The following is a 288,358-nucleotide window of genomic DNA, read 5'->3' on the forward strand; positions in this document are numbered from 1 at the left end:
AGCCCAAAATTAAGCAATCAATCATTTCGATCAAAAAGTACTTTCCATTATTGCAATTCAAATTCCACTATTACTGAGAACAAAGGTTTGTTGGGAGAAAGGGACCTTTGACTTCCAGCTGCAGCAATTGAAGTGCACTGTTAAACAGGCCATATAAAGACTTTATAACTCAACGGGGATTTGTGCTGAAGAGTAGTTTCAACCCAATTCATGGCTGCCTTGTGCAATACAGGGTTTATGTAAAGTACAATGTCTGTAACATTGTCTTAACATGGGAGAGTTGACATGAAAACTCGTACTTTTCCTTGGTTAACTTATTGTGGTACACACATGCAGGCACACACACACACACAAATCTGAGTTACGGGTGGCATGGAGGAATATTCCTTTGTTTCTAAACAGTGGTGTGTGTACTTTGCCCAGAGATGATGACACCATGTAATTGTTACGTGGAGTGGAACAGCGGAACCCAAAAGCAGATGAGGAGACTGGGATGAAGTAACCAAGGTATTTATTGAAACACAGGGGGAGATGGAGTGCAGGTCAGGGGAAGCTCGGGCAGGTTGCTGGAAACCAGATGTGGAGGCTGAAGCGAGAGGGGTTGAGACAGAGTAAGCAGGTCCAGAGGGGAATCCAAGGGAGTAGTAGGGTGGGGAATCCAAGACCAAGTAGTAGGATGACGAGATGTGTGACTGGAGACAGGTACCAGAGTCAGAGCGGGCAGAACTGTAGCAGAGAGGAAAACAGGCATAACAGGATAACAGGATATTAATAGTAATAAACGGCTAGAAACGTAGACTGACTGAGCAGAGATTACGATCTGGACGCGTGGAAGTGGCAGGGCTGAGTATTTGAAGAGGTCTTGATTATGGAACAGGTTGCAGCTGGTGGGGTTCTGCTCTGACTCCAGCACACCTGTCTCCGCCCACACAATCACAGAGAGAGAGAGAGAGAGAGGGAGAGAGGGAGAGGGAGAGAGTACTGGGGGAGTGGTGGCAGGTCAAGGAGACACAGGGCGAGCAGTAGAGGGCGTGGCAGGAGCAGATGTGACAGTAATGACAGTGGTAAAGCACCAAACATGCTTAGGAACTTACATTTCCTAGTCTAATATGTTTTCACTCTGAAAACATAGTGGCTTAGGATTGTTCCAACAACTATTCTTCTTCTGTACAACAGACAACTGTTGTTATGGGACAATAAACTGGCTTCAACAGAAGATGGACTTCATGGGTCATGTTCATTTGGGAATCCTGTAGCAAAATGTTTTGCAATGGAAACAGTATATGAGCGTCTCGTATTAGAAACATTCAGATTGTACCGCCCCGTTTTCTTCAGGTTATAGTTATTGAACATCACCCAGATTTCAGTAGGAGAGGCCCTTATGCAGGTATTTAATTGACAAGGTCTTCAGTCCAGCTCTTGTCATTGTTTTTTTCTTCAATAGACTTTAGCACAACCCAAACAAGGGAGAGGTGGGATGGGTGAGGCATCCTCAGGTGAATGTGATGACCATGTGACAGGGTGCACAATAGATCAACAGAGAAATAGGTAACACTGTTCTGTGAAGGGTAACACTTGCAAAGCCAGCAGTGCCTTAAGGGCTGGGGGTAGGAGATGCACAGTGTACAAAACATTAGGAACACCATCCTAATATTAAATTGCACCCCCTTTTGCCCTCAGTTAGTCGGAGCATGAACTCTACAAGGTGTGACTGAATTATTCACTGACTCACTCTCTCTCTCTCTCTCTCTCTCTCACTCACTCACTCACTCACTCACTCACTCACTCACTCACTCACTCACTCACTCACTCACTCACTCACTCACTCACTCACTCACTCACTCACTCACTCACTCACCCCCTCACTCACACTACTTTCTTGTGTTGTACAACACACTCCCTCCTCAGCCCAGTCACCTCACTCAAAAGTTAATATTTACTTCAGCCTTTACGTTATATACTGTATATATACTGCAACTTTATCTCCTGTTCTGACTTTAAACAGCGTGGTAGCGTCCCCAATTATGTCGTAAAACCTTTGCACCCACACTCCGATTAGATGTTCTGTCTAATATATCTATCTCTCTTCTCTGTGTACCTGAGCTACTCTCTGGATATCTGGACCAGCCATGGTGGTGTGTCTGACTGGGCTATGGAGGTATCGGAATTACCTGGTCATATTCCTCACCCCACTGTTGATTCTACCTCTACCCATAATAGTTGGGGGACCGGTAAGAGTGTGTGTGTGTGTGTTTGTTTGTGTATAACTGAGGCTTTGATGTGTTTGTTTTAACCCTGTTGAAAGTTCAGAAGTTATTCTTAGTTGAGGATAAAGTTCTGAAGCATTTCAAGCCCTGGTCGTACACAAATTGAATGCCGAAATTCCTAGACAACTCTGTGTGTTTATTAAAGCTTCACTGAATATTTTGGTTACACGTCTGTATGACATTTCCATTGTTTTTGCACCATTTGTAATTATTTCCCAATATCCAGGAATCTACTGTAGACTGGTAATTTAGTGTGTGTAGATAGGAGCTTCAGCAGCCATGCACATTACAGGTTGAGTACCCTGTGAGTTACGGTTGTCCTCCAGGACAATAAATCATCATGAATGAAAGACTTGCGTTACAGGCATTTTATAGTTCTTCATCTTTTATCATCAATGGCTTACCGTGTGTCATAAAATATATTTGTTTCTCCAAAATCCAAGCCCGTTTTTCCCCTTTAAGAATGTATTTGATTAACTTCATGTATCAACATATATATATTAAAGGGGCAATCTGCAGTTCAAACAACTACAAAGGTTCACCCGTCACCGATTCAAACTTTTGGTAAAAGCTGAGGGATGGGGCTGGGGAAATATAACCACTCTCAAATTCATAGACAGAGCTATGGATGCAAGGACTGACCACCCATCGTATAAAAATGATAGTTTTAACCATATTTTGAGACTATACAGAGTGTGTTAACATTACATTGTTTACAAACATTGGAGTTAAACAAGCTCATATTTTGGGTTCTGATAGAGTATGACAGTTGAACTAAGCTCATTAAGCAATATAAGTTATATTCTTCAAGAATTATTGTTATTTACTAAGCATTGTAAGAACAACTGTAACTGAAACTAACTTATTGAATAGATGTATTGAATTGCATACAATAAGATATCTTTATGTTCTAAAATAGTTATACTACTTGTCAGTGCTTTGATGCTGTTGGCTGTTGTCTCAGATGATTGTTCACTGAGAACAAAATGGTCCTGAGAGAGGAATGACTGTGTGTTGTATGCGTTTGTACGTGTGTCCTACAACAACAGTTGTTGTATGCTACCTACCACAACAGCCCTCTCACAGTCCGTGTGTGTGTGTGTGTGCGTGTGTGTACAGGAGGCTAGTTGTGGCTATGTGATCATCCTGACGGCCCTGTACTGGTGTACAGAGTGTATGCCCCTGGCTGTGACCGGTCTGCTGCCTGTCATCCTCTTCCCTATGATGGGCATTATGGAGTCAAGCGAGGTACCAACACCACTATCCTCTCCCCTCTCTATTCAACCACCTTCATACCCAATGACTGGTTCTTACCCACCCACAAGACTCAGCAATGGAGAAAACAAGATTCTGTTTTATGATCAGAATAAACAGGTCAACAGTTGACTAAAATGTGAAATGTAAATCTTGGTTTAGTAGATACAGTGTTGAGGACGTATGAATAAAGCACCTACACTACGGTTCAAAAGTTTGGGGTCGCTTAGTAATTTCCTTGTTTGTTTTTTTGTCAATTAAAATAACATCAAATTGACCAGAAATACAGTGTAGACATTGTTAATGTTATAAATGACTGGTTTTTAATGGCATATCTAGATAGGCGTACAGAGTCTCAACGTCCACAGTGACTCCGGGATGCATTGAGTTGCAAAGAAAAAGCCATATCTCAGACTGGCCAATAAAAATAAAAGATTAAGATAGGCAAAAAAACACAGACACTGGATAGAGGAACTCTGCCTAGAAGGCCAGCATCCCGGCGTTGCCTCTTCACTGTTGATATTGAGACTGGTGTTTTGCGGGTACTATTTAATGAAGCTGCCAGTTGAGGACTTGTGAGGCGTCTGTTTCTCAAACTAAATACCCTAATGTACTTGTGCTCTTACTCAGTTGTGCACCGGGGCCTCCCACTCCTCTTTCTATTCAGGTTAGAGCCAGTTTGCGCTGTTCTGTGAAGGGAGTAGTACACGGCGTTGTACGAGATCTTCAGTTTCTTGGCAATTTCTCACATGGAATAGCCTTCATTTCTCAGAACAAGAATAGACTGACGAGTTTCAGAAGTTCTTTGTTTCTAGTCATTTTGAACCTGTAATCAAACCCACAAATGCTGATGCTCCAGATACTCAACTAGTCTAAAGAAGGCCAGGTTTATTTCTTCTTTAATCAGGACAACAGTTTTCAGCTGTGCTAACATAACTGCAAAAGGGTTTTCTAATGATCAATTAGTCTTTTAAAATTAGAAACTTGGATTAGCTAACACAACGTGCCATTGAAACACAGGAGTGATGGTGGCTGATAATGGGCCTATGTACGCCTATGTTGATATTCCATTAAAAGTCCAGCTACAATAGTCATTTACAAAATTAGCAATATCTACACTATATTTCTGATGAATTTGATGTTATTTTAATGGACAAAAAATGTGCTTTTCTTTCAAAAACAAGGACATTTCTAAGTGACCCCAAACTTTTGAACAGTAGTGTAAGTAATGTTGATAAAGTCCTTACTGTTGATCCCATGTTTAGTATATTATGGTATTTCTAAGCAGAACCTGTCTCAGGCCAGTACAGTCATTAAGAACCCCCCTGTCTGTCTCTCATCCAGGTGTGTACCCAGTACATGAAGGACTCTAACATGCTGTTCGTCGGAGGGCTGTTGATGGCTACAGCTATGGAACACTGGAACCTTCACAAACGCATCGCCCTCAGAGTACTGCTCCTAGTAGGGGTGAAGCCTGCCCTGTAAGAGACCTGTTTTAATTATCCTATTACAGAGATGTTTGGGCTAGTATTCTGATAGCCTAATGTTGAATTATCTGTTTCCTTTTTAAATGGTCTCTCTCTCCCCTTCCTGTCTCTCCAGTCTGATGATGGGCTTCATGGGCACCACAGCCTTCCTGTCCATGTGGATCGGTAACACAGCCTCCACTGCCATGATGCTGCCCATCTCTAATGCTGTGCTGAAGCAGCTATGTGACACTGAGGCCCAGGCAGAGGAGAGGGAGATGGACCTGATCTCCCTCAGGGGGGCCGGGCCCGGGACTGGGATACCTAAGGGCCAGGACAACCAAGCCTTTGATATGGGTGACAAGGAGAACAGTATTACCATATGTGTGTGTGGGGTGGGGTGTGTGTATGTATGTATGTACAGTGGGGGAAAAAAGTACTGTATTTAGTCAGCCACCAATTGTGCAAGTTCTCCCACTTAAAAAGATGAGAGAGGCCTGTAATTTTCATCATAGGTACACTTCAACTATGACAGACAAAATGAGAAGAAAAAAATCCAGAAAATCACATTGTAGGATTTTTAATGAATTTATTTGCAAATTCTGGTGGAAAATAAGTATTTGGTCACCTACAAACAAGCAAGATTTCTGGCTCTCACAGACCTGTAACAACTTCTTTAAGAGGCTCCTCTGTCCTCCACTCGTTACCTGTATTAATGGCACCTGTTTGAACTTGTTATCAGTATAAAAGACACCTGTCCACAACCTCAAACAGTCACACTCCAAACTCCACTATGGCCAAGACCAAAGAGCTGTCAAAGGACACCAGAAACAAAATTGTAGACCTGCACCAGGCTGGGAAGACTGAATCTGCAATAGGTAAGCAGCTTGGTTTGAAGAAATCAACTGTGGGAGCAATTATTAAGACATGGAAGACATACAAGACCACTGATAATCTCCCTCGATCTGGGGCTCCACGCAAGATCTCACCCCGTGGGGTCAAAATGATCACAAGAACGGTGAGCAAAAATCCCAGAACCACACGGGGGGACCTAGTGAATGACCTGCAGAGAGCTGGGACCAAAGTAACAAAGCCTACCATCAGTAACACACTACGCCGCCAGGGACTCAAATCCTGCAGTGCCAGATGTGTCCCCCTGCTTAAGCCAGTACATGTCCAGGCCCGTCTGAAGTTTGCTAGAGAGCATTTGGATGATCCAGAAGAATATTGAGAGAATGTCATATGGTCAGATGAAACCAAAATTGAACTTTTTGGTAAAAACTCAACTCGTCGTGTTTGGAGGACAAAGAATGCTGAGTTGCATCCAAAGAACATCATACCTACTGTGAAGCATGGGGGTGGAAACATCATGCTTTGGGGCTGTTTTTCTGCAAAGGGACCAGGACGACTGATCCGTGTAAAGGAAAGAATGAATGGGGCCATGTATCGTGAGATTTTGAGTGAAAACCTCCTTCAATCAGCAAGGGAATTGAAGATGAAACGTGGCTGGGTCTTTCAGCATGACAATGATCCCAAACACACCACCCGGGCAACGAAGGAGTGGCTTCGTAAGAAGCATTTCAAGGTCCTGGAGTGGTCTAGCCAGTCTCCAGATCTCAACCCCATAGAAAATCTTTGGAGGGAGTTGAAAGTCCATGTTGCCCAGCAACAGCCCCAAAACATCACTGCTCCAGAGGAGATCTGCATGGAGGAATGGGCCAAAATACCAGCAACAGTGTGTGAAAACCTTGTGAAGACTTACAGAAAACGTTTGACCTCTGTCATTGCCAACAAAGGGTATATAACAAAGTTATATAAACTTTTGTTATTGATCAAATACTTATTTTCCACCATAATTTGCAAATAAATTCATTAAAAATCCTACAATGTGATTTTCTGGATTTTTTTTCTTCTCATTTTGTCTGTCATAGTTGAAGTGTACCTATGATGAAAATTACAGGCCTCTCTCATCTTTTTAAGTGACAGAACTTGCACAATTGGTGGCTGACTAAATACTTTTTTGCCCCACTGTATGTGTGTGTGTGTGTGTTGAGAATAATTTGTTTTGTGTCCATTAGCCTCGACACCATCTGTTCCAAGTTTCTCAAGCCATTCTCAAACTAAAATACAGCCTGGTACCACTAGACTATGTGTCCATAAGTTCGCCATGAGCTTTCACAATCACAAGCTGATTCACATCTTTCTGTTTTTGTAATAAATTATATCTCCCTTATTTGGCAGATGATGCATGTACTACCGAATGTACAAAGGATGTCAAGCCCATGAAGAATGGAATTCAGTTAGGTAAGTAGAATAGAGTGTGTATTCTCTCAACATCAGTGTTCTTCAGTCATGGTCCTTGAAACCCACAGGGTGGACAGGCTTTTGTTCCAGCCAAGGACTAACACACCTCATTCACACCTGTTGTGGATTCCCTGAAACACCTTTCTGTCAATTGTTTTATCATTCATCTTAGTAGAGGAACACAAGTAAGTAAGAGATATTGATAAGCTTATTCAGGATGTGACCTTATTGATTTTGTCTGTTCAAGACAAGATTGTTTCGACTTCTCTCATCTGGCTAAGATGGAATACAACTGACTCAGACATATTGTACATCATATTCTATATCATCCCTGTTTCAGACTCCCTGAAAACAACAGGTGGAAAATATTTGCCCTAATCCCTTAGTTACCCTTAGGAAAACTTCTGACAGACTGACCTCTAACCCCTGAACATTCTGTTTGGCTGACACATGGTTCTCTCCCTCCAGAGCCCGAGTCAGAGGTGGAGGAGAGTCCGGAGGCGAGGGAGAGGAGGCTAAAGAGGGAGGCTAAGTACCTGAAACTGGATAAAGGCATGAGTCTCAGTGTGTGTTACGCTGCCAGCATCGGAGGAACAGCCACCCTCACCGGCACCGCCCCGAACCTCATCCTCAAAGGACAGGTCGACGAGTATGTTTATATGTCTGTTTATAAAGGCTTACTATGTATGCGTATTATTACAAGTAAATACAGTATGATACCCATCTGAGTAGCTGTCATTAAAGGGTTATTGTGTGTGGATACAGTATTGCACACGGGTTTAGCAACTGTTCTTCTCTGGGAAAACTGCAGTGCCCAGTGTACTTTGTTTACAGCAGCTAAAGCACAAGGCTGGATACACTGACTGTACAGTAGTTCCTTGGCTTGGGAGTTAGCTAACATCGCTGTCACTTCCTCGATAGATTTAGAATTCCCTGCACATTCCCGTTCAATGCAGCATTTTTTGGTGGGTGCACCGCCCGGCGGCCATGTTAGGTGTACCTACAGTACAGTACCATTTGGAATGTTCATGTAACTGATGCTAGTTCTAATTCTATCATTCTATCATTCTTTCCCCACAGACTGTTCCCAGGAAATGGAGACATCATCAACTTTGCCAGCTGGTTTGGTTTCTCCTTCCCCAACATGGTTCTGATGCTGATCATCTCCTGGCTGTGGCTGCAGTTTATGTACCTGGGCTGCAAGTGAGTCCTTCTTTCCTGTTATGTTTTACCTCCAGTCAATAACATCCATAACACTGTCTCTTGGCAGGAAGCCGAAGCAATGTGATTATGTGCCTGCAATCCATGTTGAAAGAGGACATATTCACGAACATATCCAATCATCAAAATGCAATATAAGAAGCATAGTAAAACAATAGAAGGTAATGGTTTGTGGTCATATATCACTTACGTAGATATCCATTTATGTTAGACATTGACCTACAGACAAAGTAGATAAAAGCCTATATTAGACCCAGCGTCCTATACAGTACTGTAAAGAGATCAATTTGGCCCATTCACCCACAGCATGAAGAAGTTGTTTGGCTGTGGAATGAATAAAGATGGTGACAAGGAGGCGTACGGGGTGATAAAGAATGAGTATAAGAAGCTGGGCAGTGTGTCCTTCGCTGAGGGCTGCATCCTGGTGCTGTTTGTCCTGCTGGTCCTGCTCTGGTTCACCAGAGAACCAGGCTTCATGCCCGGCTGGGCCGCTGTGCTCTTCAACAAGGACAAACCGTGAGTGATTGATATGAGTATGTCCTGTGTTGTAACTCCCTGTGGTTCTGCCTGGTTATCTCGCTTTTTTTTTATCTGATAGCTTTCTACAGTGTTTCCCAGTCTTTGCTCTTTGTAAGCAACAAATACAGCTATACACATAATATATACATAAACTGTAATTACACTGTACGTGTCTATGTAATTACCATATTAATACATAGGGACACGTTGAGTGGGACTGAGAGACATTGTTTATATGTAGATGTATATGTCCCAGGTATGTCACTGATGGCACAGTGGCCATGCTGATGTCAACGCTGTTCTTTGTGATCCCATCCCAACTACCCAGATGTGGCGGGTACTCTGAGGATGGTATGTGTGTGTGTGTGTGTGTGTGTGTGTGTGTGTGTGTGTGTGTGTGTGTGTGTGTGTGTGTGTGTGTGTGTGTGTGTGTGTGTGTGTGTGTGTGTGTGTGTGTGTGTGTGTGTGTGTGTGTGTTTTTTGTCAATATATCTTTGAGTGGTGAGTACATTAAGACCCGATCACTGGACACTTCAATAAATGGATCACTAGTCACTTTAAACAATGCCACTCTGAATAATGCCACTTTAATCATGTCTACGCATCTTACATTACTCATACCACATGTATATACTGTATTGAGACCCAATCACTGGACACTTTAATAAATGGATCACTAGTCATGTTAAATAATGGCACTTTAATAATGTTTACATATCTTACATTACTCATATCACATGTATATACTGTATTTTATTTATAATGTTTACATATCTTACATTACTCATATCACATGTATATACTGTATTTTACACCATCTACAGCACCTTGACTATGTCGCTCTGCCATCGCTCATCCATATATTTATATGTACATATTCTCATTCACCACTTTAGATGTGTGTGTATTAGGTAGTTGTTGGGAAATGTTTGATTATTTGTTAGATATTACTGCAGTGTTGGAACTAGAAGCACAAGCATTTCGCTACACTCGCATTAACATCTGCTAACCATGTGTATGTGACCACATTTTTTAAATTTGATTTGACATGGGTGTGTTTACGAGTGTGCGATTGAGAGAGACGGTGTGTGTGTCTGCCTTTCTGTGATACTATTGTATAGAGCGGCCTTTCTTAAAGTATGGGTTGGACATGTTAATGGTGAGTCGTGACATTATTTTTTGGGGGGACGGCGTCTCAACTTACTGTTGAGTAAGTCTCAGTCGGCTGCTCAACTTACTCATTGTAAAATACACAATGTGCAGTTTTGACATTTGGTTGTGCACCATCAGTTTTCCTCTAGTTATGTCAGTCATTGGCAGTCACTCAATTAGCCATGTCAGCTAACATTTTTTAGATTGGTAAGTTAGTCTAGCCAGCTATCTAAACTTGTAGTAGTCATGGCCGAATAGCGACCGGGCACGCAGGGCACATGCCCAGGGATCCTGACCTCCGTCCCCATTGATTTTGTTAGCCACTCTCAATCAGATATCATATTAACATGGCAAAATGTGTAGAATTGTAGGGAATTAAATTTAAAACTAAAATGCTTCTCTCCTCCAGGAGGGGGCCTCTAAAATATTTTTGCCCGCGTGCTGGGAGGTCCCCCAAAATAGAGCATGTTTTTAGGAGCTTGGGTCGCAGGAATTTCTAATTTGGGTACCAGGCTGAAAAAGTTTAAGAACCCCTGGTATAGAAATGCAATCTTGCTGACTCAGTGCTTTGTAATTGTCCTGATAGCACTCTCACTTCTCAGGGCTCACACACGCTCGCGCACACACACAAACACACACACACACACACACACACACACACACACACACACACACACACACACACACACACACACACACACACACACACACACACACACACACACACACACACACACACACACACACACACACACACACACACACACACACACACACACACACACACACACACACACACACACACACACACACACACACACTCCAAGAAACATCAGAGGGAGCTGCATCGTGATAGCACTAGCCTCAAGGTCAGCCCAACATGGCTCTACTCTCTGTTCTGACCCTGAAATAAATTACTTTCAAATCAATAAATGACTGATGGACACTTATAAATACATATCTCCTTTTCTCCCTCTGGAACCTAAGCTGAGTTTAGTGTTCTTACTCCTGATAAGTGACAAGGTCCAGCTGCAAAACGCAGGGCTCCAGTAATTCAGCACCTACCTCTAAACGGAGGGCTCCAGTAATTCAGCACCTACCTCTAAACGGAGGGCTCCAGTAATTCAGCACCTACCTCTAAACGGAGGACTCCAGTAATTCAGCACCAACCTCTAAACGGAGGGCTCCAGTAATTCAGCACCTACCTCTAAACGGAGGGCTCCAGTAATTCAGCACCAACCTCTAAACGGAGGACTCCAGTAATTCAGCACCTACCTCTAAACGGAGGGCTCCAGTAATTCAGCACCTACCTCTAAACGGAGGGCTCCAGTAATTCAGCACCTACCTCTAAACGGAGGGCTTCAGTAATTCAGCACCTACCTCTAAACGGAGGGCTCCAGTAATTCAGCACCTACCTCTAAACGGAGGGCTCCAGTAATTCAGCACCTACCTCTAAACGGAGGGCTTCAGTAATTCAGCACCTACCTCTAAACGGAGGGCTCCAGTAATTCAGCACCTACCTCTAAACGGAGGGCTTCAGTAATTCAGTACCTCTAAACCATACTACCAAGTTCCTGCAGGAGTGCCTAGAATCGAGGCTATAAGGACCGTGATTGTAAACCTTGTGTCATTGTCCAGTGTATGCCTTGTCCCTGTAGGAAAGCCCTTGAAGGCCCCTCCCACCCTGCTCAATTGGGACGTGGTCCATAAGAAGATGCCTTGGAACATTCTCCTGCTAGTGGGAGGAGGCTTCGCTCTGGCCCGGGGCAGCGAGGTACCGTCAGTCTGTTGTTAGGTCGGTCGGTCTGAATTGGTCTGTGTGTCTGTCTGTGTTATATTTTTTGTAACAACAATTATGACAACTGTGGTTATGCTTTTATCCGTGTGAAGACGTCTGGTCTGTCTCAGTGGCTAGGAGAAAGTCTGGCCCCCCTGCAGTCCATCCCTCCCGTTGCCATCTCTTTCCTCCTGTCTCTACTCATCGCCACTTTCACTGAGTGCTCCAGCAACGTAGCTACTACCACATTGTTCCTGCCTATACTGGCCTCTATGGTAAGAGCAGAGAGAATCCCTTACAAATTCGCATACCCACACCCAGGCAACACACATGGTAACACAGATGTTCACTTAGAAAACCTGGATCAATGATTTTAAGTGGTGCTAGATTTAGTTTGGAGTTTGTCATTTTGGGACTATTCCATTGGTTCCATTTTACCGGGAAAACTAAATCAAGCACAGGTAAGTGACATATGACATGTGTACACTAAATACACTAAATGTTCATTTCACCCCTTTGACCCATGTGTGACCCTGTCTGTCTGTTCCCAGGCCGTAGCCATTAAGCTCCACCCGCTGTACGTCATGCTGCCCTGCACCATCTGTGCCTCGCTGGCCTTTATGTTGCCGGTGGCCACACCCCCTAACGCCATCGCCTTCTCCTATGGCAACCTCAAAGTCATGGACATGGTACGACCTACAACCCTTCACCCCTCACCTCGAACCTCTCGTCATACAGTACTTTGTATTGGATCCAAACTGAATTGTTATTTTTCACTTCATGATTTCAGTCTGGTCATCTCTTCATTGTAAAAAACACTTTGTGATAATTACTGATATAAAAAGGGCTTTATTCTGTAAATAAATGTGATTGATTGATTGAGTCATTGAAACCAGTAGTGAAACGGAGCAATTCAGTTTGGATGCAGACTAGTAGAATACATGGTTGTGAAACATTCTGTCTGTGACCCATGTTTTTCACTGCACTGACAACAGGCGAAGGCTGGATTCGTGCTGAACATTATTGGTGTCATCACCATCAACATCGCCCTGAACACCTGGGGAACAGCTATGTTCAATCTCAACACCTTCCCTGACTGGGCCAATGTTACCACCATACCCACCCCCTGATCTAGAGACACCAGAGAGGAAGGAAGGAAGGAGGGAAGGAGGAGGAGGAGGAAGAGAGTGGAGGGATGGGAAGAGGGGAGAGATGATGTATGTACACCTCTATCTGGGGCAGGCTGTAAACAGAAGACAGTGCTGATGGTCAACCTACTCAGGGTGATCTAAAGCTGCTACTGTATACACACTCCATATAACAACACACACAGTATCTGTTTAGGTTGGACTGGTACTCCTCCTCCACTCTGTCAAAGTTTTGATTGTTTTGAATTAAATCAATTTAAATGAATCAATTGAAATGTTTTTTTGTACAGCTACACTATGCAGGTTGTATTTGATCCTTTTTGGGATAGCCAAATCTGCTTAAGTTTAGAGGAGCGGACACGAGGTGAAAATACTGTGTCTGTTTGGGGAATCGAACAGAACAGAATAGTTATACCTTAATTATAAGGTATTCTATGAGATCATTTATGTTTCTCTGAACATATTATTATGTCAAAAACAACAACAAACTAACAAACATCTATTTAATGTGAATGGCGATCTGTGTTGGAATACAAATGTTATTTTGATGTCAGGAAATCAAATGTAATTACAATTTGTAGAATTAATTAAAGGAACAACTGACAGGATGACCTTTCCATGACCAAGGGTCATCAGGGCAGTTGGTAATAAAATGAGATATAAAAACATTTGGGTTATAATCTGGATAACATTCTGCCGTGATCATTGCATGGTAGTGTCACTCAGAGGACAAACAAACAAGATTAACACTCGGTGGTTCCATGCATAGATGGGTAGTAGGGTGGTTCCATGCATAGATGGGTAGTAGGGTGGTTCCATGCATAGTCAGGTGGTAGGGTGGTTCCATGCATAGATGGGTAGTAGGGTGGTTCCATGCATAGTTGGGTATTAGGGTGGTTCCATGCATAGATGGGTAGTAGGGTGGTTCCATGCATAGTCAGGTAGTAGGGTGGTTCCATGCATAGTCAGGTGGTAGGGTGGTTCCATGCATAGATGGGTAGTAGGGTGGTTCCATGCATAGATGGGTAGTAGGGTGGTTCCATGCATAGATGGGTAGTAGGGTGGTTCCATGCATAGATGGGTAGTAGGGTGGTACCATGCATAGATGGGTAGTAGGGTGGTTCCATGCATAGTCAGGTGGTAGGGTGGTTCCATGCATAGATGGGTAGTAGGGTGGTTCCATGCATAGTTGGGTATTAGGGTGGTTCCATGCATAGATGGGTAGTAGGGTGGTACCATGCATAGTTGGGTAGTAGGGTGGTTCCATGCATAGATGGGTAGTAGGGTGTCTCCATGCATAGATGGGTAGTAGGGTGGTACCATGCATAGATGGGTAGTAGGGTGGTTCCATGCATAGTCAGGTGGTAGGGTGGTTCCATGCATAGATGGGTAGTAGGGTGGTTCCATGCATAGTCAGGTAGTAGGGTGGTTCCATGCATAGTCAGGTGGTAGGGTGGTTCCATGCATAGTCAGGTGGTAGGGTGGTTCCATGCATAGTCAGGTAGTAGGGTGGTTCCATGCATAGTCAGGTGGTAGGGTGTTTCCATGCATAGTCAGGTGGTAGGGTGGTTCAATGCATAGTTGGGTGGTAGGGTGGTTCCATGCATAGATGGGTAGTAGGGTGGTTCCATGCATAGTTGGATGGTAGGGTGGTTCCATGCATAGATGGGTAGTAGGGTGTTTCCATGCATAGTTGGGTAGTAGGGTGGTTCCATGCATAGTTGGGTGGTAGGGTGGTTCCATGCATAGATGGGTAGTAGGGTGGTTCCATGCATAGTCAGGTGGTAGGGTGGTCCCATGCATAGTTGGGTGGTAGGGTGGTTCCATGCATAGTCAGGTGGTAGGGTGGTTCAATGCATAGTTGGGTGGTAGGGTGGTTCCATGCATAGATGGGTAGTAGGGTGGTTCCATGCATAGTTGGATGGTAGGGTGGTTCCATGCATAGATGGGTAGTAGGGTGGTTCCATGCATAGTCAGGTGGTAGGGTGGTCCCATGCATAGATGGGTAGTAGGGTGGTTCCATGCATAGATGGGTAGTAGGGTGGTTCCATGCATAGATGGGTAGTAGGGTGGTGCCATGCATAGTAGGGTGGTTCCATGCGCAGATGGGTAGTAGGGTGGTACCATGCATAGTAGGGTGGTTCCATGCGTAGATGGGTAGTAGGGTGGTTCCGTGCATAGATGGGTAGTAGGGTGGTACCATGCATAGTCAGGTAGTAGAGTGGTACCATGCATAGTTGGGTAGTAGGGTGGTACCATGCATAGTTGGGTAGTAGGGTGGTACCATGCATAGTTGGGTGGTAGGGTGGTACCATGCATAGTTGGGTAGTAGGGTGGTACCATGTATAGATGGGTAGTAGGGTGGTACCATGCATAGTTGGGTAGCAGGGTGGTACAATGCATAGTCAGGAAGTAGGGTGGGACCGTGCATAGTTGGGTAGTAGGGTGGTACCATGCATAGTCAGGTAGTAGGGTGGTACCATGCATAGTTGGGTGGTTCCATGCATAGTTGGGTAGTATGGTGGTTCCATGCATAGATGGGTAGTAGGGTGGTTCCATGCATAGATGGGTAGTAGGGTGGTGCCATGCATAGTAGGGTGGTTCCATGCGCAGATGGGTAGTAGGGTGGTACCATGCATAGTAGGGTAGTAGGGTGGTGCCATGCATAGTAGGGTGGTTCAATGCGTAGATGGGTAGTAGGGTGGTTACATGCATAGATGGGTAGTAGGGTGGTACCATGCATAGTCAGGTGGTAGGGTGGTACCATGCATAGATGGGTAGTAGGGTGGTACCATGCATAGTTGGGTAGTAGGGTGGTACCATGCATAGTTGGGTAGTAGGGTGGTACCATGTATAGATGGGTAGTAGGGTGGTACCATGTATAGATGTGTAGTAGGGTGGTACCATGCATAGTTGGGTAGCAGGGTGGTACAATGCATAGTCAGGTAGTAGGGTGTGACCGTGCATAGTTGGGTAGTAGGGTGGTACCATGCATAGTCAGGTAGTAGGGTGGTACCATGCATAGTTGTGTGGTACCATGCATAGTTGGGTAGTATGGTGGTTCCATGCATAGTTGGGTAGTATGGTGGTACCATGCATAGTCAGGTAATAGGGTGGTACCATGCATAGTTGGGTGGTTCCATGCATAGTTGGGTAGTATGGTGGTTGCATGCATAGTCGGGTGGTTACTTCCAGCAACTCTGTCTTGAAGAGAATTGAGGAGAGTGACGGACGACTTACTACCACAGTTTCCACAACGGGTGAGTCATCATCGCCTTTTAAACCATTATTATATATGCCAAGCTTGTAGCGTCATACCCAAGAAGACTCAAGGCTGTAATCGCTGCCAAAGGTGCTTCAACAAAGTACTGAGTAAAGTCTGAATACTTAGGTAAATGACTACTGCCCCGTAGCACTCACTTCCGTCATCATGAAGTGCTTTGAGAGACTAGTCAAGGACCATATCACCTCCACCCTACCTGACACCCTAGACCCACTCCAATTTGCTTACCGCCCAAATAGGTCCACAGACGATGCAATCTCAACCACACTGCACACTGCCCTAACCCATCTGGACAAGAGGAATACCTATGTGAGAATGCTGTTCATCGACGACAGCTCGGCATTTAACACCATAGTGCCCTCCAAGCTCGTCATCAAGCTCGAGACCCTGGGTCTCGACCCCGCCCTGTGCAACTGGGTACTGGACTTCCTGACGGGCCGCCCCCAGGTGGTGAGGGTAGGCAACAACATCTCCACCCCACTGATCCTCAACACTGGGGCCCCACAAGGGTGCGTTCTGAGCCCTCTCCTGTACTCCCTGTTCACCCACGACTGTGTGGCCACGCACGCCTCCAACTCAATCATCAAGTTTGCGGACGACACAACAGTGGTAGGCTTGATTACCAACAACGACGACACGCCCTACAGGAAGGAGGTGAGGGCCCTCGGAGTGTGGTGTCAGGAAAATAACCTCACACTCAACGTCAACAAAACTAAGGAGATGATTGTGGACTTCAGGAAACAGCAGAGGGAACACCCCCCTATCCACATCGATGGAACAGTAGTGGAGAGTGTAGTAAGTTTTAAGTTCCTCGGCGTACACATCACAGACACACTGAATTGGTCCACCCACACAGACAGCATCGTGAAGAAGGCGCAGCAGCGCCTCTTCAACCTCAGGAGGCTGAAGAAATTCGGCTTGTCACCAAAAGCACTCACAAACTTCTACAGATGCACAATCGAGAGCATCCTGTCAGGCTGTATCACCGCCTGGTACGGCAACTGCTCCGCCCACAACCGTAAGGCTCTCCAGAGGGTAGTGAGGTCTGCACAACGCATCACCGGGGGCAAACTACCTGCCCTCCAGGACACCTACACCACCCGATGTCACAGGAAGGCCATAAAGATCATCAAGGACAACAACCACCCGAGCCACTGCCTGTTCACCCCGCTATCATCCAGAAGGCGAGGTCAGTACAGGTGCATCAAAGCTGGGACAGAGAGACTGAAAAACAGCATCTCAAGGCCATCAGACTGTTAAACAGCCACCACTAACATTGAGTGGCTGCTGCCAACACACTGACTCAACTCCAGCCACTTTAATAATGGGAATTGATGGGAAATTATGTAAAATATATCACTAGCCACTTTAAACAATGCTACCTAATATAACGTTTACATACCCTACATTATTCATCTCATATGTATATAATGTACTCTATATCATCTACTGCATCTTTATGTAATACATGTATCACTAGCCACTTTAACTATGCCACTTTGTTTACATACTCATCTCATATGTATATACTGTACTCAATACCATCTACTGTATCTTGCCTATGCCGCTCTGTACCATCACTCATTCATATATCTTTATGTACATATTCTTTATCCCCTTACACTTGTGTCTATAAGGTAGTAGTTTTGGAATTGTTAGCTAGATTACTTGTTGGTTATTACTGCATTGTCGGAACTAGAAGCACAAGCATTTCGCTACACTCGCATTAACATCTGCTAACCATGTGTATGTGACAAATAAGATTTTATTTTATTTTATTTATTTAAAAAAAAAAGTTTTTACTTTGTCATTATGGGATATTGTGTGTAGCTCAATGAGGGAAAAATGCAATTGAATCAATTTTAGAATAAAGTTGTAATGTAACAAAATGTGGAAAAGGTCAAGGGGTCTGAATATATTTCCGAATGCACTGTAGGTCATTCACACATTTTCTATAGGCTACTGCACTCTGTTAAAGATAAGGTACATGTTATATTTTCACTGTGGTTTTTTATGCCCATTTTTATTTTCAAAGAGAGCTAAAATAAGAGGCCTGCATAATAATGTTCTAATATGTCTGCTGGGTAGACAGCTGCTGTTTAATAGCATATAGGATGTGTCCCAAATGGCACCCCGTTTCCTCCATTGTACACTAGTTTTGACAAGGCGCAGGTCAAAAGTGCATAGGGTGCCATTTGGGATGTTCCCACTGAATCACTGGGAGAGTAAATAAATATATATTTTATATACCTTTACCATGAGCCAAGAGTGGAATCACTAAGTTATAAATCTATTTATGTTCCCTGGGGGTTGGGAGTGTTCTTTTTAGAGTTTTAAAACATGAACTCATAAATCTTGATATTTAAGGACACAATATTCCTCTCTTTCTGAGTAAACCAGGTCATCAACATGTTACCTCTCTCACCTGCCTCTCACATTGGCATCAAACATCATCAAGCTACCCATATATTAACACATACACTACCCACAGTCTTGTTCTATAAGAAACACTGTTTTACATGTGTTATAAACATCACTTTGTTAAAATAATTTAGTTTTGGCAGTTTACACAACTTTAGCATCTAGCTCTCTGCCAGGTCACTGGCATCAGGATTGTCTGTACTGTAGTCAAGCTACCCTGTCTGGCCTGACCTGTGTGGCAACTTCACCTAGGATTTCTTACCTAGGTTACCAGTCTAGTAAAAGCAGAGCTCTGATTGGCAGCTCTCTGTTATTTCCAGGGCTGCTGTTGTCAGGTGTTATCAGGTAAGCAGTAAGCAGGTGTGTACAGGGAGCACCCATGTCAGCACCTGAGCCAAATAACCACAATAAAAACTCACAGTAACAGAATTGGTGATTGATTGAAAGTTCTCATTCATATGTATATGTATATGTGTTCTGATTTGCTTTACTGATTACATATAAGAGTTCCAGATGCAGTATGAGTCATTCTGATGACATGGCCCAATTAGAGGCAGCAGGCAAGCTACACAACAAGAGGTTTAGGTCACAGTAAGTCTGTCTGTTGTCATTTATCTCCAGTGGGGATAGCCATCTTATGGTTTCCTTTCTCTTCTGATGTTCAAGTGGTGTTTGTTGATATAGCGTTATTGAATCATTGGCATCGGCACTGCCTGGAGAAAAATAAAGTGTGGGATTAAACTTTAGTGTATTGTACTGTAGTAATGACACACATCATTTCAGAGTTAACAAACTGGCTACACTTTACGTGAAGTAGCCCCTATACCTACAGTATGTAGCATACTGTAGATATGTAACATACTGTAGATATGTAGCACACTGTAGATATGTAGTATACTATAGATATGTAACATACTGTAGATATGTAGATATATATATGTAGATATATGTATAGCTTTATTGAATCATTGGCACCGACACTGCCTGGAGAAAAATAAAGTGTGGGATTAAACTTTAGTGTATTGTACTGTAGTAATGACACACATCATTTCAGAGTTAACAAACTGGCTACACTTTACGTGAAGTAGCCCCTATACCTACAGTATGTAGCATACTGTAGATATGTAACATACTGTAGATATGTAGCATGCTGTAGATATGTAACATACTGTAGATATGTAATACATTGTAGATATGTAACATACTGTAGATATGTAACATACTGTAGATATGTAACATACTGTAGATATGTAGCATACTGTAGATATGTAACATACTGTAGATATGTAACATACTGTAGATATGTAATACATTGTAGATATGTAACATACTGTAGATATGTAACATACTGTAGATATGTAATACATTGTAGATATGTAACATACTGTAGATATGTAATACATTGTAGATATGTAACATACTGTAGATATGTAACATACTGTAGATATGTAATACATTGTAGATATGTAACATACTTTAGATATGTAATACATTGTAGATATGTAACATACTGTAGATACTGTAGATATGTAACACACTGTAGATATGTAATACATTGTAGATATTTAACATATTGTAGATACTGTAGATATGTAACATACTGTAGATATGTAATACATTGTAGATATGTAACATACTGTAGATATGTAATACATTGTAGATATGTAACATACTGTAGATATGTAATACATTGTAGATATGTAACATACTGTAGATATGTAATACATTGTAGATATGTAACATACTGTAGATATGTAACATACTGTAGATATGTAATACATTGTAGATATGTAACATACTGTAGATATGTAATACATTGTAGATATGTAACATACTGTAGATACGGTAGATATGTAGCATACTGTAGATATGTAATACATTGTAGATATGTAACATACTGTAGATATGTAATACATTGTAGATATGTAACATACTGTAGATATGTAATACATTCAGATATGTAACATACTCTAGATATGTAATACATTGTAGATATGTAACATACTCTAGATATGTAATACATTGTAGATATGTAACATACTGTAGATATGTAATACATTGTAGATATGTAACATACTATAGATATGTAATACATTGTAGATATGTAATACATTGTAGATATGTAATACATTGTAGATATGTAACATACTGTAGATATGTAATACATTGTAGATATGTAACATACTGTAGATACTGTAGATATGTAGCATACTGTAGATATGTAATACATTGTAGATATGTAACATACTGTAGATATGTAATACATTGTAGATATGTAACATACTGTAGATATGTAATACATTGTAGATATGTAACATACTGTAGATATGTAATACATTCAGATATGTAACATACTCTAGATATGTAATACATTGTAGATATGTAACATACTCTAGATATGTAATACATTGTAGATATGTAACATACTGTAGATATGTAATACATTGTAGATATGTAACATACTGTAGATACTGTAGATATGTAGCATACTGTAGATATGTAATACACTGTAGATATGTAACATACTCTAGATATGTAATACATTGTAGATATGTAACATACTGTAGATATGTAATACACTGTAGATATGTAACATACTGTAGATATGTAATACATTGTAGATATGTAACATACTGTAGATATGTAATACAGTGTAACATACTGTAGATATGTAATACAGACATACTGTAGATACTGTAGATATGTAACATACTGTAGATATGTAATACATTGTAGATATTTAACATACTGTAGATACTGTAGATATGTAACATACTGTATGTAACACAAGTGGAATCCCAGGGTGGATAGGATCCTGAGTTGGCTGATACAAGGCACAGTGTATAATTCACTTCACAGAAATGTCTGTTTCTTTCTTTTTTTTTCTTTTTTTTACCCCTTTTTCTCCCCAATTTCGTGGTATCTAATTGTTACTATCAACTAGCTACTATCTTGTCTCATTGCTACAACTCCCGTACGGGCTCGGGAGAGACGAAGGCTGAATGTCATGCGTCCTCCGATACACAACCCAACCAGCCGTACTGCTTCTTAACACAGCGCGCATCCAACCCGGAAGCCAGCCGCACCAATGTGTCGGAGGCTACACCGTGCACCTGGCAACCTTGGCTAGCGCGCACTGCGCCCGGCCCGCCACAGGAGTCGCTGGTGCGCGATGAGACAAGGAGATCCCTACCGACCAATCCCTCCCTAACCCGGACGACGCTAGGCCAATTGTGCATCGCCCCACGGACCCCCCGGTCACGACAGAGCCTGGCCGCGAACCCAGGGACTCTGATGGCACAGCTGGCGCTGCAGTACAGCGTCCTTAACCACTGCGCCACCCGGGAGGCCCCTGTCTGTTTCTTTCTAGCACCCACTACACTCTATTACCATGTACTAACATAGCAGTTGCGGCCCTCCCGGGTGGCGCAGTGGTATAGGGCACTGCATCGCAGCACTAGCTGTGCCACCAGAGACTCTGGGTTCGCGCCCAGGCTCTCCCGGTTGCAGCCGGCTGCGACCGGGAGATCCGTGGGGCGACGCACAATTGCCCTAGCGTCGTCCGGGTTAGGGAGGGTTTGGCCGGTACACCAGCAACTCCTGTGGCAGGCCGGGCGCATTGCACTAACAAAGGTAACCAGGTGCACAGTGTTTCCTCCGACACATTGGTGTGGCTGGCTTCCGGGTTGGAGGCGCGCTGTGTTAAGAAGCAGTGCGGCTTGGTTGGGTTGTGTTTCAGAGGACGCATGGCTTTCGACCTTCGTCTCTCCCGAGCCTGTACGGGAGTTGCAGCGTTGAGACAAGATAGTAATTACTAACAATTGGATACCACGAAATTGGGGAGAAAAGGGGGTAAAATGTATTTTTTATTAAAAATAACATAGCATAGGTAAAAGGGCAAATTGTGTTACACGTGTTTGCGGCATCAATTGTTTCAGAGATTTGCATGATCAGTTTGTTTTGATGAGCCTGTCATGTGCTAAGGTGGCAACCAACGGAGAATGATTCAAGACTAGAATCCCCCCCCCGCCCCCTTCCATTTCCCGAAAATAAACCATTCTAGTAAAACAACAGCAAACAAGGTAACCTCAGTGCTACAGGTTTTTTCTTTTTACCAAGTGGAGTTTGGTGTCATTTCAACAAGTGCCCTTTAGGACTTCTTTCCCACATTCCACTTCTTCAGAAATCCCTGTTTCTGTCAGGAGGAGCCCCCTGCGGCTACTTGACTGCGTTGAGAGGTTGGCTGAGACCTCCCACTGTAACCTAAGATTTTATTCATCTGTAACTTATACCTCTGTCTATTTATCATTCACCTCAGCCTGGTTTGAATAATAAGGCAGCTGAGAGAGAGAGGGAGAGAGAGAGAGAGAGGGAAGGAGAGCGAGAGAGGCTAGGAGAGAGAGAGAGAGAGAGAGAGAGAGAGAGAGAGAGAGAGAGAGAGAGAGAAGGAGGAAGAGAGAGGGAAGGAAAGAGAGAGAGACGGAGGGAGGGTGCTACTTTCTTGGTTTACTTGGAGGGTAGGATAGGAATTTACCTGTATTGACATACTTCTTCCACTCCTCTCGCTTACTTTCTTTCTCTCTCCTTCCCCCCCTCCTCCCCTTCTCTCCCTCTCTGGCTCAGGTGTTGGTCTTGATCCATCTGTCAGTATAAAAGTTTGGAAGAGGTCTTCAGCGGTTCAGACCATCATTTGCTTTCTCAATGAGAGGCTCAAAGGGTCAACCCCTCTCCTCTACCCAGCGCCACTCAGTTTATCTTAACCAACAACCACCTTGGCATGTGACCGGTCTGACAGAGTGTGACACATCTGGCACTTCTTCTCTGAGCCTGTGCCGTCTGCTCAGCACCTGACTGCCTGGCACTGCGTCCGCGACACACCTGGACACATCTGGGTACGTCTAATCCAGCAGTTTAATTCGTTAACTAATGCTATTTTATGCAGGTGCATCAAAATGTCAAAAATTTTAAATCTACAAAAAATATATAAAATTATAATATATTGCCGTAGCAAATGAGAGCCCTGACGCAATCAAAGAACAGCAATTAGTGTCAATAGACCAAATTAGATAATTGAACTAATGTGCTATACAGGCTCTTATGATTGGTGCAATTACACAGGGAGAACCAGATCCTATCCTACAGGTCCTATCGATGTGGACGAGCTCTGAAACCAGGGCTAAGTACCCACTCTCTGCCAGTGGATAGGGGATGTGATTGAAGTGTATCTGATGCCCCATTCTCACAAGTCTTCAAATCAGGTAAAGAAAGAGGGAAGGGAGAGAGAGACAGAAGTGGTGACTTCAGCAGTACAGTAGCTAGGCCTTTGGAACCTGTTGTGACAGGTTTCCTTCTATGTATCTCATAGCGCTCTGCTGGGCTACCGTGGGTTGGCTGAGGGCCAGACAGAAAGAGAGAAAAAGAGAGAGTGAGTGAAAGAAGAGAGAGAATGAGCATGAGATTAATGCTCTGAAGGCTGGAACCAGCCCTTCAGCTCTTCTTCCTACTACCACACTCTTCTTAGTCAATATATCTTCAACAGTATTCTTCAAAGAAGAATCGCTCTGTTGGAAAGTGTTCCAGGTGTTTAGGCTAAACCATGTGCATTATGTGAATCTGATCAATTCTTCTTCTTCCCCAGACTGGACTGGAATGATTGATTGTCACCACGAGATTCAAATAAGATACTGTGGCCTACTGGCAGAACAAGATTGTTGTCGAATCAAGGAGGGTGAGTTGAGCATCTCTAAATGGTCAAGGATGGGAAAAGTTTGGAAACTTTGGAGCAAATATGCCGAACCTATGGCAATACACCTGTCTGTGCTTCTAACCAGCTATTGTTTCTTTATTAAGTGTGACATGCCTGTGAAATGACACTGAAAACTCACGTACGGCATGTTAAGGCCCACAAGGAGAGGACCTTGTTTAGTGGTTGTGTGTTTGCTGGGGTGACAAAACTTTCAAAAGAAAAGCTGTGCCGTTGAACAAAGATGAGTCTTGTCTTCTTACCTGCAACTGATGTTTAGCGGCTGAAAGGGCACCGACTAACGACATTAAGCATGATTTTAGTAGCCTTCTGGCCCCGTGTCAGCCACAATGGACTGAGTAACTACCCCTACTGTATGATCAACTTAGCTACAAAGTCTTCCTACAACTGACTCATGATAAAATGTTTAACAGACTTAAATCATTACTGTCAATCCAAGCATCTGTGACTTTCAAATATATGGATCAGGAGTCAAATGCTAAAGTATAAATTATTGTAAGCAAATATATGTATCATGTCCTGGTTAGGGTTATATTAGCGTCAGCTTCCAGGGTTCGCTACTGATAGTGAGATGAAAGCCTGTGACAGTGGCTAAAGTTATAGAGCATAACAAAGTTAGAGGCAAGGTAATCTAGGTCAGGGGGAGGTGCAGAGACAATCAGATAATCTAGAGAAATCGTGAGAGATTAGAATCGTTAGCATGACTGCTGTCAATAAATCTCCCAGTGGGAAAGGTTATAATGACATCTTTACTACCGATGAATGACAGGTTCCATAATGACATAATGACATGGTGCCTGGGACCTAAAGGTTTCTGTAGTTTACAGAGAATATACAAACTTCTTGTTTTGAAACACTTACATAACATTAATCTTGAGCCTGAAATTGTAATTGGCAAATAATGTTATGGATGCTTTTTTTAGCGGTGACAATAAGAAATATTAAAAGATAAGAATACAAACATAAAGCAAATGGCTCAGTAGAATAAACCTTATAGCAAGTGAGTAATATCAAGGAGATTAACATTCAAAAGCTTGTTCAGTTCATGAGGGCAAATTTTGTCATGACAGCCACGTTTTTTATACACAGGACAGGAGTTTACAGGTTTTTGTTCCAGACTTTCACTAACACCTCATTCAACTTATTGTGGTCTAAATTGTAGAGGATGAATAGTTGAACATGGTGTTAGTGCAGGGCAGGAATAAATACTTGCACACGGTGCAGTTCACAGGGACAGAAATCCCCCATGTCCGTATTTTAGAATAACGGTCATATGTTACAATGAGCTGCATGATAGAGAATAACTTGTGAATCTATTTCTAACATAGTGATGTTGCACAGTGCTGAATAAACTCCTGACTAAACTCCTGGGATATGGTGATTTTCCTGGTGGACGGAGGGTTCCCAAGTTCTTTCCATCTGTCTGGGTGATGGGGTGGGATGTGCTTCAACCTGAGGAGAACAGAGCAGAATCATAAGGCTAAGGAAGGAGAAATGAACCTCACTGCTCAGATTTCAGTCCTGGTTCAAGTTGCTGCGAACCACAACTACCTCTGTTAATGTGCAATGGTTTTGTAAACAGTTTTCATATTCATAGGCTTGATCAAGTTGTCCCTGATTTACTTTAAATTTATAATTTCATTACTCAAAACATTTTCTTCATATGCAATGGTGAAACACGAGGGGAGAGGAAAGTGACAAGAAGAAAGTTAGCTAGCTTGCTAACAGTAGTTAAACAGACACTACATGCATGTACAGTATTGACTGATTCTGTAAGAATGCACAACTTGACTGACTAGAACTGTAAAAGTTTCTCCCGAACAGGGACCATAACAGTCCACCATTAATTCAGATGTTTTTGGAATTCTCGCTGTGTCGCAAAGTGTTATGGGATACCCTCCCCACCAAAGGGAATGAAAAAGTATGCTCCCATGAGTGCTTTGCTTTCCAGAACTCCCAAGTACGCTTATAGAACTTCCAGTAACTTAGTACATACTTGTCTTTGAACAGTCTTATGTTTGGAATCACACTTGAAAAATGACAGTTGACTTTCGTACTTGCTATACGCTCTAGATAGAACACAAGTATGCATTTTGGAACACTACCAGTGTTTGTTTGACTAAATAGTAAATGTAATGTGAGAACTAACAAGAGCGCTGTGAGTTGTATAACATGACTATCACATTGTTGACAACAGGCAAGCCAGCACTTTCACATGTAGGCATGAGAGCCTGTACAGAGAGGAGAGGCTATGGGATTATGCCTTTGCCTGGTTTCATGGTCCTATCCAATGGTGTCCAGGAAAAACTTCCCCAAAATGACTAATTCATGGTAAACAGGTTGGAGGAGCACCCAATCTAAATTCCTCAAAAAAAGCATATACGGTGTATTCAGGAAAGTATTGAGACCCCTTGACTTTTTCCATATTTTGTTACGTTACAGCCTTATTCGCATGTTTTCTTTTCTTCTTATTAATCTACACACAATAACCCATAATGGCAAAGCAAAAACAGGTTTTTAGAAATGTTTGCAAATGTATCCCCCAAAAAACCTGGAAATCACATTTACATGAGTATTCAGACCTTTTACTAAGTACTTTGTTGAAGCACTTTTGGCAGCGATTACAGCCTTGAGTCTTCTTGGGTATGACTCTACAAGCTTAGCACACCTGTATTTGGAGAGTTCATTCAATTCTTCTCTGCATATCCTCTCAAGCTCTGTCAGGTTGGATGGGGAGCGTCCCCGCACAGCTATTTTCAGGTCTCTCCAGAGATGTTCGATCTGGTTCAAATCTGGGCTCTGGCTGGGCAACTCAAGGACATTCAGAGACTTGTATCGAAGCCACTCCTGTATTGTCTTGGCTGTGTGCTTAGGGTCGTTGTCCTGTTGGAATATGAACCTTCGCTCCAGTCTGACGTCCTGAGAGCTCTGGAGCAGGTTTTCAGTAGTGACGTTTGGCATTCAGGCCAAAAAGGCCAAAAAGTTTCATCTTGGTTTCATCAGTTCTGAGAATCGTCTTTCTCAATTTCTAATTTCTCAAGAGTCCTTTAGGTGCTTTTTGGCAAACTCCAAGCAGGCTGTCATGTGTCTTTTATTGAGTAGTGGCTTCTGTCTGGCCACTCTATCATAAAAGCCTGATTTGTAGAGTGCTGCAGAAATGGTTGTCCTCCTGGAATGTTCTCTCATCTCCACAGAGGAACTCATCTCCCTGACCAAGGCCTTTCTACCCCAATTGCTCAGTTTGGCTGGGCGGCCAGCTCTAGGAAGAGTCTTGGTGGTTCTAAACTTCTTCCATTTAAGAATTAAGGATGCCGCTGTGTTCTTGGGGACCTTCAAAGCTGTAGATTTTTTTGGGTGCCCTTTCCCAAATCTGTTCCTCGACACAATCCTGTCTCAGAGCTTTACGGACAACTCCTTCGACCTCATGGATTGGTTTTTGCTCTGACATGCACTGTCAACTGTGGGACCTTATATAGACAAGTATGTGCCATTCCAAATCATGTCCAAACAATTGAATTTACCACAGGTGGACTCCAATCAAATTGTAGAAACATCCCAAGGACGATCAATGGAAACAGGATGCACCTGAGCTCGATTTCGAGTCTCATAGCAAAGGATCTGAATACTTACGTAAATAAGGTATTTCTAAAAAACTGTTTTCGCTTTGTCGTTATGGGGTATTGTGTGCAGATTGATGAGGATATTTTATTATTTTATCCATTTTAGAATAAGGTTGTAACCAGTGGCGATTTTAGCATGTAAATCTTGATGGGGAAACCAACATTTTTGGGGGGGATGCAAGCCAGCAAAGCCACTTCACTACACAATACATCACTAAACAATACATTAATTGCACTATAATGGTGACAAACTATGCTCACAAGCTGTTATGGCCTACATACAGCTGTCACAACAGCAGAGTCCCAACAGCAGTCCCAACATCTTACAACTGTTACACCTGGCTATCAGCGGAGCCTTGTCTGGCAGCGAAACAGTTTATTCAGCCTAATTTCCTGCCTTTAAAAAAAACATAGCTGATATGGTTGACTTGCTTAAACAAATGTGGTTTCTAATGACAATTGAGATGTACAAACTATAGCATAAGGGGATGACAAGCAGATAAGAGCCAATCCGTAAATTTGATTAAAACATTAATGAGCTAGGACGGATGTAGTCAATATAACTATTTGTTCAGCACTTTTGAAATGTAAAGTGGCAGAATTCAGAACATGGGCCATTCTTACAGTGTTCTCCTTGTACACCAAGTCAGAACCATAGGATAAATAAAGGGGGCATATAAGCCGACAATGACAGCTCTTACAATATTTGATGATTACATTTTTATAAAACAGGTTATAGGCTACATGAGCACCACCAAGTCAGAACAGTAGGCACAATTAAGAGGGGAAAAATAGACCAAATTATTAGGGTGAGAAACATGGGCAATTAAAGGCTTACTACACAACTTACAGTTGAAGTCGGAAGTTTACATACACCTTAGCCAAATACATTTAAACTCCGTTTTCCACAATTCCTGACATTTAATCCTAATAAAAATGCCATGTCTTAGGTCAGTTAGGATCACCACTTTATTTTAAGAATGTGAAATGTCAGAATAATATTAGAGAGAATGATCTATTTCAGCTTTATACTTTTTCATCCCATTCCCAGTGGGTCAGAAGTTTACATACACTCAATTAGTATTTGGTAGCATTGCCTTTAACCTTTCTAGTGCAGGAGTTCCGCTAGCGGAACACCTCGACAACATTCCGCTGAAAAGGCAGAAATTCAAAAATATTTTTTTGAAATATGTAACTTTCACACATTAACAAGTCCAATACAGCAAATAAAAGATAAACATCTTGTTAATCTACCCATCATGTCCGATTTAAAAAATGCTTTACAGCTAAAGCACAACATATGATTATGTTAGATCACCATCAAGTCCAGCCAAAGAAAGGAGTCACAAAAAGCAGAAATATAGAGGAAATTAATCACTAACCTTTGATGATCTTCATCAGATGACACTCATAGGACATCATGTTACACAATACATGTATGTTTTGTTCCATAATGTGCATATTTACAGTGCCTTGCGAAAGTATTCGGCCCCCTTGAACTTTGCGACCTTTTGCCACATTTCAGGCTTCAAACATAAAGATAAAAAACTGTATTTTTGTGTGAAGAATCAACAACAAGAGGGACACAATCATGAAGTGGAACAACATTTATTGGATATTTCAAACTTTTTTAACAAATCAAAAACAGAAAAATTGGGCGTGCAAAATTATTCAGCCCCTTTACTTTCAGTACAGCAAACTCTCTCCAGAAGTTCAGTGAGGATCTCTGAATGATCCAATGTTGACCTAAATGACTAATGATGATAAATACAATCCACCTGTGTGTAATCAAGTCTCCGTATAAATGCACCTGCACTGTGATAGTCTCAGAGGTCCGTTAAAAGCGCAGAGAGCATCATGAAGAACAAGGAACACACCAGGCAGGTCCGAGATACTGTTGTGAAGAAGTTTAAAGCCGGATTTGGATACAAAAAGATTTCCCAAGCTTTAAACATCCCAAGGAGCACTGTGCAAGTGATAATATTGAAATGGAAGGAGTATCAGACCACTGCAAATCTACCAAGACCTGGCCGTCCCTCTAAACTTTCAGCTCATACAAGGAAAAGACTGATCAGAGATGCAGCCAAGAGGCCCATGATCACTCTGGATGAACTGCAGAGATCTACAGCTGAGGTGGGAGACTCTGTCCATAGGACAACAATCAGTCGTATATTGCACAAATCTGGCCTTTATGGAAGAGTGGCAAGAAGAAAGCCATTTCTTAAAGATATCCATAAAAAGTGTTGTTTAAAGTTTGCCACAAGCCACCTGGGAGACACACCAAACATGTGGAAGAAGGTGCTCTGGTAAGATGAAACCAAAATGTAACTTTTTGGCAACAATGCAAAACGTTATGTTTGGCGTAAAAGCAACACAGCTGAACACACCATCCCCACTGTCAAACATGGTGGTGGCAGCATCATGGTTTGGGCCTGCTTTTCTTCAGCAGGGACAGGGAAGATGGTTAAAATTGATGGGAAGATGGATGGAGCCAAATACAGGACCATTCTGGAAGAGAACCTGATGGAGTCTGCAAAAGACCTGAGACTGGGACGGAGATTTGTCTTCCAACAAGACAATGATCCAAAACATAAAGCAAAATCTACAATGGAATGGTTCAAAAATAAACATATCCAGGTGTTAGAATGGCCAAGTCAAAGTCCAGACCTGAATCCAATCGAGAATCTGTGGAAAGAACTGAAAACTGCTGTTCACAAATGCTCTCCATCCAACCTCACTGAGCTCGAGCTGTTTTGCAAGGAGGAATGGGAAAACATTTCAGTCTCTCGATGTGCAAAACTGATAGAGACATACCCAAAGCGACTTACAGCTGTAATCGCAGCAAAAGGTGGCGCTACAAAGTATTAACTTAAGGGGGCTGAATAATTTTGCACGCCCAATTTTTCAGTTTTTGATTTGTTAAAAAAGTTTGAAATATCCAATAAATGTCGTTCCACTTCATGATTGTGTCCCACTTGTTGTTGATTCTTCACAGAAAAATACAGTTTTATATCTTTATGTTTGAAGCCTGAAATGTGGCAAAAGGTTGCAAAGTTCAAGGGGACCGAATACTTTCGCAAGGCACTGTATGTATACTGTAGCTAAGAAAGTAATACTAAGTGTCTGTTGTGTAGTAAACTGTTAGTAGCCCATGTGTTTATGTTTATTTGTAAACAACAGCAGGTGTACGATATCTAAGGAAGTCTCGAGGTTTTGCTCACCTGATGTAGAGTATCTCATGATAAGCTGTAGACCTCACTATCTACATTTGAAGTCGGAAGTTTACATACACTTAGCTTGGAGTCATTAAAACTTGTTTTTCAACCACTCCACAAATTTCTTGTTAACAAACTATAGTTTTGGCAAGTCGGTTAGGACAGCTACTTTGTGCATGACACAAGTCATTTTTCCAACAATTGTTCACAGACAGATTATTTCACTTATAATTCACTGTATCACAATTCCAGTGTGTCAGAAGTTTACATACACTGTGCCTGTGCCTTTAAACAGCTTGGAAAATCCCAGAAAATTATGTCATGGCTTTAGAAGGTTCTGATAGGTTAATTGACATCATTTGAGTCAATTGGAGGTGCACCAGTGGACGTATTTCAAGGCCTACCTTCAAACTCAGTGCCTCTTTGCTTGACATCATGGGAAAATCAAAAGAAATCAGCCAAGACCTCTGAAAAATAATTGTAGACCTCCACAAGTCTGGTTCATCCTTGTCTGGTTCATCCAAATGCCTGAAGGTACCACATTCATCTGTACAAGCAATAGTACGCATAAACACCATGGGACCACGCAGCCGTCATATCGCTCAGGAAGGAGACGCGTTCTGTCTCCTAGAGATGAACGTACTTTGGTGCGAAACGTGCAAATCAATCCCAGAACAACAGCAAAGGACCTTGTGAAGATGCTGGAGCGAACAGGTACAAAAGTATCCATATCCACAGTAAAACAAGCCCTATATAACATAACCTGAAAGGCCGCTCAGGAAGGAAGAAGCCACTGTTCCAAAACCTCCGTAAAAAAGCCAGACTACGGTTTGCAGCTGCACATGGGAACAAAGATCGTACTTTTTGGAGAAATGTCCTCTGGACAGAACTGTTTGGCCATAATGACCATCGTTATGTTTTTAGGAAAAGGGGGAGGCTTGCAAGCCGAAGAACACCATCCCAACCGTGAAGCACGGGGTGGCAGCATCATGTTGTGGGGGTGCTTTGCTGCAGGAGGGACTGGTGCACTTCACAAAATAGATTGCATCATGAGAAATGAAAATTATGTGGATATATTGAAGCAACATCTCAAAAATATCAGTCAGGAAGTTAAAGCTTGGTCGCAAATGGGTCTTCCAAATGGACAATGACCCCAAGCATACTTCCAAAGTTGTGGCAAAATGGCTTAAGGACAGCAAAGTCAAGGTATTGGGGTGGCCATCACAAAGCATGACCTCAATTCTATAGAAAATTTGTGGGTAGAGCTGTAAAAGCGTGTGCGAGCAAGGAGGCCTTACAAACCTGACTCAGTTACACCAGCTCTGTCAGGTGGAATGGGCCTAAATTCACCCAACTTGTTGTGGGAAGCTTGTGGAAGGCTACCCAACACGTTTGACCTAAGTAAAACATTTGAACCTTTTTGGCATTCTTTGGATTTATGGTGCTTTCAAGACAACCTGGGAACTCAACAAAAGAAACAAGGTTGAACATGATGACGTCAGTGATCTTCAGGTCGTAGCTCTAGAAAGAGGCCCGAGTTCCTGACTTACAATTCCGATTAGGATGACCATTCAAAAAGTAATTTTTCCAGTCAGAGAAAAGAAATGTCATAGTATTTTCTTCTGGCTGCCCTACCACCACAGAAAGCACTGAGCTGAAACACCTGCATGTTGGAGTTGCCTCCATTGTTGACGTTGAGACTGGGGTTTTGCAGGTACTATTTCATGAAGCTGCCAGTTGAGGACTTGTCTGTTTCTCAAACTAGACACTCTAAGGTACTTGTCCTCTTGCTCAGTTGTGCACCGGGGCCTCCAACTCCTCTCTCTATTCTGGTTAGAGCCAGTTTGCCCTGTTCTGTGAAGGGAGTAGTACACAGTGTTGTACAAGATCTTCAGTTTCTTGGAAATTTCTCGCATGGAATAGCCTTCATTTCTCAGAACAAGAGTAGACTGACGTGTTTCAGAAGAAAGTCCTTTGTTTAATATTGAGCCTGTAATCGAACCCACATGCCGATGCTCCAGATACTCAACTAGTCTAAAGAAGGCCAGTTTAATTTCTTCTTTAATCAGGACAACAGTTTTCAGCTGTGCTAACATAATTGCAAAAGGGTTTTCTAATGATCAATTAGCCTTTTAAAATGATCAACTTGGATTAGGTAACACAACGTGCCATTGGAACACAGGAGTGATGGTTGCTAATAATGGGCCTATGTGCCTATGTCGATATTCCATAAAAAACAGCCATTTCCAGCTACAATAGTCATTTACAACATTAACAATGTCTACACTGCATTTCTGATTAATTTTGATGTTATTTTAATGGGCAAAAAAAATGCTTTTCTTTAAAAAACAAGGACATTTCTAAGTGACTCCAAACTATTGAACGGTAGTGTATGTATTTTTTTTGCTGAAAATGTGGGCTCTGTCCCACCTGCCCTGAATGACGGGTCGTCACTGGTTGTAATGTAAAAATAAAAAGGGAAGGGGTCTGAATACTTTCCGAAAGCACTTTAGTTAAGGGGCAGGAAACAGTACCCACAATATTTGCAGGCTTTTGTTCCAGCCCAGCTCTAACACACCTGATTCAACACATCAACTAATCATGATCTTCAATTTAGACTTGTGTTAGTTGAAACAGGTGTGTTAGTGCTGAGTCAGAAGTTGCCCACCCCTGTGTTACTGTCTATGACATGACATGTAGGAGCATAGAGATACTGCACAGAAGCTTATAATGTCTGTGATGGATGACTTGGAATGTCAACAGGTCACAAAACTGTAAGTAAAGTGAACGAGAGTTAAGTCCCCAGTATTCGTTCTTTGAGATTATATTAGTTTTCTCGCCTCATCTCACTGCTGTACTCTGAGATTCAGTTATAACAACACAACTCAGGAACCGATAGAGCAAAGGAGATGAAAATGAGTACTTCCTAATTACATGATGGATGAAAGTGAAAAAGTAGGCTTTCTTGGTCGATTAGAACTGCCAGTCAAGGTGAGGGTTAGTTATGGCAACATTTCAGGACTGGGACAGCTGAAACATGCTCAGAAACAAACACACTTGGGTTCAAATACTATTTGAAATCTTTAAAATACTTTGTGCGTTTGCTCTAGCTTGCCCCGAGTGCCAGATGGGTGGGCTTTACAATTTTGGGACTATTCTATTGGTCCATTAAGCAAGGCATGCTCAATCAAGCACAGATAAAGTATTCATAATGATTTCAAATACCATTTGAACCCAGGTCTGTCAGAAACCAGCACACCGTTCAGCTTTAGAAGAACGTTAAAAAGGAATTGGACACTTAAAGGAAAACCAGCACCACTAAACATTGGTGTATCAAATTATTCACATATATATTTTTGTCTTTAAATCAGATGGGAACCATTCATTCATACATTTTGGCTCCTGAATTGTGGGAATATCCCCAGGACAAACTGTGGACATTTTGATACCTGATTTTTAATGGGTCGTTTTTCTAGAGTCATGATAACATGGCAGACTGGTGCCATTCCTTTTCCCACATCAACTCACAGACAATGACAGCGTTTGTTCATCTGAATGGCACATACTGTACATTTGTCAGTATTAGCTTCTGGTTGTGGAGACCATTATCAGTACACAGTTCCTAGAGTCAAATCATTTAGACATTAAGGTTAATTGTGAAGATGTATTGCAGTATATTGGTTAATTCCCAGAGTCTAAAGAAGGACGCTGCTGTTACATAGCAAGTGCACTTCACCTATGTCATAAAGGTCCAGCCCTTTTGTCAGAGGTCAGAGTACGCTTACAAACAGGGATGTCACACTATAGTCCTCAACCGTCCACAGATCCCGCTCCACCTTAAATCCAGTTAACCATCTTTGGCCAAAGAAATGGCAGCACAGCGATTATTTTTCTTGATCAGTTATTCTTCCTCGTCAGTGCTCCAAACGGCCAATCAGAGGTTTGAGTCAAACAGGTCAAAAGTCAAAGGAGCTGTTGCTGCAACAGAACAAAGGCTGTCTCAACTCTGACATTTCACTTCCTTTTTACTCCTGTATGAAAACTTCCACAATCTCTCTCTCGCTCTCTCTCTCTCTCTTGCTCTCTCTCTCTCTCTCTTGCTCTCTCTCTCTCTCTCTCGCTCTCTCTCTCTCTCTCTCTCTCTCTCTCTCTCTCTCTCTCTCTCTCTCTCTCTCTCTCTCTCTCTCTCGCTCTCTCACTCTCTCTCTCTCTCTCTCTCTCTCGCTCTCTCTCTCTCTCTCTCTCTCTCTCGTTCTCTACATCTCTGAAACGAGTCGCCATCAATAATGGTAACACAACAAAATGGTCTTGATTTCACCCTTCAACCCACCTCAGCAATAGCTGGTTTTGAGTGACCTAATCTTCACAGTTTGTTGCCCTTTTTAATGAGCTTTGAGGAGTGTGTGTGTGTGTGCGCATACGTGCGAATATGTGTGTGTATGAGGTTACCCTTCCTGGAACCTCTGCCACGTGCCTCACACCTCTTCTGATAACAGTACTGTAAACTGATGAAGATGGAAGAGCACCTTGCCTCCTTCCATAGAGTCCTAGACTAAATGTTTCTCCATTTAAAGTGCTTCTTAGTCCAAGATTCGACTTGATCTGTGTCCGGGTAACTGTTCCATCGAACCTAAAGTACCCACACCTGTACACTGAAAGATCACGTACTGTATCGCTCCTAGTCTTGTACAATGATAACTCAGTGATGCCCAGAAGACCACTGAGATGTTACACTGGGGTTAAGTGCTGTAGCCTTCCTGAAAGGTACATTCATACTATGAATGACCCAGACTGAAGGATACAATAAGAATATAATGTAACGCATGGATGGCACTGGCAAGCATCAACCACAAAGAGATGAATCATACAAGCCACTGTGCATACAGTACATGTCATGGACCTGTGAAAGCTAGTCATGACACATTTCCAATTCCAAATCACATAGAGAAAAAACACATGGAATGGGATTGTGACTCATAACACACATGTTGAGCTACACTGAGTGTACAAAACATAGACTGACCAGGTAAATCCAGGTGAAAGCTATGATCCTTTTATCAGTGTCGATGAATGGGGGGGAGACAGGTTAAAGAAGGATTTTTAAGCCTTGAGACAACTCAGATATGGATTGTGTATATGTGCCATTCAGAGGGTGAATTTACAAGAAAAAATATTTAAGTGTCTTTGAATGGGGTGTGGTCGTAGGTGTCAGGCTCAGTTTGAGTGTGTCAGGAATTGCAATGCTGCTGGGTGTTTCATGCTCAACAGTTTCCTGTGTGTATCAAGAATGGTCCACCACCCAAAGAACACCTTGTAGAGTCCATGCCCTGATAAATTCAGGCTGTTCTGAGGGCAAACTCAATATTAGGAAGGTGCTCCTAAGGTTTTGTACAATCGGTGTATATCACACCCCAAACTCAAACATGTTTGAGGGGCGGCAGCTAGCCTTGTGGTTAGAGTGTTGGACTAGTAATCGAAAGGTTGCAAGATTGAATCCCTGAGCTGACAAGGTAAAAATCTGTCATTCTGCCCCTGAACAAGGCAGTTAACCCACTGTTCCTAGGCTGTCATTGAAAATAAGAATTTGTTCTTAACTGACTTGCCTAGTAAAATAAATAAATCAATAAAATTGTATTTTCTTCCCGGGTGCAGATTTCTTTCTAGGCACACCATCATGTCTACAGACTCTCCCAGCTCCACATTTACACCCAGTGCCAACAGGTTCCTGACAATGACACCAGCCCCTCAGACCTCCTCCCTACGCACCTCTGATCCTCCAGCGTCCTCCTTCCAGCAGATGGCGCACTCACTGGTACCAGAATCCACTGAAAACTGTTTATTTTAAAGTCGCACCCATTTTCACCCAGAAACAATCCAGATGTTAACCATAGGCATGGAAACACTCCATTGTGATCTCACCCAAAGCCATGCATGCTTTACCCATCTAATCTCCTTTCCTGCACCTGCATTAGGCTACTGTTCCTCCAGTGGTAATTCCAGAATCTACACTATGATCTTAGTGCATTAGCCCTTAGCTGTTTGACTAACCAAACCTCAAGTTCAAGTAGTATTTGTTATCTTTCAAATTGCAGCATTTGCTTCAGCCTGCTTGGAGTGGTAGATGGACAGGTTTTGAAAAATGTACCTTTTTTTTGGTTCCATTGGTTCCTTTTAATTTGTCATTTTCATTGGTTCCAGTGTGCCAGATAAAGTATTTGAATGAAAATGAATACTGTTTGAACCCAGGTCTGCTTGCAACAGAGAGATTGTTTATGAGTGAATCTAAAAGGATGTAAACTATCTACCTATCGCACACACAGGACCTTTTCAAGGACAAGATGCCCTGGAGGAAATGTGTTAAGTTTTATTCTGACATTAATCACGTTCCTCTTCTTTTGGACTAATTAATTACCCACCCTTGGGGCAGTAATGTCTATCTAGAGATCAAAATACGACCACACCCCCCCTGAAACAGGCAGGATGTGTTTAAACAGAAATAATACCTGCGTCCCAAATAGCACCCTATTCCCTACATAGGATGCCACTTGGGACACAGACAATGCCAGGAGATAAAAGGTAATAGGTGATTGTTGGCTATTTCCACTTGCATTGTTTTATGATTGCAGATGCTAGCCAGGAGATTCTGGACGTTGCTAAATAACCAGCTTAGAAATTGTATTTTCATCTCCCCTCAGTGTGAGGAGAGCAGTTCTGTGTCATTTACCACTGCCCAGCGTGAGAGAGAGAGTGCCACCTACAGACAGAGAAATGCCGCTGCAGAGAGCTGCAGGAGGCACAGCGTTGATGGAGCCATGGTGGGACAGAGTCAAAGGTCAAACTTAGGGTCAGGAACGGCTGACCGCTTCCACCCCTACCGACATCAGTTCAGCGATGATGGGGTTGGCACCGGTTGCCTGGCCCCTGGTGCCCCTGGGTCTCGTACCTTCGCCTGTCTCAGAGAGGTAGAGGCTCTAGATAGCTTTGCTGCCACACGCACATCTACCAGTGAGGAACAGACATCCTGGGATCCATACAACGGGAGTTTCCAGGCTTCCAGACTGATGGTATGATACAGTGATACTCATACTCTAAATGGCTATTCATTCTTAGTACACGCCACCAGCTGAACTGTAGTACCATACCCAGGTGTACATGGCCATCGGGGACAGCCCCACATGCGCAAGTAGTTCCCCATAGACAGATCTCTCATACACACCTACAGCTCCTATCCACACACCCACCCACCCACACATCACGTTGATACTAGTGCTGCCAATGAGTTTTCTCAGATTTCATCACTTGAATCATGCTATTATCTTCATTCATTCCCTTCATTCAACACAGCAGGGCTCCCAGCGCTCTTACACAGAACCACAGGATGCACCCGAGGAACCTTCCTGCTTCCTGTCCCAAGGCCACGCCTCCTACAGCCCCCTAGCCCCGCTACCGCAGGTGAGTGGTCAGGACCAAAGTACAGGGGGAGGTGATAACTTAAGGGGGAGTTTCTTAGAGGAGCTTATCTCAATGGGGTGATTTTGGAATTGCACAGAAAATAAGGTCAGTGGTAAACACAGACTTAGGAGATCTTATAGTATATGTTTTGTTTTATGAGATAATCTTCATCTGCTAACGTAAACATTTTAGAATTTTGAAGCATTTATGTAATCGAAACAAGCACACAAAGCACTTAATAAGACTTCATAATTCATAAATGTCATGTTTACTGATTAGTATTCTCTCAAAGAACAACACTCATTTCTGTTTTTTAGGACTACAAACTGGCGACCTAATTTTGTTTGGGTGGAATTTTGGCTGTGTATAGGTTGATTGACATAGAAACCACCTACGGTACTGCATATCTTTCCTATTAGGTGTGTATTCTACTGCATATCTTTCCAAGGATTAGTGCCACTCTGCCAAATACCTTGTCAAACACCTTGCCAAGGAAAATATCACTTTGCCAACAGGGCTTGATTATATCATACCGTGAACTTGTTTACAGTTGTCGGCTTTGCAGCACACAGCTGTGCGGTTTGGAAAAACCTCACTGTGTACACACTCTGTTGCTAAAGTAATACAAGTTCTGCTGTAACAATGTGTGTGTATGTATGCGCATGTGTACGTGTGTGTGTGTGTTCTCTCCAGTTCTCACCAGGTATGTATTCTACCAGTGGACAATCTAAAAGTTCTCCGTACTCTCTCCAGTGCCTCTCCACTCCAACCCATCAGGACAGTAGCATGCAGTCCCTCTTCCCCAAGCCCATCTACTCATACAGGTGAACACTGTCGTGACGTGACTATCATTCATCTAATGACTGTTATTTATTTTGTCAACTAACTATGTTTAATTGTTACTCAATTGTTACTCAATTAAATTAATAATGTAACAATTCATTCATTAGGAATTTGGGGCACCATGGAATAAGTTGTTTAATTAATGACTTACCACCTCCCAAATTAAACTCTAAAGATATGTTCTGCCTGTGGCTGTGGAATCCTGACCTGTTCACCGGATGTGCTACCTGTCCCAGGCCTATTATTTGACCAAGCTGGTCATTTATGAACATTTGAACATCTTGGCCATGTTCTGTTATAATCTCCACCTGGCACAGCCAGAAGAGGACTGGCCACCCCTCATAGCCTGGTTCCTCTCTAGGTTTCTTCCTAGGTTTTGGCCTTTCTAGGGAGTTTTTCCTAGCCAACGTGCTTCAACGCCTGCATTGCTTGCTGTTTGGGGTTTTAGGCTGGGTTTCTGTACAGCACTTTGAGATATCAGCTGATTACGAAGGGCTATATAAATACATTTGATTTGATTTGATATGTAGATATCTCTTACATCAATAACAGTCAATTATGAATTATTACCTCATCAGTCTCAGTCTGAACGTCACATAATCCTTGGATCCGCAAGAACCCTAGCCCTTCTGATTATTCAGTACTACACAAATTTATTTAATCATTTATTTACTAACTAACAAAATAATAACACATAATACACATACACACGCACATGAGATAAAAGTACCTAGTGGACTGACAAGATATGACGGCTTGTTACACATATGGAGAGGGAGGGGTAGGTAAAGAGAGGGAGAGACAAAGAGTCAACTTATCGTTGTTACATTTGGAACCTACACTCAAAGGAATAGTAATACTTTGCACATGAACCACCGCTCATTCGGATAAGAAGTACAATATATACATTTACGCATAGCTGTCCTTGATCGTCGTCGATCTCTGTTGAACTCGATGACTCCTATGGTGAAGTTGTCGATGGATGTAAGGTTCTGGTTTGTCCACCAGAGGTCACAATGTCTTTTGTAGAGCTTCACTGGTTGTGGAGAGGTTGTTGGAATAGATACTTCAGATGTGCCAATGGTTGTCTGAGAGGAACCTATTCCTTCCCCTCGTGTCTTTGATCAAATGTCCTAGACTACTTTACATGCCAGCTGCAGACTGGTAAATGCTACGGTCTAGTGAGTTTCTTCTTCTTGTGTAGAGATTGAGAGTTTCAGAGTTTCACAATTTCAAACGTATGGACTACCGTCTCACATTTTCTGGTCTCTAGAGTTGAAACCATTTGTCACGTTTAGCTCACGCTGTACGTTGGCTGGTCTCGTAATGGTCTCAAGGCTGATTATTCAGGTTCAGGCTCCCAACCACTTTACACGCCAGCAGCAACCCGGCATGTTTTGGTCTGCTGTAAATTTAGTTTCCAAGGCTTTTATCCTTGGGTAAAAAGGGGGGCATTCCATCACGCCGACACAATGTCTGTGCTCACTTGGGAGTGTGGTTACTGACTGGGCACAAGTTTATATGAAAAACAATTAGATAATTTAGAAGGCTAAAATGACATCACTATCTTCACAAAACTACTACTACTTCCGGCGCCGACAGAGATGGCCGCCTCGCTTCGCGTTCCTAGGAAACTATGCAGTTTTTAGTTTTTTTACGTGTTATTTCTTACATTAGTACCCCAGGTCATCTTAGGTTTCATTACATACAGTCGAGAAGAACTACTGAATATAAGATCAGCATCAACTCACCATCAGTACGACCAAGAATATGTTTTTCGCGACGCGGATCCTGTGTTCTGCCTTACAAACAGGACAACGGAGTGGATCCTATGCAGCGACCCAAAAAAACGACTCCGAAAGAGAGGGAAACGAGGCGGTCTTCTGGTCAGACTCCGGAGACGGGCACAGCGCACACCACTCCCTAGCATTCTTCTTGCCAATGTCCAGTCTCTTGACAACAAGGTTGATGAAATCCGAGCAAGGGTAGCATTCCAGAGGGACATCAGAGACTGTAACGTTCTTTGCTTCACGGAAACGTGGCTTACTGGAGAGACGCTATCCGAAGCGGTGCAGCCAACAGGTTTCTCCACGCATCGCGCAGACAGGAAAAAACATCTTTCTGGTAAAAAGAGGAGCGGGGGCGTATGCCTTATGACTAACGTGACATGGTGCGATGAAAGAAACATACAGGAACTCAAATCCTTCTGTTCACCTGATTTAGAATTCCTCACAATCAAATGTAGACCGCATTATCTACCAAGAGAATTCTCTTCGATTATAATCACAGCCGTATATATCCCCCCCCAAGCAGACACATCGATGGCTCTGAACGAACTTTATTTAACTCTCTGCAAACTGGAAACAATTTATCCGGAGGCTGCATTCATTGTAGCTGGGGATTTTAACAAGGCTAATCTGAAAACAAGACTCCCCAAATTTTATCAGCATATCGATTGCGCAACCAGGGGAGGAAAGACCTTGGACCATTGTTACTCTAACTTCCGCGACGCATATAAGGCCCTGCCCCGCCCCCCTTTCGGAAAAGCTGACCACGACTCCATTTTGTTGATCCCTGCCTACAGACAGAAACTAAAACAAGAGGCTCCCACGCTGAGGTCTGTCCAACGCTGGTCCGACCAAGCTGACTCCACACTCCAAGACTGCTTCCATCACGTGGACTGGGAGATGTTTCGTATTGCGTCAGATAACAACATTGACGAATACGCTGATTCGGTGTGCGAGTTCATCAGAACGTGCGTTGAAGATGTCGTTCCCATAGCAACGATTAAAACATTCCCTAACCAGAAACCGTGGATTGATGGCAGCATTCGTGTGAAACTGAAAGCGCGAACCACTGCTTTTAATCAGGGCAAGGTGTCTGGTAACATGACCGAATACAAACAGTGCAGCTATTCCCTCCGCAAGGCTATCAAACAAGCTAAGCGCCAGTACAGAGACAAAGTAGAATCTCAATTCAACGGCTCAGACACAAGAGGCATGTGGCAGGGTCTACAGTCAATCACGGACTACAGGAAGAAACCCAGCCCAGTCACGGACCAGGATGTCTTGCTCCCAGGCAGACTAAATAACTTTTTTGCCCGCTTTGAGGACAATACAGTGCCACTGACACGGCCTGCAACGAAAACATGCGGTCTCTCCTTCACTGCAGCCGAGGTGAGTAAGACATTTAAACGTGTTAACCCTCGCAAGGCTGCAGGCCCAGATGGCATCCCCAGCCGCGCCCTCAGAGCATGCGCAGACCAGCTGGCCGGTGTGTTTACGGACATATTCAATCAATCCCTATACCAGTCTGCTGTTCCCACATGCTTCAAGAGGGCCACCATTGTTCCTGTTCCCAAGAAAGCTAAGGTAACTGAGCTAAATGACTACCGCCCCGTAGCACTCACATCCGTCATCATGAAGTGCTTTGAGAGACTAGTCAAGGACCATATCACCTCCACCCTACCTGACACCCTAGACCCACTCCAATTTGCTTACCGCCCAAATAGGTCCACAGACGATGCAATCTCAACCACACTGCACACTGCCCTAACCCATCTGGACAAGAGGAATACCTATGTGAGAATGCTGTTCATCGACTACAGCTCGGCATTCAACACCATAGTACCCTCCAAGCTCGTCATCAAGCTCGAGACCCTGGGTCTCGACCCCGCCCTGTGCAACTGGGTACTGGACTTCCTGACGGGCCGCCCCCAGGTGGTGAGGGTAGGCAACAACATCTCCTCCCCGCTGATCCTCAACACTGGGGCCCCACAAGGTTGCGTTCTGAGCCCTCTCCTGTACTCCCTGTTCACCCACGACTGCGTGGCCACGCACGCCTCCAACTCAATCATCAAGTTTGCGGACGACACAACAGTGGTAGGCTTGATTACCAACAACGATGAGACGATGACGACGATGACGACAACGATGACGGCCTACAGGGAGGAGGTGAGGGCCCTCGGAGTGTGGTGTCAGGAAAACAACCTCACACTCAACGTCAACAAAACTAAGGAGATGATTGTGGACTTCAGGAAACAGCAGAGGGAACACCCCCCTATCCACATCGATGGAACAGTAGTGGAGAGGGTAGCAAGTTTTAAGTTCCTCGGCATACACATCACAGACAAACTGAATTGGTCCACTCACACAGACAGCATCGTGAAGAAGGCGCAGCAGCGCCTCTTCAACCTCAGGAGGCTGAAGAAATTCGGCTTGTCACCAAAAGCACTCACAAACTTCTACAGATGCACAATCGAGAGCATCCTGGCGGGCTGTATCACCGCCTGGTATGGCAACTGCACCGCCCTCAACCGTAAGGCTCTCCAGAGGGTAGTGAGGTCTGCACAACGCATCACCGGGGGCAAACTACCTGCCCTCCAGGACACCTACACCACCCGATGTCACAGGAAGGCCATAAAGATCATCAAGGACATCAACCACCCGAGCCACTGCCTGTTCACCCCGCTATCATCCAGAAGGCGAGGTCAGTACAGGTGCATCAAAGCTGGGACCGAGAGACTGAAAAACAGCTTCTATCTCAAGGCCATCAGACTGTTAAACAGCCACCACTAACACTGAGTGGCTGCTGCCAACACACTGACACTGACTCAACTCCAGCCACTTTAATAATGGGAATTGATGGGAAATGATGTAAATATATCACTAGCCACTTTAAACAATGCTACCTTATATAAATGTTACTTACCCTACATTATTCATCTCATATGCATACGTATATACTGTACTCTATATCATCGACGGTATCCTTATGTAATACATGTATCACTAGCCACTTTATACTATACTATGCCACTTTGTTTACATACTCATCTCATTTGTACATACTGTACCCGATACCATCTACTGTATCTTGCCTATGCTGCTCTGTACCATCTCTCATTCATATATCCTTATGTACATATTCTTTATCCCCTTACACTGTGTACAAGACAGTAGTTTTGGAATTGTTAGTTAGATTACTTGTTATTACTGCATTGTCGGAACTAGAAGCACAAGCATTTCGCTACACTCGCATTAACATCTGCTAACCATGTGTATGTGACAAATAAAATTTGATTTGATTTGATTTGATTTGAAAACTGTTCTCATATTTAATCATTTATTTTACACATTTAGATGTAAACTTGACACATATAATGCGTACACTTTCAGAGTTACAGTTACTATACCATCCTTAATGACATCACAAAATAATAAACAATATGACATTATTATTCTTTAGATCCCCACTGATCATTCTTAACATTCCTATCTTATAAATATTGTTCCCATATTCACTTTCTGTACAAAAAGGTTTTGGCAGCAAAAGTCTCTCTCTACACAAAGCACATTCCAACCTTGCTACTAGAGAGTTCTCTCTCCCTTAATTTATGACAGGGTGTGAAGCTGATCTGGCACCTTTGATCCTCACCCAGGATACTCCATATATGTGCATAATCACAATCTTTTACCAACCTGTACAATCAGGTTTTGGACTTTGGTGCAACATGAATTATATACTAAAGACCTTATTCAATCAAGACCTTATTTAATCAAACCTATTTCTCACTCTTCATCACTCTTCTTTCTCTGCATATTTAAAATAATGTTTACAAGGTGAAACAAAAAGAAGTTGAGCTGTAAGCTTGTCAGTTCTTTAATAACCCCTAAAACCAGTTTACCAGTTTGGATTGAAAGTGAACCCAAGTATTCAGTGTTCAGCTATGATTTCAGTTAGTTTCTGTACATTTTGTACTCTGGTCCTCTGAGAACCAGATGGTATATATTTCAATAATGATTTAACCTAAACTCCTTTCAAGTATCAATGTTACATAACACAAATATTCACCGTTATCCCTCAGGCTTGCAGGTGTGAGGTGGATGGGGTGTGTGTGTGTGTGTGCCCTAGATCTTCACTGGTTCTGCATACACAGCACGGCCTCTTATTCAAACCCACAACGGAAAACTATTTGTGCTTTTATTTACAATAATGTCAATTCTGCTGTATCTACTATACTTTTCCGACTTTTTCCTCAAAGACTGAATTAGTATAATAATAACAACATGAATGTCCTTGTTTCCTTTTAGTGTTTTGTGGATGTCATCATGGATCCTTGTCATGAATGTACACTCATAGAAAATAATATGCTATCTAGAACCTTAAAGGGCTGTCCCCATAGGAGAACCCTTAGAATAACCCTTTTTGGTTCCAGGTAGAGCCCTTTTGGGTTCAATGTGGAACCGTCTGTAGAAAGGGTTCTACATGGAATCAAAAAGTGTTTTACTTGGAAACAAAACGGGTTATTCAAAGGGTTCTCCTATGCCTATGGGGACAGTCGATGAACCCTTTTTTCTGAGAGTGTAGTGTATATGAAATGGAGAAACAACACTGATGTTAAATAATATCATGTAATATACGTAATAATAAATATAATAATAATATTGACTACATCTGATTGACTACACTGACTACAATGTTTGTCTTCTATCCATAGCATCCTGATCTTCATGGCTCTGAGGAACAGTAAGACAGGGAGTCTCCCGGTTAGTGAGATCTACAGATTCATGACTGAACACTTCCCCTACTTCAAGGTACAGCAGGAGGACATTATGGCTTCTCACTGACCCAACAGTCATCTCTGTTTCATTATTCTCATCCTATGTATTTTATCTGTGCAATGTCACAGACAGAGTTTCTCATGCACTGAGAAATTGTATGAACTTTGCATCACCTAACTTACCATAACAGACACATAAGTATGTTATGCATTGTAAAGTAAATACCTTGTAGTATTTACATGTGGTTTAAAAGACTCAATCACTGAGAGATCAACGCCTGTTGATCTTCAATCCTCTCTTATCTTCTTATCTGGCGATAAGCCCTTTATAGAAGGACACAGAGAGGGAGAGAGAGAGAGAGAGAGAGAGAAAGAGAGAGAGAGAGAGAGAGAGAGAGAGAGAGAGAGAGAGAGAGAGAGAGAGAGAGAGAGGGAGAGAGAGAGAGAGAGAGAGAGAAAGAGAGAGAGAGAGAGAGAGAGAGAGAGAGAGAGAGAGAGAGAGAGAGAGAGAGAGAGAGAGAGAGAGTGATATCAAGAGAGAGAGAGAAACGACATATTTTCTTTAGACCATAGGAAGGATTGGCTCTACCACCTAGAAGTCTCCAGATCTCCTGGCAAGCCTCGGGGAGATGGATGATGAATGATACTGTAATAGTGTATATAGATTCAACAGTGTGCCAAAGCAGAAGCAGCCGTAGGCTAGCCTCTTCCCCAGCCGTTTGTTAGGCATCATCGACCCCTACCTATTCCATATAGAATACAGGCGTGGCCTATAGGACCTAGTCAAAAGTAGTGCACTTGGTAACAGGGTGCCATTTGGGACACAACCAGTGTTTAACGAGGCTAACCGTGGGCCACCCCGGCTGATTCCCGTTAGGGCTTGATCAGTGTCTTCCCATCCATCCCAGTGGTTATAGACCCATGAAATGGTTGGCTGTTTGTTGGCTGGCTGTTTGTAGGAGGAGGTGGAGGAAGGTGCAACGTGGCATTGCAACAGCTTTGGCTCCTCTCCAGCCAAACATACAGTAAGACCTTTGACTGAGAGACTACCTCAGGGGGTGTGTGCGCGCATGTGTGTGTGTGTGTTCAACGTGGCACTCACACTGCTTTGGTTCCTCTTGACTTTTGACTTGATTTTGAATGACTTAATTGGTTAGGGTTTTGGCAGTTGAAACAATAATTCAGTGTTCTGCCCTCCCCTGTTTGAGGGAAAAAGCTGAGGGATGGGTCAGGACAGAGCTATGGATGTAAGGTGTATGTTGTTTGTTTACTCTTTAATGTTCACAAACAGTGGAGTAAAACAAGCATATATTTTGAGTTCTGAACTAACTTATAAGTTGTATTCTTCAAGGATCAGTGGGTAACACAGGAGGTTGGTGGCATCTTAATTGGGGAGGACGGGCTCGTGGTCATTTGTGCCGTTCCAGCCATTATTATGAGCCGTCCTCCCCATAGAAGCCTCCACTGATGGGTAAATATCATTCATTGAAAAGTCCAAAAAACGGATACGTCAATCGCAGATAGTGTCACGACTTCCACCGAAGTCATTTCCTCTCCTTGTTCGGGCGGCGTTCAGCGGTCGGCGTCACTGGTCTTCTAACCATCGTAGATCCACTTTTTTTTCCTACACACCTGGTTTCCATTTCCCTCATTATTTGTTGTGTATTTAACCCTCTGTTCCATGTCTTTGTGTGGAATTGTTTGTTGTAAGTGCTTGTGCACATGTTTACTGGTGCGCGTTGGGTTTTTGTACCCATATTCTGTTGTATTTTTATGCCGTTAGTTTTTGGATTAAACTGCTCCGGCTATTACCTAGTTCTGCTCTCCTGCGTCTGACTTCCCTGCCACCAGTTACGCACCCCTTTACAGATAACCCCTTTTAAGGAATAAATAACTGTTAAATATACTTCAAAGCAATACCTTGGTTATTTACATACAAACTGTACAATAGTATATCGAAATTTAACAATTTAAGAGAAAAAAAAGTATCCCATGGAAAATGTAAAAATACACTGTTACTGTGAGTTTTTCCTCTCCTTTCTGTCTCTCAGACGGCTCCAGATGGATGGAAGAACTCGGTCCGCCACAACCTGTCTCTGAATAAGTGCTTTGAGAAGGTGGAGAATAAGATTGGCAACTCTTCCCGTAAGGGCTGCCTGTGGGCCCTCAACCCGGCCAAGATAGAGAAGATGCAGGAGGAGCTACACAAGTGGCGCCGCAAAGACCCCCTCACTGTCCGCAAGAGCATGGCCAGGCCAGGTAGGTGGTCTATACATCACAGACCAGGACTCCCCTTAGACCTGGGCTATGTTTTATTTGCGCTTCCTCAAAGTTCGGATGCCAGTATTTTAGGTGGAGGGTAAGCTTGGCAATTCTCAGGTCCGTCATGGCATAAATTACACCATAAAATAAGATGCGGTTACATACAGGGTATGTTACCTTTGAGACTGAGCAACTCCAGCGTTCTGGTGATTCTATCTACTCAGACTTTTTGGCAGCTGTCACAGGAGATAAGTGCAAGGTCATCTCAATTTACTCTTTCTCTGTTTTCTCAGAGGATCTGGATCGCCTGTTGGGGGAAAGACCAGAGAAGCTGAAATCTTTACCTTCTTACCACAACCAGATCCCTACCCCTTCCTCCTTCACATCCCATCCTCCAGAGCCCTGTCATCCTCTTCAACGTCCCCTCTACCCCCACGTCCCCCCTCCCTCCTTGACAGTCCAACAGCACCCCCGTTACCTGCCCCCCACCACCCCCCACCCCTTCTCCTTCTACTCCCCCTGCAAGCAGCAGCCTCTATCGGGAATCCCCCCCAATGTGGGTACCCTGGGTTCCCCTCTGGCGGGGCAGACACCCCCCACCTGTAGCGCCACCATACAGGCAGAGTATGATGTTGGGCCCAGGAGCATGCAAGAGCTACAGCTAGATGAAGATGCTAGTAACGATATCGACACGCTCAACCCCAGCTTGACTGACCTGCAGCTCCACGGTAAGGATGAAAGAGAGAGATAGAGCTTGAGAGGCCAAGACAGAGAGAACCATATTCAGGAATTATTTTTATACAATCTACAACAAGATTCACAACCCTGTTCACTCTCCTCTCAGGTTACTTGTGGGACGAGCTGAGAAAGGACAGCCTGGCTCCCGATTCGCTGGTGCTAATCAGTCCCTCCCTGTCCCCCTCCTCTTCCCAGCCAACACACCTGGGGTCCAGTCTGAGGAGCACCGGTCCTGTCAACCAGACATCAGAGTGGATCTCCGACGGGCTGGGGAAGGAAGATGAGGAGGAGATGGGAGGAGGATGTGGAGGTCCATCAGACCTCCATATTAATGGACAGTACCACACAGCCTACCCAGGTGTGGAGAGCTTGGCTAGTTACCTCACTTCTATGGGGAACACCCCCATACCTTTGCTTTGAAGCCCAGGAATAGGGCTCCCTTCGTGGAATAGCTCACATAGACCTTCCCCCTGGACCTCAAGACTGTGGTTGTGAAGGTCAAGACTTATCACAAAGGGCTCAGTTTGAAAGTGAATGTAGCAATGATCACAATCAAATGTCATATTTTGCTTTGCTTTGAACATGCAGAGCACGTTGACTCAATTTGTCGCCAATGAGTCTGAAGAGAATGGGGGAGCCTGGGTTCAGATTTTATCATAACCGTGTTAACAATATGTTTTTATTCATAACAATGACTTTGGCTGGGTCAAAGTCAAGACTTGACGAATGAGAATGAATGTATCCAAAAGCTCATGACACACCTGACTGTTCAGTGTTTAGGAGTAGAGTGCAGTCTGAGCTAACTCCACACTAGATGGCAGCAGAGAGCTGTAGTTACTGGGAACTTTAAAGTTGTAGACAGAAATACAGCACTGATGACATTTTTTCCGTATTCTACACTACAGAGAATCATATATGTTCTACACAATACATTTCTATGTTGAGCATTCTGTGAAGTCCCATTCTCCTGAATAAGCCCCCTGGTGTGATATGTTCCCACTATTGCAATTAGCATTTTATACAGCTTATGGTGACAGGAGATGATTCAAGCCAGTTGTTTTTTAGCTCGAAGCTAATGAATACAATTACAAAATGTGTCTCAGCATAATTTCTTATACGATACAGGGAACATACTCACTGTTTACTCAATTCATTTTGCTTTCTAGAAATAGTTTTCAAAGCTTTATAGCTAAATGACCATTGAGGATGGAAGTCTATCAAGGCAGAGCCAGACGACTGTTCTCAGGCCTTCATCTGGTTCCTGCAGGCACTATCTCATAATAAAAATGACATCACCTTACCAGACACATTTTTCGAGAGTGTATTTTAGTCATAGCATGTGTGAAAAGCCCCTTTTTCTTGTATGACTTAACTGAGTATATAGTAAACTGTTTTTGATTTATAGCGCTTGAATTAATTCATTAAATTATATTCTAGTCTAGACAATTGTTCTGTGTCTATCTATGCAATTCCTTTCTTCTAATTTCTGTCACAGATCTATCCAGTCACTGTAAAACAACATTTGTTATACGGTGCATTCAGAAAGTATTCAGACCCCATGACGTTTTCCACATTTTGTTACGTTACAGCCTTATTCTAAAATGTATTAAATAAAACATTTTCCTCATCAATCTACACACAATATCCCATAATGATAAAGCGAAAACAGTTTATATTTTGTTTATTAAAATTAAAAGCAGAAATACCTCACGTCTGGAGGAAACCTGGTACCATCCCTGTGGGGACGTTTTTTTAGCGGCAGGGACTGAGAGACTAGTCAGGATCAAGGGAAAGATGAATGGAGCAAAGTACAGAGATACAGAGAAAACCTGCTCCAGAGCGCTCAGGACCTCAGACTGGGGTGAAGGTTCGCCTTCTAACAGGACAACAACCCTAAGCACACAGCCAAGACAACTCAGGAGTGGCTTCGGGACAAGTTTCTGAATGTCCTTGAGTGGCCTAGCCAGAGCCCGGACTTGAACGCGTTGGAACATCTCTGGAGAGACCTGAAAATAGCTGTGCAGCGACGCTCCCCATCCAACCTGACAGAGCTTGAGAGTATCTACAGAGAAGAATGGGAGAAACTCCCCAAATTCAGGTGTGCCAAGCTTGAAGCATCATATCCAAGAAGACTCGAGGCTATGATCGATGCCATAGGTGCTTCAACAAAGTACTGAATAAATGGTCTGAATACTTATGTGATATTTCAGTTTTTATTTTTTAAATATTTGCAAACATTTCTAAAAACCTGTTTTTGCTTCGTCATTATGGGTTATAGTGTGTAAATTGATGAGGGAAAAAAACAATTGAATCCATTTTAGAATAAGGCTGTAACGTAACAAAATGTGGAAAAAGTCAAGGGGTCTTGAATAATTTCTGAATGCACTGTGATTGGCTATTCCCACATATCATCATCTTCCTATCAAGTGAATAAAGACCACAAGACGCATTTCAAGACTTCCCAAAAAATCACATATTTATTTCTCAAAGTGGCATTTCAACCATCTAAACTTTACACTATTTTTAGTTTTAATTTACAAAAACCACATTTATTTTAAATAAATCTGCAGATCACTTGAGACTAAATAGTATGTGCTGGATATCAAAATGAATATCTGGTTTTGAATTCCTATATGACTATCCTTCACCTACTTTTAACTCCTCAAAGTGGCTATTTAAAAAAATACTTTAGAACATAAAACTATGAGTATACGGAAATAAACACGACTAGGATTGCAAAATTTTACTAACTTTCCTAAAATTCCCAAGTTTTCCGGAAATCCAGGTTGGAAGATTCCGAGAATCAGGTTGGAATAAGAAATGCAGGAATCCTCCAAACGGGACTTTTGGAAAACCAGGGAATTTTGGGAAAGCTAGAATTTTACAAGCCTAAATACGACACATTCACTGTAAAAGAGTACCTGTCCCATTCTACGACTTACTGTACCCTAATGGCATTCGACTGGTTTCTAGTGGAATGGTGATCGACAAAGAACTTCATCAAACAGTAGTACTATTCCTATCAGGGACATCGAGTCATTCAGAGCTAATGGCTATTTATTAGAAATTCAATACACTTTTTTGACTTTCTTTAAGAGTAAAAAAAAGTTGCTGAACCCTAGTAGAAATATATAGGTTCTGCTTGCTCGACTAGAATACATGTTTTGAGGATGTCAGAGAATTGTGTGTCTGTGTCACTTGGTCCTGCGACCGACAACTGGCGGGTCTGTCTGTCTCTATTGTTTAAATAGCTTAATGTTAATGAGATGAAGGGCAGATAAGCAGACCCTCTCTCTATCTCTCTTTCTCTCTCTCTCAATTTGTTTTGTCTCTCCCTTTTCTCTCTTTCCTGCTCTCTTTTTCTCTTTAGTAGATTGACTGAGCCCTTCAGAAAACACTGACTAGACATTCAATCTTATTCATTGTTACTGGCCCTTACATACTGTACTTGTTGTGCTTTTATTTGGTCTAGATCAGGCCACATCAGACGTGTCCCATAGCGAAGGTCTGTGTGTGTTTATGTATGCTAGACTGTGTACACATCTACAACACTCTCTATCAGACACAGAAACATAAGTTGAGAGGTCATTGCAAGAGACTTGGAGTAGGGGATTGCAATTGAGGCGATAACAAGCAATGGGGGAATTCTGGTTGGAGAAATAAAGCTGCGGAGAGTGTGAGAGGCTGTCCATCAGCCCTGCTGCTTGTGACCTGTCAGTCCGTCCATACATCTCTCCATTCGTCATCTGTCAGCAGGTTCGTCTGTCTGTCTGTCCGTGGTCCCATGGGGGGGGTGGGATTGAGTTGGAGTTGGGATGGATCTAGGTGTCTAGGGGGGTCCTGTGGTCCTATGGACTCCCACTGTAGGAGTAGTCTGCCTTGTTGTGCATCACCAGCTTGTTGTCCACAAAGTAGAAGCTGTCGGACTGCGTTTTGTATGGGTGCAGGATCATCTCACGCACTGAGGAAGAAGGGAGAGCAAGGACACATCAGTGTGTGTGTGCTTGTGTAAGTGTGTGTGTTTGAGTGAATGCGTGTGCGTGTGCGTGTGTGTGTGTGTGTGTGTGTGTGGGACTGTCTGGTATGGGTACAGGAAATGCATGCATGTGTGCTATGTCTGTGTCTCTGTTTCTATGAGTGTCTATACTCACTGATGTCCTCTGACAGAGGGGGGAACTCATAGATGTGTTCACAGGTGTTCTTGCTGCTGGGCATACAGAAACCAAACTCAAAATCAAAGCTCTTGAGGAGCTGCTCTCTGAAGTAGTGCCTCTCAATCATCCTGAAGTTGTTGATGGGCATGTCTCCCACTGTGAACTCCACACTGTGTCAGAGAGGACAGGGGGACAGAGAGATCCGATAAACTCTTGGAAGCACACTTACATCATTAGTTTGTCATAGTTTGATGCAGAACGGAAGTATAATTCCATGTCTCCTCATCTGCCCCCATTCTGTAGCCCTTTCCTGCAGTCCAATGAAACACTGACCTCATGGGTGGAATGTTATTCATATTTTTCAGAATTTCCTAATTAATAAAGATAATTTTAAACAGTCAAACATCTGGTGTTTCTATGTCAAACAATGTTGTTATATTTCAGTCTTCTATGATCTATATAAAGTGTAGTATTGGGATGCAAACTACAAACATTTCAACTTTATATCTGAAATAGTACAGGTGTCTTCTTTTTTTAAGCCCATAACCATGTGTGTGAGGTGTATACTTTGGTTTCAAAGTAGATTTGTTTAAGACTACTAATATAGCCCACTGCAGTAATTAATAACAACTGGCCCGAATGTCCTTTTCCTCATCTCTCTGTCTCTCTCTCTCGTTCTCCCTCTCTGCCTTCTTTTTTTCTCTCTCTCTCCCTCTCTCTTTCTCTCTCTCCCTTTCTCTCTCTCCCTCTCTCTTTCTCTCTCTCCCTCTCTCTTTCTCTCTCTCCCTCTCTCTTTCTCTCTCTCCCTCTCTCTCTGCCCCCAACTGTACGGCCTTCCTGGCTCCTTGGTATCTGTCACTCACAAACACGCATGCAAGCACGTAGGCATGCACACACTCTCACCTCCTCTCACTCTCCGAGAATAGCCCTCCCCATCTGTCTCCTCTTCGTAGAGCAGCAGGGCACTGAGTGTCCACCGCACCACCATTCTTACACACCCACACACCCTGGCGGCCATCTTAGCTCTGACTTACGTGGCTCCGACCTGGCGCAGCTGCAGGAAGGCGGGGGTGAACTGGTAACGGACGAAGCGGCCTCCGTTGGGGTCCAAGTCCTTCTTTTCGCCCGCTGCCACAGTGTCACAAAAGATACCGCGTTAACAAGCCTGCTGTTTTGAAGCGCGGCCTCTCTGCTGTGTACCTCTCTGAATAGACACTGTTTCAGAGCCTTAGATGATCAACTCACACAGCGAAATAACACCTTCTCAATGGCGACATAGCTAATAGGAGTAATTCATTCATGAATCATGCATATTACTGCCTGGGCCTAGTTAACCCAGAGGTTGAAGTCGGAAATGAACATACACCTTAGCCAAAAACATTTAAACTCAGTTTTTCACAATTCCTGACATTTAATCCTAGTAAAAATTATCTGTCTTAGCTCAGTTAGGATCACCACTTTATTTTAAGATTGTGAAATGTTAGAATAATAGTAGAGAGAAGGATTTATTTAAGCTTTTATTTCTTTCATCACATTTACAGTGGGTCAGAAGTGTACATACACTCAATTAGTATTTGGTAGCATTGCCTTTAAATTGTTTAATGTGGGTCAAACATTTCAGGTAGCCTTCCACAAGCTTCCCACAATAAGTTGGGTGAATTTTGGCCCATTCCTCCTGACAGAGCTGGTGTAACTGAGTCAGATTTGTAGACCTCCTTGCTCGCACACGCTTTTTCAGTTCTGCCCACAAATTCTCTATAGGATTGAGGTCAAGGCTTTGTGATGGCCACAACTTTGGAAGTATGCTTGGGGTCATTGTCCATTTGGAAGACTCATTTGCGACCAAGCTTTAACTTCCTGACTGATGTCTTGAGATGTTGCTTAAATATATCTACATAATTTTCCTACCTCATGATGCCATCTATTTTGTGAAGTGCACCAGTCCCTCCTGCAGCAAAGCACCCCCACAACATGATGCTGCCACCCCGTGCTTCACGGTTGGGATGGTGTTCTTCGGCATGCAAGCCTCTCCCTTTTTCCTCCAAACATAACGATGGTCATTATGGCCAAACAGTTCTATTTTTGTTTCATCAGACCAAAGGAAATTTCTCCAAAAAGTACAATCTTTGTCCCCATGTGCAGTTGCAAACCATAGTCTGGCTTTTTAAGGTGGTTTTGGAGCAGTGGCTTCTTCCTTGCTGAGCAGCTTTTCAGGTTATGTTGATATAGGACTCGTTTTACTGTGGATATAGATACTTTTGTCCCTGTTTCCTCCAGCATCTTCACAAGGTCCTTTGCTGTTGTTCTGGGATTGATTTGCACTTCTCGCACAAAAGTATGTTCATCTCTAGGAGACAGACTTGTGGAGGTCTACAATTTTTTTTCTGAGATTTTAGGTAGGCCTTTAGGTAGGCCTTGAAATACATCCACAGGTGCACCTCCAATTGACTCAAATGATGTCAATTAGCCTATCAGAACCTTCTAAAGCCATGACATAATTTTCTGGAATTTTCCAAGCTGTTTAAAGGCACAGTCAACTTAGTGTATGTAAACTTCTGACCCACTGGAATTGTGATACAGTGAATTGCACAAAGTAGGTGTCCTAACCGACTTTCCAAAACTATAGTTTGTTAACAAGAAATTTGTGGAGTGGTTGAAAAACGAGTTTTAATGACTCCAACCTAAGTGTTTGTAAACTTCTGACCCACTGGAATTGTGATACAGTGAATTGCACAAAGTAGGTGTCCTAACCGACTTTCCAAAACTATAGTTTGTTAACAAGAAATTTGTGGAGTGGTTGAAAAACGAGTTTTAATGACTCCAACCTAAGTGTATGTAAACCTGCGACTTCAACTGTATAAGCTGCTCACACATACTGTAGGTCTTAAAACCTATTCGTCATCAGAGGCTATGACCTATAGTTTAGTGCCACAAGTCATATATCCTAGGGTCTAATAATAGAGAATATGTTAACATGTATCTATGAATATGTTAGGGGACACAAATACTAACGGTTATACACTACCGTTCAAAAGTTTGGGGTCACTAAGAAATGTCCTTGTTCTTGAAAGAAAAGCAATTTTTTTGTCCATTAAAATAACATCAAATCAGAAATACAGTGTAGACATTGCTAATGCTGTAAATGACTATTGTAGTGTTTTGTAGTGTTTTGAACGGTCGTGTACATAGTACAGACAGGCCTAATACTGACCTGGTGCTGGGGGCTTGGTGATCTCAAACAGAACCGTCCCTGTCTCCATGTCTTGATTAAATACATTATAATGGGGGACATGTATCTAATATCTGTGCTGTATAATATGATAGTTTCGACATAGCCCATACCTGGTACAGGGGGTTTAGTGATCTCAAACAGCACCGTCCCTGTCTCCATGTCTCGGATCTTGAACCGTGTGAAATCGATCATGTGAACGTTCTCCTCTGGGGAACATAGGTAGTCTGAAACAGAAAGGAGACAGAGCACCTTTTAATCTGGATACAGGAGGGCTACAGGAGGGCTACATACTCTACAGAACACCTTTTAATCTGAATACAGGAGGGCTACATACTCTACAAAACACCTTTTAATCTGAATACAGGAGGGCTACAGGAGGGCTACATACTCTACAGAACACCTTTTAATCTGAATACAGGAGGGCTACATACTCTACAGAACACCTTTTAATCTGAATACAGGAGGGCTACATACTCTACAGAACACCTTTTAATGTGGCCCAAACACTCACACGGAAACAAACACCCACAAACCAAAAGTGATACCCAGGTTGCCTAAGTATGATTCTCAATTAGGGACAACAATTGACAGCTGCCTCTGATTGAGAACCATACTAGGCCAAACTCAAAAACCCACATAAAATTAAATTAATAAATAAAAACATAGACTGCCCACCCCAACTCACGCCCTGACCATACTAAAACTCAGACAAAAACAAAGGAACTAAGGTCAGAACGTGACACTTGGTACACCTGGACTACAATAAATAAAATCTATGTTAAAAGACAATTATGCAGTTGTTACAGTGTTGTGTACACTGATTCAGCTCTTCTGACCCTGCCCCATCCAGCCACCTGGCCAGCCTGTCAGATCCTCACCTAACACAGAGACAGAAATAGCTATTTTTACTCCTCTAATCCTTGAGTCTGCCAAGATGTGACACTGACAATAACCACATAACCTCTCTGTGATAACATGCAGGCCCACAGTGTTTTGTGTCACACTAACAGAACTGACAGCTTGGAATATGAGACACTTCTATAAGGCCCTCTCACAGAACTGACAGTTTGGAATATGAGACACTTCTATAAGGCCCTCTCACAGAACTGACAGTTTGGAATATGAGACACTTCTATAAGGCCCTCTCACAGAACTGACAGCTTGGAATATGAGACACTTGTATAAGGCCCTCTCACAGAACTGACAGCTTGGAATATGAGACACTTCTATAAGGCCCTCTCACAGAACTGACAGCTTGGAATATGAGACACTTCTATAAGGCCCTCTCACAGAACTGACAGCTTGGAATATGAGACACTTCTATAAGGCCCTCTCACAGAACTGACAGCTTGGAATATGAGACACTTCTATAAGGCCCTCTCACAGAACTGACAGCTTGGAATATGAGACACTTCTATAAGGCCCTCTCACAGAACTGACAGCTTGGAATATGAGACACTTCTATAAGGCCCTCTCACAGAACTGACAGTTTGGAATATGAGACACTTCTATAAGGCCCTCTCACAGAACTGACAGTTTGGAATATGAGACACTTCTATAAGGCCCTCTCACAGAACTGACAGCTTGGAATATGAGACACTTCTATAAGGCCCTCTCACAGAACTGACAGTTTGGAATATGAGACACTTTTATAAGGCCCTCTCACAGAACTGACAGCTTGGAATATGAGACACTTCTATAAGGCCCTCTCACAGAACTGACAGCTTGGAATATGTGGAAGGGAAAATATTAGGACAGAAATAGAACACTGACAAACACGTATGGTTCCAATACAGCTCAGTTGGTTGGAGCATGTTGTCGACAACACCAGGGCAACACCAGGGCAACACCAGGGGGCCAGCCAACATAACCTAAGGTTTGGGTCGAGGGTACTGTACGCTGATCCCACACCCTTAGAAAAAAAGGGTTCCAAAAGGGTTCTTCGGCTGTCCCCATAGATGAACCCTTTTTGGTTCCAGGTAGAATCCTTTTTGGTTCCATGTAGAGCCCTCTCTGTGGAAAGGATAATACATGAAACACAAAATACTTTAGCTGGAACCAAAAAGGGTTCTTCAAAGGGTTATCCTATGGGGAAATGCATAGAACCCTTTGAGGTTCTAGATAGCACCCTTTTTGCAGATCTGTGCCCAAGGGACAGCATCTACAGCCCTGTGGCATACACTCACCTCCCCACAGGCTGTGGATTAGGACTAAGAGGCTTACATTGTTTCAGCGTCATATGGACAGATTGGAAGACGCTAAGGGGATTTGGGGAAACTATAGGTTTTGCTGTACTATAACCTCCATTCCCCCGACACCACCCCACACATTGACCACTACACCCCTTTCATACACCCCTCCCTACCTGCGTCCCATTAATGGAATCTACTGGTGGGCACCTGCCTCTAAGCCTTTGATATAACTTCATGTCAAAACTGTACTGAGGTAGAATAGTACGAGCATGTTCTAGTGAGAGTTCGTCGAGCCCTCAAACACACACAAAACAAATAGTGCACACTCTCTCTTTCTCTCTCTTGCCTCTTCCTCTCTCTCCCTCTCTTTCTCTCTCTCTCTTCCTCTCTCTTTGTCTCTCTTCCTCTCTCTCTCTCTCTCTCTCTGTCTGTCTGTCTCTCTCTCTCTGTCTCTCATCCTCTCTCACTCTGTCTCTCTCTGTCTCTTCCTCTCTCTAAGGGTTTCAAATTTGGGAAAATGACACTAATTATTTTAATTTTTTAAATTTTGTCAGGAAATGCAGCTCCGTATCAGGTTCTGCTACAGGGAGCCAGGTTTTCCTGTGTCTACCCTTCTCAATGGCAAGGCTGTGCTCACTGGTTTTGATCAGTAACCATGGTCAAATATTTAGCCACGGTGTACTGTCGATTTAGGGCCAGATAGCACAGCATTTTGCTTTGTGCGTGTGCTTGTGTTTCCCAATAAGCAATGTAGTTTTGTTTTGACTGTGTTGTAATTTGGTTTATTCTGATTGATTGGATGTTCTGGTCCTGAGGCGTGTGTTAGTAGAACAGGTTTGTGAACTCAGCCTCAGGACCAGCTAGATGAGTGGACTCTTTTCTTTGCTCAGCTCTTGGCATTGCAGGGCTTGGTAATGATGTGAGAGGGAGTCACTGTATTTTAGATGTTTCCAAAACTGAATTGCTCTTTTTTGAGTTTTTATTATTCGTAGATATTGGCCTAATTCTGCCCTGCATGCATTGTTTGTAGTTTTCCTCTGGACATGTTGGAGAATCTTACAGAACTCTGCATGAAGGGTTTCAATGGGGTGTTTGTCCCATTTGATGAAATCTTGTTTTGCAAGTGGACCCCACACCTCGCTGCAATTGGTTCAATGACATATTCAATTAGTTTTAATAGGTATTTCAATTTCAATTAGCTTTTTAATGGCGTAGAATGCCCTGCGTGCTTTCTCTCTAAATTAATTCACTGCCTCATTAAGGTGTCTATTTGAGCTTATTTTTAAACCTAAGTAATTGTAGTGTGTACAGTACTCTATATATGTTGTACCAATTGAGAACTTTGGTCTAATTCCCTGAGATCTCTCTGTCTCTCTCTGTCTCTCTCTCTCTCTGTCTCTCTCTGTCTCCCTCTGTCTCTCTCTCCCTCTCTCTGTCTCTCTCTCTTCAGTTCTTTACTTACCTAAGGGTTAGGAAGCAGATGGACCAAACTGGCTAGCCAATGGCCAGGAGATATTTTTAGCCTTCCTGTTACCTAGCTGTGCTACATGGAGAGAGGGGAGGTGTGTGTATGTGTAAGTGAGTATGAAAGGTCGTGTGTGTGTGTTTGTGTATACGCATGCACGCGTGTGTGTATGTGTGCGCTCACATACGTGTGTGTGTCTATGTGAGTGGAGGAGGGGGGAGTGTTGCACTCAAAGGGCCTTCACACAAACCTGCTGAGGTCTTAAGACGACGCCCTCGTTCCCTGCTCAGGCCCCGGTGTTGTTAGGTTCATTAATATAATTGGTAGCAGGCTTTGGACTCTGCTGTGTGTGTGTGTGTGTGTGTGTGTGTGTGTGTGTGTGTGTGTGTGTGTGTGTGTGTGTGTGCGTGTAGATGGCAGTAATTCCCTTGTGAGTTGTGACTGGGTCTCCTGGCTACTTTCCATCTCACCTACGACCCACCTGTCATTATAATCCACACCACAGTACTACTACACCCACAGATAGATAGTAACAACTGTATATACTGTACGTGTGTGTGTGCGTGCGTGTGTATTCTGTACTGGTGGGATAATGGACCTTTTTAATATGTAAGACCGGGGCTCTATGTCTAAGTCCAGAAAGGTTGTCTCAGTGGAGTTGATGGGAAAGCACTCAGCACTGGGATAGCCACACAACATCACATGTCTGCTGGAATAACAGACCAGTCAACAGATGTACTGTACATGTAGCTCTCCAACTTAAACCAGCAACCACAAATTCTGTGATTTTTACTTCTGAGGCCAACCTACTGTAAGGTTGAGGGTTACAGTGGTCTGAGGGTTACAGTGGTCCGAGGGTTACAGTGGTCCGAGGGTTACAGTGGTCCGAGGGTTACAGTGGTCCGAGGGTTATAGTGGTCTGAGGGTTACAGTGGTCTGAGGGTTACAGTGGTCTGAGGGTTACAGTAGTCTGAGGGTTACAGTGGTCTGGGGGTTACAGTGGTCTGGGGGTTACAGTGGTCTGAGGGTTACAGTGGTCTGAGGGTTACAGTGGTCTGAGGGTTACAGTGGTCTGAGGGTTACAGTGGTCTGAGGGTTACAGTGGTCTGAGGGTTACAGTGGTCTGAGGGTTACAGTGGTCTGAGGGTTACAGTGGTCTGAGGGTGCCAGATTATGCCAGAGTCAAGTTTGATGTCACATGCACATGTACAGTGACATGCTTAACTGTAAGCCATATCCAACAGTGCAGTATTCAATATCAAGACAGTATAACTAATACAAACATAAAAATATAGAAACTTGAGAAATAAGAGAGGAAGAAAAAGACAAAAACAGAAGAATGTCAACTATATTCAAGGTCAGTGCCAATACCAAATGGACAATGTGTAGTGATACTGGAGTGTTGTTGTAGATACTGTAGCTGTAGGTGAATAACACAGTGTTTTAGGGGTAAATGTGGTAAACAAACAGTAGGAATATGGAGGGCTGCACACTACAGTATATCTTAAATAATTGCCCATTGAGTCCAAACACTAACTTACAGCTCTGAGGCTAACCTTTTCCTCCTTGGGGAGCACAGGTCATTCAGGTTCAAATCGGTGTGAAATAATACATTTCAAATGAAATGTTGCTGTCCCCTCAATAATAAACAAAGAATTATAGAACAGACCTACAGTGTTAGAAGGTAAATATTCATAACAAAACACTGTAGACTATTACAGCTCTATAACATGATTGTAGGTCAGTTATATGTGTAGTGACTGAATGACCTTCATTTACACTCTGACTCTGGTGCCATACGGTAGGTGTTATCTAACACCTAACACTTTAGATCAGAGGCCCAATCTGTGTCCAGGCATCAGCTAACAAGTGGGAGATCAGAATAGTGCGGCCCTTAAATCCTCATCAACACACAACCATGCTGCATCACAGTGTAAGAAAAGTCAAGTGTACATTCAATCTCTGGTTGAAAAAATAATGCTGTGCCGTACTCAAAATTGTAAGAAATTACGTTATTATGACCATTCAATTTCTATAATCGATGTCCCTTTTTCCAATCTGTCACTCAACCCCAAAGGCTCCACACACATTTCTACAGCCATGACAACTACAACCACAGTGTGTTGGAACTGAAGGCGCCGTTACCCTGGCAACACTGGCACTATGTTCTTGGCACATGGCAGCCTTACCTTCTTTACAGTGACTGTGATGTCTGATAAGAGTGATGTTCTCAGAACATGAGACGGCTACAGATCAGCTAGCTAAACAGGAGCGCCACGAGCAAATTGTATGAGCCCCACTACCCATACTGCAGTACAAAGGTTGCATCTCAGTAGTCGTCCCCATGACCCATAGTACAAAGAAGGCCGCATCTCAATAGTCTAAAGTGGCTTCCTCCCCATTACTGATCTGAACACAGACAAATCAATTATGGAGGATGCTTTCACCTGTTCATTTCATTCATGTCAGTGTAGATTGCCGGAAGGGCACGAGGAGAGACTATTGAGACACATCCAAAGTGACCAATACTCCATTGCTCATCACAAAAGATGACAATGATAATACTACATTATCTGTACCTACTGTAGGTCCAATAGTCATTGAGCCATCTGAAGTAACAGGGTCTGAAATGCTGAAGGCTCAGAGTAAGATAGCATCAGAGACCTTTGTGCAGGCAATGCCAAAAGGCACATGGACCCTGTTCCATCAGAGACTGTCATGATGACTCCCTATAATGCTTGTATGAGCATGAGTTTTTCAATCATTTCAACTAACATGGCGTGGGCCACGTTAATCAGCCATCCCTGATTATTCATGTAGCCTAATATTGTATTCCCTTCGCTACACATCCAGATACACAATATACACCACACATCATATAAGTGATCATGTCAGCTTCCTCATTGGGAATTCTACTTCCTGATTGATTTCTGTTGCAGCTTTAGCTTTGCCCACTCATCCAGTCCAGTGGGCAGGTAGGTAGGGAGAGAATACACTACATGGCTGCCTGCATTAAATTGAATCTTTGGCCCGGTGAAACACTGCACTGCAAAACGTGTGTGATTCTAAATCTGAAGCTGACTGGACAGATTACCGACAGATGCCCTGCAGAGGAGGGATTGCAACACGCCAAGTCACTCACACACACACACACACACACGCTAAGTCAGCCAGAATTACAGATGGAGGGAGAATGTCATCAGACATTACACACTATACTAATTAACCTGCGCTAATTTCCCTCATCGTGATCCAGACGGTGTGAACATTTGCATAGAAATAAATGTACTCTACTTGTAAACAAATGTCATACCCAACGAGTCACCAAAAAGCCCTGCAATCACAGCTCCTAAATGTCTCTCCATTCTCTCTCCTCACTGAGTAAGGCCTGCATGTACATAATAGATGGACATAAGAACAGTAATAGCCGCTGTTAAAATCCTAACACACCTCATCCGCTGTACTTTAAGGGTCATTTAAGTGATCATTGTGTATATTTCCTCACAAGGAACGACAACACAAGATTGTGATTTACGTCTAAAACATCGAGAGAGGGACAGAAAGACAGAGTCACAACAAATATGGCGTGAATCATCATATTCAACATGAAGAGGTTCCACTTCCGATTCATCTGAATGGTTATCCTTGAAGAGGAGAGAAGGAGAGGAGAGGAAGAGATGAAAGGAGAGAAGAAAATGATGAGAGGAGAGGAGAGGAAGAGAAGAATGGAGAGGATTTGATGAGAGGTGGGAGGGGAGAAGAGAAGAGGAGAGGAAGAGAAGAATGGAGAGGATTCGATGAGAGGTGGGAGGGGAGAAGAGGAGAAGAAGAGAAGAATGGAGAGGATTTGATGAGAGGTGGGAGGGGAGAAGAGGAGAGGAAGAGAAGAATGGAGAGGATTTGATGAGAGGTGGGAGGGGAGAAGAGGAGAGGAAGAGAAGAATGGAGAGGATTTGATGAGAGGTGGGAGGGGAGAAGAGGAGAGGAAGAGAAGAATGGAGAGGATTTGATGAGAGGTGGGAGGGGAGAAGAGGAGAGGAAGAGAAGAATGGAGAGGATTCGATGAGAGGTGGGAGGGGAGAAGAGGAGAGGAAGAGAAGAATGGAGAGGATTCGGTGAGAGGTGGGAGGGGAGAAGAGGAGAGGAAGAGAAGAATGGAGAGGATTCGATGAGAGGTGGGAAGGGAGAAGAGGAGAGGAAGAGAAGAATGGAGAGGATTCGATGAGAGGTGGGAGGGGAGAAGAGGAGAGGAAGAGAAGAATGGAGAGGATTCGATGAGAGGTGGGAGGGGAGAAGAAAAGGATGAGAGGTGGGAGGGGAGAAGAGGAGAGGAAGAGAAGAATGGAGAGGATTCGATGAGAGGTGGGAAGGGAGAAGAGGAGAGGAAGAGAAGAATGGAGAGGATTCGATGAGAGGTGGGAGGGGAGAAGAGGAGAGGAAGAGAAGAATGGAGAGGATTCGATGAGAGGTGGGAGGGGAGAAGAAAAGGATGAGAGGTGGGAGGGGAGAAGAGGAATATTATACATTGTAATTGAATGTTAAAACAGTTCTGTCCATTAACCGGATCACAGCAACGACCTGGTCCATGATGACCTTTACCAGTATTCCCTGGAGTAACTAGGCTAATAAAGATGAACAAAGCTATGGCTTAATTTACAGAGAAAACCATCAAAAGGACATTTCTGCCATCCCACCAGGAGTTGACCTGCATTGATATCATTGAGCAAGGTGGCCCAGGTGATCTACGCATCTATGGAGGGTATATGAATAAGTATGCGAGTGTGTGTGTGTGTGTAAAGTATGTATGTGTGTCTCTGTGTATGTGTGTGTGTGTGTATTGTTTTGTAATTAATACATTTGTCTCTGTCTAAATTCAGTCTGATTGGTCCAAGCACACTTCCAGTATGCAGCAGGACAGAGCACAAATGAACCTGCATTGTATCAGTCTGTAGTCAAAATCAAATAAATAATTATAGGCCAATCTCAAAGCTGTCCCCCCTGGTGAAAATACTTGAAACCCTTGTGAGTGAACAGCTAAAATAGTTTTTATTTACTAACTCTATTTTATCAATGTACCAATCGGGCTTCGGGAAGAAGCATAGCACAATTACAGCAGCCATGAAGGTTTTAAATTATGTCACTGAAGCCCTTGACAAAAAACAGCACTGTGTCTCACTTTTTATTGATCTCTCTAAGGCTTTTGATACAGTTGATCATGCTATACTAAGGCAGAGATTGTCGAGTGTAGGTCTTTCGGAGCATGCAGTTGCATGGTTTGTTAACTATCTGTCTGATAGAACTCAGTGCACTCAATTTGATGGGCTCATGTCTGTTAAATTGTCTGTCTGTAATGGTGTGCCCCAAAGCTCTGTACTTGGTCCTCTCTTATTCGCTATTTATATACAGTGCCGTGCGAAAGTATTCGGCCCCCTTGAACTTTGCGACCTTTTGCCACATTTCAGGCTTCAAACATAAAGATATAAAACTGTATTTTTTTGTGAAGAATCAACAACAAGTGGGACACAATAGTGAAGTGGAACGACATTTATTGAATATTTCAAACTTTAACAAATCAAAAATGGAAAAATTGGGCATGCAAAATTATTCAGCCCCTTTACTTTCAGTGCAGCAAACTCTCTCCAGAAGTTCAGTGAGGATCTCTGAATGATCCAATGTTGACCTAAATGACTAATGATGATAAATACAATCCACCTGTGTGTAATCAAGTCTTCGTATAAATGCACCTGCACTGTGATAGTCTCAGAGGTCCGTTAAAAGCGCAGAGAGCATCATGAAGAACAAGGAACACACCAGGCAGGTCCGAGATACTGTTGTGAAGAAGTTTAAAGCCGGATTTGGATACAAAAAGATTTCCCAAGCTTTAAACATCCCAAGGAGCACTGTGCAAGCGATAATATTGAAATGGAAGGAGTATCAGACCACTGCAAATCTACCAAGACCTGGCCGTCCCTCTAAACTTTCAGCTCATACAAGGAGAAGACTGATCAGAGATGCAGCCAATGGGCCCATGATCACTCTGGATGAACTGCAGAGATCTACAGCTGAGGTGGGAGACTCTGTCCATAGGACAACAATCAGTCATATATTGCACAAATCTGGCCTTTATGGAAGTGGCAAGAAGAAAGCCATTTCTTAACGATATCCATAAAAAGTGTTGTTTAAAGTTTGCCACAAGCCACCTGGGAGACACACCAAACATGTGGAAGAAGGTGCTCTGGTCAGATGAAACCAAAATTGAACTTTTTGGCAACAATGCAAAACGTTATGTTTGGCGTAAAAGCAACACAGCTGAACACACCATCCCCACTGTCAAACATGGTGGTGGCAGCATCATGGTTTGGGCCTGCTTTTCTTCAGCAGGGACAGGGAAGATGGTTAAAATTGATGGGAAGATGGATGGAGCCAAATACAGGACCATTCTGGAAGAGAACCTGATGGAGTCTGCAAAAGACCTGAGACTGGGACGGAGATTTGTCTTCCAACAAGACAATGATCCAAAACATAAAGCAAAATCTACAATGGAATGGTTCAAAAAGAAACATATCCAGGTGTTAGAATGGCCAAGTCAAAGTCCAGACCTGAATCCAATCGAGAATCTGTGGAAAGAACTGAAAACTGCTGTTCACAAATGCTCTCCATCCAACCTCACTGAGCTCGAGCTGTTTTGCAAGGAGGAATGGGAAAACATTTCAGTCTCTCGATGTGCAAAACTGATAAAGACATACCCCAAGCGACTTACAGCTGTAATCGCAGCAAAAGGTGGCGCTACAAAGTATTAACTTAAGGGGGCTGAATAATTTTGCACGCCCAATTTTTCAGTTTTTGATTTGTTAAAAAAGTTTGAAATATCCAATAAATGTCGTTCCACTTCATGATTGTGTCCCACTTGTTGTTGATTCTTCACAAAAAATACAGTTTTATATCTTTATGTTTGAAGCCTGAAATGTGGCAAAAGGTCGCAAAGTTCAAGGGGGCCGAATACTTTCGCAAGGCACTGTAAATAATTTAGACAAAAATGTCCAAAATGCGCAACTTCATTTTTATGCTGATGATACTGTTATTTACTGCTGCCTCTTACAAAAGCTTTCCAAAACTTGCAAAATGCTTTTTATACAGTTCAACATACCTTGTGTCAATTGAAGTTTATCCTCAATACTGACAAAACTAAACAAATTGTGTTTTCTAAAGCAAGAAATAGACCTCTGAACTTTTCACCTATTATGACCTGTCAGGGCATTGAGATTGAGGTTGTGACCTCATATAAATATCTTGGAATTTTAATTGATGACGGCCTCTCTTTTAAATTGCATAGTCAACAATTTACAAAAAAATTGAAGCTGAAATTGGGATTTTATTTTAGGAATAAGGCCTGTTTTTCTTTTGAAGCCAGAAGGAGGCTAGTATCAGCTACAGCTAGCTTGCCTTTACTAGACTATGGGGATATTTTATATATGAATGCTTCCGCTCAGTGTTTGAGATCAATTGACACTCTTTACCATGGCACTTTGAGATTTATTTTAAACTGTAAAACCCTTACGCACCACTGCACTTTGTATACCAGGGTTGGCTGGCCTTCTCTAGTCACTTGTAGGCTCAGTCACTGGTATACTTTTATTTACAAAGCCATTTTGGGTTTACTACCTTTTTATTTGTTCATTTTTATTGTTCAGAAATGTGGTGGGTACTCTCTTCGTTCACTGGACTTTATCCTGCTAAGTGTTCCAAATGTCCGAACTGAATTTGGTAAAAGGGCTTTTATGTACTCTGCGCCATCGTCTTGGAACACCTTACAAAATACTTTTAAACTGGAAGAACTTGACCCGATTGGTGTTTTTAAATCACTGATGAATGATTTTGAGACTGATTCCCTGACCTGTCAATGTTTTTAATGAGCTGGTTTTGATTTTGTTATACTCTTGTGAATTCTATGGTTTTTACTAGATTACTTGTAGTTCTTCATGTTGTTTGTCTGTCATTTTTGTAATGACTTGGTGCTGCCTATCTTGGCCAGGACGCTCCTGAAAAGGAGATTTTAAATCTCAATGAGCACTTCCTGGTTAAATAAAGGTTTAATAATAATAATAAATAAAAAAATCAAATCACATTTCATTGGTCACATACACATATTTAGCTAGATGTTATTGTGGGTGTAGCGAAATTCTTGTAAATGCCTACAATGTCAGGTGTATTGATGTTCCAGTACCAGCATGGTTCAGTGAGTCAGAACATTGAGCAGTGGCTTACTGCTTACTCTTCAAAGCAGAGGGATTCTCTCTGTAATGAACTTCACCAAAACACTTCCTTCAAACTGCTGGCTGTGCAGATATCAGACAGGAGCTACTTGGCAGAGACTTGAGGGATGCCACTGCACTGTGCAGTTAAAAGGCCAGTTGACTTTGTAGTCTAGTCTACACAGAGTACCACTGTTGTCTTGCTGACTTCAGCGTGTGTGTCAGTGTGCGTTTGTGTGTGTGTGTGTGTGTGTGTACTGCATCACAAGACAATTGCCATACAGGTGGCTGGCTATTCATCAACCTGTAATGACTAAAAGGTGATATTAAAATGACAGGTGGGTGACATTAGACAGTTCATGAGAACCAACTCTAATATTGATAGAATTCATAACTGATAAACGTTTTTGTTCCCTGTTTGTGAGGAAGCATGTCATCCTAACGGAAGCAGTCTGGCACCTGATAATAATATGAGCTCTAGGTCTTATTGTATGTGCTTATGCACGGTAGATACTGTGAGTGGGATAGAAATGGGCTTCACAGAGTGTGAGTCGAGCTCTATGGATCGTTCTGTGTGAATTAGGATCCGCCGGAAACAGTATATCACTGTGTTCTCTGGCTCTCATCTAGATACAGTATATCACTGTGTCCTCTGGCTCTCATCTAGATACAGTATATCACTGTGTCCTCTGGCTCTCATCTAGATACAGTATATCACTGTGTCCTCTGGCTCTCATCTAGATACAGTATATCACTGTGTCCTCTGGCTCTCATCTAGATACAGTATATCACTGTGTCCTCTGGCTCTCATCTAGATACAGTATATCACTGTGTCCTCTGGCTCTCATCTAGATACAGTATATCACTGTGTCCTCTGGCTCTCATCTAGATACAGTATATCACTGTGTCCTCTGGCTCTCATCTAGATACAGTATATCACTGTGTCCTCTGGCTCTCGTCTAGATACAGTATATCACTGTGTCCTCTGGCTCTCGTCTAGATACAGTATATCACTGTGTCCTCTGGCTCTCGTCTAGATACAGTATATCACTGTGTCCTCTGGCTCTCGTCTAGATACACTATATCACTGTGTCCTCTGGCTCTCATCTAGATACAGTATATCACTGTGTCCTCTGGCTCTCATCTAGATACAGTATATCACTGTGTCCTCTGGCTCTCATCTAGATACAGTATAACACTGTGTCCTCTGGCTCTCGTCTAGATACAGTATATCACTGTGTCCTCTGGCTCTCGTCTAGATACAGTATATCACTGTGTCCTCTGGCTCTCATCTAGATACAGTATATCACTGTGTCCTCTGGCTCTCGTCTAGATACAGTATATCACTGTGTCCTCTGGCTCTCATCTAGATACAGTATATCACTGTGTCCTCTGGCTCTCATCTAGATACAGTATATCACTGTGTCCTCTGGCTCTCATCTAGATACAGTATATCACTGTGTCCTCTGTCTCTAGACGAGATACAGTATATCAGTGTGTGCTATATGGGATGCTTTGTATTAGCTGATCTAATACAAGGCCCTGTGGTTTGACAGGCCCTGTGGTTTGTCTGTGCGTGTGTACATATGGATGGATTGTTCTTGTTCTACAGTATATCACTGTGTCCTCTGGCTCTCATCTAGATACAGTATATCACTGTGTCCTCTGGCTCTCATCTAGATACAGTATATCACTGTGTCCTCTGGCTCTCATCTAGATACAGTATATCACTGTGTCCTCTGGCTCTCATCTAGATACAGTATATCACTGTGTCCTCTGGCTCTCATCTAGATACAGTATATCACTGTGTCCTCTGGCTCTCATCTAGATACAGTATATCACTGTGTCCTCTGGCTCTCGTCTAGATACAGTATATCACTGTGTCCTCTGGCTCTCGTCTAGATACAGTATATCACTGTGTCCTCTGGCTCTCGTCTAGATACAGTATATCACTGTGTCCTCTGGCTCTCGTCTAGATACACTATATCACTGTGTCCTCTGGCTCTCATCTAGATACAGTATATCACTGTGTCCTCTGGCTCTCATCTAGATACAGTATATCACTGTGTCCTCTGGCTCTCATCTAGATACAGTATAACACTGTGTCCTCTGGCTCTCGTCTAGATACAGTATATCACTGTGTCCTCTGGCTCTCGTCTAGATACAGTATATCACTGTGTCCTCTGGCTCTCATCTAGATACAGTATATCACTGTGTCCTCTGGCTCTCGTCTAGATACAGTATATCACTGTGTCCTCTGGCTCTCATCTAGATACAGTATATCACTGTGTCCTCTGGCTCTCATCTAGATACAGTATATCACTGTGTCCTCTGGCTCTCATCTAGATACAGTATATCACTGTGTCCTCTGTCTCTAGACGAGATACAGTATATCAGTGTGTGCTATATGGGATGCTTTGTATTAGCTGATCTAATACAAGGCCCTGTGGTTTGACAGGCCCTGTGGTTTGTCTGTGCGTGTGTACATATGGATGGATTGTTCTTTGTGTGTATAGTTTGGTTGTTCTGTGTGTGAATCAAGGATCCTGGGTGTAATTAGATATAGGGTGTCACTGTCCTCTCAGTCTGCGTTCTAAGGGATGCTGCTGCTTCATATGGTCAAGGAGATCTGGTTGGTCTGGAATCCTATGTGTGGTTCTGTCTGTGTATGTGTGAACATAAGGGACCCTGCTCTATTAGTGTTTATGCTCTATGAGTGTCTATGTGCTCTATGAGTGTTTATGCTCTATGAGTGTCTATGAGCTCTATGAGTGTTTATGCTCTATGAGTGTCTATGAGCTCTATGAGTGTTTATGCTCTATGGGTGTCTATGAGCTCTATGAGTGTTTATGCTCTATGAGTGTCTATGAGCTCTATGAGTGTTTATGCTCTATGAGTGTCTATGAGCTCTATGAGTGTCTATGAGCTCGATGAGTGTCTATGAGCTCTATGAGTGTTTATGAATAATATGTGGCCATGCGTGTGTGTATCTCTTCCTGTGCGACTGTGTGTGTGTGTGTTTGTCCGTGTGCTTGCCCATGTGTGTCGGCAGCTCGGTGGCAGCCAGATGCCGGAAGGCTCTGAAGTGGCAGCGTCTCCCAGGTTCCCTCTGTCTCTCTCTCAATGCCTCTCTCTTTCCCTCTTTTTCTCTCCCTGAGAAGAGTGCCACTCTTCACTTCCTTTTCCTTTAACAGCATCACCTAGCAACGCTCCTTCTGATACCGTGCCAGGACATTCTGCTTTCTGCTTTACCTCTATCCCCTTTCCTCCCCTCCACCCACCTCTCCTCCTCCTCCTCTACCTTTCCTCCCCTCCACCCACCTCTCCTCCACCTCTACCTTTCCTCCCCTCCACCCACCTCTCCTCCTCCTCTACCTTTCCTCCCCTCCACCTGTCCATATTGCTTTCTGTCCACTTTGCATAAGCAATACAAAGCAGAGCTGAACGGATCATGTTAGGATTGATTCCAATGGTAATGAAACACTCTTAGCCGGTCTCAGATCTGTTTGTGCTGTAACTTATATTGTTGTTGTCATGAAAAATCATGGTAATGAAATGCTACTTTACAGTGATCTGATAAAGTGGTGTCAGACCACTGGGCCTCCTGCTGTGTGTGTGTGTCCGTGTGTCTTTCTCTGTCTGGTACTTAACATGAGGTAGGGCCAGTAACAGAAAGGTTGCTGGTTTGAATCTCCGAGATGACTAGGTGGAAATCTGTCTGTACCCTTGAGCAAGGCACTTAACCCTAAGTAAGTTGCTCTGGATAAGAGCGTTGACTCAAATGTAAAAAATAAAAAGAGATGAGAAGGACATTTTACACACTCTGGCTCAGAAAGCAATTTGGCTGTTACTGCCTGAGGCTCTGCCTGTAATACATTACAGTGTGATGCAGAACACTTTCAGATATGTCTTGGAACAGATGTGTCAATATACAACACGGTACATTGACATGAACTCCACGTAATGGAGATGTGGGTTTTATACAGGTTCTACGATTTATGTACAGTCCTTACATTCATACACAGTAGACGACAAGGCTACAGGATGTGATAGAGCCTCAGGTTATTCCAAAACTGGACACAATACAGCATGGGCTGACACTGATCTGCATTTCTTGCATCGAATGCTTCAAAGCTCACAGAAGTATTGCGGAGGAGTAAAATTAGACTCAGTCTTGAGTCATGCTGTTCTTATAAAAAGGACCTGTATGACACAAGATGGCCGTTCATGGCATTCATCAACAGCAAGTGACTGCAATATATAGTTCTTAAAGAAAGGGACCTGTTTTGACACAAGATGTCTGTTCATGGCATTCATCATCAGCAAGCGACTGCCATATATAGTTCTTAAAGAAAGGGACCTGTTTTGACACAAGATGTCTGTTCATGGCATTCATCATCAGCAAGCGACTGCCATATATAGTTCTTAAAGAAAGGGACCTGTTTTGACCCAAGATGTCTGTTCATGGCATTCATCATCAGCAAGCGACTGCCATATATAGTTCTTAAAGAAAGGGACCTGTTTTGACACAAGATGGCCGTTCATGGCATTCATCATCAGCAAGCGACTGGCTGTCCTTTATAACTCTAATCCCCCAGATTAGCCAGGAGGAGTTAGAAGACTTTTCAGCCACAAGCTTCATTCACATCTCCCTCTTTCTTTCTTTTGACTTGACTCAAGCTGTCAATCAACATGGATAAATACACAAGGAGACCTATTTAAAATACATGCCCAAAACCTAACAGTTGACAGTCTCCCACAGGAACAAATCTACATTTGAAAGAGTTTTTTTTTCAGGATGATAGTGATAGGCTTTTTATTATGCTTCTTCACACAGCATGTCTCAGATATGCTGCCTGTAGGCTACTGGTTGGCTGCCTGGCTGACTGTGAGGTGATTGGCTGGCTGGCTGGCTGACTGTGAGGTGATTGGCTGACTGGCTGTGAGGTTCATTGAAAGGTTGTGTTTTATTTAAGAGCTGAATGCAGATGAGATCTCCTCCCTCCTCTTATCTTCCTCCTCAGCCCCCGCTTGGTCTGTTGTTTGGTCAGTGTGAAAAGGCAGCTTGATTTTGAAGGGAATGCGTGAGAGGGCCTGTGTCTGTTTGTATAATGGTCTGGGGGAGAGGTATCAGGAGGGTTTACGTCTCCAACACACCGACAGCGTCATTGAGCAAAATGGTACACAGCATCATCTGGATATGTGTGAAACAAAAGTTCAATATTCACTTTTTGCTACCATTTCTGTCAAGCCGTCTACGCATACTGTTTGATACATACGTTCGATAAATCCAATGTATGCACCACACACAATGCACTGCAACTGCCTCTGCATCGCAATGCTGCAAGGCAAACGCAGGATTCCATTGGAATTGAATGTACTTCTGGTGTACCAAAATGCAATGAAGCTGTCGGTGTGATCGAGGCGTTAAGGTCTGAATTTGAGCTGCAATTGGCTGTGAGAGAAGTGTTGCTGTGTGAACATACTAGCTCTGTTCACAAGCCCAGTGATTGAACAATATGTTATGTTGTGCTAGGTGCTACATCATGCTAACCACACACATCAGGGTACATCAGGGTAACTAAGCGATTACCTCACCTATCAAATAGGTTGCATTCCAAATGGCACCCTATTCCCTATCTAGTGCACTACTTTTGACCAAAACTATTGCACTTGATACAGAATAGGGTGTAATTTGGGACGCACAAATATCCTCACTTCCTGTTCAAGCTTTACTCTGCTGACTTACAGTAATAGAGATGGAACCCTCCCGGTCTGACCCCAACACACACATAAACACACCTACACCTCACTATCTCATACACACACACACACACACACACACACACCTCATATCCACTTCCCTTTCCTGCCACTGACATTAAATATCATTGCCAGTTGTGCAATTAAACAGCACAGCAATTAATGCTCCACTTACATTTACAGATCTGTCACATTTACGAGACTAATACCACCATCTTATCTAATGTTAGTGTGAGTTAGGTCTACATGTTAACATAGTGTACTGCTCCTTTATCATGATGTAGGCCTCCTGCTTTGTAATGCAGGTGGCTGTGGTAACTGTCTGGAGAAGCCCTCTCACTCACATTTACTGCACATACAGCCAGGTAGAAAGCTACTGTCAGCAGCACACTGGCTTGGGGATTTGATGATCAGCAGGGGGTGCTGCTGTCCAGAAAGGGTTAACTGCATTAACCCTGTAGAGGTGCATCTGCAACAGACAGCTAGTTAACTGCATTAACCCTGTAGAGGTGCATCTGCAACAGACAGCTAGTTAACTGCATTAACCCTGTAGAGGTGCATCTGCAACAGACAGCTAGTTAACTGCATTAACCCTGTAGAGGTGCATCTGCAACAGACAGCTAGTTAACTGCATTAACCCTGTAGAGGTGCATCTGCAACAGACAGCTAGTTTACTGCATTAACCCTGTAGAGGTGCATCTGCAACAGACAGCTAGTTAACTGTTTCCCACTTCAACAGAATGGAGGAAGTGGACCACCTGCGTGTCTACAGTAGCCTATAACAACAATATGTGACGGTAAATCATTGACTATAAAACTAGGCCTTTTTTAAACACAAACAAGATAGACCTACTAAGTGATAGATGTCTATCATTTAGTTTAGATTTAAACAAACCTTCCTATGGTGTTTTGTTTACTGGTCACAATCCTTTTATTCATCTGCTTTAGAACTTTGAGAAGCAAATCTATTTTTATCAGAGAGGCGGAACAGTAGAAGCCACAATATAAGCTGCTACTGGTTACTACACTGCTTCAGCCAACCAGGAACAAGTATAGACACATACTAGGAGGTGGAGGATCAAAGGAAAAGCTCTGACCCTTAACCTTAAAATAAGCATATTGTAGGGCAAAAAAAGTATAATGTTATAGCCAAGTTTGACTTTGCAGCTTGGCCATGTAGGCCTAGTTGGAGCCATGTTTTAGGGCCATAGGAAAAATAAACAAAGCCCAGGAAGCTCCAGTTACACTGCAGTTGCACATCTCTCTGACAGCTTTCCTCTGATATCTACCATCTACCACTACAGTACTTCACTGGCCCCCAGGGTCACACTGCTACCAGTTGAGAGAGAAAAGGCCGGCGGCCATTTTAAACTCTGCTCTATGTTGATAGGATTCTGTGCCAAACGTCACAAAGAATGGAGGCAACTGAAATGAATACGGCTTGGTAAGAAGTACTGTTGTGTTATTGTACTGTAGGGCTGTTTTAGCTTGAACGCGAATCGGCTCAGTTCATCACATCATCCCATTCAGAGGGTGAACACATGCACGCACGCACACACACACACACACACACACACACTTTAACACACTCACACTCGTGGCGGTATGACTAAGCTCATATATTCCTCCAGGGTCTCTTTCCACTACGTGGCATACTGAGTTCACCAGTCTGTCTGGAAACAGATTCTCCTACCCCAGAACTTTAGGCACAGACACATTCAAATATCATGTGAACCTTTTTTCAGACCTGCATCATACAATAGTAACACATGTCCTAAGACTGGTGTAACAATGGTCTGTCCGACAATAAAAGCATAATAATATTTTGGGATTTTTCATTATGCAAATGATACAATAGCATATTGTGGAAGGTTTTGCTTATGTAATACATAATGTTGAGGGCCACATGGAAATGTCATGGTGGGCCGGGTACAGCCATGGGGTACAGCCATGGGGTGGAGGGTTTTTGTGTCCCTGACCGAATAAGTCATTTCCTCCTCCACCAACAGTGTTGAGTGAGTGGCTCCTTCTTCTTCCTTTCTACTGGTGCACAGACTCTGTGGTTGGCTGGCACACACACACGCACGCACACACACACACACACACACAGAAACAGGCCATACTGACTGACTCAATCCTCATCAGATGAAAATGAGTCAATGGCTTGCTGCTTTCAACAAGCAATGATACATTCTCAATACCCCAATGTGCCACTCAATAGATCATACATGTTGTATTACTTAGGCCTATCTGACTTGCGTTAATTGTTAACCTTCAAATATACAGGCTATCACAACTGTTTTGTTATACTAAAGATTACACTTGTTTAATCAGATTTAGAGTTGAGTTGCTTTGACCCAAGTGAGGAACAATATCCCCACCACAAGACATCTATCCACATGCAAAAATTAGAGGAGAAGACAGAAGAGCACAGGACAGGACGGGAAAGGACAGGACGGGAGAGGACGGGAGAGGACAGGACGGGAAAGGACAGGACGGGAAAGGACAGGACGGGAAAGGACAGGAGAGGACAGGACGGGAGAGGACAGGACGGGAAAGGACGGGAGAGGACAGGACGGGAAAGGACAGGACACGACGGGAGAGGACAGGACGGGAAAGGACAGGACGGGAAAGGACAGGACGGGAGAGGACAGGACGGGAGAGGACAGGACGGGAGAGGACAGGACGGGAGAGGACAGGACGGGAGAGGACAGGACGGGAGAAGACAGGACGGGAGAGGACAGGACGGGAGAGGACAGGACGGGAGAGGACAGGACGGGAGAGGACGGGACGGGAGAGGACAGGAGAGGACAGGACAGGATGGGAGAGGACGGGACGGGAAAGGACAGGACGGGAGAGGACAGGACGGGAGAGGACAGGACGGGAGAGGACAGGACGGGAGAGGACAGGACGGGAGAGGACAGGACGGGAGAGGACAGGACGGGAGAGGACAGGACGGGAGAGGACAGGACGGGAGAAGAGAATAGAAGAGAGGAGAGGACAGGACGGGAGAGGACAGGATGGGAGAGGACAGGACGGGAGAAGAGAATAGAAGAGAGGAGAGGACAGGACGGGAGAGGACAGGACGGGAGAAGAGAGGAGAGGACAGGAGAAGAGAGGAGAGGAGAGGACAAGACGGGAAAGGACTGGACACGGGAGAGGACAGGACGGGAGAAGAGAAGAGAGGAGAGGACGGGAGAAGAGAAGAGAGGACGGGAAAAGAGAAGAGAGGACGGGAGAAGAGAAGAGAGGACGGGAGAAGAGAAGAGAGGACGGGAGAAGAGAAGAGAGGAGAGGACAGGACGGGAAAGGACTGGACACGGGAGAGGACAGGACGGGAGAAGAGAGGAGAGGACGGGAGAAGAGAAGAGAGGAGACGACGGGAGAAGAGAAGAGAGGAGAGGACGGGAGAAGAGAAGAGAAGAGAGGACGGGAGAAGAGAAGAGAGGGCGGGAGAAGAGAAGAGAGGACGAGACGGGAGAAGAGAAGAGAGGAGAGGACGGGAGAAGAGAGGTCAGGAGAGGACGGGATGGGAGAGGACAGGACGGGAGAGGACAGGACGGGAGAGGACAGGACGGGAGAGGACAGGACGGGAGAGGACAGGACGGGAGAAGAGAATAGAAGAGAGGAGAGGACAGGACGGGAGAGGACAGGACGGGAGAAGAGAATAGAAGAGAGGAGAGGACAGGACGGGAGAGGACAGGATGGGAGAGGACAGGACTGGAGAAGAGAATAGAAGAGAGGAGAGGACAGGACGGGAGAGGACAGGATGGGAGAGGACAGGACGGGAGAAGAGAATAGAAGAGAGGAGAGGACAGGACGGGAGAGGACAGGACGGGAGAAGAGAAGAGAGGACGGGAGAAGAGAAGAGAGGAGAGGCAGGACGGGAAAGGACTGGACACGGGAGAGGACAGGACGGGAGAAGAGAAGAGAGGAGAGGACGGGAGAAGAGAAGAGAGGAGACGACGGGAGAAGAGAAGAGAAGAGAGGACGGGAGAAGAGAAGAGAAGAGAGGACGGGAGAAGAGAAGAGAGGACGGGAGAAGAGAGGAGAGGACGGGAGAAGAGGAGAGAGGAGAGGACAGGACGGGAGAAGAGAAGAGAGGAGAGGACAGGAGAAGAGAAGAGAGGAGACGACGGGAGAAGAGAAGAGAGGACGGGAGAAGAGAAGAGAGGACGGGAGAAGAGAAGAGAGGACGGGAGAAGAGAAGAGAGGAGAGGACGGGAGAAGAGAAGAGAGGAGAGGAGAAGAGAATAGAAGAGAAGAGAGGACAGGACGGGAGAAGAGAATAGAAGAGAAGAGAGGAGAGGACAGGACGGGAGAAGAGAGGACAGGACAGGACGGGAGAAGAGAATAGAAGAGAAGAGAGGAGAGGACAGGATGGGAGAAGAGAATAGAAGAGAGGACAGGACGGGAGAAGAGAAGAGAAGAGAGGACAGGAGAAGAGAATAGAAGAGAGGAGAGGACAGGACAGGACGGGAGAAGAGAATAAAAGAGAGGAGAGGACAGGACAGGACGGGAGAAGAGAATAGAAGAGAGGAGAGGACAGGACGGGAGAAGAGAAGAGAGGAGAGGACAGGACAGGACGGGAGAAGAGAATAGAAGAGAAGAGAGGACAGGAGAAGAGAATAGAAGAGAGGAGAGGACAGGAGAAGAGAATAGAAGAGAGGACAGGACGGGAGAAGAGAATAGAAGAGAGGACAGGACGGGAGAAGAGAAGAGAGGAGAGGACAGGACGGGAGAAGAGAATAGAAGAGAGGAGAGGACAGGACGAGAGAAGAGAATAGAAGAGAAGAGAGGAGAGGAGAGGAGAGGACAGGTCGGGAGAAGAGAAGAGAAGAGAGGACAGGACGGGAGAAGAGAAGAGAGAGGACAGGACGGGAGAAGAGAGGAGGGGAGAAGAGAATAGAAGAGAAGAGAGGAGAGGACAGGACGGGAGAAGAGAATAGAAGAGAGGAGAGGACGGGAGAAGAGAATAGAAGAGAAGAGAGGAGAGGACAGGACGGGAGAAGAGAATAGAAGAGAAGAAAGAAGAGGACAGGACGGGAGAAGAGAAGAGAAGAGAGGAGAGGACAGGACGGGAGAAGAGAAGAGAGGAGAGGACAGGACGGGAGAAGAGAAGAGAGGACAGGACGGGAGAAGAGAAGAGAAGAGAGGAGAGGACGGGAGAAGAGAATAGAAGAGAAGAGAGGAGAGGACAGGACAGGACGGGAGAAGAGAAGAGAAGAGAGGAGAGGACTGTCCTGCCCATCGACATCAGATGAATGACCCCCATAGAACAGTAACTTACCTTGTGACAGATGCAAAGAGTAGATTTAAATTAGGCCGGCCACACACATCAATTTGCTTTTAAAACTCCAGCCATTGTGGTGACAGTCAAGTCCAGAGACTGTAAATACAGTCATGGGAATATACAGTTAGAGGGAAAGGTTGTTGTTTATCAGACAGACAGTGATGCAGTGTTTCCCTGGCTTTAATTCAATCTCTCTATGATGACGGAGACATCGAGAGACTGTATAGGAGCTGGACGTGAAGTGGGCTGGACTCACTGAATAAGAGTTTCATTACTGGAGAGCTAATATACTTACATTAATATACTTACAGTAATGTCTTTCATACACTCATTTGAAGAAAAGACAATTACACTGCAGACAAATAAACACACAATGGGTGAGGAGGACTGGACAACAATTGGAGGTGACTAGGAATAGCTAATATACATTATAAATCGGGTGGTTAGGTTTTACTGCTCTAATTATGTTGGTAACTAGTTTATAATAGCAATAAGGCGCCTCGGATGTTTGTGATATATGGCCAATATACCACGGCTAAGGGCATGTCACAACGCACCTCCTCGGGCCTTATTACTTAAGTATAGTACTGTTACTTTTTGATGTGGCTCGACAACTACAGTAAGAAGTCAATAAGTGCAAGAAAAAAAAGCTATAGTTCTACTTTTAGGATCTCATTATGTTACCTAAGGACAACTGATTGAAGTGGCCTATATACATGTATCTGATGTGGTGAGACTGAGACCTGCCAGTATGTATACAGGTTGGTTCCCCACTTCACCCCACACATACAGAGCAGTCCAGTATTCTGCCAGGAGCCTGTTGATGTATTGTTGGCTTTGGCTACCTAGGATGGTTTTCCAAGAGTGGTGGCCTATATTCAAGCAATTGCTTGTGTGGCAAGACACTTCCTGAGAGCCAAAAGCCTGTTGGGTTAGTGTTGGCTGACTAGAGTGGAATGAGCTATCCCTGAGAAAGGATTCTCCCTGGTGAACAATCTGAAGCCATTATGACTAATACTATCACAACAAAGCGGGCCATCTGACTACATTTGAGTAATAAGATGACAGCCAATGTTGTGTGAACTAGTCACATCAAATGTCAAATGGCCCGCGGTTTATCTAATAGATGTGAGCATGTGCCAAAGATAAAATGTTTCTTCAGTTTCCGTTGGAAACAGATTGTATTGTGATGCATTTGCATCGTATCTCATAACAGTATGAAATATACTGTACATGAAGAGTTTCCAAAACACTATATCTACCAATTTTTTCATGTGTGTTTTTTCATCAGAAATGATTGCTTATGTATGTGTGTGTGTATAACATATTACTGTTCTCAGATTTTTGATGAATAGATTTTAGATGTACATGTATATGAAAATGTGTTCTCTATATATCAGTTGTTTAGCTGGAATGTCCGTATCCTGTATTGGACTGTGATATGTGGTTGTCTCACCTAGCTATCTTAAGATCAATGCACTTACTGTCACTCTGAGAAGATTGTCTGCTAAACGACTCAAAATGTAAAATGCAAATGTTTTACACAAAAATCTCATGTTACTGTATTGAATTATGTATATACAAATAATAATATTGATGTCACAAATGTGTCATTTGTACATGTATTTATGACAGATGTAGTTATTTATTAGATGTGACTATGTAAAACCTAGCAGTACATCTTTCTCTGAGACTGAGGCGGGTATATAGAATTTTGCTAAACAACATGATTATTTGTCTCCCTGAAATGAACCCATCAAGTGATAGATTTTAAATAAATACATGTCTGCCATTGAACAACCCCATGATTAGATAGTGAACAACCCCATGATTAAATAGTGAATAACCCGATGATTAGATAGTGAACAACCCCATGATTAGGTAGTGAACAACCCCATGATTAAATAGTGAACAATCCCGTGATTAGATAGTGAACAACCCCATGCCATGATTAGATAGTGAACAACCCCATGCCATGATTAAATAGTGAACAACCCCATGCCATGATTAGATAGTGAACAACCCCATGTCATGATTAGATAGTGAACAACCCCATGTCATGATTAAATAGTGAACAACCCCATGTCATGATTAGATAGTGAACAACACCATGTCATGATTAGATAGTGAACAACCCCATGTCATGATTAGATAGTGAACAACCCCATGCCATGATTAGATAGTGAACAACCCCATGCCATGATTAGATAGTGAACAACCCCATGATTAGATAGTGAACAACCCCATGCCATGATTAAATAGTGAACAACCCCATGCCATGATTAAATAGTGAACAACCCCATGCCATGGTTAAATAGTGAACAACCCCATGCCATGATTAGATAGTGAACAAGCCCATGATGCCATGATTAAATAGTGAACAACCCCATGATGCCATGATTAAATAGTGAACAACCCCATGATGCCATGATTAAATAGTGAACAACCCCATGCCATGATTAGATAGTGAACAACCCCATGCCATGATTAGATAGTGAACAACCCCATGCCATGATTAGATAGTGAACAACCCCATGCCATGATTAGATAGTGAACAACCCCATGCCATGATTAGATAGTGAACAACCCCATGTCATGATTAGATAGTGAACAACCCCATGTCATGATTAAATAGTGAACAACCCCATGTCATGATTAGATAGTGAACAACACCATGTCATGATTAGATAGTGAACAACCCCATGCCATGATTAAATAGTGAACAACACCATGCCATGATTAGATAGTGAACAACACCATGCCATGATTAGATAGTGAATAACCCCATGTCATGATTAGATAGTGAACAACCCCATGTCATGATTAGATAGTGAACAACCCCATGTCATGATTAGATAGTGAACAACCCCATGCCATGATTAGATAGTGAACAACCCCATGTCATGATTAGATAGTGAACAACCCCATGCCATGATTAGATAGTGAACAACCCCATGCCATGATTAGATAGTGAACAACCCCATGCCATTATTAGATAGTGAACAACCCCATGATTAGATAGTGAACAACACCATGTCATGATTAGATAGTGAACAACCCCATGATTAGATAGTGAACAACCCCATGCCATGATTAGATAGTGAACAACCCCATGCCATGATTAGATAGTGAACAACCCCATGCCATGATTAGATAGTGAACAACCCCATGATTAGATAGTGAACAACCCCATGCCATGATTAGATAGTGAACAACCCCATGCCATGATTAGATAGTGAACAACCCCATGATTAGATAGTGAACAACCCCATGCCATGATTAGATAGTGAACAACCCCATGTCATGATTAAATAGTGAACAACCCCATGATTAGATAGTGAACAACCCCATGCCATGATTAGATAGTGAACAACCCCATGCCATGATTAGATAGTGAACAACCCCATGCCATGATTAGATAGTGAACAACCCCATGCCATGATTAGATAGTGAACAACCCCATGCCATGATTAGATAGTGAACAACCCCATGCCATGATTAGATAGTGAACAACCCCATGATTAAATAGTGAACAACCCCATGCCATGATTAGATAGTGAACAACCCCCATGATTAGATAGTGAACAACCCCATGATTAGATAGTGAACAACCCCATGCCATGATTAGATAGTGAACAACCCCATGCCATGATTAGATAGTGAACAACCCCATGATTAGATAGTGAACAACCCCATGCCATGATTAGATAGTGAACAACCCCATGCCATGATTGAACAACCCCATGCCATGATAGTGAACAACCCCATGCCATGATTAGATAGTGAACAACCCCATGCCATGATTAGATAGTGAACAACCCCATGCCATGATTAGATAGTGAACAACCCCATGATTAGATAGTGAACAACCCCATGCCATGATTAGATAGTGAACAACCCCATGCCATGATTAGATAGTGAACAACCCCATGCCATGATTAGATAGTGAACAACCCCATGCCATGATTAGATAGTGAACAACCCCATGCCATGATTAGATAGTGAACAACCCCATGCCATGATTAGATAGTGAACAACCCCATGCCATGATTAGATAGTGAACAACCCCATGCCATGATTAGATAGTGAACAACCCCATGCCATGATTAGATAGTGAACAACCCCATGCCATGATTAGATAGTGAACAACCCCATGCCATGATTAGATAGTGAACAACCCCATGCCATGATTAGATAGTGAACAACCCCATGCCATGATTAGATAGTGAACAACCCCATGCCATGATTAGATAGTGAACAACCCCATGCCATGATTAGATAGTGAACAACCATGCCATGATTAGATAGTGAACAACCCCATGCCATGATTAGATAGTGAACAACCCCATGCCATGATTAGATAGTGAACAACCCCATGCCATGATTAGATAGTGAACAACCCCATGCCATGATTAGATAGTGAACAACCCCATGCCATGATTAGATAGTGAACAACCCCATGATTAGATAGTGAACAACCCCATGCCATGATTAGATAGTGAACAACCCCATGATTAGATAGTGAACAACCCCATGCCATGATTAGATAGTGAACAACCCCATGCCATGATTAGATAGTGAACAACCCCATGCCATGATTAGATAGTGAACAACCCCATGCCATGATTAGATAGTGAACAACCCCATGCCATGATTAGATAGTGAACAACCCCATGCCATGATAGTGAACAACCCCATGCCATGATTAGATAGTGAACAACCCCATGATTAGATAGTGAACAACCCCATGCCATGATTAGATAGTGAACAACCCCATGCCATGATTAGATAGTGAACAACCCCATGATTAGATAGTGAACAACCCCATGCCATGATTAGATAGTGAACAACCCCATGCCATGATTAGATAGTGAACAACCCCATGATTAGATAGTGAACAACCCCATGCCATGATTAGATAGTGAACAACCCCATGATTAGATAGTGAACAACCCCATGCCATGATTAGATAGTGAACAACCCCATGATTAGATAGTGAACAACCCCATGCCATGATTAGATAGTGAACAACCCCATGCCATGATTAGATAGTGAACAACCCCATGATTAGATAGTGAACAACCCCATGCCATGATTAAATAGTGAACAACCCCATGATTAGATAGTGAACAACCCCATGCCATGATTAGATAGTGAACAACCCCATGATTAGATAGTGAACAACCCCATGATTAGATAGTGAACAACCCCATGCCATGATTAAATAGTGAACAACCCCATGATTAGATAGTGAACAACCCCATGCCATGATTAGATAGTGAACAACCCCATGATTAGATAGTGAACAACCCCATGATTAGATAGTGAACAACCCCATGATTAGATAGTGAAAGAACACATCAATCTCTTTCATAATTTCAATAAAGAATAAAAGCTAATTTACCAACATTTATGAAAATGCATATATAGCGTTTTGGAATGAAACTCTGCACATCTTACATACTATTAAATACATGGCATGCTGCAAGCTGAATAAATTCCTGCAGTGACTACTGTATTTTATATCCCTTCTCCCTTTCCTTTCCCTATAGCATAAGCCCCATGCAGCATACATACACTGATAAGAAACCATTTCTCATTTCACAAAACACTCTCTCTCTACCGGTTAGATGACATTTATTTTCCTCATCATGCCTGTCTCAGAGAAACAGTGTGTCCCTCCCTTATCAGCGCTGAGCCACTGTGTCTCCCTGCCTCCCCAAAATGGACGCAGTTACCTCCCAAAGCACTGCCATGAAAGTCATTTACACAGCAAGCCTTGCAATCTTCTCCTTCAGTCTTTCACTTGTTATTTCTCCTCCACTGAGCAGAAAATTGACAAAATTGATCTCTGTACAGTCTCGGCATACATGTAGCATATGTATTGACTGAATAATGAAGATTCTCTGGTTCATTAATACAGTATGTACTGTGCTGATTCAAAGGGAGTAAGGCAACCATAGGGCCAAATTCAATACGACTGCATCTCCTACAGGAGGGGGGACAACGATATTCTATACAATGACCATGAATCAAATAATTATTAGGCCATAGCAGGTGGCTATCATAAAGCATTTGTCAGAGAAATGTCATTTATGTCATTTGATCTATGGTTTCCTGAATGTATCCTAAACTGCAACTATGTGGGCTAGAGACCAAAACAGTGAACACAGAAAATGTAACACATATAGTATCAGCTAAACTTGTCTTCGAATCAGAAATGATATGCCCTGTAAACAAATTTCCAGATTCGTTGTTCATTGAGTGTTTTGTTGCATGCTGCTTGACTCTGAAGCATTAATTAACTAGAGTCAATCAGGTCATAGAAGTGCCACATTCCCTTCCTTTCTGACATAATCCAGATTACATGTCAGTGGAGAGCAGAGATTATCACTAGGCAGTCATCATCAGTGATTTCTGTATTATCTCGCCACTGCAGCCCGATGCTGCTCTTCTGCTCTTCCTCTGGGGGTTACAGAACCAAACAGCTAACACTATCGGACAGGAACATGGATAAAAGGGATGATGTTGGCGGGCTAGTGCGCCTTTTGGGATGAGTACTGCTCCGGATGATGAGAAATTCCCTTTGCTTAAAGCAGAGACTCTCCGCACAGCAACCAAATTGTTCAGACACAAGTCTGCATGTACAGTATATTGAAATGACTCATCGTACATGGAGGCTTAGGTTAAAGGCCTTATTACCATCTAGCTAACCCACAACCATAGGGCATTGGTTTGTGATATAAAATGGAACTAGCGTGTCAAGTACAATATGGATGCATCCCAAGTCTCTAAAGTGGCCTAGAAGGCCCTTATCCTACAGTGTCTACAGAATAGTATCGTAGTATGCCTGGCCTTCGCTCTATTGTACTGTATATCCGCTACTGATGTGAAAGGTGAATTTATGCAAGCAATACAACAGCCACCAGTCTGTATACTTTGTGAGGCTGGTGCAATTCATTTTAACCTGAGAAGCAGTCTCTTTCAGACCAGGAAAAAGCCACTTGATAGAACCAGGATGTACTCAGGTAGTTGACATAAAGATGACCCCGTAAAATTACTTTTACAGCTAACCAATCACCAGTAACCTAGTGTGAATGCAGAAGGAACAGAGAGTGGATGTGCTTTATACAACAACAACAACAAAAAGCCTATCTGTGTCCCAAGTGACTGTAGCTGTGTTGTTGTGTCATGTAACAATCTAATACAGATCTTTAAATAGGCTCTGACTGTCTGTCTCAGTTGGCAGGCACAGAGCACTGACCACCTGTTACCTAAGAGGAAACACGCTCTTCAGGTTGGGGAAAGGATTTAAGAGAAGTCTGATTGACTTTTTTTCATCAACGTGGACAACAGTGGGCATTAGAAAGAACAATCACATTAATCCCTGCCTGTCTGGTTCAAAAAGACTATTTACACACACACTCTCTCTCGCTTGCTCCAACCTTCTCTGTCTTTATCCCTCTTTCTAGCTCCTTCTCTCTCTCTCTCACACACACACACACACACACACACACACACACACGCACAAGGTTGTGTGCATACCTATGTTCCGGTCTACTAAACCTGTCTGAGCTAGAGGCTGATAGCCTACTCCCCTGTCTTACTTCATTATCTAATATGGCGAGATTGCAAACACAGAAACATTCAACTATACATTTCGCTAGCCTATATAACCTGTATTTCCACACGCACAAATATACTACTTTAGCCTAATGTTCCTCTGTGTCGCTATCCAATGCACTGGCAGTATACCCTTGAAAAATGAAAACCTGGCACGAGGGTAACTAATATGCTACTACGCGGATGGATGAATAGATGGATGGCTGGCTGCACGTTAAAAATGTAACGTTGTTGCTGTGGACCGGATGCTTCATGCCAGGCATGAGGCATCCGAGCAACAGCAGGTGCGCTGTGGACAGAACGGTTCAGGTAGCCATGAAGCTACCCTTCAGACCAAATTAGTAGCCTACTTACTTTCAGTGATCTTCTGTAACCCAAGTACATCCTCAGGCGATATTACGGGGTTTCTTAGCAACTCGTCTTCCGATGTAACCGGGACCCCAGCATCTGTCGAGTTGCAGCCTTTCTTCACTTTCATGGCCACGAGCGGTTTGGGGTGCGACTGGCGTGAACTAGGGCTTCTGCTGCTGCTGTCGAGATCTCCGCTGCCACGGTTCGTATTATTAGTAGCCGCTTTCTTCGCACTGGCGTTAGGTGCGTCCTGGCTGTTACACACAGCCTCTGTGGTACAAGAATAGCTCATTCTCCGTGCCTCCTCCCCCTCCCGATCTGGTGAAGATACAAATCAGTCTCTCTCCCTCCCTCACCCAAGGCTCAACGGCTCTCTCACTCGGTATGTAATTTAAATCCTTAAGTTCTTTAAACCCGTCTGTCCGTGACTGCTTGTGTGCGGCGGCTGAATAGCCCTTGCTCTTGGAGCGCGCGTGTGGTGGTGGCGGGGGTTTACAGACTTCAGAACGTAGAGAGAGGAAGGAAGGATGTGGTGGGCCGTCTGCGCTCATACGAAATCATCATAAACCGTTAATGAACTCAAATGATAGCAGGATATTCTCACATAAACGGAGTCCTTTCACCCTACATGCATCTCTGCGGTGGCCAACTAGCGCATGGACATGCGCTCCCGCATTGAACAGCCTATGACTCATTCAATTGTTACTGTAACTTCTCATCAATGTATGACATGATCATTACATGATTCCCAGAAACTGTAAAAATGGCCACTTGGCCAGTGTAGGTCATGTGAAGCAGTTGTCCCTTCAGCTCACATCCATGACTATTCACGTGTACATATGCAATTTACATGTTTGCAGATTATTGCAATTATTGATCATATCTACAGAAATCAGCGAATCAGACAGCTTTTTGGACACATTCTTACCAAAATTCTGTGAATAATTTAACATCCTTATATACTGTATCTGGCACAATTGGCAGACGTGGTTGTGTATTCTACATCACTATGAACATTTTAAGATATTTCAGGGCATATTACAATTACAATCTATTTAATAGAGTTATGCTCCTGCGAAATTTTCTGATAAGACCACATTGTTGTTTGGTAGCCATATTGGAAAATAGCTTCTGTGGGGCTAGTGAATTATGTGATGGCCCTATAGCTACAAATCTTTTTTTAAACCCTGTTCTACCCTGTGCCTCTATCACCAAAGTTACAATCCAAAAACGGAGCTGCCACATTACATGGAATTATGTGACTAAACGTCCAACATTCTAATGTCAATGGCACAATATGGGCGATTTTTAAACAATAGTTGCAGCTGATGCTTTCAAAGTTGGTTATATTATACAGTACTAGTCAAAAGTTTACAAACAAACAATCACCGACAAGGACAATGAGGGGGAAGAGAAGGTTAAATACACAAGGAGAGGGACCAACTTCGGTGGAAGTTGTGACACAACTGTTTGCCTTGATGACAGCTTTGCATACTTGGCATTCTCTCAACCAGCTTCCTGAGGTTGTCACCTGGAATGCATTTCAATTAACCAGTGTGCCTTGTTAAAAGTTAAATTGTGGAGTTTCTTTCCTTCTTAATGCGTTTGAGCCAATCAGTTGTGTTGTGACAAGGTAGGGGGGTATACAGAAGATAGCCCTATTTGGTTAAAAAAAACAAGTCCATATTATGGCAAGAACAGCTCAAATAAGCAAAGAGAAATGACAGTCCATCATTACTTTAAGACATGAAGGTCAGTCAATCTGGAAAATGTCAAGAACTTTGAAAGTTTCTTCAAGTACAGTCGCAAAAACCATCAAGCCCTATGATGAAACTGGTTCTCATGAGGACTGCAACAGGAAAGGAAGACCCAGAGTTACCTCTGCTATGATGAAACTGGTTCTCATGAGGACTACAACAGGAAAGGAAGACCCAGAGTTACCTCTGCTATGATGAAACTGGCTCTCATGAGGATCGCCACAGGAAAGGAAGACCCAGAGTTACCTCTGCTATGATGAAACTGGCTCTCATGAGGACCGCCACAGGAAAGGAAGACCCAGAGTTACCTCTGCTATGATGAAACTGGCTCTCATGAGGACCGCCACAGGAAAGGAAGAGCCAGAGTTACCTCTGCTGCCGAAAATAAGTTAGAGTTAACTGCACCTCAAATTGCAGCCCAAATAAATGTTTCACTGTCACGGTCTTCCTCCTCTTCATCTGAAGAGGAAAGGCGAGAAGGATCAGAGGACCAAAATGCGGCGTGGTATGTGTTCATAGTGAATTTTAATAAAGAAAACACTGAACACTGAAACACTATACAAAAACAATAAACCAATGACGACCGTGACGCTACAAATGAGACCTGTGCTGACACAAGCCACTAACATAGACAATCACCCACAAACAAACAGTGCAACCCAGGCTACCTAAGTATGATTCTCAATCAGAGACAACTAATGGCACCTGCCTCTGATTGAGAACCATACTAGGCCGAAACATAGAAATCCCCAAATCATAGAAAATTAAACATAGACTGCCCACCCAACTCACGCCCTGACCATACTAAATAAATACAAAACAAAGGAAATAAAGGTCAGAACGTGACATTCACAGAGTTCAAGAAACAGACACATCTCAAAATCAACTGTTCAGAGGAGACTGCGTGAAAGGCCTTCATGGTCTAATTGCTGCAAAGAATCTACTACTAAAGGACACCAATAAGAAGAGATGAGCAATGGGCATTAGACCGGTGGAAATCTGTCCTTTGGTCTGATGAGTTGGTTTTTTGGTTCCAACTGCCGTGTCTTTGTGAGACGCAGAGTAGGTGAACGGATGATATCTGCATGTGTGGTTCCTACCGGGAAGCATGGAGGAGGAGGTGTGATGGTGTGGGGGTGCTTTGCTGGTGGCACTGTCTGTGATTATTTAGAATTCAAGGAACACTTAACCAGCATGGTTACGACAGCATTCTGTAGCGATACGCAATCAAATCTAATTTTATTTGTCACATACACATGGTTAGCAGATGTCAATGCGAGTGTAGCGAAATGCTTGTACTTCTAGTTCTGACCATACAGTAATATCTAACAAATAATCTAACCTAACAATTTCACAACAACTACCTTATACACACAAGTGGAAAGGAATTAATAAGAATATGTACTTAAAAATATATGAATGAGCGATGGCCGAACGGCATAGGCAAGATGCAGTTGATGGTTTAGAGTACAGTATATACATATGAGATGAGTAATGTAGGGTATGTAAACATTAAAGTGCCATTGTTTAAAGTGGCTAGTGATACATTTATTACATCAATTTTTCATTATTAAAGTGGCTAGAGATGAGTCAGTATGTTGGCAGCAGCCACTCAATACTAGTGATGGCTGTTTAACAATCCCATCTGGTTTGCGCTTAGTGGGACTATCATTTGTTTTTCAACAGGACAGTGGCCCAAAACACACCTCCAGGCTGTGTAAGGGTTATTTGACCAAGGAGAGTGATGGAGCAGTACATCTGATGACCTGGCCTCCACAATCACCCGACCTCAACCCAATTGAGATGGTTTGGGATGAGTTAGACTGCATCGTGAAAGAAAAGCAGCCAACAAGTGCTCAGCATATGTGGGAACTTCTTCAAGACTGTTGGAAAATCATTCCTTATGAAGCTGGATGAGAGAATGCCAAGAGTGTGCAAACCTCAGTGGTGTAAAGTACTTAAGTAACAATACTTTAAAGTACTACTTAAGTCATTTTTTGGGTTATCTGTACTTTACTTTACTATTTATATTTTTGACTACTTTTACTTCTACTTCACTATATTCCTTAAGAAAATATTGTATTTTTTACTCTATACATTTTCCTTGACACCCAAAAGTACTTGATACATTTTGAATGCTTTATCAGGACAGGGGAAATAGTCAAATTCACATCAACCGAACATCCCTGGTCATCCTACTGCCTCTGATCTGGGGGACTCACTAAACACAAATTCTTTGTTTGTAAATGATGTTGGAGTGTGCCCCTGGCTTTCCGTAAATAAATAAAAAAAACAAGAAAATGGTGCCATCTGGTCTGATTAATGTAAGGAATTTGAAATGATTTATACTTTTACTTTTGATACTTACGTATATTTGAAACCAAATACTTTTAGACTTTTACTCAAGTATAATTTTACTTGGTGACTTTTACTCAAGTATGACAGTTGGATACTGTTTCCACCACTGGCAAAGCTGTCATCAAGGCAAATGGTGGCTACTTTGAAGAATGTAAAATATATAATATATTGGTTTAACACTTTTTGGTTACTACATGATTCCATATGTGTTATTCCATAGTTTTGATGTCTTCACTATTATTCTACAATTTATAAAATAAATCAATAAAAATCACTCTGACAACAGCCCAAGTGAGCCCCCGACAGTCCAAATTTGGGCTATTTGTTGGATTGCATGAACATGACATGGTTACAATTTGTCACTGTTGATGTTGATGCAGGATCGTCTTTGTGAGGATATCTATATTATGTAGAATCATGTTTTGAATGTTCAGCATAACTGATATGAAAACGTGGGACAAACACCACAGATAATTATACAACACACAAGAGAACAAAAAGTCAAACAAGTAACCTGACATGAGCCACTGATTGCATTTCCAGCACTGAGGTTAGGAATCTTCATTCATTGTTTTATTTTATTGGAAAGTTGCTTTCCAGATGCCAGCATCCCTGAGAAATATATAGAGTATATAACAAGATTCCTCAGCAACCCCATCATTAAGAGGGGGGAGGGGTCTCCCAAAAGGTCAGCATGTCTAGAAAAACACTACCAGGTAGCCTACAGCAGCCTGTCTCCCAATCATGCCCCCTAGCTCACTTCCTCCTTCAGACAGCCTCACTGCCCTAGACTGAGTGTGTCATGGGCATAGCTTCCGTGCCATAGACTGAGTGGGCCATGGGCATAGCTTCCCTGCCATAGACCGAGTGGGCCATGGGCATAGCTTCCCTGCCATAGACTGAGTGTGTCATGGGCATAGCTTCCCTGCCATAGACTGAGTGGGTCATGGGCATAGCTTCCCTGCCATAGACTGTGTGTGTCATGGGCATAGCTTCCCTGCCCTAGACTGAGTGGGCCATGGGCATAGCTTCCCTGCCCTAGACTGAGTGTGTCATGGGCATAGCTTCCTTGCCATAGATTGAGTGGGTCATGGGCATAGCTTTGAAGCCTTGAAGGTAGAATGTCATTGGGGAAATTATGGTTGAGGTGCAATCCCTAAACTAGAAGGTGACTTTGGGGGAGAGTACATGGGGAAACAGTGCCTCCCGTGGATGATTGAGCTCACTGCAGGGCATGGACAGAGCACAGAGAGCTGGCAGCTGTCCACCGTAGCTTAGAGACTGGAGTGAGAGCAGTATGTTGTATCTCTGCTCTCTAAAATGATTCACAGATCGCAGGAGGGTAGAGCATTGTAATGAACAGGAGTATTCGGCATCATTAGGTATATAGCTAAGAAACACATAAGCAACTAAGATGTATAAAATAAATTGGGTTTGCAGATATGGAAACAAACTAGTGAACACAAACTAATGAAGTTATATAACTTGTTAAAATCTTTGTTAACTAATTCCCTTTCTCCAATTAAAATCCCCATCATAAATATCATAAATCTTTTCATGCTATAATTCCATCAGGTCTTGGAACAGAGAGTACAGCTATCACTTTCACCAGTATTATTATATTCAGGCATTGTGGAAGTCAGCTGCAGGGGAACTGCAGTAGCAACCTTTGCCCAGTAGGTGGTACTGTCTTCATTCAAGGATTGTGCATCACAGTACACTCCCTGAATGTTACTACTTGTAAAAGTGATTGAGGTGGAGCCAGTGATGTACGCTGTTAGCTTATGTTGGCTGTGTGGAGTTCCAAGATGGAGCTCCAGACCCAGGGATGGTTAGCTCCAGGGCAAGCCAGGCCCCTTCCCCTCTGTCCTGCTGGCCCATGACCCGTCGCCTGCCTGGCCCCACCTAGACGGTCCACTCAAAGCAACCTCTGCGATGTGTCTGCATGTCCCTTACTCTACGGATGGACTGGATCTGGGGATGGTGGGCGCCCCACTCGTTCCAGTGCTTGAAGACACCGCACTCGAACACGTACTGGTAGCCACGGTAACCGGGGTACTGGTAGCCAACCCAACTGTCATCCAGAGAAACAGACGGAGATAATGAGAGAGAAAAATGGAAGTTAACATCTTAAATCAAATGGATGTGTAGATGGATGGATTGATTGATTGATAAGTTAATATGCCAACTCACGTTCCACCAGTGACCTGGATGCTGGCCACACGGTCCTGGAAGCCGTAGGACCACAGACTGGGGATATCCTCATCACACACCTCCATCTTACGGCCCTCAAAGTTATTACACTCAAACAGGCAGATCTTGTGGTCCTGGGTGTCCTGTAGGCATAGAGGGACAGAGGGAGGGATATCAGCAATAGAGTTTACCACCTATTCACCCACATCCCTCAGACGAGGAGGGGAAGCCACTTAGACTAGAGTATCCATGTAGTGCATGGATGGATGGACAGACTAACCATGCGAACGGGCCTGACGGACATGAAGCGGTCACACCTGTAGCTGTTGCTCCAGGTATCCCAGCGGGGGTACTCTCCCTTCTCCAGCATGAACATTTCTCCACTCAGGTTCTGCTGCTCATAGCCCACCCAGCTGTATGGGGACATTATATAAGTGTTACAGCACAACTATAACACACTTATAATGAATTAACACAACTCTCTTATCACCATGATCAGAAGCCTTGAGGCTAGGTACAGCTAAGTGATTAGAAGGTTCCTAGGTGACATGTTAGATGTCACATGTTCATCGCAAAAGTCATGTATCATTGGAAATTGCATGTTGTAAATTAACTATGTATCTGGTGTCTCATTGGACTAAGATAACGTTAGTATTAGTAGGTTATTGGTTTCTCTCAGTCATAGACTGAATTGTAAACCAATTTACAATCATAACATCAATCACATAATTATCAAATAGTTTAGGATTGTACTATCAAAACACTTAATATAATAAAATGTAAAAAAAATATGTAATATATACAAAACAACAATACTACGACAACAAGGTTTGGGGTGGCAGCTTTAGAAAAGACATCTTCAGAGTTCAGAGGCATTTATAAGTCCCCTGGGCTGTATGGTGTGTGCATTGATCAGTTTAGTGAAGTATGGAATGGGAGAGTTCTGATAGCGGCCTGTGTGTGTTATGGGAGTGTTCAGTTTGTGGCTGTTGCGCGTTGCCTGTCCAGTAATCTGAGGTCTGGTAGGGGGGAGCCAGTCTGCAAACTGGGAGATCTGTGGGGATTTAGCAAATGTCAGGCAGATCTGCTCCCGTCTGCTGTCGAAGGACATGATTCCGAGGGTTTTGAGGGCTTCCCAGTAGCTGGTGTATGACCCGCTCAGAATTATTCTGCAAGCATTCTTCTGGACACTCTCCAGCTGACAACTTCATTCTAATGGCTCGGTTAATATGAATCCCTATGAATGTTTTTTTTTAAATCTTCTATGTAAACAGATGAAGTTAGATATGACGTACGGTCCACACTCCACCCTGATGGAGCCGATCCTCTCAAAGCCCTTCTCACACAGGTTACGGCACTCAGTGATGCACTCCATCATACGACCCTGGAAGTTCTCAAACTCAAACAGGTACATCTGTAAAGATAGCGAATACCACATTATTGTAATTTACCGTAATAAGCTATAATATAATACAATACTGTTAATGATTTGATATGGAGATCTTTGATCAAGAAGGCGGTCTTGGGCATTTAAAACAACTGGAAATGCTGTATCTTCGCTAAAGATGATTAGTTATGTTAAGTAGTTTGTTAAAAAAGTGTGTTGACCTACTTTGTGGGCACGCAGCCCCATGGCTGGGTGGCTCCCAATGCTGCCCTGGGCTCCGGAGTGGGACATGGTTGAATCTGTGGCCAAACAGGAAGAGAGTGAGAGGGAGGGAGAGAAATAAAGAGGGAGAGAGGTTAAAGCCTAGCCTCTTGGAAAAACAGCTTCCTTTGACCTTCATATTGTGACACTCATTTTAGTCATTTAGCAGACATTCTTATCTAGGGCAACTAGGGTTAAGTGCTTTGCTCAAGGGAACATCAGATTTTTTCTCCTCGTTGGCTCAGAGATTCAAACCAGCGACCTTTTAGTTAATGGCCCAACACCCTTAACCACTAAGCTACCTGCAGCTCATGCCCCAGCTGTATATCTATTCAACAGGCCCCTAGCCCCCCAAGAGTCATATCTGTTCAGCTAAATATATCAAAGAAACGTTTCCCACCGGTTTCAGATACAAAAGAGAAAAAAAGACCAACGGTAGTTCATGTTCAACTCAATGACTATAAACAGATTTCAATATATGTCTTTTGGCAAAATTCCATATCAAAACCCACTTATTCACCCAAACTATTAATGAGAACAGAATCTACTTGTATCTAGTCACTCAAGGTCTTAATCTAGACTGGTTTTTAGGCTTTTTCCTCTCTCATTAACTCTACCCCAAAACACACCTTTTGATGTTGAAGCCTGTTCTAAGAGAATTGCCTGTGCAATTTACCCCCACTAAATATTCCATAAAGAGCAATTCCTCTGTGAAAAAATAAAATCTCCAAAGATATTTTTTAAACAACATGCTCAAACATATTTTTCTTACAATTACTAAATTTAGTGACACTGAGCACACTTTCATCTGCCAGATGCAGGTAGGCCTGTCATGTAGTATTACTGAGCTGAGAGAAGATCACAGTTAAACATGGGCTCATCTCTCTCACCGCCATTTCCCATTAAATGAACCACAGAACAGAAAGAATGTCAAAGTAATGCAAAACATCACTCTCTTGATATAAGCCAAAAGAACATCCCAGAGTTAATTGAAGTCAAAAGCTTCAATTTGACAGTCCTTGATTTATGTTATGGGACGAAGAGACCACACCTTTGCCCCCCATCTCTCTCGCTCACAACCCCCTTCCCTGAGTGTGAATCTCACCAAGCGGCTGGTTGTCAGGTACAAGGGAGGAACGGACGTCCAGAAAGATAAGTGTAAGAGTTGGAATCAAGCCCCCAGAGTAGGGATATATATACATTTACATCCCCATGCCGCCTATTGGGCCGGGATCCCACCTCATCATTGGATGAGCATGGATTTCTTTTTGGGGGGGGGGGTCAGGGGTCATATATGCTGATCTCCACTAAACCATGCTGAGTCGGCTGCTCGCTTTGTTGTCCTGCGCTGTGTGGTGGATCTCTCGCTGTCTCGCTCTCTCTAGCAGAGCAAGCAATGTGCTGACCTATTGTGTGTAGTGCGAATAGGCGCCCCGGCTACTGTTCAGTTGGAACTGGCACGCAGGGAGGCAGGTATGCACACACACAGTTTGGTGTTTGCTAGGTTTTGTTTTGTTGCTATAGCATGGGACACCTCAATGGACAGTAGTGTCTGTCAGACTGCCAACATCTAGTATAGTGAGAGGAACACAGAAAAAGGACTTGGCACCCATGTCATTTTACAATACAAGAATGGTTTACAGTGAAACAGTCAGAACATGACATAGGCCAGGCAGAGAATATCTAGCTAGCTAAGTGGAAATCATCAGGTACAGTTGGGTGAAGAAAGCAGGTTGGTAAAGCATGTTGTTTGGTACAGGTGTCACATTATATAGTACATCATATCAAAGATAAGGGGGACGGGGGGGGGGGGGGGGGGGGGATCAAGTGGATTAGGATAGAAATAGAGCTTATTGATAATGGTGCTTAATATACTCTACAAGTCTAAGCTGTTGGGGAGGGGGGGGGGGGGGGGGTTCTACTAAGCTAACATATGGAATTTTTTAAGATGATCAAACCATGGCTCATTTAGCTATTTGATTTTAAAATGTAGGACACTTAGGTAGAAAAAAATATTTACTACTATAGCCCATAGAAATGCATTGAATGACACCTTCATAAATGGCAACAAAGACAGTCCAAAAAATATCAAGGATTTGAAGTGGCTGTCCTATATCTAGGAGACATAAGAAAGCGCAGGAAAAAAATATATATATATTTAACCATCTCCATAATTCCATTCATTTGTATGGGTTACATTCCGATGATTCCCGTGACACTTATGGAGTCATTAGTTTTGTAGCCTAAACGGTTCAGATGCTACGAACTTTTTCGTGAGAAGACCGATTTTCGGGATGTCACATGGTCTGACAAACACCGATGTAACTCGGCCGCCTTCACCGCAGATGCGGAGGTTTGAGATGAAGCCCATGCGGTTCAACTCTACCATTGAACTCGTGATTGTGCCACTATGTCATCAAAAGGGAGGGGTTCAGTATGAAATACACTCCCTTCCAGATGTGTTGGGTGGTACCACCTCAAGTCTTACTATAAAAGCAGGTGAGAGCGTGCCTTATGTGGCAATGGTCTTGGTAAGCAACCTGGTCTCAAAGCATTTCGTATTATTTTGTACGTAAATCCGAGATACTCCATTTAGTATGAGATGTTAATGTTTCGTATGGTATCTATTCATTTGTGGATGTCCATTACCCGTTTCAAAACAAAATCTAATTTTATTGGTAACATGGTTAGCAGATGTTATTGCAAGAGTAGCGAAATGCTTGTGCTTCTAGTTCCAACAGTGCAGCAATATCTAACAATTCCACAACAAATACCTAATACACACAAATGTAAGTAAGTTATGGAATAAGAATATATATATGGATGTCAGAGCGACATAGGCTAAGATGCAGTAGATAGTATAGAATACAGTATATACACATGATTAAAGTGACTAGTGTTTCATTTACTAAAGTGGCCAATGATTTCAAGTCTGTATGCATGCAGCAGCCTCTCTGTGCTAGTGATGGCTGTTTAACTGTCTGATGGCCTTGAGATAGAAGCTGTTTTTCAGTCTCTCGGTCCCAGCTTTAATGCACCTTTACTGACCTCGCCTTCTGGATAGTAGTGGGGTGAACAGGCATTGGCTCGGGTGATTGTTGTCCTTGGTGATATTTTTGGCCTTCCTGTGATATCAGGTATCAGATATTAGGTGTCCTGGAGGGCAGGTAGTTTGCCCCTGGTGATGCGTTGTGCAGACCGCACCACCCTATGGAGAGTCCTGATATGTTACGAATTGCAATTCATATTATATTTTATGAATATGTTACAAATTTGCAAAACGTATGATATGTTACAAATTCTAGCTAGATAGCTAGGTGGCTGACATTAGCTGGCTGCTAACATTAGCTAGGCTAGGGGTTAGGGTTAAAGTTAGGGTTAAGTTTAGGAGTTACGTTAAAGCGTTAGGGTTAGGAGAACGGTTAAGGTTATGGGAAGTGTTAGCTAACCATCTAAGCAGTTGCAAAGTAGCAAGCAGCTGAAAAGTTGCTAATTAGCTAAAATTGCCCCCTGACCAACCACCCTACTTCCATTTGGCCTTAAGTAACCATTGGTCTTATGTAACCATACCAAACGTACCATATCATACTAATGTTACATCTAGTCTATGAGACCAGGCTGTGTTAAGTGGAGTGTGTCAATATGTGCATGATGCTTCCTTGACTAGACCACTGACATTAAACAAAATTCAAAAGGCAGTAAGTTACATTTCCTTCGGGAATTCAAAATTGCACCGCAAGTTGCAATAGATGTCAGGAACTCTGCACCTTACCACTGTGAGCTAACTATCGGGAGGAGTGTTTGCTCTAGATGCATAATCTTATTATCAGAGCGTGCCAATGGACTTCTGGTAAGTATGCTTTAGTGAGAAAGTGTTGGGATCAGGTACAACTACCCCCCCCCCCCCAATTAATATTTATGAAAAATTCCCCCCAGCCACAACGTCTCACCTGAATGTATTTTGTTTTAAATTTGAAGGGGTTGGGCAAAGGATGAAATGTGGGTTGAGAGTTACCCTTTAAGGAAAATGTTCTTGTTTAGCATTTCTCCAGTCGGTTTCCTCAAGGAGAAAGCCTGCACTTCTATGTCAAAGATAATAAAACAAAAATACTACAGTAGTGTCTGCAAGAACACTACAGTAAATACTACAGTCAGCAAAAACACTACGGTACATATTATGGTATACTACAATCCGTAAAAACACTACATTAAGTAGTATATACACTAGTTTTTTTACTACAGTATTTATACTATAGTTAACTATAAAATACTTGCCTAGTTAAAAAAACACTTCACTATACTACACTATTCACTGTACTGTTTTGTCCACAGAAAAACTACAGTGAATGGAGCCAGCAGCATAACACCCTGCACCCCACTTCTGACTTAAATCTCAAATCTCAGGGTTGGTCCTGGATGGGAGACCAGATGCTGCTGGAAGTGGTGTTTGTAGGGCCAGTAGGAGACACTTTCTTCTGGTCAAAAAATAAATAATTTCCCCAAGGCAGTTATTGGGGACATTGCTCTGTGTAGGGTGCTGTCTTTCAGATGCAACATGAAATGGGTGTCCTGGCTCTCTGTGGTCACTAAAGATCCCATGGCACTTATTGTATGAGTAGGGGTGTTAACCCTGGTGTCCTGGCTAAATTCCCAATCTGACCATCATGGCCACCTAATCATCCTCAGCTTCTAATTGGCTCATTGATCTCCTCAATTGTCATCTAAGAAACACATTTTTAAATGATTAGAATTTTGGTACATCCTCTTTCTGACGTGTGTCTCTATCTTTTTCCTCAACAGCATATACATTAACTACTGCAATCGTGTCATGGGTTAGGGGTAGGGCTATGACCAGGACTGGGTGTAGTCTATGCCTGTATAATCACGGAGTCTGGACGCTTGTGTTAATCGGCACTGGGCACGGTGCCCTGCATCCAGACCACACCATGGCAGGCGGGGGAGAGCCTAAAGCCCTGTGGCTCAGTATGGAACAATGGAGGCCCCAGCAATGTGCTGACTCCTACCCCGTCCCACAGGCCTGGGCTCCATTTACCACCACTGTGTATAAATAGGCCCGTTTACTCAGGGGTCAGGACATCGTTTTGTGGAGCCCCCCGTGAGCGCTACACAGCAATTTTTTGGGGTAGGTCAGGTAAGCCCTCCATCTTTATACCGTTCAGCCTATAGCCTTTTGCCAGCATTGTTGTCCATTTACATTGTCCATTGTCCTGTTTTTTTCCTTTGCTGTTTTCTGCTGAGCCTTGGGAATGTATAGAAAGGGTCATATGCACACACACATTCTCTAAATGGAAACGCCAATCGTCATCATAGTCAACATCATACATGACGCCATCAACAGCACAGTTTAGTTTACACACTCAGGGTGTGACAATGGCATGACTTACAGGCACATGACACAATGGTTCACAATGTAGAATTTATAACAACTAATAAAGAAAAACATAATTATCACATATTATTCAGAAATGTGGATGGATGCTTTGCATTGTACTATTTTATTTGTGGTATTACATACCAACGTTAGATACCAGACCTATGTATTAGAGAGGATTTTTTTTCAGTATTATACTACAGTATTTGCACTTCTCTGTTGGTATCTGTTTTCTGCTTTGTATCGTTGCTCTGGCTTTAGCTAGCTGTTTTTTGGCGTGCCTCTCTTTAGCTAGCTGTTTTTGTGGCCTGCCTCTCTTTAGCTAGCTGTTTTTGTGGTGTGCATCTCCTCCCTCAGCCCTATGTGCATTGTATTGTCAACAGCAACAGCACAGGGCAGTGCTTTGTTTGGGCTTGTCATGAGTCTCTTGCATAGATTCTCTAGTTCCAGCCACATTAGCATAACCATAATATTAATATATTTGGGCATTAGCTGCTGGGCACAGACTGACGCAAGAGCAAGAGCTGAGTGGAGATGAGGTCCATTGGGGTTTAGTCAGGTCTACCCTGGTCTTCCTGTAAGGCCAAACAGAAATGTGACTGCGTGACTGTCTGTGACTGTGTGCTTTCTGCACTACAGGTCAATTATTACTGAGATATCAAACATGGCGCTGACTACTCCTAACCCAGTGGGACCATGGAAGGTGAGTCAGTGTTAGGTACACAACGTTTCCACAACACTTTTCAATTTTTCCTTAACAGACGCAAGAGGAGAAAGGAAAGCTTTGCACACGGAAGTGCAGTCTCTAGCAGAGATGCTGGTTGTGTTAAAAACAGTAAAATAAGTAAATAAATACATTTAAAACAGCAATAGTGGGTCGGGCAGATTACAAATATGCACTATATCCTCTGTCCTAGATCACTGTCTACGACCAGGAGAACTTCCAGGGAAAGCGTATGGAGTTCACTGCTTCCTGCCAGAACATCATGGAGTGTGGTGTGGACAACATCCGCTCCCTGAAGGTCGAGTGTGGAGCGTAAGTCAGCCAGCCCCCCAAAACACATGTACACACTGTAGGATATTTATGTCCCCGACAGGTTACACATTATCCTTCAAGCCAGGGGACCATTGCACAGGCAACAATTTCTAAGTGATACCGATAGACACATACTGTATCATGGACACATGACAAAGTATTTGCCCCACCTTAGCAACAATCTACATGTACTGTATATCTCTATCCCTCTGTCTCTCCATGTCTCGCTATTCATCTCTATGTCTCTCTATCACTTTGTATCTGTCCGACTTTCCATCTTTCCCTCGCTCTCTCTCTCTCTGTGTATGTGCAGCTGGGTAGGGTACGAGCACTCCAGCTTCTCCGGGCAGCAGTTTGTGTTGGAGCGTGGAGAGTACCCTCGCTGGGAGTCCTGGAGCGGCAGCAACGCCTACCACATCGAAAGGTTGATGTCCTTCCGCCCAGTCTGCTCTGCTGTGAGTGTACTATCCAAGCTTACTTCCTGTTCCTGCCAGACAGACACTCTCCTCTGTGGACTATGTTCCAATATCCATTGTAGAATTCCACTTAGAATGCCCAATACATTCACATTGTATGTTAGTACCGATATTGGAACAGAAGCCTGGGTTCTGGCCTCAGTCCATGTCTCTGGCTCTTGTGACTGACACTGACAGAGTCTAGCTCTTCTCAGTATTACTGACACTGACATTATTACATTTAACAGATACAGTAGCTGTCCTTGATAGCCTCTACCAGCATTATTGAAAGTACTAAATGACAAAGTGAATAAAACACAGTATTATAAAGATTTCATACTTTCATTCATAATTCTACCCAGTATATCTTTCGTAAATAGTTTGGAGTGAAACAGGTTGAATGTAACCTGACATTGCCTAATCCTCTTTCTGAACTGCACAGAACCATAAGGAGTCCAAGATTGTGGTGTTTGAAAGGGAGAACTTCATTGGCAAGCAGTGGGAGATGAACGATGACTACCCCTCCCTGCAGGCCATGGGCTGGGGCAACAACGAGATCGGATCCATGCAGGTCCAGAGTGGAGCGTAAGTAGTAGGAGTAATAATCCTGGCTTCCTTTTTCACACTACAGAAGACTATGCTCATAACAAATCAGAAATAGAGGAATCAGGCCTCTCGAGTGGTACAGTGCTAGAGGCATTACTACAGACCCGGGTTCATTCCTGGGCTGTCCCATAGGACGGCTCACAATTTGCCCAGCTACGTCAGGGTTAGGGGAGGGTTTGGCCGGAGGGGCTTTACTTGGCTCATCGCGCTCTAGCATCTTCTTGTGGTGGGTTGCGCCTTTAGTATTTTTTTTTTAAGTGGAACTTGATCTGCGGACCTACAAAAGTGGCCGCCTGCTGGCTGACCCCAGTCGCCAGTTGAACGGTGTTTCCTCCAACACATTGGTGCGGCTGGCTTCCGGGTTAAGCGGGCGGGTGTTCAGGAGCGGGGTTAGGTGGGTCATGTTTTGGAGGACGCATGACTCCACCTTCGCCTCTCCCGAGCCTGATCGAATTTGGGAAGAAAAATACAAAACTTGGACAAACTGCTAAAAAGGTGCAGTAAGATTAAAAACCATTGTAATAACTATATAATTCAAATCCTTTGTAATAATTATAGAAACTGTGAGAGGATAATCCGTTCTGTAATAGATCATAATATAACTAAGCAAAAGACAATTTCAGAACTGAAATTATTAATTATCTAAACGAGTGTCCTGTGACCCTCCAACCTCTCTTTGCCAAATGTGTTAAAGAGACACTATGGTGAAAAATGAGCTATTATATGGTATATTATAAATGTGCTATTATATGGTGTCCCTGGATATTATACAGAGGATTAACATGTACTGTAGAGGCCAACTATTTATGATCTGCAAGGGCCTAGACTCTGAACATCATGAGGGGCCACAGTGGCTGGGGGGCAAGCGTAGAGAAGATGTTTCAGTTTTAAAGTAAGTTTGCTGCAACTCTACTCATGTTGTCATGTGGTGGAGAGAAATATTTGCAGGTTTTAATATGATATCTATTGATCAATGGGGAGCCACCGGTCTGTAATTCAACGATGATTACTTCAAGTTTAGATAGCTGGCTAGACTAACTTACCAATCTGAAAAATGTTTGCTGACATGGGCTAATTGAGTGACTGTCATAAGAAGACAAAAAACTGCTTATGAACAACCACATTTTGAAATTGCACCTTTAGTATTTTTTTATTTTTGTGGAACTTGATCTGCGGACCTACAAAAGTGGCCGCCAAGTTGCCCATCCCTGCTCTACAGGGTAAGGGCTGGGGCTTGTTTCCTGGTATTTTCTCACTTCACCCACTTCCTCTCCATCTCCCCCTTTAGCTGGGTGTGCTACCAGTTCCCCGGTTACCGTGGCTACCAGTACATCATGGAGTGCGACCGTCATGGCGGAGAGTACAAACACTACAGGGAGTGGGGCTCCCATGCTCAGACCTTCCAGGTCCAGTCTCTGCGTCGCATCCAGCAGTAAGAGCGTGCACAGCCTCCTCCCTTTCACCCCTCCTCTTCCTCCTTTCCCCTCATCCCTCATTCGCCCTATCATTTCAAGCTTGACCAGTAGTCCTGTTAGACCTCCAAGACCGACGGCTCCTGAAGCTTCTGGTGCTCCACAGCGACAAACATGTTTACAGCACTTTTGTTTTGTTCCATCGCCAAAAGAAGAAAAACGAGAGAACGAAAGAGTAAGATAGAAAAGTGACAGGTGCATCCCACATCAAGCGGAGTGAAGGGTCTCGGGTGATGTGGTGGTACAACCCAGGCTTTGATGCTGTTCTTCAGTGTTGTCACGGGGAATTCACAGCCACAGTGATCAATAAAGAGAAAATGAGAAAAAAATAAACAGCGATACAAGAGTCTGCTATTAACCTGCTCAAGTGTCTTTACTCTTTTCACTGTCTTCTCTTGCATCTTTTCTCAGCCCTTTCCTATGTAGGCGACTACTTTCTAATGAAGGCCTCACTATCTGTAATAGAAGTTAGTAGAGTTGGTTATGTCAGGGCTATAATCTACTGGTTCATGTTCAGCATCAGGTTTCCGGTCACTATAAAACGGGTCGAACTGGGCTGGAGTTACACCACAGCATTCCACCACTTCTAGGCCTACCCTTACAAGCCTACAGTAGCAGACAAGTAGCTATAAACTCTTAGTTGAAATGACCCTATAATGTCAGTTACTTTTATGTACAGTAGTTCCATCACCTTGAACAAACTAATTTCATTCACCCTTGCTTATAAGAAATATAGAAAATATGGTTAAGAAATATAAGTGTCTACTAAGTGGACCTTCATACTGAAAGCAAACTGACACATATTCCACCCTTATTACACGCTATAGCACAGCACACGGTTAGAAACTCCAGTAATCAAAGTATTAGCCATAATTCAATATACAGTACAAAGATTAAATAATGAGTGAAATTTGTAATTTTAATTAAACTCAGGTCTATTATCAAATCAAAGTTTATTTGTCACATGCGCCAAATACAACAGGAGTAGTAGACCTTACAATGAAATGCTTACTTAGAGGCTCTAACCAATTGAGCAAAAAAAGGTGTTAGGTGAAAAAAAAAGGTAGGTAAAGAAATAAAACAGAAAAAATATAAAAGATATCAAAGTGTTTATCCAAAGGCGCCCTCTCAGGCAACACTAAAAAACCTATTCTGTCTCAATTCAGTGCCAAATCTTGCCTAAATGCATGGTGTCTGTCAGGCCTATCCTATGCAATTTAGTATCAATAGCCTATACTGTATGAGGAATATGTTTAGGAAATTGAGGCTGTTAATATTGGCAATTTACAACCTTCCACATTTCAGAAATATTCATACACTGGATATATATTACATTACTGATTAATGTTGACATTGTACATAACTAAAATGCACTGTACATGTAGTCTCAAAGTCTAGCTTATTCAAGCCACCTTTAAAAGGAGGGTCAATGCGATCTGGAATCCTGCCCTAAACCCTAACCCCTACTCTTACCCTAACTAGAAACATAACCATTACGTAACCCTAACCCTTAACTTAACCATTTAAAAAATGTCAACTTCATTGGAGGTAGAGACATCACAAGGACCCCGGATAGCGCGTACCCTAAAAAGAGGCTCCTCCGCAAGGAGGAGACTGACATCAGATGAAACCCCACCTCTTTATTAAGAGTTGGATGCAGACAGTGGCAGGCTGGCCGGAGAGACAGCTAGCAAAATTCTAGATAGCTAGAAATGTTTTCATCATTTACCTTTTTATTTCACAAGCCATGATGTAGGAGTGTGGTGCTCTAGATGGCATGGCAGAATTGATTAGAAATGATTCGGTTTACCGTTTAATGTGTGGATTAATTGGTGGAGTAGAGGACCTTGTGCATTTCAGGTAAAGTTTCTCAATGTTTATATCCCAGGACAAATTAGCTAGCACAGCAAGCTAGCTAAATAGGACAAATTAGCTAGCAAGTGCAAGCTAGCTAGCTAAATTGCCATAAATGTTTAATGCTTTTTGACCTGTCCCCAAATTAATATAATTGGTTCAGAGTTTGTTTTGATATTTTAACCTGCATGTCGTGATCGCGTTTGGTGTGGGGGGAAAAAATACATTTATGCACAATGGCACACGCGCGCAGCCGGTTTGGGTTCTGTGTTAGCCGTTGGTGCGCACGAGCATTGTGGGTGCAATAATTGAATAATATAGATTTCTACATTTATTTTGCAGCGCAAGTGCTGTAGTCAGCCTGTAAGCCTTATTTATACCCTGCATACGTATGAACGCAAGCTTTACAATTAGCTATACAAAAATGGCGACCCTGCGTAGTTAAATAGCAAAAACATATTAACCCTACTTTGAGTGTCAATGAGGATAGCAGGGATGTCAGTAAGAACTTCCTGTGTTTCTGTATAGGGACCAGAGTTTTTCATGGTCAGATCAAATGGTCAGGAAATACTTGTGACCCTAGCTATTATCCTACCCCCCTTCTACAGAGCAGAAACAGAACCTGTCATCCAATCAGGGCTCAATCAAACCAGTATCCAAGGAAAAACTCCCTAGATCAGTGATCACCAACCGGTCGATTGCAATTGACTGGTCGATCGCCAAGCCATTCCTAGTCGATCACCTAACATTGCTGTAAAACAAAAACAAAAGATTAAAGCCTATCCTAGCTTTTCCTTCCAGTTCTCTGCTGCCAGTGACTGGAACGAATTGCAAAAATCGCTGAAGCTGGAGACTTACATTTCCTTCACTAACTTTAAACATCAGCTATCTGAGCAGCTAACCGATCGCTGCAGCTGTACATAGTCCATCTGTAAATAGCCCACCCAATCTACCTACCTCATCCCCATATTGTTTTTATTTTCTGCTCTTTTGCACACCAGTATCACTACTTGCACATCATAAATCTGCTCATCTATCACTCGTGTTAATCTACTAAATTGTAATTACGTCGATACTATGGCCTATTTATTGCCTTGCCTCCTCACGCCATTTGCGCACACTGTATATAGACTTTCTTTTTTTCTATTGTGTTATTGACTGTACACATGTTTATTCCATGTGTAACCCTGTGTTGTTGTTTGTGTTGCACTGCTTTGCTTTATCTTGGCCAGGTCACAGTTTTACATGAGAACTTGTTCTCAACTGGCTTACATGGTTAAATAAAGGCAAAATAAAAAATATTGATTTATTTTATTAGTTTTGCGCTGTTGTCAGTAGATGCATTTGATTCAGCAGCGCTAGCGCTGGGAAGGCAGTGTTCCCATTTTTAACCATTTCATGTGTCTGAACGTAGAACCCCGCCTACCCAGCAGGCCCAAAGAGCAAATCATGTGCACTTATAGGCCTACCGCTGGCAAATCAGATAGCCCAGATCACCGTGTCTGCACAGGTTCCTCGAACGCACAGCAAAGTTGACCATGTGAAATTTCAAAACTATGAAAACCATGACTAGAGAGACTCAACAAATCTGCTGTTTTTATGAGTAAGTTCATGTTTAAGTTGTTATTCAGCACTGTCAACACTAAAATGCACATTCTCCTTACTTCCACTCACGCTACAACCAGCATTGCAGATGTAATGAATGAGTATAGCAAAGTGTTTCGATAAGCTTGCGTTATTATTTGCAGCTTGTCTTTAATATATAGGAATATTTAACTTTCTCTGGTCATAGGAGTAACATGAATTGGCAGAAATAATGCAGTGTTACTTAAGTTTCGCCATCAGCTGGAAGACTGTCCCCTTTTCTCAGCGGAGGGAGGGAGAAAGGAGGGACAGTGAGTCAGACTGACCATCAGATGCGGGCCATCAGTCCGGTAAAAAAATGTAAATAATAATTATGCTCACTCAGCTGTGCCAAGTAACACAACAAAGGATCTATTACCAGTGTGATCATATACATAACATTTTGAACTACAATTTCAAAATGGTCTAACATTGGCAGGGCAATTTAAGCGTAGCCAATATGTAGTGATAATGTATTGAGCCTATTGCACAAACCTTGTTGCTAACAAAACTGTTTTTAATTGGTTAATGTTGCACAGGCAACATTAAGCAACATTAAGTAATGTTTTTATTTTTTTAAATAGATCTCGGCTTCCATTTTGAGTCAAAATTATCTTGACTCAGAAAAGGTTGTTGACCACTACCCTAGTTAGTGTATATCTAGGGAGTTTCCTGGTGTTCTGGTCATGTAGTGAGAGAAAAAAAACCTGTCCTACTGCTAGCTACAAATAGAGCATTTTACACACTGCCAATAAGCACCAGAGTAAAATGTGCTCTTACAGTCAATAGAAACCACTGTAATAAACTGTCTCTTGATTTTAGATGTGAAACTAAATTTCAATAAATTGCAGTTGGTATGGTCTTACTAGGGCAATTTAATTTAAGTGTTGTCTACTTAGTAGCCGACCTACATTGCTGTTTGAACTGTTGTGACTGTTGCTTTGTTTGTTTTTGTGTGTGAATTTTACCCCTTTTTCTCCCCAATTTCATGGTATCCAATTGTTTAGTAGCTACTATCTTGTCTCATCGATACAACTCCCGTATGGGCTCGGGAGAGACGAAGTTTGAAAGTCATGCGTCCTCCGATACACAACCCAACCAAGCCGCACTGCTTCTTAACACAGCGTGCATCCAACCCGGAAGCCAGCCGCACCTCCGTGCACCTGGCAACCTTGGTTAGCACGCACTGCACCCAGCCCGCCACAGGAGTCGCTGGTGCGCGATGAGACAAGGATATCCCTACCGACCAAACCCTCCTCCCTAAACCAGGGAGGGTTTGGCCAATTGTGCGTCGCACCACGGACCTCCCGGTCGCGGCCGGCTACGACAGAGCCTGGGCATGAACCCATGGTCTCTGGTGGCACAGCTGGCGCTGCAGTACAGCGCCCTTAACCACTGCGCCACCCGGGAGGCCGTTGCTGTGGATTTTTTTCAGACCTATTTATGTAGGTCTTGGTAACTGTTGGGTGTCCACTCCTTACCTGTCTTCCATGACTATTTAAGGAGCTTCACTAGGCCCCAGTCTTAGCTCCTCATCTAAAGTTCGGAAGGATATCAGGTCCTACAAGGGTAGCAATTTTATTTTTCTTCAATAAGTTGCTGTTGATATTGTCTTGCTAGGAAAGTTTAATTTAAGTTCTGTCTCTATCTGGTAGCCTACTTAATATGGGTGTAATGGTACAGGTATTGGTACCGAACCATTCAGTACAGGGACCTCGGTTTCGGTCCGCACTGTGAACCTGAATGAATACATAAAAATATTTACAAAATAAAAAGACTAGACATATCGGCTATGCCTACGCTGTTTTGTAGGCTCATGCCTCAAGTAAATTTGAGCTGAGAAAACATTTCCGTTAAAACAACTAAAGCCTATGCGCTTGTTATCATCAAAATTCAAATCTTAATTAACACATTTCAAAGCTATCCTCTATCGTGTAAATCTCCAGTTTGAGAACATTTTGGCTTCCCATTAGACTACAACGGCGATGGACAGAATTGTGGATAAATTTCTTAACATTATGTTGCCTCGCTCAATGAGAATAGCTTATGCAGCTGCCAACACCGCACATATTTTGACACATTTTCACCAACAGCACCCCCAGTGTACCGGAGCAAGATAGAAATGTAAAGAACCGCCACAATGTCGCCTCCTCTCTGCATTCAAGCAACCCTTGAAAATGAATTGCAATAGCAATACGTAGGCTATGTTTATAGTCTTTGGTTTATAGCTGTGTATATGCGCCCATTCTCTGTGGTTGAGAATAGGGGGTTTCAGCTCCTCGTGAAAGTTAAATATACATTATGAACTTCCCTCTTGCACCCAATTCAGCAAACAGGTAGTACCTGATCTATGCAAGCAAGCCAATATCTACATTTTTAATGAATTAGCCATTGCACAGCCGGCCAAATAGCTAGGTTCAGCTCCGAGACAGGATTGTGTCAAGGCACAGAATTGGGGAAGGGTACCAAAACATTTCTGCAGCATTGAAGGTCCCCAAGAACACAGTGGCCTTCATTCTTAAATGGAAGAAGTTTGGAACCACCAAGACTCTTCCTAGAGCTGGTCGCCCAGCCAAACTGAGCAATCAGGGCCTTCGGCGGGGAGGTGACCAAGAACCCAATGGTCACTCTGACAGAGCTCTAGAGTTACTCTGTGGAGATGGGAGAACCTTACAGAAGGACAACCATCTCTGCAGCAATCCACCAATCAGGCCTTTATGGTAGTGTGACCAGACGAAAGCCACTCCTCAGTAAAAGGCACATGACAGCCCACTTGGAGTTTGCCAAAAAAGGCACCTAAAGGACTCTCAGATCATGAGAAACAAGATTCTCTGGTCTGATGAAACCAAGATTGAACTCTTTGGCCTGAATAACAAGCATCACGTCGGGGGGAACCTGGCACCCTCCCTTTGGTGAAGCATGGTGGTGGCAGCATCATGCTGTGGGGATGGTTTTCAGCAGCAGGGACTGGGAGATTAGTCGGGATCGAGGGATAGATGAACGGAGCAAAGTACAGAGAGATCCTTGATGAAAACCTGCTCCAGAGCGCTCAGGACCTCAGACTGGTGTGAAGTTTGACCTTCCAACAGGACAATGACCCTAAGCACACAGCCAAGACAACGCGGGCATGGCTTCGAGACAAGTCTCTGAATGTCTTTGTGGCCCAGCCAGAGCCTGGACTTAAAACTGATCGAACATCTCTGGAGAGACCAGAAAAGCTGTGCAGTGACGCTCCGCATCCAACCTGACAGACCTTGAGAGGATTTACAGGGAAGAATGGGAGAAACTCTCCATATACAGGTGTGCCCAGCTTGGAGCGTCATACCCAAGAAGAGTCGAGGCTGTAATCGCTGCCAAAGGTGCTTCAACAAAGTACTGAGTAAAGGGTCTGAATACTTGACAACAGTCAGGTCCGTTGATCTTGGTACCCTGTGGTATCTATTATTGTCACGTTGGTATGAAGAATCGGGAGACGATTTCGCGTGCCTATTTTTTTATTTTTTATTTATTTCTTACCCAAATTACGGCGTGCCGTGAAAAGGCACGGGGACGAAGACCAAACAAACACTATAGAAAACACTGGGTTGAAACCCAAACAAAAGAGCGAGGAGTACCTCGAATAAATAACACAAGCGCACAATGATTAACACACCGGACGAGACCCGTAATCATCTGCGCAATCCACAATGGCACGAAAGCCAAAACACACAGCACAGGTACTCACACGAACCAACGGACATTGTAACAATAATCGACAGGACACTGGTAAACCAAGGGCACACTTATACAATTACTAATCACTGGGAATAGGGGACAGGTGTGTGTAATGAAAGTTCCGGGGGGATCCGTGACAATTATGTCTGGTTTAGTGTATCATGACTTAACATGAGGCTGAAATGAGAACTGCTTGGCCTACTAAAGATCTGTTATTCCAGTTATATTTGTTTTTATAACTGATAGGCTGTTATTTTCTAGCTCAATGACATCACAGCTAGCCTTTTAACAGCCATTAGCACAAATCATTATGATGTGGTAGTGAACTCTATTAAAGAGCATACGTATATGTGGCTTCATTTACAGTTACACAATACTGAAGGTGTCATGACTTCCACCGAAGTTGGCTCCCCTGCCTGTTCGGGCGGTGCTCGGTGGTCGTCGTCCCCGGCCTACTAGCCGCCACCGATCCCTTTTTCGTTGTCTGTTTGTTTTGTCTTATTAGTTGCACCTGTCTATTTATGTGCTTGATTGGCTTCCTTATTTATAGTACGTTTATCCGCCCTTGTTTCGTGCTGGATTACTCATATGTTACATGTGTATGTTTTTTTGGTGTTCGTGCTCTGGACCTGGTACCCTGTTGTGTTGGGTTGGTCCACATTTTCCGCGCCCTGTTTTGTTGGGCATTATTTTCTGTGCGATGTTAAAAGTGCATGTCTTCCTGTGGAACTATATGCTCTCTGCGCCTGATTCTTCCCTCACGCACCAAGTTACCCGTGACAGAAGGCCTGGATGCTCCAGCTCTGCACTAAATGTTATTCAAATGGGGTTGTTTTCTTACTAGCTGGATTAGGTACCCTGTATTCATATACCTAGCAGCTTTATGTGTTTGTAGCTTTTGTCTGGATTCTGGAATGAATCAATTTTGATCTGCTTGTCTTGGGCTGTAAGGTTAATGTACAACAATAACTGTGTCACATTATGGATGTTTTTTGTGACATTGCGTTGGAAAATGTATCAATGGAAATTCAATCAAGCGCAGCTGATACAATACACTAATGTATATTTGAAAGCAAATACATTGCCTTACAATTTGAACCTAGTTCTGGTTTTCACACATTTCGGAATCAGAATGTCAGAAAACCCACAAACTACAACAAGGGCTGATAACAGTAGTGTTACATTAATTCCTGTTCTTCTTTTGCTCTGTCCTCTACCACTTCAGAGCCTGTGGTTGTAAGTAAAGTAAACAGGAAGTAACAGATCTAGTGTTTATTTAACCCCACACAGCCTTTTTAACGCCATCCGTTCTTATATTATGTATAGATCTCATCTATGAAGTCTGGGGGCTTTGCCCGGGGCTTGGGTCAGGTGATAGATATAGACACAATGGTTTCCTCACAGTGAGATGTCCATAGAGGCACTGTCAGAGACAGCCTAGGCCTGTTGCACCCTGCTGGTGTCACCATATGGGACTAAGCCCCTGAGAACCATCCTGAACTAACATCCTTAAAGTACTCTGTAAAACAGGCTCACGTAGGGCACTGCCCTGTTGATCTGTTTCACCACAGCTGTCAGCTGAGCACAACTAGACTGGGGCTTACACACACTGCCATTTAACAGTCATGCTACATGTTTAGTAATGTTTCCACTACCATGACTCAAGCAAAATACTATGAAAACTCTATGAAACATGTAGAAATATATGTTATGCTGCTGCCATAAAGCTTAGAATCAAATAGATTTAAAATAACCCACCAACTGTCTTGTGGTTTTATATCTAAACTCTTTACCAGTAAACCAAAACCACAGAACCCAGAATCAATCTGCAGGCCAGGCAGTCACAGTGATGCAGCCATTTGAGACGATGTACAACAGCTGCATGTACCACTCTGGCTTGTATTCTGGCTTGTCCTAAGCTTACTTAGTACTGTGTTAGTAAGGGCTTACTCTGTGCTTTCTGATACCTTTCGTCTCTCAGTGAGAACTGGCCTAGCACGCACACATTCAACCCTGATGTATGTGGATTAAACAGCCGCTACTGGAGATTGATTTTTTAAACTGGTGCCTAGTAAGTTAGTCACTCACTGAGGATGGATGGATGGGTGGACTGACACTTGTTTCCTCTTTTCCTTTTCTCCCCCACCTCATCCCCTCTCACTGCCTCTGTGTCAAATAACTTCTGAAGATTCCTGAATTAAAGCCACGTCCTGTAGTTGGACAAATCTCAAGCAGCCATATTAGCTGTCTCTGCTGCTGCCGGGGTGTGTGTGTTGTTTAATTATGTAAATGCTGAATCTGCTGTGTTGTATCTTGCCCACATCATGCTCTCTGATATCATAATATGCACACAGCAGCATTTCTAACCTGAGGCTGGTAGGCCTCACACATTCAGATAAAAGAGCAGGGGTTGTTTGTGATGTTTGTCTCCTGTGAATTTGTGTGTGTGCACGTGTGTGTGATTATGCGCACTAGCATGCATTTGCACGCTGGATTGTGTCTGTGTAAAGGCGGCAGTAACTTGGCCTTGTTTTTCTGTGTAAGGAAGATAGTTTAGTTTCCTACTTTAATTGGGTTCCAGTGCCCACCTAGTCATGGCAACCCTCCAGAGGCCTACTGCCTGCCTGCTTTCTGGCTCTGTGCTGAGGGCAATCTGGGAATGCTGCCTGAGCGGCAGGTGGCACCAGGCCACCGCAAACACATTCCTCCCCCAGGCAGCCCTCGACTAGAGGAAAGGCTGGTGCTGGCCACAGCCCGTTCTGTTCTGCCAGAGGTACTTTGCATTGATCAACATCTTGTAGCCTACATCCTGGGTTATGTGGAGATTTAAGGAAGTTCCTGATTCAAAGCGTTAAGGCTGTGTCCACGCTGTTGCTTTCATGACCTAAACAGAAGAGATTGAGTCAACACACTTGCTTGTGACAGTCAAGTTTATTTTCTATGCTTGCCCACTTTATTTTGTTTGTGCTTCCAAAAATGATATTGATGTCTTCATGAGTGGTTTTGAAGCAGAGGGACAATGAAATGTTTACAGGAAAAAAAATTGACATAGTGTCACGTTCTGACCTTAGTTCCTTAATTTTGTCTTTGTGTTAGTATGGTCAGGGCGTGAGTTGGGGTGTGCAGTCTATGTTCATTTTTCTAGGTTGTGTTTATGTGTTTGGCCTGGTATGGTTCTCAATCAGAGGCAGGTGCCGTCCGTTGTCTCTGATTGAGAATCATACTTAGGTAGCCTTTTCCCACCTGTGTTTTGTAGGTGAATGTTTTCTGTTTAGTGTATGTCACCTTTCAGAACTGTTTCGGTTCATTCTCTGTTGTTATTTTGTTTAGTGTTCTGTTGAATAAATTAACATGGACACGTACCACGCTGCATATTGGTCCGATCTCTCCTACTCCTCCTCAGACAAGGACGACGAACGTTACACATAGGCTATATTTTCATATCTTCTAATCTCTGTTCAGGAGACATGCAGGACTATAACTACCTGAAGCCCACTTCCTGTTCCTGTCAGGCTAGACCCTAATTGAATGAGCACCCTACTCTGAAGAGGACTGCGCGAGGTGGTTGGTGTGCCAGTACGACAACCTTTCCCTGATGTGCTCATCGCGATGGCCATCCGCCTGGACAACCTTCTTCGGGGGCGCCGGCGCTTCTATCGCCCCTCACCCTCCGCCTTTGGCCTTCCTGGGGCAGAGTCTGAACCTATAGAGATACACATCTCTCCGTGGCAGAGTGAAGTTGCCCGAGACAGTTGGGCCTGTGTCCCTGTTGCGACCAGGAGGAGCACCGGCTCCCAACCCTAAGTCCACTGGGGCAGAGGGACGGCCCTGTGATCAGCCGTCTCCCAGGGTAGGCATGAGTATTCCTTCATCGTTTTCTGCTAAACCGTCCCTGGTTTCCATTTCACTGGTTGGCTATCTCTCAGTTGTTGTCTCTATGGCTCCAATGGACTCAGGTGCTACGGGGAATTTTATCGACCAGGCCTTCGTCTCCTCCCTGAACATCACCACATACCCGCTCTCCTCTCCTTTCCCGGTCCAAGCCTTGGATAAATGACCATTGGGATCCGGCACTATCACGCACATTACAGCACCACTCACCCTCACTGTGGAGACCTTGTACCAGGAAAGCCTTCCCTTCCTCATCACCACAGTTACCTTACACAAAGTCATCCTGAGGCACTGTTCCAGCAGGTCTTCTGCCTTGGACAAGCCTTGGATAAATGACCATTGGGATCCGGCACTATCACGCACATTACAGCACCACTCACCCTCACTGTGGAGACCTTGTACCAGGAAAGCCTTCCCTTCCTCATCACCACAGTTACCTTACACAAAGTCATCCTGAGGCACTGTTCCAGCAGGTCTTCTGGCACTATGGCCTTCTGGAGGACATCGTCTCCGACCGTGGCCCCCAATTCACGTCACGGGTATGGAAAGCCTACATGGAGAAACTGGGGGTCACGGTCAGCCTCACTTCCGGTTACTAGCCTCAGTCTAATGGGCAGGTGGAGAGGATGAACCAGGAGCTGGTTAGGTTCCTGAGGAGTCACTGCTAGGACCAGCAAGAGTACTGGGCCCAATTCCTTCCCTGGGTGGAATACACCCAGAATTCATTGCGTCACTCGTCCACCAGGCTGACTCCCTTCCAGTGTGTTCTGGGTTATCATCCAGCCCTGGCTCCGTGGATCCGAGCCATTGAGCTCAATTTCGAGTTTCATAGCAAAGGGTCTGAATACTTATGTAAATAAGGTATTTTTTTATTATTATTATTTTTTAAATTTGAAATACCTGTTTTGCTTTGTCATTATGGGGTATTGTGTGTAGATTGAGGACTTTTTTTTTTATTTCATCAATTTTAGAAAAAGGCTGTAATGTAACAAAATGTGGAAAAAGTCAAGGGGTCTGAATACTTTCAAAAGCACTGTCAATGAGTGTCCTGTGACCTTACTGACCTCTCTTTGCCAAATGTGTTAAAGAGACACTATGGTGAAAAATGAGAATAATGTGCTATTATATGGTGTCCCTGGATATTATATAGAGGATTAACATGTACTGTAGAGGCCAACACTTTCTGATCTGCAAGGGCCTAGACTAAGGGCTGGGGCTTTTTTCTGGATATTTCCTCCCTTTCCCCCTTTCGCTGGGTGTGCTAGCAGTTCCCCAGGTAACGCGGCTACCAGTACATCATGGAGTGCGACTGTCATGTTGGAGAGTACAAACACTGCAGGGAGTAGTCCAGCAGTGAAGGTTTCCACAGCATTCTCCCTCTTCCACTGCCTCCTCCTTCTTTCACCCCTCCTCCTCTTATCCCTCCTCCACTCTATCATTCCAAGCTTCTGGTGCTCCACAGCAACAAATATGTTTACAGCACTTCTGTTTTGTTCCATTGCAGAAAGAAGAAAAACGAGAGAATAAGAAAGAAAATGAAAGTGGCGGATACGCCCCACAGCAAGCGGAGTGAAGGGTCTTGTTTGGTGTGGTGGTACGACCCAGGCTTTGATGCTGTTCTTCAGTGTTGTCATGGGGAATTCACAGCCACAGTGATCAATAAAGAAAGAATGAGCAACAAAAATAAACAGCGATACAAAAGTCTGGTATTAACCTGCTCTGGGATCAATTGTCTATACTTGTATTAACCATTTTTTCTCTCTACTAGTATATTTTCTCAGCAGTTCTCAGTAGTCCCATCTCCTTGAACAAACAATTTCAACCCTTGGATATAATAAATATAGGAAACATAAATATTAAGTGTCTACTAAGTGTACCTTGATACCAAAAGCAAACTATATTACACCCTATAGCACACAAATATAAACCCCAGAAATCTAAACTATTTTAGCAATAATGCAAAAGAAAATACAAAGCTTCAATCATGAGTGAAATACTTTGTGTAAAGTAAAATGTTTAAATTTAACCCAGCTTTATTGAGACATCGTGAACTGTTTATCCAACACTGCCTCTCTCAGGCAACACTAAAAACGCCAGTCTGCCTCAATTCAGTACCATTTTCCATCTGAAATATTGACTATTATAGGACAAATCGTGCCTAAATGCTTGCTATCGCTCAGGTTTATCCAATGCAATTGGGTAGCTAACAGCCAATACTGCATGAGGAACATGTTGGGAAATTGAGACTATGGAAATATTGAGACAACAATGGGAATTTACAACCTACCAAGTTGAATAAATATGTATACAACGCATTGCACTTAAATTTTTATTTTATTTGGTATATTACAATACCGACTAATATTGACAGATATCAACGTATAGAACTAAAATACACTATAGTACTGTACTCAAATGATGATATATTCTGCAAACCACCTTAAAAAGAGGCTCCTCCTCAAGGAGAGTGACGTCAAACCAAAGCACCGCCCCTTTGAAAGCTTAACGGGATGTTGGATGCATCCAGTCTGGGTTAGCTAGCTAGCAATGTTCACCTTTTCATTTCACAAGAGTGGATGTTCAAGAGGTAAGAGAGTCGGAAACATGGCAACATATTTGCGGGAGCATCGACATACAGCGCCGAAACTGTGTGTCTCACTTTTCGTCTTCCTCCTTTTTGTTGTTGTCCCCATCACGGCTCTGAGCGTCGGCGAGGCGAGGCTTGTCAGAAGCAACACCGCAGCAAAAGAGGTAGAAGACCATACAAAATACTACAATTATGTGCAAATGACCCGGCTACTGAAGTTCATGGCCTTGAAATACTCTCACATCGCCAACCTGTCCAGTATAGGCCAGTCCGTGCAGGGCAGGGAGTTGTGGGTTATGCGAATCACAAAGGACCCCAACGCTGACGTACCGGGAAAACCCAAATGTAAATACGTGGGGAACATGCACGGGGACGAAACTATCTCGAGGCAAGTATTGGTTTACCTTGTGGACTACCTATTGACGAGGTATGGAGAAGACCCGCGTATCACGGAGTTGGTGACGAGCACGGATATTTACATTATGCCCAGTATGAACCCAGACGGGTTCGAAAGGTCGAGAGAGGGTGACTGCAGTGGCGACGCAGGGGGTCGTTCCAACGCCAGGAACGTGGACCTCAACCGAAGTTTTCCTGACCAGTTTGACAAAATCAACGTCCAGCAAGAGGATATTCCCGAGGTTACAGCTGTCATTAAATGGATTCTGGAGAAAAAGTAAGTATTTCTTTCTCTTTTCTATTTACATAGACCTACATACACCATGGTTTGTTTAGTTTACATTGTTTATAATCAAATTCAAATGGTGAGATGGGGCTCAACTTTATGGGCTCCAGGACCCTGGGCTACACAGACATCCCTTACTGCAAATCAAATTATAACTGCTAAAACCAAGGACTTAACAGGCAGCCTGCATCCATCATTGTTCCTATTGTTTTGAAGCACCTCCTCATGGACCCTAAATACCCCCTCCCTCCCCCTTTATTTATTTGATTTGTTATTTAACTAGGCAAGTCAGAAGGACCCCTGAAGGATCTATCCATTCACCTAGGGGCCCACTGTTGCCAGCTAACAGTTGTGAATGCCCTCGATCAACATCAGACTCCAATAGGCCAACATAAGTAACCTGCCATACAACTTTAGTTCGGCCACCTTTGTCTAAGGACCTGTCAAAACAAACTATACCTCCTCTTCCAGCTGTCACTGAACAAACAGCTGTTGAAAAACATCTAATGATGTCATGTTATTGCATATAGCTGATTTTATTAAAGCACATAGGGTTTGTCTATATATGGAAAAATACATGTTTTAAATTGGTCTGAAAAACTACATGTTTTAAATTGGTCTGAAAAACTGACGACTTTCGGTCGACCAAGATTTTTTTTAGTCAGCCCTATTTGTTATAAACCCGAATTGCAGCTCAGCACTTTAGCTTTACAGTCAGGACTATGCTATCTTATGTGTTGGTAATGTTTTTGGCACTACTGCAGGATATGTTGCTGTTACCGTTATAGTCCCATCTGGTGTGTAGAACCTCCTGCGTGGACAGGAAGTAGAACACAATAGACCAAATCAAATAATTTGTCACATGCGCCAATTACAACAGGTGTAAAAAATGCTTACTTACGAGCCCCCAACTATTATTAATAAAAAATAATAAGTTAAATAAAGAAATGTATTCATTATTAATAAAAAATACTATATATATATATATGACTTTATTTAACTAGGCAAGGCAGTTAAGAACAAATTCTTATTTTCAATGACTGCCTAGGAATAGTGGGTTAACTGCCATGTTCAGGGGCAGAACGGCAGATTTTTTTCTCTTGTCAGCTTGGGGATTCAATCTTACAACCTTTCTGTTACTAGTCCAACACTCTAACCCCTAGGCTACCTGTCGCCCCATAAATTAAATAAAGACAAAATAGTAACACAATAGTGAGGTTATATACAAGGGGTACTGGTACTGAGTCAATGTGCAGGGGGTATGGGGTAGTTGAGGTAATATGTACATGTAGGTAGGGGAAAAGTGACTATGCATAGATAATAAACAGAGCGTAGCAGCAACGTGTGTGAAGGAATTCTAATGTGTGTGTGTGTGTTGGAGTGTCAGTGTGAATGTGTGGTTAGAGTCCAGTGAGGAGTGTACATCGAGCCTGTGCAAAAAATATAATAAGGGGTCAATGCAATTAGTCTATGTGGCCATTTGATTAACTGTTCAGCAGTCTTATGGCTTGGGGGTAGAAGCTGTTTAGGAGCCTTTTGGTCCCAGACTTAGCACTCCGGTACCGCTTGCCGTGCGGTAGCAGAGAGAACAGTCTATGACTGGGGTGGCTGGAGTCTTTGACAATTTTTTCTCTTTTATCTCTTGATGGTGCAGCTGTAGAACTTTTTGAGGATTTGAGGACCCATGCCAAATCTTTTCAGCCTCCTGAGGGGGAATAGGCGTTGTCGTGCCCTCTTCACGACTGTCATGGTGTGTTTGGACCTTAGCGATGTGGACACCAAGGAACTTGAAGCTATCAACCTGCTCCACTATAGCCCCGTCGATGGGAATGTGGGCGTGCTTGTGTGTGTACTTCAGCTCAGCCTCGGATAGTTAAAGGTTTCCTCCCTTTTCCTTCCCCCTGCTGCAGACAGTAGATACTAGGCTTACTATATATCCCCTGCCTCCTGATAATATTGTGTTGTTGTTATGTCCCTCCAGGTTTGTCCTGTCAGGGAACCTGCATGGTGGCACTGTGGTGGCCAGCTACCCGTTTGATGACTCGGCCTCCCACGTAATGCAGGGTTACTACAGCCGCTCTGTGGACGACAACCTGTTTAAACACCTGGCGCTGACCTACGCTAAGAACCACCCCGTCATGAGGACCGGGGAGCCCAAGTGCCCAGATACCCCTGACGAGACTTTCGAGGATGGCATTGTCAACGGGGCAAAGTGGTACGATGTACCCGGTAAGACTTTTTCCTCCTTAACTATCAGACCACTGATTTATGCTCTTTGGGGAGCAAAGGTCATGTTCTTTTTCCTTATTAGTTTGTTGGAAAATAGTTTATCTTTCACACACAAAGTAGCCTAGACCAGCTCCAGTATTTTCCTTTTGTGATTTCTAATGTATTTTTTTTCTCCTTCATAATTTGTTTCATTTCCATTTCTTGACAAAATATCTTCACCTGCTTTAAAAAAAAAATGTTTACCTCATTATCCCACCTCACCTCTCTCAGAACAATCACACATTATTGTTGAAACAGAGAGCGGAGTCCTGCGTTGCCATGACGATTAAGTCAATTGGGGGTCTATTTTAAAATGTTCTCTTCTCAGAGACTGATGACATCATGTGGTATATTTACCTCTCAGGCATTCATAATCAGCTGGATATCAGGTTTTACTCAGCTCAGTGTTGTATGAGTTCATGGAGACACCTTGAAATGAATATTCAATGACATGTAGGCCTATAGTAAGGGAATAAAGGATATATGATAACATGTAAAGTGTGGGCTTTCACTGCCATGGTACAGGCTTACTTTTTGTCATTGGGACAAAGCCCAATGTGTGATGTCTAGGCTACGGGTTGCCATGAAAAGGGGTTAATTAATTAGTGTGGTGGTTTCCTCTGTCTTTGCTACTGTACATTTTCCATGGCCCAATTTTCACTGAATATATTTCCCTCGACTCATTTTGGATCTATTTAAGAACCAAACCAGCAGAGCCACAGCTGTAATTGTCTGTCTAGTCTTGATTTAAAACCCCACTAATTAGGCTATTGAATCAGAGTACGACTTTGAACATACAGGTGTTCCATTGCGCTGACTTCACTATCTTGCAGAGCAGCTGTGGCAGAGGACAACAGACCCAGCTAGCTAGTATTGTATTATTCACCCCTGCAGGACAGACCTGCTCTCTGTTCTCTCTTCACAGAAAGCCTGACTGGTCTCAGGTTATCCTATTCGTCTTTTACGAGCTGTGTGTGTGTGTGTGTGTCACCACCTGTCCATGCAGCTTGCTGTCCCCCCACTACCCTCCTTCATGTTCAGGAATACCAGTGTCTGTGTTCACCAGGCAGTAACCGGACCCCCAGTCTCTGTTGTGCTGTGTGGCTGCTGTCAGGTCAGGGGTTTGGAAAGAGAGCCGGGCGATTAGATGATACTCTAATCTGAGTCTGAAGGTTTCAGGTGACCGTCAAGGCTTTTCCTGTAAAGACGTGTGGTGTCATCACCCTGTGTGTATTTCTGTGTAGGGGTTGTATATTCTCAGCCATTCCTCAATAATCCCAGAATCTGCTCTAACAGACTGCCTCTGCTTCAGTTGTAAATTATGACTCGGCAGAAGACTAATTCTGGTTTCTTCATTACTCACCTGAATCTAAATTGACTGCCTCTGTGGTTAATGGAGACTGCAGGGGGTCTGTGCATCAGAGGAAATCTGTCTTCTATAAGCACAACCAAAGGAACAGCAGAGGTGTCATTTAAAGGTGAATTTAGGAGATGTAAAGTTTAGGTGTCTTAACAAGTAATGAAATATGCCTCAATTCTCTGATGAAATTTGAGAATAGACTTACACAATGCTCAATGAGGAAATGACAGGAGTGAAATGTACCCAATAATATTGTAGGATCTTATTAGAACATTACAAATGTGAGTTTAGAATCTAGATCATTGTCATTATGACCGTCCAAGAGGTGACTGTTGAGAGAGCGAATGATAGGGAGGGAGGGAAGTTTGAGTTAACTTGGATAATTGCAATAGTGACTGATATCCTTTTAACAAACTTTTTTTTGTAGACCTATTTTGTAGCTAGTTTATCTTTTTCCTCTATGCCAGAGGTGTCATTCATTCCATGGAGGGCCTAGTGTAGCGTTTCCCAAACTCGGGCCTTGGGACCCCAAGGGGTGCACGTTTTGGTTTTTGCCCTAACACTATTCAGCTCATTCAGATGGTCAAAGCGTGATAATTAGTTGACTATTTGAGTAAGCTGTGTAGTACTAGGGCAAAAACCAAAACGTGCACCCCTTTGGGTCCCAAGGCCCAAGGGAAACCCTGGCCTAGTGTTTGCTGGCGAGGGGAGTTCCTATAATAATCAGTGACCTTAATTCATCAATCAAGTATAAGGGAGGAGCAAAACCTGCAGACACTTGGCCTTCCGTGGAATGAGTTTGACACATGCTCTATGCTATTGTCTACTGTATTGGACATACCCATAGTTTACACAGGGATATAGGCTACTCCTAGAGAAAAAGCCTTGAATCAACTGGATGTACACTGAGTGTACAAAACAGTAACAACACCTGCTCTTTCCATGACCTAGACTGACCAGGTGAAAGCTATGATCCCTTATTGATGTCACTTGTTATGAATTTTAAGCCTTGAGACAATTGAGACATGGATTATGTGTGTGCCATTCAGAGGGAGAATGGGCAAGACAATATTTAAGTGCCTTTGAACAGTGTATGGTAGTAGGTGCCAGGCGCACTGGTTTGTGCCAAGAACTGCAACGCTGCTGTGTTTTTCACACTCAACAGTTTCCTGTCTGTACCAATAATGGTCCACCACCCAAAGGACATCCAGCCAACTTCACACAACAGTGGCAAACATGGGCCAGCATCCCTGTGGAATTCTTTCGACACCTTGTAGAATCCATGCCCCGACAAATTGATGAACTGATAATTCATGCAGTTTATAAACTAATTAGTATTTTTATAGCCTAAATCATTTGAACTAGCCTAGTCCTTTTACTCACTAGCAATACCCAGTGCTCTGTTTCTGACTGTTCATACTTGGATGACAACAGTCAGTTCTGTTGTTCTTGGTACCCTGTGGTATCTTTTATGTCCCGGTTTAGTGTTTGTTATTTAACATGAGGCTGAAATGAGAACCACTGGACCTACTATTAGGGATGTAAGGATACACCTGTATGCATCGGTCACACATTCAAATAGTTAAGATAGGAGGGGATCGGTCCACGGGACCCCAAACCGATCCAAATGTAGATACTCGGTCAGAAAAACGTTACAAATGATTGGTTCACAAACATTTTTTGCGCATATTACTTTCTTTCTACCTTCTAAAAATACCTAATCTTTTATGACAACTGTGTTGATCTACAAGTCATGTTGCATTCTGAACAACCCCAGGTCATATCAGTAGCCTGGTCAAACTTCCCACTGTGCCCTGCTTCATGTGTTGAGCAAAGAGAGGTATGGGGCTTATTCCTGATCTTGCACATCTGCGTAGCACATTCATCATTCAAATGCCTGTAAAATGGCTTGCGCAATATTAGGCTTTATTATTGATTTGATAAGTTATCAAATGCGCTGTTACCGGAATATAAGTAAGCCACCAGAGAGACAACTCATATGGCTATAGCCTACCTGCTGAACATGGCTTACATTAGATTTGATTTTGATCAGGTTCACCATCAGCTATAGTTTTGGTAGTTTTGCTATATACGATCAGTGTATATGGTCATTTTTAGATATCCAGGGTAAAGATGATCATTTCAAAATGATGATGGCCATCACTTTTGCGAGCGAAGCAGCACTGCATGTTCAAAAAAGGGAGGAGCTTACTCCATAACTTCTGAACGGTCAAAACCATTTCAGTTTGAGACTGGGTGAAATCCAAAGTTGTGCTATATATTCATTGGTTATGTCATGGCTAATTGTGTGAAGATAAATATTTATACAAAAAACAAACATACATTGCCTCCCTCTAATCTAATAGCGGGGTGGTAGATGCCCACTAGGATCCCTTATGGCTCAGGTGACTACAAACACCATAGACACATCAGACCAGGGGTGCAACTTTCACTGGGGACGGGGAGGACACCCCCCCCCCCCCCCCCCCCCCAGTTTTATCATTGAAATGTGATACAAAACGAGGCAACGGTGTGCTTTAGGACCACGCGGACGCCTCCGAGTGTCGGGTAGGCTGTTTGGAGTGTTTATCCGACTGGATAAAAAACAAAAGTTATGTCCTCCCTACTTCTAAAACCAAAGTTGCGCCCCTGCATCAGACAGACCAGACAGCAGCGCAGACAGATCCAGCTCAGAGAGGCCCAGCTCATGAGTTCTGTCAGCAACAGATTTAAATTTAGTATGGAAAATGAATCTTTATTCACTAAATGTTAGTGCACAGAATCGCATCGAATCATTTCAAACTAAAACGTATCGTATGGGAGCCAAGATGCATATAAATCATCTTGAAATGGAAAGATGCACATCCCTACCTACTATAGGCCAGTTATATTTGTTGAGCAAGGCAATCGGTCACTGTGGTTTGGGTGGAAAGCCTATACAAACAGTATTGCAGGGTTGGTAGGCCTAGTGCTACAAACAGGCATCACTGCAAACAGACAGAGAACAACAGACATGGTGATTGTAGTGATGATTGCCATGAGACTCCCACTTGTCTTGTCGAAGGTATGTCCTCTTATGATTATCAGTCAGTCAGTGATCTACTTGTCTTTGGCTGTGAGGTTAATGTAGGGCAATTCCACGGTAATGGAATTATGCTGAGACTAAGATTTTTCACTTGAAATGTATGCCAAACAAAAAACATTAGTTTCAAAGTTCAACAAACCATACAACTCTGTGCATAAGGACTATTTAAAAATAAAAAAAATTGTACCCAGAATATTTTACTGAAATGTATTTACTGGAAGATTGCATATTTGGGTATTCTACACATTGGCTATTATTTGAATGAGCTCTGCCAAAACAGGCAGACCGGTATTCAGTTACTGTTCGAATGAACGTTGGAATGGGCAAAACGAGTGACCTAAGCAACTTTGAGCATGGTATGCTCATTGCTGCCAGGCGGCCCTGTTCCAGTATCTCAGAAACGTCCAGCCTTCTGGGCTTTTCACGCACAACAGCAGTGTCTAGGGTTTACCAAGGATGGTGCGACAAACAAAAAACATCCAGTCAGTGGCAGTCCTGTGGGCAAAAAAACAGCTCGTTGATGAGAGGTCGAAGGAAAATTGCAAGAATCGTGCCAGCTAACAGGTGGGCCACAAACAAGCAATTAACGACTCCGTACAACAGTGGTGTGCATAACGGCATCTCGGAACGCACAACTTGTCGGTCCTTGTCACAGATGGGCTATTGCAGCAGGTGACCACGTCTGGTTCCACTCCTATCAGCTAAAAACAATAAGAAACGGCCCCAGTGGGCATGTGATCTCCCACACTGGACATTTGAGGCGTGGAAAAACATTGCATGGTCTGACGAATACCGGTTCCTGTTGCGTCACGCTGATGGCAGTCAGGATTTGGCGTAAGCAGCATGAGCCCATGGCCTCATCCTGCCTGATGTCAACTGTACAGGCTGGTGGTGTAATGGCGTAGGGAATGTTTTTTTCCTGACACGCTAGGTCCCTTGATACCAATTGGGCAATGTTTCCATGCCCTGAAGAATTCAGGCAGTTCTGGAGGCAAAAGGGGTCCGATCTGGTACTAGTGATTTATCTACAGATAAATTATGAACATATTAAATCAAGAGGTTGAATACCTACTATTCCTGCAGTGAGGAGTGGTGAGAGAGCCTCATTCTGGTCCAAAATATGATAGAGATTAAAGGTTATAAAAAGGTTAAAATCTAATGATACCTAGTATTATTAAAGATATTGATATAGGCCTACTGATTTAATCAACGTGTCAAATGGAGTAGTCAACTGTTGCTTTCTGTATAGCAAAGCCCATGTTTAACACGTGCTTCATTCTTCAATCATACCTTCATTCTTCAATCATACCTTCATTCTTCAATCATACCTTTGTGCACCCCCACTTTTATACAATCTGGCGGGGGGTTTGGGGGTCATCCCACTGAATGTTTGCATTTTTAAAATCCTTTTCCTGCATTTCTATATTGTTTCTCAAACTGTAAATATTACTTTATTCTCAAGAGAAGACAAGTTTAATGTTAAAGATGATCTTATTATTATTTTTAAATGTCCTGATCTTATAGGGCTAGGTCATATCCAAAACAACTAAATGGTCCTGATCTTATAGGGCTAGGCCATATCCAAAACAACTAAATGGTCCTGATCATATAGGGCTAGGCCATATCCAAAACAACTAAATGGTCCTGATCATATAGGGCTAGGTCATATCCAAAAACAACTAAATGGTCCTGATCATATAGGGCTAGGTCATATCCAAAAACAACTAAATGGTCCTGATCATATAGGGCTAGGTCATATCCAAAACAACTAAATGGTCCTGATCATATAGGGCTAGGTCATATCCAAAACAACTAAATGGTCCTGATCATATAGGGCTAGGTCATATCCAAAACAACTAAATGGTCCTGATCATATAGGGCTAGGTCATATCCAAAACAACTAAATGGTCCTGATCATATAGGGCTAGGTCATATCCAAAACAACTAAATGGTCCTGATCATATAGGGCTAGGTCATATCCAAAACAACTAAATGGTCCTGATCATATAGGGCTAGGTCATATCCAAAACAACTAAATGGTCCTGATCTTATAGGGCTAGGCCATATCCAAAACAACTAAATGGTCCTGATCATATAGGGCTAGGTCATATCCAAAACAACTAAATGGTCCTGATCATATAGGGCTAGGTCATATCCAAAACAACTAAATGGTCCTGATCATATAGGGCTAGGTCATATCCAAAAACAACTAAATGGTCCTGATCATATAGGGCTAGGTCATATCCAAAACAACTAAATGGTCCTGATCATATAGGGCTAGGTCATATCCAAAACAACTAAATGGTCCTGATCATATAGGGCTAGGTCATATCCAAAACAACTAAATGGTCCTGATCATATAGGGCTAGGTCATATCCAAAACAACTAACACACTGAATTCATACATTTAAATTTTTATTGTGAAGTCATGTATTTCTACTCCAACTAATTTTACTAATCTGGGAGGTGAAGTCGTTAAAGTATTAAATAATTTGGTCTATTTTGGATGGAATCAAGGCATTAGAATATACCAGAGGCCAACAAAATAGAGCTTGTTCTGCAAAGTAGCCAGCCAAAACTCCCTGGCTGGCTACTTGTTCTATTTGGCTGGCTACTCCATGTAGTCTTCGTGGTTGTTTTTGTGTAAATCGAAAAATGTTTAGAAGACAATCATGGCATCAATAATAATACACCAGATGTATGTACTTGAACCAATTTATTTTAAATAGCACACAGTAGAAATAATAAGGATAATTTAGTTACTAATGGAAGCGTACAGTACACGGGTCGGCCTACAACTCAAGTTATTCAATGAGAGGGGTCAGCCTGCAACTTCATTTCCTGGAGTAGATCAGACGGCGCATGTTATGTCAACATGTGACGTCATCTTAACCAACTTCATTTGGCTTGAATGCGCTATTGAGTCTGCACATAGGAATGAATAGTGTCACATGACGAATAGCTTTGTCCAGTCATACTGTGTGTATATACAGTCATTGGTGTATCCTGCCTGGAGGGAGGATGTGGAGGGTGGGACTGATAGACTAGAGGTCCTGTCATGAGCTCTATCTCTGGAGGATGTTTGCTCTCTGATATTGTCTAATATGACATGTCATATTATACACACATCACAGGTGCTGCCGGGCAAATCATTAAACACGAAAAAGTCACTGAGATTACTCTTATTTGGAGCATTGTTACAATGCACACTGTACAGTCTTTTTCATGCTAAGGTTATTAGCCAGTGTCCATAGAGGCACTGTCAGAGACAGCCTAGGCCTGTTGCACTCTGCTGGTGTCACCATATGAGACTAAGCCCCTGAGAACCATCCTGAACTAACATCCTTAAAGTACTCTGTAAAACAGGCTCACGTAGGGCACTGCCCTGTTGATCTGTTTCACCACAGCTGTCAGCTGAGCACAACTAGTCTGGGGCTTACACACACCCTGCCAATGGCACCTGTTTGAACTTGTTATCAGTATAAAAGACACCTGTCCACAACCTCAAACAGTCACACTTCAAACTCCACTATGGCCAAGACCAAAGAGCTGTCAAAGGACACCAGAAACAAAATTGTAGACCTGCACCAGGCTGGGAAGACTGAATCTGCAATAGGTAAGCAGCTTGGTTTGAAGAAATCAACTGTGGGAGCAATTATTAGGAAATGGAAGACATACAAGACCACTGATAATCTCCCTCGATCTGGGGCTCCACGCAAGATCTCACCCCGTGGAGTCAAAATGATCACAAGAACGGTGAGCAAAAATCCCAGAACCACACGGGGGGACCTAGTGAATGACCTGCAGAGAGCTGGGACCAAAGTAACAAAGCCTACCATCAGTAACACACTACGCCGCCAGGAACTCAAATCCTGCAGTGCCAGACGTGTCCCCCTGCTTAAGCCAGTACATGTCCAGGCCCGTCTGAAGTTTGCTAGAGAGCATTTGGATGATCCAGAAGAAGATTGGGAGAATGTCATATGGTCAGATGAAACAAAAATATAACTTTTTGGTAAAAATTAAACTCGTCGTATTTGGAGGACAAAAAATGCTGAGTTGCATCCAAAGAACACCATACCTACTGTGAAGCATGGGGGTGGAAACATCATGCTTTGGGGCTGTTTTTTTGCAAAGGGACCAGGACGACTGATCCGTGTAAAGGAAAGAATGAATGGGGCCATGTATCGTGAGATTTTGAGTGAAAACCTCCTTCCATCAGCAAGGGCATTGAAGATGAAATGTGGCTGGGTCTTTCAGCATGACAATGATCCCAAACACACCGCCCGGGCAACGAAGGAGTGGCTTCGTAAGAAGCATTTCAAGGTCCTGGAGTGGCCTAGCCAGTCTCCAGATCTCAACCCCATAGAAAATCTTTGGAGGGAGTTGAAAGTCCATGTTGCCCAGCAACAGCCCCAAAACATCACTGCTCTAGAGGAGATCTGCATGGAGGAATGGGCCAAAATACCAGCAACAGTGTGTGAAAACCTTGTGAAGACTTACAGAAAATTTTGACCTCTGTCATTGCCAACAAAGGGTATATAACAAAGTATTGAGAAACTTTTGTTATTGACCAAATACTTATTTTCCACCATAATTTGCAAATAAATCATTTAAAAAATCCTACAATGTGATTTTCTGGATTTTTTTTCTTCTCATTTTGTCTGTCATAGTTGAAGTGTACCTATGATGAAAATTACAGGCCTCTCATCTTTTTAAGTGGGAGAACTTGCACAATTGGTGGCTGACTAAATACTTTTTTGCCCCACTGTATTTGTTATGCTGCTGCCATAAAGCCTGGCATCAAATAGATTTAAAATAACCCACCAACTGTCTTGTGGTTTTATATCTAAACTCTTTACCAGTCAACCAAAACCACAGAACCCAGAATCAATCTGCAGGCCAGGCAGTCACAGTGATGCAGCCATTTGAGACAATGAAACAGCTGCATGCACACTTTTGTCTTGTATTCTGGCTTGTCCTAAGCTTACTCAGTACTGTGTTAGTAAGGGCTTACTCTGTGCTTTCTGATACCTTTCGTCTCTCAGTGTGAACTGGCCTAGCACGCACACATTCAACAGCCTTACTGCAGATTGCTTTTTTACTGGTGCCTGTTAAGTTAGTCACTCACTGATGATGGATACTCGCTTCCTTTCGCTTCTGTTTCTCCCCCTCTTCATGTCTGTGTCAAATACCTTCTGAAGATTCTTGTACTAGAGCCACGTCCTGTAGTTGGCTAAATCACTACCAGCCACCCTAGCCGTCTCTGCTGTGTGTGTGTCGTTTTGATTATGAAAATTCTGGATCTGTTTTGTTGTCTTTCCCACACATGCTGTCAATCATATGCACACAACAGCATTTCTAACCTGAGGCTGGTAGGCTCTTTTCAGATGAAAGAGCTGGCCTTGTTGTTTGTCTCGTGGGTGTTTGCATGCGTGTGCGTGGTTATGCGCACTAGCATGAATTTGCAAGCTGGATTGTGTCTGTGTAGAGGCGGCAAAGTGACTTGGCCTTGTTTTTTTTGTGTGTGAGGAAGGGGGAAGGAAAAGGAAGAGTTTCCTACTTTTATGGGGTTCCGTTAGCCAATAATAGTCAGCTTTTGGACATTTTTTTTTATTTTTATAAAATGATATATACATTGCATTCGGAAAGTATTCAGACTCTGAAAAAATGTTCCTCATCAATCTACACACAATAACCCATAATGAGAAAGTGAAAACAGGATTCCAGGAATTTTAGCAAATCTATTAAAAATAAGACAGAAATACCTTGATGCATTCAGAAAGTATTCAGATGTTACCTCATAATACCCCATAATGACCAAGCGAAAACAGGGTTTTTGACATTTCTGAAAATGTATTTAAAAAAAAAACGTATTTACATAATTATTCAGACCCTTTGCTATGAGAGTCGAAGTTGAGCTCGGGTGCGTCCTGTTTCCATTGATCATCCTTGAGATGTTTATACAACTTCATCGTAGTCCCCTTGGTAAATTAAATTGATTGGCCATGATTTGGAAAGACACACACTTGTCTATAAGGTCCCACAGTTGACAGTGCATGTCAGAATAAAAACCAAGCCATGAGGTTGAAGGAATTGTCCTTAGAGCTCTGAGACAGGATTGTGTCGAGGCACAGATCTGGGGAATGGTACCAAAAAATGTCTGCAGTATTCAAGGTCCCCAAGAACACAATGGCCTCCATCATTCTTTAATGGAGGAAGTTTGGAACCAAGACTCTTCCTAGAGCTGGTCGCCCGGCCAAACTGAGCAATCGGGGGAGAAGGGCCTTGGTCAGAGAGGTGATCAAGAACCTACAGTTCCTCTGTGGAGATGGGAAAACCTTCCAGAAGGACAACCATCTCTGCAGATCTCTACCATCAGGCGTTAATGTTCGTTTCCAGACGGAAGCCACTCTTCAGTAAAAGGCACATGACAGCCCACTTGTTTGCCAAAAGGCACCTGAAGACTCTCAAACCATGAGAAAACAGATTATTTGGTCTAATGAAACCAAAATTAACTATTTTGCCTGAATGCCAAGTGTCATGTCTGGAGGAAACCTGGCTCCATCCCTACAGTGAAGCATGGCTGTCATGCTGTGGGGATGTTTTTCAGCGGCAGGGACTGGGAGACTAGTCAGAATCGAGGGGAAAGATGAACGGAGCAAAATACAAGAGCGATCCTTGATCCTTATGTAGCCTATGCTTACTGGTTGTATGAATTTGCGATCAATTGTCCCAGAGTCTGCTTGGAGTGGGCTATTTCTTTCTCGACAAGCTGACCAGTAGAATATGCCTAGGTACATTTTTCTACGATGGGGATTATGGTAGATTGACATAAACTAATGATTTTGCTGTTCTTTACTCATCTTGTTGGCTGAGGAAAAGTCCATGTGGACAGTTATTGTAACATCTTCAAAGTGTACATCATATTTCAATAAGTTGTACCACACATTGTTGCATCCAGGTCTTGCATGGGCGAGTACATTTCTCAAATGTCCGGTAAATTTCAAAAGCTGCCGGTCAAATTTCAGGCACCACATTTTCCAAATGGAAACCCTTATTGGGTTACAGCGCCCAGTCATGGCAACCCTCCAGAGGCCTACTGCCTGTAACTCTGCCTGGGCAGCAGGTGGCACTAGGCCTCAGCAAAAACATTCCCTCCACCAGGCAGCCCTGGACTGGAGGAAAGGCTGGTGCTGGCCGCAGCCACTTTGGATGTATCAACACCTTTTTTAGCCTACTTTTTATTAAACTCTTATTTTACCAGGTTAGTTGACTGAGAACACAGTCTCATTTACAGCAATGACCTGGGGAATAGTTACAGGGGAGAGGGGATGATTAGCTGACCATGATGGTATGAGTGCCAGATTGGGAATTTAGCCAGGACACCAGGGTTAACATCTCTACTCTTACAATAAGTGTCATGAGATCTTTAGTGACCACAGAGAATCAGGACACCCGTTTAACGTTCCAACCCGAAAGACGGCACCCTACACAGGGCAATGTCCCCAATCACTGCCCTGGGGCATTGGGAAAAATATAGATCTTTTTTTTAGACCAGAGGAAAGGGTGCCTCCTACTGGCCCTCCAACACCACTTCCAGCAGCATCTGGTCTCCTATCCAGGGACTGACCAGGACCAACCCTGCTTCGCTTCAGAAGCAAGCCAGCAATGGGATGCAGGGTGGATTGGTGTAGATTTAAGGACATACCTGATTCAAAGCGTTAGGCCTGTGTTCATGCTATTGCTTTCATGACCTAAACAGACTTTGTTTTGACAGTTTATTTTGTATGCTTGCCCACTTTCTTTAGTTTGTGCTTCCAAACATGATATTGATGTCTTCATGAGTAGTTTTGAAGCAGAGACATTTCAAATGTTTGCAGGAAAAATTATTGAAATTAACTCCAATTTGTAATCCCTGTTCAGGAGGCATGCAGGACTATAACTACCTGAATGGGAACTGCCTGGAGATCACCATGGAACTGAGCTGCTGTAAATTTCCCCCGGCCTCCGAGTTAAAGAAAGAGTGGGACTACAACAGGGAGTCACTCATTGCCTACCTGGAACAGGTAGGCTTTCACAAGACACAGTGTCACACTCCAACTTTCAAACTATCATACACATAATTTCATTGCACATATGAATATCCGTAGTATTACTCTCTGGTTCCTACTACTGTACTCTATTTATTTTAATTGAAGATATTTTTCTGTCTTGACATCCGTTTGCAGTAGTTACTTAATTCTGGGCAGCACTTAGTTATTTGAGCTTATTTTGTTCCCAGCTACTGAGGCAATAGAAACAGTGTTTGAGATCTCTTCTGACGTTATCCTGTTTTCTCCCAGGTTCACATTGGAGTAAGAGGCTATGTGAAGGAAGCTACCAATGGGACAGCTCTGCCTGATGTCAGGATCATGGTGGCAGGCATCAACCATAACCTGACCACGGCCCAGTTTGGTGACTACTACCGTCTGCTGCTCCCTGGGACATACAATGTCTCAGCTATAGCTACGGGGTAAGTACAGCTGGAGGAATGAGCTCTATTCTTTCTACAGTAACTTTGCAGGCACAAGTTACTGTAGTCTTTAACAAAATAAGCATACTCGACTCCTGACTTTAGTTCCTGTCTGTTTTCCTTAGAACTGATTTGGGTATGGTGTTTTCTTAGAGGAAGTAAATGTATATCTTAGAGCTTGTTACTGGTACTTAACCATGTTACCTGACACTTCCTGGTGAAATACATTTCAAATCACCTGGATGTAGATACACTGCTGTGCACAGGGGTTTTACTTTGTTTTTTGCATTACTAAATGTTTATTTTAACTGCAACAAAATAAACATTCAATGTCTGTCTTCATAGGTACATGTCCATGACAGTAGTTGGGGTTCAAGTGGTGGAGGGCAAGGCCACCGAGCTCAATTTCACCCTGGCACCCCTGGGAAATGAACCCACAGGTGGCATAACCGTACCCTTTACCCCCACCACCACCGGCCCTACCACAACCTCTGACGCTGACTCCACCAGCATCGAGACCTCCAGCACCACCTCTGAGATGGGGACCTCTGGGGCCAACGAGAGCTCCACTCCCCAAGAGGCTCGGCCCCCAGCCCAGCCTGAGCACCAGCCCATCCAGCCACAGGACTTCCGCCATCACCATTACAATGACATGGAGCTGTTCCTACGCAGGTACTGTTATGTTTGCTTTATAGCCTTTGCAGTGAAGCATTTAAAATGTTATGCTAGCAAGTATAGGCTACCTGGGGCGGCAGGTAGCCTAGTGGTTAGAGCGTTGGGCCAGTAACCGAAAGGTTGCTAGATCGAATCCCCGAGCTGACAAGGTGAAAGTCTGTTGTTCTACCCCTGAACAAGGCAGTTAACCCACTGTACCTAGGCCGTCATTGTAAATAAGAATTTGTTCTTAACGGATTTGCCTGTTAAATAAAAAAAATAAAAAAGTAATATTAGGATGTTGGAGCTTGAATTAAATGTGAAAAAGCCTTGTTCTTTCAACACAACAGGTACAGCAATGGGTTCCGTTCCATCGCTCATCTCTACTCCATTGGGAAGTCAGCAGAGGACCGTGAGCTCTACGTCATGGTGATATCAGACAACCCCACTGTCCATGAGCCAGGTATGGATGTGATTTGGTGTAGCTCCAGAAGAGACTAAAGCGAGGCCTTCAATCAATGGCTGTTTGGTTTATGATGATCTAACTTCTTACAGTAACTGGATTGTGTTCATACACTGAAATTCATAGCAGTTCTGCTGTTTTCTTCCTTAAGATGATCCTGATATTATTGCTTCGGCCCAATTATCTAGTAGCTTCATAGCAAGATGGCGATGACAGACATGACAGTTCTGCTTCTAGCCCCTAAGCAACTTTGCAGTATTTTATTTTTTGTGTGTTATTTCTTACACTATTAGCCCAGAACGATTTTTGTGTTATCCAAAAGCTATTTCCAGCTTTATGTAATATCAGAGCTGCGGTAACTTACCAGCACTACGACCAGGAATACATCTTTCCCGAATTGGATTATTTGTTCGCAACCCTGAGGACAATTGAACTTTTCCCATAGGCTGCTCCAAGACTCCGGAGAAGAGGTATTCGGAGTGGACTTCTAGTCCGACTCAGGAGGCAGGCACACCATCCACCGCTTCCAATTATATTACTCACTAATGTTCGGTCTGTGGACAATAAAGTAGACAAGCTCAGGCTGAGGATCTTCTTCCAGAGAGACATCAGGGACTGTAACATTCTCTGTTTCACGGAATCATGGCTCTCCGGATATACTGTCCCCGTCCATACAGCCAGCTGGGTTCTCAGTACATAGCGCAGACAGGAATAAAGAACTTTTAGGGAAGAAGGGCGGTGGTGTATGTTTCATGATTAACCACTCATGGTGTGATTGAGATAACGTACAGAAACTCAAGTCCTTCGTTCACCCAACCTAGAATACCTCACAATCAAATACAGACCGTATTACCTCCCAGAGAATTATCTTCGGTTAGTCACAGCCGTGTATATTCCCCATCAAGCCGATACCAGAACGGCCCTCAAGGAACTACACTGGACATTATGCAAACTGGAAACCACATATCCTGAGGCCACATTTATTGTGGCTTGGGATTTTAACATAAGATTCAGGAGCATTTTCCTCAAACTTTCTATCAACACATTGACTGTAGTACTCGCGCTGGGAAAATACTCAACCACTGCTATTCTCTCTCCCGGGATGCCTACATGGCCCTCCCCCGCCCTCCCTTCAGCAAACCAGATCACAACTTTTATTTTGCTCCTCCCTTCCTATAGGCAGGAACTCAAACAGGAAGTAACTGTGCTATGGTCTATTCAACGCTGGTCTGACCAATCAGAATCCATGCTTCAAGATTGTTTTGATCATACGGACTGGGATATGTTCTGGGTAGCCTTGTATAATAACATTGATGTATACACAGATACAGTTGTTCCCACGGACTATTAAAACCTACCCAAACCATAAACTGTGGATAGATGGCAGCATTCGCGCTAAACTGAAAGCGTGAACCGCCGCATTTAACCATGGCAAGGTGACTGGGAATATAGTCGATACAAACAGTGAAGTTATTCCCTCCATAAGGCAATCAAACAGAGAAAACGTCAGAACAAATACAAAGTGGAGTCGCAATTCAACGGCTCAAACACGAGACGTATGGGTCTACAGACAATCACGGATTACAAAGGGAAAACCAGCCACATCTCGCTTTGAGAATAACACACCTAAGGACTGTGGGCTCTCCTTCTCTGTGGCCGACGTGAGTAAGACATTTAAGCGTGTTAACCCTCGCAAAGCTGCCGGCTCAGACGGCATCCCTAGCCGCGTCCTCAGAGCATGCGGAGACCAGCTGGCTGGAGTGTTTACGGACGTATTCAATCTCTTCCTATCCCAGTCTGCTGTCTTCACTTGCTTCAAGATGTCCACCATGGTTTCTGTACCCAAGAAAGCAAAGGTAACTGAACAAAATGACTATCGCTCTGTAGCACTCACTTCTGTCATCATGAAGTGCTTTGAGAGGCTAGTTAAGGATCATATCACCTCTACCTTACCTGACACTCTAGACCCACTATGATTTGCTTACCGCCCCAATAGATCCACAGAGATGTAATCGCCATTACACTGCCCTACAACTCCTGGACAAGAGGAATACCTATGTAAGAATGCTGTTCATTGGCTATAGCTCAGCCTTCAACACCATAGAGGTCGTCATCAAGCTTGGGGCCCTGGGTCTGAACCCGCCCTGTGCAAATGGGTCCTGGACTTCCTGACTGGCCACCCCCAGGTGGTGAACGTAGGAAACAACACCTCCACTTCACTGATCCTCAACACAGGGGCCCCACAAGGGTGTGTACTCAGCCCCCTCCTGTACAGCCTGTTCACCCATGACACACGCCTCAACTCCAATCATCAAGCTTGCAGACGACACAACCATAGTAAGCCTGATTACCAACAATGACAAGACAGCCTACAGGGAGGTGGTGAGGTCCCTGGTGGAGTGGTGCCAGGAAATTAACCTCTCCCCTCAACGTTAACAAAACAAAGGAGCTGATCGTGAACTTCAGGAAAAAGCAGTGGGCGCACGCCCTTGTACACATTGACGGGACCACAGTGGAGAAGGTGGAAAGCTTCAAGTTGATTGGCGTACACAGCACTGACGATCTGTCTGTGGTGGACCATTTCAGTGTGGTGAAGAAGGTGTAACAGATCCTCTTCAACCTCAGGAGGCTGAAGAAATTTGGCTTGGCCCCTCATACCCTCCCAATTTTACAGATGCACAATTGAGAGCATCCTGTCAGGCTGTATCACTGCCTGGTATGGCAGCTGCACCGCCCACAACCACAGGGCTCTCCAGAGGGTGGTGTGGTCTGCCCAACGCATCACCGGGAGCACACTGTCTGCCCTCCAGTACACCTACAGCACCTGATGTCACAGGAAGGCCAAAATGATGATCGAGGACATCAACACCCGCGCCACTGCCTGTTCACCCCGCTACCATCCAGAATGCGAGGTCAGTACTGGTGCATCAAAGCTGGGACTGAGAGACTGAAAAACAGCCTCTATCAAGGCCATCAGACTGTTAAATAGCCACCACTAGTCAGTCGGCTGACACCCGGTTACTCAAGCCTGCACCTTAGAGTTTGCTGCCCTATGTATGTAGACATGGAATCACTGGTCACTTTAATAATGTTTACATACTCCTTAACTCATCTCATATGTACAGTTGAAGTCGGAAGTTTACATACACCTTAGCCAAATACATTTAAACTCAGTTTTTCACAATTCCTGACATTTAATCCTAGTAAAAATTCCCTGTTTTAGGTCAGTTAGGATCACCACTTTATTCTAAGAATGTGAAATGTCAGAATAATAGTAGAGAATGATTTATTTCAGCTTTTATTTATTTCATCACATTCCCAGTGGGTCAGAAGTTTACATACACTCAATTAGTATTTGGTAGCATTGCCTTTAAATGGTTTAACTTGGGTCAAATGTTTTGGGTAGCCTTCCACAAGCTTCCCACTATAAGTTGGGTGAATTTTGGCCCATTCCTCCTGACAGAGCTGGTGTAACGGAGTCAGGTTTGTAGGCCTCCTTTCTCGCACACGCTTTTTCAGTTCTGCCCACAAATTGGCCATAGGCTTGAGGTCAGGGTTTTGTGATGGCCACTCCAATACCATGACTTTTGTTGTCCTTAAGCCATTTTGCCACAACTTTGGAAATATGCTTGGGGTCATTGTTCATTTGGAGGACCCATTTACGACCAAGCTTTAACTTCCTGACTGATGTCTTGAGATGTTGCTTCAATATATCCACATAATTATCCTCCCTCATGATGCCATCTATTTTGTGAAGTGCACCAGTCCCTCCTGCAGCAAAGCACCCCCACAACATGATGCTGCCACCCCCGTGCTTCATGGCGGTTTGGAGCAGTGACTTCTTCCTTGCCGAGCTGCCTTTCAGGTTATGTCGATACTGTGGATATAAATACGTTTTACTGTGGATATAGATACTTTGTACCTGTTTCCTCCAGCATCTTCACAAGGTCTTTTGCTGTTGTTCTGGGATTGATTTGCACATTTTTCGCACCAAAGTACGTTAATATCTAGGAGACAGAACGCATCTCCTTCTTGAGTGGTATGACGGTTGCGTGATCCCATGGTGTTTATACTTGCGTACTATTGTTTGTACAGATGAACGTGGTACCTTCAGGCGTTTGGAAATTGCTCCCAAGGGTGAACCAGACTTGTGGAGGTCTACAATTTTTTTTCTTCTGGGGTCTTGGCTGATTTCTTTGGATTTTGCCATGATGTCAAGCAAAGAGGCACTGAGTTTGAAGGTAGGCCTTGAAATACATCCACAGGTACACCTCCAATTTACTCAAATGATGTCAATTAGCCTTTCAGAAGCTTCTATGGCCATGACGTCCTTTTCTGGAATTTTCCAAGCTGTTTAAAGGCACAGTCAACTTGGTGTATGTAAACTTCTGACCCACTACAATTGTGATAAGTGAAATAATCTGTCTGTAAACAATAGTTGGAAAAATGACTTGTGTCATGCAGAAAGTAGATGTCCTAACCGACTTGCCAAAACAATAGTTTGTTAACAAGAAATGTGTGGATTGGTTGAAAAAGGAGTTTTAATGACTCCAACCTGAGTGTCTGTAAACTTCCAACTTCAACTATATACTGCATTCTATTCTACAGTATTTTAGTCAATGCCACTCTGACATTGCTTGTCCTAATATTTATATTTTTTCAATTTGATTATTTTACTTTTAGATGTTTATTGTGAATTGTTAGATACTACTGCACCAACAATAACATATACTAAATATGTGTATGTGACCACTAAAATTTGATTTTGAATGTGGTGTACTCACTCATATCAGCAGGCCCTTTTTAAAGCATTGTGTTTTTTCAATATTTGGTGGCACTGCAAGGATAAGGAGGGTTTTAAAATCATTGGTGTGCTTTAGTTTAATTGAGTGAATTTGTTCAGGAGACCTCCGCCCTCATTCTCTCTCAGCTGACTTTGCCCTACTTCTCTTTTAATAGCACTCTAACACTTTTTGAATTTATTTTTCCCGCTCTTTTCTCCCCTCTCCTTCAGGTGAACCAGAGTTCAAGTACATAGCTAACATGCACGGAAATGAGGTGGTGGGACGCGAGCTACTCCTCAACCTTATTGAGTACCTGTGCCATAACTATGGCAGCGACCCTGAGGTCACCCAGTTGGTCAACACGACTCGGATACACATTATGCCTTCCATGAACCCAGATGGTTATGAGATCGCCAGGGAGGGTAAGAGAGGACATCTGTGTGTGTGTGGGGGGGGGGGGTCTATTTGTGAAAATGTTGCCTGTACGCATGCCAGATGAAGAAAAATGCAGTGTAGCTCTAAAAGAAGGTATTTAACATGATCAGCGGTAGCATGAAGTCCGTGGTTCCCAAACTCTGCCCCCCCAAGTTTTATTTTTCTTAAGGAACTCGGTCCGGCTTTCAACTTATTCTTGAGAGTTGTAATAGTAGAATGCACCAGGTTTTGAGGTTGGGTAGTGCATCATCAGTTCCTCTTGTCATGTCAGTCATTGCATACATTAGAGAGCCATTTAAGAAATGCAAGAAATGTCCTGATAAACTAGCGCATATCTGCAAAAACATTTTAGGTAGGTTTTTTACCCCATAGATTTTGTTGTATTGTTTGAGTCACTAAAATATCACAGGAATACACATTAGACATGGTGAATTTCTATATAATTTTAAGAACTTTCTGCCTGTGAACAAAAAGTGTTCAGACCTTGAATATGCTAACAGAAACTATCTGTAGGTCAAGTGTCAGACTGAGACCTTGAAATACTTCTGAATGGAATTTCTTCTCTTTTGCTGCCTAGCTTCCTTATTTGCCCTGTAGATCTTCTCACATTTCCTCTAACATAGGTCTAGTTTTAGCTCAGCTACTTGTGCTGCTGTTTTCCCCAGCACTTTATAAACAGGAAGTTGATCACCGGGGAAATATTTAAGGTGGAACTACCCTATTAATAAAAGAAGCCATGGAAATATGTGTTTTGGTACCTGGGTACTGTGACATGAGAATGATCTGTTTCTGTTGTCTCTGTATAATGGATTGAGATATAGGTATCATGTGTTTTGGTACCTGGGTACTGTGACATGAGAATGATCTGTTTCTGTTGTCTCTGTATAATGGATTGAGATATAGGTATCATGTGTTTTGGTACCTGGGTACTGTGACATGAGAATTATCTGTTTCTGTTGTCTCTGTATAATGGATTGAGATATAGGTATCATGTGTTTTGTATTGTTTTCTGTTTATTTTCTCTCGCAGGTGATGTCAGAGGGTACACGGGACGCAACAATAGTAACAACTTTGACCTGAACCGTAACTTTCCTGACCAATTTACTACCATCACTGAACCCAGGCAGCCAGAGACCATCGCTGTGATGAACTGGCTCAAGAGTAATCCCTTTGTGCTCTCAGCCAACCTACATGGAGGTAAGCCCTAAGCTCCCCCATTTTTCAATGTTTCTAAAAATTGTATGTTGGCCTGCCACCAACATATTGTCCCACTTTGGAGGACAGCTTTATCATTTTAGTAATATACTGTATTCTCATTGAATATTTCCTCTCTGCCCACCACAGGGTCATTGGTGGTCAACTACCCATATGATGATGACAAGCAGGGACGTACGGAGTACAGCAAGTGTCCTGATGACAAGGTCTTTAAACAAGTGGCCAGAGCCTACTCTCAGGTCAGTGGACTTCAACACACAATTTTGGTCCTTATATCAGTCCATTTAATGTAACTTTTTAATACATTTATTCAGTTGTAAACTATTTTAATTCTGTTAATAAAACCACTGGACAGAAGATACGTTTACTGTTTCAATTCTGCTGTTTTTATTGCATTGCATTTGGTGTGTGTGTGTGTGTGTGTGTGTGTGTGTGTGTGTGTGTGTCCAGGAAAACGCTCTCATGCACAAAGGACACCCTTGTGAGGACCTTTACCGATCAGAGTTCTTTGAGGACGGCATCACCAACGGCGCCAACTGGTACAATGTTCCCGGTACATGCCCTCTCATTCCAATTCACACACTGTGAGGAACAATTTGTATGTCTGCGTACCTGTGCGTGTGTATCTGACTTCTCTTTGTGTTCTCTCACCAGGTGGGATGCAGGACTGGAACTACCTGAACACTAACTGTTTTGAGGTGACCATAGAGTTGGGCTGTGTGAAGTACCCTAAGGCCCAGCACCTGCCTTTGTACTGGGACCAGAACCACAGAGCCTTACTGCAGTACATCCACCAGGTCAGCATACTTACATGCAGTCCTTCACACACTCTCTCTCTCAATTATTATTAGTAAAAAAATTGTACGTGTATTTTCTCTCTTTTCCTCTGTCTTACCTACTTATTTTGTCTCAAATGCACCAACTTGTATTTGAGGTATTCATTGTGTGTGTGCCTCTGTAGGTCCACAGAGGCGTGAAGGGCATGGTGATAGACATTAAAGATGGTACAGGCATCCCTAATGCCACCATCACGGTGGAGGAGATCGATCATCAAATCACAACACACCTAGCTGGAGACTACTGGAGACTTCTGGTCCCTGGAACGTACCACCTCACCGCCTCCGCACAGGGGTGAGAGACAGGACCGTAGTAGTAACTGAGATAAATTTGAGGGTTTGTTTAAAATGTAGACCCAAGACCGGTCCAAAAAACCCTGTTGATCTGCAGGGTAACCACACACTAACCCATAGAAACAGAACAACTAGAATGAACGACCTCTGTGGCCTAACCCTCCCTCCCCGTCTTCTCAGGTATAACTCAGTAAAGATCTATGCCACAGTGCCAGAGGAGGGGGTGGAGCTGGTAGACTTCCGTCTGACACGGATGCGTTCTGATCCCAACGGCCAGGCCCCAATGGACCCCAGGGCCACCCAGGACCCTGCAGAGGAGGTGTTCCAGAGCTTCATTAAGGACCTGTCTCTGGGCCAGGGGCTGGAGCAGCTGGTTCAGAGTACCGTCACAGAGAGCAGCTTCAGATACAGACGCTACAAAGAGCTGTCAGAGTTCCTGAGGGGTTTGACGTTCAACTTCCCCAAGATCACCTCCCTGCATAGGTAGGCCTGAGTTATGACCCCTGACCTCTAAACCCTAACCTGATAACTAACCTCTAAACCTCAACTTTCCCAAGAGGAACCCCCTGCACAAGTAGACCTGAGTTATGAACACTGACCTCCTAGCTAAACGCATCAAATGTCACCTCCCTGCATAGGCAAACTCTGACCTCTAACCACTAGTGTAACTGCACTTAATCAAAATAATTTATCTCGTCATGTAAAAAAATAATGTATATGTATTGTCACATGCACTAGATAGGTGCTATGAAATGTATTGTTTTACAGAGTCTGCCATAGTAGTACGGCGCCCATGGAGCAAATTAGGGTTAAGTGCCTTGCTCAAGGGTACATCGACTGTTTTTTTCACCTTGTTGGCTTGGGTATTCCAACCAGCGACCTTTCGGTTACTGGCCCAACGCTCTAACCACTAGGCTACCACCTCCCCTGTACTTCTAATGGCTAACCCCAAAACCTCTCCAAATGGTTTGAATTACGGTCTACGTCTCTTTGCAGAAGAGTCTGCTAGGTGACCATATTATCTACAGTGGAACTGATAATAACATGCATTTTTCTGTGTAGTTTGGGCCAGAGTGTGGAGTACAGGACCATCTGGGCCTTGGAGATCTCCAACAAACCAGACGAGCCTGAAACGGCCGAGCCCAAGATCCGCTTGGTGGGAGGTATCCATGGCAACGCCCCCGTGGGCACAGAGCTGCTGCTGGAGTTCGCTGCCTTCCTCTGCATCAACTACGGCAAGAACCCCACCATCACCAGGGTGAGATGTTTTAACTGAGATGGTTTTACTACACCAATCATAACTACGTTACCTAGTGAAATTATTCACACCCTTGCACAGTTAGTTGTGTTGCCTTGAAATGGCAAAATATTCATCATGTGGATTTCTTGATCTACCACACTTTCTAAAAAGTTTAGAGATGTTGTAAAATACAAAAGCTCTCATTAAATATCACTGATGTCCTGTTCTACCCATCATTCCTCTTTATCCTTTTCCCTCTTCTCCTCTCCACAGCTGATAAACGAGACGCGGATCGTCATCCTTCCCTCCATCAACCCAGATGGACGAGAGCTGGCCAGAGAGAAACAGTGCACCTCTACTGTGGGCATGACCAACACACACGGGAAAGATCTGGACACTGACTTCTTCGGTCAGTACCTGCTGTTTGTGTATAGACAGATGTTTTGTGCGTGTATACTTGCATGCCCTTACATGTCTGATGGTGTCCTGTCTGTGTGTGCTGCTGTTGTAGGTAATGCCTCCCAGCGCGTGGTGGAGGCTCAGCCAGAGACCAGGGCAGTGATGGACCTGATCTTAGAGAGGGGCTTCACACTCTCTGTAGCCCTGGATGGAGGCTCCCTGTTGGCCACTTACCCCTACGACAAGCCTGTACAGCCAGGTAGGAGCATAGGGCTCCAAATAGAATACTTTAGTGGGAAAACTATCAAATAAATAGTTAACTAATAGTGTACTTTTTTTCAGTTGAAAATGAGGAAACTCTGAAGTACCTGGCCAATGTTTATGCCAGAAACCATCCCAAGATGCACCTGGGGGATACAGGATGTTCAAGCAATGACCAAAGTATGTACCAACAGCACCACTAATAGACCACTGTGACCTATAGACTGTATAGTGAATTAAAAGGAAGTGGTGAATTGGAAAAGAAGATAGATAGCTTCTATATATCTATTGACACCTCTGTTTCAGCCTCCTCTTCTCATCCTCTCTACTCAGTGGGTAACATCCCAGATGGAGTACTCAGGGCAGCAGAGAGACAAAGTCACATGGGCAGCATGAAGGTAGGTTCCGTCAACCCCTGCTTCTTAATGCTATCTAATGCTATACCTGTCTCAGGAGGAGGGTTGTTCTGACACCCTGGGCCCAAAGAGGCATCTGCTGGTTGAGTCCTGGAATGACAGGACTATATTTATTGGTCACCAAAATGCCTCTTCTGATCTGTGTGTATGTCTGTGTTCCAGGACTTCAGTGTGGACTTTGGCCACTGTCCAGAGATCACGGTGTATACAGGCTGCTGTCTGTTCCCCCCGGCCGTGCAGCTGGCCACGCTGTGGGCTGAGAACAGGAAGGCACTGCTTAGCATGCTGGTGGAGGTCAGTAATACCCTTGACCTCTGACCTGGGGCCATGTGATACAAATGCATGAAATAAGTTCACAAATGCGTTGATAAGAGTTATTGAGTGTGTTTGATAATAATTAATGAATGCATTTCGGCACTCCGATTTGGTTACTTATCAAACGCATTTGTCAAACACAGTTAGGGCGGTAGGTAGCCTAGTGGTTAGAGCATTGGGCCAGTAACTGAAAGGTTGCTGGATCAAATCCCCATGCTGACAAGGTAAAAATATGTCTGTCTTCCTGCGATAGACTAGCGTCACAGATATTGAGACAGATATTTCATCCATTATGACTAATTTGTTCCCATTTGAAACAACGGGCTGTGGTCCATCTTGGTTTACTTATAAAATCTTTGCTAGAGTGTGTACTTCTGTTCTGTTATAATCTCTACCCGGCACAGCCAGAAGAAGACTGGCCACCCCTCATAGCCTGGTTTCTTCCTAGGTTTTGGCCTTTCCTAGCCACTGTGCTTCTACCCCATTTCTTGCTGTTTGGGGTTTTAGGCTGGGTTTCTGTACAGCACTTTGAGATATCAGCTGATGTATTTATATAGCCCTTCTTACATTTGATTTGTACTTGTACTGCACATCAAGCTGCTTTACGCTACAGTAACAGGATATAGGCTCCTGCCCTATCGGCCGTTCTGGCTCGGACATGGCTACTTAATTTCTGTTCTGTGTACTTTACATTCAATCTGTATTTTGTCTATCTCCCAGGTCCATAAAGGTGTGCGTGGCGTGGTAAAGGATAAGAGTGGGAAGCCCATTGTGGGGGCCATGATCGTGTTGAACGGGGGTGTGAGAGTGTTCACTGCAGAGGGAGGCTACTTCCATGCTCTTCTGGCACCAGGAAACCACAACATAGAGGCTGTGGCTGATGGCTACCAGCAACAACGGCAGGAGGTGGTTGTGTCGTCATATGAAGCCGCCAGCTCCATCATCATTGAGTTTGACATGGACAACCGCATTTTTGGCCTGCCCCGGGAGTTTGTTGTGGCTACTGCAGGTAAGCATGAGGAGAAATGGGTTTCGTGGAGATGTTACCTTTTATGTAATGTTGCCAGATGATTGCAGACAATTACATTTTAAAAAAACATTTTTGTCATTTAGCAGACGCTGTTATTATAGGAGCAATTAGGGTAAAGTACTTTTCTCAAGGGCACATCCACAGATTTTTCACCTAGTCGGCCCGGGGACTATTGTAGGGAGTATAACAAGGTGAATAAGTTAAATGCTGTAGGTTTTTAGGACACGTTTGTTTTGTGCCATGGTCTGAGAGTCCTTTGGGTGCCTTTTGGCAAACTCCAAGTGGGCTGTCATACTCACTGTCATGAGTATTCAAACTTGACCTCCGATGCATCCTGTTTCCATTGATCATCCTTGAGATGTTTCTACAACTTGATTGGAGTCGACCTGGTAGTAAATTAAATTGATTGGACATGATTTGGAAAGGCACATACCTGTGTGTATATATAAGTTCCCACAGTTGACAGTGCATGTCAGAGCATAAACTAAGCCTTGAGGCCAAAGGAATTGGCCGTAGAGCTCCGAGACAGGATTGTGTCCAGGTACAGATCTCAGGAAGGGTACCCCAACATTTCTGCAGCATTAAATGTCACAGCATTAAATGCCCCCAAGAACACAGTGGCCTCCATCATTCTTAAATGGAAGACGTTTTGAACCAACAAGACTCTTCCTAGAGCTGGTCGCCCGGCCAAACTGAGCAATCAGGGAGAAGGGCCTTGGTCAGGGAGGTGACCAAGAACCCGATGGTCACTCTGACAGAGTTCCTCTGTGGAGATGGGAGAATCTTCCAAAAGGACAACCATCTCTGGAGCACTCCACCAATTAGGCCTTTATGGTAGAATGGCCAGACAGAAGCCACTCCTCAGTAAAAGGCACATGACCGCATGTTTGGAGTTTACCAAAGGCACCTAAAGACTCTCAGACCACGAGCAACGAGATTCTCTGTTCTGATGATGCCAAGATTGAACTCTTTGGCCTGAATGCCAAGCGTCATGTCTGGAGGAAACCAGGCACCATCCCTACGGTGAAGCATGGTGGTGGCAGCATCATGCGGTGGCGAAGGTTCACCTTCCAATAGGACAACAACCCTAAGCACACAGCCAAGGCAACGCACCAGAGTGGCTACAGGACACGTCTTTGAATGTCCTTGAGTGGCCCGGACTTGTACCTGATCAACATCTCTGGAGAGACCTGAAAATAGTTGTACAGCGACGCTCCCCATCCAACCTAACAGAGCTTGAGAGGTGTGCCAAGCTTGTAGCATCATACCCAAGAAGATTGAGGCTGTAATCTCTGCCAAAGATGATTCAACAAAGTACTGAGTAAAGTGTCTGAATAGTTATGTAAATGTAATATATTTTTTTCCCCCCTGATACATATTTTTGTTTTGTCATTTTGGGGTATTGTGTGTAGATTGATTGAGGGGGATTAAAAAATAATAATAATAATTTTAGAATAAGGCTGTAACGTAACAATGTGGGAAAAGTCACGGGGTCTGAATAGTTTCCAAATAACCTCATGCTCGTCTCTCCTTCCCTACAGCGGCCTCCATGACGGCCCTGGTGGTGACAGCCTGTATCATCTGGTGCGTGTGTTCTGCTAAGTCCAACCAGCAAAAGGATGGTTTCCACCGGCTGCGGCAGCACCGTGACGATTACGAGGATGAGATACGCCTCACGTCCATGGGCTCCAAGAAATCCCTGCTCTCCAATGAGTTCCAGGATGAGAGTGAGAGTGATGAAGATGCACTCTACACCAACGCCGACAAACTCTGAGATCCCACATACATACACGGCCAACCTGGTTCGTATTCGTTAGGCAGCAAACAGACGGAAACAGGGAAGGGACAACAAGAAACGCTTGTTTTTGCTATCTGTTGTTCAAAAACATTTTGCTACGGTGTGCCCTAATGAATACGATCCTGTTAGTACTGGGCAATTCCACATTAACAGAGTGATGCTGAGACTCAGATTTTTCACTTTAAAACAAAAACCAATGATTGCGAAGTTGGACACCATAAAACTCTTATGCACTACTTTTAACAATTTTCATAGAACATTTTACAAAAACACATTTACTTGAAGAACAATGCTGATGCAAAGTTTAGTAACAGAATGATGGTTTGTGCAGTTGGTGCCGTCATTCTGTTACCAAAATTTGCATCTGCACTGTTCTTCATGTCAATGTGTTTTTGTAAAATGTTCAGTGGAAATTGTAATAGTTAGAGTGGATAGAGTTGAGGATAGAGGTTTTTGTTTGACATACATTTTAAACATGAGAAATCTTTAGTCTCAGCATCACTCTGTTACTGTTGAATTGCTCTACTGCCCATCCCTGTGACTGTTGAGTTGGCTGGTATTGTGCTCTGTGGCTCTGCTTTACTGGAGGGAAAGGGAGGAAGAGGTGGAGCAGGGAGGGCTTGTTCTTGTCCTTTCCTATAAGATTCCCCAGGTCCTATTTGCCTGTCCTCCAGCCCACCAGAGAGAGGTGTTTCAGAGTCTACAACTGTCCTCTATGGCTGGTGTCCAAGATGACTCGTCCAAATCAGCACCTGCTTGGCTCTGTTCATGGATGCACACTAAAGGCCTAGTGGAGCTGGGAAACCTTTTTTTTTTCTTTCATGCACGCAACACACACATGCAGCTAACCACTCATCAACCTGTCCATATGTATTTGATACTTATACTTTGAACTAGTACCAAGGAATACACTAACTACAGTAATTTGAAATGATTCAAGAAATGGAAGTTTCTCATGGTTTTTGTCAATGTTGTCCCAGTCTAGTTAGCCAATCTTTCAGAGGGAGCATCAAACACAGTGCCTTGGATGCTGTAGAGTTAGACACCCCACTCTCTTGTAGGGCTATAGTACAGAAGCGTGGTGGTGTGGGTACTAGAAGCATAGTAAATATATTAGAATCTCTCCAGATTATGGCCTAGTACAGATTATAATCTGTGATCCATCAGATACTCGGGTGCTATGGAAGACCTAATAGTCATCCAGGATTCTTGAGTATTTTAAATGATGCACTCTCAGAGCAGAAGCCTTGCAATGGGCCTGGGTTCACAGGCTGCATGTGTTTTCACTTCTATTGCCCTCTGCTTATTCATGTGCCCTCTTGGACATACAGCACAAGGCCCTCTATGCATTGTACTACAAGCACTGTATGTTAAATACAAATACATGATTCCCCATTTAATTGTTCAGGGAAAGCACTTTGAAATAGATGCAAATACTGTAGATTACAAATGGATGGTTTTCTTTTAAAAAAAAAACAGTTTTTTAAAGAATATGTATGCTTTTTTTCTTTCTACTCACAGACCAGCTTGTTTAAAATGTTTCATATCTTAAAATGACCTTTTAAGATGGCTAATTACTTACCCATGCTTTAATAATCAGCAGCAACATAGATGTATATTTAGTTGTAATTTACTTTTATTTCTCTTTTTGCTGTAAAAATTTTTTCATGCATTCATTCATGATTTATTTGTACATCTGATATAATACAATTCTATCAAATCCTTATGGTAGATGGCAGCCCTACATTACTGAAAAGGTGCAACATGTCTGCTCTAGAACCATCCAGCAGTGGCAGGACTGTTTAGAGAGGAGGGCATCTTCCTCTACAACAGTGGTCACCAACCCTGGTCATGAGGAGTATGAGGTGTGCAGACTTGTTCCAGGCCAACACTGACCCTCCCAATTCTACTCTCATCAATGTCTTATTGAGTAACTGGTTAGTTGAATCAGGTGTGTTAGTGCTGGGCTGGAACAAAACCCTGTACACCATGTACTCATTATTCAGGACCAGGGAGGAGGACCACCAGTCTACAGGAGTGACTGACTCCTAGCTTACATCTCTGTTGCACATAATCAATATTGTAGCGAAGCCAGCTAATCTTAGGGGAGGGGGAGAAATTAAGTTATTTTTGTTTTACTTTCTGTGTGTGTGTGAGAGAGAAAGCTGGAGAGCGTGTGTTTTCTGAATGGATGTTGGTGTTTTGATATAAATGGTTATTTTTGTTTCTTTTTATATGAAACTGAATTGATTGTAGATAATGAACTGTTGCCAAGTGTATTTGAGTGAGAAAAATAAGTGCAATTCAAGTTAACCCTGACAATACAACACACATTTCATAACAAACCAACCTGTTACTTTGTTTGTGGTGATTATTTTTATTTTAACCTTTTATTTTACTAGGCAAGTCAGTTAAGAACAAATTCTTATTTACAATGGCGGCCAACTCCGGCCAAACAATAACCTGGACGACGCTGGGCCAATTGTGCGCTACCCTATGGGACTCTCAGTCATGGCCGGTTGTGATACAGCCTGGAATCGAACCAGGGTCTGTAGGGAAGCCCTGAGTTGCATTGCCTTAAACCGCTGCGCCACTCGGGAGCCCCATATGACAGACCATGTTGACATGAACATTCTTCAAGACACATTGATGAAATAAATACTTTTCTTTCAATATGGTTTTATGTCCTAATTCGTTGTATTGGTTTGACTCTACACTAATCTCTTCTCAGAGATGTCATTCAGCAGCAACATTGCAGCAAAAATGTTAATGCAGATTCTACATTTTAGCATCTTCTATTGACCCACTATTGCCACTAGTGGACAGCCAATGAATTAATGTTTTGAATGAAGACAATTTGCATGGTGGCTGCTGTGAAAGGTTAAAAATGTGTTACTGCAGATTTTGTTTAAGTCAGTTTAATAGGCTGGATTTTGAGATGTCAATGCAGTTGTTTGTGTTGCAGACTACTAGCATTTACCATTTTATTTCTATGGGGAGGGGAAGAATGTAGAGCAAGAATAGGACCAGTTTCACAACATTCCTCATTGCTTCTGTCGACACAGCTTATGAAAAGAAGTCTATAACGGCAACATTCTCTTCTGCTGGCAGGTGTGGTCTGTAGCTGTCTTTCTCATAAAATCATTCCTCTTTCCTCTGTTTGAGGCTATACATACACTGCTTTTTTTGTTCCCAAGGTTCTGACCAGTTTGTCAATGGAAGCTGCACATGACTAGTTAACAGCGCGGGGAGGCGCTGTTGTAGTGTACAGTTGTAGGAGTTTTCAAGTACAGTCCGTGGGCCGTGCGTCAGCTGATGACGTTGGACAAAAATGGCAGGAGGAAGCAGCAACTACTGGGAAGGTGAGGTGGCAAACTGGCACAACTAGGGTGCGATCAGACAGAGCCATTGGATACATTTACAACGATGTTTGGTAAATTATAACGGGGTTTACAGGCCAAAAGTGTTGTCAAATTTGGAGCAAATCGTCACGCTGTTGGGTTGGGTGGCCTGTCTAAGAGCTCAGTTAGCTAGCTAGCAAAACAAGCTTTTGCTAGCAAGTGAAACGTTCACCGATGTAATGTTAACTTCGTCAGCTAGCTAGCTAATGTTTGTTAGCATAGCCAGCTAGTTTCACATAGCTATGCATACTTTAGGTTGTAGCTAGCTATTTTAGATTAGTTGTATACAATAGTTAGTATACTAGCTAGGTTGCTGTCGAGTTGATTAACTAGCTATGTGATTTCAGTTTCACCTCGCTAGCTAACAGTAGTTATTTAGCTAAATGATAAGCCAACCTAAGCAAAGTTGTTTTTGTGCTAGCTAACTAAAGTAGTTGGTTAGCCAGCAAAGTTGTATTGTCAACAGCAGCAGGGTGATTAGAGTGCTGCCTGGTTGTTTTTTGTCTCCACTTAGCGAACCGTAGCTACCTACCACTATTATATAGATAAACATCTGAATGTATGTTAAAGTTCGTTAACTTTCGATACGAGAAAGACAGCAAGACATCTGATTTAATGACTGATTTCAGCTATTTGGATTACAATCTTTCTGTAGACGTACGTTGCTGTTGACGCCAACCATGTTTCTCAATTCCAAACGGTGTGTGTTTATGTATGTTGCACATCCCAGATTTGCGAAAGCAGGCCAGGCAGCTGGAGAATGAGCTGGATCTGAAGCTGGTGTCCTTCAGTAAACTGTGTACTAGCTACAGCAGCTCCAGAGATGGCCGTCGAGGAGACAGGTAAGACTAAGACCCGTTCCTTTTTTATCCCTAACACCTTCCCCTATGGCCTAGGTCCTACATTACACATGAGGCCTGCCACTACAACTACAACTTTGGGGACAGTTTCCCAGAACCGAGATTAAGCCTTCTGGACTAAAAAGTACTTTCAATGGAGATTCTCCTTTAAACGTGCTTTTTCTTGGTGTTTATGGATCTAAAATAACTGATAGGTGTTACAAATATGGTGATACAGTACCTCCACCAAGCTCACATGTTGCTAGTCCTAATGGTCTTTCTCTCCCTCCTTTTCTTCCTTTCTGCCCTATAGCAACTCGGATACTACTCCCCTCCTCAACAACTCGACACAGGATAGAATGTTTGAGACCATGTCTGTGGAGATTGAACAGCTGCTGGCCAAAGTAAGACTTCCCAGCAAGTAATTATCATTGTATGCAGGTTATGACATTTCAGAATGGATTTTGGTCCTCAAGTAGTATTCAGCATTGTTGTGTGTATGTGTACTGACGGTGCTGTGTCTCTTAGCTCACGGGTGTGAACGACAAGATGGCGGAGTACACCAGCACCCCAGGGGTGACGTCCCTCAACGCAGCCCTGATGCACACGCTCCAGAGACACAGAGACATTCTGCAGGTCCGTCTGTCTTCTCTTACTTTCAATTTTTTTCTCTTTATCCCTCCCTCTCTCTCGCTCTTTCTTTGTTTCACTCCCCATCTCTCTCGCCTATTCCTCTCTCAGAACTTAGTCCTATCTTGAGCTCTGCATGCATCATTTTCACATCCATGTTTAATGGTTTTTCATTCCCTTAATTAACTCCTGTTTTTTTTGTTGCTGTACCCTAGGACTACACTCACGAATCCCACAAAACCAAAGCCAACTTCCTTGCCATCCGGGAGAGAGAAGATTTGCTGGGGTCTGTCCGGAAAGACATTGAGTGAGTATCTCTCCCTCCAGCCAGCCATCCCTCCATAGATCCTGTCTTACCATAAAACGTTGTACTGACTTGAAACAAGTACTGACTTGAAACAACAGATTGGGTTCGACTATTTCAACTGAAAAGGGCGATTTGATAAAACATATGATTATATTGAATATTATGGTTCTCTATGTAAGAACACACCCTCATGTGCGTCTCAAATCCCTGATCATGTAACAGTGAAAATAAAATACCAGTCCTGTACGCTGTTTAGATGTTGAAGTTAAATAAAAAATGTTGTAGTGACAGTTCATCCACTTCGGGCAGGGTGACGAAGGCATATACAATGAAAGGGTAAAACGCTGCATTGAAACTTTCTTTATAGGCACTTTCACACTCACCACATACGCTGCTGCTACTGTCAATCTATCCTGTTGCCTAGTCACTTTACCCCAACCCATGTACGTAGCTACCTCACTTACCTCATACCCATGCATACAAATTATCATATTACTGTAGTTTTCACATTTTTGATGGTATTTGATGTTTCTGATTAAAAAAAGTTCTAAATAGGCTTAGCGGTAGTGCATGGCAACAAATTTATTCTTAGTAGTTTTAATGAACTTTCTCCATTCTGATTGCTTTATACTGTTCAAATAAACTTCAACCAAAAATAATAGGAATACAAAACTGACAGTGAAGTAGTCGGCACGTAGCTAAGTGGTTAGAGCGTTGGACCAGTAACCGAAAGGTTGCTAGATCGAGTCACCGAGCTGACAAGGTAAAACTCTGTCATTCACAGAAGGCAGTTAACCCACTGTTAAAATGTAGGCCGTCATTGTAAATACAAATTTGTTCTTAACTGACTTGCCTAGTTAAATAAAGGTTCAATATTTGTGTAAAACATTAAAAAAAAAAAATAATAGTCCTATTTGTAGAACATTGCATAGGAATGAAAATCCTCTATTGTAACCTCTGGTACTCGACCAATGGTTCCCATTTCCATAGTTATTTGTTGAATTCCAGCATTCACTTACTACATTTTCCTACATTTTGTCATTTCCTGTGCGAATTTGTTGTCGCTGTCACTTTTTGCCTGTATTTCATCAGGTTTCCTTTATGAGAATAATTATTCTCCCCTTTGACTGTTTTTGGATTCAATTGCAGTTATTTAATAGAAGGTAAAGTAAAAATCTAAACCGGTCCTTGAATGAATACAGTTTTTTATTTTTATGGTTTACCACCCAGCCTACACCCATGGGCCTCCAATGAGAGAGAAGGTGCTCAGTGCTCCACTGATTGGTTTGGTAGTGAATGAGGAGATTTAAATGAGGGCTAGGCAACCAGACCATGACTATTGTCTGTGTTCTAATGGCTTATTGATCTATATAAGATGCATCAGGCCGCACCACAAGATCACTGCAGGATTCCTATTGAGCACACACACCCCCTCCTTTATATAAGCATATAGCCTTATGCATCAGTGCTCTCTGTTGTTCCATACAGTCATGTGTGTTCTCCTTGTGCTCCACAATAAACCAAACCTCATGGTGCCTGGGAATGAACCTTTCACTGTTCTGTTGGCTGTGGACTGAATTTATAATTGTTCTGCTTGATAAAAGAACATTACTGCCCACCCACACAATGTGATGGGAATGTGAGCTTTGTTTTAGTGGTATTCCTATCCTGTCTTAGTCATCACTAAAGTCCCCAAAGGAGCATTTTTATTATTGTATGCATTCTGATCCATGTAGCCTACATGGTGTATGATGTACTGTAAGCATTAACATACACATTGGGAAATGAGATACTACAAAGAGTGCCTCCAGAAAGTATTCAGACCCCTTGACTTATTCCACATTTAAGGTTACAGCCTTATTCTAAAAATAAATTAAAAAATACCCGCAATCTACACACAACCTCTGCGAACAATTCCTTTGACTTCATGGCTTGATTTTTTCTCTGACATGCACTGTCAACTCTGGGACCTTTTATATAGACAGCTGTGTGTGCCTTTCTAAATCATGTCCAATCCACTGAATTTACCACAGGTGGACTCCAATCAAGTTGTAGAAACAGCTCAAGGATGATCAATGGAAACAGGATGCACCTGAGCTAAATTTAGAGTCTATAGCAAAGGTTCTGAATACTTATGTAAATAAGGTATTTCTGTTTTTTTATTTTCAATACATTTGCAAACCTTTTCTAAACCTGTTTTTGCTCTGTCATGGGGTATTGTGTGTTAATTGCGGAGGACTTTTAATTTAATACATTTTAGTGTAACACAACCTTAGTATAAGGCTGTAACGTAACAAAATGCAGAAAGTCAAGGGTTCTGAATGCTTTCCGAAGGCGCTGTACATGCTGCTCCTCAAGGATTTAGACTGGTGTTGTAGTGCTTTCAAAGCCCACGTGCTTGAATCTTGTGGCGTACTAAGGCTGAACTAACACACTAATAGCCAAGCTACTGAAGCTAACGACAGTGCTCATTATCAATACATCAGCACTAAGCTAACAATAACCCCTATTGTCTTGTACTATCAAGCATTGAGTTGAGAGACACAGCCAGTCATGCAGATGTCGAGACTCAGTTTCCATTTCCATGAAACTCAGAGAAATGGCGAATCTGAGGGAGAAAGTGATGGAATGTAGAGGGAGAGGTGGTAGTCTGTCAGGGCACCACAGGGAGGCTTCGCCACTATTCTGTAACAGTTGTCCATTTTGTCAAGTTCCACAAGTTCTAAGGCCATTTCAGTTTTTCTGATACAGCAATACATGATACTATACAGTCGTTATAAAATAGACCTATAGTCATTTTGTCTTCTTCTTTGCTGCTTGGCTAACTTGACTAAAAATAATTTGCCATCTGTTCTAGTACAATAACTGTTGTATCCTCTTGTTCTTCCTACCCATTTACTGTACAGTATGTTCAAGCTTCATACAGACCTTGGACTGTATTAGTAAGTCATCTTGGCAACCCGATCTGGCACATTTTCAGCCTCGTGTCATTCAATGGTGTCCTATGAGACTTCCCATATATCAATTAATGTTATGTCAATCAATATTGTGGCAGCTTGCAACTGTTTGTTTGGTGGCCATCCTAGTTACTTAGCTTATGTCAAACTCCACTGTAATGTTGTTGGGCTTCTTTGAATCAATATAGTATGTTGCGCTGTTTTATAAGTTCACCATGCAATCATGCGTACTCTTATCAATACGGTTTGCATTATTTCTTAAGTGATGTATTACTTCCTGTAACCAGACAATGCCAAATCCCCCTATAAGTATATTTAAAAGATCCCTGCCAACATGACAACACATTATCCACCTTGGATCTTCCCCCTCTAGTAGGCTTGGGCGATATACCGTATACCGATGGTAGGATTATAACAAAGTTAATTATAACTATAAGAAATCTAAGATGTCAAATTATATCTAGCTCAGGGCTCCAGCTATGCATTCGGTTTTCTAACTTGCTATGTAAGTGGCTAGATGTCAAAGTCAAGCTTCTTGTTTACAGCAGAGACATTTGATCATAGAGATCTTATTCAATTACTATTAGTATTCTGATTCTATGCATTCATCCCCTCCTGGATCTAGTATTCAAACAATGGCTGCCTCTCCTTTCCCCAGGTCAGTGGAGAGGAAGGAGAGCATCAATAAAGTGCTTATGGGCTTACAGCCTGTAGCTAGTCCAGCAGCCACTTCCTATAGCACCCGCTGCAGTGGGAATTGAGAGTAGCGCTAAGGAGCTGTCGACGGGTTTCTCTGTGAGTGGCCTAATCAACAGTGTGCCGTTGTGTAGGCTACATGGTGAACAGTATAGACTTAAGCAATAAGGCCCGAGGATGTGTGGTATATTTGTGTGGCCTTATTGCTTAAGTCTATACTGTTCACCATGTAGCCTACATGGCTAATGGCTGTTTCTAGGCATGACGCAATGCGACAACGACACATTAGCCGTGGTATATTGGCCATATACCACAAACCTCCAAGGTGCGGAAATAAATATTTATTTATTTATTTCAGCTCAAACTTAATTAACCATTATTGAAATGGTTCTAGAAACCCTGAAGCATGTGGGGCTGAGTGGTGTCTTTCTTGTGTAGCACACATTCCCCTGTTGCCCACCAGGTGGCAGTAGATCTTCTGCATACCTGACTGGGTGTGTGTGGCTGCTTAAGTAAGCAGTCAAGATCAGGGCTCTTTCTGTTTACAACCATACCACACACACACATGGCTCCAACCATCTTTAAAGGATTCTTCTGAATTTGGTATCTACTTCCCCAGAGTCGGATGAACTGGTGGATATCATTTTTATGTCTCTGTGTCCAGTTTGAAGGAAGTTGGAGGTAGTTTTGCGAGCCAATGCTAACTAGCGTTAGCACAATGACCAGCAAGCCTTCTAACACTGTTACTGTAGGAATGACCAGCCAATCCCTCTGAGATGTGGACAGCTCCATTACTACCTCGTCATCCATTTATTGTACTTCTCCCACAACTATATGGCCCTAGCAGGGTCAACAGATCACCCTGGCCAACACACACACACTAAGCTATGGAGCAGCACTCCGGGCCAGCACCAGTGATGGCGAAAATAAATTGCTAGTTGCATATCGCAATATTATTTTGGATGATATAACAATACTTTGACTCCAAGTATCGACTTGTTTCCAAGTATAGCTGGTTAGCGTCAGCTAGCGCTAGTCTGCTGTACCTGCGCAAAACGCCAGTATTTTTCATCTTATAGCTTGTTCTCCATCCTTCTTTTAAAATAGTAAGCCAGCATGTCTTCAGCACTTTTATTTCCATCACTGATTTAAAACTCATTTTCTCACGCTCTCTTGTCTCCATCGTAATAAAATCGCACTATCAAATACATATTAATACATATTGTATCGGCACCTCGGTGTTGGGATAATATCATGAGGCCCCTGGCCAGCACAGTAGCGACCTGTCACCATCCCCACTGCGACAAAAAATGTGTACATTTCACAAATCAAATATCTTATTGGTCACATTTGCCTAATACAACAGGTGAAGGAAGACCTTACAGTGAAATGCTTACTTACAAGCCCCTAACCAACAATGCTTTAAGAAGTTTCAAGATTATTATGATGATTTTTTTTGGACAAATAAGTGTTTAGTAAAAAATAGAAAATAAAAGTAACAAATAATTATAAAGGCAGTAACATAACAAGTGAGGCTATATACATGGGGTACCGGAACAATGTACGGGGCCACCGGTTAGTTGAGGTAATATGTACTTGTAGGTAGAGTTAAACTGACTAAGACACTCTTATCCAGAGTGACTTCTTAGTCAGTGAGTTAATTTTACATGGTGATGTTGACAGCAGGAGAAACCATCCTCAGTGTTTTCCATTCAGGCCAGGCTGCTTTAAAAGAGCTGTACATCTACTGCAGTCCTATAGCTGGCTCTTTAAACCACCTCATCATGTCTGGCCTCCTATTATACATGGAGGAGTTCATTTACCAACTGTGCCCGTCTGCTTGGACTAGCTGCATAGACAAACCTTGTTTTAAATGGTCACATTGATGAACCCATAGATGTTGTGTTTGATACAATCGTGGCTGAATTTGGTAATACCTTAGATTAATCAGGAAACATGTCTCAGTAAATATTTAATATGGTCATAGCAGTGATGTCATCTTGAGTAGTTTGTGTGTCATATTAATTAAACCCATTCTCTCTTTCTGTCCAACAGGACATACAAGAGTGGTTCAGGAGTAAACAACAGAAGAACAGAACTGTTTCTGAAGGAGCATGAACACCTGAGAAAGTAAGAACGAACACACACACACCGCTCCTGACTTTTTGTGACTCTAAATGACCAGATTACTTCGCAGTTTCATCTTGCAATATTCTCCAAGTACCCATACTGTCATCTCACAATTATTCTGTCAAGCTTTTTCTGAAATTCTTACAAGCAAGTTGGCTTTTTGCTTCTGGTAATTCCAAGTACAGTGTCTTTGCTGTTCCCAGAGCAGTTATCATAGCTGTATCAGTTCTCAGAAGAGCTGCTACTTCCCAGTAACCAGACCAATAGCAGTCTGCCGAGCAGCACAGTGCTGGGATAACTCATGTTGATGGGCCCAGTTAGGCATTTTGAATAACTCTAAAATGATCTCCCTGCTCTTGCTGTTTGCTTGCTAAGCACTGCTTAAACACTTCTTCCCCTAACAAGACAGATGAGAAGCTGTTTGAGTTTTTCATTTTAAAGATAGAGCTCGGGGTAAGGATGTTTTGGTGTATAAATCAGCGTGTGTCATCTTGATTCACTGGCATTTCTGGCTATTTTTTTCCCCGTAGACAGCAACTTGGCTGCTTAAGTTAATGATCTGTTTAAATGAAATGTAAGAGAAAAAAATAGATTTAAGGTAAAGGGTAATTTAGTCCTAATAATTCATAAATAAAATAAAAAATTCCTGTATTATTCTTCTATTAAAATATCAAGGCGATAACTCCTAAAGGTCAAACTCCACCACACACTCAGTCATAGCACAACTATACATTTGAGTTCAGTAAGGTTGTTCTCGTTCAATCAGACCATAAACGCCACACAGTGCAACACAGCAATAGAACTGTAATTTTATCATTTACCTCAACTTGAATGGACTGGCATGGCGCGCTAATTTTCAAGGGTTAATTCTTTGTTTACCTCTGTGTTGGCGTGTGGCGCGCAGAGGTGTTAGAGACAGCCCATTCAACCTCACACAGGGTATCAGCATGGTGTAAAGACAGAGACCTACAATTAACTACAGCGTTACATGTGTCATGGCCAGTGTCAGGAGGGAGACATTGCAAACCATGGCTACACTAAAGAATTGGCCCCCAAATAGCAGTTTCTCCAGATACACCCCAAACCTCCATTCATTAGAAGAAACCGTCTGACTGTTCTGTCACAAAATGGCTGTCGTGCCTGTGACTCATTAATGACGTGCTATTTTATCAAATCGATTACCTAATGTTTAATTGATTACGTGATTGAATTAAATCACGCAACAATTAACTCATTAATAACCTGGGGCACCACGGAGATGTTTATTTAAGGAGTTCCATCTTCCGAATGAACTCTTAGCGATCTAAAGATCTCTTACATTTCAGTCATTAATTATTCTTTACCTTCTCATTCTCATCTGAACGTCGTAAAATTATTGGTTATCTGCATGAACCCTAGTTTACATTATCAGCAATATACAAATTGGCTTAATTATTTATTTACTAACTAAATAATCACAGAAATGCATAACAAACCAACAGTAGATAATGGTTACTAACAATGATAGAAAAGTCCCTAGTGGGCTAAGCCGATATGACGTCTTGGATGACAAAGGAAAGGGGTGGGGACTGAGAGAGCGGGAAAGACCAAATGGATTCACGACAAACAGAATAACCTATTAATTGAAATGCTAATCCATTGCACATGAACGGCCGCTCATTCCTGAATAATTGAAATGTATATGTTTGTCTTGGAATCCTTGATCGTCCTGTAGGGTTCATCAGAGTCTCTGGTTCACTTTCCCAGAAGTCACGATGTCTTTCGTGGTTGTAGTTGGTACCATTCGGAAATATTCTCATAGATAGATGCTTCCGCAGTTGTCGGTATTCGCATTCTAGACTTAAGTAATTTCTAGCTGCAGACTAGTAATTATGTCTAAGATTTTCTCTTATTCTGTAGTGATCGATAGTCTGAGTTGAACCATTTCCAGCCATGTAGCCAATATTCCACGTGGTATGGTCTTGTCCTTTGGTAGAGTTGTAGTGCCAACTATTTCAACATGTCGCATCCGCTGCATGTTTTCTAGTCTTAGAAATTCAACCATTTGCAACCTTAGCTAACACCGGAGTTTGCGTGATCTTAACAATTCGAGACGTCCGGCTTACCGTGGGTCCCTTTGGCATGAAATGTACATTTTGTCACGGGTGGTTTTATACACTTCAGAGAAAAGGGCCGGTCCATGACGCCGACGTAATGTCTATGCTCTCGTGGGTGTGGTTACTGACTTGGTTACCTTTATATGAAAACACATTTTTTTCTCATTTTAGAAGGTTAACATCACATTACATCTTTTCACAAATGACTTCATGTTTAATCACATACTTTTCACAATATTTAGATGTAAACCTGACAGCTGGGAAATGTACACATTAAGAGATACTGTTATGTGTGTTTCCTGTCCTTGAGATCACGAGATCACCAAATGAAACATACTCGTCATAACTGTCCTTTGTGTCCACGGACGATTCCCAGAAGTACAGATGTTTCATTCTCTCATTTTGGGGATTAGGAGTTTGGCCAAGTCTAGTTATTTGTTCTCTCGCTCTACACACTGCATGTCCAAAGGAATTTACGACCTGTCATTAAACTGTGGCGAGAGAGGAACTTCCGTTAGTGTCATTTTAGTTTTTCACTTTTGTGTATTATCTACTTCACTTTCTTTGGCAATGTTAACATATGTTCCCCATGCCAATAAAGCCCCTTGAAATGAAATGGGGTGGGGGTGCCTATGATACCCCCAGGGCACATGACAGCTGAATGGTATTTTTCCAGTCACTGCACTGAATGTGCTCATTCAAGTACAGTACATGACCAAAAGTATGTGGACACATGCTCGTCGAACATCTCATTCCAAAATCATTGGCATTAATATGGAGTTGGTCCCCCCCTTCTTTAACAGCCTCCACTCTTCTGGGAAGGCTTTCCACTAGATGTTGGAACATTGCTGCAGGGACTTGCTTCCATTCACCCTTGCACATTAGTGAGGTCGGGCGCTGGTGTTGGGCGATTAGGCCTGGCTTGCAGTTGGCTTTCCAATTCATCCCAAAGGTGTTCAATGGGGTTGAGGTCAGGGCTCTGTGCAGGCCAGTCAAGTTCTTCCACACCGATCTCGACAAACCATTTCTGTATGGACCTCGCTTTGTGCACGGGGGCATTGCCATGCTGAAACGTGAAAGGGCGTTTCCCAAACTGTTGCCACAAAGTTAGGAGTACAGAATCATCTAGAACAGTGGTCACCAACCTTTTCTGAGTCAAGATCACTTTCTGAGTCAGAATGCATGCCGAGATCTACTGTTCAGATTTGTTTTTATCATGACTTTAAAAACATAAGCCTATGCAACATAAACCAATTAAAAACAGTACTGTAGCAATGAGGTTTGTGCAGTAAGCTATAGGCCCAATATATTATCACCGCATATTGGCTTTGCTTAAATTTACCTGCCAATGTATTGTTTTGGACATTTTTTTAAATTTGATTTAAAAAATTGAGGTAGGCTATATGATCACACCGGTAATAGATCCATTGTACGTGTGAGGCACAGCTGAGTGAGCATACATTTAAATAATTTGCTTTTTATTTTACTGGGCTGATGGTGCCTGCATCTGATGGTCAGTTGCAGCAGAGGGAAGAGAGGAGAATGAGGGTCCCCCCCCTCAACATCCCTTCACTCTCCCTTTCCTCCACTGATACTGACCAAAACGGGACACCGTCTTCCAGCTGATGGTGAAATGCGAGTCGCACCGCATTATTTCTGCCTCGTGCACAAATTCATGTTGTTACTCGTATGACCAGAGAAAGTGAAATATTCCTCGATATTAAGACTCGCCACTAATAATAACAACGCAAGCCTATAGATAGATAGTTTCCTACTCATTCATTACTGCTGCACTACTTGTTGAAGGGCTGAGTGGAAATAGGAAGAAGGCGCATAAGTGTTGACAGTGCTGAGTTGACAGTGCTGAGTACGAACTATAACTCACTCGTAAAAACAAGCTTTTTTCTGTATTTGTTGGCAGTCTCTCTCTAATCATGGTTTTAAACATTTTGAAATCTCACAGTATCAATTTTGCCGTAGCTTTCTTTTATGCCTGCTACGTTACTGCAGACTCGGTCATCTGAGCAATCTGATTGGCCAGCGGTGGCATAGTGCACTTGGATTTCCTCTCCAGGCCCACCGGGAAGGCAGAGTTTGTGCAGAATTGTTTGGCGTCCGCCTAGAAATGCCTTGGAGATCAACAAGTCGATCGCGATCGACCGGTTGGTGACTTCTGGTCTAGAATGTCATTGTATGCTGTAGCTTTAAGATTTCCCTTCACTGGAACTAAGTGACCTAGCGCGAACCATGAAAACAGCCTCAGACTATTATTCCTCCTCCACCAAACTTTACATTTGGCTCTATGCATTCAGGCAGGTAGTGTTCCCCTGGCATCCGTAAAACTCAGATTCGTCCGTCGGACTGCAAGATGGTGAAGCGTGATTCATCACTCCAGAGAACGCATTTCCACTGCTCCAGAGTCCAATGGCAGTGAGTTTTACACCACTCCAGCCGACGCTTGGCATTGCACATGGTGATCTTAGGCTTGTGTGCGGCTGCTCGGCCATGGAAACCCATTTCATGCAGCTCCTGACAAACAGTTCTTGTGCTGACGTTGCTTCCAGAGGCAGTTTGGAACTCGGTTGCAACACTCACTACCGAGGTCAGACGAAGTGCTTCAGCAGTTGGCGGGTCCCGTTCTGTGAGATTGTGTGGCCTACCACTTCGGACTGAGCCGTTGTTGCTCCTAGACATTTCCACTTCACAATAACAGCACTTACAATTGACCGGGGCAGCTCTAGCTGGCAGAAATTTGACGAACTGACTTGTTAGAAAGATGGCATTCTATGACGGTGCCACGTTGAAAGTCACTGAGCTCTTCAGTAAGGCATTCTACAACCAATGTTTGTCGATGGAGATTGCATAGCTGTTTGCTCGATTTTATACACCTGTCAGCAACGGTTGTGGCTGAAATGGCTGAATCCACTAATTTTGAAGGTGTGTCCACATATTTTTGAATATATCGTGTTCTTCTGTGTAATTTCATAGTGAAGTTGGTGTAAGGGGACCCATGGTTTTTGTGTATCTCTCAGCAGTTGCATTGGACGGCAGGGTCCACTTCTCAGCATTGATATCACCAGCATTACATTCTGTGTGTTGTTTACTTTAGTACCAAAGGAATCCTTCCAAAACGCTGTGCTGGTGGAAGACCTGTTTGACTGGGTTTTATTTATTCAGGTGCTGCTGATGCAGGTTTAGGTTCTGTTTGTGAAGCAGTCAATTTCCCCCTCTGTGGATGAAAGAGAAGGACCATGAAAATAACTGCCGGTGCAGAACATTAAAGCCATACAAAACCCCTACAAACACATTACCCTGTACTAGCAGCCTATTGTAGTTTACATTTAATGTGATTTAACAATACAAGACAGTAAGTAGGGCATGGGGACAGCTGCTCAGTATGTGTATTTTTCAATCTCAGGTTAACATTATACGAAAGGCAGAACTGCAGCATTTGAAATGCTATAGATGTGCAATATAATTTATGATATCCATTGTCAATGTCACAGCTGCATAGTGCCTATGTTATTATTGCCCTCATTACATTGAGAAAAGATGGCACGTAGAGTTGGTCTGGGTCTAGTTCTCAGTCTCGCAATGCTTTTGTAGAGGACCTTGGTTGTTTTCGAAACCTGTCCTACACCAATCCCCAGAACCTGTCTTTTAAGAGAGGAGGCTATCTGTAATCTGAGTCATATCTATGCCAGTTCAGACATGCAATACAATCTAGGAAAGTTTGGTGATAGTTGCTGTGGCGGTATGGGTACACAGCCTCAACCACATGACAAGCTGGGAGCAGCACAATATGATGTTAACCACAGGAGATAACAGAGAGGACTTTCCCCTACTATACCAATGACTGAGGAGAGGAGAGCGAGCTGGAGCTTCGTGGGCTTGATTCTATTACCTTAGATCTATTGTATTAAAGAGAGGGCAGGAAAGGGGGATGGAGGAAAGAAGGGATGAAATGTGTTACTGGCTGCTGTGGTAATGGCCTATAGCGGTTTAGAGACACAAGATGCCAAAGGAAGAAATGCTTCCCATCAAGGTTTGCAGCTCTGCTGCGTAGACCAGTGGAAATGGGAGGTAGGGTGTGTGTTTGCGTGCCCAGTTTCCCATGGTCAGGAAAAACTCCTTGCCCTAAGTACACTGCTTTACAGGAGGTAAACCTTACCTTGGCAGATGAAAATGGACACACACAGAATCCTCATGCCCAGGCCAGAAATGCAGAGGCTGTGTTTTGAAGAACCCTTTCAAGAGCACTGTCCCTACAGGAGGTATATATTTTTTATTCATTACTAACTCCAAATTCAATATTGTTAACCTGTGTACAGATACACTGTTTGTATTTATTATGGCTCCCCATTAGCTGCTCCCAAGGCAGCAGCTACTGTCCTGGGGTCCAGCAAAATTAAGGCAGTTATACAATTTTAAAAACATTACAATACATGTCTGCTCCCGAGTGGTGCAGCGGTCTAAGACACTGCATCACAGTGCAAGAGGTGTCACTACAGACCCTGGTTCGATTCCAGGCTGTATCACAACCGGCTGTATTTGGGAGTCTCATAGGGTGGTGCACAATTGGCCCAATGTCATTCGGGGTAGGCCGTCATTGTAAATAAGAATTGGTTCTTAACTGATTTGCCTCGTTAAATACTACCACATATCTACAACACAAAATCCATGTGTGTTTGTAGTGTGTATGTTATCGTGTGTGTATGCCTATGTTTGTGTTGCTTCACAGTCCCTGCTGTTCCATAAAGTGTTTTTAAAAATAACATTTTACTGCTTGCATCAGTTACTTGGTGTGGAATAGAATTCCATGCAGTCATGGCTCTGTAGTACTGTGTCTATGTAGTACTGTGCCATAGTTTGTCCTGGATTTGGGGACTGTGAAGAGACCTATGGTGGCATGTCTTGTGGGGTATGCATTGGAGGTCGACCGGTTGATCGGCAGGGCCGATTTCAAGTTTTCATAACAATCGGAAATCGGCATTTTTGGACGCCAATTATGGCCTTATTTACATTGCGCTCCATGAGACTGCGTGGCAGGCTGACCACCTGTAGCATGGAGCCAAGGTAAGTTGTTAGCTAGCATTAAACTTATCTTATAAAAAACAATCAATCTTAACATAATTACTTGGTTGATGATATTACTAGTTTAACTAGCTTGTCCTGCATTGCAAATAATCAATGCGGTGATTGTTAATTTCTCATCAAATCATAGCCCACTTTGCCAAATGGGGTGATTTAATAAGCGCATTCGTGAAAAAAGCACTGTCGTTGCACCAATGTGTACCTAACCATAAACATCAATGTCGTTCTTAAAATCAATACACAAGTATATATTTTTAAACCTGCATATTTAGTTAAAAGAAAGTCATGTTAGCAGGCAATATTAACTAGGGAAATCGTGTCACTTCTCTTGTGTTCGGTGCAAGCAGAGGCAGAGCAGAACAAACAGTTTGGGCCGCCTGGCTCGTTGCGAGCTGTGTGAAGACCCTTTTTTCCTAACAAACACCGTAATTAATTTGCCAGAATTGTACATAATTATGACATAACATTGAAGGTGGTACAATGTAATAGCAATATTTAGACTTGATGCCACCCGTTTGATAAAATACTGAACGGTTCCGTATTTCACCGAAAGAATAAACGTTTTGTTTTCGAAATTGACCATATTAATGACCTAAGGCTCGTATTCCTGTGTGTTTTATTATATTATAATTAAGTCTATGATTTGATAGGGCAGTCTGACTGAGCGGTGGTAGGAAGCAGCAGGCTCGTAAGCATTCATTCAAACAGCACTTTTCCTGCATTTGCCAGCAGCACTTCGCAATGCTTGAAGCACAGCGCTTTTTATGACTTCAAGCCTATCAACTCCCGAGATTAGGCTGGCAATGCTATAGTGCCTATAAGAACATCCAATAGTCAAAAGTATATTAAATACAAATGGTATAGATAGAAATAGTCCTATAATTCCTATGACTACAACCTAAAACGTCTTACCTGGGAATATGAAAGACTCATGTTAAAAGGAACAACCAGCTTTCATATGTTCTCATGTTCTGAGCAAGGAACTTAAACATTAGCTTTTTTACATGGCACATATTGCACTTTTACTTTCTTCTCCAACACTGTGTTTTTGCATTATTTAAACCAAATTGAACATGTTTCATTATTTATTTGAGACTAAATAGATTTTTATTTGTGTTATAAGTTAAAATACGTGTTCATTCAGTATTGTTGTAATTGTCATTATTACATATACAGTGGGGAGAACAAGTATTTGATACACTGCCAATTTTGAAGGTTTTCCCACTTACAAAGCATGTAGAGGTCTAATTTTTATCACAGGTACACTTCAACTGTGAGAGACTGAATCTAAAACGGAATCTAAAACAAAAATCCAGAAAATCACATTGTATGATTTTTAAGTAATTCATTTGCATTTTATTGCATGACATAAGTATTTGATAACCTACCAACCAGTAAGAATTCCGGATCTCACAGACCTGTTAGTTTTTGTTTAAGAAGCCCTCCAGTTCTCCACTCATTACCTGTATTAACTGCACCTGTTTGAACAAAACAGACTCCAACCTCTCCACAATGGCCAAGACCAGAGAGCTATGTAAGGACATCAGGGATAAAATTGTAGACCTGCACAAGGCTGGGATGGGCTACAGGACAATAGGCAAGCAGCTTGGTGAGAAGGCAACAACTGTTGGTGCAATTATTAGAAAATGGAAGAAGTTCAAGATGACGGTCAATCACCCTCGGTCTGGGGCTCCATGCAAGATCTCACCTCGTGGGGCATCAATGATCATGAGAAAGGTGAGGGATCAGCCCAGAACTACACGGCAGGACCTGGTCAATGACCTGAAGAGAGCTGGGACCACAGTCTCATAGAACACCATTAGTAACACACTACGCCATCATGGATTAAAATCCTGCAGCGCACGCAAGGTCCCCCTGCTTAAGCCAGCGCATGTCCAGGCCCGTCTGAAGTTTGCCAGTGACCATCTGGATGATCCAGAGGAGGAATGGGAGAAGGTCATGTGGTCTGATGAGACAAAAATAGAGCTTTTTGGTCTAAACTCCACTCGCTGTGTTTGGAGGAGGAAGAAGGATGAGTACAACCCCAAGAACACCATCCCAACCGGGAAGCATGGAGATGGAAACATCATTCTTTGGGGATGCTTTTCTGTAAAGGGGACAGGACGACTGCACCGTATTGAGGGGAGGATGGATGGGGCCATGTATCGCGAGATCTTGGACAACAACCTCCTTCCCTCATAAAAGAACATTGAAGATGGGTCGTGGCTGGGTCTTCCAGCATGACAACGACATGAAACACACAGCCAGGGCAACTAAGGAGTGGCTCCGTAAGAGGCATCTCAAGGTCCTGGAGTGTCCTAGCCAGTCTCTAGACCTGAACCCAATAGAAATCTTTGGAGGGAGCTGAAAGTCTGTATTGCCCAGCGACAGCCCTGAAACCTGAAGGATCTGGAGAAGGTCTTATGGAGGAGTGGGCCAAAATCCCTGCTGCAGTGTGTGCAAACCTGGTCAAGAACTACAGGAAACAAATGATCTCTGTAATTGCAAACAAAGGTTTCTGTACCAAATATTATGTTCTGCTTTTCTGATGTATCAAATACTTATGTCATGCAATAAAATGCAAATTAATTACTTAAAAATCATACAATGTGATTTTCTGGATTTTTGTTTTATATTCCGTCTCTCACAGTTGAAGTGTACTACCTATGATAAAAATACAGACCTCTACATGCTTTGTAAGTAGGAAACACTGCCGATTTTGCAGGTTATCAAATTCTTGTTCTCTCCACTGTGTGTATTATATATATATATATATATATATATATATATTATATAGAGTACAGTATATACGTTTTTTTTTAGATATTTTGTAGTCACGTTACTCAAGTTGGAACCTGTGTGTGTGTGTACGTACACACATACACACCGGTTCCAACTTGAGTAACGTGACTACAAAATATCTCAAAAGTTACCTGTAAACTTTGCCAAAACATTTCAAACTACTTTTGCAATACAACTTTAGGTATTTTTTAAAAGTAAATAATGAATCAAATTGAAGACGGGATGATCTGTGTTCAATACAGGAGGAAAACAAAACTGTAGCTAGCTTTCAGGTCACACGCCTCTAACAAAGAGTCCTCTTCAATCTAGCCTCGTTCTTAACAGTGCTACTTCTTCATTACTCAAAGGAAAAACCTCAACCAATTTCTAGACTGTTGACATCCAGTGGAAGCGGTAGGAACTGCAAGAAGGTCCCTTTAGAAATGTGGATTCCCAATGAAAACCCATTGAAAAGAGTGACCTGAAAAGAAAATCTGAATGGTTTGTCCTCTGGGTTTCGCCTGCCAAATAAGTTATGTTATACTCACAGACATGATTCAAACAGTTTTAGAAACTTCAGTGTTTTCTATCCAATACTACTAATAATATGCATATATTAGTATCTGGGACAGAGTAGCAGGCAGTTTACTTTGGGCACCTTATTCATCCAAGCTACTCAATACTGCCCCCCTGTCACCAAGAAGTTAACCTGTCTGGGAACCACGTTCCGCTAGAGGAACCCCTCGCCAACAGCCAATGAAATTGCAGGGTGCCAAATACAAATCAACAGAAATCTCACAAATCAAATTTCTCAAACATACAAGTATTAGGCACCATTTTAAAGATACAATTCTCATTAATCCAGCCTCCAGCCACATTGTGGGATTTCAAGAATTCCTTAGAGCGAAAGTTCCACAAACGAATATGTTAGGTCACCACCAAGTCACAGAAAAACCCAGACATTTTTCCAGCCAAAGACAAGAGTCACAAAAAGCACAAGGAGATAAAATGAATCACTAACCTTTGATGATCTTCATCAGGCGACACTCATAGGACTTCATGTTACACAATACATGTATGTTTTGTTCGATAAAGTGCATATTTATATCCAAAAACCTCATTTTACAGTAGCGTGTTATGTTCAGTAGTTCCAAAACATGCAGTGAATTTGCAGAGCCACATCAATTTACAGAAATACTCATTATAAATGTTGATGAAAATACAAGTGTTATGCATGGAACTTTAGAAACTTCTCCTTAAATGTTTTGGTACTACTATTGGAGAGCTCTTTGTCTACACCCATTCAGCATTGTTCACCCCCTCTTAAGCCTTAGCCCCACCCATCTCTTTAAGGGTTGATCCGTGCGTTCTGGGTTGATCCCAGCTACTTCCAGACATCTGAGAAAACAGCCCACTGAACATTACTCGCCCCAGCAAAGCTGGTTTGGCTGTTATGTTGTTGAGTGGCTGCTGAAAACATACTGACTCAACTCCAGCCACTTTAATAATGGAAATTGATGTAAAAAATGTATCACTAGCCACTTTAAACAATGCCACTTAATATGTTTACATACCCTACATTACTCATCTCATATGTATATACTGTACTCTATATCATCTACTGCATCTTGCCATCTTTATGTAATACATGTATCACTATGCCACTTTGTTTACATACCTTACATTACTCATCTCATGTGTATACAGTAGGGCAAAAAAGTATTTAGTCAGCCACCAATTGTGCAAGTTCTCCCACTTAAAAAGATGAGAGTCGCCTGTAATTTTCATCATAGGTACACTTCAACTATGACAGACAAAATGAGAGAAAAAAATCCAGAAAATCACATTGTAGGATTTTTTATGAATTTATTTGCAAATTATGGTGGAAAATAAGTATTTGGTCAATAACAAAAGTTTATCTCAATACTTTGTTATATACCCTCTGTTGGCAATGACAGAGGTCAAACGTTTTCTGTAAGTCTTCACAAGGTTTTCACACTGTTGCTGGTATTTTTGCCCATTCCTCCATGCAGATCTCCTCTAGAGCAGTGATGTTTTGGGGCTGTTGCTGGGCAACACGGACTTTCAACTCCCTCCAAAGATTTTCTATGGGGTTGAGATCTGAAGACTGGCTAGGTCACTCCAGGACCTTGAAATGCTTCTTATGAAGCCATTCCTTTGTTGCCCGGGCGGTGTGTTTGGGATCATTGTCATGCTGAAAGAACCAACCACGTTTCATCTTCAATGCCCTTGCTGATGGAAGGAGGTTTTCACTCAAAATCTCACGATACATGGCCCCATTCATTCTTTCCTTTTCACGGATCAGTCGTCCTGGTCCCTTTGCAGAAAAACAGCCCCAAAGCATGATGTTTCTACCCCCATGCTTCACAGTAGGTATGGTGTTCTTTGGATGCAACTCAGCATTCTTTGTCCTCCAAACACGACGAGTTGAGTTTTTACCAAAAAGTTCAATTTTGGTTTCATCTGACCATATGACATTCTCCTAATCTTCTTCTGGATCATCCAAATGCTCTCTAGCAACCTTCAGACGGGCCTGGCCATGTACTGGCTTAAGCAAGGGGACACGTCTGGCACTGCAGGATTTGAGTCCCTGGCGGCGTAGTGTGTTACTGATGGTAGGCTTTGTTACTTTGGTCCCAGCTCTCTGCAGGTCATTCACTAGGTCCCCCCGTGTTGTTCTGGGATTTTTGCTCACCGTTCTTGTGATCATTTTGACCCCACGGGGTGAGATCTTGCATGGAGCCCCAGACCGAGGGAGATTATCAGTGGTCTTGTATGTCTTCCATTTCCTAATAATTGCTCCCACAGTTGATTTCTTCAAACCAAGCTGCTTACCTATTGCAGATTCAGTCTTCCCAGCCTGGTGCAGGTCTACAATTTTGTTTCTGGTGTCCTTTGACAGCTCTTTGGTCTTGGCCATAGTGGAGTTTGGAGTGTGACTGTTTGAGGTTGTGGACAGGTGTCTTTTATACTGATAACATGTTCAAACAGGTGCCATTAATACAGGTAACGAGTGGAGAACAGAGGAGCCTCTTAAAGAAGTTGTTACAGGTCTGTGAGAGCCAGAAATCTTGCTTGTTTGTAGGTGACCAAGTACTTATTTTCCACCATAATTTGCAAATAAATTCATTAAAAATCCTACAATGTGATTTTCTGGACTTTCTTTTCTCATTTTGTCTGTCATAGTTGAAGTGTACCTATGATGAAAATTACAGGCCTCATCTTTTTAAGTGGGAGAACTTGCACAATTGGTGGCTGACTAAATACTCTTGTCTCCTTCCTGAGCGGTATGATGGCAGCGTAGTCACATGGTGTTTATACTTGTGTACTATTGTTTGTACAGATGAACGTGGTACCTTCAGGCATTTGGAAATTGCTCCCAAGGATGAACCAGACTTGTGGAGGTCTACTATTTTTTTTTTTCTGAGGTCTTGACTGATTTATTTTGATTCTCCCATGATGTCAAGCAAAGAGGCACTGAGTTTGATGGTAGGCCTTGAAATACATCCACAAGTACACCTCCAATTGACTCAAATTATGTCAATTAGCCTATCAGAAGCTTCTAAAGCATGACATCAATTTATGGAATTTTCCAAGCTGTTTAAATGCACAGTCAACTTAGTGTATGTAAACTTCTGACCCACTGGAATTGTGATTCTGCGAAACAATCTGTCTAAACAATTGTTGGAAAAATGACTTGTGTCATGCAGAAAGTAGATGTCCTAACCGACTTGCCAAAACTATAGTTTGTTAACAAGAAATTTGTGGAGTGGTTGAAAAATAAGTTTTAATGACCTCAACCTAAGTGTATGTAAACTTCTGACTTCAACTGTACGTTTTTCCAGCAGCAGACAAGTTATATTTGTATGATGTAGCATAAATCATCATTACTGTTTTGTTTCATTCATGTGACAGACCAATACCTCACAAGACTTCTTTTCTCTAAGCTGAGACCTTAAAACTGAGACCTTTTGTTCTCAAAACAAGGTCTGGGCGTACTGATAAGTGAGGATTCGTTCAATCAGTCACTTGCATGAACACAGAAATTGGTTATTAGAGCAGCACATGAATGGAACACAGAAATTGGTTATTAGAGCAGCACATGAATGGAACACAGAAATTGGTTATTAGAGCAGCACATGAATGGAACACAGAAATGAGTTATAATAAAAGCATGTGTAAAATGTCCACAATATCACATACATTTATCAAGCATTTCACACAGATACTGACTGTTAGCACTTGGTGGTCTATTGCGACTTCCCACCAGAATGGGCTTTAGGTGAACCAGATGAACCTGTAGCCATATTACTTCAATAGTATTTAAAATGAGATCCTATCTAAGCTTTACAGGAATGTGGTTCTGAATATAAACGGTCACACCTCCACCTTTTGGAATTTCTGTATTTTCTGTAGGTCTAATAACTATGTATTGCTACCCTGTATCATCAAATGTATTATCTAAGTGAGTTTCAGAGATTGTCAGAATATGAATCATCTGATACTAGCAAATAATTGATTTCATGAACCTTATTAACTTGTTTATTTGTGTTAGTGCAGGGTACACTACAAACAGTGGACTTCCTACTAGGGCATACCGCCTCAGTGCTACCAGTATAACTCTGGTTCATAGGCATATGATTACTGCATACAATAGCTGTAGGATCCGCAGAGGCATTCAGGGCAGTTAAAGGGACAAATTAAGTTACTTACATTGTCTTCCAATGCCCCTGGGATAATGTACATTTGCTGAAGCATTATGACAACTCAGCGACACAATGGTAGGGATTAACCGAGCTGGGCTTGGGTCATCGATAAGTCATTGTCTCATTGATAAGTCATTGTCTCAAAGCAGCCTTATAATGCTGTGAAAGGATCCAGGAACCTAAATGATTTGGGTGGATCCCATCCTGCTTTATAATATGAGCTTTGTTTCCAGAAAGTATCTAAATTGTCAAATGTTACACCCACAGAGCTGCAATAGTCTTGTAGCCAGTTATGGCAGGATAAAAGTTCAAAAGGACACAAACACAATATTTCATTGACGAACAGACTAAATGAATGGGCCCCATATGAAAACACACAGAACATAAAATACTTCCTGGTACCCCTGCTTGGTGTCACTGTGAGAAATATTATTGACAATTCTCCACTGTCCCATTTGAAATCATTAGTATTTGTGAACGGTGAAGAAGCCTAGTTTAGGATATGGATACTCATTGATTGGAAGGGGATCTGAAAACACCAGAGGCCTTTATTGAAGGTTGTAGCATATAAAACTGTTAAAATCAGACGACAGCACATGTAATAACTATTAAGACACATCCATGTTGTAATCAGATCTGGATATAAGGTGACTGGCTGTGTGAAGTTGGAGAGTGGACTTATCCCTGTGTACCAAAATGACTAGGGGAACTCTTGTGACATGTTTTCTCCTCTGCTATGTTACTCCCTTGTTCCCTCTCTCTCAGGGAGGAGGAGGATGGGGGCGGCAGGAGTGAGGGATAGTCTGTTGTCCCTAAGGAGTACATTTTGTTTAATCAGGTTTGGCTGGGGCCTTGGAAGTGTGTTGTGCCGTACTGTTTAGGTCTTTGTCTCTCGCTGACACATGCACGCTCTTAACAGTCTCACTCATGCGCTCTTTCCATTACATAGCCTCTTCCTTTCTCGCTTTCTCTCTCTCCCCTTTCCCCTCCCTCTCCGTCTGTAAAGAGAAGGTCATGATTCAATGAGAGGAAAGGAGGAGCATGATGCAGGACCAATCAGTCCAGAGTGACTGGAACTGATGTTGGTTGTGGTTCTGCTGATTGCAGCTCTCTTACAGATTTTTCGCTTTCTCACTCTGTTCTCCCTCCCTCCCTCTACTCCTTTCCTCCTGCTTTCTTTCTCTGCTTTTCTCTGTTTCCAGCCAGTTAATCATCCATCCCTGGCCATTTCAGTCTAGCATCCAGCAGAATCCTGTACTGCTTGAAGACATAACATGTTCCTATTAGTGATGTGCTGTTTGAGACAGAAAAGAGGCAAAGGATCCAGTCCTCTTTTCTATTGGGATGTAACCTTCTCAGGGATGGATAATGTTGAGGTAATTTCCACACTAAATGTGTCTCAGTCCGTAGCGGCTGGGGACAGAAGAAGCCAAGATGGCTGGGGGTAGGGCTATGGCGGTCTTGAAACTTTGTCAACCGGTGATCAAGAAAATAACTTAAGCAAATAACTGATGGTCTAACAGTAATTGACCTCTAACATAAACACATTTAGCATAACTTGGCCTCCACACCGCCTACAAGCCACTGATGCAGACCTTTGGAACTTCTACATTTTAAGTGTAATAAATCCATGTAAAATGGCCTACACCTTCACAATAAATTCATTATTTATTTTACAGGTCTAAAGAAGCATGATATGAAGAAAATGTAGTCTAGTTCAGAAGAAAAGAATGGCCAAATGGCTGTGGGCTACACTAGTTCATTTAACAGACACGATTTGCTTAGAATTCCTTGGCATTATTTTATAGTATGAACATAGCTGAATAAAATAGAAAGGATCTTTTGTGCACATGGTGGCTATTCTGTGTTGAGTGGAACAAAGAAACAGGTCCTCCTATATGCTTCATTTAGACTTAATTATGTAACTTTAGTTGTGATACATACATTGGGCTATACTGTGTTTATTTTTTTTATTTTATACATTCTAAGGCTGCATGATGTGATTCTAATGATGATTTGAAAAGCCTAATTACAGTGATTTGACTGCCGTCATGACTCGTGATGCCTGTGTGGCGATAATATGGTCACAGTAACAGCCCTAGCTGGGGGCCAACGGGCCAATGACTCAGCACTCAGTTTTTCAATGAAAGTGGAGACTAGCAATGAGAGATTCTCCTTCCTGCTCTCTTGTTCACTTTATGTCATTGATGCTCTCTCTCCCACTGGTGAATGAATGTCTGCAGTATTGACGCTAAACGGCTCAGATGTTTCTTTTCCCCTCCCGTTCTCTCTCTCCGTCAACCTATCCCATCTCCCATATCTCTCCATCTTTCTCCATTCTCTTCCTCCCTCTCTCCGTCAACCTATCCCATCTCCCATATCTCCATCTTTTTCCTTTCTCTCTCTCTCTCTCTCTCCTCTCTCTCTCGCTACCTATCCCCTCTCTCTCTCTCGCTACCTATCCCTCTCTCTCTCCATCTTTCTCCATTCTCTTCCTCTCTCTCTCTCTCAACCTATCCCATCTCTCATCTCCATCTTTCTCCATTCTCTTCCTCTCTCTCTGTCAACCTATCCCATCTCTCATATCTCCCCATCTTTCTCCATTCTCTCCCTCTCTCTGTCAACCTATCCCATCTCTCCATCTTTCTCCATTCTCTTCCTCCCTCTCTCTCTGTCAACCTCTCATATCTCTCCATCTTTCTCCATTCTCTTCCTCCCTCCCTCCCTCGCTCAATTTTACCCTCCACGCTTCTATCTCTTTCTGTATCTCCCTCCATTCTCTCACTCTGCTCTGTTATCCTCTTCTGTCTGCTCCCTCTCCCTCACTCTCTCTGTCTGTCTCACTTATACTCTCACACACACGCAAGCTCATACTCATGTCTCCCACTGGAGCTTTCTTTCCCTTTATATTGCCTCATCCTTCATCTCGCTCTCTCAGACCACTGCACTTCCTGTGGCTGTTCTGGTGCACGTTATGCTAGCTCCAGATATGCTAATGTAATCAGCATGAGTGGGGAGAACCCTGGGGAACCAGAGGGAGCGGCAGCTGCTCCTCCTCTTTGCCTATGAACTGCTCAGGAGTGATTAGAGATGGAGCCAGTCGCACCCTTTACTGTAGGTACTGGCATTAGTAGTAGTGTTCCTCATTATTTGTGTATGTCAAGTATTTTTCACTCTTGCACGCTATTCCCTCAACCTCACTCTCTCCCTCACGGACCATTTCTCCCTCCTCTCCCTCCTTCCCTCCTCTCCCTCCTTCCCTCCATCTGTGTCAGTTCTCAGTAGCATATCTCTCTCACACACACAGTCCCAATGAGAAGCTGTAGCAAGACCGTGTGTTACTTTTGAAACAAAAATAAAAACCGATCTCCAATATCTCTTATTTAGTCCATCAATGAAACTGACATCCTCATAGCAGAGCTGGGGCAGATCACCCCTGTTTAATTAGCTATCTGATGTTCTAATCTGGCATCGATCATCTCACTCACCCCCATTGTCTCAGAAAGGTTATGAAGACAGAAACTACTGTACTATCTGAAAAGTTATGAAGGTTAACCCCAGTAGTTTCTTTCTGATTTAGGAGGCATTGTGGACAGTGTGTGACAGTATGCAGTAGTGTGGATGCCTTCAACAATGCAGTTGTTACGTTACATTAGTTCTTCACTGAGTCATTGATCTCTGCACTTGCGGTAAAGTTTTTGCTCCTAGAAAGGTAGATTTCTAGAGGATAAATCACAATACCACATGGAGTTAGCTTTGCTCTGATGGCTGATTTTAATGACTGCAAAAACACAGCACTGAGCTAAGAGGCAGGATGAAGAACACCCTAGTTTTTGCTGTGGCTGCCGCAAGGATACACACATCCCTACCTTGTCCTACCTCCCCTCCCCTACAACTGAACCATATCGCCTGAGAGTGAGTGAGCAACACATAAATCCATCCTCCGTTTCATTGGCACATATTAAAATGCCATGAATTAGCTCCCGCTGCACTTCAACAGTCATCGTCCCCGTCCCCCCCTTCTGCACCTGATGATTTACTAGCTGAGCAGTCTTCCTTTCTTTCCTCCTTCCATTCCTCCTTTTGCTACCTTGCCTTTTTTATTCATTTACCCAACCTCTAACAGCTGTGTCAGGTGGCTGTCAACCCCTCATCCCCTCCTTACCCCTCACCCTCCTCACCCCCTACCCTCACCCAGCTGTCCTCACCCCCCTCACCCCCTACCCTCACCCAGCTGTCCTCCTCACCCCCTACCCTCCTCACCCCCTACCCTCACCCAGCTGTCCTCCTCACCCCCTACCCTCCTCACCTCCTACCCTCACCCAGCTGTCCTCCTCACCCCCTACCCTCCTCACCTCCTACCCTCACCCAGCTGTCCTCCTCACCCCCTACCCTCCTCACCTCCTACCCTCACCCAGCTGTCCTCCTTACCCCCCTCACCCCTATCCTCACCCAGCTGTCACCATAGTTAATAGACCAATAACAAAGAATTCCAAACCTCTCTGCCAGTAACAGCTAGTTTTCAGTTTTCCCCTCCCCACTCAGACCACTCCCAGACAGTCATAGCCAAATTCTTGCTTGAAGGTTTTTTGCTAAAAAGCTATTTCTGCCCATTTTGAATGGAACTATATTACAGCTGCTGCATTGGACCTTTTTTAAATGAAACCTTTTCATTGGCTCATTAATTTTACCCATGTTGCACTACAATTTTTTTAAATATCTAAATTCTATGCCAAGACGTGTTGAAGCTGTTATGGCGGCACGTGGCGGCCCAACGCCCTATTAAGACACTATGTTGATTTTGGCACCTGTATATGGCTTACATCCTATCCTATATGTCTTCATCTCTAGCCAAATACTTTCCAAGCTCATGATGTTTGATTTGGGTGATTTAGAGAGAGACAGCAGGTATATTTAGTAGATTTGAGAGTAGTCATCTTTCCAGGAACGCCAGTGAACACCAACTGGAAGGAAGTAATCATCAACTCCCCATACATACACACCATTTAGGGCTTGTCAGAGCGCAAATATTATACCAGAACGCCCCCATTAACTCTAGCGCAGTTTAGATCACTAGGCTTATCTAGAGTTCTGTCAGAAGTGGAGCATTTTGGAAACCTGTGACATGCTCCCCCATTGGTGAATTCAGTGATGTGCATTATAAGCACTTTGGGACATCTGCTAATGTAAATTGATTTGTAGCCGTCGGATCCTGGACCCACAGAGGAGTAGTAGTACTTGGCGAACACTCTGTTTCCCTCAAGTCCTCCATGTCCACACTCTACTTCTCCTCAGGGTGAAATGGAAGATGTTTTCCAGCCACTATTCTCCATCTGCGTTGCAAAACCCTCTCTTGTAGTGATCCCATTGCCTGTAGAAGTACCGTCCAGCCTGCTGTCAGTGGCCATGTCACAGCACACTTGCACGCCGGACATTGGGCCAATGGGGTAGATGCTTTAGATGATGCTGGGTTGGGTGTTGTCATGGTTGTAGATGTCAGCTCAGTAAAAAGGCAAGGTTTACTAAGGCCAGGAGCCAGTAGTGCCAGGGTCAACATTACCTTCATTCTACCGGGTGGAGAGAGCTTCTTCACTTTGATTTGTGTCATCTCGTTTTCTGTCTGAGATGTTTCTGTGATGTGCCTGTGATGAGCCCAAAATAACGTGATCAACATTACGGCTTATATGGAGTTAACTGTGCAATAGACCTTTTCTGCTGACTGGGTGAAATGTTGTGGCTGTGTGTGTTCAGTGATGTTAAAGTACCTGTACTGCTTTTTATAAATGGTGTTGACTTTAACCCTGGAAGCATTTGGTCGTAGCAACTTTTAATGCTACAGTCTGCGATTTGTACATTTTGGGAACTTTTCTGATATATTGCCATTAATTCTTGAATAGGGCTGTTGCGGTGACCGTATTACCGCCACACCGGCGGTCACGAGTCATGATGGCAGTCAAATTCCACGTGACCGTTTAGTCACTGTAATTCGTTTTTCTCCAAGCTCTGATGCTGCTGATGGTCATTAGTAGCCTATCAAACTGCCTGGTACTTGGCGCACTATTGTCCCTGTAATCTCTGACATCAATGCAAATGTAATTGAAAATCTAATCAAACTTCGTGAGAGCCCATGTTGTGCAACATTTCCATAGGCTGTGAAATTGCGTGAGAATACAGAGTGATGGCCTCTTAGAAAGCTGATGGGATCCTCTTTCTATAGGCTAGGCCTACTATATTTATTTCTCAACTTTCCTAATATTAAGCACATTGCTTATATTTACAGCAGGTGTATAGCCTACCTGTCTGACATGAAAATAAACCACATGAAAATAAACCACGGGAAAAGAGTCCTCCATTTGCTATTTAAGTGTAGAGAACACATGTTTGTTTCCTCCGTTTTGAGACGGGTGCATTATAATGGTCCATTCTAAATCCAAATTAATTTCACACATATTATTTAGTATATATAAAGACGAGATTAAATCAAGAATAGTAGGGCAGTGGTGGAAAAAGTACCCAATTGTCATACTTGAGTAAAAGTTTAATAGAATAATGACCTTAATAGAAAATGACTCAAGTGAAAGTCGCCCAGTACAATACTATTTGAGTAAAAGTATTTGGTTTTAAATATACTTAAGTATCAAAAGTAAAAATCATTCCAAATTCCTTATATTAAGCAAACCAGATGGCACCATTATCTTTTTTTTACGGAGAGATGGGCACGCTGCAACACACACATTTACAAACAAAGCATTTGTGTTTAGTGAGTCCTCCAGATCAGAGGCAGTAGGGCTGACCAGGGATGTTCTCTTGATACGTGAGTGAATTTGACCATTTTTCCTTTCCTGCTAAGCATTCAAAATGTTACTAGTAGTTTTGGGTGTGAAGGAAAATGTATGGAGTAAAAAGTACATTATTTTCTTCAGGAATGTAGTGAAGTAAAAGTTGACAAATATATATATATATATAAAAAGTAAAGAACAAATACCCCCAAAAAGACAAGTAGTACTTCAGTATTTTTACACCACTGCTGATGGGTGACACTATCAGCTTATCACTTGTGAATTATACAATGCCTTCAGAAAGTATTCAAATCCTTTAACCTTTTCCACATTTTGTTACGTTACAGCCTTATTCTAAAATGGATTAAATATTTTTTAAATTCTCAGCAATCTACACACAATATCTCATAATGACAAAGTGAAAACAGGTTTTTAGAAATGTTTGCAAATGTATAAAAAGCATACCTTATTTACATAAGTATTCAGACCCTTTGCTATGAGACTTGAAATTGGGCTCAGGCGCATCCTGTTTCCATTGATCATCCTTGATGTTTCTACAACTTGATTGGAGTCCACTTGTGGTAAATTCAATTGATTGGACATGATTTTATAAAGGCACACACCTGTCTATATAAGGTCCCACAGTTGACAGTGCATGTCAGAGCAAAAACCAAGCCATGTGGTCGAAAAGCATTGCCGTAGCGCTCCAAGACAGGATTGTGTCGAGGCACAGATCTGGGGAAGGGTACCAAAAATTGTCTGCAGCATTGAAGGTCACCAAGAACACAGTGGCCTCCATTATTAAATGGAAGACGTTTGGAACCACCAAGACTACTCCTAGAGCTGGCTGCCGGGCCATACTGAGCAATTGTGGAAGAAGGGCCTTGGTCAGGAATATGATCAAGAACCCGATGGTCACTGTGACCGAGCTCTAGAGTTCCTCTGTGGAGATGAGAGAACATTCCAGAAGGACAACCATCTCTGCAACACTCCACCAATCAGGCCTTTATGGTAGAGTGGCCAGTCGGAAGCCACTCCACAGTTAAAGACACATGACAGCCCTCTTGGAGTTTGCCAAAAGGCACCTGAAAACTCTGACAATGAGAAACAAGATACGCTTGTCTCATGAAACCAAGATTGAACTCTTTGGCCTGAATGCCAAATGTCATGTCTGGAGGAAACCTGGCACCATCCGTATGGTGAAGCATGGTGGTGGCAACATCATGCTGTGGGGATGTTTTTCAGTGGCAGGGACTGGGAAACTGTCAGGATCCAGGCAAAGTTGAATGGAGCAATGTACAGAGAAATCTTGATGAAAACCTGCTCCAGTGCGCTCAGGAACTCAGACTGGGGTGACGGTTCACCTTCCAACAGAACAACGACCCTAAGCACACAGCCAATACCGATTTATTGGAGGACCCAAAAATAGCCGATACCGATTAATCGGACAATTTGTTTAATTTTATTTATTTGTAATAATGACAATTACAACAATGAATGAACACTTATTTGAACTTATACATCAATAAAATCAATTTAGCCTCAAATAAATAATGAAACATCTTCAATTTGGTTTAAATAATGCAAAAACAAAGTGTTGGAGAAGAACGTAAAAGTGCAATATGTGCCATGTAAGAAAGCTAACGTTTAAGTTCCTTGCTCAGAACATGAGAACATATGAAAGCTGGTGGTTCCTTTTAACATGAGTCTTCAATATTCCCAGGTAAGAAGATTTAGGTTGTAGTTATTATAGGAATTATAGGACTATTTCTCTCTATACCATTTGTATTTCATTAACCTTTGACTATTGGATGTTCTTATAGGCACTTTAGTATTGCCAGTGTAGCAGTATAGCTTCCGTCCCTCTCCTCGCTCCTGCCTGGGCTCAGACCAGGAACACAACGACAACAGCCACCCTCGAAGCGGCATTACCCATCGCTCCACAAAAGCCACAGCCCTTTCAGAGCAAGGGGAACAACCACTCCAAGTCTCAGAGCGAGTGACGTTTGAAACGCTATTAGCACGCACCCTGCTAACTAGCTAGCCATTTCACATCGGTTACACTAGCCTAATCTCGGGAGTTGATAGGCTTTTGAAGTCATAAACAGCTGCTGGCAAATGCACGAAAGTGCTGTTTGAATGAATAAGTTACGAGCCTGCTGGTGCCTACCATCGCTCAGTCAGACTGCCCTATCAAATCATAGACTTAGTTATAACATGATAATACACAAATACGAGCCTTAGGTCATTAATATGGTCGAATCCGGAAACTATCATCTCGAAAACAAGACGTATTTTATCTAACGGGTGGCATCCATAAGTAGAAATATTCCTGTTACATTGCACAACCTTCAATGTTAAGTCATAATTACATAAAATTCTAGCAAATTAGGCGGCCCAAACTTTTGCATATACACTGACTCTGCGTGCAATGAACGCAAGAGAAGTGAAACAATTTCGCCTAGTTAATATTGTCTGCTAACCTGGATTTCTTTAAGCAAAATATGCAGATTTAAAAATATACTTCTGTGTATTGATTTTAAGAAAGGCATTGATGTTTATGGTTAGGTACACATTGGAGCAACGATACGCATCGCATCGATTATATGCAACGCAGGACACGCTAGATAAACTAGTAATATCATCAACCATGTGTAGTTAACTAGTGATTATGATTGATTGTTTTTTATAAGATAAGTTTAATGCTAGCTAGCAACTTACCTTGGCTTACTGCATTCGCGTAACAGGCAGTCTCCTCGTGGAGTGCAACGAGAGAGAGGCAGGTTGTTATTGCGTTGGACTAGTTAACTGTAAGGTTGCAAGATTGAATCCCCCGAGTTGACAAGGTAAAAATCTGTCGTTCTGCCCCTGAACGAGGCAGTTAACCCACCGTTCCTAGGCCGTCATTGAAAATGTGTTCTAAACTGACTTGCCCAGTTAAATAAAGATTAAATAAAGGTGTAAAAAAATACAGATTTCCGATTGTTATGAAAACTTGAAATCGGCCCCAATTAATCGGCCATTCCTATTTCGACTTCTAATGTGAACCCGGTCGAACATCTCAGGAGAGACCTAAAAATAGCTCTGCAGCAACACTCCCCATCCAACCTGACAGAGCTTGAGATGATCTGCAAAGAGGAATGAGAGAAACTCCCCAAATGCTGGTGTGCCAAACTTACCCAAGAAAACTCAAGGCTGTATTCTCTGACAAAGGTGCTTCAACAAAGTACTCAGTAAACGGTCTGAATACTTATGTAAATGTGATATTTCCGTTGTCATTATGGGGTATTGTGTGTAGATTGATGCAAATAAAAACTAATTTTAGAATAAGGTTGTACCATAATAAATTGTGGATAAAGTCAAGGGGTCTTATGATAACAAAAAATTAAAAATCATAGTCACACACCTCATGTAGCCTAGCCCCCATTGGCCTATATGTTTTAATAAGGTTTGTATCACAACTAAAGTGGCCAAATAACTTAAGCACATTAATCCACTTTACCAGGGGTGTAGAGCTAACTGGCAGTGCATGAGTTTCAAGTTTGGGGAAGATCATTTTCACCATAAAAATGCACCTTTATAATAAAAGCATTAAATGCATAATCACATTTGTGGTCACTTTTGATAATGGTGTTTTCCCGCTAACGGAACATTCACATTTATAGCCTACTGCCCTGTGCGCATTGCTGCCCTTACATTGTGAAGAAATAGCTTAGTAGTTTATCAACATTTTAAGCTAAAATGCTTTAAAAAGGTTTTTGATGCAAGCGGTTGTATTCATTTGGGATCTATCGCATCCCACAACCATCCCAGACTATGTTTGGAATATTTATTTCTCACACGGAATATAATAGGTCAACTTTTGTACTATGGGGGATAGTAGATTGACATAGGCTAATGCTTTTGCTGTTCGTTAGGCCTACTCATCTTGTTGGCTGACAAAGGAATGTGCACCGTTCTTCCAAGATCCTCTTCATTGTCTCTGTCTTCACTTGTAGCCTGTGAGAAAGACCAGATCACTTGATGGAGAGCCGTGTTAGTGAGAAGTGCTTCAGAGCAGGCACCACTCAGGGAGAGGAGCTGCAAAAGACATGGATTTTTTTAGGGTGCATTATGGCCTCACAAAGAGGATGCCGCCGTGAAGTTTGAAGCATTATCAATTGCTTCTCAAATTGTGAATGAGACCAAGTATACATTCTGCGCAAAAAAACTAAGCAGAGCTCATGCCTTTTCAAGCTACTTTTTTCAAATCATCATTAGTCTCATCATGCAGCCTTACAATGATAAACCATTCAGAATTTTTTTTTTTAGGTCATTCTCTTTTCAATGGTTTTTCATTGGGAATCCATATTTCTAAGGGACCTTCTTGCAGTTCCTACCGCTTCCACTGGATGTCACCAGTCTTTAGAAATTGGTTGAGGTTTTTCCTTTGTGTAATGAAGTAGCCCTGTTCAAAACGAGGGTCACTTCAAGTGTACTGTTTGTTCGAGGCGCGTGACCAGAAAGGTAGCATCAGTTTGTTTTTTTCCTGTATTGAACACAGATCATCCCGTCTTCAATTTGATCAATTATTTACTTTAAAAAATACCTAAAGTTGTATTACAAAAGTAGTTTGAAATGTTTTGGCAAAGTTTACAGGTAACTTTTGAGATATTTTGTAGTCACGTTGCGCAAGTTGGAACCGGTGTTTTTCTGGATCAAACGCGTGAAATAAATTGACATTTTGGATATACATCGACTAAATTAATCGAACAAAAGGACCATTTGTGATGTTTATGGGACATATTGGAGTGCCAACAGAAGAAGCTCGTCAAAGATGAGGCATGATTTATATTTTTATTTCTGCGTTTTGTGTCGCGCCTGCAGGGTTGAAATATGCTTCTCTCTCTTTGTTAAGAGGTGCTATCCTCAGATAATAGCATCGTTTTCTTTCGCCGAAAAGCTTTTTTAAAATCTGACATGTTGGCTGGATTCACAACACGTACGATACAAATTAAAGCTACACATGTGTGATTTCATGAAAGTTAGATTTTTATAGTAATTTATTTGAATATGGCGCTCTGGCTTTTTGCCAGGTGGGACGCTAGCATCCCACATATCCCAGAGAGGTTAATAACTCTAAATTAAGCATGTAGGAGTGCCTATTTCTTTGTTAACCGCCCAACACTTAATGCTCATTCCCTCAACTTTTGGAGAAAATATCATATTCTTCTAACTATAAAATAACGCCACAGAATTCTAAGATAATCTTGTCTGCTAAATGAACTAGTGTAGCCCACAGCCATATAGCATAGCCAGATCAGGACCTAACATAAGGAAAACTCAGTATGCTATTCTTTTCTTCTGAAATAGACTACATTTTCTTCATATTATGTTTCTTTAGACCTGTCTAAAATAAATAATGAATTTATTGAATGGTATAGACTATATCTTATGGATTTATTACACTTAAAATGTAGAAGTTCCAAAGGTCTGCATCAGAGGCTTGTAGACTGTGTGGAAGCCAGGTGATGCTCAATGTGTTTGTTAATTAACGGTCAATTACCGTGAGACAGTTATTTGCTTGACAATCACCGGCTGATTTTACATTTTGTCATCACCTCGGCCTTTATTCTTGAAGAATATAACTTTTTCCACATAAGCTTAGTTCAACTCTATTACCCAATCAGAACCCTTCAAAATATCCATTAAATAACTTGGTCAGTCTTCACATCCATAGCTCTGTCTATTAATGCGAGAGTCTTTCTCCAGCCCCATTCCTCAGGCTTTTACCAAAGTGACAGGCAGACATTTGTTGTTATTCAAAGCTTTAAAACATCATTTTTGATCTCCTCTTGGGGCAACATCAATCTATTCTTGACTAAATATTAAAACTGTACCAACAAATGTTAAATACAGTATATAATATGGTTAATACAGTATCCAGACCTAGTACCATGGGCTATGTCTGAGGTACATGTGTGCTGCTTTGGCTATTGTAATAGTGCGAGGTTAGAACAGTTTCTATTGGGAAAGGAAGTGTGTGTGTGTGTGACCCATCTGGTATTCTGAGGTGTGACTGTGTTCAGTATGAGGACATGGCCTTTTGGCTTTGTGTCCCTCCACCAATGACTTTGCCAGAGTAACCCACTATCCTCCTCATATTCCAATTCTATACCCTTCTCCAGAGGTGTTCACTCCCAATCATGCATTGGATTGGTGCGAGCATTTCTGGAAGGAGTTTCCACCATATTCCTCACACCAGTTCATTCCTTTTAAATCCATGACGGGAGTGTGTAAGTGCACACTTCAGGAGAAGGGTAGAGAATCAACCCCTTTTTAAAAATGTTATGGTACGTTTTTAAACAGGAACACAAATCATACAAACATGGATCAAGACATCGTAATGGTAATGTTGTTTTCTGAATTGATGAAAATAATGATCCATGTTTAGTTAAACCAGCTCACTAAATGCAGTTGTACCTGTAATGGTTTGATAAGCAGATACAACTGTTTCCTTTGGGAACACAGCTACACACACTTTCTACTGTATTGTCAACACTCACTCTCCACCCTGATTATCAAGCCCTCTTTTAATTCATAATTTTTGGCAACCTCCATATTTCTTCCCCGTGGACACGAGCCAGACCAACTTAGAGACCGCAAAGCTCTGCACTCAACCTTCCTCCTTTCTCTTTGAGTTGTGCTGCCCCTCCCCCCTCACCTCTTTCTCTCCCTCCTTTGTCCCCCCTCCCACTCTCCCTCTCCTTGAGTCATGCTGTTCCCTCAAGTCCTAACCATAAAATATGTGGTTGCCAGGCACTGGTCAGCCCATTTAGTAACAAGAGGACCTTGCTAGTCATAGATCTGTCTCTCTCAGTAAAGCCAGGTGGCACAGGAATGAAGGATGGCTGCGCCCGTGTCCCCTACTGCCCCCCCCCCCCCCCCCCGGAGGACATTCATCACTGGGGGAAGAGGGGATGAAGTGTGTCCGTGGGTATCCGTGTGTGTGTGCATGCGCAAAGCTGAGACACCAAGGTGTAGTACTGTTGTGTACGACATGATTCAAATTGGCTTGACTATCACAATCACGTCCTGTCTGGTACAATATAAAATCATTATTTTTCCAACAATGGCGGTTTGGAAATGTTCCAGATTTGTTCACCAATGACCTAGCTATACCCTGGTGTCCTGTTCCCTGAAGGGAGGACTGAACTGACTGCTACTTTGTTTTTGGTTTTCCTCCTTTTCTGAAACATTATCAGTATTGATTCTAATTAGGAAATAAAGTGCGGAGACCGTTGTTTTTGACGAGCAACTTGAGCCACAGGGGGGATCGTGACACTAGGAGAGTATGCATGCTGTGACGTTATTAGGCTCTGTGGGACTAGATGGAGGAGAGTTCTTTTCACAATGTCCTCTCCCTCCAGGGTAGGACAGTATACTCTGGGGACTCCCCCACTCAGGGGAGCAGGATCCTGGATCTCCTGAGCCCAGCTTACCCCTTAGTCATCCAGGGCCTAGAAAACCAAACAAATTATTTACTCAGACAGTAATTATCTCCAGCTTAGATGTTACTGCCTGGGTCCATCAACATCACAACAACACCTCTGGTTTAATTAACCTGTCAACACACACACACACACACACAGTCTGTCTGTTCAGGAAAAGGGTGAGGTGGGGGTGTTCCTTTAAAAGCCACACAGAGCTACAGGAGTAGCAGATTGCCTTGTCTTCAGAATGCGTTCAGTATTTCCATCACAGCAATATTTAATGTAAGATGCTGCCCAGTGCCCATATACTGTAACAGTCATCCCATCCCTCCACCATTCCACACCATTAGCTCCGTTCTAATTGGTTAGCATCCATAATGCTGTAATGTACACGACCGGTCAAAAGTTTTAGAACACCTACTCATTCAAGGGATTTTCTTTATTTTTACCATGTTCTACATTGTAGATTAATAGTGAAGACAAAACTATGAAATAACACATATGGAATCATTTAGTAAGCAAAAAAAATATTAAACAAATCATGAGTCTAGGGTAAGCTAGTAGTAATTTAAAGATCCATACCATATGGAAAACGGCTCTGCACAGCAATAAGAGACTATTGCTATAGGGCAGGAAGAGAGACTGAAGGGGGCCTTGTCAGCAGCATCTGGGGCCATTTTATAACGATTAACAGCACATTGCTAACAGTGCTGATCTCCAGGCTTAATGTTTTCATCAACTGGTTTGTCTTCAGGCTGCAGATGAATGAAGGGCCAGGTCTGCCACTGCACTGACACAGTATGAGGTGACACACCAACTAAACAGCAGGCTATTTATTAGCTGTGTGTGAAGAGATGAGCTCTGAGGTGATTGGTACTGTGTCAGAGTGAAGGGGACTAGAAATGATAGCAAGGCTATTTGTTTGGAGGATAGGTTGGGGCACCTTGGGAAGTAGGAAGTTAGAAGTAGTACTATTTTTGTCTGTGTGTGTTCATATTCAAGTGAGGTATACACTGAGTGTACAAAACGTTAGTCTCTTTCCATGAGACTCACCCGGTGAATCTAGGTGAAAGCCTGACTTTGACTGACAGTGAAAAAAACACAAGACACATCGGTCAGATTTCAGGTATGCATTCAGGTGCATCCTATTTCCATTGATCATCCTTGAGATGTTTCTACAACTTGATTGCAGTCCATCCGTGGTAAATTAAATTGATTGGACATGATTTGGAAAGGCGCGCACACACCTGTAGGTCCCACAATTGACAGTACATGTCAGAGCAAAAACCAAGACATGAGGTTGAAGGAATTGTCCATAGAGCTCCGAGACAGGATTGTGTTGGCACAGATCTGGGGGAAGGGTACCAAAACATTTCTGCAGCATTGAAGGTCCACAAGAACACAGTTGCCTCCATCATTCTTAAGTGGAAGAGGTTTGAAACCAAGGCTCTTCCTAGAGCTGGACGCCCAGCCTAACTGAACAATCGAGGTAGAAGGGCCTTGGTCAGGGATGTGACCAAGAATCCGATGGTCACTCTCGAATTCCTCTGTGGTGATGGAATAACTTTCCAGAAGGACAACCATCTCTGCAGCACTCCACCAATCAGGCTTTAATGTTAGTTACAAGACGGAAGCCACTCCTCGGCAAAGGCACATGTCAGCCCGCTTGGAGTTTGCCAAAAGACACCTAAAGACTCTTCGACCTTGAGAAACACAATTCTCTGGTCTGATGAAACCAAGATTGAACTCTTTGGCCTGAATGCCAATCGTTACATCTGGAGGAAACCTGGCATCAGCCCTACGGTGAAGCATGGTGGTGGCAGCATCATGCTGTGGGGGTGCTTTTCAGCAATCGAGACTGGGAGACTAGTCAGGATCAAGGTGAAGGGCGCAAAGTACAGAGATCTTTGATGAAAACCTGCTCCAGAGCACTCAGGACCTCAGACTTGGGTCAAGGTTCACCTTCCAACAGGACAACGACCCTAAGCACACAGCAAAGACAACACAGGAGTCTCTGATTCTCTTTGAGTGACCCAGCCAGAGCCCATATTTGAACCCGGTTGAACATCTCTGGAAAGACCTGAAAATAGCTGTGCAGCAACACTCCCCATCCGACCTGACAGAGCTTGAGGGTCTGCAGAGAACAATGGGAGAAACTCCTCTAATGCAAGTGTGCAAAGCTTGTAGCGTCATACCCAAGAAGACTCGAGACTGTAATTGCTGCCAAAGGTGCTTCAACAAAGTACAGAGTAAAGGGTCTGAATACTTGTGTAAATGTGATGTTTTTTGTAAATTAGCAAACATTTCTAAACTTTGTGTATATTGATGAGGGGGAAAAACGATTTAATCCATTTTAGAATGAGACTGTAACCTAACAACGTGGAACAATTCAAGGGGTCTAAATACTTTCCGAAGGCACTGTAGGTGACACAACAGCTGTCATAAACCATCCCATCAAATCATATGGCTTTATGACCCCAACCGTGACCTGGGACATATTCAGTAGTTCCTCATCCTAACTCAAGATGCACAAAGCAACTCTGTTTTCTTGTTAATCATAACTTCATACATTGAAGTCAATGGGAAATTGGAATTAAGGCCCACCACATAAATCCAAGGTAAGGATTTCAGCCCATAGGCTCTGTTAGCAGGGGTGCTGCTGGGGATGGATGGAGGGAGGAAGTGGATCCCAGCGCATCCCGCCCAGGGACCTGATCAGGATTCTGGCCAGCTTGGCACCGATTGTTGCCACCCTGACTCCCAGAGATATGTGGAGGAGCTCAAGGCATTCGATCTCCCCCATATCACCACACTGCTGCTGCCTCACCACAGAAACTAACCATCTCTTTCTTCTCTGATTCTCTCTCCCTCTCCTTGCAGCTCAGACCGGCTGATGGATGACACAATAAGGTAAGCCTAATGCAGACAGACATTATCTCTCTCTCTCACACACACACACACAGCATATGTTTTACTATTCTTGTGGGCAACTAAAATGTATTTCCATTCAAAATCCTATTTTCCCTAACCCCCTAACCTAGTCTTTGCCCTCGTGGGGACCTGGGAAATGTCCCCATGAGGGATACTTTTTGTTTTACTATCCTTGTTGGGACTTTAGGAGATCGTTACACACACACTACTGTACTCCCTAGTGTGCACTTTTTTGTTGTCTTTAAACTGGTAGCTACACTGGACGTTAGACATCTCCATGGCCATGAGGTGAAGTCTCTCTAAAGAGACCATAGTGATCCTGACAGATCAGATGGCGATCTTGGTCTGTGTGGAGCTCCTTGCCTCTGACCCCACCTCTTAACATCCACTCTGACACCATTTAGATGAGATTACACCATTAGCCCAGAGATGGAGACAAGAACAGCTTTCAGGCCTAAGTGGGTTGATATGGTCAAGCAAAGTTTGAAGAGCGAGGAAGTGGGCTATGCATCTATCCCTCCCACCATCTCAGCCTCCCTTTTGCCTCTATCCCTCCCACCATCTCAGCCTCCCTGTTGCCTCTATCCCTCCCACCATCTCAGCCTCCCTGTTGCCTCTATCCCTCCCACCATCTCAGCCTCCCTGTTGCCTCTATCCCTCCCACCATCTCAGCCTCCCTTTTGCCTCTATCCCTTCCACCATCTCAGCCTCTCTGTTGCCTCTATCCCTCCCACCATCTCAGCCTCCCTGTTGCCTCTATCCCTCCCACCATCTCAGCCTCCCTGTTGCCTCTATCCCTCCCATCATCTCAGCCTCCCTGTTGCCTCTATCCCTCCCATCATCTCAGCCTCCCTCTTGCCTCTATCCCTCCCATCATCTCAGCCTCCCTCTTGCCTCTATCCCTCCCACCATCTCAGCCTCCCTGTTGCCTTTTCCCTCCCATCATCTCAGCCTCCCTGTTTGTTCTATCCCTCCCATCATCTCAGCCTCACTGTTGCCTTTTCCCTCCCACCATCTCAGCCTCACTGTTGCCTTTTCCCTCCCATCATCTCAGCCTCCCTGTTTGTTCTATCCCTCCCACCATCTCAGCCTCCCTGTTGCCTCTGCATCTTATCCTGTTAGGGGCATCCCCAACCTCCCCAGTCATGTGTGGTCACCCAGCCCAAACTCCTCTGAATCTATCCACCCTCTTATCTATCCTTCCATCCCTCTCCATCTACCCCTCCCTCCCCTCTCATCCATCTTCTCTTCCTGCCGCAGCCCACCCACAGATTGCTGCCGGAGGGGAGGCTACTGGCACAGGTGCTTCATTAAGTGGATTTGTGGGCCGTGCAGCACCTCTTCCTGTCCAGATCCTCTTCCTGTCCAGCCCCCCCTCACCCACCCGAGTCTCCCTCTCTCTTCCCTCTTGTTTTAGCCAAGCAGAAAATTACACTGGATGAGAAAGCCACGGTCATTACCGGTTCCCTCCCCGTCTTGAACACGCCTAACAAGACACATCCACGCACACAGCCAGAAGATAATGAAGCGTATTTTTTCTCCTGATTAGTTTTTGTGTGTTATTATGCCCTGTGGGGACGAGGAGGGTTGAGCTATGATTCATTTATGTGAATTAATATACATTGGGCTTTAAGACCCAGGTTGGAAATAAAAATCGACAATGTTTTGAGAGGAACAGTTGGGACTCCAGTGACCAAAGCAGAAAGAAAAGAGTGCGATTTTCACAGCACAGAAATGCTGTTTTTGGTAGTTAAAGTAACATATTCATATTAAGCTCTGTCAAATTGGGGTTAGACTGGAGAGAATTGGTCTCAATAAACGTATCTAGAAACCCCACAGTGACTTTACTTTAGATGCTAACGGTGATGAGCTGAATTAGTTTAGCATTGAGCTAGTTTTCAGACAGGTCGAGTCAGTGTGTGTGTGCTTTAGCCTCACCCCTATCAGATAGCAGCTCTGATTGCCAGCGCGTTAGCGTAGCGCTAACGCTGGCCCAGTGTTAGTCAGCAGCGTTGGGCTTTGGGAAGAGAGGCGACTGGTCTTCCCCTCTGACTCTGGACAACATGATATATGAGCTAGATCCTTGGCATAGGGACTGATTGTCCCCTCAGTAACACCCTACGAGGTGTTAGGCTGTCAGCAGCTGGCAGCGATGAAGATTAGACAACACACACATACGCTTATTCAAACATGTACTACAAATGGTAAACTACCACACTTTCTCAAACACCTTCGCTCCCACACACTCAACACACAGTGCACCCACATCCTTACATGGTGAGGAAGTTTTCATATCACAGCTATTTAATCTTCCAATGACAAGGCAGCACTCAGTTGAAGGAGATGGGAGAACATTAAGTGCTTGATGTCCATGTACACCGAAGAACACCACACGATCTGAAATCAGCTAGAGCCCTCAGGCTTTGTTCCAGGCCTCATGCCTTATAAGAAAATAACCGCGCTAACAGAAATGTACTATATCTGAACTGAGATGCAAGATCTGAAATTAGCTAGTGCCCTCAGGCTTTGTTCCAGGCTTTACGTCTTTGAAGGAAATGGACTCTAACTGAATGGTACTGTCTCTGACGGTGCATTTAGTCTCTTCAGACTAAATTACAGTTACCATGTGAAAGCTACCATTTTCTTTTCTCAAATAAGATTGTATATCTGCTGTCTTGAGGTGTCTGGGGAAAACAATATCTAACAGAGGGTTGTTCTCTGAAGCTTTTTTGCTATGAAGTGTGTGTCTGTGTATAGTGCCTTCGGAAAGTACTTTATCCACATTTGGTTAGGCTACAGCCTTATTCTAAAATTGAGTAAATTGATTTTTTCCACTCATCAATCTACACAAAATACCCCATAATGAGAAGGAAAAACTTTTTTTGTAGAACTTGTTACTAATTAATATTTTAGTATTCAGACCCTTTACGCAGTACTTTGTTGAAGCACCTTTGGCAGCGATTACAACCTCTAGTCTTCTTGGGTATGACACTATAAGCTTTGCATACCTGTTTATCTTTGCTTCAATCCTGACTAGTCTCCCAGTCCCTGTCGCTGAAAACCATCCCCACAGCATGATTCTGCCACCACCTTGCTTTACCTTAGGGATTAGAGGTCGACCGATTAATCGGAATGGCCCATTTAATTAGGGCTGATTTCAAGTTTTCATAACAATCGGTCATCAGCATTTTTGGAAACCGATTATGGCTGATTACATTGCACTCCACGAGGAGACTGCGTGGCAGGCTGACGACCTGTTACGTGAGTGCAGCAAGGAGCCAAGGTAAGTCAGCATTAAACTTGCCTCCATCATTCTTAAGTGGAAGATGCATTAAACTTATCTTAACATAATCACTAGTTAACTACACATGGTTGATGATATTACTAGTTTATCTAGCTTGTCCTGCGTTGCATATAATCGATGCGGTGCCTGTTAATTTATCATCGAATTACAGCCTACTTCGCCAAACGGGTGAAGTAGTATTTAACAAATGCATTCGTGAAAACAGCACTGTCGTTGCACCAATGTGTACCTAACCATAAACATCAATGTCTTTCTTAAAATCAATACACAAGTATATATGTTTAAACCTGCATATTTAGTTAATATTGCCTGCTAACATCAATTTATTTTAACTAGGGAAATTGTGTCACTTTTCTTGCGTTCAGTTCATGCAGAGTCAGGGTATATGCAGAAGTTTCGGCTGCCTAGCTCGTTGCGAACTGTGTGAAGCCCATTTCTTCCTAACGAAGACCGTAATTAATTTGCCATAATTGTACATAATATTGAAAGTTGTGCAATGTAACAGCAATATTTAGACTTAGGGATGCCACCCGTTAGATAAATTACCGAACGGCTCCGTATTTCACTGAAAGAATAAACGTTTTGTTTTCGAAATGATAGTTTCCCGGATTTGACCATATTAATGACCTAAGGCTCGTGTTTCTGTGTTTATTATAATTAAGTCTATGATTTGATAGAGCAGTCTGACTGAGCGGTGGTAGGCAGCAGCAGGCTCGTAAGCATTCATTCAAACAGCACTTTCCTGCATTTGCCAGCAGCTCTTCGCTGTTTTTAGTTATTTATTTATTTCACCTTTATTTAACCAGGTAGGCAAGTTGAGAATAAGTTCTCATTTACAATTGCGACCTGGCCAAGATAAAGCAAAGCAGTTCGACACATACAACAGCACAGAGTTACACATGGAGTAAAACAAACATACAGTCAGTAATGCAGTAGAAACAATATATACGATGTGAGCAAATGAGGTGAGATAAGGGAGGTAAAGGCAAAAAAAGGCCACGATGGCAAAGTAAATACAATATAGCAAGTAAAACACTGGAATGGTAGATTTGCAGTGGAAGAATGTGCAAAGTAGAAATAAAAAATAATGGGGTGCAAAGGAGCAAAATAAATAAATAATATCAATACAGTAGGGAAAGAGGTAGTTGCTTGGGCTAAATTATAGGTGGGCTATGTACAGGTGCAGTAATCTGTGTGCTGCTCTGACAGTTGGTGCTTAAAGCTAGTGAGGGAGATAAGTGTTTCCAGTTTCAGAGATTTTTGTAGTTCGTTCCAGTCATTGGCAGCAGAGAACTGGAAGGAGAGGTGGCCAAATAAATAATTGGTTTTGGGGGTGACCAGAGAGATATACCTGCTGGAGCACGTGCTACAGGTGGGTGCTGCTCTGGTGACCAGCGAGCTGAGATAAGGGGGGACTTTACCTAGCAGGGTCTTGTAGAGGACATGGAGCCAGTGGGTTTGGCGACGAGTATGAAGCGAGGGCCAGCCAACAAGAGCGTACAGGTCGCAATGGTGACAAAACGGATGGCACTGTGATAGACTGCATCCAATTTGTTGAGTAGGGTATTGGAGGCTATTTTGTAAATGACATCGTCGAGGATTGGTAGGATGGTCAGTTTTACAAGGGTATGTTTGGCAGCATGAGTGAAGGATGCTTTGTTGTGAAATAGGAAGCCAATTCTAGATTTCACTTTGGATTGGAGATGTTTAATGTGGGTCTGGAAGGAGAGTTTACAGTCTAACCAGACACCTAGGTATTTGTAGTTGTCCACGTATTCTAAGTCCGAGCCGTCCAGAGTAGTGATGTTGGACAAGCGGGCAGGTGCAGGCAGCGATCGGTTGAAGAGCATGCATTTAGTTTTACTTGTATTTAAGAGGAATTGGAGGCCACGGAAGGAGAGTTGTATGGCATTGAAGCTTGCCTGGAGGGTTGTCCAAAGAAGGGCCAGAAGTATACAGAATGGTGTCGTCTGCGTAGAGGTGGATCAGAGACTCACCAGCAGCAAGAGCGACATCATTGATGTATACAGAGAAGAGTCTGTCGAAAAATTTAACCCTGTGACACCCCCATAGACTGCCAGAGGTCCGGACAGCAGACCCTCCGATTTGACACACTGAACTCTATCAGAGAAGTAGTTGGTGAACCAGGCGAGGCAATCATTTGAGAAATCAAGGCTGTCGAGGTGATTGACAGAGTCGAAAGCCTTGGCCAGATCAATGAATACGGCTGCACAGTAATGTTTCTTATCGATGGCGGTTAAGATATCGTTTAGGACCTTGAGCGTGGCTGAGGTGCACCCATGACCAGCTCTGAAACCAGATTGCATAGCAGAGAAAGTATGGTGAGATTTGAAATGGTCGGTAATCTGTTTGTTGACTTGGCTTTCGAAGACCTTAGAAAGGCAGGGTAGGATAGATATAGGTCTTTAGCAGTTTGGGTCAAGACTGTCCCCCCCCCTTTGAAGAGGGGGATGACCGCAGCTGCTTTCCAATCTTTGGGAATCTCAGACGACACGAAAGAGAGGTTGAACAGGCTAGTAATAGGGGTGGCAACAATTTCGGCAGATAATTTTAGAAAGAAAGGGTCCAGATTGTCTAGCCCGGCTGATTTGTAGGGGTCCAGATTTTGCAGCTCTTTCAGAACATCAGCTGACTGGATTTGGGAGAAGGAGAAATGGGGAAGTCTTGGGCGAGTTGCTGTGGGGGGTGCAGTGCTGTTGACCGGGGTAGGAGTAGCCAGGTGGAAAGCATGGCCAGCCGTAGAAAAATGCTTATTGAAATTCTCAATTATAGTGGATTTATCAGTGGTGACAGTGTTTCCTATCTTCAGTGCAGTGGGCAGCTGGGAGGAGGTGTTCTTATTCTCCATGGACTTTACAGTGTCCCAGAACTTGTTTGAGTTAGTGTTGCAGGAAGCAAATTTCTGCTTGAAAAAGCTAGCCTTGGCTTTTCTACCTGCCTGTGTATAATTGTTTCTAGTTTCCCTGAACAGCTGCATATCACGGGGGCTGTTCGATGCTAATGCAGAACGCCATAGGATGTTTTTGTGTTGGTTAAGGGCAGTCAGGTCTGGAGAGAACCAAGGGCTATATCTGTTCCTGGTTCTAAATTTCTTGAATGGGGCATGCTTATTTAAGATGGTTAGGAAGGCATTTAAAAAAAATAATAACCAGGCATCCTCTACTGACGGGATGAGATCAATATCCTTCCAGGATACCCCGGCCAGGTCGATTAGAAAGGCCTGCTCGCTGAAGTGTTTCAGGGAGCGTTTGACAGTGATGAGTGGAGGTCGTTTGACCGCTGACCCATTACGGATGCAGGCAATGGGGCAGTGATCGCTGAGATCTTGGTTGAAGACAGCAGAGGTGTATTTAGAGTGGTTAGTGTGCCCGTGTTTAAGGCTTTGGGGTGGTACCTGGTAGGTTAATTCATAATGTGTGTGAGATTGAGGGCATCAAGCTTAGATTGTAGGATGGCTGGGGTGTTAAGCATGTTCCAGTTTAGGTCGCCTAGCAGCACGAGTTCTGAAGATAGATGGGGGGCAGAGGGTGGTTTATAGCAGGCGGCAACGGTGAGAGACTTGTTTTTAGAGAGGTGGATTTTTAGAAGTTCAAATTGTTTGGGCACAGACCTGGATAGTAGGACAGAGCTCTGCAGGCTATCTTTGCAGTAGATTGCAACACCGCCCACTTTGGCAGTTCTATCTTGTCTGAAAATGTTGTAGTTTGGGATGAAAATTTCAGAATTTTTGGTGGTCTTCCTAAGCCAGGATTCAGACACAGCTAGAACATCCGGGTTGGCAGAGTGTGCTAAAGCAGTGAATAAAACAAGAGAGGAGGCTTCTAATGTTAACATGCATGAAACCAAGGCTATTACGGTTACAGAAGTCATCAAAAGAGAGTGCCTGGGGAATAGGAGTGAAGCTAGGCACTGCAGGGCCTGGATTCACCTCTACATCGCCAGAGGAACAGAGGAGGAGTAGGATAAGGGTACGGCTAAAAGCAATAAGAATTGATCGTCTAGAACGTCTGGAACAGAGAGTAAAAGGAGGTTTCTGGGGGCGATAAAATAGCTTCAAGGTATAGTAGGATGTGAATACGGTGGAGGTAAACCTAGGTATTGAGTGATGATATGAGAGATATTGTCTCTAGAAACATCATTGAAACCAGGAGATGTCATTGCATGTGTGGGTGGTGGAACTAATAGGTTGGATAAGGTATAGTGAGCGGGACTAGAGGCTCTACAGTGAAATAAGCCAATAAACACTAACCAGAACAGCAATGGACAAAGCATATTGACATTAAGGAGAGGCATGCTTAGTCCAGTGATCAAAAGGGTCCAGTGAGTAGTGAGGTTGGTTGGGGTCACGGCGATTTAGACAGCTAGCCGGGCCATTGGTAGCAAGCTAGCATAGGATGGAGGTCTGTTATTAGCCACCTCGTGCGTTTCCGTCGGTAGGATTAGTGGGGTTCCGTGTGGTAGAGGGGATGAATCCAATTCGCAAAAAAAAACTAAAAAAACAATAGATATAGTTATAGAGGCCCAAGAAGAAAAAAATAAAAATAATAATAAATTGTCCGATAGGTCTATTCAGATAGCAGCCGATAAGACAGCTAACGATTAGCGGACCGCAGATGGGCGTTCAGGTAACGTCGCGACGGAGGAGCCAGCCGGATAACTCCCTCGGGTAGATAACGTCGGTAGTCCAGTTGTGAAGGCCCGGTGTGGCTCCGCGTTGGCAGTAAAACGGGTCTGGATAGGTGATTGTAGCCCAGGAGTGACTGATGGAACTCTTCAGCATGCTAGCTCCGGAATAATTGATGTTTGCTCCGGAATCGACGAAAGCCGATAGTCACACGGATAGCAGCTAGTTAGCGGTTGAAATCCGGGGACATGGAGAGAAAAATAGGTCCGGTATGTTCCGGTCTGAGCCGGAACATACAAGCTTCTGGTTAGCTTCTATGGAGGATAACAGATTTGAGGTAAATAATACATAAATTGGTGAGGCGGGTTGCAGGAGAGTGTTTTGAAGATGAGTTTATGGAAAATAAAAAATATATATATAAAGGTATGCGAAGAAAGGGACACTACAAGACGAGGACAAAAGACGTCTGAACTGCTATGCCATCTTGGAGTGTTTTATGTTTGACTATCAACTCCCGAGATTACGCTGGCAATACTATAGTGCCTATAAGAATATCCAATAGTCAAAGGTATATGAAATACAAATGGTATAGAGTGAAATAGTCCTATAATTCCTATAAGAACTACAATTTAAGACTCATGTTAAAAGGAACCACCAGGTCCCTTATATTCTAATGTTCTGAGCAAGTAACTTAAACGTTTGCTTTTTTACATGGCACATATTGCACTTTTACTTTCTTCTCCAACACTGTGATTTTGCATTATTTAAACCAAATTGACCATGTTTCATTATTTATTTGAGACTAAATTGATTTTATTGATGTATTATATTAAGTTCAAATAAGTTTTCTTTCAGTATTGTTGTAATTGTCATTTTTACAAAAATATATATATATATATATATATATATATATATACACACACACACACACACACACACACACACACACACACACACACACACACACACACATATATATATATATATATATATATACACATATACACACACACATATACATATATATATATACACATATATATATATATGTGTGTGTGTGTGTGTGTGTGTGTGTGTGTGTCATCAACAAACTTAATGATGGTGTTGGAGCCATATTTGGCCACACAGTCATGGGTGAACAGGGAGTACAGGAGGGGACTGATATATATATATATATATGTATATGTAATAATGACAATTACAACAATACTGAAAGAAAACTTATTTGAACTTAATATAATATATAATATAATTCCATATTTTGTTAGGTTAGTCTCATTCTAAAATTGATGAAATAGTTTTTTCCCCCTCATCAATCTACACACACAGTTTAGAAATGTTTGCTAATTTATAAAACATAACAGAAATATCACATTTACACAAGTATTCAGACCTTTTTGTTGAAGCATCTTTGGCAGCAATTACAGTCTCGAGTCTTCTTGGGTATGACGCTACAAGCTTTGCACACTTGCATTAGAGGAGTTTCTCCCATTGTTCTCTGCAGATCCTCAAGCTCTGTCAGGTCGGATGGGGAGTGTTGCTGCACAGCTATTTTCAGGTCTCTCCAGAGATGTTCAACCGGGTTCAAATATGGGCTCTGGCTGGGTCACTCAAAGAGAATCAGAGACTCCTGTGTTGTCTTTGCTGTGTGCTTAGGGTCGTTGTCCTGTTGGAAGGTGAACCTTTATCCAAGTCTGAGGTCCTGAGTGCTCTGGAGCAGGTTTTCATCAAGGATCTCTTCTGTACTTAGCGCCCTTTGCCTCGATCCTGACAAGTCTACCAGTCCCAATTGCTGAAAAGCACCCCCACAGCATGATACTGCAACCACCGTGCTGTGGGGGTGGTGCCAGGGTTCCTCCAGACGTAACGCTTGGCATTCAGGCCATAGAGTTTGTGACGACCCTCCCACTCTGTCTGCTGTATTCTCTCTTTGTTCTTGTTTCCTTATTAGGATGCCGGTGGGCGGAGTTGGGAGGGTCGTCAGTTACATGGGATACACCTGGGCCCGGTGTGTCCCAGGATAAATACACCACTTCCCCATTCATGGAGGAGACTCTCTCCATGCAGACACCTTTATGGATTTTGTTGTGTTTCTTGGTGGTGTTTTGGTTGTTTGCTTTGGCACCTTTCAACACCCTGCATTATCACATTAATGCATGCAAAACACTAACTTACATTACTGATTACACACACCATTGTATATTATACTTAGTTACTTATTTAATAAATATATATATATGTTTTGTTACTCCTTATCTCCACGTTGTCTCCCTTTTGTTACGGGCTTTGAGCCGGTTCGTGACAAGTTCAATCTTGGTTTCATCAGACCAGAGAATCTTGTTTCTCATGGTCTGAGTCCTTTAGGTGCCTTTTTGGCAAACTCCAAGAGGGCTGTGTCATGTGCCTTTTACTGAGGAGTGGCTTCCTTCTGGCCACTCTACCATAAAGGCCGGAACTCTAGAGCTCTGTCAGTGACCATCGGGTTCTTGGTCACCTCCCTGACCAAGGCCCTTCTCCCCAGATTGCCCAGTTTGGCTGGGCAGCCAGCTCTAGGGAGAGACTTGGCGGTTCCAAACTTCTTCCATTTAAGAATGATGGAGGCCACTGTGTTCTTGGGGACCTTCAATGCTGCAGATTTATTTTTTTGGTGCCTTTCCCCAGATCTGTGCTTCGACACAGTCCTGTCTCGGCGCGCTCTACAGACAATTCCTTCGACCTCATGGCTTGGTTTTTGCTATGACATGCACTGTCAACTGTGGGACCTTATAGAGACAGGTGTGTGCCTTTCCAAATCATGTCCAATCAATTGAATTTTCCACCGGTGGACTCCAAGTTGTAGAAACATCTCAAGGATGATCAATGGAAACAGAATACCATGAGGCTAGAAATTGACCTCGGGTGCAAAGGGTCTGAATACTTATGTAAATAAGGTATTTCTGTTTATTACATCTTTAAATAAAATGTGTTAACATTTCTAAATCCCCCCCACTGCTACACTTGCCACCACTCCTGAAAAAATATAATTGGGAAACACTGTGTGCTAGCACTACACGCCTCAGTGTATCTCTGCGCTAATATCCACAGGGCCTCAGACTCTGCTCCCCCAGTATTTCTCTCTTGCATTCTAAATTAATGTGAAAGTTCTCCTCCCCCTCTAATGGGTTTCTCTGCCTCCACCCGCCTTCTGTCTGTCACGGTAGTTGCACTTGGGTTACCACACACACACAATCGTGCCTCATACTTTCTGCTAGAGAAAAGCTGTTTGATAACAAGCCTTACAGGTGTGATATTGTAGTGTTGCCTATACTCTCGATTGGAGAAAAGCTGTTTTATAACAAAGCAGAAGATAATTTAACCTGTGTTTGTCACTGTCTTCTTCTTCTCTCCCTGCAGTATTGCCATGGCGACCAAGGAGAACATGACATCCCAGAGAGGGCTGTTGAAGTCCATACACAGCAGGGTCAACACTCTGGCCAGTATCCTTTACAACACCTAGCAAACTTTATGCACATTGGAGATTCTCCATTAAAAATCATGTTTAGGACTGGGCTTAAAATGTGTCTGGGAAGCCAACCCTATGTTCATATCTGTTTGAGAAAGAACAAATTCACAAATAGGTATTTAATCCGACAAGAAATTCTAGAGATTGTCCAGGTATGTGTTTTAAACAACTTTTATTTGATCATAATTGTCTTTTAATGCCACATAGAAGATATTTTTATCCAAAGAAATTTACAGAAGTGAGTTAATGTGAATTGATCCCCGCAGGAACTGAACCCACGACCTTGGCGTTGTTAGCGCAACGCTCTTACTCATTAGGTCCTCTATTTACCGTACTATTACCTCCTGTGATCTGCAACCAGACACAATACAGCTATAGAGTCCCTTAACCTCTCTAGGGTATGTGGGACGATTCTAGGGTATGTGGGCCAAATTCAAATACAGAAATAGTAATTATAAAAATTCAGAAAACAAAACATATTTTACATAGGTTTAAAGATTAACTTCTTGTGAATCCAACCACGGTGTCAGATTTTAAAAATGCTTTACGGCTAAAGCATACCTTACGATTATTTGAGAACATAGCCCAGCAAACAAATCATTACAAACAGTAGCCAGCCAAGTAGAAGTCAGAAATAGAGAAAATTAATAAATGTTCCTTTTGTTCGATAGTCTCTTTGGGGCGGCAGGGTAGCCTAGTGGTTAGAGCGTTGGACTAGTAACCGGAAGGTTGCAAGTTCAAACCCCCGAGCTGACAATCTGTCGTTCTGCCCCTGAACAGGCAGGTTCACTGTTCCTAGGCCGTCATTGAAAATAAGAATTTGTTCTTAACTTAACTAGTTAAATAAAGGTAAAACAAAAAAATGATATCCAAAAAACTGTTTTGTTCGCGTGTTTTCTTCAGTAATCCACAAAATTCTGAATGCTGCCCCCTACCCTAGAGAAGTTAAACAATTAATGCCAGTGACTGTCGGTTTACGTTACGAATCTTAACTGTTTAATAGGGGGGCAGCAGGTAGCCTAGTGGTTAGAGAGCATTAAGCCAGTAACCGAAAGGTTGCTGGATCGAATCCCCGATCTGACAAGGTAAAAATCTGTCATTCTGCCCTTGAAAAAGGCAGGTAACCCACTGTTCCCCGGTAGGCCGTCTTTGTAAATAAGAATTTGTTCTTAACTGACTTGCCTAGTAAAATTAAAGGTTCAATTAAAAAAAATATATATATAGGCCCAATGAGCATGCTCCAAGATCAGTTTGTATTGTTATCAAACACATCTATCCCAGCAAGATTTAAAGACCTCCTCCAGTGGTTTTTGAACTTTTCCTGTTGGAAAGTGATATCGCAAGTATAAATGTAGTGAAGTACAAGTCACTAAATAGGTTAAAAAAAAATGTTTTGATCTAAATTTCAAGGAGTAGGGCATTCAATGAGTTGGTCTGATGGGAATGTGTGATGTCATCGGCCTCCCCCTTGCTTGAAAAGCAGAGGAGGAAAGCTAACCCCACCACCACTTGTGCCATGTCATGACATACCTGGACCACCTATTGAGATGTGCCTTTTGTTAAGTAAATCAGGTGTTAAATGAGGTGACAAGTAGACTGGAGTGCCACTTTAATGGGAGCCTGATTCTGCCTGGTATCTTCTCTTTGCTCTGAGCATGGTTGTCAGGCCTTCCAACCGGGCGATACAATATATTCCTCACACGGGGCACCAAAACCAGCCTCTTCAGGGGAGAAACTCCTATTGATTCTAAGGAAATATCTGAGCATGCGGAGCAGTTTGCTCCATTCTGGTCCATTTAACTGACTGGGGGGGATTGAGGGCTTAAATTGCTCCATTCCTCACTCCTGCTAGGGTTCTATGAACAACATATTGGATCATATTTCACTTTGCTGTCAAAAGAAAAGATCACTTGCCTGTTTCAGAAATACAATTTCAGAACAGACCAAAAATATTAGCAGTGACATCAGAAAAGCAGGCAATTCGACTTTTTTAGATTATAATTAACGATTAGAACGATTATACCACAGCTAAGGGCTGTTCTTCTGTATGACACAACGCAGATACAGCCCTTAGCCGAGGTATATTGGCCATATACCACAAACCCCAAAGGTGCATTATTGCTATTAGAAACTGGTTACCAAAGTAATTAGAGCAGTACAAAAAAATGTTTTGTCATAAACTGTCTTATATTATGGATTTCAGCATTCAGGGCTCAAACTACCCAGTTTATAATTCCAATGTAATGATTTTCTGAACATACTTGTAATAAGAGGTGGTTGGCACTTGGTTCTGTTTCCCTTAACTTCCTCCTCCAGATCGTTTCCCAGCCATCAACAACCTCATCCAGCGAATCAACCTGCGGAAGAGGCGAGACTCCCTAATCCTGGGTGCAGTCATCGGTGTCTGCACCATCCTCCTGCTGCTCTACGCCTTCCACTGATGACGGACAGACCGGTCGAACAATCGTTACTCTGCGTTTGTAACATCGGAATCAGGACTCTGGAGAATGGGCTTGAGTGATTGGAGGCTACTGAGCAGACGGACAGATAGACCGACAACCTTTTGGCCCAATCGGTTAACAGGATTGATCAAAGCCATCATGGACTACCTGATTTGTATTTAGCAGTGAGGGAAGAAGGAGATGGGGAGATGGAGCAGCATCTTTTTGTTTAGTTTTTCTATCAAAAGTGAATGTGCTGTTCAACTCTGGTTAAGGGAACGGAGACCAAATTTACTAATATGACTAGATTTTAAAGAATTATATATAAAGAACACTTGCTTCAATGAGGAGTTAAAGGCTCTGAAGACAGATTACGGATGCGAAAGAGGGGGACTGTTTTGCTGTTGATTTCTGAGGTGGATGGATTTTTAGTTGAATGGTCGTTTTTTAGTGGCGGGAGATTCAGGAGGTTTATCATCATGAGCTGTACAATGTGCATTATTAATAAATTATTAATATACAGTATGTGATACTAGGCACTTAACATTTTATTTTTCAATATTTTTTTGAACTTCGACATGTATTGAGAAATTATATTTTTCATTGAAGGTCATTGATTCAACTCTAGTGCTGCAAATACCATTATTATTTTGTGCTGCATGGATGACTTCATAATCACTGTAGTACTTTAAACAATGGCCCACATACAGGTGTATGGTTAAACCATAACTTTGACTTCTTTCATTACGTGTTTCCCTCAACTTACTTATTATGCCACTTAGCAGACACCTATCCAAAGTAACTTGCTCTACAGTGAGTGCATGCATACATTTTTATAATCGAATCCACGACCTTGGCTGGTGCCACACTCACCAACTGAGCCACACAAGTTCACTTGAAATCCAGAGATCTGTAAGATTGATCAGCATTCAGCCCTCTGTGCTTCTTCATGATCAAGGACCTACTAAGTCCTACCTTGAGAAAATTCAACAAACCTTAAGTCATACATTGATGTCAACTGGAAATCTGTGTTCAAACTTTTGTTCCAAACTGATTTTGAATGTTATGATTCTGTTCTACCCTATATGCCCATTATCTTACAGAGACTCAAACCTCTGTCTATCCCTCCTGCCTCATCCTGTTCTGCCTCCTGAAGAAGTTCTGGGCTGATTCATTTATTTGACTAACATTTAACATCCCTAATATGAACGTTGATTTGAAAGATGCTACAGTTGGAAGGAGATTTTATTAGATATTTTACTTGAAATTGTCAATGGCATTTTAAGTGGTTTTACAGTGGAAGAGGCTGCAGATGTTAAAGTAAACAAGGCAGCAGTGTCTAGATTACTGTTTAATGGGGTACTCTGACAATCAGATGTTAAAGTAAACAAGGCAGCGGTGTCTAGATTACTGTTTAATGGGGTACTCTGACAATCAGATGCGAGTCACCGCCACACTCCCTCTGACCTATGTTTTGTAAAAAATGTGCTTGCGTCTGCCTGCTTGTGAACGTGCGTACCTACGTACGTAAGTGCGTGTGTGTGCTGTGACAGCCACACTGCACTGGAGCTGTAACTGCAGTCTGCAGGGCTTCCCACCAGGACTCTACAGGAACCTGTCATCACTCCCATGTCACCTTGATAGCCACCTACCAGGTTTTAAATTAATTACCTTGTCTTTCTGTCTGTCACACCTGACATCTCACCATTTATCATCTGGTAACTAGACAAGGAGGTTTTAGTCACAAAGTTGATTACATTTTGAAGTTTGGTTTATTGGTATAGCTACATGAAGTGGAAATATCTAAAACCTTTCCAAGTACACCCATTTCCCCTTTTTTCATAGATGTCACTGCCCACTTTATTCTTTTCATCCTTTATCTCTATTTTCAGGTTACTCTTCTCTGAGGGCAAATGGGGGACTGCATTTTGTCATCTGAGTGCAGTACTTCTATTGGTCTATAACTGGTTCAACAAACATCCATACATTTAACACAGCTAGCCTACTCTGGTGCTACTGTGTATAGCGCCTGAATATTTCAGATAGTTTTGTCTGGTTTGAAGATCACTGGAGTAGAACTAAGTGTTGTGTACTTTCGCTGTGACTCAAGTTTTTCCACAGAGGTAAAAATTCTGCTGATTCTAGCACAACACACAGGAGGGAGTCTATAATAAAATTTGATTTGATTTGACTTGACACATGCCGAATACAGCTGGTGTAGACCTTACAGTGAAATGCTTACTTATGAGCCCCTAACCAACAATGCAGTTTACAAAAAATATGAGTAAGAATAAGAAATTAAAAGCAACAAGTAATTAAAGAGCAGCAGTAAAATGACAATAGCGAGACTATGTACAGCCGGATACCGGTGAAGAGTCAAAGTGCGGGGGCACCGGTTTGTTGAGGTAATGGGTACATGTAGGTAGAATTATTGAAGTGACTAAGCATAGATGATAACAGCAGAGAGTAGCAGCAGTGTAAAAGTGTGTGTGGGGGGGGGGGGGGGGGGGTGCAAATAGTCTGGGTAGCCATTTGATTAGATGTTCAGCAGTCTTATGGTTTGTTGGTAGAAGCAGTTTAGAAGCCTCTTGGACCTAGACTTGGCGCTCCGGTACCGCTTGCCGTGCGGTAGCAGAGAGAACAGTCTATGACTAGGGTGGCTGGAGTCTTTGACAATTTTTAGAGCCTTCCTCTGACACTGCCTGGTATAGAGGTCCTGAATGGCAGGAAGCTTGGCCCCAGTGATGTACTGGGCCGTACGCACTACCCTCTAGTGCCTTGAGGTCGGAGGCCGAGCAGTTTCCATACCAGGCGGTGATGCAACCAGCCAGGATGCTCTCGATGGTGCAGCTGTAGAACCTTTTGATGATCTGAGAACCCATGCCAAATCTTTTCAGTCTCCTGAGGGGGAATAGGTTTTCTCGTGGGCACGACTGTCTTGGTGTGCTTGGACCATGTTAGTTTGTTGGGGATGTGGACACCAAGGAACTTGAAGCTCTCAACCTGCTCCACTACAGCCCCGTTGATGAGAATCGGGCGTGCTTAGTCCTTTTTCCTGTAGTCCAAAATCATCTCCTTTGTCTTGATCACATTGAGGGAGATGTTATTGTCCTGGAACCACATGGCCAGGTCTCTGACCTCCTTCCTATAGGCTGTCTCATCGTTGTCGGTGATCAGGCATACCATTGTTGTGTCATCGGCAAACTTAATGATGGTGTTGGAGTCGTGCCTGGCCGTGCTGTCATGAGTGAACAGGGAGTACAGGAGGGGACTGGGCACGCACCCCTGAGGGGCCCCTGTGTTAAGGATCAGCGTGGCAGATGTTGTTACCTACCCTTACCACCTGGGGGCAGCACGTCAGTAAGTCAGGATCCAGTTGCAGATGGATGTGTTTAGTCCCAGGGTCCTTAGCTTATTGTTGAGCTTTGAGGACACTGGTGTTGAATGCTGAGCTGTAGTCAATGAATAGCATTCTCACATAGGTGTTGCAGGTGGGAAAGGGCAGTGTGGAGTGCAATAGAGATTGCATCTGTGGATCTGTTAGGGCGGTATGCAAATTGGAATGGGTCTAGGGTTTCTGGGATAATGGTGTTGATGTGAGCCATGACCAGTCTTTCAAAGCAGTTCATGGCTACAGACTTGAGAGTGCTACAGGTCGGTCGTCATTTAGGCAGGTTACCTTCGTTTTCTTGGCCACAGGGACTATGGTGGTCTACTTAAAACATGTATTACAGGGAGAGGTTGAAAATGTCACTGAAAACACTTGCCAGTTAGTCAGCACATGCTCACAGTACACGTCCTGGTAATCTGTCTGGCTTTGTGAATGTTGACCTGTTTTAAGGTTTTACTCGCATCGGCTGTGAAGAGCGGGATCACAGTCTTCCGCATGCATGTTTCAGTGTTATTTGCCTCGAAACGAGCATAGAAGTAGTTTAGCTCGTCTGGTAGGTTCGTGTCACTGGGCAGCTCTCGGCTGTGCTTCTCTTTGTAGTCTGTAATGGTTGGCCAGCCTTGCCACATCCTTCGAGTGTCAAAGCCGGTGTAGTACAATTCGATCTTAGTCCTGTATTGACGCTTTGCCTGTTTGATGATTCGTCGGAGGGCATCGTGGGATTTCTTATAATCTTTCGGGTTAGAGTCCCGCTACTTGAAAGTGGCAGCTCTAGCCTATAGCCCAGTGCAGATTTTGTGTGTCATCGATGCACTTATTGATGAAGCCAATGACTGATGTGGTGTACTTCTCAATGCCATCGGGGGAATCGCGGAACATATTCCAATCTGTGCTAACAACACAGTCCTGTAGCTTAGCATCTGCTTCATCTGACCACTTTTTTAAATTGATAGTCACTGGTGCTTCCTACTTAAATGTTTGCTTGTAAGCAGGAATCAGGAGGATAGAATTATGGTCAGATTTGCCAAATAGAGGATGACGGAGAGCTTTGTACGCATCTCTGTGTGTGGAGTAAAGGTGGTCCAGAGTAAAGGTGGTCCCCCCCCTCTGGTTGTACATTTATCATGCTGATAAATTTGGTAAGACAGATTTAAGTTTCCCTGCATTAAAGTCCCCGGCCACTAGGAGTGCCGCCTCTGGGTGAGTGTTTTCCTGTTTGCTTATGGCAGAATACAGCTCATTCAGTGCTGTCTTAGTGCCAGCATCAGTGTGTGGTGGTATGTAGACAGCTACGAAAAATACAGATGAAAACTCTCTAGGTAGATAGTGTCGTCTACAGCTTATCATGAGATACTCTACCTCAGGCGAGCAAAACCTCGAGACTTCCTTAGATATCGTGCATCAGCTGTTATTTACAAAAACACATAGTCCGTCTACCCTTGTCTTACCAGACACCGCTGTTCTGTCCTGCTGATACAGCGTATAACCAGCTAGCTGTATGTTGTCATCGTTCACTCACGACTCCGTGAAGCACAAGATATTGAATGTCCCGTTGGTAGTTTAATCTTCCACGTAGGTCATCGATTTTTTTTTTCTCCCAACAATTGCAAGTTTGCTAGCAGAATGAAAGTAGGGGTTTATTCGATCGCCTACGAATTCTCCGAAGGCAGCCCGCCCTCTGGCCCCTTTTTCTCCATCTTCTCTTCACACAAACGATGATGATCTGGGCCTGTTCCCGGGGAAGCAGTACATCATTCTCGTCGGACTCGTCGGATTCTGCCAGTCCGTGGTGAGTAATCGCAGTTCTGATACACAGAAGTTATTTTTGGTCATAAGACGGTAGCAGCAACATTACGTACAAAATAAGTCAAAGATGTTACAAACAATGCAAAGAAACGAACAAAAAACCCAATTGGTTAGGGATACGTAAAACATCAGCCTTGTTCTCCGGTGCCATTTTGTCAGAATGGCGTATAGAACCACAAAGATGTAAATGTGGCATCATCACAAAAACAATGGCTTTTTGAGAGAGAAAAAGCAAACATTTTGTATACCTTTTAAGTACACATGACTTGCGAGGCTCAGTGTATTTATTCATCCCCGTCTGAAGTTTTTCAGTGCAGCAGGACAGACCAAGGGACTTCTGCTGTAGGTAAAAGAGACCCGGTCTTATTGTTTAATAAAAATGACAAAAATGTTGATTCTGTGTAGTCGTTTGTTTGTGCTGACTGCGTTTAGGGATTTTTGAGAGTACTGGAGGTGTCTGTGTCGGTGCATGTTTGTAAGCCCTGTGTTGTGAGTGTTTGAGTATTCTGTTATCTTGTGTGTGTGTGTGTGAGAGAGAAAAAAGGAGTGTGGTAGTGAAAGGGTGTGTGTGTTAACATGAGGGTTTAGCTCTACACCTTTCTCTGTTCCAGACAGGGACATGGACTTTGATCATTATGTCAGTGGAGCTGCTGCTGCAGCTTTACCCCAGATGCCACTTCAAAGGCAGGTTGTCTGACCCCTTACACTCCTTCTCACACACTACTCAGCAGTTTTCCCCTTAGACCATTCCTCTGTCATACACCGTTCTTCAACACACAAACAAGCACACACGCATCCATCAAAGCCAAACCAACCAACATAAATCAGTCCAACTCATCGTAGACCATGCATGGTAACGTTTATTCCAGACATGCAGAAAGTTCACAACAGAGATGGAAACCAGCATATATATATGCTATCCAAAAGGGGAAAAAATCTGGACATAAAAAAAATAGACATGATTTTGAAAGTCACTGTTTTACTGACACAGAACAGCACGTATGCATCTCGCAGCAGACAGACGGTCAGAGAATGTGATAGAACAGTGCGGAAGGTGAGTGGGAACTATTTCATGTGATAGACAAATTACCATAAAAATTTGTCTTAAGTTTAATTTTGTGTCTTCGATGGCAGACTGAGTCACTGAATTTCCCCTGCTGGATTGGGGTCTCTCTCGCTCTCTCTCTGCCATTTGCTCTTACTGTATGACATAGAGCAGCCATCTACTTTCTCCCCAAAGTCAGGTTTCTAAAAGCACTTTAGGAGTGTGTGAGAAGTTTCCAGACTGAGGTGTGCCTGTTGCCCAAAGACGAGCATTAGAGCTATTTAGACAGGGATCTTCAGCCCATCTGTCTAGTGAAGCACGCTGTGGCTACAGTAGCAATATGTGTTCATAGTTTGAATCCTCTAAAGGAGATCTCAAATGTTATGATGACCTATTTCACCAATTACAGGTTCTTTATCAATCATTTTAGATCTCTTTGAAGATTTTAAATTCAGGCCAAATAAATGCAATCAAATCATTATCATATAATTCTCTCTTTGGTCTCATTTGTGCAGCTAACACCTACATAAGCTCTTGATAATACAAGCAGTGGAATCAAGAACCATTGGCCAACTTAAAGTATTGAAATCTAATCTAATTGGAGTTCAGGAGAATGTTATGAGTAGTAATAAAAACATGAATATACGTCCAAACAAGGGTGTTATGAAGGTTTTATAAGAGGTGTTATGACGGTTTTATAAGAGGTGTTATGACGGTTTTATAAGAGGTGTTATGACGGTTTTATAAGAGGTGTTATGACGGTTTTATAAGAGGTGTTATGACGGTTTTATAAGAGGTGTTATGACGGTTTTATAAGAGGTGTTATGACGGTTTTATAAGAGGTGTTATGAAGGTTTTATAAGAGGTGTTATGACCTTGTAGTAAACATCTGAAGTGTGTCAATGTAACAGTCCTTTGTTGTGTTACCGTAGTTGAATCTGAACACTGACTTATTCCAGATGGCATAGTGGCACATTTGAATACAAACAGATTGGTGTGTTACAGTACATGTGCAGAGAGAACTGCTGCTAATCAATCAAACCTCAAAACAATGTTCCTTTAACATTACAGCAGGTCCTTACAGTGGCATCCAAAAACCTGGGTACTGTTTAGTCCTAAGCATGCCTATATAATATTGCATATATATATATATATATTCTTCATATAAATACACGTCATACTGATACAGCAGGGTGGCAATAGGTTAAGGATTTATGTTGGTCTCTGTCGTACTACAAAATGCATTCAGTCAAACAAGCTATGTTAACAGTCCGAAGGTAATGAGACAAGGTACTGGAGTAGGGTGGGTTGTATTTTGGAGGGGAGCTAGGGGGTCCGTGGGTAAGGGGAGAGTGATTGATTGTTCTGACAAATTGCATATCCTCAGACTTATGCCCATGCTCTGGCATGGATGTTTGGAGAGGGGTTGGAGGGATGGGGAGGGTAGGCATGCACATTGATATAGTCAGACCCCTCCCACAGCAAGGCAGGGGAAAGGGGGGGGGGGGGGGGGGTATTCTGTTTCTGTGCACAGTCAACCCACACGGGGCTGAAACACTAATTATGTACAACTCACTCAAGTCTCTAAGCACCTGGCATGTTTGATCCCAAAGTAAAAACACAAGACAAACAAATATGAATTCGCAAACCAAATGAAAAAGGTTGGCTATCTACAGTCAAGTGGTCTCTTTTTTGTTGTTGTAAAAAATCTACAAAATAAACAACATAAATTCAAAAACATCTCTGAATTGTGTTCCTTGGTCAAATATTACATTCTTCGACAACCTATACCAGGAGGCAGCCATCTTAACTTAACAGTCTCAATCATCGCAGCTCAGCCCAACATACATTTTATAAAAGTTGTGTAAATGGATATATTCATCTATATATATGTTTCTATATCTCTATAGTTGTATATGCTTTCAATCCAGGAGGTCAGGTCAACCAAGTATATTTTCAGATGATTATTCAACTGTCTTGATGTTTGTAGTCCAAAGCTTGGAGTTCATTTTCAAGGTCTCCTTCCATTCTTGATACAGAAAAGTTTATCACGTCATTCCTCTGTTCATCCCTCTCTCCTTAATTTTAAGAGTCTTTTTTTTACTCCACAGAGAGTAGCGAGTTCCTCAAACCATAAGTCAACCGTCCAACGTTCTTTTAAAATAAACTTTTTATATGAAGGATTTTATTTTTCGTCAAGCAAATGTTAGTGGAATCTAATGCATGCATATCTGGATCTTTTGTGTTGCATTCATTTGCTACTGTATTTCCTACTTTTTAAACTTCTTAATTGTTGATTTTTTTCCCATGCAGCATCCTCTGCTTGGCTTGCAGCAGTGCTCTTGTTTCATGGTCTATACACTGGTCACTTGGTTACTGTTAGGGAAGAGAGAGGGGGGAAGGGGAGAGAGAAAGGTTAAGGGTCCAGTCATTCCTACAGTATGGCAGACTGGTCTGTAGCTGAAACAGCAGGAGGGTTACTCTCCTTGCCACACAGCCAGCCTGCTATAGCTGCAGTCTTTAATCACTCCACACAGAGCTCAGAAATTTGCTGAGCTGACACACACACACTATCCAGTCATCAATGTGATTGATGACAGACTGGTTTATGTATGTTAAAATATTACCTTGGAATTGTTATGCAGTATGTGTGCATGTGCTTATGCACTGCAGCGGTGTGTGTGCATGCATTACTTACCAGAGACAGTTACACAGACGACTATGGTGAGTATACCCAGGATTATGGAAACGACACTGAGGAGGCGAGCCAGTTTACCCAGTCTCTTAGCTCCGTCCATGTCACCCGACTGCAGGCTGTTTCTGGACTAGAGAGGAGAGGAGACACAACACCAGGTGTATTTACACCCTCACAGAGACACAACAGTCATGACACAATTTGAGTTCTTACATTTGTCATTTAGCAGACAATCTTATCCAGAGCGACTTAGTCAGAATTATAATCAAGTTGTGAACTTGAACTCAAATCTTGAACTATGATATCATTTGTCTCTCATGTATCTTGTAGTCTGATGTCTTATTTCCTGTCTGTATGACTTCTGCTCTTGTTGGACAAATGAGTCTTACAACAACTGAAACACTTAAATCCATACAGAGATTCACTGGAACATGGTTTAACTGCAATTTACAGCTTTAAATTATTTTTCTCAAACATACTTGGACATGATTGAATTTGGCCGTTTCACTCAGTCTCGATAAGTGTTTCACTGTGAAATGTATCACCTGCTAGTCCATCAATCCACAGAGAAATTGCTCTAAAAGCAATTTAACACGAACACTAACTGAGAGATTTCCTACAGCTCGACAGAATTTGGGACCATATCATTGCAGACCTGTAATTTATTTACCCTTTTGCCAGGTACTTTATTGAACATTTTATGATAACAACTTGACCAAGAGATTATTCTTGATGTACAAAGTATTTCCAATATTTAAAAATTACAGTTAGGCCTATTCATTGATTGACAAACTTTGATAAAGGTTAAATGAAATAGAAAATGTGAAGTCTGCAGAGCCTATAGGTTGTTATTGGTTGAAATTGATGAATAGTATAGTGTGGGCCTTACTGTAAATCACACAAGGCAGCTTTATACGGTACTATACAGTGCATTCGGAAAGTTACATTACAGCCTTCTAAAATGGATTAAATTGTTAGTTTTTTCAAATCAATCTACACGCAATACCCCATAATGACGAAGTAAAAACAGATTTTTGAGAAGGTAAAAAAAATATCTTAAATATCATATTTACGTAAGTAGTCAGCACCTTTGGCAGCGATTACAGCCTTGAGTCTTCTTGGGTACGATGCTACAAGCTTGGCACACCTGTATTTGGGGAGTTTCTTTCATTATTCTCTGCAGATCCTCTCAAGCTCTGTCAGGTTGGATGGGAAGCGTTGCTGCACAGCTATTTTTAAGTCTCTCTAGATATGTTCGATTGGGTTCAAATTTGGGCTCTGGCTGGATCACTAAAAGAGAATCAGAGACTTATCCCGAAACCACTCCTGCGTTGTCTTGGCTGTGTGTTTAGGGTCGTTGTCCTGTTGGAAGGTGAACCTTCGCCCCAGTCTGAGGTCCTTAGCACTCAGGAGCAGGTTTTCATCAAGGATATCTCTGTACTTATTCATCTTTCCCTTGATCCTGACTAGTCTCCCAATCCCTGCAGCTGAAAAACATTCCCACAGCATGATGCTGCCACCACCATGATTCACCGTAGGGGTGGTGCCAGGTTTCCTCTAGACGTGACGCTTGGCATTTAGGACAAAGAGTTCAATCTTGGTTCCGTCAGACCAGAGAATCTTGTTTCTCATGGTCAGAGTGCCAAAAGGCACCTAAAGGAAACTCCAAACGGGCTGTCATGTGGTGGAGTGCTGCAGAGATGGTTGTCCTTCTGGAAGGTACTCCCATCTCCACAGAGGAATTCTGGAGCTCTGTCAGTGTGACCATCGGGTTCTTGGTCACCTCCCTGACCAAGGCCTTTCTTCACTGCTCAGTGTGTCCGGGCTCAGTTTTGATCCCTTTCCCTGATCTGTGCCTCGACACAATCCTGTCTCGGAGCTCTGCGGACAATTCCTTCGACCTCATGGCTTGGTTATTGCTCTGACATGCACTGTTAACTGTGGGACCTTATATAGACAGGTGTGTGCCTTTCCAAATCATGTCTAATCAATTTAATCTATCACAGGTGGACTCCAATCAACTTGTAGAAACATCTCAAGGATGATCAATGGAAACAGGATGCACATGAGCAAAATATTTTGTCTCATAGCAAAGGGTCTGAAAGCTTAAGTAAGGTATTTCTGTTTATTTTGAATACATTTGCAAACATTACTAAACTTATTTTTGCTTTGTCATTATGGCGTATTGTGTGTAGATTGATACATTTTTAAATACATTTAATTACCCAGGCTTCCCTAGAACTTCCCCATCTATCTAAACACTTTCTTCCCCATCTCCTTGATAACAGTCATTAATTTTTCTTTGGATGATCGTGACAAGTGACTAGTAGAAATCCCATAGTTGAGACCTGATTCGCTGCCCTCCTGACTGACCAAGAGACACAAAAGACAACTAACCTCTGATGATGTCACCAGGTTGCAATTACCCAGGTTTCCCTAGTACACCACATTTTCCCATTAACCCCTCACTGTTTCCACGGATGCAACACACACACACACACACACCACTATACTGCATTATGAAGATCAATAGTTACAAACAGATCTCTACTCAACAGGCATCTCCTCGACACTCAGTGGCCAACCTCAGCCTCTTAGACTGGGTTAGAGTGGTATTATCTGCTTCTGTCATCACCACATCCAACAGCTTATAAACCAAAATCTAACCAATCATCTCAAAAATGATATAGGAAAACAACAAAATGCTAACTGCAGATATACTATTTGAGCATGAAACAAAAGTACTTCAAGAAGCATGTGGTTGCTGTCCGTGGTGCTGGACTGGCCTCTATGAGGGTCTATGTTTTCATTTATATTAAAGTCAGATCGGTTTAACCACACAATGGAGGAATGAAAGGACACCGTTTCAAAGTATTCTAACTGGGGGGGAAATTACATAGCTGAATTCAATTAGTTTTTATTAAACCATGATGTCTGAGATGACTGGGGGCTCTGCTACAATGGTGATCTCACTTCTAGACTCTTTCTTCCCCATCTCCTTGATAATACTGATAATGCTTGATGTTAGAGCAGCGACTAGCTATGCTTAATGCTGTGTGCGTAGCGGCAGCCTCATTCAAATTCAGAACTCGGGGTGATAGCTATGTTTAAGAGCGGGCAAGGAGGAATAAAAATCATAATCATAAACACAACACTGTTATTTTAGCTATGAATATTAAAAACATCCTCGGATGCTGTATGTCTTCATCAGGACTGATCCGGCACAGAAACTTTCAAATGAACCCATTCTTTCTGCTTAGCCCAGTGATACTATATTTACAGTCTGGTACAGTAACAGAGTCTACTGTTTCAATATGCTCTGTGGTATGAGTAACAACTGCAATGGTTGACTAATACATCAAAAAGGCATATACACAACAGTATATGTGCAAATTGCACAGCCCGAATATCAAAGTATAATATATAGGTAACTGCCAAAATAAAGGAAACACCAACAAAAACTTTCTTAATAGGGCGTTGGGTCACCAGGAGCCGCCAGAACAGCTTCAATGCTCCTTGGCATAGAACTGGAACTCTATTGGAGGGATGCAACACCATTCTTCCACAAGAAATTCCATAATTCTGTGTTTTGTTGATGGTGATGGAAAATGCTGTCTCAGGCGCCGCTCCATAATCTCCCAAAAGTGTTTAATTGGGTTAAGATCTGGTCTCTCTCTCACACACACTTTAAACCCCCTGGGGCCTAGTGGTTAGAGAGTTGGACTTGTAACCGAAAGGTTGCAAGATCGAATCCCTGAGCTGACAAGGTAAAAATCTGTTGTTCTGCCCCTGAACAAGGCAGTTAACCCATTGTTCCTAGGCCGTCATTGAAAACAGGAATTTGTTCTTAACTGATTTGCATAGTTAAATAAAGGTTAAATAAAAAAGACCTATGCCCCTTTGAGACCCCTCTTTCAAAGTCACAAACCTCTTCTTCTAGTCATTGTAGCCAAAATAATGGACAACAACATGGGATGTTAAATGCTTAATTAACTCTGGAACCACACCTGTGTGGAAGCACCTGCTTTGTATCCCTCATTTACTCAAGTTTTGCTTTATTTTGGCAGTTTCCTGTAGATATTCTCTTTTAAAGCCTGTGTAACACAAATCAATTTGGACACACTTTTTGTTGCAGTTGCAGGTTGAAAATGAAATCATCTCAAGCTATTTTACTGATACACGAAGTGACTCAAACACCATTGAGTCAGTACAATAGAGCATATTCATGAAGCTGGAGCCTTTGACACAAACATGACATGTTCAGATTTTAGTTCTCAGGTAGAACATCATTGTAGTTCAGTGGTACTGTAGAGCATTGTGTGAGCGAGCCATTGTTTCTGTGAAATAGTTTTGAACCATTGTGTTTCCCTGGTTATCCCCTGTTATGTGTGTGTAGGAAGAGCTCCCAGGATGACAGGTTTGTATGCTCAGGGTTGGGAGGAGGGACAGGGAGGGAGACAGGAGGGGGAGGGATGGAGCACTGGGAGAGACTCCGTCCATGGGGTATGGATGAGATTATACTTTTATCACTGCAGGAAGCAACACTCCTACCCTTCCCCCTCCCTCCTTCTTTCTCTCCCTCTCATCCCTCATTTCCTCTGTGCCCTTCATTCCTCCCCCTCCTCCCCTTTCCTGTCCTTCCTCCCTTCCCTTCTCCCTCTACCCATGAGTCTCCACGCTGCCTCTGTCTCTGCAGTGGGAACTCACAGTGCACTGGCAGTCAGAACAGCCTGGGTCAGAAAGAGAAATTAGCTTAAGTTCTGGTGTGTGTGTTAGTAGCTGGGGGTAGGTGAGAAGGAGCCTCCAGTCGAGGTGACGGTTGTATTGATTTACAGGGAGAGAGAGACCTAGGTCTGTTGCGGTGACTGTATTACCGCTACACCGGCAGTCAAGAGTCATGAAGGCAGTCAAATTCCACATGACCGTTTAGTCATGGTAATTAGGTTTTCTCCAAGCTCTGATGCTGCTGATGGTCGTTAGTAGCCTACCAAACATGCTAACTGCCTGGTACTCAGCACTCTATTGTTCCCTAATCACGCTACCATCAATGCTAATGTTTTCAAAAATCTAATCAAACACTTGAGAGCCCATGAGCTCATGTTGGCAACATTTCTATAGGCTATGAAATTGAGTGAGAAAACAGAGTGATGGCTGCTAATAAAAAGAGGAGGATCCCCTCAGCTTTCTATAGGCTAGGCCTACTATATTTATTTCTCAACTTTCCTAATATTAAGCACATTGCTTATATTTACAACAGGAGTATAGCCTACCTGTCTGGCATGAAAATTAACCATGGGAAAAGCATCCTCCATTTGCTATTTAAGTGCATAGATGACATATTTCCCACTGCCCCTGTTTCAATACAGGTGCATGACAATGGTCCATTCTAAATCAAAACAAATGTCATACATACCTTATTTAGTGTATGTAAAGACCAGATTAAATCAAGAAAAGTCACTTGTCAATAATGGCCAGCGTAAAAAACAATGCCTTTTTTTGTGACTTTTCTAATCATAGTCACACACATCATGTAGACTAGCCCATAGGCCTATATGTTTTAAATAGGTTTGTATCACAACTAAAGTGGCTAAATAACTTCTTAAAATTAAGCACATTAATCCATTGGCATATATAAGCGGTGTGTGAGTTTGAGGAAGATCATTTTCACCATAAAAATGCACCACTATAATAAAAGCATTATTTGCATAATTGCATTTGCGGTCACTTTGATAATGGTGTTTTCCGCTAATGGAACATTCGAATCATCATTCGAGTCTCATCATGCAGCCTTACAATGTATTAGAAATCTAAACATATAGCCCAACGTTTGTAGTACAACTAAAGTTACATAAATAACTCTAAATGAAGCATATAAGAGTACCTGTTTCTTTGTTAACCGCTCAACACAGAATAGCCGCACGTGCGCACTCCCTCAAATCATTTGGAGAAAATATGTATATTTTATTCAGCATTGTTCTATTGTATTCTTTATACTACAAAATAATATAAAAAAATGCCACAGAATTATGAGCAAATCTTGTCTGCTAAATGAACTAGTGTAGCCCACAGCCATTTGGCATAGCCACATCAGGACCTCACATCAGGACAACCCAGAGTATACTATTATTTTCTTCTGAAATAGACTACATTTTCTTCATATCATGCTTCTTTAGACCTATCTAAATTAAATCATGAATTTATTGTGAAGGTGTAGGCTATATTACATGGACTTATTAGACAAGGCTTATGTGGAAGCCAGGAGATGCTAAATGTGTTTATGTTCATTAACGGTCAATTACCGTAAGAACAACAGTTATTTGCGTGACAATCACCTGCTGACGAAATGACGTGACCGCCACAGCCCTAGGAAGACTTGTTCATATTTTCCTGATGAATGTGAAATTCAGCAAAAACCTGGCCTCTTGTGATATGTGATTGTCGTTCTGCAGCACAACCCGGTAAGCCCACATGATAAACAACACACACACACACACACATATACACACACATCCCCTCCCCAGCTCTGCAGTTGTTCCCACTGCAGTTGAGGCTGGAGAGCGAGAGAGCGATGAAGAAAGGGAAAGAAAGAGGGAGGAGGTGGAGAGCTGTGAGTCTCTAAAAAAGTGCTCTCCCTCCCTCCAACCTGCTGCTGTCATTAATAATGAGGAGTGTGGTTGCAGGGATGGGATTAGCCTGGAGGAGAGGAGATCTACTGTACTGTAGGGAGGGCCTGCCAGGACAGTGTGTGTTCGTGCGTGTGTGCATGAGGGTTGGGGCTCAATTCGTATTGAAGGCAGTCAATTCATATTGAAGGCAGTCAATTCATATTGAAGGCAGTTAATTCAAGAAGTAAACTAAAATTACAATTAAATAATCGAAGAAAGGACATTTATTTTCAATGACTTCTCAATGAACTGAAAAGTAGAAGCAATTTTTATTCAAATCACTTCCTGAATTGAATGCCTTCAATTCGAATTGAGCCCAACCCTGGTGTGTGTGTGCGTGCCCGTGTGTATTCAGATAACTCTAAAATGTTTCCCCCCCCTCCCTCCTTGAAGTAATCCCTGATCTAACATGATCTGATAGGCGAGATTGAGAGTTCCACTACGACCTAATTTCTACCAATCTAGTCACATCAGATTAGTGACCACTTTAAGGGAGGAAGGACAGTAGGATACATTTCCACAATATTGGAACAGAGCCCAAGGTCAGGGCAGGGGTAGGAAACCCTGGTGTGTAAGAGTTCACTGAAACACCTCATTCAACAACTTTAGTTGTATGTTACGTCCCTGAAAATATCACTGATCTTAACCACATTCTATTGGTTGAAGTCGGAAGTTTACGTACACCTTAGCCAAATACATTTAAACTCAGTCTTTCACAATTCCTGACATTTAATCCAAGTAAAAATTCCCTGTTTTAGGTCAGTTAGGATCACCACTTAATTTTAAGAATGTGAAATGTCAAAATAATAGTAGAGAGAATTACTTATTTCAGCTTTCATTTCTTTCATCACATTCCCATTGGGTCAGAAGTTTAAATACACTAGGGTAGCCTTCGACAAGCTTCCCACAATAAATTGGGTGAATTTTGGCCCATTCCTCCTGACAGAGCTGGTGTATCTGAGTCATGTTTGTAGGCCTCCTTGCTCGCACACGCTTTTTCAGTTCTGCCCACAAATGTTCTATAGGATTGAGGTCAGGGCTTTGTGTTAGCCACTCCAATACCTTGAGTTTGTTGTCCTTAAGCCATTTTGCCTCAACTTTGGAAGTACGCTTGGGGTCATTGTCCATTTGGAAGACCCATTTGCGACCAATCTTTAACTTCCCCTGACTGATGTCTTGAGATGTTGCTTCAATATATCCACATAATTTTCCATCCTCATGATGCCATCTATTTTGTGAAGTGCACCAGTCCCTCCTGCAGCAAAGCACCCCCACAACATGATGCTGCCACCCCCGTGATTCACGGTTGGGATGGTGTTCGTCGGCTTGCAAGCCTCCCCCTTTTTCCTCCAAACATAACAATGGTCATTATGGCCAAACAGTTCTGTTTTTGTTTCATCAGACCGGAGGACATTTCTCCAAAAAGTACGATCTTTGTGCAGTTGCAAACCCTAGTCTGACTTTTTTATGGCGGTTTTGGAGCAGTGGCTTCTTCCTTGCTGAGTGGCCTTTCAGGTTATGTCGATATAGGACTCGTTTTACTGTGATATAGATACTTTTGTACCTGTTTCGTCTAGCATCTTCACAATGTCCTTTACTGTTGTTCTGGGATTTATTTGCATTTCTCGCACCAAAGTATGTTAATCTCTAGGAGACAGAACACATCTCCTTCCTGAGCGATATGACGGCTGCGTGGTCCCATGGTGTTTATACTTGCGTACTATTGTTTGTACAGATGAACGTTTGGAAATTGCTCCCAAGGATGAGCCAGACATGTAGAGGTCTACCATTTTTTTCTGAGGTCTTGGCTGATTTCTTTTGATGTCCAGCAAAGAGGCACTGAGTTTGAAGGTAGGCCTTGAAATACATTCACAGGTACACCTCCAATTGACTCAAATTATGTCAATTAGCCTATCAGAAGCTTCTAAAGCCATGACATCATTTTCTGGAATCTTCCAAGCTGTTTAAAGGCACAGTCAACTTAGTGTATGTAAACTTCTGACCCACTGGAATTGTGATACAGTGAATTATAAGTGAAATAATCTGTCTGTAAACAATTGTTGGAAAAATTACTTGTCATGCACAAAGTAGATGTCCTAACCGACTTGCCAAAACTATAGTATGTTAACAAGAAATTTGTGGAGTGGTTGAAAAATGAGTTTTAATGACTCCAACCTAAGTGTATGTAAACTTCCGACTTCAACTGTGTCTAAAAACAATTGGTTTGATTTTTGCAATTAATTTACCATTCGCATAATTGTTGTGATTGGTACCTGAACTTATAGGACGCCATGTTAAGAGACCACTGATCTGACCAAGTAAAATTGGTGAAAACAATGTTTCTACCCTTCTGTTTCCAAAGGACAGATTAAGCCTACTGTAGTTCAGGACTGAAAAGCAAGCTCAATGGAAAATTACCATTTAAAATGTCCAGGTTAAATGTTGTTGATCAATTGTCATTGAAAATGCCCAGATTAAAGGTTAAATTTTGTTAAAAAATGTAGTACGATGTAATAGTTTGTAGTACTCTTTCAGTAGGCCTACTTCACAATGGCTAAATTTCTGCTACATCGCTGGAGCATGTTATGAGTCTATCTATACAAAATGATCTAATACCTTAGTCCTCTAACTGCGGTCAAGCTTTGCCTAAGCACTGAATACCCATTTTCCTGTATCTGCACTGTCATTGCTCTACATTCAGTATCACACCCCTTCTGTTAACATCAGGTGTCCTTTCCAAGCTTTCAGAGGGAACGCTGACTTCAAATCTACCCAACGTAGCAGCTGCACAAGATTACTAATTAGCCGTTTAGAAACACACAAACACACACGGCTCCCCCTTCCAACACCTAAACAGAAAGAGAGAAAGATCCATTGGGCTGAAGACTGAAGCCCATACCAGTTTGGGCCTAGCAGTCAGTCCCATTAGCTGGAGAGGCCTGCACAGCCAATAAAAAAATATAGCCCTGCGTCTCTCTGCCTCTCCACTCCACATAATTGACTCCACGTCTTCTGTGTCTGCCAGCCGCAATTTCAACACCAGTGGCCATCCGTACAGCTGTCTTACATCTGTTAAGCCTACCTTGCTTTTCTACCTGCAGATCAGCATGAGTTGCCCATTGGTGGTCATACAAGATTCAGACCCTTTCCCTTTTGCACATTTTTTTTACGTTACAACCAAAACCTGCGGACTCTCCTTCACTGCAGCCGACGTGAGGAAAACATTTAAACGTGTCAACCCTCGCAAGGCTGCAGGCCCAGACGGCATCCCCAGCCACGCCCTCAGAGCATGCGCAGACCAGCTGGCTGGTGTGTTTACGGACATTTTCAATCAATCCCTATCCCAGTCTGTTGTTCCCACATGTTTCAAGAGGGCCACCATTGTTCCTGTTCCCAAGAAAGCTAAGGTAACTGAGCTAAACGACTACCGCCCCCTAGCACTCACCTCCGTCATCATGAAGTGCTTTGAGAGACTAGTCAAGGACCATATCACCTCCACCCTACCTGACACCCTAGACCCACTCCAATTTGCTTACCGCCCAAATAGGTCCACAGACGATGCAATCTCAACCACACTGCACACTGCCCTAACCCATCTGGACAAGAGGAATACCTATGTGAGAATGCTGTTCATCGACTACAGCTTGGCATTTAACACCATAGTGCCCTCCAAGCTCGTCATCAAGCTCGAGACCCTGGGTCTCGACCCCGCCCTGTGCAACTGGGTACTGGACTTCCTGACGGGCCGCCCCCAGGTGGTGAGGGTAGGCAACAACATCTTCACCCCGCTGATCCTCAACACTGGGGCCCCACAAGGGTGCGTTCTGAGCCCTCTCCTGTACTCCCTGTTCACCCACGACTGCGTGGCCACGCACGCCTCCAACTCAATCATCAAGTTTGCGGACGACACAACAGTGGTAGGCTTGATTACCAACAACGACGAGACGGCCTACAGGGAGGAGGTGAGGGCCCTCGGAGTGTGGTGTCAGGAAAATAACCTCACACTCAACGTCAACAAAACTATGGAGATGATTGTGAACTTCAGGAAACAGCAGTGGGAACACCCCCCTATCCACATCGATGGAACAGTAGTGGAGAGGGTAGTAAGTTTTAAGTTCCTTGGCGTACACATCACAGACAAACTGAATTGGTCCACCCACACAGACAGCATCGTGAAGAAGGCGCAGCAGCGCCTCTTCAACCTCATGAGGCTGAAGAAATTTGGCTTGTCACCAAAAGCACTCACAAACTTCTACAGATGCACAATCGAGAGCATCCTGTCGGGCTGTATCACCGCCTGGTACGGCAACTGCTCCGCCCACAACCGCAAGGCTCTCCAGAGGGTAGTGAGGTCTGCACAACGCATCACCGGGGGCAAACTACCTGCCCTCCAGGACAGCTACACCACCCGATGTCACAGGAAGGCCATAAAGATCATCAAGGACAACAACCACCCGAGCCACTGCCTGTTCACCCCGCTATCATCCAGAAGGCGAGGTCAGTACAGGTGCATCAAAGCTGGGACCGAGAGACTGAAAAACAGCTTCTATCTCAAGGCCATCAGACTGTTAAACAGCCACCACTAACATTGAGTGGCTGCTGCTAACACACTGACTCAATTCCAGCCACTTTAATAATGGGAATTGATGGGAAATTATGTAAAATATATCACTAGCCACTTTAAACAATGCTACCTAATATAATGTTTACATACCCTACATTATTCATCTCATATGTATACGTATATACTGTACTCTATATCACCTACTGCATCTTTATGTAATACATGTATCACTAGCCACTTTAACTATGCCACTTTGTTTACATACTCATCTCATATGTATATACTGCACTCAATACCATCTACTGTATCTTGCCTATGCCGCTCTGTACCATCACTCATTCATATATCTTTATGTACATATTCTTTATCCCCTTACACTTGTGTCTATAAGGTAGTAGTTTTGGAATTGTTAGCTAGATTACTTGTTGGTTATTACTGCATTGTCTGAACTAGAAGCACAAGCATTTCGCTACACTCGCATTAACATCTGCTAACCATGTGTATGTGACAAATAAAATTTGATTTGATTTATTCTAAAATGAAATAAATAAAAATTGTTCTCATCAATCTACACACAATACCCCATAATGACAAAGTGAAAACAGGCTTTTAGAAATGTTTGTAAATGTATTACAAATAAAAAATGAAATACATGATATAGTTAACTATTCAGACCCTTTCCAATGAGACTTGAAATTGAGCTCAGGTGCATCCTGTTTCCATTGATCATCCTTGAAATGTTTCAACAAGTTGATTGAAGTCCACCTGTGCTAAATGCAGTTGATTGGACATGATTGGGAAAGGCACACACCTGTTTATATAAGGTCCCACAGTTAACAGTGCATGTCAGAGCAAAAACCAAGCCATGAGCTCGAATGAATTTTCCATAGAGCGCCGAGACAGTATAGTGTCAAGGCACAGATCTGGGGAAGGGCACCAAACAATGTCTGCAGCATTGAAGGTCCCCAAGAACACAGTGGCCCCTATAATTCTTAAATGGAAGAAGGTGGAACCACCAAGACTCTTCCTAGAGCTGTCTGCCTGGCCAAACTGAGCAATCAGGGGTGAAGGGCCTTGGTCAGGGAAATGACCAAGAACCCGATGGTCATTCTAACTGAGCTCCAGAGTTTCTCTGTGGAGATGGGAGAACCTTCCAGAAGGACAACCATCTTTGCAGCACTCCAACAATCAGGCCTTTATGGTAGTGGCCAGAAGGATACTACTCCTCAGTAAAAGACTCGTCAGCCCGCTTGGAGTTAGCCAAAAGGCACCTAAAGACTCTCAGACCATGAGAAATAAGATACTTTGGTCTGATGAAGCCAAGATTAAACTCTTTGTCCTGAATGCCAAGAGTGTGCAAAGCTTGCTCCCCTCAGGACTGAGAGGATGTTTATCAGAGCTGCGTAACTGGCTAACTGCTGAAATTTGCCCTCTGCAGAAAGGCTCAATTGACTTCTCTCACCTGCTATTGAGTTAGTGGCCATCTCTGGTTTCTGCCCCTTCCCTCTCTTCTCTTCCCTCTCTTTCTCTCCCTCCCTATGTCTCACTGGGAGTGTCTTTGCTGAGACTGAGGAACAGTTGTTAATGCCAAAGACTTCAGTTAGGATGCTGGGTCTATTGGAGAGAACTGTTGTCAGAACTGCCATGTTCTGTAAAAATGTTTGTTAATTATTCTGTGCTGTCCATGTCATTGAGTCAGAGGTCGTTCAGGGTTCAATGAAATGTCTTCTACTTGTCTGCAAGTCCAAAGATAGAAGACACCTGAGCCAAATCTGGTTCTTCACACCTGGCTACAGCCACTTTTACCTGGACCAAACTTGTCTTATTAGAACACTAGCATAGAAAATGTAGCCTGCTGTAAGTACAGACACCAACATGTAGGCCAGTCACGGGCTCCGCGCAAGATGCCGGTCAGTGCAGATCATTTGTTTTGGTAGCTGAAGGAATTATTGGATTTCCTTACCCAAATATGACCACTGGGTAATTTATACGGTCATAAAACCCCGTATGAATATGGTTTAGTTTGTTTACCAAAATAATTGATTACTTTCTGCAAGTTATTCACCTCTAAAACTAAGTTTGCGACAACACTAGATAGCCAGATAAGCTAGCTAGCTCAAAAACTAGCTTGTCGAACGTACATGGAAACTTCCAGAACCAAAAGGAAAGAAATAGAGAGATTGTCAGATGGACAATTCACCACAAGATATGGTATGATTTTCAGTACTCCTCTTCAGAATGTGACTGTGGGGGGAAATACTGCAATGGGTGATGTGGTGAGAAAATTAGAAAATGTGGTGAGCACGTCTCCCTCTTGTGGGAGTAAGAATACTTTGGTAACTTTACGACCAATTTTTTTTTTTTTTTTGGAGAGGTTAATAATGGGATGGAATTCCTTTTGAGTTACATATCCTTAGCAAAAGCATAACAAGGTTGTTGGTTGAAGTTAATGTCTTTATCTCTTTGTTCAATTAATGTCAGGGGTATTCGTAATTTACTGAAACATAACACGGAACCCAAACCGGCTGCGCATGCGCCATAGTGCGCTATTGTGCATACATTAATTTTGTCCCCCTACACCAAACGCAATAAAGACACACAGGTAGGTCGAAAGCATTAAACATGTATGGCAATTTAGCTAGTTAGCTTGCACTTGCTAGCTAATTTGTCATATTTAGCTAGCTTGCTGTTGCTAGCTAATTTGTTGTGGGATATAAATATTGAATTGTTATTTTACCTGAAATGCACAAGGTCCTCTACTCAGACAATTAATCCACACATAAAATGGCCAACCGAATCGTTTCTAGTCATCTCTCCTCCTTCCAGGCTTTTTCATCTTTTAACTTATATGGTGATTGGCATCTACACTTTCATAGTATTACCACGACAACCGACAAAACATTTCGTCTTTCAATCACCCACGTGGGTATAACCAATGAGGAGATGGCACGTGGGTACCTGCTTCTATAAACCAATGAGGAGATGGGAGAGGCAGGACCTGCAGCGCGATCTGCGTCAGAAATAGGAATGACTTCTATTTTAGCCCTTGGCAGCCCATCCCAGCCTTGTGCAGGTCTACAATTTTATGCCTGATGTCCTTACACAGCTCTCTGGTCTTGGCCATTGTGGAGAGGTTGGAGTCTGTTTGATTGAGTGTGTGGACAGGTGTCTTTTATACAGGTAATGAGTTTAAACAGGTGCAGTTAATACAGGTAATGAGTGGAGAACAGGCGGGCTTCTTAAAGAAAAACTAACAGGTCTGTGAGAGACGTAATTCTTACTAGTTGGTAGGTGATCAAATACTTATGTCATGCAATAAAATGCTAATTAATTACTTAAAAATCATACAATGGGATTGTCTGGATTTTTGTTTTAGATTCTGTCTCTCACAGTTGAAGTGTACCTATGATAAAAAAATTACAGACCTCTACATGCTTTGTAAGTAGGGAAAACCTGCAAAATTGGCAGTGTATCAAATACTTGTTCTCCCCACTGTATGTAATAATATTCAACGGGTATTGGACTTGATAGACTACAATGAGCACATTATGGAACATAATCAACAATGCTTGACTCAGGGAGGAGGATGCCCCTGCCATGCATAGTCCCATGGGATGTTGGCTATCATCAACAAGGCAACTCCTATGACTAATTGGGAATGGGACGCAAGCGTAGGATTGATCACCCTGTCGCTGGCCGCCTTTGGGGAGGGTGTATAGTATGAAAGGCCGAAACACCCTAGGAACCAAAGGTACACTACTGACGATGCGCTCCCCAAATTTCACCAGGCTCACTGTTCATTAACTCTTGGAAGTGCTTGCACAAAGGATAGTAACATCTCATCCTGTGTTCTTGGAATCTGAATATCTGGACTTGTCCAGTGACTGCTGAGAAAGATCAGCTGACAACAGGGGAAAGTCCTTGTGGCGGCACGGAGAGACGGCTGACAGGAGGGAATAGACCCCACTGGGACAGTCATGGGGTAGCTTCCCATTTCTGTAGTTTCCCATGCTTCGCAGTATGTTGGAAACACCCGCTTTAGCTACAGAAAGTCAACATACGAGAATACCCCTAGAGTCTGCGAGAGCGGGGGCGGAAGATGACTCATCGGCTGACAACATGGTAACGACTGGACCGGAAACGACTACGAGTAATGAGAGCACAGCACAAGAGAACACCACAGCAACTGTCACAAGTTCTGCTGCAACATCGGGCCACAAACAGATGCAGGTATGTGTCTGTGGTTAGAGGAAAGTTACATCACACCATGGGTTGAGGATCCACCAGGGGAAGAAGGGGTGTTTGGGTAAAGAGAGACAGAGGCCTCGCATTGATTACTTTCTGCGAAAGCGATCAAATCAGTCGAATGAAGCACAGCAACTGGACGCAAACCATAGTTTGCAGTGCATCAGTACCACTGTCATGGAGGACGTAAACTCAAGCACCGAAGTAACAACTGAGGTGGAACCAACAACAGGAGTGGAACTCACCGAGCCTCCCAGACCTGCAGTCGAGAGGAGACTACCAGGGCACAGGCCGTATGTGAAGTGGCCTGGCGCCAGTGACAAGAAGTTGTGGGAAACAGTGAATACTGACCTTACCTTGACCCTCGAGAAACTTCGAGGCACCGTGGAGAAGAAGTTGGAGAGGATGGGGGACATTATCTATGAGTACGGGACAGAAAGATTTGGAGTGGAAGAGGCAAAAGGCGGGAGAAAGGTTCCAACCCCACCAGTTTCCAGGAGGCAACAAGAAATCAAGCGCCTCGTTCAAGAAAGGCGACAGCTTAAGAAACAGTGGAAGAAGGCCTCGGAAGTGGAAAAGGAGGGCATAGGGGCACTTCAGGCTGATATCAAAACCCGGTTGGCATCCCTCCGCAGAGCAGAGAACCTACGGAAACGCAGAAGGAAGAAAGAACAAACTAGAACTCGATTCTATAAAGATCCCTTCAAGTTCCTTAAAAGTAACTTCACGAAGGAAAAAAGTGGAGCTCTAAAAACAACAAAGAAAGACCTAGAGGAGCACCTGAGAACAACAAACTTTGACTCAAAGCGACATAAACATCTGGCCATCCCATCAGATATCCCACCCATTGAACCCCCGGAACATCATATTGAGACCAGCCCTCCGACATGGAAAGAGGTGGAAAACACAGTTCGACGGGCAAGAACAGCATCAGCCCCGGGGCCAAATGGAGTCCCGTACAAAGTGTATAAGAACGCACCAGACGTCCTGAGGTTCCTCTGGAGGCTTATGAGAACAGCTTGGAAAAATAAGATAATACCCAAAGTGTGGCGTAGGGCAGGCGGGGTCCTGATCCCTAAGGAGAAGGATGCAGTGAACATCAGCCAATTCCGCCCAATCTCCTTACTGAATGTCGAGGGTAAAATCTTCTTTAGGGTCATTGCCCAGAGGATGGCCGAGTACCTGCAAAGGAATGCGTACGTCGATACATCTGTAAGGCAGGAATATCAGGGTTCTCTGGCTGCTTGGAACATTCCAGCATGATCTGGCACCAGATCCAAATGGCCAAGGTGGAAAAAAGGGACCTCCATGTAGTCTTTCTCGACCTCCCCAATGCATTTGGCTCTGTGCCCCATGAACTCCTGTGGTCTGCCTTCAGATTTTTCCACATACCGGACACCATCACAACCCTGGTGAAGTCGTACTTCCAGGATCTGCAGTTCTGCTTCACCACCTCAGAGTTCACCACCTCATGGCAGTGCCTGAATGTAGGTATAATGGCGGGATGTACCATTTCTCCATTGGCATTCATAATGGCAATGGAGGTTATCATCAGATCCTCAAAATGGGTTGCTGGTGGACAGCGAGTCGACTCTGGTTTCCAACTCCCTCCACTCAGAGCCTACATGGACGACATTACAACATTGACTACCACTGTCCCATGCACCAGGAGACTGCTCAGAAAACTTGAGGAGAACATCAGCTGGGCCCGTATGAAGATAAAACCATCCAAGTCACGCAGCATCTCGATTGTGAAGGGAGTACTCTCTGACCTGAAATTCTTCATCGGAGATGACCAAATCCCAACAGTGTCTGAGCAGCCGGTAAAAAGCCTTGGAAGGTGGTATGATGCAAGCCTGAAGGACAAAGACCAGGTGCAACAGCTGCGCAAAGACATCAGTAGTAGCCTACAGTTCATCGACAACACCCAGCTACCTGGAAAGTTAAAGGCCTGGTGTCTGCAGTTTGGTCTCCTACCCCGGGTGTTGTGGCCCTTAGCAGTGTATGAGGTTCCAATCTCAACAGTGGAGAAGTTGGAAAGAGGAGTCACAGGCTACTTAAAGAAGTGGCTCGGAGTTCCACGATGCCTTACCACCATAGGCCTCTATGGAGATGGTGTCCTCAAGCTGCCCCTCACCAGTCTAACAGAGGAATTCAAGTGTTCAAAAACCAGGCTCCAGATGACACTGAATGAATCTCGAGACCCAGTGGTGAGCAACAACGCGCCGACCTTGGCAACTGGGCGCAAATGGAGGCCAGGAAAAGCAGTCCAGGAGGCAACAGCAGCCCTCAGACATGCTGACAATGTGGGTCATGTTCAGCAAGGGAGAGGAGGCCTTGGGCTAACTAGCCGTGCTGCTTGGAGTAAGGCCACTGCACCAGAGCGGCGGAAGATGGTAGTGCAGGAAGTACGCCATCAGGAGGAGGCTGCAAGGTGGGCCAAGGCAGTCTCTCTTTCCAAACAGGGACAGTGGACTTGATGGGATAGTGTGGAGAAGAGGAATATCAGCTGGAAGGATCTGTGGGCCATGGAAGCGAGGCGGTTGAGCTTCTCCATCAGAGCAACATATGACGTCCTTCCAACTCCAGTTAATCTTCTCCAATGGTATGGTGAAGATCCAGACTGTGCCCTCTGTTCCATGCCAGCCAACCTCAGGCACATTCTCACAGGGTGTAAAACAAGCCTCACCCAAGGACGCTACACTTGGCGTCACAACCAAGTCCTTAAAAACCTTGCGTCCGCCCTGGAGGACAAGCGAGCTGCCACCAACTCCCTACCACCCCCAGCAGCATCACACCCCTTACGGACAAACTTTGTCCGCGAAGGGGCTAAACCACCGAAGCGCGGCTCGACACCATTAGAGCGAGACCAGCTGCGCTTGGCCCGCGACTGGAAAATGCTAGCTGACATTGGCCGGCAACTTGTGTTTCCTCCGGAGATCGCAACCACCACCCTAAGACCTGACATGGTGCTCTGGTCCCGTTCGCTCAAGAAGGTCTTCATCATTGAGCTCACAGTACCCTGGGAGGACTCAGTAGATGAGGCTTATGAGCGAAAGCATCTGCGCTATGCCGATCTAGCTGCCGAAGCACGGCATCATGGCTGGAACACAGAAGTCCGACCAGTGGAGGTGGGCTGCAGAGGTTTTGTGGCAACATCTACAACCAGACTGCTTAGAGACCTTGGAATTAAGGGCCAGAGCCAGCGTTCGGCAATCAAAGCTGTATCGGAGGCGGCAGAAGGCAGCAGTCAGTGGCTCTGGATGAAGAGGAAAGACCCCAGCTGGGCCCCGAAGTGAGAGGGCCAGGAGGTATGCGGTCAACAATGCTTGACTCAGGGAGGAGGATGCCCCTGCCGTGCATAGTCCCATGGGATGTTGGCTATCATCAACAAGGCAACTCCTATGACTAATTGGGAATGGGACGCAAGCGTAGGATTGATCACCCTGTCGCTGGCCGCCTTTGGGGAGGGTGTATAGTGTGAAAGGCCGAAACACCCTAGGAACCAAAGGTACACTACTGACGATGCGCTCCCCAAATTTCACCAGGCTCACTGTTCATTAACTCTTGGAAGTGCTTGCACAAAGGATAGTAACATCTCATCCTGTGTTCTTGGAATCTGGAAGATATCTTTATTTTATTTGTAGACTCTTACAAGGCATTTGATACAGTTGAACATTATTTTATTTCTGAGACTCTTCGATTTTGGGGTTTTAGTCAATATTTTCAAAGTGTAATTAAGACACAATAATAGTAACAGCTCTGTTAAATTATCCCATGGAACTTCACAGAGATTTGACATTAGATGTGGAATTAAACAAGGATTCCCAATTTCTCCTTTCTTATTTTTATTGGTCACACAAGTTATGGCACTTTCATATAAATAGGGATAGTTTTACGGTTATTCAGATACAATGCAAAGAGATAAAATGTTCACAATTGGTTGATGACACCATCATGTCTTTTGAAAGATCATAATGAAGTCAGGAAAGCTATTGAGTGGATTAATGCCTTCTCACATGTATCAGGTTTATCTCTCAATATTAGGAAATGTGAATTATTTGCGTTGAAAAGATGTGACTTAAACTCAGTATGTAATATCCCTGTAAAAGATGTGATCACATATCTTGGTATTAAAGTTAGCAAAGATCAGAAAGAAAGGGCCAACTTAAATTTCTCTCCTATTGTGGAGAAAATTGGAAAGAGATTTAACTCCTGTTTATTAAGAGATCTTTCTTTATCTGGGCGTGTACTTTTATCACAATCTGAAGGTCTGTCCAGATGAGTTTATACCACCCTTGCCTTGGATGTTCCTCTGTCAGTAACTAAAATGGTTGATACTAAATTATTTAACTTCGTATGGAGGAATAAACCTCATTATTTAAGAAAAGCGGTAATATGTAGCACCCAAGGTGAGGGAGGGTTGAATGCTCTGGATTTTAAAACCTCTAATATAATATTTAAGATGAAATGGATACAAAACTATTTAAGAAATAAGGATTGCATTTAGAATATCATCCCTAATTTAATATTCCAACAGATTGGTGGTCTAGAATTCTTACTCAAATGCAACGTTGATATGGGTAAAATACCTATTAAGCTTGCAAACTTTCATAAACAAGTACTTCTAACTTGGAACCTCATGTACAAACACAATTTTTCCCCTCATAGGTATACAATCTGGAATAATAAAGACATAAAATACAAAAAGTCTTTATTTTACCAGAACTGGTTCGACAACAACATTATTTGGGTAAAACAATTATTGAATAGTGATGGACATACAATGTTACATTCACTCCTGAGGAGTATCAAATTGTTGTTAGAGCTGTCCCTAAAGGTGCTATCCCTTTTTTAGGAGAATACAATGCCTTGCGAAAGTATTCGGCCCCCTTGAACTTTGCGACCTTTTGCCACATTTCAGGCTTCAAACATAAAGATATAAAACTGTATTTTTTTGTGAAGAATCAACAACAAGTGGGACACAATCATGAAGTGGAACGACATTTATTGGATATTTCAAACTTTTTTAACAAATCAAAAACTGAAAAATTGGGCGTGCAAAATTATTCAGCCCCTTTACTTTCAGTGCAGCAAACTCTCTCCAGAAGTTCAGTGAGGATCTCTGAATGATCCAATGTTGACCTAAATGACTAATGATGATAAATACAATCCACCTGTGTGTAATCAAGTCTCCGTATAAATGCACCTGCACTGTGATAGTCTCAGTCTAGTTTGCTGCACTGAAAGTAAAGGGGCTGAATAATTTTGCACGCCCAATTTTTCAGTTTTTGATTTGTTAAAAAAGTTTGAAATATCCAATAAATGTCGTTCCACTTCATGATTGTGTCCCACTTGTTGTTGATTCGTCACAAAAAAATACAGTTTTATATCTTTATGTTTGAAGCCTGAAATGTGGCGAAAGGTTGCAAAGTTCAAGGGGGCCGAATACTTTCGCAAGGCACTGTATATATATTCACACACACACAAGTTCTCAACTGGCAGCTTCGGGATATTTTTACAATACAAAATATACACATACAAACGACAGCATAGAGACTCACACAAACATCAACGACATCACACCTGCCCAGACCCACCTGCTCACACTCCCATCTCCAGCGCCCGCATCACTCTCCGTCACATGGCCTCAAACTGCATCAGTTTGTTTATCTCACATTTTCAACATAATGAAGCATTTGACCTTTACGTTGTGTTAACGATGGAGGATTGATTGATTTCCAGTTTTCAGGTATATGTTTTATCAAGATGATTGAGGAGAAAAGTATCTTCCAACTAATCGGGTATCTCGCTGCACCCTCATATGCCATGTCTTGAACTATGCAGACAGACGGATTAAAAATACATTTACATTGTAATGCTTCTGACAGCCAACTTTCTAACTCCGCCCATAACTTTTGGACTTATAGCATTCCAGAAGGCATTGATTATTGAGTCATTGTTAGTTTTACACTTCAGACATGACTCTGCCGTGCTGTAGAATTTGTGAATTTTGTCTCTTGTATAATAAATTCTATACCTTTGTGTAACCGTTGTGAAATGGCTAGCTAGATAGCGGGGTGCGCGCTAATAGCGTTTCATTCGGTGATGTCACTCGCTCTGAGACCTTGAAGTTGTTGTTCCCCTTCTCCTCGTACCCAATTTGTTTCATTTGTATTTATGGTTTTGGAGTTATGTTTTGTTTTATTAAATTACTCTATTTTACCAAGTTTAATTATCCTGCGCCTGACTTCCCTGCCACCCATACACACTATTGTGACATGTACAAACGCTTGCAAGGCATCAGCCTCAGGCAAATATTGTTATTAGATGTAAAAACACTGCCCTTCATTGTCATTCAAACATACTTTTTATTATGTTTTACTTTGACTTTAAAAAAAAAACGTATCTTTGACCATCATTCTATCTCCCGCACAGCAACTCCACTCCCACTTGTCTCCAATTCCACATCCCAACCCTCAGCTTCCCTCAGCCCATCCCATCTATCTCTGCTGGCCACCCACTTCGGGTTTCTACACAACACATATCTTTCAACTATGCTGTGATGTTTAACATACAATTTCAATCTATAAAATCAAATAGAATCCACAGATTGCGAGTTGAAGGTCAATACTTACTAAGAGTATTAGTATATTAGTAATTGACTGACCCGGTCTCTCCAGATCTCCTAACAGTACTATTTCTAGGGTCAATTTTCGATCAATGCTATGCATTTTCAGCCATTCCCGAACCTGAGACCAGAAACAGGCCACCTGAGAGCAATACCAAAATAAAAGGTCTATTGATTCTGTATCCTCACAACAAAAATCTGCAGAGTTAGGGAAAGGGTTTACTAACATGCTAAGTAGTTGCAAAGTAGCTCAAAAGTAATTAGTGAAAATGCTAACGTTATCCATGATGAGAGTCGAACACACAACTAGACGTTCGCGTTATACACCTACCCATCCTCCCCCCGCCCAACCTCCCTCTAATCATTTGCGTTAGACGCCCACCCATCCTCCCCGACCAACCTCCTTCCTGTCGTTTCTGTCTTATATAACCTGTAATACTGGGTTGAATCATTCACAGTGAGGTGAGTTTTAAAAGCACGTACTGTTTTGATAATAAGTATTTGATGTGATTTTCGATTGCACTTGCATTGATGTCAGAGTGGTTAGAGAGACAATAGTTACCTGATAATCATTAGCGAGTCGGGTACTAACACAGGGGCAGAGTGCATAAAAGGAGATTATCATAACTCAACGGTCACATAGAATTTTACTGCGGTCATGACTGCTGGTGTGGCAGTAATACGGTCACTGGAACAGCCCTAGCCTCTCTCCATGTGCTATTTAATTAATTGTAAAAAAAAATCAGTTGTCATATTTGCGACCCACTTTGGAATGTAATTAATTGGAGGGTGATGGATATGTCAGGTGATGCCAATTTTTGCGATCCCTCAGAATTTAAGCAGACTGAATGCGCTTATTGTTGTGCTTGCGTTACAACACCAAATTATGTTGTCCATTTACAGTACCAGTCAAAATCTTAGACACGCCTACTCATTCAAGGGTTTCTCTTTATTTTTACTATTTTCTACATTGTAGAATAATAGTGAAGACATCAAAACTATGAAATAACACATGGAATCATGTAGTAACCAAAAAAGTGTTAAACAAATCAAAATATATTTTGTATTTGAGATTCTTCAAAGTAGCCACTCTTTGCTTGATGACAGCTTTGCACACTCTTGGCATTCCCTCAACCAACTTCACGAGGAATGCTTTTTCAACCGTTTTGAAGGAGTTCCCACATATGCTGAGCACTTGTTGGCTGCTTTTCCTTCACTCTGCAGTCCAACTCATCCCAAACCATCTCAATTGGGTTGAGGTTGGGTGATTGTGGATGCCAGGTCATCTGATGCAGCACCTTCGCCCTTCTTCTTGGTCAAATAGCCCTTACATGGAGATGTGTTTTGGATCATTGTATTGTTGAAAAACAAATGATTGTCCCACTAAACGTAAACCAGATGGGATGGCGTATCACTGCAGAATACTGTAGTAGCCATGCTGGTTAAGTGTGCCTTGAATTCTAAATAAATCACAGACAGTGTCACCAGCAAAGCATCCCCACACCATCACACCTCCTCCTCCATGCTTCACGGTGGGAACCACACATGCAGAGATCATCTGTTCACCTGCTCTGCATCTCACAAAGACACGTTGGTTGGAACAAAAAATCAAAAATTTGGACTCATCAGACCAAAGGACAGATTTCTACCGGTAAAATGTCCATTGCTCCTGTTTCTTGGCCCAAGCAAGTCTCTTCCTCTAATTGGTGTACTTTAGCAGCAGACCATGAAGGCCTGATTCATGCAGTTTCCTCAGAACAGTTAATGTTGAGATGTGTCTGTTACTTGAACTCTAATGAATTTATCCTCTGCAGCAGAAGCAACTGGGTCTTCTTTTCCTGTGTTGATCCTCATGAGAGCCAGTTTCATCATAGCACTTGATGGTTTTTGCGACTGCACTTGAAGAAACTTTCAGAATTCTTGAAATTTTCCGTATTGACTGACCTTCATCTCTTAAAGTAATGATGGACTGTCATTTCTGTTTACTTATTTGAGCTGTTCTTGCCATAAAATATGGACTTGGTATTTGACCAAATAGGGCTATCTTCTGTATACCTCCCCTACCTTGTCACAACACAACTGATTGGCTCAAATGCAGTACAAAGGAAATAAATTCCACAAATGAACTTTTAACAAGGCACGCCTGTTAATTGAAATGCCTCCCAGGTACCTTATGAAGCTGGTTGAGAGAATGCCAAGTGTGCAAAGCTGTCATCAAGACAAAGAGTGGCTACTTTGAAGAATCTCAAATATAAAATATATTTTGATTTGTTTAACACTTTTTTTGGTTACTATATGGTTCCATATGTGTTATTTCATAGTTCTGATGTCTTCACTATTATTCTACAATGTAGAAAATAGAAAAAATAGAAAAACTAAAGAGAAAACCTTGAATGAGTAGGTGTGTCCAAACTTTTGACTGGTACTGTATGTTGCTACAGAATATATTGTACTTGGATATCAATTGAGGTAAGAATATTGCTCTTTTTTCTTTACGACCACTTTTCTGTGAGCTCGTTTTAATCTTTCCAATATTCGCAAAGTCAGGGCTTAACCGGCCTTTTACGCTGCTCAAGGAGAATTCGCCCACTCACGCTAGCCTCACCCTCATGTGGGTGCTAACAAGATAGAAATAAAGCTTGGTAGTGCTACGTATCAACAGCCATTGTCAGACAATCCAGTAGGGGTTGGAAGCTGTGGTGAGCTTCGATTAGTCACACTGGTCACGATATCTCGCTTTGCTTCCATTGAAAGCAAATGGCTTCTGATGTTTCACCGCAGCTAAATCGGCCCCTTTATGCATAGATTGAAACCAGAAACACTGTTGCTTAAAAACAACATCATTCTGGACAGCATACTCATTGATAGATCGGCTGCAACAAAGGCTACATCAATGTGCCAACACTGGCCATATGATTGTCTAGCTGGGACATCATGGCACCCTGTACAGGAAGTGCAGCTATGCTGCAGATCTTTTCTGAATGAAGCAGCAGGGAGGGCTGTAAATCGAGTGTGCCCCCCCCCCCCCCCCCCCCCCCCCCTCTGGGAACAGGAATGTGTTTGATATACTATCCTTTTCCCTTTATCACAAACATAATTTGTTGAACAGTGTTTTAGATGTAGGACTCTATTCAATCCATATCGCGGAAATTCAGCGTTACAGCAAGATTGACATTTTAAGGCAATGTTTCCGTGTTAGCGGAGACCGCTTTCAAGGTAAACACTGCATATGTTGGCAACATCGGAAATGACCTTTACATTTCTAGCAGGTCATCTGGGCTATAGGGCTACGATGTAGTGGCAAAAGGTCGTAGACCAAATTATGATTCCCTTATCCCCCAATGTTCTCTATATAAATACAACATGGACAATGATGAACAGTGAATTTACAAGAAACGACAGGTGTTTTTAGACCCCACTTTCCTAGACAGACGATGGATATCCACTTACCATAATTGAATATGCCAAAGCAACAATGCTGACGGGCCAGAAAGGGCAGAAACAGGACAATATGACCAGTATGAGATAGTCTTTGGGCTTTTGCGCCTCTTGGACCGCGGCGTTCCCGATGGAAGAGGTGCGACTGCGACTCAAACTGACCCGGGACGGGGAGGGGGGGGCAGCGGTCAGGTGCCCCGCAGAGCCCGACCTAAAGGGTACACTGTGACCGTTCTGGTCCGCATCCAGGTTATTTTCGCTTCCCACGTTGATGGTAAAGGAGGAGGACATTTTCATACCGTTGCCGCCAGCAGGCTCCGTAGTTACGAGGTTGAGAAGTTTCTCCGTCTCCTGAGACTCGTTGGCGGGCGCGCCGCCGCTCTTTCCCAGATTAGATTTCTCGAATTCAGTGTCTGTGTTGATTGCCATTTCTTCAAAATTCCAAATATTTAAATTAGTTTCCAATAGAGGAAAAATAAATGCCTAATCGTGTAAAGTACTAAGACTGGTTAGAGTGGTGCTAAATTCCCATTATTTGACCTAATACATTTGATTTATTTTAATCGTGCCAAGATTAATTCTCCAATTTCCTTCGATGTTACAATAAACTGTAAGACTAAGACTAGCCAATTTAACCAATTGCGTGGCAAGTTGATATGTATACTAATGCACCGTTTAGGTAGGCTATGTCATCCACATGCGTTATAAATCAACCCTTTTCAATTAGAGATTTTTAAAAATGTTGTGGTATTTTTCCCGTTGGATTTGTGTATCATTCTTAATCTAGAATCAAGAATAATGCCTTCCGTCTCAATTCCACAGTTCCATTCAATCCACACTCGCTATCAGAAAGCGATCTCTGAAATGTGCACTCCCTCTCTCCATATATAACGCCTGAGCCAAGGAACAAATCACTCAGTGAAGCGCCTGTCGCCTGCCTTTTTAACCCCACCGCAATGCTCTATTATTACCAGCTTTATATATCGCGCAAATAAACGTTTTCTTTTTCATTCAAAATAATAAAGATGGACGGAAAACAGATTACTTTCTCTGAAATATACGCCCAGAATCAGAGAAAGTGAGTTTGTGTCCTGTGTGTTGTTCCGCAACGGGCCGTGTCTCAAGGCTGTTTCTCACGCTGCAGCGACAGAGCCACTGGGTTGAACTTGTAGCAAGAGCAGTGTGGCACCCCCTCCACACCCCACCCATCTCCTCTCCTCCCCTTCTTTCTTTCCTTCGGTGTTTCCCAACATCAGCACCACTATGGAAGCGCGCCAGGGGAAGTAGAGACAGGGCGTAATCTCTTTGGCGCTTTGATCTCGGCGTGGGACGTATCAACACTTCTTCTAGTATAGGCCTAAGATCATCAATGCTATTTCGACAATAGTAAAATAGTAAATGTCGAAATAGCATTGATGATCTTAGGTTTGTTTGTGTAGATTCACTCAATGTCCCGAGGTCACGCGTGGTTGAGCATGTGTACACGGTGTGGTATAAATGTTAACTGTCTTCCACTAGGCTCCCTTTACCAGGAACCTGATATAGCCTACTGGTCAATTGATACCAAATCAATAACCTACCACGGGTATTGGTTTAATTTGTGGATAATGACATAGAAACTTTGTAGTTCAAACTTGAATTTAGGCTTCCATCCACATTCTGTATCGACTGATTATAAACAGTGGGCACATTTCTTTCCGGATACAGCATTTAAAGTTCTAACTAGATTGATAATATGTACTGTATAGAAAGCCGTAAAGTGCTACATGAGGGAAAGGGGGATAGCTAGTCAGTTGTCCAACTGAATGTATTCAACTGAAATGTGTCTTCCGCATTTAAATGGTTGATAGCACTATGTTTTCTGCTGCTATGGTCCAAAATGAGGACCAATGAGAAGTGAGGTTCTTGAAGAACAGGTTGGTGTTGTCTGTTTTTGTGTCCTACACTCTTAGAAAAAAGGTTCCTTATAGAACACAAAAGGGTTCTATCGCTTGCTTCATATATGGATCAGAACCCTAGAGGTTCTTCTTCACTGAACCAAAATGGTTCCATACAGAACCCTGCATGGTGCCATTTATGAATTATGGCTACTACTATTAAATAGTCATATTTTTAGCTAACAATATAATTTAATAAACAATTAAGTAATGGACAATAGAATACCAGGATATTTTGTAGAATGTATTGTCATTATATGCAAACATATTTCTGAAATATGCACTGGTGGGCAGGAAGGCATGTCTTTGTTTGAATGATGGCCCAAGCCAACTCTGGCTGACTTCTTTACCATACAATGCAATACAACTTTGTCAAATAGTTACAGTGAACAACAAAAATGTGTGTTCTGCTCCGTTCTCAACCCTCCAAACAGCAGACCTCACACATACAGTTGAGACGAGCACTTGTTCAAGCTGCAGTGCAGCGCCCCTGGATGGAGATTTGAGGATGTGAACCCAACAGCCCTCCAGTTGTCAGACCAACTCAGCCCGTTTTTTTCCCAGTGCCCGGCCCCAGGAATCGAACGGGCCTCCTTTCGAACACAGGTCCAACTCCTTAGCCACTGGGATACCTACCGCGAATACAGTGTGTGTTTTTGTGTGACTGGTTGCAGAGAAGAAAAAATGAGCAAAAACATAAAATGAAGACAAAATCCTATGCAGACATCAGTGGAGTCTCCTCAGAGGAGGAAGGAAAGGACCCTCAGTGAATTTAATAAAAATAAAAATAGTGAAACATTAAAATGTTATCCTTTTTAGATAAAACTATACTAAATATATTCACGTCACCAAATAATTGATTAAAACACACTGTTTTGCAATGAAGGTCTACAGTAGCTTCAACAGCACTGTAGGGTAGCACCATGGTGTAGCCGGAGGACAGCTATTTTTCATTCTTCTCTGGGTACACTAACTTCACTACAAAACCTAGGAGGCACGTGGTTCTCACCCCCTTCCATAGACTTACACAGTTTGCGTGTGATCAGGGGTGTATTCATTCTGCCGATTCTGTTGAAAAAAAAGTTTCTTATACGGAAGCAAACGGAATGAAACGGGGAAAACGTACCTGAATTTGTCCAATAGAAACTCTCATTTGCAACTGTTGGACTAATTATTAAAATCTAGATCAGCTAGATGCAGGCACGGTTGTTCAAGGTGGTATTGAATGTGTAAATGTCTGTCACCTTGATGAATCAAATTTCTCTCAACCTGTGCACCTAGGTTGTAAACTTTCACTCGTAAAAAACATAAATACCTTATTTACATAAGTATTCGGACCCTTTACTATGAGACACAAAATTGAGCTCAGGTGCATCCTGTTTCCATTAATCATCCTTGAGATGTTTCTACAACTTGATTGGAGTCCACCTGTGGTAAATTACATTTATTGGACATGATATGGAAAGGTACACAGCGGTCTATATAAGGTCCCACAGTTGATAGTGCATGTCAGAGCAAAAACCAAGCCATGAGGTCAAAGGAATTGTCTATAGAGCTCAGAGACATAATTGTGTCGAGGCACAGATCAGGGGAAGGGTACCAAAGAAATGTCTGCAGCATTGAAGGTCCCCAAGGACACAGTGGACCCCATCATTCTTAAATGGAAGAAGTTTGGAACCACCAAGTCTCTTCCTAGAGCTGGTTGCCAGGGCCAAACGGAGCAATCTGGGTAGAAGGGCCTTGGCTGTGCGTCTACACCTGCACTGCTTGCTGTTTGGGGTTTTAGGCTGGGTTTCTGTACATCACTTTGTGACATCAGCTGATGTAAGAAGGGCTTTATAAATACATTTGATTGATTTATTGATTGATTGGTCAGGGATGTGACCAAGAACCCAATGGTCACTCTGACAGAGCTCTAGAGTTCCTCTGTGGAAATGGGAGAACCTACCAGAAGGACAACCATCTCTGCAGCACTCCACCAATCAGGCTTTACGGTAGAGTGGCCTGACGGAAGCTACTCCTCAGTAAAAGGCACATAACAGCGCGCTTGGAGTTTGCCAAAAGTCACCTGAAGGCTCCCAGACCAGGAGAAACAAGATTCTCTGGTTTGATGAAACCAAGATTGAACTCTTTGGTCTGAATGCCATGCATAATGTCTGGAGGAAACCTGGCACCATCCCTACGGTGAAGCATGGCAGTGGCAGCTTCATGCTGTGGGGTTGTTTTTCAGCGGCAGGGACTGGGAGGCGGCAGGGACAGGGCAAAGATGAAGGGAGCAAAGTACAGAGAGATCCTTGATGAAAACCTGCTCCCGAGCGCTCAGGATCACAGACTGGGGTAAAGGTTCACCTTCCAACAGGACAATGAAACCAAGCACACAGCCAAGACAACGCAGAAGGATCTGCAGAAAAGAAAGCGACAAACTCTCTGAATACAGGTGTGCCAAGCTTGTAGCGTCATAACCAAGAAGACTCGAGGCTGTAATCGCTGCCAAAGATGCTTCAACAAAGTACTGAGTAAAGGGTCTGAATACTGATATTTCCATTTTTTATTTTTAAATACATTTGCTAAATTATCTAAAAACGTGTATTTCCTTTGTCATTATGGGTTATTGTGTGTCGAATGATCAATTGAATACATTTCAGAATAAGGCTGTAAAAAAAGTCAAGTGGTCTAAATACTTTCCGAAGGCACTGTAACCTTTTTAGTAAAGGGTTCTTGAATCTCCTCAAAAATCTAAAGGTTCTATAAAGAACACCAAAGAACCCTTTTTTCTGAGTGTACAGAGAAAAGGACATGACGGATAGGGGATTCCCTGAATGAAAGTGAGCTCTCTGTATGCCATCGACCTGATACTGTACACACACACACACAGTCTTGTACAGCTAACCTTGTGGGGACACACAATTCAGGCCCATTAAAAATTATATTTTCCCTAACCCCTAACCCTAAAATTGAATCCGTACTCTCACCCCTTAACCCTAACCTTGACTCCCTAGAAGTAGCATTTGACCTCGTGGGGACTAACAAAATGTCCCCAGTTTGTCAAATGTTTGTTGGTTTGCTATGCAATCTACCTTCAGCTGTTTCCTAAACTCCAGGGGCATTACTCATCCTGAGCACTCTGTATTACTCACACACAAACAAACACACACACACACACACACACACACACACACACACACACACACACGTCTCTCAGACATTTACCCAATTATATTATTGTACGTAGCTTACTGTAGGTGGGTGGATGTGCTGTCTGTCATGTTACTGTGGGAGTGTTTCCATCACTAACCTGCATGTGGCACCTATCACTCAGACACTTCAATCACCTACCATTTCTTTCACAGACAAGTGATCCTTCATGTTAACATGCAGGCCATCAGAAAGCATATCAGGTCAACACATTAACTTAGAGCAGGGTTCTCCAAATCTAAAGCAGAGTTCCCCAACTATGCTCCTGGTGAGCAACTGCGTGGACAGGCTTTTGCCCCAGCCCAGCACTAACACCCCCTGTTTCCAATAATCAACTAATCAAAGCCTTCAGTCTGGACCGTGATTAGTGTAATCAGGTATGTTAGTGCTGGGCTGGAATAAACGCTAGAAGCCTGTTTTAAAAAGCCATCTGTTGGAGAAAGTCCTGCCATTGTGCCATACTGGTGAATTAATTATCCTCTTTGTTACTGGAGTAGTTGTTGATATATCAGAAGTAGACTTTGATACTACAGTATTTAGCCCTGAGGTCTATGCTATTGAAATAATGCCATCTAGTGGAATGTAATGGTGGCAACAAGATACAGAGAAATGACTACACTTATTTTTTTGAACCTTTATTTAACTAGGCAAGTCAGTTAAGAACAAATTCTTATTTACAATGACAGCCTAGGAACAGTGGGTTAACTGCCTTGTTCAGGGGCAGAACAACATATTTTTACCTTGTCAGCTCAGGGATTTGATCTTGCAACCTTTCAGTTACTAGTCCAACACTATAACCACTAGGCTACCTGCCACCCCATGGAGTGTAGAAACCCATTATTGAGGGTAGAAACTTTGTAAGTGTGTGACAATCCATGGATTAAAGGAAAGAATAAAAGGCTATATTCATTCAAAACCTGATAAGTACATAATCTACAACCAACCTGGACACTTTTACTACACGGAGTCCTGTGGATCCATCACGACAGGTTTGCCGACGTAAGCGCATGAGGGGGCTACAACAGACTTCTTCCGTTGCAACGTCCCTCTAAGGCCCTTCTGCTAGCCTGCTAGCCCCGGCCCGCAAGCTGTCTGAATTGCCGTGTCTCCAGCCAGCTTAACTACTCACTGAACCCTATGATCACTCAGCTATGCATGCCTCTCCCTAATGTCGATATACCTTGTCCATTGCTGTTTTGGTTAGTGATTATTGTCTTATTTCACTGTGGAGCCTCCAGCCCTGCTCAATATGCCTTAACTAACCCTTTTGTTCCATCTCCCACACATGCGGTGACCTCACCTTGTTTAAATGGTGTCTCTAGAGACAATACCTATCTCATTGTCACTCAATGCCTAGGTTTACCTCCACTGTATTCACATCCTACCATACCTTTGTCGTACATTATGCCTTGAATCTATTCTACTGTGCCCAGAAACCTGCTCCTTTTACTCTCTGTTCCGAACGTACTAGACAACCAGTTCTTATAGTTATTAGCCGTATCCTTATCCTACTCCTCCTCTGTTCCTCTGGTGATGTAGATGTGAATCCAGGCCCTGCAGTGCCTAGCTCCACTCTGATTCCCCAGGCGCTCTCATTTGTTGACCTCTGTAACCGTAAAATCCTTGGTTTCATGCAAGTTAACATTAGAAGCCTCCTTCCTAAGTTTGTTTTATTCACTGCTTTAGCACTCTGCCAAGCCAGATGTCCTAGCCATGTATGAATCCTGGCTTAGGAAGGCCACCAAAATCCCTGAAATTTCCATCCCTAACTTTAACATTTTCTGACAAGATAGAACTGCCAAAGGGGGCGGAGTTGCAATCTACTGCAGCGATAACTTGCAGAGTTCTGTCTTACTATCCAGGTCTTTGCCCAAACAAGTCTCTCACCGTTGCTGCTTGCTATAGACCACCTTCTGCCTCCAGCTGTGCCCTGGACACCATATGTGAATTGATTGCCCCCCATCTATCTTCAAAGCTCGTGCTGTTAGGTGACCTAAAGTGGGACATTCTTAAAACCCCGGCCATCCTACAATCTAAGCTTGATGCCTTCAATCTCACACAAATGATCAATGAACCTACCAGGTACAACCCCAAATCCATAAACACGGGCACCCTCATAGATATCGTCCTAACCAACCTGCCCTCCAAATACACCTCTGCTGTCTTCAACCAGGATCTCATTGCCTGCATCCGTAATGGGTCTGCGGTCAAACGACCACCCCTCATCACTGTCAAACGCTCCCTTAAACACTTCAGCGAGCAGGCATTTCTAATCGACCTTGCCCGGGTATCGTAGAAGGATATTGACCTCATTCCGTCAGTAGAAGATGCCTGGTTATTCTTTAAAAGTGCTTTCCTCACCATCTTAAATAAGCATGCCCCATTCAAAAAATGAGAACCAGGAACAGATATAGCCCTTGGTTCACTCCAGACCTGACTGCCCTTGACCAGCACAAAAACATCCTGTGGCGTACTGCATTAGCATCGAATAGCTCCCGCGATATGCAACTTTTCAGGGAAGTTAGGAACCAATATACACAGGCAGTTAGGAAAGAAAAGGCTTGCTTTTTCAAACAGAAATTTGCATCCTGTAGCACAAACTCCAAAAAGTTCTGGGACACTGTAAAGTCCATGGAGAATAAGAACACCTCATCCCAGCTGCCCACTGCACTGAGGCAAGGAAACACTGCACTGAGGCAAGGAAACACTGTCACCACCATGATAATTGAGATTTTCAATAAGCATTTTTCTACAGCTGGCCATGCTTTCCAACTGGCTACCCCTACCCCAGTCAACAGCTCTGCACCCCCAACAGCAACTTGCCCAAGCCTCCCCATTTCTCCTTCACCCAAATCCAGATAGCTGATGTTCTCAAAGAGCTGCAAAATCTGGACCCCTACAAATCATCCGGGCTAGACAATCTGGACCCTCTCTAAAATTATCCGCTGTAATTGTTGCAACCCCTATTACTAGCCTGTTGAACCTCTCTTTCGTATCGTCTGAGATCCCCAAAGATTGGAAAGCTACCGCGGTCATCCCCATCTTCAAAGGGGGAAACACTCTAGACCAAAGTTAGACCAAGTTAACAAACAGATCACCGACCATTTCGAATACCACCGTACCTTCTCCGCTATGCAATCTGGTTTCCGAGCTGGTCATGGGTGCACCTCATCCACGCTCAAGGTCCTAAACGATATCATAACCGCCATCGATAAGAGACAATAATGTGCAGCTGTATTCATCGACCTGGCCAAGGCTTTCGACTCTGTCCAGCACCACATTCTTATCGGCAGACTTGACAGCCTTGGTTTCTCAAATGACTGCCTCGACTGGTTCACCAACAACTTCTCAGACAGAGTTCAGTCTGTCAAATCAGAGGGGGTTCCTCAGGGTTAAATTCTTGGGCCGACTCTTTTCTCTGTATACATCAATTATGTCGCTCTTGCTGCTGGTGATTCTCTGATCCAACTCTACGCAGATGACACCATTCTGTATACTTCTGGCCCTTCTTTGGACACTGTGTTAACTAACCTCCAGACGAGCTTCAATAACATACAACTCTCCTTCCGTGGCCTCCAACTGCTCTTAAATGCAAGTAGAACTAAATGCATGCTCTTCAACTGATCGCTGCCTGCACCTGCCCGCCCGTCCAGCATCACTACTCTGGACGGTCCTGACTTAGAATATGTGGACAACTACAAATACCTAGATGTCTGGTTAGACTGTAAACTCTCATTCCAGACTCACATTAAGCATCTCCAATCCAAATTAAATCTAGAATCGGCTTCCTAATTCGCAACCAAGCATCTTTCACTCATGCTGCCAAACATACCCTTGTAAAACTGACTAACCTACCGATCCTTGACTTTGGCGATGTAATTAAAAAAATAGCCTCCAACACTCTAGTCAGCAAATTGAATGCAGTCTATCACAGTGCCATCCGTTTTGTCACAAAAGGCCCATATACTACCCACCACTGCGACCTGTATGCTCTCGTTGGCTGGCCCTTGTTTCTTATTCGTCGCCATACCCACTGGCTCCAGGTTATCTATAAGTCTTTGCTAGGTAAAGCCCCGCCTTATCTCAGCTCACTGATCACCATAGCAGCACCCACCCATAGCACACGCTCCAGCAGGTATATTTCACTGGTCACCCCCAAAGCCAATTCTTCCTTTGGCTGCCTTTCCTTCCAGTTCTCTGCTGCCAATGAACGGAATGAATTGCAAAAAAATCACTGAAGCTGGAGACTCATATCTCCCTCACTAGCTTTAAGCACCAGCTGTCAGAGCAGCTCACAGATCACTGCACCTGTACATAGCCCATCTGTAAATAGCCCATCCAACTACCTCATCCCCATACTGTTATTTATTTATTTATTTTGCTCCTTTGCACCTCAGTATCTCTGCTTGCACCTGCATCTTCTGCACATCTATCACTTCAGTGTTTAATTGCTAAATTGGCCTATTTATTGCCTTACCTCCCTTATCTTACCTGATTTGCACACACTGTACATAGACTTTTTATATTGTATTATTGACTGTATGTTTGTTTATTCCATGTGTAACTCGGTGCTTTGCTTTATCTTGGCCAGGTCGCAGTTGTAAATGAGAACTTGTTCTCAACTAGCCTACCTGGTTAAATATAGGTGGGGGGGGGGGGAAATAAATATATATATATATATATATATATATATATATATATATATATATATATATATATATATATATATATATATATATTTGCCCTTTATGACTAGATACAGTACTTGTTGCGTTTGAACCATTCAAGTCAGACATAATGGATATATGTTCTACCCAAATGGATTGATCACCAAACAAACTTATAAGTAACAATGACGTAGGATTTGTTACTGCCCGTCCCTCTTCCTCCACAAGCCCCATCTCTGCTGTCCACTTTAACATTGACCCTCCACCTCCATATGTGCATATCTCAGAATCAGAACAGGCCCTCGATCCACACCTTCATGTGGGCCCTCCATCGCACGTAGAACACCTTCATTTCACCTAGGATGAACATATGCAAACACATAGAGATGCACACACACACAGATACACAGTTAAGGTAAAAAGATTGGTTTTCTTTGGGCTAGATCCAAATGTTTTATTTCTTCACACTTCGACCATCGACTATTTGTTGTTTTCTCAAGTGCTTTTCCTTTAAGGTGTCATGATGTATTTTGTATGCCTGAGGTGGCTGGGTGCTGATTGTCACTGGTGTGCTCTAAGACCTCGTATTCCTCCATACGAAGTCAGTAGTTCAGAGTCAGCATGTTGCCCATCTTCTCTAGCTTCAGCCAGGGGGCTTCCCACGCTTTCTCCATGTTACACACCATGGATGAATACACTCATATATGCACGCAGCACTCACCCACACACACAGACACACACGGACATGCACACAAACACACACTTCTCAAACACACAAAGCGTTGAGGCTGCTCTTTGTATATGGTCATGATTCGAATATGACTATACTCTCTCATTTTAAGAACTCCAAAAACTCAAGCCAAAGTCATTATTCCACACTGCCCATTCCTGATACTTTGTTACCTTGTGCTGTATGTTCTTGACGTAGACAATGGCCTTTTTGTATTTGTTGGTGGCATCCTGGTAGCGCCCCAGTTTATAGAGCTTGTTCCCCTGGCCGTGGAGCAAGGGCACAGCCTTCAGCCTCTCCTCATCATTCAGAGCCCACGACTCCCTGTCATACTCACTGGGCCGGTGCACCTGGGATACACAGACAGGCAGTCAGGCACGCACATACACACACACACACGCACATTTGTTTTACTATCCCTGTGGGGACCAAACAATTTATTCATATTTTCCATAACCCTAACCTTAACCCCTAACCCTAAACCTAACCCCTAACTCTAATTCTAACCCTAACCCTAATTGTAACCATAACCCTAAACCTTAAGGCTAAAATATAATTTTCCTTGACTTCTGGTCCCCACAAGGATAGTAAAACCAAACACACGCAATATTTGTGTATTTATGTGTCTGTACGTGTGTACAATATCTGTGTCTCTGTGTATGTCTCCATTCCAGTGCTTCCCTCTAACCCTGACCAGTTACAGTACAAAGTAGAGAGGCTGAGGCTCCTTCTGTAGCTGGTCCAGGTCATCATAGCCCAGGGTGTGGTTGGCAAACATGTTGGCCATGCCACACGAATGGATGTGCCAGTCCACAGGGTCCTTGCCCTCCGCAATGCGTGTGTGTGTGGCCACCAGGGGGTAGAGGCCAGTGTGCTGGGGAGAGAGAGTCAGAAAGACGGGGCAAGCAAAGTTAATCAGAGCCAGTGGCGATTTTACCATGTAAATCCTGGTGGGGCAAACTCCCAAACATTTTTTTAGATACATGCCAGCAATGCCACTACATAACACTAAACAATAAACTAATTGCACTATAATGCTGACTAACGGGGCCCACAGACTGTTACGGCCTACATAAAGCTGTCCTAACAGCAGAGCTTTCTTTTCAGCACCATGGAGTAAATCCTTACCACTGCCACACCCGGCTATCAGCGGAGCCTTGTCAGTCAATATAACTATTTGTTCAGCACTTTTGAAATGTACAGCGACAGAATTCAGAACATGGGCCGTTCTTACAGTATTCTCCCTGTACACCAAGTCAGAACCGTTGATAAATAAAGGGGGCATATAAGCAGACAATGAAAGCTCTTACAATATTCGATGATTACGTTTCTCTTAAACAGGCTATAGGCTACACGTGCACCACCAAGTCAAAACAGTAAGCTAAGTTATGAGGGGGGACCAAATTATTAGGGTGAGGCACATGGGCTACTAATAGCTTACTACACAACATACACTTAGTATTACTTTCTTAGCTACAGTATACATTTCTCCCTGGCATATTACATCATTTATGCAGCAGCATACAATACATTTTTCGACTCACCTTGTTGTGATGTGCTCACTTGAACATGAAGGTGGCGCGGAGGTCCTTCTTATGGGCACATTTTGTTTATGGTGCTTGTGGGATTTGTGGGAACTCTGAAAAAAATTTGCTCCGACTGGGAAAATACATTACGAATGTCATCCAACTCGGAACTCCAAGTCAGGAACTCTGCCTCTTTCTAGAACTCCAACTGACGTCATGATTCAACCTCATTTTTTTTTTAGAGTTCCCAGTTGTCTTGAACGCACTGAAGTCTGAGATTTCCCAGTTCCAAGTTTCCAGTTCTTTTGAACATGGCAGAAGTCATGCTGGATTGACAGCATGGCCAATGTATTCAACCTTTTCTGACCCATTGTGTTGAATGTTTATCCTTTTAAGCTTGGAAAAGAGACTCTTAAACCAGACTTGGACCACACACCCACTCCACTGAATAGCAGGCTAGTGATTGTTTTGCATTGCTTGCAGTTAGCCACTGATTTCTTCCAAACCACTCATTGTTGAATTTGCGATTTCCAACTTGTTGTGTAATGTTTATGTCCAATGGCCGATGAGCACCAATACGTTTTATATATAATAAAGGATTTGCCAGTAGATTGTCGACGTGATTCATGGTGGTTACTGCTTGTCTAGCTTCCTAGCTAAGATTTTGAAAGTTTGATGTTGACATGATCAGTCCAATCAAAGCTACGGTAGATATAACGGGATTTGACGTCATTTTATCTGTGGCCTTTAGCCTTTTTGGATGGGCATTTCTAATGTAACTCTATGGCATCACCCATGGGGCTTGAATTTTAGAGCTGTTCCTGTAGATTTTGTGGTGACGTAGTGTCTCCATGAGTGACAGAACACAGCCTATGACGGCGCAACTAGAGAACATTACCAACCCCTACGCTCTGTTTTTTCCGCTGGCTGCCCCACCACCACAGAAAGCACTGAGCTAGGTTGAAACACTTTTGGAGCTGCCTTACTCAAGAAAGCAAAAAAGAGACATGTTTGTATGTGGCTTTATTAACTACTTTTTTTTTCATTGTTTGCAAACTGATATGTGACACGTATTGATGCCAAAATAACATGCAAACAGGCAAAAAAGAAAAGACTGGTCACAACTGACCAAAGCTATATGATATAAGATTTTGTTTAAGTGGGGTTTCCCCTTTTCTACTGTTTTGAATGGATTGGAATGGGTGGAGTACGACACTGCTCACTGTCTGTCATACTTCGTATATCAATTAAACCAGAAAGGACCCTGGTGTATTTGTGAATACACAAGTTATTGTGAAACTCTGCCAATTCTCGTCCTCAACTGAACTATGTCTCCTATGTAACAATATCGGCCTCTGCTGGTTGGGATGAGTAAACACTTAATTTTACCCTCAACACAAGTAGGGTCGCAGAATGTAGCCTACTGTAAAGCACCCAGGTTGTAGCTACTAGATAAGGAATGAATGCCCCAGCTGGTTTAAAGCCCGTCCCAGGTTGTGTTCATGGTGAGTAAGCAGTAATCACAGGCGATTAGGGAAAGTTGAAGCTGCTGCATATTAATCACACTCTCTAAGCTCTCCTTCTGTTTGTCTCCTCCATCAACATACACATACAAATGCATGCACGTATAAACACACGCATACGGAAGTTTGCACACATATATACACTTATACACACACAGCCAGACTCTAGTAGACACAAATAACTGGGGGGAAAAGAAGTCACCCAAAGATGAAAATAGAACAACACAACCGTAGGTTACCCTCACTAGCAGGTGTTGTAGATACAGTAGCAACCTTAGGTTACCCTCACTAGCAGGTGTTGTAGATACAGTAGCAACCTTAGGTTACCCTCACTAGCAGGTGTTGTAGATACAGTAGCAACCTTAGGTTACCCTCACGGGCAGGTGTTGTAGATACAGTAGAAACCTTAGGTTACCCTCACTAGCAGGTGTTGTAGATAGCAACCTTAGGTTACCCTCACTAGCAGGTGTTGTAGATACAGTAGCAACCTTAGGTTACCCTCACTAGCAGGTGTTGTAGATAGCAACCTTAGGTTACCCTCTCTAGCAGGTGTTGTAGATATAGTAGCAACCTTAGGTTACCCTCACTAGCAGGTGTTGTAGATACAGTAGAAACCTTAGGTTACCCTCACTAGCAGGTGTTGTAGATACAGTAGCAACCTTAGGTTACCCTCACTAGCAGGTGTTGTAGATACAGTAGAAACCTTAGGTTACCCTCACTAGCAGGTGTTGTAGATACAGTAGAAACCTTAGGTTACCCTCACTAGCAGGTGTTGTAGATAGACACCTTAGGTTACCCTCACTAGCAGGTGTTGTAGATACAGTAGAAACCTTAGGTTACCCTCACTAGCAGGTGTTGTAGATACAGTAGAAACCTTAGGTTACCCTCACTAGCAGGTGTTGTAGATACAGTAGAAACCTTAGGTTACCCTCACTAGCAGGTGTTGTAGATACAGTAGAAACCTTAGGTTACCCTCACTAGCAGGTGTTGTAGATAGAAACCTTAGGTTACCCTCACTACCTCACTAGCAGGTGTTGTAGATACAGTAGAAACCTTAGGTTACCCTCACTAGCAGGTGTTGTAGAAACCTTAGGTTACCCTCACTAGCAGGTGTTGTAGATACAGTAGAAACCTTAGGTTACCCTCACTAGCAGGTGTTGTAGATACAGTAGAAACCTTAGGTTACCCTCACTAGCAGGTTTTGTTGATAGAACAAATGAGCACCGAGTGTACAAAACATTATGAACACCTGCTCTTCCATGACATAGACTGACCAGGTGAATCCAGGTGATCCCTTATTGATAAACTTGTTAAATCCTCTTCAATCAGTGTAGATGTAGTGTAGATCAGTGTAGATCAGTGTAGGGGCTCCCGAGTGGCTCAGCGGTCTAAGGTACTGCATCTCAGTGCTTGAGGCATCACTACAGAAACTCTGGTTCAGATCCAGGCTGTATCACAACCGGCTGTGATTGTGAGTCCCATAGGGCGGCGCACAATTGGCCCAGCGTCGTCCAGGTTTGGCCGGTGTAGGCCGTCGTTGTAAATAAGAATTTGCTCTTAACTGACTTTCCTAGTTAAATAAAAGAGGAGGAGACATGTTAAAGAAGGATTTCTAAGCATCGAGACCATTGAGACATGAATTGTGTATGTGTGCCATTCAGTGTGTGAATGGGCAAGACAAAATATAAGTGCCTTTGAAAGGGGTATGGTAGTAAGTGCCAGGTGCACCGGTTTGTGTCACAAACTGCAACGCAGCTGGGTTGTTCATGCTCAACGGTGGGTGCAACTCAATACTAGGAAGGTGTTCTTAATGTTTTGTGCACTCAGTGTAAATTCACACTTTATTTGGATAGTCCCTCTTCAATAGTGGGTTGAGATTAGCATTGACATGACACAAGAGCTAATCTGTTTGTTTTTACCTGTCCCTAATGTTGTTTCTGATTATCATCATTATGACACAACACTGGCGATGAACACACACGGGACCACAAAGCACCTGTATTAGGTGTATGATATTCCAGTGTGTTTGTATTGTGTCTCATGCTACTGAGAGAGTTATGGAGATATTTAAGTGTTTACGCGGTATGCTTTTGTGTTTATGACAGTACTGTAATAATGGGTGGAAAAGAAGTCACCCAAAGATGAAAATAGAACAACACAACCGTAGGTTACCCTCACTAGCAGGTGTTGTAGATACAGTAGCAACCTTAGGTTACCCTCACTAGCAGGTGTTGTAGATACAGTAGCAACCTTAGGTTACCCTCACTAGCAGGTGTTGTAGATACAGTAGCAACCTTAGGTTACCCTCACGGGCAGGTGTTGTAGATACAGTAGAAACCTTAGGTTACCCTCACTAGCAGGTGTTGTAGATAGCAACCTTAGGTTACCCTCACTAGCAGGTGTTGTAGATACAGTAGCAACCTTAGGTTACCCTCACTAGCAGGTGTTGTAGATAGCAACCTTAGGTTACCCTCTCTAGCAGGTGTTGTAGATATAGTAGCAACCTTAGGTTACCCTCACTAGCAGGTGTTGTAGATACAGTAGAAACCTTAGGTTACCCTCACTAGCAGGTGTTGTAGATACAGTAGAAACCTTAGGTTACCCTCACTAGCAGGTGTTGTAGATACAGTAGAAACCTTAGGTTACCCTCACTAGCAGGTGTTGTAGATAGACACCTTAGGTTACCCTCACTAGCAGGTGTTGTAGATACAGTAGAAACCTTAGGTTACCCTCACTAGCAGGTGTTGTAGATACAGTAGAAACCTTAGGTTACCCTCACTAGCAGGTGTTGTAGATACAGTAGAAACCTTAGGTTACCCTCACTAGCAGGTGTTGTAGATACAGTAGAAACCTTAGGTTACCCTCACTAGCAGGTGTTGTAGATAGAAACCTTAGGTTACCCTCACTACCTCACTAGCAGGTGTTGTAGATACAGTAGAAACCTTAGGTTACCCTCACTAGCAGGTGTTGTAGAAACCTTAGGTTACCCTCACTAGCAGGTGTTGTAGATACAGTAGAAACCTTAGGTTACCCTCACTAGCAGGTGTTGTAGATACAGTAGAAACCTTAGGTTACCCTCACTAGCAGGTTTTGTTGATAGAACAAATGAGCACCGAGTGTACAAAACATTATGAACACCTGCTCTTCCATGACATAGACTGACCAGGTGAATCCAGGTGATCCCTTATTGATAAACTTGTTAAATCCTCTTCAATCAGTGTAGATGTAGTGTAGATCAGTGTAGATCAGTGTAGGGGCTCCCGAGTGGCTCAGCGGTCTAAGGTACTGCATCTCAGTGCTTGAGGCATCACTACAGAAACTCTGGTTCAGATCCAGGCTGTATCACAACCGGCTGTGATTGTGAGTCCCATAGGGCGGCGCACAATTGGCCCAGCGTCGTCCAGGTTTGGCCGGTGTAGGCCGTCGTTGTAAATAAGAATTTGCTCTTAACTGACTTTCCTAGTTAAATAAAAGAGGAGGAGACATGTTAAAGAAGGATTTCTAAGCATCGAGACCATTGAGACATGAATTGTGTATGTGTGCCATTCAGTGTGTGAATGGGCAAGACAAAATATAAGTGCCTTTGAAAGGGGTATGGTAGTAAGTGCCAGGTGCACCGGTTTGTGTCACAAACTGCAACGCAGCTGGGTTGTTCATGCTCAACGGTGGGTGCAACTCAATACTAGGAAGGTGTTCTTAATGTTTTGTGCACTCAGTGTAAATTCACACTTTATTTGGATAGTCCCTCTTCAATAGTGGGTTGAGATTAGCATTGACATGACACAAGAGCTAATCTGTTTGTTTTTACCTGTCCCTAATGTTGTTTCTGATTATCATCATTATGACACAACACTGGCGATGAACACACACGGGACCACAAAGCACCTGTATTAGGTGTATGATATTCCAGTGTGTTTGTATTGTGTCTCATGCTACTGAGAGAGTTATGGAGATATTTAAGTGTTTACGCGGTATGCTTTTGTGTTTATGACAGTACTGTAATAATGGGTGGTGTCTCTTTTAGTTCCTTGCAAGATGTAGGCCGACCATCATGAGAGAGACTTTATTCTGATGTGATTGATATCTTTCAGCTTTTGTTAAACGTCTCCCTAGGTAAAATAGTTGTTCACTTAGGACAAACCTTTCATTTATTTTTTATTTATTTTATTTTAATTTTTATATATTTTTTTTACCCCTTTTTCTCCCCAATTTCGTGGTATCCAATTGTTGTAGTAGCTACTATCTTGTCTCAGCCAGCCGCACCAATGTGTCAGAGGCTACACCGTGCACCTGGCAACCTTGGCTAGCGCGCACTGCGCCCGGCCCGCCACAGGAGTCGCAGGTGCGCGATGAGACAAGGAGATCCCTACCGACCAATCCCTCCCTAACCCAAACGACGCTAGGCCAATTGTGCGTCGCCCCACGGACCTCCCGGTCGCGGCCGGTTACGACAGAGCCTGGGCGCGAACCCAGGGACTCTGATGGCACAGCTGGCGCTGCAGTACAGCACCCTTAACCACTGCGCCACCCGGGAGGCCCGGACAAACCTTTTTTCATTGAGATAGTCAGTTGACTTCTGGAGAGGTGTTTAGAATCTGGAAACATGCTACCGTGGCACTGCATTGTGGGAGAATGAGTCCTACTCACAGTGACATCGCACCAGAACTCGGCCACCTCTCCGATCTTCATGGAGGTGAGCAGGGTCTCCCAGATCTCCAGCTTGAACATGTTTCCAATCATGGGCACGCCCACCCCCTTACTGTCGTCTATCACCTTACAATAAATCACACAACTGGGTACAGAAATGGAAGGCTACCTGTGGAGGAGGGAAGGAGGTGGTGGTGGGGGGGTAAAATGAGGATAGGGATCATGGAGGAGGATGTACAGTATGAAAGAGGTGGAGGAGAGAAAAATCGGATCAGAGTCATTTTCCTCCAGATTCTCCAGTTTCCCCAAATGTCACCCCTTTATGCACTGTTGTGGGTATGTGGTCCCTGTTGACAGGCAGGATGCAACATGATAATATCTTGTACCATGTCATTACTAATGGAATGAATAGTGTTATATGACTCCATAAGTAAGACAATTTTATTTGTCCTGATTTGAGGGAAACAAACAATCTTTTTTATTTTCAGAATCTACATAATGTTCTAGAATCTATTGCAACCATCTTCTTCACAGTAATCAGATTTGTTTGGAATTGGAGACAAAGCACTGGACGAGTAACTGTCTGTGGCCTGGAGAAAACCTCCACTATTTGAGAAAGAGGATAGAAAAGTCGATAGATGGAGTTATGTGAAAATAGATAGATCGAGAGATTCATATTGAGAGAAATAGAAAGAGAGAAAGATTGAGGATTATAAATTAAATAGATAGAGAGATCGAAATGGATGAATTTGGATAGCGATAAAGAGGTTGACGCAGTGGAATAGGTAGAGATGGAAAGATTGAGGCCTACCTTGGTCCCAGTAATGAACCGGGGCATCTCAGCTGTCCCTCCATACAGGATGGTTTTCTTAATGCCTTCCACACCAGGAGCACGGTCCCATCCATATCTGAAGACATCTTCCTATAGGTCTGTCTGAGTACAGTAAATACTGTAAATAGCTGTGTGTGTGTGTCTGTATGTATGCGTTTCTGCTAAGGTAGCCTATAGAAGGTGTGAGAGTTATGAACACACATTAACGTTACTCCTCGATTATTAGGAAAGAAAGAATGAGATTAAGAATCCCTCCTCCACTCATCTCCTTCTCCCCTTCCCCCCTTCATCCACCCCTCAATCAGCTCTTCTCAACGTTTCTCCTGATGACAATCTATCATCTGCTGGAAACATCCAGAAAGGGATAAAAAAAAAACACTACTTCAAGCCCAAAGTTACAAATCATTGTGATAGGGGCATAATGTGAAGCACTTAGAACATGGACATCCTTATGATGGCTTGCTACTATCACCCAGTAATGATTCTGAGACAGTATCAGACATTTTGCATGGACATCCTTATGATGGCTTGCTACTATCACCCAGTAATGATTCTGAGACAGTATCAGACATTTTGCATGGACATCCTTATGATGGCTTGCTACTATCACCCAGGAATGATTCTGAGACAGTATCAGACATTTTGCATGGACATCCTTATGATGGCTTGCTACTATCACCCAGGAATGATTCTGAGACAGTATCAGACATTTTGCATGGACATCCTTATGATGGCTTGCTACTATCACCCAGGAATGATTCTGAGACAGTATCAGACATTTTGCATGGACATCCTTATGATGGCTTGCTACTATCACCCAGGAATGATTCTGAGACAGTATCAGACATTTTGCATGGACATCCTTATGATGGCTTGCTACTATCACCCAGGAATGATTCTGAGACAGTATCAGACATTTTGCATGGACATCCTTATGATGGCTTGCTACTCTCACCCAGTAATGATTCTGAGACAGTATCAGACATTTTGAGGCTGTTGTTGATATATTGCTATCTGAAATACATGCTTATAACTTGTAATAATGGTTTATTACTGGTTTATTATTAAGTGTTGCTAAGGCTTCTAGTTTCTATTCAGTCATGATCAAAGGGAAAAGAAGAAGACCGTCGTCCATCTCATAAAGGTCTGTCCGACTCCTTCCCTTTTAATATCCTGTGTTGCTGAGGTAGAAGTGAATATAATAGAATGTATTAGATATTTTAGAGTAGAACATGGTTTCCATTCCACAGGAAATTTCCTGGATTTACCAACATCAGGATGAATAGATAGACATTTCTCAGTGCTCTTTAAGACTCCTATGTCAGGGTAGGCAATATTCCAGCACTGGTACTGTGGACTCTGTGACCCCAGCTTCATACATCACATCTGCATCCCATATGTGCTGCTGAGTGGTGTGTATGTGTGGTGTGTGTGTGCGTCCATGCGTGCCTGTGTGAGTGAGTGTGTGTGTGTGTGAGCGCACGCATGTGTATTCATGCAGACGTGTGTATGTTTTAAATCCAAAGCTCCTGTGGTGGTGTGTGTTGCAGCCAAATCCAGTAAATAGTGGAGCAGCATTTCTACTCAAGTAAAGAGAACATCAGGGTGTGTGAGTTTCTTTTCTGGAAATTCAAACTCTTTTCAGGGAACTCTAATAGGCTACTCGTAATATACGAATAAGAACCAAAACAGCCTTCAGGTAACTGCCAAAATAATGGAAACACTTGAGTAAATGAAGGATACAAAGTATATTAAAATCGGATGCTTCCACACAGGTGTGGGTCCTGAGTTAATGAAGCAGTTAACATCCCATCACGCATAGGGTCATGTATACCTATGCGGGTATACCATGGATATACCCGCATAGGATGACAATGTCCCCAGCCACAGGGCACAAGTGAACACTGAATGATTTGATGAGGATGAAAACGATGTAAACCATATGCTATGGCCATCACAGTCACCAGATCTCAACCCAATTAAACACTTATGGGAGATTCTGGAGTGGTGCCTGAGACAGCGTTTTCCACTACCATTAACAAAACACCAAATTCCTTGTGGAAGAATGGTGTCGGATATTTTCAATAGAGCTCCAGACACTTGTAGAATCAATGCCAAGGTACATTGATGCTGTTCTGGACCGTGGTGGCCCAACGCACTATTAAGACGCTTTATGTTGGTGTTTCCTTTATTTTGGCAGTTACCTGTATTTATAGTGCATTATGAATCTATAATGTGGTCATTAAAGGTCAGATGTACAGTAGGTGGAACACTAGACCCTATAAGACAACAAGCTGATCTCAAGTTTGCATTCCACCAATCATGTGGTAATCAGGATTGTGCAACAGCGCCTTATGTACCTGGACCATGGCCAGGCTAGTAACAGGATGTAGTAGTAACACACACACACACACACACACACACACACACACACACACACACACACACACACACACACACACACACACACACAGTGAAAGAGAGCATCAGAGAACGGCGGGGGTGGGCTGACGCAGGCTTTATGAGTGAGTCACTCTGACACGAAGACTGACTTACAGCACCAAAATCACCCAGTTACGTCTTCAACAGGTGTAGAGATAAACAGCAATGCAGCCATTTTTGTCTCAACATCAAATCATTTCTGTGTAACAATTAAGTACCTTACTGTGATTGTTTTCAATCACAAAAATAAATAATTAACAGCTTCTTAGCAAAGAGCAGTTTCTCAAGCAAGCATTTGGCTATGACTGTCTGGGAGTGGTCTGAGTGGAGAGGGGAAAACAGAAAACTAGCTGTTATTGGCAGAGAGGTTTGGAACTCTTTCTAATTTACTAATTAACCAGGCAGGCCAAAATTCCATCCCACCAAATCAGGCTGTAATTTCAGGCGGTATTTTCCAACAGGGCATTATCATAATTTTCACAATTTCACAGAATTATTTCAACCTCATAGTATGGAAATATACATAAAACATACACAACATGGCCAAAAGTATGTGGACTGCTCGTCGAACATCTCATTCCAAAATCCTGGGCATTAATATGGAGTTGGTCCCCTCTTTGCTGCTATAACTCCACTCTTCTGGGAAGGCTTTTCACTAGATATTGGAACATTGCTGCGGGGACTTGCTTCCATTTAGCCACAAGAGCATTAGTGAGGTCGGCACTAATGTTGGGTGATTAGGCCTGGCTCGCAGTCGGCTTTCCAATTCATCCCAAAGGTGTTTGATGGGGTTGACGTCAGGCCTGGCCAGTGCAGGTCAGTCAAGTTCTTCCACACCAATCTTGACAAACCATTTCTGTATAGACCTTGCTTTGTGCACTAGGGCATGTGTCATGCTGAAACAGGAAAGGCCCTTCCCCAAACTGTTGTAACAAAGGTGGAAGTGTAACAGTATAGCTTTCGTCCTTCTCCTCGCCCCGAACCAGGGACCCTCTGCACACATCAACAACTGCCTCCCACGAAGTATCGTTACCCATCGCTCCACAAAAGCCGCGGCCCTTGCAGAGCAAGGGGAACAACTATTACAAGGTGTCAGAGCGAGTGACGCCACCGATTGAAACGCTATTAGTGCGCACCCCGCTAACTAGCTAGCCATTTCACATCGGTTACAGAAGCACAGAATCGTCTAGAATGTCGTTGTATGCTGTTGCGTTAGTTCCAGTGAAGGGAAATCGTAAGGAGCCTGAACCGTGAAAACAGCCACAGACCATTATTCCTCCTCCCCCAAACTTGACATTTGGCACTATGCATTTGGGCAGGTAGCGTTCTCCTGGCATCTGCCAAACACAGATTCGTACATCGGACTGCCAGATGGTGAAGAGTGATTCATTACTTCATTACTCATTGCGCATGGTGATCTTAGGCTTGTGTGCGGCTGTTCAGCCATGGAAACCCCTTTCATGAAGCTCCCAACGAACAGTTTGTGTGCTAAAGTTGCTTCCAGAGGAGGTTTGGAACTCATTAGTGAGTCTTGCAACCGAGATCAGACGATTTTTACGCTCCATGCGCTTCAGCACTCGGCGGTCCCATTCTGTGAGCTTGTGTGGCCTACCACTTCACGGCTGAGCCGTTGTTACTCCTACACGTTTCCACTTCACAATAACAGCACTTACAGTTGACCACGGCCGGTCTAGCAGGGCAGAAATTTGACTAACTGACTTGTTGGAAAGGTGGCATCCTATGACGGTGTCACGTTGAAAGTCAGTGAGCACTTTAGTAAGGCCATTCTACTGCCGGTGTTTGTCTATGGAGATTGCATGGCTGTATGCTCGATTTTATACACCTGTCAGCAAAGGGTGTGGCTGAAATAGCCCAATCCACTCATTTGAAGGGGTGTCCGCATAGTGTTGGACAGTCACGTTTTTGAGTGCACTGGCCCTTTACTAATCTGTGCTTCCTCTATGTTCGCACGCATGGGGTTCACCCTGTGACTGTACTCCTATTTAGCCACCATGGAAACACAGCTCTGATGCATTAGTTCCCTTTGATGACGTCATAAGCTATTTGTGTTCATGTCATCTAGCTGCTGGTATTGAAGCATATTGAAAGGCCATTCATTCATAAATAGAACTTAGTCTGATGCTTCAGTGATGGAAAAAGACACACACAGGTGCTCTGACGTGTGTGTCACTTTTCTTTCTATGGCTTCAGAGGGAGAGAGAATGTGTGTGTGTGTGTGTGTGTGTGTGTGTGTGTGCGCAGTGTGTATGTGTGTATGTTCGTTCTACTTATGCTTCAGTAACACGTTAGGTTTTGTAGCATGTGTGTGTGTGCTCCTTCCTTACCTTGACATTCAGCGCTGAGCCAGCAGAAGGGCAACCACCAGCAGGGGTACAGGAGAACATACCCTGGCCAGACATCTCCTCTTACCTGCCTCATCCTCTCACTGTGACAGACACGCACATCTCACACACACAAGAAATCAAGTACGCACACACATGCACAGAGTACATAGTGATTTCCAAGTAACCATGATATTGTATCATCATATTAACATTGGACCATTTGATCATTGTTGATGATGATATTGGCGATGATGATGGTGATTATGATGGTGGTAATGATGATGATGATGGTGATTATGATGATGGTGATGATGATGGTTGTTCCTGCTGGGCCTGGTGACTGGCAGCTGGTGGTGGGAAACATGTGCGGGCACGTCCCCACACCCCACATGGTGAGAGGCTCTGGAAGTGCAGGGGCGGTGAATCATGCCCCAGAGATATGTCAGACAGGGGGGCAATGACCAGCCTCGTGCTTCAGAGCTTTGTGTGTGTGTTGCATGCACGTTTGCGTTTGTGTGTTTCACATGCTTGTTTCTGCTTGAACCTGTCTGTCTGTCCGTCCACCCGTCTGACTACAGTACTTGGACTACGAACCTTCAGGGAGGTAAGATCTTAAACCTACATTATAATATAATAAACATATGTAACAGTGAGTGACATGACATAAAAGCCACACCTGTTATAACCCTTTTTGATTTCCCTGGTAGAACCCTTATTTGGCTTCAGGTAGAACCCTTTTGGGTTCCATGTACACCCTCTGTGGAAAGGGTTCTACCTGGAACCAAAAATGGTTTATCAGTTTTTTTAGTGTACCCCAGCCACAGTCCCATGTACCAGCCCCATGTAACCCCAGAACCAGCCCCATGTAACCCCAACACCAGCCCCATGTAACCCCAGAACCAGCCCCATGTAACCCCAACACCAGCCCCATGTAACCCCAGAACCAGCCCCATGTAACTCCAACACCAGTCCCATGTAACCCCAGAACCAGCCCCATGTAACCCCAACACCAGCCCCATGTAACCCCAGAACCAGCCCCATGTAACCCCAACCCCAGCCCCATGTAACCCCAGAACCAGCCCCATGTAACCCCAACACCAGCCCCATGTAACCCCAGAACCAGCCCCATGTAACCCCAACACCAGCCCCATGTAACCCCAGAACCAGCCCCATGTAACCCCAACCCCAGCCCCATGTAACCCCAGAACCAGCCCCATGTAACCCCAACACCAGTCCCATGTAACCCCAGAACCAGGCCCATGTAACCCCAGAACCAGCCCCATGTAACCCCAACACCAGCCCCATGTAACCCCATCACCAGCCCCATGTAACACTAGCACCAGCCCCATGTAACCCCAACACCAGCCCCATGTAACCCCAACACCAGCCCCATGCAACCCCAGAACCAGCCCCATGTAACCCCAGAACCAGCCCCATGTAACCCCAACACCAGCCCCATGTAACCCCAGAACCAGCCCCATGTAACCCCAACACCAGCCCCATGTAACACTAGCACTAGCACCAGCCCAATGTAACCCCAGCACCAGCCCCATGTAACCCCAACACCAGCCCCATGTAACCCCAACACCAGCCCCATGTAACCCCAGCACCAGCCCCATGTAACCCCAACACCAGCACCATGTAACCCCAGCACCAGCCCCATGTAACACTAGCACTAGCACCAGCCCAATGTAACCCCAACACCAGCCCCATGTAACACCAGCCCCATGTAACACCAGCCCCATGTAACCCCAACACCAGCCCCATGTAACACCAGCCCCATGTAACCCCAACACCAGCCCCATGTAACACCAGCCCCATGTAACACCAACACCAGTCCCATGTAACACCAGCCCCATGTAAACCCAACACCAGCCTCATGTAACCCCAACACCAGCCCCATGTAACACCAGCCCCAACACCAGCCCCATGTAACACCAGCCCCATGTAACCCCAACACCATGTAACCCCAACACCAGCCCCATGTAACACCAGCCCCATGTAACACCAGCCCCATGCAACCCCATAACCAGCCCCATGTAACCCCAGAACCAGCCCCATGTAACCCCAGAACCGGCCCCATGTAACTCCAACACCAGCCCCATGTAACCCCAACCCCAGCCCCATGCAACCCCATAACCAGCCCCATGTAACCCCAACACCAGCCCCATGTAACCCCAACACAACCCCATTTACCCCCGACACCATCCCCATGTAACCCCAACACCAGCCCCATGTAACCCCAGCACCATCCCCATGTAACCCCAACACCAGCCCCATGTAACCCCTAACCCCGAAACCAGCCCCATGTAACCCCAGCCCAGTTGGCCATTACCTCCTCATCTCTGGGCTTGTCCTAGTCACAGCTCTCCCTGACAGAGCCTCATTCTCCTGCCCCGACCTTTAGCTACATACCTTTGCACATAGCAGCCAGTACAAAGAGCACATGCACACAGCAGTCACACACACACTCACTGTGTACCGACTACACACACACACACACACACACACACACACACACACACACACACACACACACACACACACACACACACTGCTGACACAGTCACATGGGCCTGGGGCTATTATTTAAGCTGGATAACCCTGGGAGACCAGCTGAGTATTGTGGGGTGGAGGTGAGATCCCACTCACAGTGTTCAGAGCCTGACTTCAGACATCTTTTTGGACACACAGCGAGAGGATGAAACAGAGCTAGAGAAAAGCAGAACAACATCTCTGACATACACTCACACACACTTCCCATGCGTTCCAACGTGCTGAGGGAACATTTCCCCTACTGTGCTGTATATTTCTCATGCATCGTCTATGGGACCCTGTGACCTAGTCAGGTTGAGGAGTAAATAAATCGTCAGTGGTTCTTCCGATTCAGTGAACCAAGCTCAGACTTGCGTTAGCTCCTCCGACCTAATGCCTACACTTTGGCTTTAGCTCAGTGGGCTTACACAGTCTTGTGGCAGCCAGTCAGTCACTTAAACAGGAGCTCCTTCCCAGTGGTAGTGAGTGGTATGAGGACGGGGGCATGTAGGGAACACCTACTGCGAACTCATTCAGCTCATGTATAGAGTCAATACAGCTAATCCCACTGTTTACTTAAAACAAGAGCTTTGACAGCCCACACACCATAAGCTCTACACAAACACACAAAACACACACACACAGAAATACGTCATTTGGTTTAAAGGTAGCCTGGGAATGCACATAATAACATGCAATACAATATACAATACATTACACACACAGTCAATAATACTAATAATACTAATAATAAAGAAAGTAGACAAATAACACAATTCCAAATCTCTAAGCAGATTCATTTCAATACCTCTGCTCTTCATCATGATCAAATTAAGTGATGATATAATGACGGTGACCTTTACTGCAAGCCTTACTGGGATGTGAGAGGGAGGAGGAAGGGTATTGAGTGTGATTTAAATGAGAAATATCTGGGCCTCCCGAGTGGGCCTGCTTTAGTGACTCCTTGTGGTGGGCCGGGCGCTTGCAGGCTGACCTTAGTCGTCAGTTGAACTGTGTTTTCTCTGACACATTGGTGTGGCTGGTTTCCAAGTTAAGAGGGCGGGTGTTAAGGAGCGGGGTTAGCGGGGTCATGTATCGGAGGACGCATGACTCCGCCTTCGCCCCCCCGAGCTCGTTGGGGAGTTGCAGCGATGAGACAAGATCAAAATCGGGGAGAAAAAGGGGGTTAAATACAAAAAAAGGAAATGACCAATATCTTCAATCCTAATCTGGGGTCATCCCAGGTCTGTGGATTAGAGAGGGAGAGGAGGGCATACTGTAGAATACGTGTCTGACATCAATACATTTAACTTTAAACTAGTGGGCCTCGACAATGCCTGGGTTACGTTCAGTATGAGCAAACAGGACAAAATGTTTTGAAACCTGAAACAAAAATCTGCATTGTTATTGGGTAAATTTGAGTGGGTTCCCCTGTTCAAATGTTATCCTACCATTTCATGCCTACCTATAACCTCAACTTGTTAAAGCAGGCCACACGCTAAACTCACTGAACTCTATCTTCCCTGAGGAGGGGGTGGCTTTTAAAACAGCGTAATTTCCGACCCTATAAGGAAACCCATTGAAATGCTCAGACGTTTGCACCAAGAAGCCGGCAGCGTGCTCTGGTCTCTGGTAGGAGATTGTTCTGTCTCCTCTAATGTCTTCCATGTGGCCTGCCAGGAGACAGCGAGGCTGCGTTCAGGAGTGGCATGCAGTGTTTCTCTCTCTAACCAGCTATTGACAATTTCCTCAAGTATGTGCGAGGCACACACACACGCACACACACACAATGTGTGAGGCACATACGCATATGCGCATTACACACACCCGCTACACGCTTCTTCCCATCCCAATGAGGCCCAGGGCCAGCCTGTTCTCACGTGGGCGCTGCATGTGGGACACACACATGCACTCACACAGACTTAAAACACAATGGTAGTGTCAGGGGAATGAGGAACATTATCGTCCATAGTCAATAGGGACTTGTTTGTCCACGTCCAGAAGTTACAGTAAATCAGTGTGTTTGTGTTTATATATGTATATACAATACAATACAATTGCATCGCATTGTATATACAGTACATATACACAAACACACTGATTTACTGTGTGGACAATCACAAGGGTAAAAGTACTGGACGTGGACAAACAAGTTCCTGATAATGTTCCTTATTCCACTGACAATAGCATTGTAACGTGTTTTCATTTATGTAACATTGTATGTATTTCGCCATTACTCCTACTCTTTCTGTCACTCTAGGCCTCTCATTTGAGATTTTAATCACTTAGCAGACACTTATCCAGAGTGAGTTACAGCACTGAGTGCATACATTTTCATACTGATCCCCCATTGGAATTGAACCGGCAACTTTGGCATTGCAAGCGCGGTGCGCTACCAACGGAGCCACACGGTTTGTTGCCGTGTCCTAATTACAGTACATGTTGTTCTGTACTTTGTCCTGGGCTGGCCGGCCGCAGCACAGAAACAGGAATCACACAATATCCCTACCACATGGGCTTGACTGCAGAAGAGCACAGATCACGTTTCACATAAAGTACACTGTGTATTTGTGTGTGTCCGTCCGTGTGTGTCTGCCTGTCTGTCTGTGTTTCTGTCTGTCTGTTTGTATATCTTGGCGAGCTATAGGTACAGAAGCAGTTAAAAGTGTGTCTGTGAAAGTGTTGTCTCTTGTCTTCTTTTAAAATGTACTTTTGTTTATTTTTTGTATTTTTTGTCAAGTGTAAATCAAATGTGACTTGACTTGTGAGAGCCACACCCTGTGTTTGGTATTAAGAGCCAAGTGTGAATATAAGCAACAGTGGCTGAGACATAAACACATAAGCACTTGCTATCTCTCTCTCTCTCTTTATCTCTATCTATCTTTTATACAGGATTAAGTTGTCAGGTTCCATTGAACTCTCAGCATCCTCCACCACACAAAACCTTCTTAAGGTACTGTACAGTTATTTATAACTAAGTGTTGGGTAACCCTCTACTTTCAATGTATCTAACCACCCATAGATAGCACCTGAGTGGACTCACTGTCATGGTTACTTGGACACAGCAGAGGTGGTGTGTGTGTCTGGCTGTCATGTTCTTTTAACAAGATTGTCTGGTCGCTGCTGTGCGTTGGTCTACCCTGGTCAGACTTTTCTTTCCGAGGAATTACGCAACAAGCGTTCTGTGGACCTAAGAGAGAAATTGTCTAGGTGATGGCAAGGCCTCCTCTGATGTCACAGCCCAGGATTAACCATGGCAACCAGTGGGGCAGCGGTCTAAAGCACTGCATCTCAATGCTAGAGGCATCACTACAGACCCTGGTTTAATCCCCGGCTGTATCACAACCAGCCGTGATCGGGAGTTCCATAGGGTGGCACACAATTGGCCCAGCATTGCCTGGGTTTGGCCGGGGTAGGCCGTAATTGTAAAATAAGAATGTGTTCTTAACTGACTTGCCTAGTAAAATTAAATTACACAATACCTCTGTCTGTTACTACTCTTTCTCACTTCCTTGCTCACCCCTTTTCTCTCCCTACAGCCCATCTATAGAGAAGTCTGGAGTCTTCACTGCAGGGCTGGGGCCCAGGGCCTGGGTGCAATGTGTAACATACATCAGGGCCTGGAATGCCTGCTGGCTGGGGCCTCATTGAAATGGCCGGCTTGCGCCTCCCGGGTGGCGCAGTGGTTAAGGGCGCTGTACTGCAGCGCCAGCTGTGCCATCAGAGACTCTGAGTTCGCGCCCAGGCTCTGTCATAACCGGCCGCGACCGGGAGGTCCGTGGGGCGACGCACAATTGGCCTAGCGTCGTCCGGGTTAGGGAGGGCTTGGCCGGTAGGGATGTCCTTGTCTCATCGCGCACCAGCGACTCCTGTGGCGGGTCGGGCGCAGTGCGAGCTAACCAAGGTTGCCAGGTGCATAGGTGTTTCCTCCGACACATTGGTGTGGATGGCTTCCGGGTTGGATGCGCGCTGTGTTAAGAAGCAGTGCGGCTTGGTTGGGTTGTGTATCGGAGGACGCATGACTTTCGACCTTCGTCTCTCCCGAGCCCATACGGGAGTTGTAGCGATGAGACAAGATAGTAGCTACTAAAAACAATTGGATACCATGAAATTGGGGGAAAAAAAGGGGTACAATTTAAAAGAAAAAGAAAAAAAGAAATGGGCGGCTTGTCATTGGATGGGGCACAGCGGTGGGTGGGTGTGCATACTGTACAAGTTCTCTGTCTCTCTTTCTTTCTTGGTCTTTCTCTCTTTCCCTGGTCTCTGTATCACATTCACTCTTTCTTTCTCTCTTTCTCTATTGGTTTCTGCTATGTCACCATGGGCACACGCTACATGTTGTGCTGTACCCTCTCCCCTATATCACTCCTCTCTCCCCTATATCACTCCCATCTCCCCTATATCAGTCCTCTCCCCCCTATATCACTACCCTCTCCCCTATATCACTCCCATCTCCCCTATATCAGTCCTCTCTCCCCTATATCCTCTCTCCCCTATATCAATCCATCTCCCTTATATCACTCCTCTCTCCCCTATATCACTACCCTCTCCCCTACATCACTCCTCTCTCCCCTATATCACTCCTCTCTCCCCTATATCACTCCTCTCTCCCCTATATCACTCCCATCTCCCCTATATCAGTCCTCTCTCCACTATATCACTCCTCTCTCCCATATATCACTACCCTCTCCCCTATATCACTACCCTCTCCCCTATATCACTCCCCTCTCCCCTTCTCAATTCAATTTCAATTTAAGGGGCTTTATTGGCATGGAAAACATGTGTTTACATTGCCAAAGCAAGTGAAATAGATAATAAACAAACGTGAAATAAACAATGAAAAATGAACATTACACACAGAAGTTCCAAAAGAATAAAGACATTTCAAATGTCATATTATGTCTATATACAGTGTTGTAATGATGTGCAAAAAGTACAAAAGGAAAATATATCAACATAAATATGGGTTGATTTGTTTTCAAATTCTTTGTGGATCTGTGTAATCTGAAGGAAATATGTGTCGCTAATATGGTCTACATATTTGGCAGGAGGTTAGGAAGTGCAGCTCAGTTTCCATCTCTTTTTGTGGGCAGTCTCTCTCTCTCTCTCTCTCTCTCTCTCTCTCTCTCTCCCACCCACCCACCCACCCACCCACGTGGGTTGGTTTTTCCAGGGGCACCTGATGAAGTCATCAGACTGAAGGAGTAGAGAAGGAGGGAGGGAAGGAGCAACAGTAGCCAGGGTGTCCAAACATGGAAACTGAGACATACAGTATGGGAGAGGGGGGGGCACACTTTTCCACTTCCCTCTAAATTGAACATTAACACATACATACAGGTCAATGGTCAGCACTGACTGACTGACGCGGTACAGCTGGGGTGGATTGGCCTTCTGGCAAATGTCAAATGTGCTGAAATATTTTAGAGTTGGGGGGGGGATGGTCGAAATTGACACACACAAAATGATTTTTTAAATATAAAAATGAAAAATGTAACATGGCCAGCGGCCTATGGGCCTGTTAAGATGATTATTTTTACGATTTTTGCGCAATTTCTCTGTTATACAGTGGACAAAGGCCGACCGTCCCTACCAAGATGGACTGGCCCAGTGTCACACAAACTGACATTCAAAGTCAAACGCAGCATCAGCAAAGAGACCTGCACTGACTCATCAGTTAGACAGCCAAGATCATGAATCATAAAAAATGAAAAAGGAGCCTATTAACGTAGAAAGAACACATTCTACATTGTCACCTCACTCAAAACATTTTATTTTTAGGTCGGCTAAAGTGTTCCCCACCAGTTTTGAGCTCCACCAGTTATGAGCCCCATTTTTATTCTAAAATGGGTTAAATCGTTTTTTTTCCCCTCATCAATCTACACACAAAACCCCATAATGACAAAGCAAGAAAGGTTTTTAGAAATGTTTGCAAATTAAAAAAAATAAAAAATAATATTAAGCTTACATAAATAAGTATTCAGACCCTTTACTCAGTACTTTATTGAAGCACCTAAAGCCGCAATTACAGCCTCGAGTCTTCTTGGGTATGACGCTACAAGCTTGGCACACTTGTATTTGGGGAGTTTGTCACATTCTTCTCTGCAGATCCTCTTAAGCTCTGTCAAATCGGATGGGGAGTGCCGCTGCACAGCTATTTTCAGGTCTCTCCAGAGATGATTGATCGGGTTCAAGTCCGGGTTCTGGCTGGGCCACTCAAGGACTTTCAGAGACTTGTCCCAAAGCCACTCCTGTGTTGTCTTAGCTGTGTGCTTAGGGTCATTGTCCTGTTAGAAGGTGAACCTTTGCCCCAGTCAGAGGTCCTGAGCACTCTAGAGCAGGTTTTCATCAAGGATTTTTTATATTTTTTATTTAACCTTCACTTAATAAGGCAAGTCAGTTAAGAACAAATTCTTATTTACAATGGCCTACACAGGCCAAACCCGGACGACGCTGGGCCAATTGTGTGTCACCCTATGGGATGTCCAATCACGGCCAGTTGTGATACAGCCTGGAATCAAACCAGAGTGTCTGTAATGACGGCTCAAATACTGAGATGCAGTGCCTTAGACCGCTGAGCCACTCAAGAGCCCTACAGGATCTCTCTGTACTTTGCTCCATTCATCTTTCCCTCGATCCTGACTCGTCTCCCAGTTCCTGCCGCTGAAAAACATCCCCACAGCATGATACTGCCACTACTATGCTTCACCGTAGGGAAGGTGCCAGGTTTCCTCCAGCCGTGACGCATTCAGGCCAAAGAGCTCAATCTTGGTTTCATGAGTCCAGAGAATTTTGTTTCTCATGGTCTGAAAGTCCTTTAGGTACCTTTTGGCAATCTCTTGGGGACCTTCAATGCTGCAGACATTTTTTGGTACACTTCTCCAGATCTGTGCCTGGACACAATCCTGTCTCGGAGCTATACGGACAGTTCCTTCAACCTCATGACTTGGTTTTTGCTCTGACATGCACTGTCAACTGTGGGACCTTATATAGACAGGTGTGTGCCTTTCCAAATCATGTCCAATCAGTTGAATTTACCACAGGGGGACTCCAATCTTGTTGTAGAAACATCAAGGATGATTAATGGAAAAACCTGAGCTAAATTTCAAGTATCATAGCAAAGGGTCTGAATACTTTTTTATTTTTAATACATTTGCAAAGATTTCAAAAAACCTATCTTTGCTTTGGCATTATTGTCACGCCCTGACCTTAGTTATCTATGTTTTCTGTATTATTTTGGTCAGGTCAGGGTGTGACGAGGGTGGGTATGTGTGTTTTTGTTTATCTATGGGTTTTTTGTATGTCTAGGTAAATGTAGGTCTATGGTGGCCTGAATTGGTTCCCAATCAGAGGCAGCTGTTTATCATTGTCTCTGATTGGGGATCCTATTTAGGTTGCCATTTTGGTTTTGTGGGTTATTGTCTATGTGTAGTTGCCTGTCAGCACTCGGTTTATATAGCTTCATGTTTGTTTTGTTATTTTGTTAGTTTGTTTAGTGTTCTTTCTTTATTAAAGGAAGTATGTATTCATATCACGAATTGGTCTCCTCTTTATGACGACCGTGACAATTATGGGGTATTGTGTGTATATTAAAGATACATTTAAAAAATAAATGTTATTTTAGAATAAGGCTGTGAAGTAACAAAATGTGGGAAAAATTCAAGTGGTCTAAATACTTTCCAAATGTATGGTATATTTTCCAAATGCATGTTGTTAGACCCCTTGCAAGTTGTTAGACACCTTGACTTTTTTCACATTTTGTTACTTCACAGCCTTATTATAAAATAGATTTGTTTTTATTCTCTCTCTCTCAAAGTAAAAAACGTTTGTATGCTGCTTTACTAACACAAATATATATATATTTTTTACATTGTTTGCCAATTGTTATGTGACATGTATTAATGCCAAAATAATATGCAAAACAGGCAACAATTGTACAGTGTGTGTATATATAAAATAGCTCGCTCATATACAGTGGGGCAAAAAACTATCTAGTCAGCCACCAATTGTGCAAGTTCTCCCACTTAAAAAGATGAGAGAGGCCTGTAATTTTCATCATAGGTACACTTCAACTATGACAGACAAAATGAGAAAAGAAAATCCAGAAAATCACATTGTAGGACTTTTTATGAATTTATTTGCAAATTATGGTGGAAAATAAGTATTTGGTCAATAACAAAAGTTTATCTCAATACTTTGTTATATACCCTTTGTTGGCAATAACAGAGGTCAAACTTTTTCTGTAAGTCTTCACAAGGTTTTCACACACTGTTGCTGGTATTTTGTCCCAATCCTCCATGCAGATCTCCTCTATAGCATTGATGTTTTGGGGCTGTTGCTGGGCAACACGGACTTTCAACTCCCTCAAGATTTTCTATGGGGTTGAGATCTGGAGACTGGCTAGGCCACTCCAGGACCTTGAAATACTTCTTACGAAGCCACTCCTTCGTTGCCCGGGCGGTGTGTTTGGGATCGTTGTCATGCTGAAAGACCCAGCCACGTTTCGTCTTCAATGCCCTTGCTGATGGAAGGAGGTTTTCACTCAAAATCTCACAATACATGGCCCCATTCATTCTTTCCTTTACACGGATCAGTCGTGCTGGTCCCTTTGCAGAAAAACAGCCCCAAAGCATGATGTTTCCACCCCCATGCTTCACAGTAGGTATGGTGTTCTTGGATGCAACTCAGCATTCTTTGTCCTCCAAACACGACGAGTTGAATTTTTACCAAAAAGTTCAATTTTGGTTTCATCTGACCATATGACATTCTCCCAATCTTCTTCTGGATCATCCAAATGCTCTGTAGCAAAATTCAGACGGGCCTGGATATGTACTGGCTTAAGCAGGAGGACACGTCTGGCACTGCAGGATTTGAGTCCCTGGCGGCGTAGTGTGTTACTGATGGTAGGCTTTGTTACTTTGGTCCCAGCTCTCTGCAGTCATTCTTGTGATCATTTTGACCCCACGGGGTGAGATCTTGATTGTTTGTAGGTGACCAAATACTTATTTTCCACCATAATTTGCAAATAAATTCATAAAAAATCCTACAATGTGATTTTTTCTCATTTTGTCTGTCATAGTTGAAGTGTACCTATGATGAAAATTACAGGCCTCTCTCATCTTTCTAAGTGGGAGAACTTGCACAATGGGTGGCTGACAATACTTATTTGCCCCACTGTATACAGTTGAAGTCGGAAGTTTACATACCTATCCAAATACATTTAAACTCAGATTTTCACAATTCCTGACATTTAATCAGAGTAAAAATGTCCTGTTTTAGCTCAGTTAGGATCACCACTTTATTTTAAGAATGTGAAATGTCAGAATAATTGTAAAGAGAATGATTTATTTCAGCTTGTACTTCTTTCATCACATTCCCAGTGGGTCAGAAGTTTACATTCACTCAATTAGTATTTGGTAGCATTGCCTTTAAATGGTTTAACTTGGATCAAATGTTTCGGGTAGCCTTTCACAAGCTTTCCACAATAAGTTGGGTAAATTTTGGCCCATTCCTCCTGACAGAGCTGATGTATCTGAGTCAGGTTTATAGGCCTTCTTGCTCGCACACGCTTTTTCAGTTCTGCCCACATATTGTCTATAGGATTGAGGTCAGGGCTTTGTGATTGGTACTCCAATACCTTGACTTTGTTGTCCTTAAGACATTTTGCCACAACATTGGAAGTATGCTTGGGGTCATTGTCCATTTGGAGGACCCATTTGCGACCAAGCTTTAACCTGACTGATGTCTTGAGCCGTTGCTTCAATATATCCACATAATTTTCCAACCTCATGATGCCATCTATTTTGTGAAGTACACCAGTCCCTCCTGCAGCAAAGCACCCCCAAAACATGATGCTGCCACCCCGTGCTTCACGGTTGAGATGGTGTTCTTCGGCTTGCAAGCCTCACCCTTTTTCCTCCAAACATAACCATGGTCATTATGGCCAAACAGTTCTATTTTTGTTTCATCAGACCGGAGGACATTTCTCCAAAAAGTACGATCTTTGTCCCCATGTGCAGTTGCAAACCTTAGTCTGGCATGTTTATGGCGGTTTTGGAGCAGTGGCTTCTTCCTTGCTGAGCGGCCTTTCAGGTTATGTCGATATAGTACTCGTTTTACTGTGGATTTAGATACTTTTGTCCCTGTTTCCTCCAGCATCTTCACAAGGTCCTTTGCTGTTCTGGGATTGGTTTGCACGTTTTGCACCAAAGTACGTTCATCTCTAGGAGACAGAATGGATCTACTTCCTGAGCAGTATGACAGCTGCGTGGTCCATGGTGTTTATACCTGCGTACTAATGTTTGTACAGATGAACATGTCTCCTTCCTGAGTGGTATGGCGGCTGCGTGGTCCCATGGTGTTTATACTTGCGTACTATTGTTTGTACAGATGAATGTGGTACCTTCAGGCGTTTGGAAATTGCTCCCAAGGATGAACCAGACTTATGGAGGTCTACAATTTATTTTCTGAGGTCTTGGCTGATTTCTTTTGATTTTCCCATGATGTCAAGCAAAGAGGCACTGAGTTTGAAGGTAGGCCTTCAAATACATCCACAGGTACACCTCCAATCAAATGATGTCAATTAGCCTATCAGAAGCTTCTAAAGCCATGACATCATTTTGGGGAATTTTCCAAGCTATTTAAAAGCACAGCCAAATTAGTGTATGTGAACTTCTGACCAACTGGAATTGTGATACAGTGAATTATAAGTTAAATAATCTGTCTGTAAATAATTGTTGGAAAAATTACTTGTGTCATACACAAAGTAGATGTCCTAAACGACTTGCCAAAACTACAGTTTGTTAACAAGAAATTGTGGAGTGGTTTTAATGACTCCAACCTAAGTGTATGTAAACCTCCGACTTCAACTGTATATATAAAATTGTTGCCTGTTTTGCATGTTATTTTGGCATTAATATGTGTCACATATCAGTTTGCAAACAATTAAAAAAATGTAGTTAATAAAGCCGCGTACAAACATGGTCTCTTTTTTGCTTTCTTGTGTAAGGCAGCTCCAAAATGCAGGTGTTTCAGCCTAGCTCAGTGCTTTCTGTGGTGGTGGGGCAGCCAACGGAAAATACAGAGCGTAGGGGTTGGTTCTCTAGTTTTGCCGTGATTGGCTCAGTGTTCTGTTACTCATGGGGACACTACGTCACCACAAAATCTACTGACAGGGCTTGAAAATTCAAGCCCCTTGGGTGCTGCCATAGAGTTACAGTAGAAATGCCCATCCAAGAAGGCTCAAGGTCATAGGCCACAGATAAAATGACGTCAAATCCCGTTATATCTACCGTAGCTTTGATTGGACTGATCATGTCAACATCATACTTTCAACATCTTAGCTAGAAAGTTAGCGGTCATCATCATGAATCATGTCGACAATCTACAGGCAAATCCTTTTCGATCCATTTGAAGATAAAATGCATTGGTGCTCATCGGCCATTGGACATAAACATTATACAACAAGTTGGAAATCGCAAATTGAACAATGAGTGGTTTGGAAGGAATCAGTGGCTAACTGTAAGAGTTGCCAAGGAATCACTATCCTGCTATTCAGTGGAGTGGGTGTGTGGTCCAAGTCTGGTTTAAGGGTCTCTTTTCAAAGCTTAAAAGGATAAACATTCAACTCGATGGGTCAGAAAAGGTTGAATACATTGGCCATGCTGTCAATCCAGCATGACTTCTGACATGTTCAAAACAACTGGAAACTCGGAATTGGGAAATCTCAGACTTCAATGAGTTCAAGACAACTGGGAACTCGGAAAAAACGATCTCCGACTGAGAAAAAACGTTTTGAAGGTCATTCAACTCAGAATTCCAAGCCGGGAACTCGGGCTTCTTTCTAGAGCTCTAACCTGAAGATCACTGACGTCATGATTCAACCTTGATTTTTTTCAGTGTTCAGAGTTCCCAGTTGTCTTGATGAAGTTTGATAACAAAATTTGCCCACGAAGGACTGCCATGCCAGTCTGTTCAAGTAAGAACAGCACAACAAGGTGAGAACAAAAATGTAGAAGGGGTGCGTCACTTGAGTGGGTTGAGTCACGGATGTGATCTTCCTGGGCTATACTCGGCCTTGTCTCAGGATGGTAAGTTGGTGGTTGAAGATATCCCTCTAGTGGTGTGGGTCTGTGCTTTGGCAAAGTGGGTGAGGTTATATCCTGCCTGTTTGGCCCTGTCCAAATGTATCGTCGGATGGGGCCACAGTGTCTCCTGACCCCTCCTGCCTCAGCCTCCAGTATTTATGCTGCAGTAGTGTATGTGTCAGGGGGCTAGTGTAAGTCTGTTATATCTGGAGTATTTCTCCTATCTTATCCTGTGTCCTGTGTGAATTTAAGTATGCTCTCGTTAATTCTCTCTCTCTTTCTTTCTTTCTCTCTCTTTCTTTCTTTCTTTCTTTCTCTCTTTCTTTCTCTCTTTCTTTCTCTCTTTCTTTCTTTCTTTCTTTCTTTCTTTCTCTCTCTCTCTCAGAGGACCTGAGCCCTAGGACCATGCCTCAGGACTACCTGGCCTGATGACTCCTTGCTGTCCCCAGTCCACCTGGGCGTGCTGCTGCTCCAGTTTCAACTGTTCTGCCTGCGGCTATGGAATCCTGACCTGTTCACCGGATGTGCTACCTGTCCCAGACCTGCTGTTTTCAACTCTCTAGAAACAGCAGGAGCGGTAGAGATATTCTGAATGATCGGCTATGAAAAGCCAACTGACATTTACTCCTGAGGTGCTGACCTGTTGCACCCTCAACATCCACTGTGATTATTAGTATTTGACCCTGCTGGTCATCTATGAACATTTGAACATCTTGGTCATGTTCTGTTATAATCTCCACCAGGCACAGCCAGAAGATGACTGGCCACCCCTCATAGCCTGCTTCCTCTCTAGGTTTCTTCCTCAGTTCTGGCCTTTCTAGGGAGTTTTTCCTAGCCACCGTGCTTTTACACCTGCATTGCTTGCTGTTTGGGCTTTTAAGCTGGGTTTCTGTACAGCACTTTAAGATTTCAGCTGATGTAAGAAGGGCTTTATAAATAAATGTTATTTTATTTGATATTGTATGCTACTGTAGCAGTATGCCAGGGAGATATGTATACTGTAGCTGAGAAAGTAATACTAAGTGTATGTTGTGTAGTAAGCTGTTAGTAGCCATGTGCTTCACCCTAATCATTTGGTCCCCTTCCCCCTCCTAAAGCCTACTGTTCTGACTTGGTGGTGCACATGTAGCCTATAGCCTGTTTTAGAGAAACGTAATCATTGAATATTGTAAGAGCTTTCACTGTGTGCTTATATGCCACCTTTATTTATCCTACAGTTCTGACTTGGTGAACAGGGAGAATAATGTAAGAATGAACCATGTTCTGAATTCTGTCACTATACATTTCAACAGAGCTAAACAAATAGTTATATTGACTACGTCCGTCCTAGCTCGCTCATGTCTTAATCGAAATTACAGAATGCCTCTTATCCGCTTGCTGCTCCCTTATGACATAGTTTGTACATCTCAATTGTCAGTAGAAACCACATTTGTTTAAGCAAGTCAGCCATATCTGCTATGTTTTTTTGAAAGACAGTAAATGAGACTGAATGAACTGTTTAACTGCCAGACAAGGTTCCACTGATAGCCAGGTGTAGCGGTGGTAAGGATTCACTCAGTTGTGCTGAAAAGAAAGCTCTGCTGTTGGGACAGCTTTATGTTGGCCCTAACAGAGCTTTTCAGTTTGTGGGCATCATTTGTCACCATTATAGTGAAATCAATGTATTGTTTAGTGTTGTGTAGTGGCTTTGCTGGCATGCCACTAAAAAAAATGTTTTTGTTTGCCCCACCAAGATGTACATGCTAAAATCGCCACTGCGGCTAAAACCATAATTTGGTCAATCAGTGAAGTGCATTATCCTCATGATTCCTGTAATGATAGTGTCTGCCCTGCCCCTGTGCCTGTTTCGTGATCCGCTCTCCTCTCCCCATGCGCTAGAGAGAGAAATGCATTCTGATCTTATAACCTTTCAAAATAAAGCAGCTTTGGAAGCTTCGTTCCCTTGTCCCTGTCAAAGAGAGTAGGGTCTCAGCTTTCTGTAGGTATACTTTTTATTTCTCAATTGTCCATATTCAGCTTTATAGCAACTATTCTACAACCAAGATATGATATGGCTTTGAGATAATGAGTGGCTTGTGTGCGAAATGTGCACTGGCCATTGCAAGGGCATAGGCCTATAGGTCTCATGGGTAGTAGCTTACAACTGCAAAGCTTTTTTACGACATTTACTGTTGGATGAATACATGGCTACTAGCAGTGGGTAGCCTTTTACATTCAGAGTTAGCTACACTAGTTCATGTGTTTTGAGTTTCCACTTCCTCAGGTGTTGAACCCCAAATTAATTAGTCTATGATATTAGTTAGTGCACATAAAGATATATGTAATTCAGCTCTGTTGAACAAAACAAACGCGGGAAATTCTGGAGTCCTATTTCAACATTAAAATACTATAGTCTAATTGTCAAGCCAGAATTGATGTCAATCACTGGATTAGGTTGCAAATCAAAATATCTTGAGTCAACCATTCCTGCTTGGGAAGTGTTAGATGAAAAAAAAATATGTCTTCAATACCTCAGTAGTTGATTTATTACACTGCTTAATAAAGCCCTATGAATGATGATGTGGGATGAATTATTGTCCTAGTCCAGCCCTGAGGTACAGCACAGGATAAAGAGAGATGAGAAAAAAACAAGAAAAGATCATAAAATATATTGTTAATATCTCTTCTCTATTTGAGTCAGGATGTATCACACATCTCCTGCTTAAAGAAGGTTTCCACTGGTCTTAATTTAAGGTTAGGGTTAGGCATAACGTTAGCAGTGTGGTTAAGGTTAGGCATACGTTTTGCAGTGTGGTTAGGGTTAGGTTTACAATCAAATAAGAAGAGAAATTGTGGAAATAGGCAGAGTTTACCCATAATTATGACTTTGTGGCTGTGTTAACTAGTGACGAACCTTAAAGAGAGAGAGAGCCAGATACGTTCCCAGGTACAGTCCTTAGGTGGCCTGCCTTCTGTGAGTGGCCACAGGCCTCTGCTGGGCCCCCTTGGTAAAGGTCTGTGTGCATTGTTGGAATGTGCTAGGTCAGTCTGGGCTTGGGATAGGTCAGGTTTGGGTTAAGTTGCACAGCGGCAGTGTTTTTGTCAGGTGCAGCGGTGATCTCCCACCCGTCAGCCGGCACATCCTAGGGGTAATCCTAACCCTAAGAAGCTTTCACAGACGATTTCACCAGGCTAAGGGGAAGTTAGGAAAGGTTTGTAAACCTCTTCAGAGCAGAGCCAGTCTTGGCCTCTTGCTGGCATTGAAACCTCTCCCTCCTCTCCTCTCCTCCTTTCCTCCTTCCTCCCCTGTGGTTTTCAGTATGGCTGGATGGAGCCATTGAGGAGAAATGGTGTGTGTGTGTTTGTGTGTACACACACATTAGTTCCCTTCCCCTCCATTACTTCTTATTAACTAATAGCGTCCACAGTGTCAGTGACATTTCTTCTAGGAACAGGAGAGGGGGAGATTAGGTCGTCCTGTGTTATGAGTATCTTTTGAAGTCTAAACACCATGTAATCATACTGGGCAGCCATTTTCCCAGAAAAGAAAAAAAGCTGGCCATTTTGAGTCTGTAATCGAACCCACAAATACTGATGCTCCAGATACTCAACTAGTTAAAAGAAGCCCAGTTTAATTGCTTCTTTAATCAGGACAACAGTTTTCAGCTGTGCTAACATAATTGCAAAAGGGTTTTCTAATGATCAATTAGCCTTTTAAATTATAAACTTGGATAAGCTAACACAACGTGCCGTTGGAACACAGGATTGATGGCTGCTGATAATGGGCCTCTGTACGCCTATGTAGATATTCCATTAAAAATCAGCCTTTTCCAGCCACAATAGTAATTTACAACATTAACAATATCTACACTGTATTTCGGATCAATATGATGTTATTTTAATGGACAAAAAATGTGATGTTCTTTCAAAAACAAGGACATTTCTAAGTGACCCCAAACTTTTGAACGGTAGTGTACTCACAGTTCAAATAATACAAACACAAAGAATGTTTTGTCTCCGTGCAATTCAATTTATTATCACATTAAAATGAACAGTCCACGTAACATACAGCGGAATTACGTAGCATACCTTAATATACATAGCATGTTATAGCATACCAAAACACATACCATACACTTGCAGATCTCAAGCCTCCATAGTTAAAGTGCATGGTTAGGTGTTGGTGTGCTTTGACTGTGCTTTGTGTGATCAGGCTGGGCAGGATGGCATGATGGTGTGGGGTAACCTCTGTGCACCCCTCTCTCTCGTCTCTGTGCACCCCTCTCTCTCGTCTCTGTGCACCCCTCTCTCTCGTCTCTGTGCACCCCTCGCTCTCTCTCGTCTCTGTGCACCCCTCTCTCTCTCGTCTCTGTGCACCCTTCTCTCTCGTCTCTGTGCACCCCTCTCTATCTTTATCCAGTTGGCAGATGAAGTGACTTTAGGGCGGGTAAGGGTGCCCAAGGACAGGGGCACGCCTGAGAGGGCATAGGTAGGGTAAAGTTCAGAGACGACACACACACACACACAGTCCCTGAAAGACACATCTGCCACGTGTATCCTTGTTAGGTGGAGCAGAGCAGCCAGGATTATGTGTGTATGTCTTTAAGTCGAGCCAGTGAGCCTCAGCTCGGCGCCCCACCGCAATCTCTTAATGTACTCGCAGGCCGATTCCCTCAGAGTGGATCAGGTAGGAGACCTTGGCCTGTGACCTGACACACAAACACAGCGGGAGACACACACACACAAACACACAGCGGGAGACACACACAAACACACTACTCTCTAGGTCACAGCCTTGCCCTGACTGCAGTGCTTCTGTTACATGCTCACAGGGGACTGGCAGTGCTTACCGGAGAGGATCAACTTGTGAGAGTGGGATAATCCTGTCTGAGGGATGTGTGTGTGTGTCGCTCTCTGTCTCTGTGTGTGTGTATTTGTCTCTATGTTTGTGTCTTTGTGTGTGTTTTAAGAGGGATGCTAGACAGAAGAGGGGAGAAATAATGAGAAGAGTGACAAGACAACAAGATAAGAAGATTGAAGCAGATGCACTAACAAAGAGATAATAGTATGAAACAAAAAGCTAGTTTACCAAGAGGCCAAAAACAGAGATGGACAAGCTAGACAACAGAGAGAAAATGCATGGAAAGAAGGGGGAAAGATAAGGACTGCTCGTTGGCCAACTCTTGGCTCCACATGTTCCTAGACTGCGGCCAGGGAATCTGGAACATTCTCTACCTTTGTTCTCATCTGGAGGGGAAGGTTTTTAGAGGGACACGCTCTCATATCCTGTTCTTGCCGACGCCAACACCGCCCTTGAAGTCAGATGTATGGTATGCTGTGTGTGTGTGCGCATGTGGGGGTGTGTGACAGAGAGAGGGAGAAAGAGAGAGAATGAGTCAAATAGAAAGAGTTAGAGAGAGACACACACATACAAAGTGAGTAGAGAGAGAAAGAGAACAGAGAGGGAGAGAGAAAGGGAACAGAGAGGGCCTAAGCAGTCATGGTTTGAGACAAACAGCACAGCTAAGTCTAGAACAATGCCACAAATTGCCTTTACCAGCATGTCAGGAGGCTGGTTTTGTCCAGCTGTTTGTCGTATGTCCTTACCTTGTTCTCCCTCCCTCCTTCTTTCCCTTTCATCCATCCATCTATCCTCCTAACATTCCCTCCATCTATCCTCCTAATCTTCCCTCCATCTATCCTCCTATCCTTTCCCCAATCTATCATACTGTATCATTAAATCATCCTATGCTTTACATACTTCTAGGTTTTGAGTAGCCAGTCCATCTACCTTCCTATCCTTCTACTTTTTGTTATTTTTGAGTAGCATAAGAAATTATTCTAGAGATGTTTTGTTCTGATATACAATGTGGCACCCATGATGCCCCACCATGCAGCTTCAATCTATATAAGGGCAGCAGGCGGGTCCTGGCTGGGGTGTGGAATGTTGGCTGACTCAGCATGTACAGTAGCATCAATGTGCAGTCGTCTTTGTTAATGCCTGAGTAGAATAAAGCAGCCATTTGTGGGGGCAGTTAATGCTGATAGCATGGTTTAAAAGAGCTCACATTGTACATGAAAGCATACATAAAACTCTTGAGTATACATACATAAAACTAAATACAATATAGTGTAAATAGAGAAAAATACAGCACACATATAGTAAAATCTGTCTTCAGTAAGCATACTTCAAGTAAGCGTACCTCATACTTTGGGACCATACTTGATATTTAGTAAGCAAACTTCATACTTAGTAAACATATTTCATAGTTTGTAAGCATTTTTCATACTTAGAGCCTTCATTAGCTCTGTAACATGAGCAGAAGACTTAATGAAAACATTACATTTGAGTGCAGTGGGTTCATGTGTTTTTAACTGAGACCTATTGCATCATATCAGATGTCTTGGATAGCTAGCTATTCTGTTTAGCCTAATCTTCACGTGTGCTGTATTTACCTCGAAACATACTGTACACTGCTACCATTGGCTGTAAAATGGAACATCTGGATGGAGAATTCACTGATCCGATGCATGGCATCTGGACACACACACACACACACACACACTTCTCGAAGGCATCTCTTGGTCTTCTGTGTGGGATGCAGGAAAGAGCCAACCACAACAGTTCTTCAGCTGGCAGCTTTAGTTGGTACACAAGGACATAAAGCTTGCCAGTGAAGAACTGCTGTGGGTCAGCCAGTGAGCACCCACGCAACATGTACAAAAACACACACACACTAGGCTACATCTTCTTCATTTTTGGCCATCAGGGTTGGCAGAGGTGGAATCTGTAGAGACAGAGAGAGAAGGGAGGGTGGAGAGAGAAAGGGAAACATTAGAATGTATGTCTGACAGACTGGTGCTAAAATACAATATTCAGTACGACATACAGTACCAGTTAAAAGTTTGGAGACACCTTCTCATTCCAGGGTTTTTCTTTATTTATACTACTTTCTACATTGTAGAATAATAGTGAAGACATCAAAACTACTTTTGGCAGGGCTTTGGTCAAATGTAGTGCACTGCATAGGGAATAGGGTGCCATTTCACAGAGTTTGCATTTATTTTAGGCACTACTGTTCCCGCGAGTCTTCAACTGTTTCTACAACAAACTATCAAAATTGAAAAATAACATGGTGTCTTACTTACAAGAGAGTGTCACCAAAGGACAGAAATGTTCACTTTAATTCATGTCAGATTAATCCCAGTGAACTGCCAGGAGGGCTGTGAAACCGTCAAGAGATTCTCATTACAACACATTATCATCAATGATAAAGAATGTACCATAGCTCTGCAGCATTTTTAGCCTCAGCCTAGACAAAAAGTGTTAGTTACAATGCTAAAACAACTCTTATACTTGAGTGTCCCATCTATGTTGATTTTTTTTTATTGTTATAAATAACTTATGTCCTTCAGTAAAACCCATAAAACAACCACACAAAAAAAACACCCAGAGAACAACCAACTGTAAATATATACCCAGTAACATAGTAAGGCCTATTTAGTTCAGTCAGCGTATGGTTAGCTTTTTCGCTAAACATATGATTAAAGTCTAGCCTCGCCATGTGCTGTAGTATATGAAAACTATTCCTGTTATGCCGTTTTAAATGCCTCTTCCTAGCTGCATATTTTCCAGGCAGAGCAGACAGATTTGTCACAGTTCAAGGACAGGGTTTTGGGCAAAGCTATCCCTTAGCAGTCCAGCGAACTCAACGACTCTGTAAACCCAACGAACCCACCCTTGTTGCCCTGCTCTGCGCTCCAGTGGAAAGCTCCTGTGTGCGGGCCTCACTTAATAGATCCACCCACACCCACACACACACACACCGCCCACACACACACACACACGACCCAGCCTAGGAAAACTAGCCAGCTCTGCCAAAGCACTGAGTCCCTTTAAATACAGCCGCCTCACACCCATCTTCCTCCTGAGGCTAGCCAAGCACAGGAGCTCCGAGCAGAGTAATGTAGTGGATCTAATGGATCCATTTTGGATGTGTGCACATGTTAAGACTAGTTATTCAGGGACACCTGATTGGCGGAATCAGCCTTGGTTTTTTTCAGCTTTAATATTGCAGGATGGATTGTGGCTTCTATCAATGTAACTGTCTGCATAATTTCCAATCCACAATACATATAGATTTTTTTAATGTATTATTTTACGCTAAGCCTACCACACCTCCCCTAATTGGCATTTGTTTGCAGACAGAGAAGATTCCTCCAGTGTTCAACAGGAACAATACAGTAGCTAGCTGTCAAGGAGATCCAGGAGAGTACCGTTACAGAGAAAGTAAGAGAGAGAGAGCGAGAGAACGAAGAAGAGAAAGAGAGAGTGGGAGAGAAAGAGAAAATGAGGTCGAAAGAGAAAAGGACAAGAAATTAGAGCGATGGGCTACACTAATCCACTAACACATTCGAACCAAAGAGAAGTGAGTAGTGCTGAGGGGGAGCTGACTGGTGACTGTCCTAAATCCCTAATGTGACTTGTATAGTGTACAGAACTAGCCAGGGGCTAACTTAACTTCTACCCTACTGTGGAAATGGATAGTATGATACGTAGCTAACAAAAGGTAGGTATCTAGCTAATGTAATCCAGCTACTGTACCTTCGGGCAAGTATCAGAGTCAAAATTAAACTCAAATTTATTTCTGGATAAAATAACATGCAATGTACTGTAGCTATTATAGCATAACTAGAGCATCCTAATGTAGCTAGCAATGTAGGTAGTCAAGATTCAGATGGCAAGGCTTTCACTGCTAGCATTATTACCATTTGCCAGCCTCAGAATCTTCTAGTACCATTAGAATGAGGACTAGCATTAGCCAGCCTACTGTCCTGACCTACAGTACTGTAGTGTTTGTTAAAAGACACAGGGCAGTAAGTCAGTCAGTGTCCTCCTGCATCTGCAGACTCTCCAGTGAGGCTCTGACAGAGCATAGTGCAGCACTCAGCCATCACAACACACCTGCAGACTCTGACAGAGCATAGTACAGCACTCAGCCATCACAACACACCACAGCCTCCGATAACTAGGTATTTTCTAATGCCTTGTTATTAATGGACTGATATTGATATTGCCTCCCGCTGTTACTGACCTCATCTTAAAGTGTGTGCATGTGCTCCCGCATGCATTGACATGGAACATGACATCATACTTCATGTGCTCCCTCATGCATTGACATGGAACATGACATCATACTTCATGTGCTCCCTCATGCATTGACATGGAACATGACATCATACTTCATGTGCTCCCTCATGCATTGACATGGAACATGACATCATACTTCATGTGCTCCCTCCCGCATGCATTGACATGGAACATGACATCATACTTCATGTGCTCCCGCATGCATTGACATGGAACATGACATCATACTTCATGTGCTCCCGCATGCATTGACATGGAACATGACATCATACTTCATGTGCTCCCGCATGCATTGACATGGAACATGACATCATACTTCATGTGCTCCCTCATGCATTGACATGGAACATGACATCATACTTCATGTGCTCCCGCATATATTGACATGGAACATGACATATCATACTTGACATGTGACATCATCCATGTGCTCCCGCATGCATTGACATGGAACATGACATCATACTTCATGTGCTCCCGCATGCATTGACATGGAACATGACATCATACTTCATGTGCTCCCTCATGCATTGACATGGAACATGACATCATACTTCATGTGCTCCCTCATGCATTGACATGGAACATGACATCATACTTCATGTGCTCCCTCATGCATTGACATGGAACATGACATCATACTTCATGTGCTCCCGCATGCATTGACATGGAACATGACATCATACTTCATGTGCTCCCTCATGCATTGACATGGAACATGACATCATACTTCATGTGCTCCCTCATGCATTGACATGGAACATGACATCATACTTCATGTGCTCCCGCATGCATTGACATGGAACATGACATCATACTTCATGTGCTCCCGCATGCATTGACATGGAACATGACATCATACTTCATGTGCTCCCTCATGCATTGACATGGAACATGACATCATACTTCATGTGCTCCCTCATGCATTGACATGGAACATGACATCATACTTCATGTGCTCCCGCATGCATTGACATGGAACATGACATCATACTTCATGTGCTCCCTCATGCATTGACATGGAACATGACATCATACTTCATGTGCTCCCGCATGCATTGACATGGAACATGACATCATACTTCATGTGCTCCCTCATGCATTGACATGGAACATGACATCATACTTCATGTGCACCCTCATGCATTGACATGGAACATGACATCATACTTCATGTGCTCCCTCATGCATTGACATGGAACATGACATCATACTTCATGTGCTCCCGCATGCATTGACATGGAACATGACATCATACTTCATGTGCTCCCTCATGCATTGACATGGAACATGACATCATACTTCATGTGCTCCCGCATGCATTGACA

The 288,358-nt window shown here is 43.1% G+C and overlaps 8 protein-coding genes and 1 pseudogene across 12 annotated transcripts; 5 read left to right on the forward strand and 4 right to left on the reverse strand.

The window, feature by feature from the left end:
* Window positions 1–2,129: 2,129 nt before the first annotated feature.
* Window positions 2,130–13,090, forward strand: LOC139385706 (solute carrier family 13 member 2-like). Its single transcript, XM_071130982.1, has 13 exons — window positions 2,130–2,231; window positions 3,387–3,515; window positions 4,866–5,002; window positions 5,124–5,344; window positions 7,229–7,291; window positions 7,760–7,940; window positions 8,372–8,494; window positions 8,819–9,028; window positions 9,288–9,382; window positions 11,842–11,957; window positions 12,074–12,235; window positions 12,512–12,649; window positions 12,956–13,090. The coding sequence occupies exons 1-13, from the start codon at window positions 2,130–2,132 to the stop codon at window positions 13,088–13,090; spliced, it is 1,812 nt and encodes a 603-aa protein (XP_070987083.1).
* Window positions 13,091–24,368: 11,278 nt separating this feature from the next.
* LOC139386109 (forkhead box protein N1-like) lies at window positions 24,369–50,612 on the forward strand. Its single transcript, XM_071131538.1, has 9 exons — window positions 24,369–24,540; window positions 37,064–37,223; window positions 38,107–38,475; window positions 38,756–38,863; window positions 39,557–39,687; window positions 46,206–46,302; window positions 48,320–48,527; window positions 48,824–49,258; window positions 49,375–50,612. The coding sequence occupies exons 2-9, from the start codon at window positions 37,086–37,088 to the stop codon at window positions 49,686–49,688; spliced, it is 1,800 nt and encodes a 599-aa protein (XP_070987639.1). The 5' UTR covers window positions 24,369–24,540; window positions 37,064–37,085; the 3' UTR covers window positions 49,689–50,612.
* An 855-nt stretch (window positions 50,613–51,467) lies between these two features.
* Window positions 51,468–88,076, reverse strand: LOC139385694 (protein unc-119 homolog A-like). The gene is made up of 5 exons (XM_071130966.1): window positions 87,597–88,076; window positions 56,765–56,878; window positions 54,457–54,550; window positions 53,420–53,592; window positions 51,468–53,229 (listed from the first exon to the last, which is right to left on the reverse strand). The coding sequence occupies exons 1-5, from the start codon at window positions 87,883–87,885 to the stop codon at window positions 53,117–53,119; spliced, it is 783 nt and encodes a 260-aa protein (XP_070987067.1). The 5' UTR covers window positions 87,886–88,076; the 3' UTR covers window positions 51,468–53,116.
* A 4,183-nt stretch (window positions 88,077–92,259) lies between these two features.
* Window positions 92,260–96,751, reverse strand: LOC139386224 (beta-crystallin B1-like). Of its 2 annotated transcripts, none has more exons than XM_071131704.1 (6): window positions 96,655–96,751; window positions 95,514–95,587; window positions 95,197–95,315; window positions 94,182–94,314; window positions 93,902–94,044; window positions 92,260–93,782 (listed from the first exon to the last, which is right to left on the reverse strand). In XM_071131704.1, exons 1-6 carry the CDS (start codon window positions 96,749–96,751, stop codon window positions 93,614–93,616), a joined length of 735 nt encoding a protein of 244 aa, XP_070987805.1. In that variant the 3' UTR covers window positions 92,260–93,613. The 2 variants fall into 2 exon arrangements, with proteins under 2 accessions (XP_070987805.1, XP_070987806.1); XM_071131705.1 differs by having other exon boundaries at window positions 96,601–96,694.
* A 3,852-nt stretch (window positions 96,752–100,603) lies between these two features.
* LOC139385695 (beta-crystallin A1-2-like) lies at window positions 100,604–104,872 on the forward strand. 2 transcript variants are annotated; one of them, XM_071130967.1, is made up of 6 exons: window positions 100,604–100,701; window positions 101,581–101,644; window positions 101,859–101,977; window positions 102,291–102,432; window positions 102,875–103,017; window positions 104,327–104,872. In XM_071130967.1, the coding sequence occupies exons 2-6, from the start codon at window positions 101,606–101,608 to the stop codon at window positions 104,472–104,474; spliced, it is 591 nt and encodes a 196-aa protein (XP_070987068.1). In that variant the 5' UTR covers window positions 100,604–100,701; window positions 101,581–101,605; the 3' UTR covers window positions 104,475–104,872. The 2 variants fall into 2 exon arrangements, with proteins under 2 accessions (XP_070987068.1, XP_070987069.1); XM_071130968.1 differs by having other exon boundaries at window positions 100,632–100,692.
* A 13,188-nt stretch (window positions 104,873–118,060) lies between these two features.
* On the forward strand, window positions 118,061–150,899 carry LOC139385545 (carboxypeptidase D-like). 2 transcript variants are annotated; one of them, XM_071130691.1, is made up of 21 exons: window positions 118,061–118,852; window positions 120,843–121,090; window positions 133,498–133,640; window positions 133,917–134,086; window positions 134,432–134,758; window positions 135,091–135,203; window positions 140,218–140,409; window positions 141,452–141,619; window positions 141,767–141,876; window positions 142,088–142,190; window positions 142,292–142,434; window positions 142,599–142,768; window positions 142,948–143,250; window positions 143,830–144,025; window positions 144,281–144,416; window positions 144,519–144,665; window positions 144,749–144,847; window positions 145,001–145,065; window positions 145,246–145,377; window positions 146,119–146,407; window positions 147,970–150,899. In XM_071130691.1, the coding sequence occupies exons 1-21, from the start codon at window positions 118,140–118,142 to the stop codon at window positions 148,200–148,202; spliced, it is 4,200 nt and encodes a 1,399-aa protein (XP_070986792.1). In that variant the 5' UTR covers window positions 118,061–118,139; the 3' UTR covers window positions 148,203–150,899. The 2 variants fall into 2 exon arrangements, with proteins under 2 accessions (XP_070986792.1, XP_070986791.1); XM_071130690.1 differs by having other exon boundaries at window positions 118,073–118,852; window positions 144,974–145,065.
* A 616-nt stretch (window positions 150,900–151,515) lies between these two features.
* On the forward strand, window positions 151,516–205,481 carry LOC139386357 (Golgi SNAP receptor complex member 1). Of its 2 annotated transcripts, none has more exons than XM_071131895.1 (9): window positions 151,516–151,588; window positions 152,358–152,469; window positions 152,780–152,870; window positions 152,995–153,102; window positions 153,312–153,403; window positions 159,112–159,186; window positions 191,016–191,045; window positions 202,409–202,491; window positions 204,834–205,481. In XM_071131895.1, exons 1-9 carry the CDS (start codon window positions 151,558–151,560, stop codon window positions 204,956–204,958), a joined length of 747 nt encoding a protein of 248 aa, XP_070987996.1. In that variant the 5' UTR covers window positions 151,516–151,557; the 3' UTR covers window positions 204,959–205,481. The 2 variants fall into 2 exon arrangements, with proteins under 2 accessions (XP_070987996.1, XP_070987997.1); XM_071131896.1 differs by having other exon boundaries at window positions 151,560–151,659.
* Window positions 205,482–210,997: 5,516 nt separating this feature from the next.
* On the reverse strand, window positions 210,998–240,622 carry LOC139386332 (trafficking regulator of GLUT4 1-like). Its single transcript, XM_071131854.1, has 3 exons — window positions 239,451–240,622; window positions 213,899–214,025; window positions 210,998–213,576 (listed from the first exon to the last, which is right to left on the reverse strand). Exons 1-3 carry the CDS (start codon window positions 239,865–239,867, stop codon window positions 213,566–213,568), a joined length of 555 nt encoding a protein of 184 aa, XP_070987955.1. The 5' UTR covers window positions 239,868–240,622; the 3' UTR covers window positions 210,998–213,565.
* An 8,904-nt stretch (window positions 240,623–249,526) lies between these two features.
* On the reverse strand, window positions 249,527–258,581 carry LOC139386423 (aryl-hydrocarbon-interacting protein-like 1; annotated as a pseudogene).
* Between the last annotated feature and the right edge of the window lie 29,777 nt (window positions 258,582–288,358).

The sequence above is a fragment of the Oncorhynchus clarkii genome, chromosome 27, assembly GCF_045791955.1.
Source record: "Oncorhynchus clarkii lewisi isolate Uvic-CL-2024 chromosome 27, UVic_Ocla_1.0, whole genome shotgun sequence".
Taxonomy (NCBI): Eukaryota; Metazoa; Chordata; class Actinopteri; order Salmoniformes; family Salmonidae; genus Oncorhynchus; species Oncorhynchus clarkii.

What these genes read in the sequence shown, in the direction of transcription:
- LOC139386332 (XM_071131854.1), bottom strand. Translation starts at nt 239,867, where the DNA reads ATGGCAATCAACACAGACACTGAATTCGAGAAATCTAATCTGGGAAAG. An exon ending in CTTTGGCATATTCAATTATG is followed by an intron (nt 214,026 to 239,450) that starts GTAAGTGGATAT and finishes TCTCCTCTCTAG; the next exon opens with TCCAGAAACAGCCTGCAGTC.
- LOC139385706 (XM_071130982.1), top strand. Translation starts at nt 2,130, where the DNA reads ATGGTGGTGTGTCTGACTGGGCTATGGAGGTATCGGAATTACCTGGTC. An exon ending in CAACCAAGCCTTTGATATGG is followed by an intron (nt 5,345 to 7,228) that starts GTGACAAGGAGA and finishes CTTATTTGGCAG; the next exon opens with ATGATGCATGTACTACCGAA. An exon ending in TGCCTATACTGGCCTCTATG is followed by an intron (nt 12,236 to 12,511) that starts GTAAGAGCAGAG and finishes GTCTGTTCCCAG; the next exon opens with GCCGTAGCCATTAAGCTCCA.
- LOC139385694 (XM_071130966.1), bottom strand. Translation starts at nt 87,885, where the DNA reads ATGAGCTATTCTTGTACCACAGAGGCTGTGTGTAACAGCCAGGACGCA. An exon ending in GTTACAGAAGATCACTGAAA is followed by an intron (nt 56,879 to 87,596) that starts GTAAGTAGGCTA and finishes TTTCTGTTTCAG; the next exon opens with ACTACCTATGTTCCCCAGAG. An exon ending in CCCTCTGTCAGAGGACATCA is followed by an intron (nt 53,230 to 53,419) that starts GTGAGTATAGAC and finishes CTTCTTCCTCAG; the next exon opens with TGCGTGAGATGATCCTGCAC.
- LOC139385695 (XM_071130967.1), top strand. Translation starts at nt 101,606, where the DNA reads ATGGCGCTGACTACTCCTAACCCAGTGGGACCATGGAAG. An exon ending in CTGAAGGTCGAGTGTGGAGC is followed by an intron (nt 101,978 to 102,290) that starts GTAAGTCAGCCA and finishes GTGTATGTGCAG; the next exon opens with CTGGGTAGGGTACGAGCACT. An exon ending in ATGCAGGTCCAGAGTGGAGC is followed by an intron (nt 103,018 to 104,326) that starts GTAAGTAGTAGG and finishes CTCCCCCTTTAG; the next exon opens with CTGGGTGTGCTACCAGTTCC.
- LOC139386109 (XM_071131538.1), top strand. Translation starts at nt 37,086, where the DNA reads ATGTCTACAGACTCTCCCAGCTCCACATTTACACCCAGTGCCAACAGG. An exon ending in AACACTTCCCCTACTTCAAG is followed by an intron (nt 46,303 to 48,319) that starts GTACAGCAGGAG and finishes TCTGTCTCTCAG; the next exon opens with ACGGCTCCAGATGGATGGAA. An exon ending in GACTGACCTGCAGCTCCACG is followed by an intron (nt 49,259 to 49,374) that starts GTAAGGATGAAA and finishes CTCTCCTCTCAG; the next exon opens with GTTACTTGTGGGACGAGCTG.
- LOC139386357 (XM_071131895.1), top strand. Translation starts at nt 151,558, where the DNA reads ATGGCAGGAGGAAGCAGCAACTACTGGGAAG. An exon ending in AAGCAGCAACTACTGGGAAG is followed by an intron (nt 151,589 to 152,357) that starts GTGAGGTGGCAA and finishes TGCACATCCCAG; the next exon opens with ATTTGCGAAAGCAGGCCAGG. An exon ending in GACACAGAGACATTCTGCAG is followed by an intron (nt 153,103 to 153,311) that starts GTCCGTCTGTCT and finishes GCTGTACCCTAG; the next exon opens with GACTACACTCACGAATCCCA.
- LOC139386224 (XM_071131704.1), bottom strand. Translation starts at nt 96,751, where the DNA reads ATGTATATATATCCCTACTCTGGGGGCTTGATTCCAACTCTTACACTT. An exon ending in TGGGGCTGCGTGCCCACAAA is followed by an intron (nt 95,316 to 95,513) that starts GTAGGTCAACAC and finishes CTATCTTTACAG; the next exon opens with ATGTACCTGTTTGAGTTTGA. An exon ending in ATCAGGGTGGAGTGTGGACC is followed by an intron (nt 94,315 to 95,196) that starts GTACGTCATATC and finishes GTCCCCATACAG; the next exon opens with CTGGGTGGGCTATGAGCAGC.
- LOC139385545 (XM_071130690.1), top strand. Translation starts at nt 118,140, where the DNA reads ATGTTCACCTTTTCATTTCACAAGAGTGGATGTTCAAGAGGTAAGAGA. An exon ending in TACTGCAGTACATCCACCAG is followed by an intron (nt 142,435 to 142,598) that starts GTCAGCATACTT and finishes GTGCCTCTGTAG; the next exon opens with GTCCACAGAGGCGTGAAGGG. An exon ending in ATGTTCAAGCAATGACCAAA is followed by an intron (nt 144,848 to 144,973) that starts GTATGTACCAAC and finishes CCTCTGTTTCAG; the next exon opens with CCTCCTCTTCTCATCCTCTC.